The sequence below is a fragment of the Catharus ustulatus genome, chromosome Z (genome assembly GCF_009819885.2).
Source record: "Catharus ustulatus isolate bCatUst1 chromosome Z, bCatUst1.pri.v2, whole genome shotgun sequence".
Taxonomy (NCBI): Eukaryota; Metazoa; Chordata; class Aves; order Passeriformes; family Turdidae; genus Catharus; species Catharus ustulatus.
In genome coordinates this window covers 24,665,970-24,881,217 of record NC_046262.2, presented here as the reverse complement: position 1 = coordinate 24,881,217, position 215,248 = coordinate 24,665,970, and the positions used below count along the sequence as shown (strand labels likewise).

General features: G+C 38.8%; 5 protein-coding genes across 17 annotated transcripts; 3 read left to right on the top strand and 2 right to left on the bottom strand.

The window, feature by feature from the left end:
• Positions 1–8,103: 8,103 nt before the first annotated feature.
• MED18 (mediator complex subunit 18) lies at positions 8,104–9,078 on the top strand. The gene is made up of 2 exons (XM_033085060.1): positions 8,104–8,248; positions 8,409–9,078. Exons 1-2 carry the CDS (start codon positions 8,176–8,178, stop codon positions 8,960–8,962), a joined length of 627 nt encoding a protein of 208 aa, XP_032940951.1. The 5' UTR covers positions 8,104–8,175; the 3' UTR covers positions 8,963–9,078.
• Positions 9,079–11,718: 2,640 nt separating this feature from the next.
• On the bottom strand, positions 11,719–92,281 carry CERT1 (ceramide transporter 1). Of its 4 annotated transcripts, XM_033085204.1 has the most exons (18): positions 91,887–92,281; positions 88,634–88,768; positions 67,835–67,951; positions 42,868–42,975; positions 41,944–42,082; positions 41,301–41,384; positions 35,603–35,760; positions 28,796–28,888; positions 26,096–26,182; positions 25,082–25,174; positions 24,424–24,501; positions 20,130–20,225; positions 19,310–19,442; positions 19,113–19,183; positions 18,022–18,150; positions 17,151–17,280; positions 15,774–15,910; positions 11,719–14,643 (listed from the first exon to the last, which is right to left on the bottom strand). In XM_033085204.1, the coding sequence occupies exons 1-17, from the start codon at positions 91,980–91,982 to the stop codon at positions 15,783–15,785; spliced, it is 1,875 nt and encodes a 624-aa protein (XP_032941095.1). In that variant the 5' UTR covers positions 91,983–92,281; the 3' UTR covers positions 11,719–14,643; positions 15,774–15,782. The 4 variants fall into 4 exon arrangements, with proteins under 4 accessions (XP_032941095.1, XP_032941096.1, XP_032941097.1 ...); XM_033085205.1 differs by lacking the exon at positions 24,424–24,501; XM_033085206.2 differs by lacking the exons at positions 67,835–67,951; positions 88,634–88,768; positions 91,887–92,281 and adding an exon at positions 45,677–45,915.
• An 85-nt stretch (positions 92,282–92,366) lies between these two features.
• On the top strand, positions 92,367–128,418 carry POLK (DNA polymerase kappa). 6 transcript variants are annotated; one of them, XM_033085200.1, is made up of 15 exons: positions 92,367–92,520; positions 103,149–103,327; positions 105,744–105,863; positions 110,168–110,320; positions 110,703–110,834; positions 112,491–112,644; positions 114,802–115,017; positions 116,541–116,665; positions 116,847–117,013; positions 119,892–119,924; positions 121,630–121,726; positions 123,532–123,703; positions 124,534–125,493; positions 126,591–126,642; positions 126,791–128,418. In XM_033085200.1, exons 2-15 carry the CDS (start codon positions 103,190–103,192, stop codon positions 126,873–126,875), a joined length of 2,604 nt encoding a protein of 867 aa, XP_032941091.1. In that variant the 5' UTR covers positions 92,367–92,520; positions 103,149–103,189; the 3' UTR covers positions 126,876–128,418. The 6 variants fall into 6 exon arrangements, with proteins under 6 accessions (XP_032941091.1, XP_032941088.1, XP_032941092.1 ...); XM_033085197.1 differs by having other exon boundaries at positions 92,367–92,591; XM_033085198.1 differs by lacking the exon at positions 92,367–92,520 and adding an exon at positions 92,795–92,896.
• Positions 128,419–132,420: 4,002 nt separating this feature from the next.
• On the top strand, positions 132,421–161,029 carry ANKDD1B (ankyrin repeat and death domain containing 1B). 3 transcript variants are annotated; one of them, XM_033085752.1, is made up of 15 exons: positions 132,421–132,557; positions 135,209–135,312; positions 137,320–137,418; positions 139,126–139,224; positions 139,316–139,420; positions 141,187–141,285; positions 142,842–142,940; positions 145,409–145,507; positions 146,397–146,495; positions 147,978–148,076; positions 151,804–151,902; positions 154,552–154,647; positions 158,425–158,623; positions 159,320–159,451; positions 159,768–161,029. In XM_033085752.1, the coding sequence occupies exons 1-15, from the start codon at positions 132,482–132,484 to the stop codon at positions 159,824–159,826; spliced, it is 1,563 nt and encodes a 520-aa protein (XP_032941643.1). In that variant the 5' UTR covers positions 132,421–132,481; the 3' UTR covers positions 159,827–161,029. The 3 variants fall into 3 exon arrangements, with proteins under 3 accessions (XP_032941643.1, XP_032941645.1, XP_032941644.1); XM_033085754.1 differs by lacking the exon at positions 135,209–135,312 and having other exon boundaries at positions 132,495–132,557; XM_033085753.1 differs by lacking the exon at positions 132,421–132,557 and having other exon boundaries at positions 133,378–136,136.
• POC5 (POC5 centriolar protein) lies at positions 151,917–190,500 on the bottom strand. 3 transcript variants are annotated; one of them, XM_033085750.1, is made up of 13 exons: positions 190,452–190,500; positions 185,224–185,319; positions 180,768–180,915; positions 175,080–175,261; positions 174,528–174,704; positions 170,479–170,583; positions 169,575–169,754; positions 168,327–168,489; positions 165,170–165,291; positions 163,655–163,768; positions 162,963–163,139; positions 161,346–161,533; positions 151,917–152,352 (listed from the first exon to the last, which is right to left on the bottom strand). In XM_033085750.1, the coding sequence occupies exons 2-12, from the start codon at positions 185,305–185,307 to the stop codon at positions 161,384–161,386; spliced, it is 1,602 nt and encodes a 533-aa protein (XP_032941641.1). In that variant the 5' UTR covers positions 185,308–185,319; positions 190,452–190,500; the 3' UTR covers positions 151,917–152,352; positions 161,346–161,383. The 3 variants fall into 3 exon arrangements, with proteins under 3 accessions (XP_032941641.1, XP_032941642.1, XP_032941640.1); XM_033085751.1 differs by lacking the exon at positions 161,346–161,533; XM_033085749.1 differs by lacking the exon at positions 151,917–152,352 and having other exon boundaries at positions 161,113–161,533.
• Between the last annotated feature and the right edge of the window lie 24,748 nt (positions 190,501–215,248).

Here is a 215,248-nt window from a genome sequence, read left to right as displayed (position 1 = left end):
CTGCTTGGCAAAATCAAACCACCTGTCGAGTCAAATTTCTAGAATTGCTGTAACTTCAGTCCTGTACTTCTACCATTGATAATGGTTTTCCAAATATTTTAAAACCTATGGGGGAAAAAAGGCCATTAAACATGGTGTGTTTGACTCTGGTACCACCTTGCTTCTCTATCTCCTTTCTCCTCTGTGTCCTAAATCTATTTTACCATGTAGCACACCAGTCACCTGCTGCTGCCTACAGTGGAAGTTTCTGCACTGTGAGCCTTTTACAAGCACTGCAGTCCAGCTACCTTAACCACGTAGTTGTTGCCCACTTTGATTTCCCCGGCTGCTGCAAGGCCCTGTCAGTGAGCTGAGCATTACTAAACCTTCCTGACAGAGCACAGAACCTGCCACTACATGCACCCTGGGCACAGCTGTGATGCCAGAAGCCTGGTGTAACAGGTGCTGACATGATGGGAAGTGGCTCTGCCAGGCTCCAGCATTCGCATTCCTGGGTAGGCACACTGATTCCTGGAAAAAATCACAGCTGGGAGACCACTTGCTTTTTCACAGGAATGTACAAGTACACTGAGTGTATCAGTGCACAGACACCAGACAGTTTTCATCCTTAATGTGAACCTTGCTCATAAGGTGAATATAGCCCTGAGAAAAGCTCTAGATGGCCTGTCCTCCTACTCCTGCCAGCTGCCTTTTGGGGTGCAGCGAGAGCTCTGGCTACTACTCAGTGTTTTTCAAAAACATGATCCTCTCCATCTCCTTTAGGGCATGGCTTACTATTTTCAAGGTCGTATCCTCTTTCTCTCTGGCTTTGGTTAGGGAAGGTTTACATTATACAATGAGACCTGCTGAAACAAGATGATGGTTTGGGACTCTATCTTGCCTCAGGGTAAGAGTGTATTTCTGTCAGGTCCACCTTGTCCTGCATACAGAGCAGTGACACAGGTGTGCATCCAGTGACACCCCTAGCACTGACGATTCCATGCTTTGTCCTCCTGCCCAGGAATGACTGCTGGCTCCAGGCTCACCTTGCTTACCAGCCTGTGGAAGGGGGGAGACCTGCTTCCAAAGTTAACCTTGTCTCAGTGCTCCAGGGATTTTGCAGTCTATTACACAAAACTACTTACCATCCTATCTTCACCAACAGCTTAACTTCAGTCTGCTCTTAGGGGACTCCAAGAGCTTTAGCACCATCTTTCATAGGTTTCTCCCATTCCATTCCCACTAGGACTCAAGCCTTCTAGAAGAATATAGTGGGTTGACCTTGTTGTTTGCCTCTGCTGGAGCAGGACAGGAAATACAAGTTGTCAAGGCAAAAATAAGACGACAGATTGAGACAGAGTCTGTTTAACAGGTGAAGGGAAACTATACATGGAAAACAAAATTTAAAAATTAGTCACAATTCACAGCAAGTAGAGCTTTGGCACACTAACAGCTATTTGGGAAGAGAAATGCCATAACCACAAATGCCCCGGCTTTCTCATCTTTTTCACAGAGCTTTTGGTGCTGGACACAATGCCATCTGGTATGGAATATCGCTGTGGTCAGTTGGGATCAGATGTGATACCGTGAGTTGTTTCAGAGCCTCTCACCCACCTCTGACCTACTGCAGGAGAGAAAGAAGGACAAGAAGAAAACCTTGATGCTGGCAAACACTGCTCAGCAACAGCCAAAATACTGCTGTGTAACCAATGTTCTTAGTCACAAATCCAGAACACAGCCTCATGCAGGCTGCTATGGAGACAACTAATTTCATCTCAGCCACAGCCTGTACAAAAATAGAAAATCTGGATCTTGGCACCAATACCCACAACAAGTGAGGTCCACAACAGCCAAGACCAGCTCTTAGAATCGCAGAAGGTTTTGGGTTGAAAGGGACTTTAAAGAACATTGATTCCCAACCCCAGTACTATGGACAGCACATCTCCACTAATCCAGAGAAGTCACAGAATTGTTTAGGTTGGAACAGAATTTCAAATCATTGAGTCCAACTCTAAACCTAACATTGCCAAGTCCACAGTCTAAAAAGGCATCAGCCTAAAGAACCTGACATGTTTCAGGGTTCCTCCTTCCTGTTGTGAGGCCTGATGGCAAACAGTGAAACAGGCATGATACAGTTCTCTTCGTCTCCTTGCATCCTCATGGAGGCCTCTCCCATGGACACAGTGCATCAGATACAACCTGGGTGTCAACAGGAATCAGCCATGTTTCCTTTTTTCTCCTTGCAGAGATTAAACTCCAGCTCATACCAGGCAGCAGTAAGCAGAATGGAAAAAATTACCTCTTTCTTTATCAGCCACCAGAAACATAAGGTCAGGTTGCTCAAAGCCCCTAAACACTTCCAGTCATGGGACAGCCGTAACGTTCCTGTTCCACCATCTCAGCACCCTTACAAGAAATAATTTTTCCTTTACCTACTTTATTCTTCCAGAGAAGAATTCTACAAGGTCAGTCCATTTTCACAAGCTGGAACACCAGGATGAAATTTAAATGCCATAAAAATGATGTCAATTACCATCTCTCCCGGGACCATTGAGTGAAGGACCATAATTAGGCAAGTCTATCATGTTCAACACAAGACAAGGCACACAGGTCTAGGTTCTAGCTCTACACCTGGTACCAAAACATCGTTTGCCAAATTGCTTCCTATCTTCCCTTAATGAACCACTGGGCACCAAGAGCAAATGGAAGGCAATAGTAGAGTATGTGTATGCCATATGCTACATCATCCTCAATCTGCAGCCTCAGATATGTGGTTTTCCATGGAGCCCATCACTGCACAAAGCTGCCCTAAAAACATTCCCTCATCCTCGAAACAACTGGCAATATTACAACCTCCTTTTGCCCAGCACTGATTGCCCCATCAGTGTTACACCCACAGGCCACGCCCACCCACTGCATAGATTTATGCACGGATATAACAATGCTGCTAAGGGTGAAAACTTTTTTTAAAAGATACTTGAAGCAAGCCACATAGAAATATAATGGTACATAGAGCAGTTAATCTCACTCCCCATCTTTTCTATGTCATAGAGCAGTTAATCTCACTCCCCGTCTTTTCTATGTGAGAGCTGGCATAGCTCTTTGTGAGCTGGACCAGTTTAACAACACTAGAGGCTAAAATTATTTTAATTTTTGGGAATACTGGCTCAAAAATATGCTTCATTAATAAAAAAAATGGGCAGGTCTATAAGGCACACAGAGTGACAACACTGTTGGCAGAGTTTCTGGACAAACAGAATAGCATTTTTGTAGGACAATCTTGGTTTTCCTTTATGAAAAGAAAACTTTTTACTGGGTAAGTAAGTCTGAAGAGCTGAGAATTCCAAGTGTAATTCTTCATAGCAGCTTCTTCTAATATCTAAAAATGCACTCTACATTTGACATTTAAAATCCACGGAATACAGGCACATAGCATAGAAAACTACATAAAACTTTAGTTTTTGGCAATACAAGCTTAGGAATGGAGCCAAGTCTCAAGCCACCAGATTGAGGCTGGCCAGCTCACTGAAATATCTCGCTTGGAAATTGTTCCTGCTTTGCGAGGTGGGGAGGAAAAAGATCTTAATGTGCATTGCACTGAGGCTCATACTAAGTCATCAATTACCTGATGTTTATTCTGGTTTTCTCTGTCTGTGCTGTAACTTAGCGTAGCCCCTTTACTTATCACGGTCCCTCAACTATTGACATACAATTCAGCCCCTGAATTATCTGTTAACACACAAAATCACTTAATGAGTCATTCCAACCTTGAAATTCTCTCAACAATTTCTCAAAATGCAGATTATGTAACGAAATCATGATGTAAACTGCCTATTACATAATTGAGTGGAGTAACAGTTCCTCACTATGAGAAAGACATTGAGGTACTGCAGTGAGTCCAAAGAGCAATGGAGCTGAGGAGGGGTCTGGAGCACAAATCCTATGAGGAGTGGCTGAGGGAGCTGGGGGTGTCCAGTCTGGAAAAAAGGAGGCTTAGGGAGAATCTCATTGCTCTCTACAACTGCCTGAAAGGAGGCTGGCCTTTTCTCCCAGGTAACAAGCACAATGAGAAGAGAAATGGTCTCAAATTGCAGCAGGGGAAGAAGGCTAGATTGGATATCAGAAAAACGTTCTTCACTGAAAGCGCAGACAAGCACTGGCAAGTGGTGGTATCACTGACCCCAGCAATGTTAGAAAAGGTGTAGCTGTGGCACCCAGGGACAGGCTTTAGTGGTATACCTGGAAGGGTTAACTTAACCATTGGACTTGATGAGGTTTGAGGTGTTTTCCAAACTTTATGATTTTATGATTCTTGATAGAAGAGCCTACAGGGAAGGAATGAGCTCAGGCCAAGGAGCAAGAAAGCTATCCTAGTGTTTTGCTCTTCTGTCTCCCATTAAGTTCACATTATTTTAAATCAGAAACAAATTGATTTTCCACATGTCAAGCATGTTCTGTTGTGACAACAACCAGGGAATCATCTTCCTGTCTTTCTCCTGATTCATGAACATTCTCATTCTACTTTTCTCTCTAATCCTGCTGAACAGGTGGTGAGCATTTCATTCTTTGCCAAGGCTATCCCAACCACAAGTCTAGTTACTTCATTCAATAAAGAATCTCCTCTCCCAAAAGGTGAGCAAAAAGAGAGGAATACAAATTAATGACTTTAGGTACTAATTGAGGTACTTAATACCATGACAGTCCTCTAAACCCCAGAAAATGTCATTGACAAATGAGCCTTTTTGAAAGCTGCAAGTCTGCCAAAACAGAGCAATTTGAAAACTCAGAGGTTTCAGGAGCTTTTGCTCCTTTTTGCTCCTTTTAATTCCTGGGAAAAGAAGCTGAAAGAAGTTTGTGAGTCCCTTTAAATGTACTTACTAATGCTGTATGAAATATTAATCCCACAGGACCCCAAGTGAAATTTAGGTTTCATTTTTTTAACCACTTGCATCTTAAACAAACGCTTTAAAGTTAGTCCACAGACTCAGAAGGGACCTTATCACTCTCTACACCTGTTTGAAAGGAGTTTGTAGAAAGGTACAGGCGACAGGTGACAGGACAGGAGGAAATGGCCTCAAGCTGCACCTGGGGAGATTCAGGCTGGACATTGGGAAGAATTTCTTCACTGAAAGGGTTGCCAAGCATTGGAATGGGCTGCCCAGGAAGATGGAAGAGTCATCATCAACAGAGGTGTTTAAGGAAAAAATGGAGTCAGCACTCACTGCCATGGTCCAATTGACAAAGTGGTGTTCAGTCATAGCTTGGACTTAATGACTTTGAGATGTTTTGCAGCCTAAATGATTGTGATTCATTGCATTAATTTCAAGAAGCTAACACACAGATTTGTGGGTGGAAGACTTTTTTGCTGTTAATTTATCATGGACAGTGCTGTATGCTGAATCTGAAAGCATTTTTGAATGACAGACGTAACAAAATCAGATTTGGACCTCAAGTCTGTGACATGAATGAGAAGAATTTCCAAGTTTTAGTAACCTTTCATCTAGTTTACATCTAGCTGACCCTCCTCTATGCTGGTGTTATTTCAATGTCATCATGCCTGGATCACCCATTTCCCCTAATGTTTCCCTGCAGAGCTCTGCTCTGAGCACTTGATATGTAACACAGAGCTGAGATAAAGACCTGGTCCCACAGGGGCATCTCATTTCGCTGACACAGACAGGTGAGTGAGATGGATTTTCAAGGGAGTTGAACAGAATGTAGGTGGGTGGCTGGAAATAACATGTTTACCCTTAATTTCTATCTTTGTTTCTCTCCACCTCCTCCATCTGTCTGACCACCTGTTGTCAGTGTCTGCTGCATCTTGTCATCAACAGCTGCAGAAAAAGGTTCTTTAGGATACCTTTAAGGTATGTAGGTGCACCACAGACCTTCCAAGCCCACAGTGACAGCAGCTCAGCAGCTGCAGCACTATGCAGTCTTTTACACTGCTGGTGAGGGTACTTGGAGATGCTGTGGTTGTGAGACCACATTTGCTGACCTATTTTTTCTAGAACTAAAGGGGGATGACCACTTTGGGTCAACATTTGTTTTCTGGATTGCACTACTGCATACCTTCTCAGACTGTGGAGCAAAATTACTCAGAGTAGCTGCAGCTGTGGAATTTGAAAGAATTTCATACAGAAAATTGACATTCTCTTAGGTTTTATGAGTAACATTAGCAGTAGCACCTCAACTAGACAGAAGAGAAAATTTGTATCACCACAGAGAGAAGTGAACCTCAGAAATTACCCCCTTTGAAGTGCTAAAACACTTTCTTACTAATTTTTACTTTTCTTAGGTATCTTTCTCAATATTTTTTCCATGCTAACTGTATAATGACCTCACTAACCAAAGCTGATTCATATGTAAGAGATAACCTATTTTCTGCTCCTTGATGCTTAGGAATGCATTCGAAACCATTACTCAAACCTTTTGTTAACTATTTTCTTACTTTATTTCAACACAGGCCTCTTATCTACAATCTGGGGAGTAATGTACAATGTGCGATAGCTCCCTGGGTGTGGTTCCCTCCTATGTAAATATACATACTCCCCCTCACTGCTTGTCAGTACTCCAAACTACCTCTGGTGCATCAGGGCTGATACAAACCATTACTGGCCTGGGAGGGCACAATTATGCCATTTCCCACTTGCAGGTCTTTGGCTTTACTAGTATTTACATATTTTTTTGAGAGTTGCAGGGGATACCACTGCTGTGCAGATACTGATAAAGACAGACATACTGTTCACGATCTGTGTGGCATGAAGGTTTGTTACACAAAAACCTGCTAAGAGTAAGGTCACATTTATAACTCTATTTTGGGTATTGACAGGAGCAAATTCAGTGGGTACATATTGGGAATTTCCACCACTTCATGAAAACAGAGCCTTTTCTGTCTGGAAATGGTGCACAGCGTACCATGCCCAGATGAGACTTCTGCCTCTCCAACCCAAGGAATCATACATGCTGCACCTCTGGTAATTATTTGTAACCCCAACTGCTGCTGGAGCTGAAGCCTGGCCTGCAACACTCCAGAGCATCAGCCCATTTGCTGTTGCTGTGAGAGACAGACTGGAACACTTCTGCTGGAGATCATACACAGAATTAATTGCATCTGCCACCTCTTGCTGGAGAGAGGTGTGAGTGCAGCCAGGCTGACCCCTGAGGACTGGTCCTGCCTGCTGGCCTCCCCCTCTCCTCCACTGTGCCCCCGGCACTGGGGTGGGGCTGGCAGTGTGCACTTTCGGATCTGGGCTCCTCGAGATTTGAGGTCCTCAAGGTTTGAACCAAACTTTGCAATGTTTTTTTTTTTTTCTGTTGTTAGAAATCAGTAGCTGTAGCTGAACAGTTGTGACTAAGCAATTGCACTATGAATTTTGCAAGCTTGGTTCATTCTTTGTTTTGAGGAAAAGAGAAGACAATCCCAAGATAAATGGACTCTTTGGATGAGAGTTACCGGGTAGTAACTGAGGGAAGGTAATTCCAGCAGTGGATGACGGTGACCACTGTCTCACTGACCTCCAAACCAAAGGGACTCAAAGGGAGGGAAGAACCACGCCTGTGGACTAATACTTCTCTTGGAGAAGCAAGAGATACAACTAGCAAATAGGGGTTTGAGTACTAATTAGGACAAAAGTACTAATTAGGACAAAAGTTGTACAACTTACTGCCAAAAAATGCTGATGCCTTTGTTAAAAGGTATAAATAGTGTAGAGGTTTGATGATCACACAGCCAGCCTTTCATGGGTTACCTCCCGAGACCCTGCTTTGAGCAAACTAGAATAACAGACAGAAATACAGCATCACAGAATCGTTAGGGTTGGAGGGGGCTTTTGGAGATCATCCAATCAAACACCCCTGCTAAGGTAGGAACACAGGAACATATCTAGTTGGGTTTCGAATGGCTCCAGAGAAGGGCACGCCACAGCCTCTCCGGACAGCCTGCTCCACCCGCAGCGTGAGGAAGCTCCGTGCGGGGCCAAGCGGACACCGAGAGGCCGCGCTCCGCTCTGTCCCGGGCCGCCTGAGGGAGCCCAGGGCGTGTGGGGGCGGGGCGTCCCTCACACCCCGCCCCCGCGCCGGCCCCACCCCCAGCCCCCCGCCAGTCCCGCCGAGCCGCCAGGGGGCTCTGCCGCCGCATTGCCCGCCGCATTGCCCGCCGCCGCCAAGGCCGCAGGGCCACTGCGGGAGCGCACGATGGAGGCGCCGCCGGTGACCATGATGCCCGTCACGGGCGGCACCATCAACATGATGGAATACCTGCTCCAAGGTAGGCGGCCGCAGGACCGAGCTGCGCGGGCAGCCACGGGCAAGGGCGGGGGGTGCTGGCACCGCGCACGGGCGGGCCGGGGGGCGCCGGGGCGGGCGCGCTGCGGAGGGAGCCCAGCTCGGCCCGGGCGGAGGCGATTATCGCGGCGCTGTCTCCGCAGGGAGCGTGCTGGACCAGAGCCTGGAGAGCCTCCTGCACCGCCTGCGCGGGCTGTGCGACAACATGGAGCCCGAGACCTTCCTGGACCACGAGATGGTGTTCCTGCTGAAGGGGCAGCAGGCCAGCCCGTTCGTGCTGCGCGCTCGGCGCTCCATGGACAAGAGCGGGATGCCCTGGCACCTGCGCTACCTGGGACAGCCCGAAATAGGCGACAAGAACCGCCACGCGCTCGTGCGCAACTGCGTGGACATCGCCACGTCCGACAACCTGACGGACTTCCTGGTGGAGATGGGCTTCCGCATGGACCACGAGTTCGTGGCCAAAGGGCACGTGTTCCGCAAGGGCATCATGAAGATCGTGGTGTACAAGATCTTCCGCATACTGATGCCAGGAAACACGGAGAGCATTGAGCCCCTCTCCCTCTCCTACTTGGTGGAGCTCAGCGTGGTTGCGCCGGCAGGGCAGGACATTGTTTCTGATGACATGAGGAACTTTGCTGAGCAGCTGAAGCCTCTAGTACACCTGGAGAAAATTGACCCCAAAAGACTAATGTGACGATTGAGGCAGTGGTTTTGTTCTTCAGAAAAGGATGATTTTCGAAAAAGCTTTTCGTGGGCAAATCAAAATAGGGAGAAGGGAATAAAGTACTCTATATAAATTTTGTCAGTTGCGATTACTGAGTGTTTGTTTCCTCCACTTGTGAAAATGAACAGAAGTCGTCACTTTAAATTAGCACTGTTCAAAAAATGAGTAAATGTTACTACTGATAGTTTTCTTTCTCTTTCATGGGAGATACCTTAAAAAGCCTTTTGTTTAACACTAAATATGTCAACTTAATGTAATTTGTCCCTCCGTATACCCAGGTTCCACTCCTGTCTTAAGACTTTTTTAGAGCACCATTCGTGTATCCTACCTAGTCGTCCAAAATTTTTCTTTTCAGTAATAGATGAAGTTAATTTTTAATTTTACTTTTTTAATGCAGGAGGTGTTTCACACAAGCATAAACACAGAAACTGCTGTATAAAAGAGCAACTAACTGTACACTCTTCACCAAAGAGTAAATGTAAATGACAGGAACAGCTACTTGTTAGGGAAACTGTTTCTTCTGATGTAACCAAAGTTGGAAATGGAAGAAAATCAAATAATATTAACATTAGCAATTGGTTTTCACATCTTTTAACAGTGTTCCATTATTTTCACTGAAATTGATTAGGACAGTCTTAGTAAGAAAGTAAATAACAAGGTACTTTTTATTACTGGATTTCTCACAGCTGACGGCTGTATTAAATATTGAAGTGTTAGGTGCTTTTTATTAAAAAATTAGTCACAATTTTTCATTAGAAAATTATTACAAAAAAATTAGAAGCTGCTATAGTTGAATTACTGATGATTTTGCTTAGCACTCTTTTGATTAATAAGATGGTTAGTTACTTTAGTATTGCAGTGATAATTCAGTGTTATTTGAATTACCTTTTAGAGTTTTCAAATACAGTTAAGTCAAAAAAAGGTCGGGAAAGATAAAGTAGCTAATTTAAATTTCTCAGGTTCTTTACAGAGGACAACCATTTTACCCATTGCTAAAGCATACCAACCTCCATCAGAAACACTGCCACCTTTCAGCACTTTATGAAACAACATAAGGCAGGGGCCACTCTCAGAAAAAGCTTCAAAACGTTTTAAACAAACAGCTGCATTTGGAACTGGATCAGTGCTAACATCCCACTGCCACAGGCTCTAGGGTGGGGCATGGAGAAGCCTCGAGTACTTGGGTGGTTATTGAGCACCCCCAGGCTGAAGACAGAACCGTCATTTCCAGCAGGGCAGCAGTGAGCCATCACCAGCGTGACTGCTCATTACCTAGAGCGCAAGTATCTTCTGAAGGGTACAAACACACCGACAATTCTGTTCATACTTGGGCATGACTCGCCCTCACCAGACAGCACACTATCCTGGGCCTCTGAGCTGGAATTCCTTCATATACAGGGCATACCTTTCCAGAAGCTGCACGTGCCAGGCTGCTCCACAGCTGAGTTGCAGTCCTGTGACAGCAAATGGGAATCCTCAGGGCTGTTGTCGTATTTTGCCACTCTTAGTACCGGTTAAGAATCACTTGCCACAGACTTGCACAATCTGTTGCTTGTCTCTTGGCACACAAAAGTTTGGGAAGTCTTGTGGATGACAATAGGTCCAACTATTGATTGTTCCGAACTAATAAATAATAAAAAATTGGTTATTTTTAAGGAGAACTAGTTTAAACCCTAAAAACTGCAGCAATCCACAGTACCAGGCTTCTTATGCTGGCTGTAGTCCATGCACAGAAGAGGCAGGTGTGCAGAGAGAAGAGTTTACTGCATCAATGGCTATAGCTGAGGACACTTTGAGGTTGCTAATGCTCCAAGTGTGTCCCTTTCTTCTAACAAAATGTATTTTTGTCCTCCTATAAAAGGTGGAGACTGAAGATGATTGGGATTAATAATACACACCAGTTAATTGTGTGGCATAGCTTAAATTATCATCCGTCATCTAGGATCAAATTATATGTAGTTACACAGCTCAATCTCTCCTTACTGGAAAATACATGCTTTTTACATTATGCACATAAGTTATGGGACCATGACTGTGAAATGTGATTTTAAAATTTTTTTTTCTTTAATTTGGGGGATTTCTTTTTGCTGGGTAAAATAGCTGCATTCTCTAAGGTCAGAGATTACCTCAGGACTTTGTTTTTTTCCAATATATTACAAGAGGCCTGATACAGCTGAACTAAAGGTAAGTTTTGTTTCTGTTCAAGTAATGCCTTCTGTTACTTCAAACTGTTCCTGCAGTCCTGCATACCTCTAAATTTAGTTTCTACAATTTTACTGATTGCTATATAAAGAAGTAGAAGTCACTGTGTAACAAATGAAGGTAGGATTTTTACTGATACATAGGCACCACCTATTTCTACTAAGAAAACTTGCTCATGGAAGCTCATGTCTAAAAATTGTTCTTACTTTGGAAGAACTGTAAGTCTGTTAGTACTGGACTGCTCTTCCATGGAAGTGCTCTATATTATGACTACACTATACCAGGAGCATCTTTTAACACCCCTCTGATTGCTCGCACAAAATGAACTTCTCAATGTATAAACTAATGTGGCATTCAGGTTTTCATCTACTGAGATGAAAACACAAGTGATCTGCTTTCCTGTTAAATGTTTTCCATACACTAGAATACTGTATATAACTTTATTAATGATTTAAGAGTTGGTTAAAAGGTAAAATATTTGTTTCTCCAAACATTGGAAAGTTAAAAATAACAAGAAGCCAAGATTTTTCTGCATAATTTTTAATACTTTTAACTTTTAAATACTGGTTTTAAATTTGTGATTGTAACATGTAAGAGCCAACTTCTTTTAATTTTTAAAACTTATCATTAGGATCATAAAGCTATTATAGAACAGTTACAACTCTACACACTCAAGGTACTCAAAAATATGATTCATGTTTTAAGTCTGTAAATGAACAGTGGCAATTCAAATACAGCATTATCTGTACAACTTGACAAAAATACAGGTGGACAATCTGATTAAAGAGAATCTGCACAACTTCAGATAAGCCAGCTCAGCCCAATTAAGTAAAAGGTAAGGTTTTTTCAAAGTGCATCACATTTTTCACAGATAAGTTTGTCAAAGATTTTCAGGTTCTCAGATAGGATTAACGATGAACACTTCATCTTCAATCCCAGTACAAGTTCTATCAAGTCATGTCCTTCAGATCTAGTTTGGCAACATCCAAATTCTCCAAACAGATGCAGATATCCAGAGAACAGTACCTGATGACTGCTGCATTTTCAGCTTTTTCAACTGGTTCAGCTTATAAAAAAACCAGAGTCAGAAGCTGCTACTGCAAAGACCACCACAGCTGCATTAACACTCTTGATCTGTTAACAGGAAGAAATAGACTCAAGAGTGCACAGAACTGGCAGTGACTGACAAGAGGGATGGACTCAAGAAATTGTATAAACCATGAAAGCAACATCCCTTCCAGAAAAAAAAGGATCTAATGGCTACTCACACAAGGACAATCTGAGAGGCCTACTGCATTTTGAAATTATTTTTTCAGAGGTCCATTAATAATGATTTCTCAGTCATGTAACTTCTTTCATAGTCCTTAAAACACCTCTTACAAATCTGATTGGGCAGGGCTAGCTGAAGTGAAGTACTAGTGCCTTTATCTAAAAGTAAAACATACTCTTTACAAATAGTATCTGTAGTGTCATTTTATTTACAGAATAAATCGCAAAAGTACATCACATTTAGTGCAAATGCAACTAATGATATAAGTTTATATACTGCTTTGTAAACTTCCTATACCTTTGTAAAATAAAGCTATCCTATTAAATTAATAAACTTGCCCGTGTTCCAACATTACCAGAAACGGCAAATAAGGAGTTAAACTCTATATGTCAGACTTTTTTTAAGTTCCCATCAGTGGCTATGGTGGAATGTACCCCTTCTCGGTTGATTGTAAAAAGATGAAGTACATTTGAGGTATAAGATTTTGTTTTTTTAACGTTGGTATATAAAATGCTTACCGGTGGTATAGTAAAGATGTACAAATTTTCATCTTATCTGCCTTACTAACATTACCATATAGGCACTTTTCTACATATTCAAATTAACAGAAAAACTCTGTAATAAGGCATATTCCATGCACACCATTAGAGAAAGGCAAATAAAAAGGGGAGAATTATGGAGCATGAAATCTGCATGCGTGTGTAATAGTGTTAGGTACGATTTCATCTCTACAGAGATGATGAACAGAGAAGTTTTTAAACACTGTGCAGATCACATTGAATAATTTACCAAATCTTCACTAGATTACTGTATTATCTCTCTTTTCAGGCACCTAGCACACTATATCAAATAAATTTCACTTTCAGCTTTCTTTTGAAGAAAATACATCTGAAACTTTTTTTCCTCAAGATGCACAGTTTAGTAAAACACCAAGCAGTCTCTGTAGAGTTTCCAACGATAGGACATGGATAAAAGACCTCACAGTCAGTACTAGCCCGACAGTTCTCTCCTAACAAGTATCTCCAGAATCAAAGGCAGGCAAACATCTGACATTTATGTTTTCACAGCAGCTAAAGGGAACTTTCCAGCAAGAATTATGCATTCTTACAGCTCTGATGGGTTTTTGATCAAGAGGAAAATAATTTTCTACATGAACCTCATAGCACAGCTTTATTGAGATGAGGAAAACGCATGCAGGATCTGAAAATAATGTACTCATCCTCAATCTAGATTGGGAATGTTGTTTTATATAATCCAAATTACTTCAATAAATATTATAATGTACCTTCTCGCAGCTTTGGGAAAGCCCCGGATATCATCCAAGACAGCAATCCACAGATGGACAGATGTCTCCTAGGTTTTAGGCAGTCTCTTGCCCTCTCATACAGAATCTTTCTAGATATTTCTGGATCATGTTTAATAACAAAAATTCTGCAGCACATATTACATAACTAAAAAATACAATAGAAATATAAAGATATCTGGAAAAAATAAAGCTTTTCACACTCTTACTCCTTCAGAACTAAAGATCGTCATAAGAGTAAGACAATAGAAAAGGCAAAGTCATAAGGATATTGACAGCCCTCAGATATTAACTGGCATTTTATGTAACAAGATGATTCATTATAGAAACCAGCAGCAATGAACTGTGATTATACAAAGCAAACCAAAACCAACCAACAAGTTACCTAGGTTTTACTGAAGCCACTCCTCTCAACACCCCCAAAGTACCACACAGATTTTTGTGCATATAAAGCACATACAGTATGCCATATGTGCATTTGTCTCTTGTGCTTTTTACACATGCACAAAAACTGCACAAGTATCTTAGGAAGGTTGACAATGAAATTCTACAACTTGTTTAAAATTAACACAGTAGCCCATGTTGGTGATTCAAAGTTGTATGCACTCTTCTTCTAAAGCAAGCAAATAAAAATAGAGCCATATACATGTTATCAATACATGTATTTATAATTACACACTGATTCAGCAAGAAAGGTAGTAGGAGAGAGCCATTTTTAAATATTGAGCCCCATGGTGTTGCAACACTTCTTCACTTCAGTATACAAAGCCTAGAACCTGGGCCATAAAAAGACTGTAGATCCTTCGTTCCAGCATGGAGTGCTCTATGCATGATCACTTCTCCAATGTGGAATGCTCACTCAGTCTTGTTCTGATGCTGCAGGTAAGCAAAGAAAAGAATACAGCACTAAACAGTTTGTATACTGCTAGTAAAATGAACTGGTTAAACAGCTTAAGTATCATTAGGACTGCTATGATCATGTGTTAACTGTTGGCTTGTGATGTCATGTTTTTAATGCTTTACCTACACTAGGTTTTTAACAATTTACATTTAAAATTGTGAATCATTACAGGGATACCTGTCACAGAAGAATGAAACAACTAAGACTTTTGGAATCTGACACAGTAAATAGAACCCAAAAATACAAGTAACCTATGTCACACCTAGAAGTGTTAAGAGACTCATCTTCAGATGTGACTGAATTATGCTGTAACACCACCACAACTAAACAGCATTTTGTGGTTTGACATGACAGTTATAGTAAATAAAATACATAGCAGGAGTCTAAACTAACAAAATAAGTAATTAAGTCTTATTTACCACTACAGGGCTCAGATAGCCTTAAACTTATCAAGAAATCCTCTTCCTATTCTTCACATCATCTAACTGTTCAAATTACTTTACTGTTATTGTACTAACCTATACCATTTAAAATATATCCATTGATTCAGAAAACATCAGAAAATCTCTTTTCTTTCCTAGGTTCATCAGAAAGGCTAAAAACTTAAGTCATAGTCTTCTAAATAGTCTAGTAATTCATGTTGGTCTGTCAGTGAAGTTCCATTAATAAAAATCCTAAATCAAAACTATTCTGTCTATATAAAATAAAACTGAAATGTACTGATAGTCTATGAAATATGCAATTTTAATTAGAATTTAAATTATAAAAACCTGACAAGGCTCTAGAGTAACTTCAGTATGTATCTTTTCAGAACAAGTGCAAAATGCCTGAGATAGTTGGAAAAAACCAGTACTTCATCCTGGTTTACTTCTATGTAAATTGGACATACATGCAAAAACTTGCAAGATGACCCATAAACGTCTATGAAAACTAATACTTGCTAGTTTGTGCAGCCTGTATACACAAATTACATGACAGTTTTAAAAACGTGTAACACATACTAAAGCAAGCACTGAAGCCATGCTAATAATGTAAGACATTTCTAGATCGCATACTTCCATTTGGCCTTTAAAATGGTGAATTAAGAATTAAAAAGTATGTATACCTGCTAGTACTAGAACAAAATAGGCTTTCCTGCTGTTTTCTCTTGCACGTATGATGTAAAACGCTTTAAGAACTTTGGATATTCTCGTTTCGCCACTGCCCGTAACACTGACGCTGGTGCCCATCCTCCCGGGTTCACTAGAAGTAAACAGGAAGAAGGACATTGAAATAGAGCAACTCCATTAAACACTGAAAAAGTTTTAGTTCATTACTCCTGCAACTCTTCCTGAAGTAACAGGAAAGAATAACCATCAACAGATTTTTTTTATTCCCTAGGCTTGTGTTGTAGCACTTTCTATTTGTAATACTCAAGCTCAGTCTGGATCTATGATGCCATTAGTTAGAAAATATCAAATATGTTATACGGTGAATCTTGGGAAAATGCCCAAATAGAAGATTATATTCTCTGTGGGCTTCCAAGAAACAAAAGAGAAAGAGACTTGAGTGACTTCCTGTTTCAAAGAAAGCAGAGTCAGTCTTTTCAATAATTACACCATTTGCCTGCAGAACTGCCACATAGGCAACACCGTGCAATTTATTATAAAGAATTTAAACAAAATTTGAACTGATTTTTAAATATATTTTCATTCACAAGGGAAGTATGGTGCTGAAAAAGCTATCACTTGGCATATAAATCAGAATTTAGCAGTGAAAATATACTTTTAAAAGTAATTCAGAAACTTAAAAAAAGTAAAAAAGCAGGGTGAGCTACCCTTGAAGTGTTTTGTAGCTCTAGGAGAGAAGATAGTAAGTATGCATCTCCAATACAATACATTGCTAAATACTGGGTACAGCAACAATACAATTTGGCTTTGACAATTTTTCAGTCAATACCAAGGATTTTATCAGCTAAAACAAAACAAAACAAAAAATTAAGAAATGTAGACTAGATTATACAGCTTGCAAGCATCTTCATACAAAATGTATTTACTCCTTCTTGGCATCAGTATCCTTACTCTCAGGAGCTTTTCAGCCTAATGAGATTAATTGGGAGAAAAAAATATTACAGTAGTACATGAAAAAACCCAGTATACTGTTACTGAAACTAAAAGCTGTTGTTGCCAGCTTATTCCAGCTGCAGACATTTCTGCCCATCTTCCTCCACCCCAAGAATATGTACTTAGAAATGAGCTACACAGCCTTTCCATTTACTCCTCCCAGAGTACCACATAATGAATGATCCCATTCATCAGTTCATGTGGCACCTTAATTTGAGACCTTTCGAATGTGATGAACACAAAGGGGTGTTATAATAGATTAAACAGAAAATGGAAAAGGCATCAAGCCGCCTTCTTTTTTTTTTTCTTTTGGTGCCATTATTCAATTTCCCAAAATTAACACCCATCATGAACGACAAACTGAAAAATTTTATACTTACCATTAGCTACATATGTAATCTTGCACAGAATGTTGTCCCTGCTTATTTCCTTGTTGCCCTCTGGTGGGCTTACTAAGGTCTGACAAATCATAGCAATATTTATTTTGGCACGGACACAGCGATTGTTCAGCTGCCAAAAATATGAAACATTGTAAGCTTTAAACTAAATTTGTTTCAGCATATTTGAGCATGAACATTTTTTTCATCATGAAGTGTAAGAATCTAGAAGATGTGTTTCTGAGAGTGTACATTCTAGCACTTAGATGGATGTAACATGAAAGTAAGTAAAATGAAAGATACATGGTGGATAGGGAAAGGATCTGAAATGTCTGAATCTGAAGTTTCTTGCTTAACACACTAAAAGTGAATTACTTCAACTGCTGTGACAAATCAATCAGGAAACACTGAAAGAATAATGTATCAGCATTTGCAAATATCAGTTAACTTTTACAATAAAAGCAGGCTATAAAATAGCAATCCAAGGAAAACAATCATTGCTATTGTGTGGTAGAACCAAGGCAAAACTGTAAAATGGAGACTTTACCCTATCCGTAATTATATAAACCTACCCTTATATTTGACAATACTGAAGAGATATTGATTTGATTACATACAAAATAACCTTAACGCTTTAAAATTCTTTCACATCTCCAGAAGCTGTGCTTCCATTCTGCTGTAACACCTTAGATCTGACAACTGGAAAGCTTTTGGCTAAGAATGCATTCAGCAAGTCATTTTATCACTTGATTTAAATCAACTGTATTTTTGTAAAGACTCTCCATCTCTCTCACATTACACTGCAAATACATTACACCAGGGAACAGAAAAACTACCTAAAAATAGAATTTCATAGAATCAAAATAATACTTACAGGAGCACTGTCATGTTCTACAGAGAAATTGCACACAATCCATGTTTCTGGATCATTTTCACTGAATGCTGGTATCTTTCGGATGGCAGACAAATACAGCACATCCCTTTGAGAGGCTGGCCACACTCGCTGCAGAGAAACACCTGAACATAAGCTTTTCCAGGTTTAAATACTATCCTTAGTTAATATTAAAAACCAAGCAAGGCAAACCAGGTCAGTTATATTACTAAGCTCAAGTAGTTTCAAGTTAGTAATTTATTCTGAAAACTGTCAGAGAACATAGTTGTTGAAAAAAGGCAGCAGAAATTTCAGGTTGGCTACACTTCGTAGGGAAGAAAAATAAGGCAAAACTTTAGGGCCTTTAAAATGCAGAGCACCAAACTGCAATGAGTTTTTCAGTTTAAAAAAATAGGAAGAAGCAGTTACCCTCAACCTCAGGTTTGCATTTTAGTCAATACTTGTTAAGTTACAAACGGAATGAATGGTTAGGTGTATAGGGATGCATCTACAGCTATTTATGTCTCCAGAGAAAGACAGGAAGGATGTATTTAAAATAATTATTACTTCAAAAAGCTACTACTTCACTCAGACAGATACAGCAAACTGATATTATCCAAGAAAAAGCTTCAGAAGTGAAATATGTGACAAAATAAGAAAACATATAGAAGTCATTTTCCTGACATTTAATAGGAGAAAAAGGCAGTATGTCAACTAACAGTGTGAACGGCAACCTGTGTTTTTGCAAAAAAAATTGTGATACAGTGGTGTAAGTTTCCTTCTTGTATTCAGTGGTGATTTATTGCTTCTGTTTACTCTGGATGACTCTGACCTTGCTGGCAGTGATATAATTGCGAGATTAAAAGCAGGCCTCACTTGCTACTACAAGCTCTGTCAGACACATGCACAACCAATTATGCTCTCCAGAAAAATCTGAAGAATTGATGGAAGCTGCAGTTTAATAAAGAATTTGTTCTGGAATATTGTCCAGAACAGTGTTTTAAATCATTAAGCCAAGTAAAGTATTCAGAATAATATTGGAATATGCATGCTTCAGAACATCTCAGCAAGGTATGCAAATTAAGTTTTATTACCTTATGTGTCTGGTAAACGATGATTGCGTTATCAGCTAAATTTTCCACAACATGGAAATTTTCAATTGTTGCTAAAAGAAGGGGGGGGGCAGGAGGAGAGAAAAAAATCCATCAGTGAACAATCACAGACAATAGGACAATGCTATAAACACCGTTCTTGCTGATAAACCTGCAAAGCTGAAGAACTAATGCCTTACTTTCCCAGTCATTACGAACATCAACATTCCAGAAGTAGTGGCAAACTTCATGCCCTGTTACCCCTTTAACAGCATGGGTTGCTTTCAAAGGATCTAGAACTATTCCATTCTCTTCAACTTCTCGTCTGTATACCTATAGCCAAACAGAAAGAAAGAAATGTAGAACAGAAACTGTCAAAACTGTTCACGTTTTAATTGTTTAAATTTAATCAGTTTAAAATAACCTAAACCAACAAACCACTTACCTAAAAGATTACCACATGAACAATTCGCCATGAGAGTGTTCTCTGGCAACATCCATGGAAGACATCATGTGTAATTCACATTAAAATTAACTTTAAGGTTTCTACTCCAAAATTATTAGCTCATTTATCATTATCGACATGCTTTCATAAGCACAGTGGAGCAGCCAACATTGTAGCTTTTCACTCTTGCTATTTTTTTTTATATAGAATTTACACATTACTTTGATACCAAGCTTTAAGTAGGAGGTAATGAGAAAGGAACCCGCAAAGATCAATCTATTGTACAAGTGACACAGAATTTTGTATTAATAAATACATAGAGAGCCACAACTCCCATGGTCCCCAGTCCCAAATTAAACTATGCTATTCCCAGAGAGAAGTTTCAACAGCATAACTTTCCAGAATTCCACTATTCCATAGTATTTCCAGAAATCATAGAATGATTTAGGTCTTTGGAAAAGACCCTTAAGATAATGGAGTGCAGCAGTAAAGATAACACGGCCAAATGTATACTGGAAGTATCTGTCTTCACAGTGTATCATCTTATACAAATTAACCGAATCTGAAACATTTACCTTCATTTCTCCTTCTTCTACCACTAGCTGCCAATTGGCATCTCCTCCAACATCTTGCAAGGAATATGTCATGTGGTTTTGTACCATCTCTTCCACCTGTAAAGGAAAAGAAAGATAGGCATTTTTAACTCATTCCTTCCATCTTTTTGGGGAGATACTGTACAGCACTGGGAGTCACACTGGGAGTCACAAGTTAATACTTCAATTTCTGTACAGGAGCTAAATTTGAATGAGAGAGCTCTCTGTTAGGTTATGAGCAAACAAATAATGCTGGCCTTCAGAAAAAAAGCCAAAATCTTGATTCAAATTTCGACTTTGTTCTTTGTGGAGATTTCCTATCCTGCCTTTGTGCCTTTAAACTGTGAAACCTTATCACTTCCACCTAAAACAGTTATTTACTTCAGCAGATAGGATCTCCAAGTATCTCTAAATGGAATTGCAATGCACTGTAAGATACTCACTAAAGAGCATTTAAAAAGCTCAGCAAAGGGAGAGGGTTAGGGAGGAAGACTGACAAGCTCTAAAAAGCAAATGCGTATCAGAAGTCATATTGAAAGAGCAGTGAAGAAAAACAGCCACAAGCAAAGCATGCCTGCTCTGTTTCAGTGGCATCTTTGCATAGTTGACAGCTAGGAAAAAACCAGAAATGCCTACACACAAAGGATTATGACAGTACAGAGATGCTATAATTATAAAATGCTCATTTAAAACTTATTTTGCTGGCAGTTGTGCCTTTTTTTTACAGTCAAATATTTGCTATATTTTTATAAGGCTATGTGACTATCTCATTTTTTATTCCATAGAATATGCATGAAAATAGGTACTGGAACAGGAAGATGATGCTTATTTTAGATCTAATATATGATTTTGTTTTTTGGGTTCCCCACCCTTTTCCAAACGCCCCAAATAAAAACAGAAGCAAAATCATAGGGTATCCATTGCTGTGTAATGCTTCAAATATTCAAAACAATTTAATAACTTTTTTCCACCCAAAATGTGGATAACTACTAAAACGTGTCACAGCAAGCAAGTCCAGACAATTCACAGCATTTTTCTGAAATACCAGAGATACCTTTTTTTCTCCCAAAGGAAAAGCACTGCAAACAAAATTAGATAATTGGCCAATACAAAGATTAGTTGAAGGAGTGCACAATCACAAAATTCAGTCTGAACCCCAGGGTGCTTTAGCACAACTTACATAAATATGAAGCCTAGTGTGCGGTAAAATACGTAAAACATATTTGAGAAAGTAAGAAAATAAGTAGAAAGCAAAATAATTTTTTTTTATATATGGTGCAGAATTGAAAGATGTTATTTACTTTTAATTTAAGGTAATTTTGTTTGTACTATGTACTCAACAGGCAATACACTTAAGACCCGAAAGAAAACAGGTAATTCAATAAATAAGACTCTAGAAGCACAACATAGAAACAAAAGCCATTGGATGGAAATCCTAGTTTGTCTTCGTTTTACTACCTATAGACTTCTCCAGACAAGGAAAAGTTATCAATCCAAGTTTTGGGTGTTTTGGTTTTGAATTTCAGTGAACAAAACGCACCACCAAGATTTACATTTCAGCTTCTAGACAAGATAACTTCTGCTGCCAGTTACTAGAAGTTTCCTACAAGTTTCTTCCTTTTTTTCCCCAGTGAAACAACGACAGTACAATACAAATGAGATAAGAATGTGAGCTATTTAAATATTCAATTTATTAGCTCTAGGTCACACTTCTTCAAGAAAGGAGTCCTTGCCATGCTCTCAACACTTACTTCCCACACCTTCAGGCCCTTACATATTTTCTATCTCATCTCTTAATTTATTAAGGACAAAGCTATGCTTTATACATTTATTTCTGTCTTTTGATACTTGTTGCTTTATGTGCTAAATGCAAAGAGATGAGGATACTATCAAGGAAAGAAGAGAAGGAAGCACCCACAGGAATGCAATCTAATTCTCCTGCTACATCAGGAAACGCAGTATTTAAACAACCTGCTTGTGCACACTGTCTGTACAAACTGAATTTAGTCTATGCATTGGCGACCATCTGTCAACCTGCACCTACTTCAGAGGCACAGTCAAGATCCAAAGATTCTCTCCCACCTGAGAGGCTCACTATGACCTCTGGGCCCCTAGATGGGTACAAGAAAGATCTGCAAAAATACTTGCAACCTGTATACGGCATACAACCCTGACCTGAACTTTGAGTGGCAAGCTATTCCCTTTAAAGGCCTAAGAACTGCTCAGAACCTATTAGAAAGCTGATAGATCTTTAAAAGAAAGTGATCTGAACTCCCACACAACCGGCAGAGACAACAATGCCTTTCTAGAGGCACACTGAAGAAACAGCTCTCATCAGAATACATGTTTGTACTCTTCAGTCTCAAAAGTCGGGTTGCCAGCTCCTACTTGACTTTCACTGATACTAAATTCCTTTTACTCACATGAAGTCTAGGAAAAAAGTCACATTTATTAAGAATCAAGATATTAGCTTGCCTTCTTAAAGCCAAATTATCAGCCTGGAGATAGAAGCCAATTTTTTATAAATTTTTTAATAAAGTCCATAGCAGGTAGAATTAAAAGGTCTGCTATTCTCATCAGACTCTCTGTTGTCTTGTTCAGTAGAACTGAAACTCCAGAACAGGTGGAGTGACTTGTTAGTCTGGTAAAAATCTGTTTTAGGGAAAATACTTGGAGAGTGGAACTGCATGTGGGGATATTCATACTTTCTGTAGTGAGTCCATTAACTTGAAACTAGATTAGAAGGCACTTCACAGTAACTTTCATGTAGTATAATCCATGCAGCAGGCGAAAAGAGCAACTTACTCCAGTCCATTTGATCCAGATACTTAAACACAATTTACATTATTAAGATAAGGACCTGGTCCACCTTAGATTCGTTTTTAAGTGATCAGTTCTGCAGTCACAGTGGTGCTCTACAACTCAGGTTTATCATATGAATGCAGAAATGTTATCACAGGCATAAAAGAAGTGAAAATGAGGACACCTGCATATCTTGGCAAATATGAGTTTTCCTTATGCTAAATCATCTCTGCACCCACAACCTGACAGAGTACAAGTTTCCATCATGGCAATCAAACTTGATTTCTATTACTTATTATTCCTCTACTTTATTATCCCCTTGCTTTAGTACCTCTCCTCTCAGAGAAAAAACAACTTAAAAAACTAACTCAGCTACTGGAGTACCAGTAGACGAGCCTATCACTGTTGTGCAATAGGACTTGCATACTTTTTCCCTTGCAGTAAGTTCAGATTTCAGAAATAAACTGATTGCAAAAGGTCTTGCAATTTTAGTCCACTAGGCAAGTTCTTAAGTGTTGGTCATGCTCATGAAGCTGGTAGTAAGGTCTGGATGTAATAAAATTCCAGGCTCTGTTAAAAAAATAAACAAACCATTCCTGTTTGGAAACAAAAGATTGTTGATGCTTTTGCTAATACTTTAAAATCTCTCCAAAACAGCAAATCCCAGAAGGAAGTTCCATATTCACAATTGCTTATGATTTCACAGAAGTTAAGAAATATCATGAATACCATATCTAAACCACTGTTTTGGAAACAAAAAAGCAAACACTTAGCTAATTCTACTCTAAACTATCAATTTCCTAGTAAGCACCTAAAGTAATTTTGTACATTACTGGAATATGCCATTATGGTGATATTGACATATTCAGATGTCAGGCTTCATTTCTGAAGGACAAGTGAATATACATAAACTCTTCAATATGATCTGTCATATGCAGTTTTATTGATCAACACGTTTAAAAGCCTTTTGGTAATCAAACCAGTCATAGAGGTAGAAAAATGGTAATAGTGAACCATAAGATTCAATGTATTAGTATCATTACAAATAAACACTTCAGAAAAAAATTAAACCTTCGATTTAAAAGCAAGAAAAACTATTCAATCTGAAGCAAAGATCATCTCCAGCCTCTATAAAACATGTTATTCTACTTTCATTATAACGAGATACAAAATTTTCAAACTATAGGCATTTTTATTACAGCTGCTAATGTAAACCAAATAGTTTCACAAGTTTTGGGCCTCTGCACGAGTGGTATGCATGCAAGCTGATGTAAAGAAAGACAACCATTTAGCACAGGAATAGAGAACTCCTTTGTTTGTCTCAATGTACTAGTTTAAAGCAAGCAGTGATTGACATAACAAAAACAAACAAAAAAAAACCAAAACCAAAACAAAAAACCAAACTCAGGTTCTAGAGAAGAGGATGAAATAGAGCAAAGATATGCAACCCCCACTTGACACATTAATACAGTACCTGGGCGCTGAATCTGTGAACATCATCAGAGGCACTGACTAGATCAATGGAAGACATGGAGGAAGAGCGACTATAGGGCTACCAGAGACAGACAAAGAAAAAAACCAAGTAATCAGAACAAAGGCACAACAGAGCGTTCAGTACCAACTTGCAAGCACAAGATAATGAAGAAAAGGAAAACAAAAGCACCATAAGCAGCAAGCACAGCGGCAAATGCTGATTTCATGCACCTATTATATATTATGCTCCCAGTGTAGCCCTGACAGGAGCATAGTGTTTCCAGTAACATTAAAAAACAAGTCAACTGATTCTGATACAACCAATTGGATTTTTGTTTTCTTTTTTTTATTTATTTTTTTTTTAATAAATTCAATTAATCTGAGTGAAGGTATCTTGAAAAGACTGGAGGGAGCCAATTGGGATTTTTCTTTTTTTTCTGCTTGACAAGTGAAGCGTATTCTAAATCGGTTATCAAATCACTATTTTTGAGCCAAGACAAAAAGCAGTCTTTCTTCAGTTCCAGCTACTTCTTTCGAAAATGAGTAGGCCAATGGAAGTTACCAGAAACACCAAAAAAACCCTCACCTACCCATACAAAATATTACATAGAAATGGCACAGACCAGCCCATTATTCTGGGATCAGGATAAAAATCTTACCATTTGCACAAATCGATGAGTCCCCACAGCAGAATATGCATCTCCAGAAGGTAAGGATGTTGGCCAGTGTAATCTAACCTTTTCGCTTTGGGACTGCAACAACATAGATTTAATTATCATTAGTCAGCTGCTACGGGGTGGACTGTGAAACAAAGTGAGTCATGCTTAATCTACATAGTGACTACAACAATTAATGCAGTCCCTGACAGGCATGAAGCTGTCATCCCACTAGAATTCTCAGTGAGTGGGCCTGAAGACTGAATTCATCTAAACTTCAAGGTGTATTTCTGAGTTAAGGAAAACACATGGCAGCACTAAAGATCCATGTAGTACTATCAGTCACTCAAAACCTTTATTCTTTGCTAAGAGATCCCAACACAGGGTAAACTCTGTTGGGCACTACAGGTCCACTGGAAAAGTCTTTTAATTCTCAAGTCATTGTTATTCACTATATTCCTAAGCATAAACTCTTTTACAACAAAGCATGCATGACTTTGTTATTCCCTCTCATTTTACATGCTGCTGTGTTTTCTCATACTCGAATATTTTCTAGAATCATCTTATCCCTTTTTGATACTTGTCACTGAAGTGTATTCGAGAAATTAGTTAATGAAGTAGTCAGGCAGAACTACGTCTTTCCTAATTCATATATCACTAAAGTAAAAAGAAACTTCAGACCAATTATTAGATTTTGAGAGACAGGTATAGTATTTGATATTTTTATTTTAACAGTCACATAAAATTTTCATATAGGACATTTATTTAGGAATTAGAAACTAGAGACATTCAATAAAGTTAGCACTTATACTGTTCTTTCCTAGACAAGCTATGAAGTTACTTTCTCAAAATCAGCATTTAGTAACAATATTTTATTGTAAAAATAGTAAGAGAAGTTCCCTGACCAGTGTCTGAATAAAATAACTAGAGCTTCAGGAGACAACTCAGGACAGACTGTAAGTCACAGAAGTCTCCCAGGAAGTGCTTATCATTAAAACATTTCTCAAGTTTTAGTACCTGTTCTTCCATTTTATCCTGTCTATCGAGAGCAGCTTCAACAGCATCAAAGAATTCTTCTTCATTAATCAGACTATTAGGACCCTCCTAGAGCATAAGAAAAAAAACTAGTTAAAAGTTCTTAAGATATAAAAGTTCCACTTAAATTTCTTATTTTCACTACAAATACGTATTTATATTTTCTATGTAACTGATGGAAGCAAATTTCTTCTACAGATTTCAAGTATTTTCACCAATATTCTTAGATTACAACTTCTCTAAAAACCTCTACTTGTAAAGGAAGTGTCTGCCTCTAATAATAATTTAATGATAGTTGCATAAAGAAGAGAAAAAACCCAGGAAACTGAGTAATAGTGTCAGTATGCTTTGACACCAAATTTAGGGTTTAATTAATAAATGTCCTCTCTTGAAAATGTTTACAGTGTCAGTAAAGTACAGCTATTAAAATGACTGTGTAGTTAGACTCCTTACAAGTATTTCAATGCCTTAAGGCACTGATATTCAGGTATGTGTTCAAAAATACAAGGGAAGACAAAATTTTGTGGATCTCTACTGAAACTTCCCAGAAATGACAGTTTAACACTAAACAGCAGGTAGAGTTAAGTAAAGGATTGAAAATGCTAGTCCACTAATAAAACCATGATTTAATAAAATTAGGTTTACTGCTTTTACTGTACTGCAAAACAACCTAGTTCTGCAAACTTAAAGAACCCCCAAAACTCTGTATCACCAGTGACATCTGAAAAAAAGCAGCTGGTTTCAAAACTAAGTAGACCAAGTCCAACTCCTTTATTTTATTCTTAAACAGTGCATATCTCAGTGACAACAATTAATCTAACGCCAAGTATCTGTAGAGTACTATTTCTCAGGCTATGACTTGAAAGTAGAAATGTGTTTGATAAATGTACATGAAAAGGTCAAGTGTACTTTATTACAGGTGCATTAGCTTCATGCGTGGAAGTGCTCAAGGCCAGGCTGGATGGGGCATTGAGCAACCTGGTCTAGTGGCAGGGAGGTTGAAACTAGATACTCTTCAATGTCCCTTCTAACCTAAACTATTCTATGATTACTCTTCAAAAGTTAATTTATGCATCTTAGGATAGAACTAAATACCTCACTAAAAAGAATGTGATGAAATGCAACTAAACAGAAGAAAGGAACCTAAAATCTGAATCTCAAAACATAATATTTCAAGTGGCAATAACAAATTAAAAATCAGTTCAAGTTAAGCTTAATCTTCTAGGACTCCCTCTGCTGTCAGTTTTAATATTTTTGCTTTGTCTCTACAGCTGAATAAATAGAGGGGAAAGTACAATTACATATAAGCAGTATCAAATGTATAAGAAAATAAAAAACCAACAGGAATACATGTAAGAAGCATACTTCAGACAAAAGCAAAACATTGAGGACAAAGGTATACTTCCACTCAAGAAACTAAGGACTGAGATTCTTCATACACTTTCAGCTTCCAAGGTGAAAAAGTAAGTGTGGCACGAACACACTTGTAAATTACGCTTGCACTGGCTTGTGAAACTTCACTTTCCCCCTTTAAGAAACAACCCAATCTTAAAAGAGTATTGGGTTACTGGGGCAAGGTTTTGGTAGCTGAAGTGGCTACAGGGGGGCTTCTGTGAGAAGCTGAAAGAAGCTTCTCCCATGTCCAACTGAGTCAGTGGCAGCTGGCTCTAGCATGGATCTGCTGTTGCCATTGCCCAAGGCCATGTCCATCAGCGACTATGGCAGCGTCTCTGGCATAATGTATTTAATGAGGGGAATAAAAATCTATGCAACTGCAGCTGGAGAACAATGGTGTGAGAGCACGTGAGAGAAAGTGCTCAGTAGGTATCAGGCCAGTTAAGAAGGAGGGGCAGGAGGTGCTCCACATGCCGGAGCTGAGATTTCCCTGCAGCTCCTAGTGCAGACCACAGCAAAGCAGCTGGGTCCCTGCAGCCCATGGAGGGTCCATAGAGGAGCAGAGATCCACCTGCAACCCGCTGAGGAGCCCACGCTGGAGCTTCTTCATTCACAAAGAATGATGTGATCCTGTGGGAAGCCCACACAAGAGCTTCTGGCAAGACTGTGGCCCCAAGGAGAGAAGCTCATGCTGGAGCAAGTTTACTGGCAGGACCGTGATCCCATGCCGGAACAGCCTGTTCCTGAAGGACTGCATCCCATGGGAAGGAGTCACCTGGAGCAGTTCATGAAGAACTGCGGTCCATGGCAAGGACTCATGTTGGAGGAGTTCATGCAGAACTGTCTCCTGTGGGAGGAATCCCACACCAGAGAATGGTAAAACTGTAAGGAGTGCTCCCTGTGAAGAGGAAAGAGTGGCAGAGTCAATGTGAGATGAACTGATCACAACCCCTGCTCCTTTTCTCTCTGCACAGCTGAGGGGTAGAAGGTAGAAAACTTGTAAGTGAAGTTAAACCCAGGAAGAAGAGAGGGGTAGAAGAAGGGTGGTTTTGCAATCTGATTAGTAATTAAGCTTTATTTCCCCAAGCTGAGTCTATTTTCCCTCTGCCAGCAATTGTTGAGTGACTTTTACCTGTCTCAATCAAGAAGACTTTCATTATATTCTCACTCCCCTGTCCACATAAGGGGAGTAGTAGAATGGCTTAGTGGGCACCTGGTATCCAGCCAGGGCCAACCCATCAGAAAAAGTCACAGTGTTTTAAAAAATTTCCAAAGTAGAACTCGTACCTCATAGTCTGGCCCTCCAAAGTGGGACTTTTTCTTCAGTTCTGTCACAGCATTTTTGTATGCTTCTTCAATTCTTCTCCTTTTCTCCGTCTCCTGTAAAATTACATGACCATTTGATGCAGCAAAAATGAATTGTCAACATGCCAGTAAATGGAATGACCAGGGTAGTATTTTTCCCAAGCAGCAACTGCAAAGCTGATGAGTTTCTGAATTTATTTGCATGAATGCAATATATGTGCCAATATACGCGCATATATAACAGAAAACTCGGGAAACTAGCTACCTTGAGGATACCTTCTAAGTCATGTGGAAGAAACCAGATCAGTAAGCAAAAACTGGTTTCTAGTTTAAGCACAGTTGTTCATGTTTCATTAGGGATCATACTTTTAATCTGACACTTCATATAAACCTCCTTGACACAGATGCTTGGGTGGGGATAACAAATGGTAAAAACTAAAAGTGGTAAAAAGCCAACCTGCAGAATGTAGTAATATACTGACAAAGCCTGTAAGTTTGTATCTGTAATTAGAGCAATTAGAATAATTTTGTGGACTCCATGCAGAGAGTGCAACTTGACATCCTTCTCCTGTACTAGGAGCCAGTCTATATAGACACCTGATGGTGACTATATCATTGTGTATTTTGATTAAAATAGCAATAATGCCAAAATCGGACTAATACTGCTTCTACAAATTCTGCATACTGCCAGATACTTTCCATGAAAAAGCTATAAAAACTTCCGACATTTTTGCAAAAATTAGCTTTTTTTTCACAAGATGTTAGTCTGTCTCCTTTCAAAATCACTTCAGGTGAAAGCAAGTTAAGTCTTAAGATGGACATCACACACTACTTCTTGCAGATATGGACATAATAATTCAGAAACGCAAACTGAAACAAAGATTCACTGGAAAACCCCGAAGCAATATTGAAAGGCTGAGTTTACTAACTGGGAATTTGGTGGTAACATTCCCTCGGACACATCTTCCAGTTAGGCAATACTTTTGATGTAGAACAAGGCAGTATAGGTTTACACACACACACACACACTCAAAACCCACTCTGATGGAGACGATACTGTCTTTAACTGTGACTGTAGGTTTTCCCTTCTGAAACCATGAAAGTGGCAGTACCTGCTAAGAGATTTCACAAAACTTTGCACGTTTATCTTTTTTAAAAGGAACTGGAGAGTCCTGAAGATACATAAAGCATGACTTGAGTATAAGTCACTGAGAGAAGCATAGAAATTTTACCAGACTTGGAAGGCAAAACAAAACAGACCCCACCTAAAACACAACTTCTCCCACTCACCCCAAATCTTCACACTTTCTGTAATTCAATTTGTAAAGTAGTTGCAATTCACACATGTCAAAATATGACTCTACAAATTTGCCAGCTTCTCTTGGCAATAATATTAAAGACGATAGAAACAAGAACAGAAGAATGCTGCTGCAGTCAAGAAATGCTGCTGCAGTCAAGACAACATTAACAGCATTATCACAAAGACTTTGTTGCAAGTGAAACAGTGGATCACATACCAATGACAAAATTCTTTGTGTATAGATGTGTATACATTTTCAGAAAAGTATTTTAAAATACATTCAATGTATTATATACTGCACTGGAAACAAAAAGTCAAGTTCAAGATCTTAAGAGCCAAGTGTAAAAGCTGGAAAGAAAAGCTGTAACTACAATTACAGTAATTTCACGATTATAAGCCGCACCTGATTATAAGACGCACTTCTGGGTGTCAGCAATTTTTCATTCTTTGTCCATACATAAGCCGCACCTGATTATAAGCCGCACATTACAATACAGAGTGTGATAAAAGGTATCTATTCTATCACCATCTGTTGAGACCAGGTGGGGGCAGTGATCCTTATCTCAATGGCAGATATTCTGCTAATGGGCCATCCATTGAAACCAGGTGGGGTATTGTTCTTTATCTTTTCACAACCCATCCTTCCTCCAGAGAGTCATTTTCTGCTAATGGCCCATTGAGTCCCACTGTGTCACTGATAAAATTACTTCATCCCATTGGAAGTTGCTCCAGCCAGGGGGAAGAGCCCAACACTTCTCACCAAGATAAAAACAGAAGTTTTGGGACACTAAGGGAGCCCCTTTCTCCACTGGACTCCAGAGGAAAACCGGATTTCTCCACATCACCACTGGACCTCTGGAGGGAAACTGCACCTTCCGCAGGAGCACTGCTCCTACTGAGCCACATCTGTCACTGCAGGAGGATGCAGCCACCATTTAATGGGACTGCTACCAACACCCTGCCTGACAGGGTGTCAGGTTGTACTCTGACTTTGTCAGGGTTTGGAGTTTGTTTCTTTGTAGTACTGTATTTCTATTTTAATTTCCCTAGAAAAGAACTGTTATTCCTAATTCCCATATTTTTGCCTGAAAGCCCCTTGATTTCAAAATTATAATAATTTGGAGGGAGGGGGTTTACATTCTCCATTTCAAAGAGAAGTTCCTGCCTTTCTCAGCAGACACCTGTCCTCCAAACTAAAACAGCAACTTTTCATTCTCTGTCCATATATAAGCCGCACCTGATTATAAGCCACGCTTTGGGTTCGGACCAAAATTTTAGTCAAAATGGTGCAGCTTATAATCGTGAAATTACTTTTAGTTAATATTACAAGCTTCATATCAATTTCATTCTGGATGTTTGATTATTTTGGTACTGAAAGAAAACTAACCATAGAATCTATACTTCTATCATCTCACAATACTTATTTCCTTTTCAGAGAAGTTTACACACAGATTCAAGAAAACTGCAAGTACAAAGATCTACACCATTCTCATCCTACATCAATCTACAAGATGGAAAGCAACATCTTTTGATCAGGCCCAGTTATAAAAGCCACTCTTATAAAGTGATGTTTAAGTGCTAAAACAAAAACATAAAAACTAAACAAAAGCCGCTCTACCACTGTGGAGTACTGCTAGGACAGCAAATTGCTGTCTTTAAGGGTGTAGGCATCAGGGTACTACTCACATGGGTAGCATTAGTGGGAGGAGACTGGGGCTGCCTTGTGGCAGACAAAGGTGGCTCCTGCTAGCTCCAAAACAGATTCACTGCAACAGACAGCTGAGCTCATCCACCATGTATGTGACATTTCTTGGAGGGTATATAAAAAAAAAAAGAGTAAAAAACACTCTGTGGAGAGAAGACTTTGAAGAAAAAATGAGAAACCACAGAGGAGATGTCAAGACCAAGAAGATGAGGAGGTGCAGCTCCAGGGCAGAGAACATATATACATCCACACAGCAGGTGTATTTCCTGAAGGAACCACGTCCCATGAAGGATCCACACTGCAACAGATTTTTCCCAGAGGGTTGTTCACTGATGGAGGCTGCGTGCACCAGAGTTCGGAAAAAGTATGAGGAGGAAGGAATGGCAACGATGAAGTGTTTTGACTAATTGCAAATGCACCATTCCTCACTCTGCACTGCCTGGCTGCTGGCAGGCAGTAAGGCTACAGAACATACTACCTCAAGTGAGAGAACACAGCATGTACTGAACAATCAGAGCATTGACCCCAGCCAGCAGGGGTTTGTGAAAGGCAGGTCTTGCCTGACCAACCTGAGCTTCTGTGACAGAGTGATCTGCTTAGTGGATGAGGGAAAGGCTATGGATGACATCTGTCTAGAGTTCACTGAAGCCTTTTACACCATTTCCCAGAGCATCATCTTGGAGAAACTGGCAGCCCATGGTTTCTATGAGCATACTCTTCGTTGGTTAAGAAACATATGTCTGGATGGCTGGGTCCAGATAGTGGTGAATTGAGTTACATCCAGCTGGTGGCCAGTGACTAGCGGTGTTAGTTTGCATGGCTCAGTATTTGGGCAAGTCCAGTTCATATCTTTAAGGATGACATGGACAGAGGGATTGAGTGCAGCCTCGGTAATTTTACAACAAGCCAGGTGGGATCAGCTATTGATGTGCTGGAGGGCAGGAAGGCTCTGCAGAGGGATCTGGGCAGGCTGGATCATGGCCCAAGGCCAGTGGTGTGAGGTTCAGCAAGGCCCAGTGCTGGGTCCTGCCCTTGGGTCACAACAACCCCAGGCAGTGCCACAGGCTGGGGCAGAGTGGCTGTAAAGCTCCCCAGAGGAAAAGGAGCTGGGGGTGCTGCTGACAGCAGCTGAACATGAGCCAGCAGTGCCCAGGTGGCCAAGATGGCCAATGGCATCCTGGGCTGTACCAGCAGTAGTGTGGCCAGCAGGAGCAGGGCAGGGATTGACCCCCTGTACTCAGCACTGCTGAGGCCACACCTCAAATCCTGTGTTCAATTCTGGGATCCTCAATTCAGGAAGGACATGCAGATGATGTCCAGAGAAGAGCAATCGAGCTGATGAAGGATCTGGAGCACAAATCCTATGAGGAATGGCTGAGGGAGCTGGGGGTGTCCAGTCTGGAAAAAAGGAGGCTTAGGGAGAATCTCATTGCTCTCTACAACTGCCTGAAAGGAGGCTGGCCTTTTCTCCCAGGTAACAAGCACAATGAGAAGAGAAATGGTCTCAAATTGCAGCAGGGGAAGAAGGCTAGATTGGATATCAGAAAAACGTTCTTCACTGAAAGGGCAGACAAGCACTGGCAAGTGGTGGTATCACTGACCCCAGCAATGTTAGAAAAGGTGTAGCTGTGGCACCCAGGGACAGGCTTTAGTGGTATACCTGGAAGGGTTAACTTAACCATTGGACTTGATGAGGTTTGAGGTGTTTTCCAGACTTTATGATTTTATGATTCTTGATAGAAGAGCCTACAGGGAAGGAATGAGCTCAGGCCAAGGAGCAAGAAAGCTATCCTAGTGTTTTGCTCTTCTGTCTCCCATTAAGTTCACATTATTTTAAATCAGAAACAAATTGATTTTCCACATGTCAAGCATGTTCTGTTGTGACAACAACCAAGGAATCATCTTCCTGGCTTTCTCCTGATTCATGAATGTTCTCATTCTACATTTCGCTCTAATCCTGCTGAACAGGTAGTGAGCATTTCATTCTTTGCCAAGGCTATCCCAACCACAAGTCTAGTTACTTCATTCAATAAAGAATCTCTTCTCCCAAAAGGTGAGCAAAAAGAGAGGAATACAAAGTAATGACTTTAGCTACTAATTAAGGTACTTAATACCATGACAGTCCTCTAAACCCTAGAAAATGTCATTGACAAATGAGCCTTTTTGAAAGCTGCAAGTCTGCCAAAACAGAGCAATTTGAAAACTCAGAGGTTTCAGGAGCTTTTGCTCCTTTTTGCTCCTTTTAATTCCTGGGAAAAGAAGCTGAAAGAAGTTTGTGAGTTCCTCTAAAAGGTACTTACTCATGCTGCATGAGACTAGTCCCACAAGACCCCAAGTGAAATTTAGGTTTCATTTTGTTAACCACTTGCATCTTACACAAGTGCTTTAAAGTCAGTCCACAAGACAACAAAAAAAGTGACAAAACCCAAATCTAAATAAATTGAAATTATATTTTAACATATTATTCTTTATTAAAATATACTGAACTACAGGCAAGGAAAATATGCTCTAAGGAAAGTCTCCTCAACACAAATGAAGAATGTTTGTCCAGCAAACGGAAGGCTTTTGCTGTGGGACCTAACAGTAGCCTTCCAGTATGTTCAAGAAACTAAGAAACAAACTGATCCAGACTCTTCACAGTTTACAGGAGAAGGTTGAAAAATAAGCCTTCAGGTACTAGAATAAAAGTTACTCCAACCAGATAAAGGCAAAACTTTTTCGCTCTAACAAGGGATGAGCGGCAGACATGCTCAGAAGAGCTATGCTGTCTATAGCCTTGACAAAGTCCTGACCAACCTGGTCTGACTCAAACTGTCCTTACTTGAAGATCAAAGTTAGAGCAAGACAGACCTCTTGAGGTCTCCACCCAACCTGAACTCCCCTATGATGCTACAAACAGGCTTCAAGTTTTGGATCTCCTGTAATTCCTCCAATTGCTCAGCTGAACCAGTTGACAGAAGTCACAATACAGTGACAGAGGGCCTTTGACATATGCACAAACAACACAGAAGACAGGGTCAAGTATTCAAACATAGATGTATTTTGTCTGAATATGTTCATTCTTTGAACAGTGTACCACTAAACAGAGTAAGATTTGATACATTACATACACCATATGGAAACACATCGAATGAGAGCAGAATGACAACTGCACTGCACACAAGCCAGAAATGGCAAGATTCTAGAAATTAAAAACCTGCCATGCCTCCAACAACTGATCTCAGACAAGAACACACTGCTCCTTTAGAGCTGTTACAGTGGTTGAGTAGGTTCAGAATGAATTATCACTGCCTAGAATAACAGATATTCTAAGGGCACACAGAAGATTTAACCAATTAGTATCAAGCAGAACTAATCTCCCCAGTTTCCTAAAGGAAAGTGAAACAATTTCATCTTGAAGAGACATACAAAGTTAAAACTGGTTGGTCTCCCGAGTGCTGTCACCACCACTCACCATACTAAGACATTTCAGAGACTTGCACATCATTTTGCAAGCACGAATTAGGTCTACATCAGAAAGCTGCAAGAAATACACTTACTACAAGATATATTCTTTGTATCTATAAAGAACCTGGAATTAAGACTATCACCAGTCAGAACAAGGCTCATTAACATTTTATAGGGATAATAATTAAAGCACCTGAAATCAAGAATTGCTGTATATAAAAATGAATGCAGTTGTTTTTGTTACTAACAAAAGTTAGTAGCAGCTTATTTGAAATTTCAATTTCAAGTGACAGAAACTTTTTTTTTTCCAACAGAAGTAAAAGGAAAATGATCTTACCTTATCTAGCCGTTTTTGCCAGCTTTCTTCACGTTTTACCATGAGCTCAATACAATGAGAGAGTGTAGCAAGGATTCCAGCAGTAGTTGCCTTGAAAGTTATAGCTTCTCCTTTAAAGTCTATGCCATTAATTCCTTTGGGTGTCACAAGCGGAAACACTAAAAATACATATATGAGATCACTGATAGCAGCCCTAAATCAAACTAGCACTTCATATGTATGTGTAATATTTGAAGACAACAGACTGGCTAGAAAGTTAATTTTAAAATAAAAATCTAAAGTGATAATGTCCAGAGCTATCCACAGGATAAAGAAAAAGATTCAAAAGGAGAAACAGATCCTTGCAGCTTCATCTTGCTATACTGTATTTCAAGCCTGCTTGTAATGCTCTGTTACTCTGCACTCTGCAAATCATGTGGGCGGAGGGAGTGGTAATAGTTTGTAACAATAGCAGTTTGACAGCTTGTAATGGGGCCTAATTAACACAGAGCAACCTTAAAACATATCAGACTCAGCACTAAGAAAGGAACAATTTCAAAATGTCATCAAACCCAAAATGTAAAATTCAAGGTTGTTTTAAGCACGTAATTACAGATTTTAAAACCTCAAAGTAAAAAGGTATAAGATAAAAGCATCAAATGTGCTGAATTTTCCAAGTACTGTGAGTTTACAGTTCCAAGAACTGCTTCATGCTGTCAACCAGGCCATCTGTTGCTAAGGCTATTTAAACAAGTTGTTTAAAACGTACAACAAAAAAAGTACCTATTATATGTACTCTGGTATGTAGGTTGACATAATAACATACCAAGCACTGCACATGAATGTCAGAAAATACTACAAAGCAGAAGTAACGCTCAAGTTGAAGCTGACTGAGCCCAGCAAGTTAAAGTAACTCCTTCTATTGCCAAAGAAAAAGCTCATGACTTATTACCTGGCTTGATATTTTTCTCTCCAGTTTGTCAACATACCACTTTTACAGCTAAAAAAGTATGAATTAATATTTGAGTAAGTTTATTTGTCTCCAAGAGCAGAGCAGAGCAGAACTTTATTCTGTAACAGAGCACAGTGTGTGCACCTCGGGAACAGAAAGCAGTCGTCACATGGTCTTCAGCAGGGTTTCAGTCTCTAGAGGTTTTATGAGCCCCCCTTTCAGAAGGAATCAGACTCTTTTTCAAACAAGTATTTACAGACTATAAATTACTTCAAATACTTCAAGAAACACACATACTATGGTAGAACACAACTTTTTTTTTTCATATTGATCAAGAACATTCCCTAAAAGGTAAAGGTAATGGGGGCTGAAGGGCAAAAAGAAAAAAAAAAAAAAAAGAAAAAACTTTTTCTGAAATTATAATGAGCAGAGTAGCTCTCCCTCCCCAACAGCTGCAGAGGGAACACAGAGGTGAAAGACTGAAAGGAGCATAAGCTGGCAAGGAGGCAATACAGCAACTCCACTGAAAATAATTAAAATTACACAAGAATTTTGCCCATAATACTTCACAACTGAAAAAGATGTTTTCATACTAATAATTTCTCCTGTTGGTGTAGGTTATGCTCACATGAAGGCTTAACAGACAGCTATAATGCTTACATATGTGATTTTTCTCTCTCAATCAGGAAATATGTAGACATGCCAAAAAAACTGCCACTAGCTACAACACTATACAAATAATTTCAGATATCTCTGCAGTAGAATTTAAGGGAAATATGACAGCACAGCTTAATTTTCTGGAAAAGACAGAACTTTTGTCCCTTTCTAGGTCTCAGCCACATCTCATCAACACTTCCACGCTGTTCTAAGCCATTCTTTAATGACTAGTCTCAGAGTAAGTGTGATAGATGTAGAACTGCAGCCTTTAAGTCAGTACTTAAAGTTTTTCAGTCATTACAATTATGGGCAAAAAGGAACATGTCACAGAAGGATGTAAAACCTTTTTCTTTGAAGAGATGGTCACTCAGCAGGTTCCTTATGATGGTAATACAAGTATTTTGATTCATTACTAATCACAGGAATCATCTGTCTTTCTGAAATGTGTTGGGAGATTACCTCAAAATCACCTCCAGAACAACTGAGCTTCAGCACTTCAAAAGTACTTGTGAGGTTTTCTATTTGGAGAGACCATCTTTCCAATTCCTTTTTTACACTTTTTTTCATGTCAGCTACAGATTGATTATTTCAAAATTAAATTAGGCATCTGGAGATCTACGTTTAAAGGTAAAGAATAATAGGAAAGGGTTCTTACTGTTGTAGCTGCTCTTTGGTTATCAAACTGAAAAAAGCAGGATAATTTGCTTCCCTCCCACCCTAACTTCAATTTCAACTTCTTCCAAGCAGTTAATTTTTCATTTTCCCATCTATGCTCTATTTCTGATCTTTTTCATACAAGGAATTCTTCATACCATTCTTTAACTTTCAATAGCTACTTAGCTTTTCTCTCCTAGACCTCTGTGTCAGCATAGGTGTTTTTGATTCTTGTTCCCAAAAGTCTGTTGATAACACCTTCCCACTGTTTGATCAAATCTGTTTTCCAGAGAAACAGGAAAGTATTCTAAACACAGTACGTAGAAAGATGTTCTTCCATCTTTTCCATTTTATACCCCCTTAATATATTACATCACTAAACTAATTTTAAGTGAAAAACAAACATAATTAACTTCTTGATGCTTACTGTTGTTATCTTCAGTGAATTGCAATAGGACCAATACGATTAGATTTCCTCTAAGAACAACCCAAATTTTTCAGCAATACTTAGGCAAGTATTTTCCTCCATTCAAAGCACAAAAATCCAACATAAATCTCTCCTGTAATTTACATCACATTTCTCTCCTTCAGCCTCTGTACCATTTTCATCTTTATAGTTCCAGTACAAAGAAACATCTTCCAGGTGGGTCCTTAAGTAGGTTACACCTTCTCTTCCTATTCTTAGAAAAATTTTAATCCAAATATGTTCTTTCCAGAGGGGATGAATGGGAACACTTAGAGACCAAAATCCCAGTGCACAAATATGCATTGGCCAGACACCACACCTTATATAAATGATCATGGAATCATTAGAAATCATTGAACCATTGAACCATTAGAAATCAAATTGACACAAAGAAAAACTGAAATCAGGATAAGTATTTTCATAGAAAAAAATGATGGAAAGCAAATTTAATAAAATACAGGACTCATAACAACTGGAATTACAAGTTCTGCAAAAGACAAGGGGTTGCAGAATTATTTCCTGTAGGAGCTACAGCGAGTGAGTTTATACAGGTATCCATAACACCAAGTATCAATTTCTTAGCATGTAAGTTCCGAAAAGCCTGATGACCAGCTGCACTAAAAAACAGACTTTCCGAATGACATTCCCCATAGTATATGCATGTATATTGCAGATGTGTCAGAACAACATAGATGTGAAAAGATTTTCTACAGGTAAATTGAGCTAAAACTCCCACATGACTGTATAAAAATTGAGTTTGACAAAGACATCTCTTCCAAAATGAATCACGCAGTAAAATTAAACTCTTAACATTTGTTGAAGAAGTCCTTTTCAGTTTCCTGAAATCTCACTTAAAAATACTAAAAGAAAAAAAGTACTGTTTCATACAGACTATAGGCTTAGTGGTACCATACATCTGCCTACAATTGCTTCAAAACTTCAATTTTACGCTACTTAATCTCTGATATCAGCATTACAATTAATCCTCAGTAGAAAAATCTACTTGTGTGATAAATTCTGGAAGTAACCTGAAAAGCTCCTTCTAATTCCCTTTTCTTTCCTCTTCCATCACAACAGTTTTGGATGTGCTCTAGAAAAAGCACTTTAATACAGGAAGGAAATATGTAATAGATGGTAACAACAGCCAATTAAAAAAATCAGAAGACACAGAAAAGGCTTGTTTTGCCCTGTATTTCCTAGGTTCTTCATGCAAGAATTTACATTTTAATAAACATTTCTGGTGAGTATTTGGGAGATTCCATCACACTTGAAACTGGAGGTGCAACTTCCAAACTTTGTGAATCAAGCCTAAGAAATACCTTAGGACTAACTGCATTGTCAACAAGTAGAGAGCATAAACACTAGAATATTTTAGTCAAAAAACACGAGAAGGCCTAAGAAGAATGCAAATACATCTTAAATGCATACACAACTTTCTCCAGGCCAGAACTATCAGATTTCTCAAACAGCAATACTTGCATGAGTTCTTCACATTTGCTGCATGGGTACAGCGAGAACAATAACTAGTCCATTTACGGTAAGAATAAAAATCAGAATTTTGCTCATTATAACAATGAAATGTACAGCAAAAAAAGCACTAGGTGAGAATCAGTAACAGTGTTAGCTTAACCACTCCATAGCCATAGTACAGTAATTTCACGATTATAAGCCGCACCTGATTATAAGACGCACTTCTGGGTGTCAGCAACTTTTCGTTCTTTGTCCATACGTAAGTCACACCTGATTATAAGCTGCACATTACAATACAGAGTGTGATAAAAGGTATCTATTCTATCACCATCTGTTGAGACCAGGTGGGGGCAGTGATCCTTATCTCAACGGCAGATATTCTGCTAGTGGGCCATCCATTGAAACCAGGTGGGGCATTGTTCTTTATCTTTTCACAACCCATCCTTCCTCCAGAGAGTCATTTTCTGCTAATGGCCCATTGAGTCCCACTGTGTCACTGATAAAATTACTTCATCCCATTGGAAGTTGCTCCAGCCAGGGGGAAGAGCCCAACACTTCTCACCAAGATAAAAACAGAAGTTTTGGGACACTAAGGGAGCCCCTTTCTCCACTGGACTCCAGAGGAAAACCAGACTTCTCCACATCACCACTGGACCTCTGGAGGGAAACTGCACCTTCCACAAGAGCACTGCTTCAACTGAATCACATCTGTCACTGCAAGAGGATGCAGCCACCATTTAATGGGACTGCTACCAGCACCCTGCCTGATGGGGTGTCAGGTTGTACTCTGACTTTGTCAGGGTTTGGAGTTTGTTTCTTTGTAGTATTGTATTTCTATTTTAATTTCCCTAGAAAAGAACTGTCATTCCTAATTCCCACATCTTTACCTGAGAGTCCCTTGATCTCAAATTTATAATAATTTGGAGGGAGGGGATTTGCATTCTCCATTTCAAAGAGAAGCTCCTGCGTTTCTCAGCAGACACCTGTCCTCCAAACTGAAACAGCAACTTTCCGTTCTTTGTCCATATATAAGCTGCACCTGATCATAAGCCACGCTTTGGGTTCGGACCAAAATTTTAGTCAAAACGGTACGGCTTATAATCATGAAATTACTGTACTTGGGAAAACCATAGGGGGACATGCCTAAGCCAAAAAGCACCAAACTGCTACAGCAGGTAACACTCGCAATAACTTACTACAAAATCTCAGTCTCCAATATTTGAATAATCCAGCCCTTTCAACAGAGTTTTATAGTGAAAATTACTTTAGATACAGAATAGGAAATTTCCACTTCACAAATTTGCATCAGTACTTGTGTGAATTAAGAATAACTCAAGAGAATCACAAAAAGCTGCTAAATAATTATAACGTGACCAAGGACTTCAATTCACATACACTTATATAACTATTCTTGCCATTTTCTGCTTAGAAAAGAGCATAGAACACCTGTCTTGTACCAGACTTATCACCATACCATGCATTCTAATTTTCATCACTGAAAAAAACTGAGACACACTTACATTTTTCTTTACTGCTGTTACTGTTATGTACAAAATCTCCATCAGGACGTACTGTAGGGAAATCGTCTTCATCATCTTCTACCACTAGATTTGAGAGAGAGTGCATTATGGGAGTGAGAAAGCTTTTCTAGTTCTTTGGTGTGCAAGAGAAAATTAAGGCTGCCTTCATGGTTAGCCAGCACTTCTCTCTAAAATGTCATGACCCCTCCCCCTCCTTTTGGTGGTTTGTTTTTTTTTTTTTTTTTTTTTAAACCCAAGATTACTACCAGTGTAATTTCCAATTAACAGAAGAATCTAACATTGTTCAGCATTGAAGTTTACCATTCAATTCTCTGGTGAGAGCAACATACTTTGGTATTACAAATGGAAAAGTAGAAGCCATGATTCAGTAACTATCTTATCTTTTACACTGGAAAGTTGACAGCTACAGGTTAACATCAAGTAGATTTTAAAGCAAATCTGAATTCTAAAGTAAAAATAACTAACATGTTTATGCATTTATGCAAATGACTAATCCTTTACTAAACTAAGTTTAGCATACACATTTCATTTATATATTAAATTTTACTGTGACAGTATCAAGACGTTTCCCTGGTAAAAAGCTACATTCTATGAAGGGAGGAGCTTTCAGTTGCAGTGCTACCTTTATCCCTCTGGAGTTCGTCTTTGGAAACTGCATCCGCACAAGCATCAAAGTATTTTTGTAAAGTATCAACTTGTCTACACAAGATGTCTCTAAAGGTTTCCATTTCTGCAAGCTTCTCACGTAAGCTATGGCCCTTCTGAAAACAAAAAGGAAAAAAGCCTTTCTACATACTGAACAATAGCTTCATGCAGTATAATTACAATTTAATTTAAAAAAAACATATTTCTGCAGTTATGAAGAAGAAATAGAAATACACCAAGGGCATGTTACATCAGCATTTATGAAATACTGTTAATGTCAGGAGAAATAATATCTCAGTATTCTTTACTCATTTTGTCACCGGTCTCAGTGTTTTCTCTTGGTTGCACTTGCTACTTCAGAGCACTCCACAAAAGCTTATTAAAAATGTGAACTTGCATACTACCAGCTTTATACATACTTGTCTGAAAGCAGTCAGCTCTAGTTTAAGATCTTTGTTCCTAGCCTTGTTCCCTTTTCTTGTGCTGTTCCTCTTCTGCTCTCCCAGAAGAAAAGCACACTCAGTTCATGTATTAAATGTTCACATGCATGACAAAAGGAAAGCCGTAATTTGTCAGCCAGTGCTATATCACACTTACTAAGCTACAGAATTAGTGTTGTTTTCATTTAGAGCCCAGAATATTCTGGTGAGTAAACAAAACAAAGTTAATGGACACACTCACAAATTTGATTTTCTTTCCACAGAATATGACATCAGAGTTTAAAAGGGACAATTGTAGGAGAGTGCTTCCCATCTGCTCACCATTATATATGGACTACTGACGTTTAAACTAAATATTTTGCATTTTTTCCATAATTATGCGAATGAGCCTTCATATGTTACTTCTTTTCTGGTTGTACAATATATATACACAAATACTAGGAAAACTTTTTTGCACCAACCTTGAATGAAGAGGTGGATGTTGCTGAGTATCCACTTGCTCCAGAGACAAGAGACACCATGGAGCCATGGCGCCGCAAACTTGACTCCGATCCATAGCCAGATTCAGTCTAAAAAGCAAACCACAAAAAAAATAGAGTGCTGAGGCTTTTTGATAAAATAGAAATCATGAAAACAAGATTAATGTAATTCTCTGAAACCCACCCATTTGCTTTTTGCAGTAGAGGTTTAAGTAACTCAAACTTGTGCCTGCATCTAAGATGCTGATGCAGTATCTGTGAAGTTATTATAAACTTGATTTTCATAATAAAATCATTTGTAAAATAATTTGTTACCTACAATGAATTATACATCCCCAAAAGGACACAGCAATATATATTTAATAGTTCAAAAAAGGGACAGTGTTTCATTATTTTGGTTTATGTAATACCTAGGTAGTAACTTTCACACAGTCTATTAAAAAACTTCCATTACTCTACAATTAATCGGGAGATTAAACATGTCTCAGTCGCAAAACAATCAACTTCAGTCATTCCATGTAATCATACAAATAGTACCATTTTCTTTTTAAAAGAAACAAAATAGAAATTAAAGAAAATCAGAAAATTACTTTCATAAAGTTTTTTTCCTTTTTCAGGTTTCTTTGGCAAAATTATTTATAGAAGCCTGAAATTAATTTTTCATGAGAACAAAAGTCTACATAAAACAAGGTATGACACTAAAAGTTAGAGAGAGGATACAATAACAGCAACTAACTAAACAAAGGAAAAAGAAAAACATCTCTTGATTAGAATAACATTTAAAATATAAAAAATAGAGTTTAACAAATTTCTGCACAAGTCAAACAGAAGCAGATGCTGAGGAACTGAGGGAAGAAATTTCTCTAAATGTTAATGTAAATGATGTGCATGGCAAAGGAGATGAAAAATCCTGACAGAAAATGTAAGCAATAATCAGATGGTTCAGTATAATACATGAAATATTGTTAGTAGATGCGTTTGATCAAGTAGACAGAGACAACAGTGAAGTACTTCTGACAGAAAAAAGTTCTGCAGTAGCACCAAAACTCAGAGGGACAGGGAGAGGAGAGACAAAACAAATGGTATAGAATAAACAAGAAGTAATGATGAAATTCCAGTTGTTGTATACTTTAGGGAAACTTTGGAAGCTGTATAGGCTTTGAAAACGCAGGAAAGTGTGGAAAAGTTAAAAAGCGAAAAAGGTGAAGAGTTCTTTGAAGCGTTGGTTAAGAATTTGGGCAAAGTTAAATATGTCTCAGCTAGAAGTAATAATTTGGGCATATGACTGCTTTGTTTCAAAAGCATTTAGTAACCACAAACCTGGAGAGTCACCCAATACTTTGAAACATTTCTTTTAAAACTTCTTTTACATACAAGCATAAAGACTTCACTGTTTAATCAATACTTCCAATATTTAAGCATATGCCACAAATCTTAAGATGACCCAATATGCTTTTTATTATAGTCAGTTTGACAGTGAAAATTCATTTAATTTTCTCTGTATGTTGTACACACTAGGAAAGATTATAAAACTTCATTTTACTAAGATATGACTTAAAGAACAAATCAATTTTAAAATGTAGCCAAAATACACTGAGGTAAAGAGTATTTTAACTAAGGATAGCATACATTTTCTGATTTTATCCTTAAAGTGAGAAAGACACACCTATGCAAGACTTTGCTTTAAGCTTAGGAAGTGAAATTTTTGGCTTTCTTTGCTGGAGATTTAATCAAAGCCACACCTTCATAGTCCTACTTTAGAACTTCCAAGAATAGTTGTAAACTTCTAAGTAGAAAATCTGATGCCTCATATTCTACTTCTGAACTAAATCCTTTTCTTCTAATATTATGCATGCAGTCAATGCTCAACTGATTTAGTTCACAAAATAAAAACTGAAGGTGAAAGAAAAAACCCAACACCTCTTTCCCCATCAATATGTATTAAGTATTTTTTAAGGTATCTTTTCAGCAGAATATTTATTTCTCTGTCATTTATGCTTGTGATAGTTAATTCCACTAAATAATTTATCCACAATACAGAATCATACACGTAACAGTGTTCAGTTATATGGATACAGCTATCAGCTTGCAAAGTCCAACAACAAAAAGGTGCAATATAATTAATTATCGGTTACCAAGAAGCAAATTCAGCAGGCATCAAGCAGACTAAATAGCACACATCATGAATCAAAAGCATGTACATTTTCAGACCATGTTCACAAAACTGTCAGACAATTATGTTCCAACAGCCAAGAGGAAAAAATAAGATTACATTGAGAATACTTATTTTTCACAAGAGCCAGAAAATAAGTACTCGTTTCTAACTAATGCACAGAACAAGCAATTCTGCTCACAGTAGACATGCAGGCAGATGAACACAAACAAAGAAAGCATGAATCATGCAAAGCCCCACCATTCTACTACCGCAACATCTAAACGAGAGCAGGTCACTGCCGCATTTATGTCTTGCAAAGCAGATCATCGTTAACTAATCACTGCAGAAATAATCATTTACATTGCGAAGAGGAATGTAGACAAAGTTTCTTCTATTTACACAAATTTTAATTTCCCAAGATAAAAACTGGAAAAGCCAGTGAAGTTCATATGATAGAAGTCAATAGTCTCCGCTTGAAAACAAAATTACTTGTAGAAGTCGCATCAATTCATACCATCAAGCACTAATGCCAAATTGCCATGCTTGGTAAAAAGATGCAGTTCTCTGAAATTCCATGCATACATCACAGCTTCAAAGCTACATTACACATTTGGCATTTGATAGTAATTGCAACACCTTCGGCTTTCCCAGGCAATGCATGAATTCCATTAATCCTTTTGTTACAACAGACAAGAGGAAAGAGCCACATGATCCAAAGCTTCATGTGATCCTTTAACTGGAGCAGATGCTAGTATCAGCACCAAGGCAGTACGTCAGAAAAGCTGCTTTCAGTAAAAAAAGCTAAGTATTTGCAGAATCATATTGCAGATCTCTGTTACTGCTCACACGGATCATTAAATGGAAAATATACCCTTGAATAAAACACAGAATCACAGCGAAGTTCTCCCACTTAAAAAAACCAAATAAAGCAAATTATTCTCACATATCTTCAAGGAATTATTTTGGTTATGTCCCAGTTTAGCGCCTGTGAAGCACTTCAATGTACGTTTGTTCACCAAGGCAGATATATTCAGTTAGCATTATAAATTATTTATTATTTTACATAACACAACCAGCAGGCAGCTCCACCCTCTAAGGCATACAGCTTACCCAGAACATGATGAACAGACAGATACTAGAACACAGTGAGTCTAATCTCATCCTTTACAGTATTTGTGAAAAATCCCACTCAAATATCCAAGAGATCAAGCCACACTATCTTATGAAAAAAAACCCCCAGAACACAGAAAAAACGTAGTAACACAAAATAGCTGGAAAGTCCTATGAAAGGCTTGGTGGAAATAAGCCGACAAGCTCTGTAAAGCAACTATGTTCCAAAGCTAATTTTTAGATTTGCTACAAATGTTTCAGAAAGACGGGTTAGTGCTAGGATGAACCAAAGGAGGACTACCCTGGAAAATTATTGCACAGTAAAAAACACAACAGACACTACAGGTCGGGCAGTACAGGATGCATTTTTGAAGACTGAAATTAAAGGTATTATTATCATGTGACTGTAGGTCTGATTTTTCAATTTTTCTTTAGCTGTCTGACAATGGAAATTTAAGGTTCCAATACCAAGGTGGTAATTAGTAGGAAGGCAGAGGCAGAAATTCCACAATCCAGGTCAGAGCAGCTGGATCATGATTTCCCACCCACAGCCCTCCCAAGCACAGTGCAGATGACTATTTAAAAGGGAAGAGTTTCTAATCTGACGTTTTTTGCAATTGCAAAAACAAGGAAAGACATGTAGACCTAACTTTCCTCCAGCAGTTATATACGTTATAATTCCACAGCAACTAATGCATTATGTGCACAGCAGGAATCCCCAGGAATTCAAAGTTGAAAAACTTAAAATTAAAATTTTTATGAAAACATAAAAATAAAACTCTTCGCTGAGCAAAAGTACCAAAACCTAAGCTGACAATAACTGCAACACCTAGTTTATTTAGTAATAAAACTAAAGCACTTTATATTCTTGGATCATAGGACCATAAGCAGGACTTGGAGAAGCTATATTTATCCCTTCCATGAATCTGGACTGTCAGGAAAGGGACAAGGAAGGTCTGTATTGTAATACAAGAACTAATAAATTCCATTCTATTAGACACCGGCAGAAAAAGCACTGATGTTTTGGTGTTCAGTTCCAATGCATTAAAGTACAGTAAATTCACGAATACAAGCCGCACTGAGTATAAGCCACATTGCCGGGTGTTGGCAAACATTTTGGTTTTTGTCCATAAATAAGCCGCACCTGAGTATAAGCCGCTCTGTGTTCGCAGTGAGGACCCGCGTGCAACAAAGTTGCCAAATAGTAACAGAACCGCGGCAGGGCGGGATTTACTGGCTCAGCTTGGGCCATGAGGGCTCGGGGCTGCCGACAGGGCTGGGTGGCCCAGCTCGGCACTGCCGCTCGGCAGGACTGCTCGGGGCCGGTCACCGCCACCGCTGGGCTCGGTCACCCCGGCCCGGCGCTGCCCCACGGCGGCAGGGGGCGTACAGAGCCCGTGGGCACCTGCAGCGGCAAGGGGAGGCGAGGATGGAGCCTGCCTGCTCCTGCGGCGGCGGCACGCGGGGACGGGAGCCCCCCGAGCCGCAGGGTCAAGCAGAGAGAGCTGCCTGCCTTCCCCCGAGCCACGGAGCCAAGCAGGAGAGAGCTGCCCGCCTTCCCCCGAGCCACGGGGCCAAGCAGGAGAGAGCCCCTGCCTCCTCCGAGCTGCGGGGCCAGCAGGAGAGAGCTGCCCCGCCTTCCCCACCCCCTGTGCTGCCTGCACAGAGCAGCTCCACCCACCACACAACAGAGTAACCAATTTGTAACAACCGCATAAATGCAGGGTTTTACTGGCAGGAGCTTGACTTTGCAGTTTGCACTGACTTGGTTTACACTCCCGGGGTTGAAAATGTCAGAAAATTATTCACATATTGGCCGCACCTGAATATTAGCCGCATTTCCGGTATGGGAGCAAAATTTTGGTCAAAACAGTGCGGCTTGTATTCGTGAAATTACTGTAAGTGTTGTTATTTGTTTTTTGTGCTTTCAAAGCTAGTGGAAATAGCTACAGATTTTAAAGAATTAATTAATTCCAATACAAATTGCCTGATCTTGGTTTAAGGCTAGCACTTTTGCAACTGTACCTTTAAAAATAAGAACAGTTCTGATCCCAAGGGAAAGCACTAGTCACACTGGTCTTTTTAGCAGTTATAAAAAGTTGCATAATAGTTATATTAAATATTATTGTATCATCACAATGCATAAAATTCAAAAGGGAGTGTTGCCAGGGTTAATGGGTAGGTGCTAACTAAGGTAGATGAACCAGGAGGCAGTAGGAAAAGCTGCTGCAGGAGTCCGAGAACCAGCTCTCCCATGGAGCGCACACTAGGTGGAGGGAAAGCCCGTGCCCTGCAGGGACCGAGCCCTAGGGATAACCCAGCCCATCTCAACAGCGAGACAGAGCAATGAGACTAAGGCACACACTGTGCTCACAGTTAACAGGCATTTAGGCAAATCTTACTTATCCTTCAAAATGGCAGGGAAGGAATGATTGTTTTTTACTCCAGATGTTGGTTGTTTTCTTTTTTTAACCAAAGACACTTAAGTATTACATTAATATCACCTCTGTAAAACCAGAAAAACACATCAACCATCAGTATTATGTTGAAGAATCTTGGGCTAAAGACCATAATGAGATTTCAAAAGAGCATAAACAGCAATGAGGGTTTATTCACCTTTGTGAAAAGGTACTTGTTGCAAGCTTGAGCCTGTTTGGATATGGACTTGAGAGGCCTACACTTTGCTTAATCAGAATAAACATTTTCCTAACAAGAAATGCTAGGATTTAAAGTACAGGTGCAGGCAAGGGTCTTACTCGCACTAAAAGAAATGGACTACAAAAAGCTTTACAGCAACACAGAAGACATCTCTCAGCAGATAAAAAAGCTTAGCTATCTATGCTTCTTATCTATAAGAAGAAAAACTGCCAAAGCAAATGCTCCTGCAAAACCCACAAAGTCCCTTATTCACCTACTGCAAATAGCCTGTCAGTGCTGAATCCAGAAACAGATAGTTTTTTCCCTTCCGCTCAATCCTTACACACATACAATCAGAAGAGAAATCTCTGTCAAATGTTTGGCATACCCCTCAATATGTAACATATAGGAAGTACAGAAGGATAAAGCTGGAATTGTCAAATTCCATAATATATTTGACAAATAATTTAAGGAAAACTATTTCACACCCTAAGGGAATACACAAGCACACGTGCTGTTTAAATTGCAATCTCCTAACAACAACACTAAAAATGGGGAAAAAGAAGGGTTTACTTTTTGTACATTTCTTGTTTTGCATCTCACACCCTATTAAAAACAACACTTTTTTGTTTTTCACTTTCAAAACCTATTACCTACTCTTATTTCCTTCTTGAGGTGGCCATCGTCAGCTCTCAACACCTACTTTCCTCCTTCCAGGAACAACAAAGGCTCACTGACCTATTACACATTTGAATCAAAAAAGTTATATAAAATAAGGGACTCCAATACCTGCAACTTTTTGCCATGTTCCTGATACAGCCTCAGATTCCTCAAGTTGTCCAGGGTTGAAGATTCGCAAAAACCAGTCCTTCCACTAAGTCAAAACCATGTTTGTTTAAAAACAAAACTCAGACTGATTTAAAAGCCCTTTATGCAACAGCATTCTGCCATCAGGAGAACCTTTACATACATTTCTAATCATACATCAATTTGACAACATAAAGATTCCATATATTAAACTCAAACTATCTAGGCAATAATTCTGTCCAAAGGTATTTTTACTTTCAAACAAAAAATTAACATATTAGATATGAAGTGTCAGAGTTCTGAAGTTTCTAAGTTTCTGAAGTTTCTAAGGAGAAACTCAACCATTCTGCATGACAGGCAGAAAATAACCAGAATCATTAGTGATGGAAAAGACTTCCCAACCTTTGAGTCTAACCCAACACCACCATGCCAACTACACCATAACAATAAGTGCCACATACAGGCACTTACTGCAGGCCTCCAGCAGCTCCATTACTTTCTTCCCAATGTCCACTCTGCAGAACCTTTCTACCCTCCAACAGATCAACACTCCCACCCAACTTGTCACCTGCAAACTGAGGGTGCTCTTGATCCCCTCATCCAGATTGTCTGTAAGGATATAACACAAAACTGGACCCAAGGCTGAGCACTGGTGACCAGCCACCAGCCAGATGTAACTCCATCCACCACCACTCTCTGGTCTCGACTATCCATCTGGTTTTTCACCCAGTGAACAGCGCACCTGTCCAAGCCAAGGGCTGCCAGTTTCTCCAGGATAATGCTATAAGAAATTATGTCAAAGGCTTTACTGAAGTCTAGATAGAAAACATCTGCAGTCTTTCCCTCATCTTCTAAGCTGGTTACTCTATCATAAAAGAAAATCAGGTTGGTCAGGCAAGACCTGCCTTTCACAAATCAATGCTGACTGGGCCTGATGCCCTGGTTGTCCTGTATGTGCTGATAATCACACTCAAGATACTCTGTTCCATAACCTTCCTCAGCACTGAGGTCACCAAGGTCAGGCTGACAGGTCGTAGTTCCCCAGATCCTCCTTCCGGCCCTTCTTGTAGGTGGGCACCACACTTGAAAATCTCCAGTTATCTGGGGCGTCCCTGGTTAAACTAGAATTGTATCATAAGTGGTGCAGAATGGCTTGGAAAGGTATTTCATCAGCTCCCTCAGTCATCTTGGGTGAATCTCATTTGGTCCCACAGATGTGTGAGTGGCATGGGAGACCACTTCTTCCTCATTTACAGGAAATCTGTTCTGATTCCCATTCCTGTTTAGCAGCTCAGGGGGTTACTTGCCCTGAGGATATTTGTTCTCCCTTTTAAAGACTGAGGCAAAGAAAGCATTAAATACCTTAGCCTTTTCCTCATCCTTGGTGACAGTGCTTCCCATCCACATGCCCATTAAAGGACAAAGATTTTCCTTGGCTCTGTTTTTGTTAATGCATTTGTAAAAACATTTTATCTTATACAGCAGTGACCAAACTGAGTTCTAGCTAAGGTTTCCCTTTTCTAACTTTTTCTTTACATGACTTACCAATATCCTTGTACTTTTCCTGAGGTGCCTGCCACAGCCTACATAGGAAGCAACATTAGAAAGATCTTAAGTCAAACGAAGCTGGTAAAGGATCTGGAACACAAGTCTAATGAAGAATAGCTGAGGGAGTTGGAGTAGCTCAGCCTGGAAAAAAGCAGTCTCAGAGGAGACATTATCACTCTTTACAGTTACCTGAAAGGAATCTGTCGTGAGATGGGTGTCAGTCTCGTTATTCTAAATAGCAAGTGTCAGGACAAGCAGAAATGGTCTCAAGGTGCAGAAAGGGAGGTTCAGTTTAGACATTATGAATTCTTTTTTCATGGAAAGGGTTATAAAGCACTTGAATATAGTGCTCAGGGAAGTGGTGGAGTCACCATACCTGAAAGTGTTAAAAAAACCTGTGGATATGGCATTTGACAACATGGTTTAGTGGTGAACATGGTGGTGGTGCTGGGTTGACAACTAAATGAGGAAATACTAAAGGTATTTTTCAATCTTGGCAGTTCTATGAAATACTTGATACATGATGGCTTACCAAGATCTAAAAAAAGTTACATGAAAACATTAATTATTTTACAAAGAATAACACCATACGATTCTTTAATTATCAGTTTATGAGTTAAGAACATGTCTAACATGACATAAAACAAAAATGCTAAGGGGATAAATTACCTGAATGCTTCCAATGTTTAGATGTAAGACGTAGCCACAGATACAGATGGGGAAAGATATACATATAAAGCAGATCTTACATCAGAAAACTCAGATTATAAAAGTAAACTCAGATTATGAGTTCACCTAATTTAAAAGCTTTCTGTATTTCAAGTAAAAGACACATTTGGGTAGATAAAAGGATAAAAATTCAGTTAATTTCCAAAATCTTGGTGAATCACCAATTCAAAACATGAGAGTATGTCCTTCTGTCACAGGGTTTCACAGTACTCTGTGGTCTAACAGGTCAGGACTGGGAAAATTAAGTTGTCATACAGTCAAATTACCTGCATGTTAGTACCAGCTCACCTTTAATCTCCCCAAGTCAGTCTCGTGTGTGACCACTAGAGGGAAATAGCGAAAAGGAAAGAGACACGGTTGGAGGTTACTAATGGTCAAAGACCAATAGTAACCCTTACCCTGTTTCTGCTCCAGTCCCCAGGCATAGAAACCTCCTTTTCTTGGTAGACAATTAAAACCAGAGCAGTTTTACCTTTAGCCTTTGTAATTACATTTGAGGCACACTTCTTACTGAGGATAAAGTTTTCCACACAGCATGTAAGTAGCAACAATGACATTTAGCACTGAGTAGATGACAGTGAATTAGAAATTGTAATAGAGATTAAAGAAATTATTCTGAAATCAGACTTCTTAGCCAGTTCAAAACAGTGAACCAACTACGAACACACTCATTTTCAGTTAAGATTGTTCAAAGACAGTACCAAATCAATCTGACAATGCTCTGGCTCAGATTTTTTAGAACTTCATCTGACAAGTAGTAGTTAGGCTCAATATAATTTAGCTTTAAAAAAATTTTAATACTTGACACAGAGAAAATTTGGCATGTGTGTCTCAAGCACCATGTCCAAGTAGAAGACTCTCCTTTACATTCAGCTGCTCTGCCATTAGTCTGCAAACGCACAGCTCACCATTAAAAATACTTTAATAAACCAGCCCAGATTAACAGGCATAGGATTTCTTCATATCCAGGTTGAAGAAGGCAGCCACATTAAGTAGGCCCTCACCAAACTAGTTTTCCCTGTATGTACGCTCATTTTGAGAAGCATCACAAAAAACAAAGTTTTAGTTAAAGCCCACCAAACCCATTTAATGTCATGAAGTAATGATATAGACATATTTCATCTGAAATAAGTTATTTACGCTATTCATAACACTTAAGTTTATACAGGTTTATTTAGGAGTTTGTAGAACTGATTTATCAAATGCAACTTTCAAAAAACCTCTTTGAAAATTAAAATATTAACTGATATTACGTACAATATTAACAAACATGTCAGTAAACACATTAAACTCACTTGCCAATACAAAAACAACCTCCACACTATCATTGTTAATTGATGCAAAAGAAACAGACTGCTTTTATTTGCTGAAAGCCAACACCCTCAGTGTAATAGGAAAAACAACTTCAAGTACAGCACAGGTCTCTACAATAAGCTGACCTACCCTGCCCTTGAAGGAAAATCTGGAAACTGTTTAGAAAACAGCTCACAAAAGGCTGTTTCTAGTACATTAGAGGAAAGCATATCAAAGGATATAGGCCCTAAAGTGCTCAGGATTTTGAAGGTAAATGTTGTCATGAGTTCTACACAGAACTGTAATACTGTTAGTCCTTATTAGACCACACACTAAGCTTCGGGACACCATTTTGGTCTTACTTTGCTTTCCAGAGGGCTAAAAAGTACAAACAAGATAAAGGGTGCCAGTACAGAGCTGATACCAACACAAAAACCTCTCTGTGATAAGCATTAGCTAGAGAATAGTATAATAAACAAGCAGTTTAGTGCCTATTTTAACTCAAGTTGTCTAGAGTAGGTAAATCATCTTATTTCATGACAGAATGTCTGTTTTGTACAAGCTGTAGAGCCCTTTCTGTAAGAATTTGTGCCTTAATTGCACCTGTACTACAAAAAAAGAGCCCAGGCAACTGCAGAAACAAATTCAGTATGTATGTGATCAATTATTTTGCAGACCCATATTTTCTACATACTGCATGAGCCCAGTCCCATTGGTTCTCTCACAGAAGTGTATCCCTGAATAATTCATTGTGAGAAAGCTACACGTGGTGTTAAGAGCTGACAAACTGAAACTGATGCTATTGCCTGCAGAGATCCCAGTGTGCATATGGGGCTATGACATTAAGACTTCGGGAGAATGGCCACTCTTGCCGTTGACTGCTTTAAGCCGCAACAGTAAAAGCTGACTTCACTCCCTTATGAAATGAGGGGAGGAAAACTCACACCTGATGGTAGGTAAGGTGTAGTTTCCTGATTATTCTGCATGGCAGTGGCAAAATGCATATTCTGTTACCAGATTTTCACATTCTGACAGATCTACTTATAGTCCAGTTCAGACACTGAGAAAGCAGCAGCCATAAAAATTATGAAAGTGAAGATTTTGTATCTACATCTAAAAGAACTCCAGACTCAAATCTGCCTCACAGTTAAGAATACTGAAGAAAAACAGCAGATTTGCTGTGTAACACAAGGTTCTTACATCAAGACAGTATAAATCAACGTGGAGAGCAGAAAACTTTTCCAGTCAAGTGCAACACAAGTTTTTCTCCTAAATGCAGCCTCAGATTCACCTATTTCAGACTTTCTTCCCACAGGACCAAGTTAAAAACCCATAAATGGAGCATGTTTTTTACTCCAGGTACTGTCTACTCAGGTGGATACTCGTAGAAAGACTACGTATGTCTAGTACTGTCAGCTGAACACTCTCCATCTTGTTGCTGTGTCTAGCCAGCACGATGGCCTCTTCTGAAGAATTAAAACACAAATCAGTCCAGTAACTCTCTGAAGATCAATTAGACATACTTGTACAAACCTTAAGTCCTACATATTGCGATTAGATTATGGGAGCAATAGTCTAAGTAGCTGTTATTTTTGCCCTTCCTTCGTATTTTGCAAAATTGGTCGGCTTACTTAATAGATTTTCTCAAACCCACTAAATATCACTAAGCTCATGTATGTATTTTCTGTTTTACCTTACCTGTCTCCAAATATGCTTAGCCTAGCATATTTGGAGACAGGTAAAAACAAGAATGAAAATAAGTAGATGCTGCACTTTTTGAACCGCACAAGAATAAAGCAAAACTTGAAGGAGACAGAATTTAACCAGACCTTTTACTTACATCACTAAGACTGAGAATCAGCAAATAGAGGTAAAAAAATCCTTCATCTTGTTTAAAAAAAACTGTTTCAAGATAAAATTCTTTTGCTGGGAACCAGAAAATATAACACAAGCAAGGAGGAGTTAACTGCCACGTAAGAAACGTGCTTTTTACTGTAGGATCAGAATGACTAGGATGTAAGATCTCTAGTACCACCTCCTGCTCCAGAGCATGTCCATTCTCATACTTAGGCCTACATTCAACAATGATGCATTCTTCAGAGAATTTCAATTTCTATTTTCAAAGCCAAAACAATTGTCACAAAACATAACTGGAACATACAGGCAAAGAAAGACTGGGTTGGTCAAAGTGAAACAATCCGCTTTGTTTATAATTAATCAAGTGTGTTGGGTTGGAATAGACAAAGATTTAGTCCAGCTCTAAACAGTACTAACTGTAACTACTTATTAATAAAGCTTCAATTAAACAGCTACTGTTTGATCATGGGTCCAAGAACGGCAAAGGGTGCCAAGACAGACAAAGAACTATTGTTTTCAGTCCTGAAAGGAAAGTTTCAACAATTTGGAAGTGACAACATTCAAGTTTGCTGCAGCAAACATGCTTGTGTAGTCAGCTGAAACTGCTGATTCACTGGTATTCCCCTAAGTCTTCTTTCAGGAAACACAGTTTTCAGCAATAATTGCACTTAGCAAATTTGGCAACATCAAATGACATGTGCTATCATATGTATTAGAGTTCCTGCTGATACCAGTGCTAAAATAATGGAAGGTACAAGACACAACCAAGCTTAGTTTCCCTCACTGAAATTTAATTAATATTTAATTCAATTTTAATGAAAGAACCCTCTGTTATTAACAGCAAAAGAATAATAACTTGAATCCATCTAATCTTTCCCTGAAAGTGCAGCTTCTTCCAAAATTGACAAGTTTCAGTTAGTTGTACATTGACTGTAGAGCAGGGCAAGTAATTCTCATTAGCTGAGAATCCTCAAGTGTATTTGTTTGCTTAAACAAGTCATTTTACAGTAAAACACAAATCCTTACATATTATTCTAGATAACCAAGGGGGTAGAAAGATGGACACCTTCCTCTGTTTGACCCTCCATTCCGCTAGTCTTCTGATGTCTATATTCATACCAAGCAGTATGGGATATTTAAACAGTAGCAGTCAAATATTAAACCCCTTCTTTCTCACCTACTATTTAAAATAGGTATGCTCAAGAGCACAACTTTCTTTTCCTCTCCAGTCAGTCTATACATAGACAAAGTTAAAATAAAAGGAAATGCATATTTTCATGCATGATCTGTTCTCAGAGAAAAAATAGCATCCTTTTCCTGACCTATAGTGAAAATTATAGTGGAAGAATTACCTTAAAAGGTTCTGATAAACAGCAAGGACACTAAATTAGAAGAGCACGTGCCCCAAGCAATGATGTGTTTCCAAAAGAACACAAGCCTTATGAGGAATGGCTGAGGGAGCTGGGGTTGTTTATCCTGGAGAAAAGGAGACTCAGGGGTGACCTTATCACTCTCTACAATTTCCTGAAAGGTGGCTGTGGTCAGGTGGGGTTGGTCTCTTTCTCCAGCCAGCAACTGACAGAACCAGAGGACGCAGTCTTCAGCTGCGCCAAGGAAAGTATGTGCTGGATATTAGGTAAAAGTTTTTCACAAAGAGTGATGAAGTACTGGAATGGTCTGCCCAGGGAGGTGGTGGAGTCTCCATTCCTGGATATGTTTAAGAAAAGACTGGATGTGGCACTTGGTGCCATGGTCTAGTGGAAATGTTAGGGCATGGGTTGGACTTGATGATCTTGAAGGTCTTTTCCAACCCAGTGATTCTGTGAATTCCACCAGGTCTTCAGAGGCACATTAAGTTTTGGAGTTACACTCTTTTTCAAGAATTCCACTGGATAGCGGCGGTGTGTGCGTGTGTCTCTCAAAAGAGCCAAAAAGTTACATCTGTTCAGCGTTACTATGTCTCATTGGTACTTGTGCACTCCACCCACACAGTTGAACACTCCTCCCTACAGCAAAGGGGGATTAACTACGACCTATTAATATCAGCTCATTGAGTTACACTGTAATGAAAGCTCACTGAAAAAGCCACCTCTCAAAGAGTTCTTTTAGACAGCAAAAAAAAGACCACCTTTGGTAGACTGAGACATACAGAGGTACTCAAGACTTTTCTATTAAGCTGTTAATGTACAGTACTTTTTAATTTTTTTGATGTGATGAGTAATAACTCTGAGTAAGTAGCATACAGTACTTAGCAAGTGCCAAGTTTCAACTGTTTAACCACTCACTACTTTTACATTGCAGGTCTCTACTTTCTGTTCTTGATACCCAGAGCTTGCCCTAATTTGAAGGGGTATTTGTAACTGAAATCAAACTTGACATAGGTCTCTCTCAATGCACACTACGATTTTCAGGGAGACCTTGTAGAACATGCTACCACGCTGCCATGGAAAACTCAGACTCCTAGAGATAACTGCATGTCATTCTGCTGGTGACAAACCTTGATGTTCCCCTTACTTCTATTAAATGAAAGTGTACTATCAAAATTACCTACCACAGTTTTTATAAAGTGAATTAATAACATTTGAGTTTACTACTGGAATCCCACTTGTCTATAGCAATGAGACTGGCTAGTCACTGCACACCAGCTGCAAATTGACTCTTCTAGAGTTCTGGTCACTTCAAGACTGAGCATTACTCTTGAGACTGAGTTTACTTTAGCCATGAACATCACTCATCATTAAATAGCACTGCAAAAATACTGACTGACGTACTCAACAGCTTAGTGGAGCAATAGTGTCACAAGCCTTTCACATCTTTTGATACTGAGTCAGCACTTTTGCAGGTGTTTTCCTTCACAAAATATTGCACCCAAAAGGCAACACCCTGCTAATTTGCAATTTGAACTTTTTTCAGGCATCCATTAGCTATTTCAGAACACCCTGGTTCACCAGCCATGCAATGATCAAAAATTTACTTGAACCTTTCTGTGCTTTTCAATCTTGAATAAATTAGTATATTTAGCTAATCTGAGGGAAAGATAAGAGTAAGCCATCTCAAGTAAGTTCACTAACTTTTGGGAGTAGGGGCATGAGAGCAGAGTTCAAGACCTCTACTAATACTGTGAAGACTACCTATTAATGCTCTGAGTAGAGACAAGAAAGAACACTTTTTAATTAGAAACATATAGGTGATCACAGCTTTCATGGATACAAAGATTTAGAATTATCTTAAGTGCAGATGTATGTACAGTTTCAGATTCAGACAAGCTACTCCCAACAGAGTAACAGGCAAGCTTAGTTGTGAACTGAGATAGGTTAGATTACTTAGAGGGTTTTTCATGTAGACAGCCCCCATACTTTACAAAGTACTAGAAGAAGCACAATCACTTAAGAAACTGAACCAAATCCACACAGCACTATAATTATTATCCAAAGCAGCTGAGCTGGAAAGCCTGAAGTTGACAGAAGAGCAGCGCTTAATACTTACGTACACACGAGAAAAATGGAGTCCAAAGTTTACAGTAATTTCACGACCATAAGGTGCACCGGACTATAAGGTGCACCCCCCTCGGGAGTTGGCAAAATTCGCAAATTTGTAGATCAGATAAGGTGCACTGGACTATAAGGTGCACTTTTTTTTTGCAGCGAGGCTCTGCCCCTAGCTCCTCCCGTGCGGTTGCTGGCCGAAGCCCTGCCTCAACCTGGCAGCCATGGGCCCCCAGGTGCGCCTGTACCCGGCGGGGCCGGGCTATGCCCGCCGCCGCTCCGTGCAGCGTCCCCAGGGCCCTGCTGCTCCGGGAGTTCCCTGGCGCTCTGGATGTCACGTGCACCCCGGCACACTGGGAACCCCGCACTGCTGGCGTGCTCCGGGAGTCCCCTGGCGCTCTGGGTGACCCGATGCCAGTAGGCTTGCCCCGTGCCGCCACTGCCCTGATTCCGGCTGCTTGCCCCCTCCCTGCGCGGCAGTCACTCCGATTCTGGTGGCTTTCCCCCTCCCCATGCGGCGGCTGCTCCGATTCCAGCAGCTTTCCACCCACCCCCCCCCCCCCCCCGCGCGGCGGCCGCTCCGATTCCAGTGGCTTTCCCCCTCCTCATGCTGGGGGGCGCCCCGATGCCGGTAAAGCCCGCCCCGTGGGGCCACCACCCCGATGCTGGCGGGCCCGCCCCGATGCCGGCGGGCTCGCACTTCTGGGGTGGCAAATGTTGCAACTTTGTACATCAGATAAGGCGCATCGCACTATGCACTTCCGGGTTCAAGGGAAAATTTTAGTCAAAAGGGTGCGCCTTATAGTCGTGAAATTACTGTACTTGGTTTTAAGAAATACTGTACTGTACACCTACAGGACAGGTAATGAGTTGCAGATGTATCTAGAGATGAATCATATTTAGTGGTTTGCAAGCTGAATAAGTAAAACAACTTGTGCTGGTGTAAAATGGTAACACAAGATCCACAAAATAATCCCTATGTTCTATACAACACATGTAGAATCCTAGTGGGAATACTGAGCTCTATTTTGGTGCTACGCTTCACAGAAAGATGAGGACTGAGTTTGGAAGACAGCCATGCAGGTATCAGAAAGCTGTAAAAGACATCCAAATGAACAATTGCAGAATAGGGATCTGTTCTAACAGTAAAATACAAGAAATTTTCAGTGTTTCAAAAATGAATGGAATAATCTCTAGATTTACTCTAGGACTAAGTAATAAAGGAGAACTCGTGTTTTATGAGGATGGCAAGGAATTCCTCTGACAGCAGAAACAGGTTAAAATGATTCCACAAGCCCTTGCTGTTACAAAACTTCCCAATCTAGTTCACAGTGAAACATAGCACCTAGGAAGGATGACTTTAGTTCATACTAGAGGAAGAATTACAATTAACTTTATGACTCTTCCACTTCAGGATGGTACTTCAGTTCATTTCTTTGCTGATCTCTATACCACTCAGATGTCACTGAAGAGCAAAAACAAAAAGACAATATTCACAATTGAAGGATAAATTTGAAAAGTTAGATAGGGTGCTCAGACTTGAGACAGCTACATCATTTTCCTGTGTGTTTCCCACTCTTAAGGTTCTGGTCAAAATCCAAGTAAGCTTATTACTGCCAAGTTCAGAAGCCTGAGCTTGAACATATTTTGTTATTTAGTTATCAAGGAGCAGTTTTGCAAACACTTCAAATTCAGCTTTTCTGGGAGATGTCAAATGTGAAGACACAAGAACTTAAGTTATATATTTAACATTAACACACAGCAGTGACAGAGACAGAAACAAAAACACATGTAGATTCCTGCATAAGCCTGAGCAACAATTAATGACTTTTCAGTTTCAAACTAGTACAGGGAGTTTTTTTTAACACCTTTAAGTGTGTCTCTGCCACTCATCAGTGACTTGCCTACACATTTCAGTCTTTTAAACATGTAAACAGGTTTTTAAAATAGCTTTTTAGAGGTTAACACAGGTATCTGAGTGCTGTCCTCCAGCCTCTACAGGCCAGCTGCACTACTGCTGCAAACCATAGCCTCACAATGCCACAGTGACAGTGGGTCACTAGCTTCCAAAGTAAAATGCATTATTACAAAAACAATAAGTGTATGCTAAAGAAACCATATCAGCCACACAGAGGAATATTTACAATTTGTTGCATGCTGCAGAGCACCAGACAAAGAACAAGGAAATCCAAATCAGGTTAATAGGAAACAATAGTTGACATCCAGATTACTTAAGAAACTTGTTCCAACACTTACGACATGGATATCAACATAGGCAAGAGGAGGTTTCATCATCACACTCCTACTTCTGTTTATTGATAATAAACCCAAAGTTGAACAACACATATCTACTCCCATATATCCCGTGCTTTGTTTCATCTGCACCGTTGCTTCACTTACATCAGTCTTACTTGCGAATGGGTACAGGGGAAAGTATTGCCAGAGGAATTTGTATTAGTATGAAATGCCAGAAAAATTAAAATATTAGGAGTCACAGTTCTTTTCAGACCTCAGCAATAACTGCTGAGAAAGCAAATACTTTAAAAACCACACATGATTGAAACAGCCAAACTCCACAAGAGGAAGTAGAGGGAGAAATGGCAACAGACACTCTTCCTGTTGCTACTGCCTATATGATGTATCTGAAGTTACACTACTGGAAAGTTTTCATTTTAAAATAATTAACAAGACTGCATTTATAATTAACATTCACTCATCCATATTAGAATATTCGGGTGGAACACTGCTAGAAATTGACAGTGACTAGTTGCCCATAATATAGTAAGCTGACTTAAAAAAATGTATAAAGGTTGCAACACCAAGATAGACTTCAGAAGACTATTTGCAGCATTTCAGTACGCACTGAAGTACAGTCCACACAAACATCTCAACTACTTGGTCCAGAAGCTCCTCAGTGGTGTGCCAGAAAATAGGAATGCTACATTTAAGTACAAAACCATTTACTGATGGTAGAAGTTTATACTTCTCATTTAGTATCTATTTTAAAAGTTTGTTATGTTAGTATGTGGAGTTAAAATGTTTCTGTATAATTTCTCTGCATGTACTACTAATTTAAAATTGTCTTACTAATTTTGGTCCAGACTGGTAACAGATTTGGAGTGATTTATTTGCATGTCTTTATTGCCATTATCGGTATATTAAATCCATTCTAGGGCAGGATTAGATGCATAAAAAAGGAGAAAACTATCCTGACATCACAGAATGTTACAGTTCAACTTCAAATTGCTGAAAGCCTGTGGACAAGTTAAATATGTACTACCTTTCTGTACTTGCCCCTTCTTGTTGATAACCTGAGCTCATTATTCCACTAACTGAAACTCTGATACTGGTTTCTCACCTGATTAATGGTCAAAATTTTTTGCTCTGGCATCCACTGCTAGTAAAATATTATTATAAGAAAGTTCCCTCTGTTTGCATTTTTCAATGTTTTCTCAGAACAGTTAAATAAAAATAATCTCATAGATCAATATTTACATACAGTAGTCAAACAAAAGCTTGATTTTAAGTATGGTTAATGTGAAATTTCTTAAGGCATCTATAGGTTGAAGGAGTAGGCAGATGTGCTTGGATCTCAGTCTGAAGGTGACACATTCCAATTACAGAACAAAAACTAGGAACTGAGAAACTCTGTACTTACAATCAAGTCTGAAGTGAAATTTAAGGCTTTCTCTGAGCTTAATATATGAATTTAATATATGCATTATACTAATGCATAACATCTTAAGTTCATAAGAGAAATAACACAAAGATAGAAAGCAATTTTAATTTATAAATACTTCAATATTTACTGCAATATTTTAACTGAAGTCCTTCACCCTCTTCATCCAGAAGCTGATTTATATTACCAACAGATTTAAGCAATCTGACATTAATTCAACCATCCAGAACATGAACAGCAGGTAAAGGGGGAATCTGATAGCTCTGGGTAGGTACTCTGAGGATTACTTTGTTATTAAGATGCTTCTCAACTGCACAATCGTGGTGCTCTGGTTTCCTTCATTGGGACTTCTGCTTTTGATGGATTTTGCAGTCATTTTAGACCAGCAAAAGCCCACCTCCACCCCTTGTCATCTCCACTGGCTGCTTTTCCTGCTTCAACATCACAATTTCTGTTACTAGCAATATTTTTCAATGTGCAAACAGCCCATTCAGTAATTCTTTTAGAACAGTACATTGACAAGGGAAAACAAAACAGGTAGATTACTGTAACAGTGAAATTAATGATTCTTAAGACTTTATAGACAAGGTAATTGCTAGCATTTTTTAAGTTACTTGGAAAAAAGGAACTCCATTTTATATGGTTAACATGAATTATCTGAAAATTTCAGGCTGACGATGTTTTTGAGTTTTGAATTTTCTCACAACAATATTCTGAAGTGCCCTTATTGACTGCAATCAAAATTACGCTGCTTAAAGTTTAGTCTGCAGTTTTCTAAACTGGCTTATGAACTAAGATCAACAGTCAAAAATAATCACCTCACAGCTAATTAATATCTCAATTCTAGGTTACTTCTTTGAAAATCTACCAGTGTTAAAAAAGCAAAATTATTCAACTTTAATAATTACATAACTTTTTCTTAAATTTGAATTTACCAGACTGTCAAATCAAGTGTTTTGGGTTTTTCCCACCATTTAAACTGCATTTAATCAACGCAATTTTACTTAGGGGGACAGGCCACTTTAATTTAAGGGGAACAGGTCCCTTCATCCCCCTGGAAGAGATGTATGGCAATTAGGTCCAGAAAATAGCCACCTGATCCCTTTCACAGTCAAACTTTGAGATTCATGCCTCCTACTCTAGATATAAACACCTCGTACATCATCACTTAAAAATTAAAAAGAAAACTTACCTACTCCCTACATGCCAACTTGTTGGATATCTAGGTACTCCTATGAAAAATTATCTCTTCCAGTTTGAAACAACAAAATCAGATACTGTAAGAAGTTCAGGAAGACTTATTTCGGTTTGACAAACAAAAGATTTTGCAAAAACCAGACCAAACTATCAATCTATACTGCTGAGGAGCCACAAATTCAATAATGAAAACATTAAGAGTCTGTGTGTGGAAAATAAAACTACAATGGAACAAAACTGGACAAATCTAAACTCATACAAAATGTCTCTCGAAGTATTAATTTCTAAATAAATTCTCATCAAGTGCTCAACTCGGGTGGTAGATTTACATTACAATAAATCATTCTTGATCTCAGGAGTTCAAAATAAGGCTACTTTATACAGATGTTTCTCACAACAACTGCAATCCACTCTCCTCATTTTCTCACATCACTGAACTAACAACAATTAAGCTAGTTTATCCAATATTAGGTCAGAAATTCCAAATTCCATTTGAAACCATGGGGAAGACCTGGGAGAGGCAGTCTTTCAAATTATTATTAAGAAGAGAGTAACTCTCCAAATACATCAGCACTGCAGTAGTCAAGTACCATCAATGTTTTGACACCAGAGAAATGCCTGATCAATACACCTAATGAAACATTTAAGTAGGAGAATGGACTCCTGGTTACACATTAACTATTTCCTCATCTGCCTCACTGATGGCTTTACAGTAGTTTTAGACAAATCCCTTCTCCAGTCCAGGGCAATGAATAAATATTTTGAGCTATACTTAAAACACTTATTATCGTAATGATTCAGGAACCTCAATACAAAAAAAGTACAATTATAAACTCCCCACAAATTCTAATGATTTTTATGCCTGAACGTAGGATCTTTTACATATCTCAGCCATCAGCTACTCATTGGTTCTGCTAAGCATGAAGTTTTTCTATGTCTGCTTATACTCATACTTAATATAAAATTAATTTTAAATCAGTTTTCCCTTTGTCTGAAGTACAATGGTACACAGTCAAAGTTTCTGTCTATTTTTCTTATTCTGAAAATCAACAACCTTGTGACATGCTACATTAAGTCTCACAAACACACTTTTGTTAGCAAATAGCTTAAGCAGCCTACCAGAACTACCGACCCACTCAGTAAGCAACAAAGAACTTCAAAAACAAACAAAAAAAGTACTTTATACAGCAGTAAAGTTAAGAAAAATGACTGTTTAGTACAGGAAATTATTTCCATTTTCTCTTAATAAAATTATTATATGCCATTCAAGGAAGCTGTTACTCAAACAAAAACAATTTTTATTCAGAAGGAATTTTTGCATCATGTTTGGTAACCTGACCAGAAAGATCCTTCAGAAAATGTCAGAGTAAGTTGACAGAAATCTGAACTTTTCAGCACAATGAGATATTTTACCCATCTTCCCCTACTCTCAAACAAACTTGCATGAGCTGAAGTGCAGTAAAAGATGAATGAAGAATTACTTTAAGGTTCACTTAAGTGTTGCTCATACAAATTTGAGTGAGAAATGGGATTGACTTCCAGATTCCATTTTCTTTCAGATCCTTTTAAAGTTATATTAGAAAAATGTACTGTTTCTTAAATATTTTCCATACAAACCTATTTAAAAATTACAAAAGTTATACTAGTAACCCCTCAATGAAAGTACAGAAACAAGACATTTGGAAACATTAGGAACCACTAATAACAATCAGACTGAAGACTGCATTTGGACACTTCTGTGTTGTGTTTACTTCTACCAAATGCCTATTTAGTTAAATACAGCACTTTTCCAAAGTTTCTGGCCATAAGATCATTGTGTATTTTTCTAAAATCATTAGAAGCAACAGATTCACCTCTACACCTACAACATATATCACACAAAACTCCTACTTTATTATGAAGACAACAGAATATTGCACTGGAAAGAAGATGTTAGTAACTCTGAGATTTCATTACATATTTTCAACTTTAGTCTAAACTATTATTACAAGACTTTCCAGTTTTCCTTGCTTTGTCTTGATCATTATATTCTTGATATTTAGTTGCATAATACAAAAAGGATGTTTTAAAATAATGTATTACTTTAGCATATTAAGTATTTTGATAGTTTATTTAGAAGCGATATGCCATAGTATTGTCTATTTAAGAATGAAAACAACTGCTATTTGCCTTAAATCCTGTTAACACTAGAGAGTAAAAAGGAGTATGAAAGAAACTGAAAAATGTCAAATACCCATGAAACTGCAAACTACACAAACTGGAAAAGCTGTAAGACTCAAAACAGTCACGTCCAGTGTTATTATCTTAGGACAGCAAGATGCGAACTGAATTATTTCTTGTCAGTTCAGCATATACAGAAAGACTTATTACCACTTCCTACTTGTAGACATACTTCTGTTTTTAGAAGATTTCAGAAAATCTTTAAAAAATAAGCTGAAAAGTAACTTTATTAAAATAAGGAAAAATGCTCCCATTATCCCTATATTAATTCTAAATACTAAGAAAAAAAATGGATTATGTAAATAACCAACCCTTCATTATTCTTCTTTCAGCATAAAGGCAGAGATCTGGTAAAATTTATTTATTTAAGTAGCTACCAAATTCTTACAAAGCATGGAAGTTTAAACTGTACAAATCTAAATCGGTATTAAAAGATTAATTATACTTTTTTTTCACTTTAAAAATAATCAAGCTTCTTTATAAAGCGAGATCACTTTTTGAATGCTAGAATTTGTACTCCTCAATATTCATTCATGATCTGAAAAGGAGGTTCAGTAAGACAACTTAAGCTCACCAATAAAACTTATCAATAATACCAGACAGACAAAGGAAAATAATCAGATATCTCATTATAGGGGCTGAACACTAATGCAGGTGAAAAAATAAAACAGTGTTGAAAAACAAGATTTAAAAAAAAAAAACCAAAAGAAGCAATTCCAAATTAACACTTCCAATGGTAAACTCTAAACTACCACCAGTCAATAATTTTGTATTATGAACTGGTGATTCCATAAAGTTGGATCTCAGAACTCAGAAACAGTTAAGGTGAGCCTTACAAAAGGGAATAGAAAAATAGCACGAGAAGGGTTTGAGGCTGTGATGAGCAGAGCTTAAGACAGGATCTCAGTTTATTTCATCAGTCATTCCTACAGGGCAGCATGCAATGACACAGACTGCATTTCTGTTAATCCAGCTTCAGGTTAAAGTTCTGCATTTCCCCAGCTAAATCATTCATGGAACCTCGTCTAAATTTTAGCCTAGGGCTATCGTGTTCCACAACTACACTAAATCGTACTTGAAGACCCCCAAGCCTATAAATCAGTCTTTGAAATGTCACTTCTACGGACATGCCATCTAGCAGCTTCTTCAGGGTATCCTCATGAGAAATTTCTCTCAGGTATTGAACTAGGAATAAGTTGCAGTGTTGCTGTCTCAAGAACATTACATTGGTAACTTTAAATTTTTTCATTAAACTACGGGAAAGACTCCTGGCTGCAACTTAACTTCTTATTCTTTAACATTACCTCTGTATCAAAATGAAGGCAAAATGCCAAGCTACAAAGGGATGAATAGTCCAATTGAGATGATTATTTTTTAGAGAACCATTATCAAAAGGCAGCACTTTTAAATTTAAGAACATGCACTGTTTATTGCAAGGAATGGCCAATAAAAGGTGAAACCTTTTAATTACACATAATACCCATACAGACAACACTTCAAAAAGCTCAAGGAAAAAATTCATACCTACTTGGATATCTATTTAAATTTGCATTCCTGTAATAATCCAGATTGAGAGACTGCATTGTGCTAGGTATTGTAGTTTAATGGTACACCTTGAGACAGTGCCTACCTTGAACCTGAAAACATAATAGGAATTTTGTGTACTTTCTACCTGACCTAAAGGGCTTGAAGGTCAGGCACTTTTAAAATTAAATTGAGTTAATTGGAAGATATATGGAACAGATGAAGAAAGCTGAACCAAAATTCGGATGAAAAGTTGCCTGAAAAGACAGACAAAAGCCAGTAATAAGATACAGTAAAAGTGGTCAAATAATGAAAAAGAGGAGCCTAAAACCAGAATGATAACCTAGAGAATTGATTCTAAGACTAACAAGTTAACATCTAGGATAGATAAGAAGCAATTCAATAATCAGGAAGAGAATGGACAAAACCTTGAAAACATCACTCAAACATAATAAAAGCATTTTCTTTGTTTCAAGCTAGAGAGTTCAAGAAAGGCTCACAGTTGTTAGCCCCCAGTAAAGTCTTATCTATGATGAACAAGTCAATTCCTTTGAAACATGTTTAACACAGAGCTTCAGTTTTGAGCTTTTACCTGTCACAAATACTGTATTTTAATGACTGCACAGGGAGGCTTAAACTCTCTGAAAACACTATGCTTGATCTAACAAGGGAATGAGAAAGGAAATTAGATAACAGAAAACGACATACCTTGTGTTGTTCTATTGCATCTACCCATTGCTGTCTGTGGTCTGGGTCCTGAGCCCGGAGGTACCAAACACTATCATTCACGCTGATATCAAATCGGCATTCATCAAAGTCATGGGGCTGTGACAGAAGAGATTGTAAGAGTAGCTAAAATTAGCAACATGATCAATATTACCACAGAGATTATTTTGACACTGAAACACTAATTAGAAAATCTGGTCTACATTGTCTCAAATTCATCCTAGATTCTAAATTCTGTTGAGTAGTTGTCTCAGATAATGAACATATACTCGCATAATGAAATATACTGATCTTCTGAAATAGAAAAGCCTGTGCAATACATTCTTATAAAAAAAAATTTCATAAATAAATTCCACTCAAAATAAATTCTGTATTTTTAAATACATTGAAACAAATCCTTTAGCAAAATATCTACCATATATTCCTATATAGACGAATTTTAATTTCAAAACAGGACAAGAACTCCATAACATTACTGCTACCAGTATTAATTTTAGATGAAATACACATATCACAGCAAAAAAATTCTGGGATAGAACCATAAAATACTATATTTAAATGACAATTCAGAGCAGGAACTTACACAAGCTGTGACATGCTCTGCCTCAACTATTTTCACTATGAATATTTCACAGATAATTGGAAGCCACATGCAATCTTTTCACACATCTCCACTCAACTGAATCTAACTTTCAGTTCACATGCCTTATATACTAGGAAGCTTTTACTAATATAACAATGAAGCTGTTAAGGAAAGTATAGGGGAAAAAACAATGATCTAATCTGCCTTGTACCCTGACACTGCCAGTTCAAAGTTACTCACTAGCAAACATCCAATTGAGCCCAATTATTCCCCACATCCTTAATTTTTGACATTTGACATTTTTAAAGACACGTAATACAGACGTATGACCTAAAAATACATAAGTGAAAAGTTGAACACCTTTCTGAAATTGAATACAAAGAAAAAAAATGAAAATAATTCTAGAAGGCTAAGAGGCTCCAGAATAAAGGCTCTTGACACAGTCTGAAGGACCACAGACATTGGTACCAGACGATGAAGACAAGTCTATGGATGTTAGGAATTATCCTTTACAACACAAGGACCACTCTACCAATACATTCATCTTGTGAATTAAAACACTAAGAATCACTCCACAAAAACACTCCACAAAAGAAAACCTAGAAGTAAGTCTCATTTGTTGTCATGCACACCATTCCAGTGTTAGAGAGATTTTTTTCAAATAATTTGGAAACCAGAAGCTATTTACACATTAAGAAAAAGAAACAACACCAAAAAAACCTACCTCTCTTTTTGTGTTTTTAATATACTAAGGAACAAGAAAAGTATAGCAGAACTCAAATTACCAAATAAAAAACGACCTAGAAAACAGTTTAACAAAAGTACATTAAAAAACCAAAGGGTAAGCTTAAAGTTTCATTTACTTGGTCAGGCATCTGAGTGTTCAATTTTAAAGAATTTAAACTTCCCATAGGAAAAATCTCCAGCAGCTGTAAGAATTGAAAATCAAGTCCTAATTACCTAATACCCGATCATCTCAAGTTAATGAAATTCAACCAACTTTCAAAACTGATTCTGTACACTCCTTTGCCTTCACTGAACCAGACAAAGGGGTGTAAAAAGGGACATGAAGATGTTTTCTGGTGGGATGTCAGGTGTCCATCAAAGTCTTAGTAACTACCCTCCTCAGCCAGATAGAGGAGAGACAATATGATAAGGACACATGTGGGAGATCACTCACAAGTTACTGCCACAGGTGAAATAGACCTGATTTAGGGAAAATAGTTTTAAATTATTACAGTCGAATTCGAGCAGGATAATAAAAAAGTTAAAAGCACCCCACTCCTCCAGGCTCAACTTTACTACCTATTTACTCTACTTCATCCCTCCAAGCATTGCAGGGCAATAGGGAATGAGAGCTGCAGTCAGTTCAAACACTTTCTGTCACTCCTTTCTCATGCTCTTTCCCTGTGCAGCATAAGAACTTCCATGGGACAGAGACTTCTGATCTTCAACATGGGTCCTTCTCAAGGGCTGCAGCTGTTCCTTAACAGCTCCAGTGTTGGTCCTTTCTATGGGGCACAGTCCTTCAGACACACCCTCCTCCAGCATGGGTCTGGGTCTCCAGGGGGCCACAAGTCCGGCCAGCAAACCTACAACATGGGCTCCTCTCTCCATGGGGCCACAGGTCCTGCTAGGAGGCTGCTCCAGCATGGGTTTCCCACACCCCACGGATGCTTGGGGGTGCAGGGAGACAATCTGCTTTACTGTGGTCTCCCCTAGAGGCTGCAGAGGAATCTACGCTCCCGCACTTGACCATGTGTTCCCCTTCCTTCTTCACTGACCTCTGTGTCTGCAGAGCTGTTGCTTTCAAATATTCTCAGCCTTCTCTCACAGTCCATGCTGCAGAGCAGTTTTCACACTTTCTTAGATATGTTATCACAGACTCAATACACCATCACCTCTGATTAACCCAATTTTGGTCATCAGCAGGTCCATCTTGGATCCAGATAGAGTGGGGTCTGTGAGATACGGAGGTAACTTCTGCATCTGCACACAGAAGCCATATCTGCAGCCCCCCCATGACCAAACCTTGCTATATAGACCCAATACAGGACAATATAAATATTCTAGTCCAGGTCCCTCTTCTTCAAGCCGCATTTTCTGTTATTATTATTATTACTATATTTGTAAAAGAAGTTCATCTGCTTTAGAATAGCAAACTTGCCAGTGCAATGTGTTATGCTTATATGCGCACTCCCAGCCACTCCTCTGAAAGGCCCTCATTTAATTATGTGATGGGGACATACATCTAAAACAACCAGAGATAATAAAAAAAATCACCCAAACAGAGAGTATAGAAAGATTATCTACCAAGGTTTTCCCTGACATGATAGCATTCTTCAGCTTGATCTCTCATTCTTGAAGTCTTTTGGGAAGAGTTACAAGCAATTACATTGTATGTGAATAGAAAGACTTGCCAAAATTAATCTTAAAAGCCTGCAGCACCACTGATCCTACACTTCCATAGTGTGTACTTACTTCTGTTCACCATCATCCTTGATTTCCCCTGAATCTCATTCTAACCCAAATATCTTCTAATGCAGCTTAAGACGATCACTCCTCTTTGTTTCAAAGACAGGTTTTTGTAATCCCCTTCTTTCCAAAACAGCTTTTAACATATTTGAAAACTCATGTCTTGTTGCTAAGACATGAAAAGATGTTTTCTCTGAGATCTAGAGAAAACGTAACACTTTTCTCCACCATTTACTGCATACACACTTCTGTACTACATGTAGTTAAGAGACTAAGCTGTCCATATGTATACACACACACGTACATACATACATATACATGTGTATATATATATAATTGACCAGCCCAAGCCAGTCCTGCTCTGCTCTGCTCTGGGACAGCCTTGCCTTGAGCACTGTGTACAGTTTCAGGTATGGAAACATAAGAAAGACATAAAGCTATTAAGAGAGCACCAAAAGGAGGGCCACGAAGACTGTGAAGAATCTGGAGGTGAAGCCTTACAAGGAGAGACTGAGGATACTTGATTTATTCAGTCCGGAGGAGATTGAGGGGAAACGTCACTGTGGTCTTCAACATCCTTACAAGAAGGAGTGGGGCAGGCACTGAATCTCTCCACTCTCATGACCAGTGATAGAATCTGAGGAGATGGCATGTAGTTGAATCGGGGGAGGTTTAGGTTGGATATGGAGAGTAAGCTTTTCACCCAGAGAGTTACTGAGCACTGGAACAGGCTCCCCAGGGAAGTGGTCACAACAACAAGCCTGACAGAGTTCAAGAAGTGTTTGGACAATGCTCTCAAGCACACTGTAGGACTCCTGAGGCTCTCCTGCACAGGACCAGGAGTTGGACTCAGTAATCCCAATGCATCCCTTCCAAGTCAGCACATTCTGTGATTCTATAAATCAGGTTTAGAGTTATACTCAGTTCACCACGCAGTTCCATGCTATAAAAAAAATTCAGCTGATCAAGCGATCCTGTTAGATCAAGTTGCTTAAAGAAAAGAAATAACCACTAGCAAGGTTAAACATACTTCAAAAGAAGTTAGGCAGCTGATAAGTGATTTGCTGTTTACCTATTGTCCTACAGTATATATTAATTGTCTATTTTCCATATTCTTGGCAATTGAAATAATGCTTATCATCCTTCTGGTTTTTTTTGTTTTTTTTTTTAAGATGCTTCACTGGAAAAGCCCTGAACTAACTGAACACAAAAGAAAAATAGATCACCTGAATCATGTGATGTGTTCTTAACACAGAACAAATCAGGTTGTTGTCAATTAACTCCCTTCTCCACCAGTGTGGAGTTCACATTTCATTTTCACTGATAACTTGGCAGACTTCTGTATGTAACTTTTTGGAAGCATCTGTTACATTCTTCTCCGCCCAGGTGACAGAAAAACTTCTTTGGTTTACCTCTAGCTATAAGTGTTTTTATTGTTTTCTGTAGCTGCATCTAGCAAGGAGCACAAAGTGTTATTCAAAACTTCTCATATCTGTCCCTTACTCTTCTAACATTCTCATCAGACTAGTTTGACTCCTTTATGCTTCCTGGAAGTTTTATGGTTCTTTTCACTTTTTTCCTGTAGACTGCAACTCAGGTCATTTAGATCCATTTCTTTTTGAGGTTCGCTGTTTCTAGTGCTGCCTTTCTGCTTTACACTCAGAAGCTGTTATAAAATGGTACAGTTCTTAGCCAGTCACATGACATGACCTTGGAGGATAAATAGGGATTTTCATCTGTAACAAGCTAAGGACATGTGCTAAGGCCAGGATATGTCCTAATGACCTTCCACAACCAAGATAAGACAAGAAAGAGGAATGTTTTAGTTATGCAGGGAAGCAGGAAACAAGTAGGAGTTCACAATCTTCAGGATTTAAAGCACGTTGGAGAACTTCAGGTTTTTTTCCTAATCCGCAGCAGCATCAAGCAACATACCTAAATTGAAAGGACACTGGGGAATAAAACTCCCATCAAGACACTTTGAATGGGGGAACCTGAAAACATTTACAGCATTTTCAAAGCTGAGTTGCACAGACTTAAGTGTCTGTGGCAGAGATAACCTCTGTGTATGCCAAAGGTTTCTTTGAGAGACCACATTAAAGAAAACAAAAACAACACTAGCAAACAACACCCACAGCTAAACCGTAATTCCATTCAAGAACATGCTACAAGAAACAGGTCTACAGCATCCACAAACACCCTTTCTGTATGAGTCCTAAGCTCTTTTCCCAAGGCACCTGCACAGAAACTTGCAGAAACAAATGCAATTCCAAGTATTCAAGCATCCTAGATCTTTCCAAAACCAATGGATACCAGCTCTTAAATTCTAACCATTTCTAAGCAAGTACAGTTTACACGAATAAACACTCACTTGGCTACAGTTACTGAGGAAGTCGGTAGCCAGCTCAGGTCTCATGAGTCATAGCTGATTGCATTGCCACAAAATCCTTCCTGCTATACAGCTGTCAAGTTTGAGGTATTCATAAAAGAAGCTTCAGAGCAGTATGTGCTTGAAAAATAATGGTTCAGGTGCTTAAGGCAAATCACACAGCAAAGATTAAGTGCTTTCATATATTTTATAACCTTCAGGAGTAAGTACTCCATGTGAGAAAAAAAACAACCCACCCAAAACAAAACCCCTGTGAAGAAACTTTTGCTTGATCTCTCCCACTACTCCAAACGGTGTTAATGGCATTTTGTCCTTTCCTTACAGAGGAAAACCAGGGTGGTTCATAGCACACACAATTCAAGTCTGCATATTACAATTACTGAACTGTGCTTCTGTCACTCTTCTCATTGTAGAACTAGAGCTTACCTAAGCTGAAATCATTTTAGAATTGTAAAGGTTTTTCTTAAGAAAATCCTGAGCTGGGAACTAGGTCACAAGACAAACAACAGAGGTCTGCAACAGAGGAAAATGAAAACTACAATTTCTTAGATTTCAGACATGAATGCCACTAGCATAAATTCAACAGAGGCTGTCATCTAGCCTAAGTTAAAACACGAAACCTGATGTTTCCCCTTTTCTTCTCTTAGTGCAACTCAAAGCAAGGTAAGAGAACTTCACATTCTTTTTTCTGAGTGGGTTTGAGAATGGTGTCAATCAGAAATTACTTAACTGAAATTTAAGAAAAATTCAAATTTTGGTAATCAAATTCCAGGTTTTCTCTTTAAAAGATATATACATATGTCTTATATCAAAGTATCTAAAGCTATTAAAAATACTAATACTCAGCTTTTAAAAAACAAAAAAAGCTTTATCAAGTAAAACTGATTTAAGTATTTTGCATATATTTCATTGATGCAAATGCTGTAACTCATGCCTGCAGTTCTTTTTGCTTTTGCATGTAGCATGTGTATAGGGACAAACCACCCTGCAACCACCTCTTTTGCACTTGAAATACAACTTGGTGCATTCTGCCCTTTGCTTCATCTGCTGAGGAAACACTGAAACAGAATCTGGAAGGAGCTTCATGCTAATAGGCCTGTAAATCTTTTTAAGATAGCAAACTTCACCAGCTTCAACTTATATACCTCTTAAAAAGTAGACATGAAAAGTTATATCCTGGAAAATGAGATACAAGCCAGACTATACCTATTCATAAACGTTTCCAGCTTCAGAGAGCTGAATAGACCTTTTCCCAAGTGAACAGTGTCACTGTCCTACCATGCAAGGTACAATCTACTGAGTAGCTTTTTTTTTACCATTCCCATGGAATTCAGGAAAAAGCATCCTTTTTGCACTGTTCTTCAACTACCTGAAATCCTCCAGCTACAAAGTACCTGAACAAACTACCACTTCCTCCACAAAAAAACCCACATTTTCAGAACAGTTACCACCAACCTACAGATTTGCTTATTTGTTTTCACAGATCATTCAAGAAGTTCTGGACCTGGATGTACTCACTCAAATGCCAATACCACCTCTATCTTCCCAGTTTCTCAATGGGACATGCAAAAGATCAGTCCAGGAGAACACGGATAGGATAAGAAAGGACAGAGGGGTACAAGTAATGATCAGAATAAAATAAATTGGATCTGTAACATGGTATTACTTTGAAGCAGAAGTTCAAAAGAGCACTTTATTCACCCATAAGCAAGGAAAACTAACAACAGAAGGCAGTTAAACTGGACGAAAAGAGATGTACATATGATAATTTAGGATGCAACTCAAAATCGGTATCTTATATTAGCAAAAGAGAAGGCACAATATATGATGAGCTACAGAAATACGATGAGCACTTTAAAAATCACTTAACCTAATGGAAGACAAAAACAAAGCAATGCAGTGTATCAGGTTACAACATTAAATAAAGAAAAACAAAACAAAAAAATCCACTCCATGGTTCTCAGTAAGCAGTGCGTATCAAAGCAAGCAGACATTGCAGTTACTGGGAATTGAGGCATACCAAAGTACGTGTTTTGACTATGAGGATAAGGGAAAAAAAGAACCTATTTCATACCAGAAAAAAACAAAACGTTATATGAACATATTCTACATGTCCCTACGTTGAGGTGCTAACAAAACCTCAAAAATACTTTGAGATTTGTGCTGTGTGACTGAAGAATTGGTTCTAAAATCACACAGGAAAATTATTTCAGCTCCTATGTAAAACCAGCTTGGAACTGACAAAGGCTGAGATTAGTTAACTAGAAAAAAGCAAATTAAAAATCTTCTTCAAGTTTGAAAAAGTGCACATCTTTAAATAATTATTTGAAAGCATTTAATTCATGAGAGATTCAAACTGTGAAGAAATTGTTCCCTGCTTCCAAAATGTAAAATGGCTGAAAACATGCTAACTTATGAAAAAACTTTGAACAGGAAGGTAGTGAAATGAAGTACCACTGAAATTATTTTAAAGTTGCACTCTACATGGTGAATAATACTTCAAATAATCAATGGAAAAATCCTATCAGCTGAATCACAATATGTGTTTTACCAAATAATATTATGCATGGTTAGGATTTAACCAGACAAGACCAGTCAAAACATTATCATATGTGCCTTAAATAGTACTATTTTCAAGTTAGCATATTTCTAAATAGTAGTATTTTGCAAGCTAGTCACTAAAAAGCTCATGGGTCAAGATAGAGACATCACCTACCTACTGCCAGCATAGTCAAACAGATTTGACTTGGAGAAAACTGACTTAATTTATTGCAAAATAGAGTTGGATGGTGAGAAACAAGAGAGGCATGGGGGGGTTGAGAATGAGGGCTATGGTCTACCACTTTAATTCTGCCACTCCTTGCTCATGCTTTCACATGCTCCAGCAAGGACAGCATCCACCACTGCAATTCTTCAGGGTAAATCTGTTACAGCATGGGTTTTTTAAAGGCTGCAGCCTCTGTCAAGACATATCCAGCTGCCACAGCTGGGTTCTAAACAGGCTGCAGAGTGGTTGTCTGGTCTGGTATGATTCTCTGCACAGGTTACACCAAAAATGCCTGCACAATGCTCTCCTCTACAGGCTGCAGGGGATCTCACTCTGTAGCTGCAGCACCTCTTCCTGCCCAGACAGCTGTTTCTCACACCTCTTCCTCACTCCTCTCTTTCTCACACACTGCTGAGCAGCATTTTTGCCATTTAACTCTGTTTACCTTGAGATGTCACAGCAGCTGTGGAGCTTAGCTATGCCCTGCAATGTGTCCACTGAAGCTGACCATGTTCTCTGCAGGACAACCTGGAATCTCCTCACAGAGAATCACAGTATGACTAGGTTAAAAGAGACCTTCAAGATCACGGAGTGCAATCCATGCCCTAACACCTCAACTAAACCATGGCACTGAGTGCCACATCCAGTCTTTTTTTACACACATCCACGGATGGTGACTCCACCACCTCCACAGGCAGACAATTCCAGAACTTTATCACTCTTTCTATAAAAAACTTTTTCCAACCTAATAATGTTCATAATAAAATCCATAATCTATAATAACCTAATAATTAATATCCAACCTAATTTTCCCTTAGCACAACTTAAGACTGTGTTTCTGTCAGTTGTTGCCTGGAGAAAGAGACCAACCCTCACCTGACTACAACCACCCTTCAGGAAATTGTAGAGAGTGATAAGGTCACCCCTGAGTCTCCTTTTCTCCAGGCTAAAGAACTCCAGCTCCCTCAGCCGTTACTCACAGGGTTTGTGTTCCAAGCCCCGCACCAGCCTCGTTGCCTTCTCTGGACACTCCAGCGTCTCAATGTCCTTTCTGAACTGAGGGGCCAGAACCGGACACAGCACTCAAGGTGTGGCCTCATGACCACCCTGCTCCTGCTGGCCACACTGTTCCTGACACAGGCCAGGGGCCATTTGCCTTCTTGGCCACCAGGGCACTCTGCTGGCTCATGTTCAGTTGGCTGTTGACCACTGCCCCCAGGTCCCTTTCTGCCTGGGCACTGTCCAGCCACACTTTCCGTAGCCTGTAATGTTGCAGGGGGTTTTCGTAGCCAAAATTAAGACTCAGCACTTGAACTTATTAAACTTCATCCTGCTGGACTCTGCTCATCCATCCAACCATTCCAGGTCTCTCTGCAGAGCCCTCCTCCCTTCCCACAGATTAACACACGCTCCCAGCTTAGTGTTGTCCTCAAATTTACCAGTGCAAGATTCAATACCCTCACCCATGTCATCAAAGAAAATATTGACCAGAATTGGCCCCAGCACAGACCCCTGAGGGACACCACTGGTGACTGATCCCCAGCTGGATACAGCACCATTCACCACTCTCTGGGCATGGCCATCCAGACAGTTCTTAACCCAGCACACAGTGCTCCTGTCCAAGCTGTGGGCTGCAGCTTTTCCAGGAGTGTGCCATGGGAGACAGAGTCAAAAACCTTGCTGGAGTCCAGGTACACAACATCCACAGCCTTTCCCACATCCACCAGGCGGGTCACCTGGTCATAAGAGAAGACCAGGTTGGTCAAACATGACCTGCCCCTCCTAAACCCCGGCTGGCTGGGCCTGACACCCTGGCCATCCTGTAAGGGCTGTGTGATGACAGTCAGTATAAACTGTTCCATAACCTCACCAGGTACTGAGGTCAGGCTGACTGGCCTGTAATTACCAGGATCCTCCTTCTTACCCTTTTTATGAATGGGTGTCACACTGGCCAGCTTCCAGTCATCTGGAACCTCCCCAGTGAGCCAGGACTGCTGGTCAATGATGGAGAGTAGCTTTGCAAGCTCATCTGCCAGCTCCCCTCATCAACCTGACATGAGTCCTATCCTGGTCCCAAAAATTTATGAACATCCAAGCAGCTCAGCAGTTCTGTGTCTGCCTCCTCCTGGATAACAGGGGGACCATTTTGCTCCCTGACACCATCTGCCATCCCAGAAGGACAGCTGTCCTGAGGACAAGCCATCTTCCCACTAAAGACTGAGGTGAAGAAGGCGTTAAGCACTTCTATCTTCTCTTCACCTGCAGTTACTAAGATACCTTATGCAATAGAGAACAAAGGCTGGTCTTACCCTTCCTTTTACCATTAATATAGTTGTAAAAACATTTTTTATTATCCTTTACAAAACTTGCCAAATTAAGTTTGAACAGAGCTTTGGCCCCAATTTTTTCTTACATGCCCTAGCAACTCCCTTAAACACTTCCTGAGAGACCTGACCCTCCTTCCAAAGATGATATATCCTCTTTTTATTCCTGAATTACTTTAAAACCTTGTTGCTCATCCAGGCTGGATGTTTGCCTTGTCAACTCATCGTTCGGCAGGCAGGGACAGTCCTCTGACAGAGGCGGCATGGCAGACCACAGCCCCACGAGGTACACTCAGTGCCATCATAACAGCTCATCGAGATCCTTCTGTCCCTATGACTTATTTTTGAAGACACCTGGTTTCAGAAAGATAAACGTTGAAATAATTAATTTTGCAAGCATTTTTTTAACATCAATATCTATCCTGGATCTAAGTCTCAGGATGGAATAACTTAAAAAAAGCACAATACTTCATTGTTTATTTTATTAATAATGTACTGAAGTCCCAAAAGACATTACAAGTTCTAATTTCCAATACTTGTAATATTTGCCCCCTGCTGCCCCAGGAAAAGCCAAGTAGATCCATAAATCTGGCAAATTAGGTCCACCAAGAGTCACAAGATGAAATTCTGGTTTGCCTTTCTTAGTTCAAAAATCCAGTAAAAACCTTATCAAAACACTGGACTATGATGTCTTGCCTTTCCTTTTTGTTATTTGTAAGCAGTAAGACACATTTCTTTAATTACATTCACTAGCTGTATTCTTTCCACATTTATTTGTACTGTTTTATTTTTTCAATGGTGTAGGAAAACCTTATTACAAACAAGCAAGTAAATAAGACAGCTCTATGCTTATTGAAAGTGATATATCTTGGGATATCCAACTTCTTGCTCATTTGTACATTAAAAAGAAAACTTTCTCATAATAGCATATTTGCACATGTAGGAAAAAAACTTATTAAAAAACCAGGCATAAGAATATAAAAGCCTATTAAATGTTTTTTCATTCTTTGCTACTACCCAAATATTCCACTTCAGGTCTTTAGTCAGGATATTTTCTTCACAAAATGCCATTAAACAACAATTTTTCTTTTAAATAATGATCTTATCTTTTCAAAACCTAGCTAAACTAGAGACCAGTGAAAGCAGAAGCATGTAAGCAGAATTTAAAATTAGTTTGCTAACACAGCATGCAAATTTAAAATTAGATTGGTTTAATCCATTGCAAAGAAGCCCTCTCATGGGAGAATTGTCATTTTACATCTGGATCAAGTATACATTGAACTTTAGCACTGAAACCACATTTGAAATTTGAAATTACAGATGTCAGATGTAAACCTGGTCAATCTAGTTTTCTGCACACCTTCTAAATACATTCAGAAGCAAAACTGATCATTTAAAAACAATCTTCATATTTATGTGTGAGGAATTAATCTATGGTACAGGATAGTATCTTAAAGTATATGATTTTTCAGATTAGTGTTTGATCAAATTACTTCTGTGTTAATTAAGTGAATTAGCAGGTAGCATCAAGTCACGCTGTATTGGTTTATACGTAAGCGTACCTCTGACACTGGTATTCTCAAGTGCCTACTGAAGAAACAATCACTTGTAATAGCAAGACTTAGAGCATAACAAATGTGCACTTGAAATGTCATTTAAATGTTAGTCAAAGACATAGAATGGTGCTGTGTTACTAGAAAAGGGCAAGGCTGAAATAGTTGTAAATCAGCATGTGCTTGCAGCTGTCACCTTAAGTGACCTACCATTGAGTAGAGATACATGCAAAAGCTCCACAGATTAGTAAATTGGTATTAACAGATTTAGATACACGCAGAGAGAAATCAGGATATAACTAATGGGCCTGCCCTGTTTAAACGTAGTCTGAAGAACTTAAAACTTGGTCTAACTCATAAAACTTACCTTTAGAGCTAACTATCAGTTATGGAAATGGAAGCATACATGCAATTGCTTTGGTGAGAACCAAGTCAAAGTGAATCTCCTGCAGACAAATTCATATGATACTACTCAGGTTTCCAGCTGGAATAAAATGTTTGCATTATCCACCAACAACATGCATCAGCCACAGGGGAAAAAAAAACCCAACAAAAAAAGAGAATTTTACTATAGAAAAATATCAAGCTAGGATTGATTACAAATCACCATGTAGGAATCATATAACATACAGCAAGAAGCTAGAGTTATTAATCAGGAAGGAAGCAAAGTAATTTTTTATCAACTTCAGAAAATGCAGAAACACTGTCTGAGCCACATTTTTTGAAATTTATTTTTATTGGACAATCAAATATAGGAGCAGGAATCGCACTGCTGTCCTCCTGAAATAAGTATTTGTATATTAATTTAGTTGTACCTCACACAATGAACTGCAGGGTGGCATAACACTCTCACACCAGTGCCAACACAACAATATGGATTTCACAAGAAAATCATGAGTGACTATCCAGAGAAAGCACTCTACCCTAAGAGAAAAGCCATGCTTCATAGCACTACACTGAGCTGACAGAGAACATTCTGGACTTAGATTCATGGTGATGGGAATGGAAATTCTGGTTCTAGAAAAACATTGTCTTTCCAGATAGAACAGAGGCCTAATGTACCTGCAAAAGCACCACACTAAGACTTCAGATTAGCTTGGTTTGAATTCAAACATAAGCAACTTAACACAGTACAACTGTATAAGCATTTCTATAAATGCAGTATTAACATTATCAGCAACAGGACTTATGCTAACTATGCAATTCCCAGTCCTAAGCTGATCTCATTAACTTGTTATGAAAACTGGCTCTATGAACTGGACCTTGGAACCAGGTGTCCCTTGTTACAACACAAAATATAAGCATGAGATATTGAAGACCTTGAAACTATGGACATAGATGAAAAGCCATGGCCCCAGAACCATAAACAATTCCTTAATCATCAAATACTGGTCAGTGAAAACATGCAACCTCTACAGCTGTGAAGGCTCTTTCTGCTCTTGGTAGCAGCAGCTACTTAAAAAACACAAACAGCTGAGCAACAGCAGGGCAAGGAGCAAAAAGGCTGCAGCCTGGGAAAGGAACCTCTCCAGCATCACACCACATGCAGTCCAGCACAGGCGCTCCAGTGATATATTAAAAGATCCTAATCTGGCCTCTGTGAGTGTTTTGGCAAAAGATGCATACTTCAGTTCTATACCTGTCCTGTCATCCAACCTTCCCCATCCCTGACTGAAGACTTCTTCAATTAGGCTACCTTCACCTCAGCAACTAGGACCATCAAGAACAAAGATATCAGGCTAGAAATATGGTACTGGCTCCATGGTACTGTACAGTTACAGATAATTTAGGATGCAGGTCAGATATGAGTGACTGCTTTGAATACAAAATGATAATGGTTACTGTGTAATAACTTATGTATAGTAATAATTAACAATGTGTAAGAACTAATTAAAAGGACAAGGCATGTTGCCAATGAATGTCAGTCTAAAAGCTGCTATTCTAAAGTTTAGATTTTACCTGAATTGTCAGTCTAAACTTTATCATCACAGCTACCTCTAATCCTTTTATATACATATATATAATATATATAGATCTATATATGCACATATAATTAGTTTTGAAAGCACTGAAAAAGAGACCCTAAGAAAGAGCAATGCTTGTCCTTAAAAGGCGGCAATTTAAAAAGCTTTATTAAGTTTATATTAAACACCAGTTACAATACAACCTCAGTTAAGTACCTGGAGACCTGGAATAGTAAATGCTATTCCAACTAGTGCTCTTAACTAAGGATTGATGGAGTTCAGTTGAGAGGAAAGGCACCTCAAACAGATTTAAAAAGTGGTGAAGTTGGCCTGAATTCACCCTAAGTAGAATTCAACAAGAACATGGGAAAATAGCAACTAAAGTATATGCCTAAAGGAGGAGGCAAGAAGATGAATTGGGAGAAGAAAACAACACTCAAGCAGTCATCTATGACAAACTACTTTGAATTATGAACAGAAAGGGTGGTTAAGCAAGCGACTTTAGGAAGCATCAAAAAAGAGATGGCTGGCTGCCATTAATAGATGAAAAGTATTCCAGCCTTTGGCTTAGTATCCTATGAATGCGTATCCAAAAGTGAGGTCTAATATTGTACAAATCTTCAATAGAGCTGTTGAAAATGTCATCAATAGCTATCACAAGACACATCAGATAATCAACAGCAAGTTGCCTAGGAGGACTGTTGACCAACACTACACCCTGGAGGGGGTGGCATATGAATCAACTGTACTCATGAACAAGGAAATCAACTATAAATCAATCTTAAGAAAATTGAGCAAGAATAAGGATTGCAAGTAGCACAGAAAAAATTTACTGAGCTATAAAATCATAGCTTTAATACCTAAAACACTGAAATTATTAAAATTTGGTATACACCTGTGAGAAATACTTTACATCATGAAACTGCTCTGATATACTGCTCCACAGCATGAATTATGACCCTGAAGTATATGTCAAGTAATGAACAGTGTTAGAATTTAATTATCTTAATTAAAAAGTCATGTTGGGGAATTATATTCTCACTGATAATAAGATGACAAAAACACTGCTGGATTACAGCCCTAATTTCAAGAGTGTAGTAACACGTGATACATTCAAGTACTAAAGACTAATTCTTCAGCAATATTAAGTAATGGTAAAATATTTGGTTAATGTACATCATAAATTTTGTTTTTACATTTTAATCATTTTAGAACCTGCATTGTAGTACAAAGAACAGCCTCATTGAGCTGTTCTGGATGCGTATTCTTCCATTTCTGACTTAATTTCTCTAATACATATTACAGAAGAAATCATCCATTTCTCTACCATGCCAAATGATTATTTTTCGCTTGACGGATATTTTTGCTTGAAGGATATTAGCACTTTACAGAACTTCAGTATTAACATACAATTTCACTTCACATCAACCCATCAATGGCTGGTTCAGACAACCCAGAGGCATACACAAATTTGTACAGAGGATGTGAATGCCAAAACTAATTGTCCAGGAGAATCCTGTATTTCAAGCAACTTCCACATGCCACACCAGCAGCAGCCAGCGTCATTATCTCCTAGGCATTTACTCCATTTCCCTTCCTCCCTATCCTGTTGCTCTTAGGCATTTTCCTCTTCAGAAAAGAATATCACCTCAGGCCTTTCACATGAGTAAGTATTCCTAACCATATTCACCTCTATTTAGGATATCCATTTCCCATTTAGCCAAAAATCTCTCACTAGTCTAGATTTAACTATTTGATTGAGACACACATCAAAGACTAACAGTACTGACACACGTCCTAAATAAACCCTGACCTAGTTAGGGCTTGTATTATAAGTCTTAGTTTACTCATGTAATTTTTTTAGTAGCAACTAAGGCTGAGAAAGCACTTTATCAAATTACAGAAAATTAATTATTCAATTAAATGTCCATCACGTCATGCTACACCAGATTGTTTTCCAGTCTCAGACAGTTGAAAACTATATTTTCCCAAGCAATTAGCAATTACTACAAAGTACTGCTAGTGTTTCTGCCCAGGGCATGAACTTATGCTTTAGCTTTTTAAATAAAAACTTCCAGAAACGAAAACCTTAGTTTTAGTTCCCATTCAACTTAACTAGCAACAAACTCAAGCAAACCTAACTAACAGTAGATACAGAGTAGAAGTACAGCATTCTTTTATCATTAGCAGGTATGTTAGCGAGACTGATTTTGACACACTAGCTATAAAAAAAAAAAGTAAATCTAAACTTTATTTCTTCTATACCACTTCTATACACTACCGCATCAAATGAGTCCAAAATAGTATTATATTTCACACTGTACAAACAGTAAAAGAAACATATCAACATACGGTTAATGTCAAGAGGAAATTTTGAAAGTCTGTTTTGCAAGACATGGTTCGCCATGCTACTAAGAACATTTCTCCAGCACTGACATCTCCTTTAACCAAAAATACAATCTTTACTATAAAACCTAAATATTTGTAGGGTTTGACATTTCCATGAAAAAAACTCATAGGAAGGTTTTGCATGTATTTTAATTGATGAAGCATTTTCTGTTAACTTGCCAATCTCTTTTTAAAAATGTCAATCTGTACTTCCTCTCACAAGTGCCCAATGGTGGTCATTATCACTCCATAAATAAAACATGAATACTACTAGAGTGAGGAAAGGCAGCTGTTCAACTATCCATATTTTTAAAAACCAGAGGTTTTTTACTTTTAGTGGCTGATTACTGGATACAAACATGTATCTGGGGTAAAACCCCCCAGAATTCATCAGATAAACACTTGGCTATTGAGAAGTCTATAAAGAGATTTCAAAATCTATTAGCACAAATTTCTACCATGATTAAATTAGCATAGGCCTTTCTCTTAGATTGACTGAAGTGGGGGCACAGCATACCATGTTATTCTTGATTTATCATGCTGTGACTACATGAATTAGTGCAAGTCACTCTCTATCACTCTGTACAACAGTGGTGATAGCACTATAAGAATAGACACAGCAATCAAAGCAGTCACTTCAAGCTTATGGATCAGGCTGCCTAAAAGTTGGACTTACAGATCTACAGGGCATTTTCTTTTTGTTCTTTTAACAACACACCCTAGAACTTCCAACTCCAAAACCATGCCCCAGCGATCCACACTTACAGGACTGCCATGAACATTCCTTCTTAACCTGGTACACAGAATTCCCTACTGGAAGTTTGACTTCAAGAATGAAAGAACTACAAAGCTTCAAAATAAACAAGGGTATCCTTAATAAAGGCCAACTGGCACTGACTACCATCAACAGCAGTAATTTAGTATGCCCAGGCTAGATTAATAAAATAAAGCTTAAGTTTGTCCATATATGAACTTCTTGTAATATGCATAATTTCATCTCATCCACTGACCACATAGCAGAACTTCCATCTTCAGTTTCAGCCTCCAACGTGTCACAAACTGATTAAACACCTTCGAGGTACTTTGTCTTATGTGAACAAAAGCAAGTCAGTCAGCATCATATATTGACTTTCATCATCCTTCCCCAAACTTAATTCATATAGCCAGTTCATTATTTCATGTAATCCAGTGAGTATACAATAAATATTCATCCTTTGTTCCTCTATTCCAGAAGGATCAGCTCTTTTAAGTTCCAGTAGTCCAACCACATCCTGTTTTTTCATTCAACGAAAGGCTACTGTCACACAGCCATACCTGTTCTGAACACAAGACAATATAATTTTGCACTTGAAACACTCAAAAAAGCTATGCTAATAAGCATGAATTTAACTAGTACTCTTTCATCAAATAAAGGGAAGAGATGAGTGTCTTACAAAATATCCCTGTGAAATTATCTATCAATGCATATCCAGTGCAATACAAATGATAAAACAAGAGCAGAAGCAACTGTGAGCTTCTGCATATAACATTCATGTCTCAATTAATACTATGACTTATAATTACGCTCATCTTCATTGCTGAAAGTACAGTAAGACTACTCAGCAACTTTCCAAATCTATGCTTGTATTTTAACAAAACATGGCCATTCTATAATAACAGTAGAATTAAATTATACACAGAATATCATTACATTCCTCATTGGATTAAAAAATGCATACCCAATCCAAGTGCCTAAAAGAAAGTTTTATGAAAATCCAGCATCCTTTCCTATAAAGGAACATTACAGTCATCAGTACCATCTCATACTACTGAAAACTTTACTGAAATATAACAGATTAAGATAGAAGAAGTTAATACATCTGACTCTGGATCAGGAAGATCAAGGGAAACCAAACTTAAAGTTTTTCAAAAAATACAAAAGATGAAGATCTCAACTACATCAAATCAGTGCAACTGAACATTATGCCAATAAGAAACCTGACATCCTCTCCTTACCAAATTAATTACAAATCCTTCAGTAAATAATAACTTCTACTGACAGCAAAGTGACACTGACAGTTTTCACACATTATCATTTCAACACTTATTTTATCAGCTACTGGTGTTTTCCTATGCATTTAAATACATGCTAGAAAGCTTATAGCTATTGAAGACATTACAAAGATACTGAAGTAAAGATCAACTATGTACCTCAGGAGGAATACCTTAAACATTTATCTTTGAGCATAATCTATTTTAAATTGAAATTTTAAATATTCAATTTGCTACTAAACAACTAACAAACCAGAAGCATTGATGCTAAAACTCTGGCTTAAACCTCTGAAAAACAGAGAATAATTACAAGACAGTTTCAAAAGTATATTTCTATATCCTAGACACATGAAACAATGTATTGAAACAGTATTCATCAACTTCTAAAATTTCCACAACAATAATTTTAATTGCAGCTAGATATAACTAACTGGAACATATTTGCTTTCAGGGATACCATCTATCAATTGAACAGTCAAATCCCACTCACAAAGTACAAACCTGAACAAAAGCTGAGCTAAAATATCCAATTAACCTTCAGAACTGCGGATGCTTTTAATTCTTGCTCCATGTATTCAAGAAGTTCAAGAACTTAGAAACAGATGCATCAATTAAACTCTAAGTTACCAGATCTAATAGTGTCGGAGAAGAAAAAAAAAAAAAGTAACCTGCAAGAAATTCTGTTACATACATCCTAGTCTGAAGACATGCTTGCCAGTTTCCCTTTGTAAACTGCCATGTACCAAAATATTCCAGCAGCAATAGCAGTATCACCCTAACCTCTCACTCCACCACCTCAACCAGAATTCAGGCTGGTGAGATGCGCTGCACAGCATGGCTGCAGATGCCCTTTGGCTACATCCCTGCCAGCACCTTCCTGTCTCTGCATGGTTGGCATGTTAAGCTCTTGCCTCTTGAGAGATTTTTGGAAGTTCTGATCATAGGCTCAACAGACTGCAACAGATACAGCTCAGTGAGAACTCCTAGAGATTGTTGTGTACAATAAATTTCTGATTAAGCTGCATCTTGAGGAAGCTTTAGAAGTGGAACAGTTTTAAAACATAGTTTAAATACAATACATGATCTGCTTAATTTTTTAGATGGCTACAATACTTGCCAAACATCTAAATGCCAGACATCTTTTCTTCACAAGCTTTACCCTAAAATACATCCAGTTGATATAATCAGTCTTTTTTTTTTTTCCCAAATCAAGAAGTGTTCAATAAAATTCTATTTGTAAGCTGATTATTAGTAAGGAAGACTACATCTCGTTCATCATCCTTAATTTAGATTGAAAAAACTCCACATATTTGGTGGAATAAGAACACACATGCTAAGATTTAATACTACTACTTTAGGAATTTGTGTGCAATGTGAAACTCCAATTATTTTTTCTCTACATCACATAACTGGACAGACTATTTAATGATATTGCAGAAAGACTACAGCAGGTGTTTTGACAACTATTAGTCATAATGTGTATTGTATTCCTGAAAGCCAAAAAAGTAGATTTTTTTTCTTTATCTTCTAAGCAATTAATCTTTTAAAAATTTCACGGATTCATAAAGGTTGGGAAAAAACCCTAATGTTATAAAGTCCAACCATCAACCAGCACTACCCTGTTCATCATTAAGCCACGCCATCAAGTACCATATCTACACATTTTTTGACACTTGCAGAGATGGTAACTTCACCACTACCCTGGGCATCCTGTTTCAGTGCTTTACAGTCCCTTCTATGAAGCATTTTTACTGTGTAATCTAAACCTCCATTGAGACAGCCTGAGGGTATTTACGCTCATCTTCCACTTCCAACCTGGAAGAAGAGACTGAAATACAACTTGCTACAACCTTCTTCCAGGTAGTTGTAGAGGGCATTTGTTCAGAGAAAGAATATTTTCTTTTGGAAACCTACAGAGTTGTGCTCAGAAAGTCAAGAACCACAGCCAAAAGAACCATCACCCTCTTTCTAGAGCAAAGTTTGTGAAGGACAAGTACCTCATCTCACAAATTCATCTGGGGTCTTAAACTGACCCATGGAAAAAACTTTGCAGCCTTCAGAGGCAGACAGTCTATCCACCCACAAAACCTCTAAGGTAAAATACGAAAAGTTGTTTGTCGAAGCCACAAATCAGAAGAGGTTTTTTCGCATTAGAAATTCCGCGCCCTGCTCCACAGTGTTCCACTGATGCCACTGTCATAAGCAGATGACCTAAAAGATTTTACCGTACTTCACGTTTGCTTTCACCACCCACAAACATATACCACCTCAAAACATGAATGATGGCAATAATAAAATTGTACTTACTGTAATCTCAGCCTTGCTCAGACAGATAGAGCCTCTGCAGCCATACTCTGTTTCATCTTCAGACTTGTAATAACTGAGTGTGCTGCTTTTCAGAACTACCCATCGATCCTGCCACCCATGAATGTAGTTGGTCCACTGTAAAAAATATTTCCAGTGATCAGTCAATGGAAAGAAAACAATAAAAGAAGAATGATGGATATTTTCTAGTCTCTTGAGCATCCAAAGAAAAAGGCAGCTTATTTTTACAAGTTCTTCCCAAATGAGAACTTTTATCTGCTCAGAGCTCCTAGAAGAATTTTACAAACTCCTAAAGCAATAAAAAAGCAGTTGTTTTGAAGGGTCAATAAGACAACAGATGTCTGGACTCCAACTGCACTGCCAAGGCCAGTTACAGTAAAGGCAATAAACACACTGATAACATAAATTGAGAAAACAGGGAAGGGGAAAAAAATCAAACATTAATGACTACGGTGAGTTTAGGTACCTGATTTAAAATCTAGAGCTAGTCCAAAAGACTTAGGTGGAACACAGAATACATTATTTTACATAAAATAGTATATGAAGTTGTCTTCATATAAATACAAACATGCCATTATCCCACATTGTAGTGCCTGGAGGACTCTGTGCTTTATTCATTTAATATTGCCCATAGATACTGCTTTAGGTTTTAATTCTAACTACTTTCACTAAGAAAATACTTGGTTACAGCACACATCCAATAATATTTTTTGCTATACAGATTTTTCTAGGGACTCCACATTCACACACTGAGTAAGACCAATATTCTGGGAACAAATTCTTGATTAATTCAAAAGAGACACAGAAAGAAGTGAACAAAAGTTCTCATTACTATTCTTATATTTGCAGTACCTTTCTGACTGGACTTGGTAGAATCATATGAACTCCACAGAATCATCTGGCACTGATAGAAAATCAGGGCTATTCTATAATTCTGACAATACACTAATACTTATTAATCAATCATTGTGGAAATGTTATAAATTTGATGAAAATAGAAACAAGTGCATTGAAACTAATCTTATCATGCAAACATTTCTTTGATTTTGACAAATGAAAAAAATTTTCTTTTATGAAAAACACTGGTTAACATTTAAGTCTATCCATCATTTGTCATTTTGTGATCTAAAAAAATGAGGGGGAAAAGCCAACTAATAGTCTCATTCCCACTTCATACTACATACATTAGTTAACATATATTCCATATTTACATGTTAACTTTTGTACTAAATTCTTCATTTTCAAATGTAGGCAAGACCTTGATTTGTTCTTAAAATATAAAGCCCTTTTTCATCTCTTAATACATCTAATTGCCAAATACAGCACTACTTAAAGAAAGCCTCAAGTGTGCTTAGTGCATGAAATGGTAGCACAAGCGGTCACAGAGGTGTATTATTTCCTGCCTTCCTCTTTTCCTATCTCTCACGTTCCCAACTCCTCCCAGGATGTGAAAGGCAGAGTCCAAAGCTATCTTTCGGGGGAAAAAAAAGCATAGAAAAGTACCTTTCTGTCTCTGAAAAAGTTAACAGAAACATATATAGCAGAAAACCTTGCATCTGCTGTTGTAATCAGAGCTTGCTGTTGCAATTCAAATGTCCCGTGAATTAAGAGGTTCCTTAAAGCACACTTGGGTAGGCACAAGATTTTGCCAGAGAAAAGCCAAGTGTTTTTCCAAACATCTAGATTCTCGTGCTTCCTGAAAGCCTCTTGCATTTAAGTTCTTTCTTTGTATCCACCTTAAAATCATTAGCAGGAAATACAATGGAAAAAAGCCTAGAGTTTCAAAACTTTTCAAAAGACCAGCAGGATATACTTCTAACAAGTTTCTCTGACCAAATTACTCCATTTCCTTCACAACTTCTCTTTACTGAAGGGCAGAACTAATAAAACTAACCTGCACACAGTGAACTCCAGCCTACTTCTATGATTTTAGAACTTAACTACACACACTAAGTTATTAAAAATAGGTATTTCCTTAGTAGAAAGTTCAGTATGCTATCATTCAATTTTAATTAGTTTACCTCAATAATTACTGAGTATCAACTAACAAAAGGTAGCCTTATCCCTCAAACATATCCATTGTGACAAATGACTTCCCTTCTAACGACAGAGCCATCTTACCCAAGGAAAACTTTGCTGGGAAAAAATGCAAACAAAACAGCAAAAGTACACCAAACAAAAATCTCTCATTGTGACTGCTCTAACACCATCTCGCATCCATCTCATCCCCTCCTTCCCCCATCCACTATTAGATAAGATCTTAAAAATGAAAGCAGAGATCCTTCTCTTCTCCTAACCATTCCTCCTATCTCTGGGGTTAGCAACATTTTCAGGCTAGAAGCAGTTCACAAAGTCTCTCACAACAGTGTGAACTCAGTTACGGCTTTTTTCTGCGCATTCAGGGCGGTGTAAGATCTCTATCCCGTGCCTCCTACGTTGGCTTGTGCCTAGCCTTATCGCGTAGGACAGGAAACAAATTCAAAACATAGTGCTTTAATCTTACAGATATTTCAACGCTATTCTGAATATACTTTCTGTAATAAAAAATAAAATATCCATATAAAAACTAAGTAATTCAATAATCTAATACAAAGTACTTCTGAAAATAAAATTTCCCAGTATAAACCGACACATGCTCGCAAGTCACCTTATTTTCAGCGATAAAACAGAAAATAACTATGTTTATTTTTAAAAGGGCCATTTTTTTTACATAGCCATTTGCCTTTTCCGCTCCTCCCGTTTTCTCTTGCCGCAGGAGTATTTCACTGCCCTGTTTTGATACTTGCACTCAAAGCCGTGCCTGCTCCCGAGGCGACACGACTGGCTGCGGGTGCCTGCAGGAGCGCCCGGGCAGCCGCGACACCGAGGCCCGGCGCCGCTCCGGCCGGAGCCCGAAGCGCGGGGGAGACGCCCTCGCGGCGCGGCCGCCGGAGCCCCACGATGTGCGGTCGGCGGCTCGGGGGGCGGCGGGGGCCGTGGCCCCGCTCGAGAAAAAGCTCCCCCCGGCCGCGGGGGGCGGCGGGGCTGAGGGAGGGGGCGCCGGGCGCCGCCGCGGCTCTGCCTGGCAGCGGCTCCGCCGTCAGGTGGCGGTGCCCCGGCCGTGCCAGCGCAGCCCGCGGAACCGCCCGGCCCCCCCGCCACCGGGCCCCTCGGCCCGAGCCCCCGGGGCGGTCGAGGCTGACAGCGAGGAGGATGGGGGGCAGCAGGGCGCAGGAATGGGGTAGAGGCGGCTTACCTTGCTGAGCACCCCGCAGAGCTCAACAGGCAGTCCGAGCTCGGTCTCGGGGTCCTCCTCGGAGCCGGAGGAATTCCAGCTCTGATTGTCCGACATGGAGATCGGAGCCGCAGCCACCGCCGAGCTGGGAAAGAGCCGGAGCGGCCCCCACCCACAGCAGCCTTCTTCTGCCGAAGGGACCGGAGCGCCGGGCTCTACTCGAGCGGGTGCCGCCACTTAGCGCCGCCCGCCCCTGCCAGCGACCGGCCGGCAACCAGGCTCGCAGCCCCGGGATCCCCTCGCCGCGGCCCCGCAGACCCCGCCCGCGGCCAGAGCCACAACACCGGGACAGGGAGGGGAGGAGGGGCGAGCGCGCGTCCGCCTGCAGGCACCCGCTCAGCGCGCTCCCGCCGCCGCCGCCATCTTATGTGAGGCGGGCGTTATGTGCCACCGTCCACGAGCCCCCCGCCCCGCCGCGGCGCCCCGCGGGAGTTGTAGTCCTGCCCTGCGCCACCGTGAGTCTGGGCGCCATTATCTCTCGCTCGTGCCGCAGAACGCGCTGGGAGATGTAGTCTCACTTTGGTGGAGCGCGGCCGCCATTTTTGTTTCGTCGTTCCTGTAGCGGCCCCAGCGGGTCTCGCCTCAGTGCCCCCGGGTGAGGGGAACTGCGCTACCACGGGCGACGGTGCTGCCCGGGGAAATGTTTGCTTTGTCTTTTGTGCAGAGGTATTTGCTTTATCTTTAGCGAAACGTCTCTCTGGCTCTGCTTGCTTTCGAGGGCGAGGAGATGTAATGTCTCTTCCTCGCCTTAAACCAGCGGGACTCGAGGGAAGGGGGAAGGGTTGAGGGGGGAGAGCGCTAAACCTTTCCCTAATCCAAGATGGTGGAGCGGCGGGAAGGGGCGGGAGACGCTGCCGGCTCCGGGTGAAGCCAGAGGGGAGGGCTGGCCGGCCAGACCCGTCCGGGTTCTGCTTGCCCGGGGTGGGCAGGGCAGGCAGAGGAGTGGATCGGCCCTCGGCTTTGGCTGCCAGGTACTGCGGGTGTCCTCTCTTCCATTTATTAAACTGCTTTCTTAGTTTAGGGAACGAAACGCTGACTTTTTTATTCAAACTTAGTCTGAAAGACGTGTTCTCGTCGATATTTATGGGCGGAGGTATTCGTAGAATGAAAAAAAATCCATCCTGTTGCACCTGTCACTTAACGGTTTGTGAACAGCGGATGTAGTGCTTTGGGAAAGACTTAAGGTTTGTGCTAACTCAGATGAGTTTCTCAGATCTTTCTCCCTATTTCTTGGGCGGGTGAAAAGTGTGTTAAAGGATGTTGGTTAAGGAAATTTCGGGTTGGGAAGATACACTTTTGCTGTTGTTGCAAGAGCAATGCTGCACAATTCTGTTTTCTCTGACTTTTTCCTTATGACAAATCATTGTGTAATTTTTTCCGTGTTAGGCTGTTTGAAAGTTTCCATTGAGGGTTTATTATTTTTTTGAATCATCGTATGCATCATATGCATTCTCTAGATATCGCAGTTAAAAGTTAAATAATATTCATACCTGCTCAAAGTCTCAGATATAGAGATATTTACAATGAATGCAGAACTGAGGATGATTCAGAGGCAGCATCATTATCCTAAACGATTAGAAATAAAAAATAGTCATAAACATCTTAATATTTGTGTAATCACTGCATTGTACAGGAAAAGACTTTTACAGAAGTCTACTGTGGTGCTACTTTAGATAATTTACTAATATATAAAATGTTGCCAAAAGCCAATGTTCTTTGATTCACTACATGTTGGGGAAGAAACCAAGTGCATTTTTTTCTCCTTAGTGTCAGTTTCAATGTACTGTATTTGCCAAGCTTTATTAGCATTGATATGTATGACAATAATTTGTAGATCTTCTCTGCAATATGTTTTTTAAGTTAGTTGGCTTTACCTGTAAAGCCAGTTGTGTTTTCCTAGTCAAATTCTGAATGAACTTCATTTCAGGAGCAGGAGCAGAAGAGACATGTCTGAGCAAGTCCTTTTAGCAGTGGCAGTAGTGTGAATACCAATGTTTCCTGTCATGCTTCTGATCTGAAGCTATTCACTTAGTTACAGAGGAAACTTGCTTTTTCTTTTCCCCCTCCAGGACATTGAATCAATCAAGTGTTACAAACTAAAAATGAGTTGAGTAGATATTTTTTCAGGTCACTCGATAAACATATCCATCCTTTTGAGAGAGAGTATTTGTTTTGTTTATTGATTGTGGCCAGCATTTTGCAAACTTTAAATGAAAAAATACTGAATGTTAAAAGGTGTGCCTTTTCAACTTTTCATATAATGCATTGGCTGTGCTAGTTAATAGTTTTTTGTTTACATCTGCCACATGCTCCTAATGTATCTTGTTTTTCAACGCAGTGTCACCAGCTTATGTTCTTCCAAAAGCTGTATTGTAATTGTTAATACCTTATGTAAATTACCTCCTCTTTCCGATGTTCTGACCGTTTTTGAAAAATGTGACATACTGTCTGTTACTCTCAATGAGGTAAGACTGTACCTTTACCAGCAAGCATGGGGTGCAATGAGAGTAGATCTGTAAAGGAAAGATTTTGTGAAGTTCTTCTTACACACATTTTGAGAGGCGTTTTTTTCAGAGTACAACAGTTTAATCGTTTAGAGGGCACCTACATTAACAATTGTTGTTTAGCAGGTGTGCTCTGGAAGAGCAATCTTCCAGTTATGTATAGTTTGAAAAGAATCAGGTTTGCCTGTGCCAAGACCAATTTAGGATTCAAATCAAAGCATTGGAAATCTAGAAAATCACACTGGTAATCCATTTGCTCTAGCTCCTCCTCTACCTTTTCTGCAGAACCTTTGTTATGTGCTTCATTGCTGTGTTTGTTCTTTCACAAGTGCCCCTGTACTCCATCTGTATTCCTTCTAGTGTCTTAGGGCTTGCAAGAAGTTTGCAGATTACTGTTTTAAATGAAAATAGTCATCACCGTTTTTTAGACCAGCAGAACAGTTAGTGTTCGGTGTTGCTGATGCTTTTGTACTTGTAGTACAAAAATGGGGACCACTGAGTTTTACGCCATGGGATGTCTGGGTAACTGTCTTGGCCGTTACCTACTGCCAAGTGGGTAACTATAAATACCTTTTTTTGTTTTCCTTCTCCCCTTTTATATATCTTTTTTCCACTGCCACAACTTCTATTTTAGGGTTCACTTTATGTTATTAAAACAGAATCTCCATCACTTTCTAGTGTATTCATGCTTACCATTATGTTTATTCTGAAATTTAAGACTATTTTCCTTAGAAGGATCTTTAAAGGAGCTCTGTTACACCACAGGGTATTGCCCAATACCATAGGCTCAACAATATTAAGGATTCAGACATTTTATTCTAAAACAATTTTGCTCTCTGTGCATCACTGTGTTAGGCTTTTATTTCTAAGTAAAAAAAATTAAAATAAACCATATATGAATCTGTTGACACTAAACATGTCTGTAGAATCCAGGTTGCAGATAACTACACTACCTCTAGTGTAGTTTTTACTGATGAGTCTTCAGTTCCTTTGTTATTTTCTTTATGGATTAAACTGGTAAAACCTTTGTTTGCAGTAATCTAGACGTGCAAGTAAAAATTAGTTGAAGACGTGAGATAAATCTGTGTAAAGGTCCTTTGAAATACTGAATAGAGGCAACAGAAGATACCATAGTTCTTTGCCCTTTGAGTAACTTAGATGTTCTAAAGACATGAGGATTTTTTGACAGAGAAACTGAAAGCAGAATTTAGAACAGAATTGTATAGCATCTTGACTACAGAAAATTGATAGTGAGTATTCCACTTGTTTTACTTCTGTCACTCTTCACATAAGCGAAGAATTATTCAGAGAGCTTGGTAAGTGGCATAAAATATTTTCACATTCATTTTTGAACATTGTCAGAAGCAGTCTCTATTAACTGTTTACTTTTAGTGTGAATTATTGAATGTTTAAAAGGATGGATTTGTCTGTAATTTGTTACATCTTAAAGTCAGTGAGTAGACAGAAGATATAATTCCGCGACATTGCTTTTTCAGGGCTAATTCCAGGTGAGTGTATGGCATCTATGTTTTTGTAAAATGCTGAGTCAGCTGCTTTTTAAAAAGTAATCTAATTTCATATGTGTCAGCTTGAGGATTTGGAATTTTCACTTCCAAAACTTCTGGCCCAGTTTTCTGTTCAGTATTAATTTATCATGTGCTCTGGCTTATTATGTTTGTAAAGATACTACATCTTTATTGGAAGATTATTTTTTCTAAGGAACTTACTTGTGTTATAATTTGAGGGAGAGAGAGACAGAATAGTGAAACAGTAGTTTTGAGCGCTCTAGCTGGGAATCTTTGTGGTTAACACCATCTATGTTAAAGGTATACACATTAAATGCTGATAATACTGTTGTGCAGTTCCTTCTGCCAGTTCTTTTCTTGTAAATCACTGCAGGATTAGAATTGACTGTAGTCTTCTCAGGGCTATTCAGAAATCAAGCCTCTAGTGAAAATCAACCCCACTGTGGCTAAGAGGAATTTAGCAGATTGTTAGAAAGACAGTCTGATGTGCTTCCTTGAACATTTCTTTGGTGAAGATTTGTCTGCTGTGAGAGAGACTTCAGAGCAACTGATACTTAAATCATTATTAGAGGAACATGTTTTCACAGGAAATGAGAGCTAAAGAGTTTGCTAAATTTGATCCAGTCTGCCAGAATGTTTCCTTGCCAAATGAATGTTTACAGAAGACAGGTGCACTTCTTTTTTTGAAGTATCCAATATGCATACTTTATATACGTATTTATTCTCTCAGGCACATGGTGTGATTCTTGAGGTTGTCCTATGCACAACAATGAGCTAGACTTCAATGCTCATTGTGGGTTCCTTCCAACTCTGGGTATTTTAGGATTAATGTAATGTTACTGTTTTGGGATAACATCCTTATCCAAGAAATTGATAAAATAATATATTCAAATATTATAAATATAAATTCAAATATATTCAAATAATATGGAATAAAATAATGGCTGGAGTTTGCAGTGTGACCTTTGAAATAGCAGAAATGTTGAGAATATTCTAGTAGGGTTGAATTTTCCTAGTTTGTTGAATTTATGTTTCTTATTATCTTAGAAATTCAAGAAATAAAGCAATGCAGTTCAAAGGGCCTAACTACAGGTACAGATTTTCTTTACTGAGGTGGGTTAGATGGGTTTTAGTTATATAACAGTGCAAGTGTTGTGTGCCCAGCATGGATGAAGATACTTCTCTGCAGTGAGTAGAATAGGGAGTGTAGCTGCCTGGCTATGAGTTCAATCTAAGTTAGCAACTGGAGTAAAACCTAGATGCTGTCCATTAAAAATACTTATTTCAATGAGTTCTGGCCTTATTGCGAAGATCTCGTGTAGTCTGTCTTATTTATTACATAAGGTATTGTTTCAGTAATACCCAGAAGCTTTGAAGTAGCTTCCATCTGTAATTATTTCCAGTGCAAAGGAGACATTTAAAAGGTTGGGTATGAGAGTTACTCTTGGATCAGTCTGCATGGCTTTTTTGTTTTGGTCAGTCCTTGGCAAAAAGTAATAAAGTAGATAAATTATTTCATGCTTACTTGTGAGGTGTAGTCTTTGGTACAAATGAATTTCATTTCTCAAACAAAGAGAAATCCCTACTCACTTATAGCAGAGTGTAGCAGCTTTACACATCTCTTGTCAAAACAATTTTCCTTAGGTTGGTTGGTTAGTTTTAATTTATGGTTTGTATTGGCACTTTGTAGTAGGTTTGTTTGTTTGTTTTTAAAGACTTCATTTCTTATACTTCTATTCAGAATATGTATAATTTTCTACATAGTGTCTTTGGTGTATATTTAATATTTTACATTTACATAAACCAAAAGGTTTTGCACATAGGTGGATGTGAGCTGTCCTATTTGAGATGTAGTAACTACCCATTAGTAAAAGGATTTTGGTTTAAGAACCTGTTTACAATGCTAGGCTGAATTCCATGTCAATACAAAAGAAAGTTACTACCAAAGAATGCTTATTAGTAACCTCTTTTCTTGGGAGCATTCTCACGAGGAAAACACTCTTATCCAGCTTGCTTATTTTATTCATGTTGCTTGTTTTGGCTGATGAGGTTTTTGATTGGCTTTGTTTTTTATTATGGTGAGGTGATGGCCCAGTAATGTTTTTGATGTAACTGAAATTGGGTTTTTTGAGTCTTAAACTACAGAATTGCCCTTTTACTGAAGATATAACAGAGCTGACTTATTTAATATTTGGCTTTTGAGGATCTGTTGAATGCTTGTGAAATGTTCTAGAAGTTTCACATTATTCACCACTATCTTCTACACGGATGTGATTATCTTAATGGTTTTAAAGAAGAAATTTTTCCACCTGCACTTGCATTGATGCTCCATACTTCAATAGATTTTGATAATGGGTCATTTATGGGTTAAGTTATCCTAAGAAAAACAAAAGACAGGGGATATTTGAAAGGAAGTTTTTTCTGTCTTTTTCTTCACTCTGGTATTTCTGGTATAGTCCTAACTTCAGTGGCATGTAACTTATGGACATGGAGATCTGTACTACACCACGCTTGATTTTAGCCAGAACCCTGAGGAGTGATTCTTTGTGTTCAAAACTGGACGACATGCTAGCTTTGTAATTGTACTTTCAGTGCTTTTACAGATCTATTAACACCTTGACCTTGTCATTGAAATGATGGATGATGTTGGTCTTGTTCTGATCTAGCCTACATAGTGACAGGATTCCAGAAGCTGTTGCTTTATCCGTTCTCTACATTTGTAAATCAAGTTAGGTTTTACAATTTTGCTTTTTCTTGCTGACGTTATAATGGCAGGGTTTAAGTAAAGGAATTCTGAAATATTTTAATTGAGAGAAAATAGGAAGTTTATTTTGGGCTCTCGGTATAATAAATTACGTAATGTTATTGGAGGCTTTATGTATTTTACAGAAATTAAGAAAAATATTTAATTTAGATCCTTGTTTTAGCCATCCTCAAGATAATAATTAAAAGATCACTTGGGAAAGCGTTCTCTAATATTTGTGTTGCTATTTGCAACATTTATTTCAATTTTTTTTTACGTACCATGAGGACTTACTTGGGACAATTAGGGTGTAAGAGAGTCCTTTATGTCTGTGCTATAGGTTTTGATTCCTTTTAGTTTTTGAGCTCTGGGCTAAGTAGACAATGTCTCTTAGTAACTTCTTTGCACCTCACATTGTCATGAGCATCTGTGATAGTAAAGATATCAGAATTTATTTTATTTATGAAGACAGGTTCACAACTTACGTGCATTATACAATAACTCAGTATGCAAATAAATTATTTTTCAAGCTTTTCCGTACTGGTGTAATTTTCCAGTCTTATTAATAGTTCTTCGCATGTTCTTAACATGGTCAACAAAAGATGAACTGTTAACATACTTTGCAAATGTCAATAATGTAAATAATAACACTACACTCACTGTACTGAATATTCTTAGAAACAGTTTGTATCTTTTGCATTATTTTATTGCATAGAAATTGTAATATAAAGTTATTTAACTTTTCACACAATATACAGAATTTCTGTTACTGGAATTGGAAGATTTTTTATGAGGACAAATTGGAGGAGTGGTACAGTATCAAATACAAGCCATTGCCTTTAGGTTGGTTCAATAAACTGTTAAAAAAATGCTAAATTTGAGTGAAGGTAGGGGCACATGAAATTAAATTGTTTCTCTAATTTTATTGCTGTTTCAATCTCTTGACTTTCAAATACTATATAACTCTATTACTAGTTCAGTTTAGTTTCTGTGCCTGATTCTAGAAGAGCTTGATCAGTGTTAGAAGAGTTGATTTGGTTTAATTAGTGGCCTTTTCCCACCTATAGGCATCCCAACTTACTCATGTAATGTTCTACACAGTAATGGTATTTCTTTTCAACATTTTTGTTTGTTGGTTTGTTTTACATTAACTGTTGACATTCACTGCCAAAGTCTTTAGAAGACTTTCCCTAGCAATTGGAAAGTTATCTCCTTCCACTTACATATGATTTTCCTGCTTCCCCTCATTCACCAATTACAGCAATAGTAGAGTAGTATATTATTGTAGACTGCCTTCATCTTGTTTCACACCCGACTTTCTCAGTATGATACTGAGAGAGATGTCATGTTTTGTATTAGAGAAAGCGGCTCGGTCTCGCAACAGCTTCTTGAGGTAGCAGTATGCCAAAAATATGTTACTCTGTGTGGACTGTTCCATTAGATTCTAGTCCCTTATCCACTTTTTTGAAATTTTTTTAGCAAAACAATTGTGACCACAAGTTCATTTTTTTCCCCTAGTCTGATTGAAGCAGTTGCTGTATTTCTACATTGACATTTTGTTTGCATTTTGCACAGTTTAAAACTCTGCAGCTTCTCTGTTACATTGAAATATTTTAATTTTCGCTTATGGCAAATGAGCACTGGTGCTATCTGGGGGTACTATATCAGTTGTCTTATTGTAGCTATTGTGATTAATTTCAATATGTTAAATATTTTATGGATTTTTTTTCAGACCTGTTCATTTGAAACCAAGATAATGTTCGGGTTCTCTTCATACTAAGCAACAGGAAATTGTATCACCTGTTATTCATGTTTTCCCTTCTGTACACCTGTAAGCTCTGGTGTCCTCAGATAAATTCTTAATTTCTGCTAAGATATTTATACCTTTTCTCATCTGAGACTGGCAATATACTTTGTTCTACACAAAAAGCTCAAAAGATAAAATACACTGGGTGATCACCATTTATGAGACTTTATAAAGGCTATTATTTTTTCCATTATTTTGATTATCATGATATTTTTTGTTGTTAGATACATAACAATGAGATAGAGAAGATTTTCTTTTGACTAACATAAATTAGTTTTTTAAGCCTCTGCTATAAGCTGAGCCTTTAAGAGTGCTCTGAATGAGGAAGGGGAAAGATTAGTACATGCTAGGGAGAGAGACACTTTCAGGAATAAGGAACAGTTGAAAACATTTTGAAAATACCAGAATAAGAAGTGGAAGCAAACTTGTGTTCATTCCTGTTTCTTGAAGGCAATGAGTGATAAAAGAAGCAGGGAGAATAGTGGAGGGATATTTACTTCGATAAAAGTATTCCTTGGAAATGTTGCCTGTTATGTACCAGAGATTGCCATGGAATAACTGGGAAGCTAAAAATGGAATTACTGGGAGCTAATGCATACAGGGGTGTTCATGAGCATGAGGTGCAATTTGGAATGATGTTTGGGATACAGTACTTTTTCTTCTGACTGAAGTCTAGCAAACCTATTCTGATAAATGTGTATGTTAACTTTAAGAGATTGTCTTACTGTAGTTGAAAAATTTATGAAGATGTTCAGCGTTGTAGTCTTTTATTTGACAAATACACGTAAGAAGTTTGAAGCCACTCCTTTTCCCAGAAGCTCAAGGGCTCCTAAAGGATTAAGAGTTCTGATCTCTATATCAACTTATGTTCTTTGTAATACAACTCTGTATATAAACACAGCATTATGTAACTCATCTTGCATTTTTCAGCAGACACCGTAAATAATAATGTGGACTAATAGCATGTGATTAAAATTTGGATATTTTTGATGGACTTTTTTTTGTAAACATGGCTTTCTTTAATTTCTTTACTTCAGTTGGCTAGTATGTTTCAGTAGAAGAACTTTAGGAAAATATGAACATTGCCATCATTAATTTTTAAAAGTTGTTCACATGGTTCTTTGGTAACAAAAATTCACCTCTAAATGCAAAAATACTTAATGACCTTCTTGTGTTTGGTTGTGAATGAGGCCACTGAAGTCCTGGATGGGAAAGTGGCATTTAAAGGAAAGATTACACACTATTAGATATGTGTATTTTGTGAAGAAGAAGGCTGGTGTATTTACCTAAAAGGGTGGGGCTTCTCCGAATAAGAAGGATTCCTGTCACAGGGAGCAGTTGAGGAGTGCATGTCCATTCTGCGTGACAGTAAAACTGGTTTATGAGTCAGTGTCTTGGGATAGAAAGAAATTGTTTCTGTATGCTTTTTCAGTAATTAATAAATGTTAAATAATTTATGTCATTATCACACTTGGACTTTTTAGCAGGGCCTGTTGCAATATGGTTTTAAACTGAGGAGGATTGGTGTAGATTGGCTGGTTTTTTTACGGTGAGGGTGGTAGAACACTGGAACAGGTTGCCCAGAGAAGTAGTGGATGCCCCATTGCTGGAAACATCTAATGGCAAGTTGGATAGCGCTCTGAATAACCTGATGTAGTTGAAAATGTCCCTGCTCGTTGCAGAAGGTTGGACTTGGTGACCTTTAAAAGGTCCCTTCCAACTCAAACTATTTTGTGCGTCTGCTTGTTTGAATCTGGCAAAAATAAGACCACGAGTTCCTGCTACAGAAAGTGAAATTTGCTTTCTTTATTTTTTTAAGATCAGTTTAATAACTAAACAGTTTACTCTATAATTAGAGCCAATTGAGGATTCAGCAACTTACTTTCATAGAGAACATGAGAAGATGTCAGCAGTTCACATAGCCGAAGTATCTGTGTGTAAAAGAAATTGCCGATGGCTGTAGTTGAGTATTAAGGGCTTAGTAAGTGCCGCTACTTAGATACCGTGGTTCAACACATTAATGGTGCATTAAGTATACCCTGAATTAGAGTTTTAATCAAAACTTTTAATTGAAACCATCTTTTTTAAAAAAAATATGAGTTTTGACACAAACAAAAGGTTCTGAATTCAAGCTAGAAATTACTGGAAAGGATTCTACAGATTGTCTCAGCAGGGATGATGACCAAATGAGCAATGGTTTTCTTCAATTTAAATATTACATTTTTTTTTTCTTTTAATGTAATAACGAGCAGTATTTTGTGTTTAAGGCAGTAATATTTAATCTGACAGAATAATGTACAGGCACAAATGTCATGTTCACATGTAAGGTACTGGCCTTTACCTGAGGTTTGTTTGTGTTCAATTATTTCTGCGAGGGAGGTTTTAAAGGAAAATGGTTTTAATTTAATAAGAAAATAGATCTTACAGTTTCCAAACACTGATAGAGTTACAGTTAGTTTAATGTGGTGTGTGGTAGGTCAGCCACTTTGCAGGAATACAAGTCTTTGTATTTGTAATATGTATGTTGTTTTCTAAATAAGTATAAAATACTTATTCAATAAATAAAACAAATTAATTCCAAAGTCTAATTATTGTTATTGTTCAGTTGGAACATGAATATTTGATTACTTTTTTCTTTTCCAGGTGTTAAGTCATAAAACACATACTTGTTTTCAATAAGTACAATGGACAACGTGAAAAGAGTTGCTAAAAGCTCTTCCAATGATGGAGTTCTACTTAGAATGGGCCTTAATGATAACAAAGCTGGAATGGAGGGTTTGGATAAGGAGAAAATCAATAGAATCATCATGGAAGCTACCAAGGTTGTTTTGATTACTTTTTTCCCAATGGTTTATTTGTGGTCCGGTATTGTAAGGCCCTCTTCCTCCCTATCCCTCACATGCGTATATGGATGGCATCTTTTTAGAAGAAATTTATATGTGGGGAGGAAGGGGAGGGGCCGTAGTTTAGCCTACTTTACAGTATTGTTGGATTCATCCCTAAGGACATTTTTGTCCAAAGCAGCACATAAATACTACAGCATTTTCCAGAGATAATTGTGAAGGCTGCAGTTTCCTCATTTTCTCCCTCTTTCCATTCCTTTTGTCCACCTCATCATTAATCAGTCATGCAGATTTACTTCTTTTGGTCACCTTCGTGTAACTGATGAATTTGATGTAATCAAGTTTTTCTAGAATCAAGGTTTTACTGCCTGTCTTTGTGACTGTCTTCTTTAAGTATTAAAGAGAGATGGCCAGTAGTGTGCAGCTTTGTACTAAAGATCCACAGACACCCTCAGAGGTCTACAGACCATTGAAATATTTGCTATCCTAGTGGTTATTGGAGAGTTTCGGTAGAACAATATAGGGGTAACACTTTATCTGAGAAACTCAGTGTTTTTTTACTTTTCCTTGCACAAGTATGTATTTTATTTGGTGTCACCATGACCTGAGATTATATATTTTGATGTTTTCCTCATGCATTCTGTGTTGACCACTATTGATCTGTAGTGATCTGCAGGTGTGGGGCAGAGGGAGAAAGGAGGAGAGAGAGAAAACGTGCTGCAAAGTGTTCTTATATAGCAAGCTTTTTCCTTTTTTTTTCTTGCAGTTTCACATCGGTGATACTTTTATATGTTATCAAGCTTGTTATTGCTAAGTTGTTTCTTGTACCTATTTTCTTCTACATATTGGTATTGGTGTATTTTCTTTCTTAAAAACAGTGCTTTGTCAGACATATTCCAGATAATGATATTTACATAAATTATTGCATTATAGCAATTACTGTTTCATTTCCTGGTATGAAATAGAATGAACTGTAAAATAAGCTTTCAAAACTGACATATAGGCATCTAAGTAGTAGAATATATTTCTGTCGAAAAAGCATATGAGTTTATAATTGCCAGATACACATCAAGAAATCTGAAAAGAGTAATTGATTCTTTTCCTTAAGCTTTTCTATAATCTCTAAAATGACACCTACAAACACTGCCCACAGCTGTATTGCAAGAAGGTTTATGGCATTTTAACTGTGAAATGTTGCAAGAGATGGGAAAAAAATTAAAAATTTACTAGTAATCTCAAGTATTGGTTTGCTTTCCACACCTACATTTTCATAATAATTTCTTTCAATGAGACTCAGCAAATCATATTTGATGGCATAGGGGAGAAAAGATGAAAGGCATATCTGATATTCAAAGAAAACCCACATTTTTTTCTAATTAGGTATTTATTATAATGGAACATGACATATTACAGCCCTGCCATCATCTTTTTTGTGGTTATTATAAAAGTAGATATTTTTGCTTTTTATATAAATGCCTGAATCTGACTTGACTACGGCTGTATTCTTGGTATCAGTGACAGTTTAGTAGTCAGACACTTTGACCTAAAGGTGTGTTCATTTTTGTAGATTTTACAAAGTAGTTAAGCAAAAGCCTTTACTTGCAAATATTATTTCACTTGTAAGGTAAGACGTGTTGCAAGAAAAATATTTTATTTCCTAGTTTTGAGTTTTAATCTTTTTTATTTCATTGTTTACCCTCTTTTCTTTGTTATAAGTCAGGAGGGAAAGTCATGATACATTCTGTACAGGATTATTGTCTTTTTATTACATCTTCATGATTGTTGTCTTTTTATTAACATCCCCTTATATTCATGCCTTTTTTTGAAGGAGCAATTACATACTTGAGAGCAACAGGGCTTTTTTATACTCATTTGATTTTCATCATTCTCTTCCAAATAGCTGCTGATTCTGCAGTACCTTTCAAGATTAAATGGCCAACAAAATACTCAACATTACAAGTGAATTTGACTTATACAATATTGTTATATATGTCCACATATATTAAGCTGTGTGGAAGTCTGAAAAAAATGCTTAAATGATTTTTTATCAGAGTTTTGTACTTCATACCTTGGAGGTGTTGCAAAGAAAGCTTGACTTTTATCTACTTTTTTAAGATTTTTGTTGTTAAGTATTAGGCTAAATAAAAATACAAAGTTATCTAAATAATTCCTTAAACTCCTTTGTGCAGGTGAAATATATGTATGTTGTTTGAAGAGAGAGATGTAAAGAACCAGTGGTCTTTTTTTGTGTATTTTTATATGAAAATCCAAAACATGCGTTAGAAACCATCTCTGTGTTTTATGTTTTCTGTATTTAAGGATCAAATGTAGTTGCTTAAAGATAAAATAAAGACAAAAAGAAAAACATAATGGTTTTGTGATTTTTTTCTTTCAGGGTTCTAAATTTTATGAAAATGAACTTAAGAAAGATCAACAAGTTAACCAACGAATTGAAAAAATGATGCAACTAAAAGAGAAAATTACAGCACAGCAGCTCTTGAAAGCTCAACTGCAGGTACTAATCTTCTAAAGACTTATTGGGGTAAATGCTGGATCATTAACATTTTGGTGTGTTTTAATTTATTGTATTTATTCTGCCGATAGGCACTATGTTAAACTACCACTTGATGTTAGACATACAAGGAAAAGTGCACAATATTTTGATGGTGTCATCTTAATATAAACTTGCTAGAAGAGTAGTTTATAAAATGATTTTGAATGAGTTCTTTAAATGAGTAGAATGAAACAAATAAATTTGTATTTTTCCAAGTTTGGTGAGTTTAAAGTGGTCATTATGATTTATATAAAGGTTTATAAAATACTTTGCTAATAAGTATCATATCACTATTGGGTTTAGAATCTACATGTATTTGTGTTTAGTGGCCTGCAGTGGAATGAGAAAGATAATTCTGGATATAATTGATGCCTTTCTAAAGCTAATTAATGAAAAATCATCATGACTAGCAGTCACAAGAAATGCAAATTTCCTGAACTAGGCAGTTTTAAAGGCTATTTTTCTTTTCAAATGCTGATGGTAGATAATAGTCTCCAAAGTATTACAGTGTATGAAATGTTAAAAGAAAGGTTGCACACCAAACATTACTAGGCGCAAAAGAATTAAAATTGTTTGTAGGAGCTGAATTCCTTTCCATTTTAATTTGTGTTATGATTCAGTCTTTGAATGATTCCTTGATAGTTTTCCTTGACAGGACTGCTATTTTATTCAGTGTGCATAGCGGACTGTGTTCACTAAGAGGGAAATTATTCAGTATTTACTGTTGTCCTCAGTGCTGAAATTTGTGGAGTTGAAGCCAATCATCTCTCTATCTGATACTCTAAATACCTTGCCCTTTTCCTGTTTCTTACCTGCCAAGTACATCTCCCTAGGCCTCCACCTTTTGCTTTGGAAGTCTTTTCTTGCCTGGTTTTCTTAATAATTGCTCTGTATTGTTCAGTCATCTCCATTCAGTTGTGGATATAGTCAGTTCTTATTATCATCTTCTCTGTTGTTCTTATCTACTGAGTTTTTAACTCTTCCTTTTAGTACTACTTTCTGATAAGAGAACCTATTCTCCTAAAATTTTAAGTGGGAAGTATTCTGGAGTTAGAAAGATATCTGTGTATCTACCTCCAAGAACTGTGCATGTTCTCATCTGTAGATGAAGCCTTGTTTGTAGTGTGGTTAGGTTTCCTAAGCTGGCGGTTGATTTAAGTCCTGTAAGGTAAAACCAAACAAAAATGTCTCCAGTTACTGGACTTTCGGACAAAATCCTGGTTACAAGGTGAAAACAGTAATATAAATAGAATGTAGAATCTGCTACATAATATTGGGGTTTTTTTCTATTAGAATGTGTGCAACTCATTGAGATTCAGCAGTAATTAGTAACACATTAAAAAACATGCAGCTGCTACCAGATTTGGAAAATGCTGTACTGATGTTTGCTGGTCTCTTTCATCCATGTTTGGTTTATTTTGGATGTTTATTCTGTAAATAGTTACCATTGTCTTGCTTTTATTGACTTTTCTGTCTTGTTTTGAAAACTAACATATTCTACTGTGGGATAAGAAAAAAGGAGAAATTACTCTTCAAATTGTCTAGAAGTTGATGTCAGGAAAATTAAACTCCTAATTGCAATTTGTACTTTTTAGTTGTTTTGTGTAGTGTTTTTTTAAATCTAGCTTAGAAATATATATATAAAAGTATCTCTATTTTACAAAGGTTAATTGAAAGCAGCTTTTAAAAATTGTCAGTTTGGCTTGCGTGTAAGGAATTACTTCGCAAATTTTAGTGAGAGATTTTGTAGGTGCTGAAGAATTCTCTGAATAGATCTGATTGTGTTTTGTTTTGGCATATTACTTGTATAGTTGCTTTTGCTGAAGAATAATCTTCCTGTATTTCTTGTTAGTTTAATGTAATTTTGCTTCATTGTTTAGATGTGTTTGTTAGCTGATCAGTAAAATATGATGTTAGCAATATATTTAGGGAAAAAAGGTAAAACAGAAGTTTGTTATAAATGTGATAAATTGAAATACAGAAGTTATACTACTAGAGGAGTAATTGATAGTATTAATTAAACAATTTGAATTTGAGAGCAACCTAAAAATTATCTGTAAATCCAAAATAAGGACACTTTTGATGATTAAAGTGTGATATGAATCCTTTTGAATTAGTAATATAATGGAAATAATGTAAATATCCCACTTTTTTGTTTGTTTCTTTGAATGGCTTCCCCTTGTACTTTTAATTTGTCTGAACTAGTTTTCTCAGTCTCAGGGAACATACTGTGCTCTTTGGTGTTGAGTAGCCTAGTTTAAGGCTCTGGTCTAGCATTTCATTCTTCGAAGCAACTTGGAAAAAAACCAAAGACTATCATTAATCAGCAGTTAAATGGAACATTCATAACTCACTTACCTAGGTTCAAGTGCTTTGAGCTCAAAGATGGTTCTTGTGGATAAGGTTTTTGTGGTTTTTTTATTAAGAGTACTGTTGAGGGAAATAAACAAGAAAAGAACCATGCAAACTGCATGTAAACATTCCTCTCCAGGACCATAAATGTATTATAGTCAGTCCAGAGACATTTCTGTACTGGTACCCTGATGTCACAAGAGTGCCTATCCTTGTGCTTGCAAGTGAAGTACAGCTTTGGTTGCGTTTTATTAATTCATTTTCTTGCTTTTTTATGCCTATTGGGACAGCCTTTTGTTGTGTAGATTGAGGTTACCATTGTCATCAGTGTAGTTAGGAAATCTTACTTTGATAGCACATTCTTTCCATTTTTTTCCTGTATTTTCTCTTACTTCTAGAATGATGTATGATGCTCTGCCAATATAGTCATCATAAATCAGCAGGCCATAAAAAATCCCATGTCAAATATTTCACTTACATATTTTTATGACAGCACAACTCATACCTCATTCATAGGTCAACAGTATTTCAGGAATTAGTACATCATCTGTATGACTTTTGGTAAAAACACAAGCAAATTAAGCACAAAGTACTTCATAGAGCAATTAACGTGCTTGGCCTCTGCCTCAAAACATGATGGAGTTGATGAAGCAGTACTGCTCACAGTCCACTAGTAGACATACATCTTTAACATTTGGAGTGAAACACACTTTGTGTATAGGCTATTCTGTAAGTAACTTGAAGTTTTCCCAGCATAGCCTTATATGGTATGGGTTCCTGTAACAAAAGTTACAGTTGAGGACTTTTATTGAGGGACTGATAGTCGCTTACTTTGTGGTAATTGAACAAAATAGATGGATGTGTCCTGTGAGTTGCTGATCTTCTCTTCACCATTCTAGGCCAATTTTTTGAAGTGTAATAGCTTTGTTTAGGAATATTGGAAATTCTTTAATAGTGTGGTTTCAGGTTTTTTTTAAACAGCTTGTATTTCTAAAGCTAAGTGCTTAAATAAAGCTTCATACTCAAAGGTCCTACAAATACAAAGTTTCTGTCTGAATCAGATACATCTTTTTTTGTCATGTTATGTGGAATTTTATTTTTTGGTGGGTGGGGTTTTCTGCTGGTTTTGGCTGGGATAGAGTTAATTTTCTTCACAGCAGCTGGCATGGGGCAGTGTTGATAATGAAGAGATGCTTAGCTGTTGCCAAGCAACACTTGCATAGAGCCAAGGTCTTTTCTACTCCTCTCACCACCTCACCAATGAGGAGGCAGGGGGTGCACAAGGGCTGGGAGGCGACACAGACAGGACAGCTGACCCCAGCTGACCACAGGGATATTCCAGACCATATAGCATCATACTCAGCCTACAAAGTGGGGTATAAATGAATGAAGGATGGACTTTTGCAGCTATGGCATTTGTCTGCCCAAGTAACTCCTATGTATGATTAAGGTGTTTTTCCTGGAGATGGCTGAACACCACCTGCCCAAGGGAAGCAGTGAACAAATTCCTTATTTTGATTTGCTTGCATGCACAGCTTTTGCTTTCTATGAGAAATTGTCTTTATTTCGACCCATGAGTTTTCTCACTTTTATTCTTCTGACTCTCCCTCCATGAGGGAATGAGTAAGTGGTTGCAGGACCTTAGTTGCCAGCTGGGACTAAACCACAACAGCTGTGTTTTTTTTCCATTGGTTTTTGGTGTGTTCTTTTGTAGCAATTGCTGCAGCAGCATTCTCTCTGAGACCAAGTTTCCTCCAAAGCTTTGTTGGAGTTTTCTTGTTGGTGCTGGTTTGGTAGAAATTGAATGAGCGAGGTTTGTTTCGTTAACTATATGCAAGATGCATCTGGGTTTTAGGATCATCTATACTGATGCACTTCTTCCAGGTTATTAGTATTTAAATTATTGGTTTCAGGTGGACAAACTTGTGATGGAACTGGAACAGAACCGTAACCTTAGCAGTACAATTGTACACATTGACATGGATGCCTTCTATGCAGCTGTGGAAATGAGAGACAATCCAGAGCTAAAGGAAAAACCTATAGCAGTGGGATCAATGAGTATGTTGGTAAGGATGAATGTTAAACTAATACAGAAATCAGTTGCATGAATCTTAAGCCTAATAACCCATAAAATAATAGCGTAAATATACATAATAGCATAAATATAATGACACTTTTATATGAAATATGGAAAATGCAAAAATAATAACGGAAACAGTTCTTAGACTTGACCATGTACGCTGGATTTTTTCAGTAAAAAGTGTATTAATGAAAACTTAAAGCATGTAAGCAGGTTGAAAGGCAGGAGGAGGGGGAATGAAAATGCATATAAATTCTTAGCTTTGTCAGTCTTTTCTGTATGGAGCTAAATTAGAAATTTATTATGTAATACTAAACTTAAAGAAAAGTTTGATTATTGAGCACTAAACTTACTTAATCTCTCTTGAGTCCACCTCAAATTACCATGCTAGGAGATTCGGCGTGCGTGCAGCCATGCCTGGATTTATTGCTAAAAGGCTGTGTCCCCATCTAACCATAGTACCACTAAACTTTGAAAAATACGGCAGAGTGAGTAAAGAGGTAAGTCTGAAAGTGGTCTCTAAGCAAAAGTGAGTGTACTTATTTTTAGACTGTGTCAATAACGTCAGTTCTAGATAGTATGAAAAGTGATAAGCTAAATATTTAGTTCTTCAGTAACGCATCTTTAAACATAAGTCTACCAAATATTGGTGCTTTTGGGCAGGGAGATGAAAAAACCTTGCACTTACCCAATCTGGCAATTCTGTTGAAGTTAGTATTGATGCTGATAGAAGTTTTGAAAATCTCTTGAGTTTTATTATTCTTAAAATTCAAAATCATGGAACATAATCTAATTGCTAGGAAGTTGCAAGTACATAAGAAACATGGAGATGATAATTTCGTGCAATGCGTAATCATACTCTTGAATACTAATTACAGGAGAGAAAAACAGAACGTTACTGACTTATAAATGCAGATTTTTTTTAAAGGGATTTGATAGAGCAAAAGAAATAGGGAGAAAAAAGAAATAATATTTTGCTTTAAATGAAGTAGTTTTACTTAGTTCCAGAATAGTTATGATACATAAAAACCTATTTAAAAAAAAAGGAGAAGTGGTGTTTTGTACATTTTAAACCAAACTAGTGCATGACACAAGTCTCCTGACTTTAATGAAATTATGTCAAACTTGCTTTATTTTTGTGAAGCATCAGTCCCTTCACAAATATAAAGTAAGATTTGATTTTTTTTTTTCACTTCTGAAAAAAAGGCATATATAAATGTGCCATATTTCAGCATGGGTTTGAATTTCAGGATTTTGGATTCCATGATGCATATTTAACAATGTGTATTTCATTTGTTGTTCAATAGGGTAAAGTGTTAAATTGTTAGAGATTTGGCTTGGTCTGGATTTTTAATTATGTTTTTCTCTTGGGATTTGGATTGAAAATATTTAAATTTATTGAATTTTGTCTTTTAAAGTTCAGTAGTGAATCCTATCTTTATTCAGTTTCAGAATGATGAAGTGCATACGGACAAATGTTGTAGTACCTAAGAACTTGACTCAAATTGGTAGGAAAAAACATGATGCAGTCAGATTTTCCTCCAGGTTAAAAAAATAAAAAGAGAGAGGAGAGAAGGTAGAGCTTTTATTTTGACAATTTAATGTATTATGATTCTTTCTAGAAAGATGGACTTATCACTAAAGATTTCCCAACAAGGTTTTGCCTGTGGCATTAACCACTGCTCTAAAATATTTTCCATAACTTCAGTTTAATGTAATTTAAAACTTAGGATTTTGTTTGCTGGTTTTTTTTAAACCTTTGCGTATGTGATATATTTTGTATATTTACACACTAAGCACAGAAAATGGCATCAGTTTATCCGCTTTTCTGAGTTTCCAGGTACCCCAGAGTTTTATTCAGATGGTTACTGTAGTGTCAGTGAACCTAGTAGCTGTGAAGTTCTTATACACTTATCTTAGCCTTTGTAAAATACATTGCTCAAAATCTGTTTAGTTCTTGCTTACTATTAATATCTGGTTACTTGGAGAAGCATTACTGTAATTTTACAATATCAAGAAATAATTTGTAGTGTCAGTATCTATAATATTTATTGATCTTCTGGAAGTTTCAGAGTACATTTGTTCATGTTCTAATTTGTGTTGAGATTTGCTCTTACAGTAACAAGGCTTTAAATTTTCACTCCGTGTTTATCAAGGTTAGAGAAATACTGGCAGAATATGATCCCAATTTTATGCCTATGGGCCTAGATGAAGCCTACCTGAACATAACAGAGCACTTGGAGGAAAGGCTGAACTGGCCTGAAGATAGGAGAAGGTTCTTTTTTAATACAGAAAGCACTACAGGAGGAGGTGAGCAAATTACTCGCGTTTTGTGAGGTCATCTGTCACTGAGACAGAGTGGGTTTTTTTAGGAATCATAGGCAGAACTATCCTAAGTTGAATTAAGGCACTTTAATTTAAGCTTTATTCCCTTAGTAGGATTTAATTATTACAATAGTACAGAATTTATAATTTGAATGGCACAGAACTTCTACACGCCGAAACAGTGCAGTATAATCAATAAGTAGCAATATAAAGAATTTATAATACAATACAGCCTGGACTTTGGGTCCAGCACACAGTTTGCTGTATCAGTATAAACATCATAATCTACACTCAAAAATCATGGAACATGAGTCAATCCCACAATCTTCAGAGGAAGCAGATGAAGGCAGAGGTGTCCCTGGCCATTGGGATGTCCCAGGTCTCACTGATCATTGACAGCTCTGGTTCAAGTTCCTCCTCAGGACCCATCCCAGATTTAGAGACCCTGCTGTGGGGCTGCAGGCAGACCCTGCTGTGGGGCTGCAGGCAGACCCTGCTGTGGGGCTGCAGGCAGACACTGCTGTGGGGCTGCAGGCAGACCTTGCTGTGGGGCTGCAGGCAGACCTTGCTGTGGAGCTGCAGGCAGACACTGCTGTGGGGCTGCGGGCAGACACTGCTGTGGGGCTGCGGGCAGACACTGCTGTGGGGCTGCGGGCAGACCCTGCTGTGGGGCTGCAGGCAGACACTGCTGTGGGGCTGCAGGCAGACCTTGCTGTGGGGCTGCAGGCAGACCCTGCTGTGGGGCTGCAGACCCTGCTGTGGGGCTGCGGGCAGACACTGCTGTGGGGCTGCGGGCAGACCCTGCTGTGGGGCTGCGGGCAGACCTTGCTGTGGAGCTGCAGGCAGACATTGCTGTGGGGCTGCAGATTCCCAGTGTTGTAGCAGGGCCATCCACAGCCCTGGGCTGGCTGGTGTTGGGACATGCAGGCGGGCAAGGATCTGAGTGAACACGGAAGCAGAGAATGACTGCTTGCCTTGTGAATTGGGGTAAGACGCACTGAGCACGTTACATGGGGCTGGAAGCAGGAGTTGCCAGTCGTGCTTATAAGCTTCAGATAAGCTGGACCCACTAAAAGTGTGGGTACTTAAGTCTTCCCATATATTTCTCCCATGTTGTTAGTGTACAAGTTAACTTTCTCTACTGCTCACTTGTGAATAAAATGTACACTGTTAATGATTTGGACCTGGAGGATATGTTTCTTTTAATGTGAGTAAAAGGTTTTACAAGTGGTGCTAGGTTTTCTAAAACAAATGGTGTGGTTTAGTTCTGCATTAAAATTTAGCTTGATAATTTTGGAAATAAGTAGCAGGAGCACTGCAGGATTTTAGTAATATTCAGGATATTACTGTATTTAACTTTGCTCTGGAAGATGGAGTTGGAACCACGTCCACAATTGTATATCCACTTGGGAATAATAGAAAAGAAGTAGTCATACAAATGGTTGAATGATGCACAAACTGGAATGTTTATACTCTCTGTATTCAAAATTTCTAACAGTCATTAAGAGGATAATAAAGTGTACACTACTATAGAAAAGCATTAATAAAATAGAAAGAAGCAAACTGGCATAGTCTTTACAAAATCAGTATCACTGATACTTAGTCATGTGCTTCATCACATTTGCCTGATACCTTTGTTCTTCTGAAACACAAACAAGTGCTCAAAATGGGAAACTGTAATAGTAATGTTTGTAGAGTCAGACAAAGGGTTGCTGACATTACCTATTCTACTATGACTGCAATTGAAAATGAGAAACTCACCAGGCTGATCATTCTAGAACTAGATATTCCATAACCCTAATTTTATCTGGAGAATATTGAAAAAAATCTGTGGAAGAGGGCTTATGGCCTTCAATCTGGTGTAAAACAAAAATGTGTTTTTGCTACAGCAACAGACCATTCACCTTTTACTTTTCTGGAAGTTATGTCCAGCCTACTGGCCTATTGCTCCAATCTCAGCCAAGCTCAAATCATAGCAAAAACAAAGCAGTTGCATCTCTCCAGTCTTCAGACAAAAACAATGCAATTTCTTTTTCTAACAAAAGTAGAAAGAAATAAAACTGCTTATGAATGCCAAAGCCACTGAAGAAGAAAATCAGTCTGTATGGATGTATTAATTGTTTGTGTTTCTGTCTAACGTAGATAAAGATGGTGTGAATATGTCTGCCAAATTTAACAAAGATGAAGTCTGTTCTTCACCAGTACTGTTTGAAGATGACACATCTCGGATGGATGACAACCTTGAACAAAGAGGTTTATCAGTGGAAAACTCAGTTGTCTTTGGAACTTCTGCAGAGGAAGTTGTGAAAGAAATTCGCTTTAGGATTGAGCAGAAAACTCAACTGACTGCTAGTGCAGGTAATCAGACATATGAATAATAATTAATCTTTGTATTTCCATATTGTCTTCTACTTCCATCTCAGAGGGCATTAAGAATTTAGCCTTGCCACAGCTGCCTTCTGCTACAAAAAAATACACTGTCTTTCGAAGATGTGCAAAGAATATGACTTCTAATTATTTCAAGAGATGTTATGACTCTTTTCTTTTTTATTCTTTTTGTAATCATTGAAACAGTTACATCATCTTTTTGCTTCTTTCTGCTTGAAATAAGAGTAAGCAGTAAGGAAGGATGGCCAGTACACTTGATCTAATCTTAGCATAGGTGGTTGTTCTAGTGCATCATGTGAATTGTTTTTGTCAGACTGTGGGTCATAGTGAAATCTGTCACTGATTTCTAAACTGCTTTTAGTTTGAGTAGCAGATCTGTGCTGTTACATGTTTCTAACTTCACACCGTTCCTTGCTTAAAACAGTATAAAAATTAATTAAAATGTTAGTCCTAGAGAAGAAAATACATGCTTAAATTAATGGACTCTTTAATTGCGTTTTAATATTTACCAGTCAAGTTCCATGTCTTGACTTCAGACAGACCACCTTTAAGTCTCAGCTATTTTGATTGACTAAAACTAGTGTATGCCTCTAGACACTTAGCTTGGATGCCATCCAAAATGCTTTGTGAACCAAGTCAGTGAGGTATCAGGCACTGGTGAGCTTTATGAAGCAGCTTCTTAAGGGTAAGTTAGTGTGTAGAAAACAGGCATAGCTTTGAAAAGTGCACACAGAGATCTTAAACCCCAATATAAAAGATAATTAGAAGAGTAACTGAAAAAATACTGATAATCAGTAACAAATAGAGTTATTTCTACCATCTTGAATAATATGTTGTATCAGTGAGCAAATGAAAATTTAGACCTCTAGGGCTGTAGGACAAAGTTATTTTTTCTTTTGCTAAACAAATTCCAGAGTTAATTGTTAAAAATGGTTACTTTGATAGAAAAAAAGTCATCCCTCCTAATTCCTCTGATGTCTGTGAAATATTTATAAATCTGTAAATGACTACATTCCAATGGTAGCACACAAAATAATAAAATTTGTTAAATTTTGTCAAAAAAGTCTTTTTGCTGAAATACAAGGAAGACAGGTCTCCTTCTTACTAGAAGTTCATTGTAGCTACCACTGGAAGCATTTTCTTTCTTACCATAAACACCGTCATAAAAATGTTGACTCATGTAACTGGTGTTATTTTTACAGACTTGTATTTAACCCCTCTTGACTTACTAGTGCTGTGTTACCCTGACTATCTTAAAATAGGAAGTACACTTTATTTAAGTTATATTTTATCTATTACATGTATTTATGTTCTTTCAGGATGGTCACAAATTTTTTTTGCAGAACTGTATCAAATCTGGATATTAATGATCATAATTATTTTACTTATTTTACTCTTTGACAAGGTCTTTGGGTTTTAAATATTGGATAGATGAAATTGAACTTTGTCCTTTTTTTTTTTAATTACCATGTGTTTTGTTGGTTTTTTTTAAGGAATAGCACCAAATACAATGTTAGCAAAAATGTGCAGTGATCGTAATAAACCTAACGGACAATTCAGAATTTCTCCTGAGAGACTAGCAGTGCTAGACTTCCTAAAAGATTTGCCCATTAGAAAGGTAGGAGACGCAATGACATTTACTGTTCTGTCATGTAATGTTTATATGTCTTAGAAGCAAGATTTCTGCTGAAAACATAGTTTTCTAGGCAATCTTGCATGTTATGTTTGCTTCAAATTGTTCTTGGTAAGGGATCTACAAATGTAAATTTCCCACTCTAATGTTACATTCTCTTTTCTAGGTGCCAGGTATTGGAAAAGTAACAGAGAAGATGTTAAAAGCCCTTGGAATTGTGACTTGCTCGGAACTTTACCACCAGAGGGCACTGCTTTCTCTTCTTTTTTCAGAAGTATCTTGGCGTAATTTCTTGGATATTTCCCTTGGTTTGGGCTCAACACATTTGGAAAAGTAAGCTATGGGGTTGTTTTTCCTTCTGTGTTAACGTTTGTACGAACGTTTCCTTGTCTGTGTTACATACTGAACGTATTATTTAATTGGCAAATAATATCTGTTTAATATATTTTTTAAATGTCTGATGCCTATTATTGTTATACTTATGTCTAAGATGTAGTAGTCAGACATGAAAGAACAAAAGTTTATACAGCTGTGTCTAAATATGAAATCCAAAAAGTCTTGTCAGGGAAGTTGTACATAAGTGTATACAAGATAGGATAATCTTATAATTCTCAAAATAGCTGAACGTAACTGAGATGTCCTAAGTAGAGTTGTAAACTCCCTTTTCTTCAAAAACAATACACATTCATTGGTGTTTATGATTATTGCATTAAAATTAAAATCACAAAGATATTTAATCTTCTCTGGTGGTAAATTGTCAGGGAAGTTTCTGTGTCTCTTACTGGGATGATATGTTTATACTATGAACATGTGAATCTGGTGGAATGGAACTGAAGATTATTATATCCTTCTAAATATATATGTTCTATATGTTCTTTTATGACTCCCTGTACTTTAATGGCTTTTAGCCTCCTTTCTAGGATGGGAGAATTTAGTCTTAGTAGTGCATACACCTTTTCAACAGTATTTGCCATTTCTAAGCCTGTCCTGGAGATGAACATGTTCTTTAAAAAACTCAGAACATAGCATTTTACTTTTTGTGTAACTAAGAGCCTTAATTAAGTATTGAGTGTCTTATTAATTAACTTAATTAAGTTCCAGAGTCTTATGCACTTCTAAAAGACCTATTCTGTATTATATCTGTGACTTATCTGGCAATAATCTTCCCTTTTTTTCATTTGACTACAAAATAATGTATGTAGTTAGCATTTTGAAGTACAGTAATGTGCTAGCACAAATTTTTGTGCTTTTTTTTTTCTATTCAGAGTATAAAAAATATTTTTAAAATATGTGGTAAGACTGATGTGGTGAAGGTGACTTGGTAAAAGATAAAACACAGTTTTCAAAATATTTTTTCTGTTAATATATAAACAGACCATGGATAATTAGGATAAATAGACCTTTAAATAATTGTGTGTTCTTTCTTCTTATTCACCCTAGTTTGGTGTTTTACAGCCTGCGATATCTGCCAATACATTTTGAATAAAAAAAGAAGCATTTCAAAGGGTTTTAACGGTTTTGATATCTAAGAATTTTTTTTTTTTTAATCAGCACCAACTTGATTTCAGTGATTTTAGTGTAGAAGGAGCAAGCACTTAATATATTAACACCTGTGTCTTCAATAAATAGTTCATCTTATAGTTATTGTATCTGATTACCTTCTTTTACAAAAATCTGACTGTACCAAATTTGTTACTTGCAATACTTACAAACGGAAGAATGATCTAAAATAAAATTACACTAATTTCACAATTATAAGCTGCACCATTTTGACTAAAATTTGCGGCTCATAATCAGGTGCAGCTTATATATGGACAAAGAACAAAAAGTTGCTGTTTTAGTTTGGAGGACAGGTGTCTGCTGAGAAAGGCAGGAACTTCTCTTTGAAATGGAGAATGTAAACCCCCTCCCTTCAAATTATTATAATTTTGAAATCAAGGGGCTTTCAGGCAAAGATATGGGAATTAGGAATAACAGTTCTTTTCTAGGGAAATTAAAATAGAAATACGGTACTACAAAGAAACAAACTCCAAACTCTGACAGAGTCAGAGTACAACCTGACACCCCGTCAGGCAGGGTGTTGGTAGCAGTCCCATTAAATGATGGTTGCAGTCCTCCTGCAGTGACAGATGTGATTCAGTTGGAGCAGTGCTCCTGCAGAAGGTGCAGTTTCCCTCCAGGGCTCCAGTGGTGATGTGGAGAAATCCGGTTTTCCTCTGGAGTCCAGTGGAGAAAGGGGCTCCCTTAGTGTCCCAAAACCTCTGTTTTTATCTTGGTAAGAAATGTTGGGCTCTTCCCCCTGGCTGGAGCAACTTCCAATGGAATGAAGTAATTTTATCAGTCACACAGTGGGACTAAATGGGCCATTAGCAGAAGATACCTCACTGAAGGAAGGATGGGTTGTGAAAAGATAAAGAACAATTCCCCACCTGGTTTCAATGGATGGCCCATTAGCAGAATATCTGCCGTTGAGATAAGGATCACTGCCCCCACCTGGTCTCAACAGATGGTGATAGAATAGATACCTTTTATCACACTCTGTATTGTAACATGTGGCTTATAATTAGGTGTGGCTTATATATGGACAAAGAACAAAAAGTTGCTGACACCCGGAAGTGTGGCTTATACTCAGTGTGGCTTATAATCTTGAAATTACTGTACTCTGAGGGATCTCCTTACATGCAGAAGACTTATTAAAGGATAGTCAATTAACACTGAAAAGAAACAAAACAAAAAAAGCTTTAACACATCAACTTTAAGCTGACCAATCATTTAGACTGAAAGTAAACTACTTCCTCAGATCCTCAGATAAAGGAAATACTCAAATATAGATGTATGTATGGGATTCTAATAGCTGTGCTTCACAGTTACAGCTGAGATAGCACAGGATTTGTCGTTTGTTTTCTTTTTAAATCAGGCTTCCTCTGATTTAAGATGTGAGTTTTGAGGGAATTTTTATTTGGTTGGTTTTTTTAAACATTTTTACTTATGAAGACATCTATGACTGATCTATGTCTTCACTTAATCTGTTAATTCTCCTTTTTGCACTTGCTTAAACTTGATGTACAAGATTTGTAGAAAAAGTTAATATCCAGACTTTATAGAAAAGACTGCTGTTAGTTATTTGAGCATGATTGGTTGACTCTGAGTTTACTGAAAAGATAATATTTCTACATCAAGAAAGTATAATTAACTTTTTTTCTCTTTAAAGGGATGGAGAAAGAAAAAGTATGAGCACTGAAAGGTATGCTTCTTTAATATTGAAAAAAATACACTAACCATTGCAATCACTAAATACTAAATACTAATGTATACTTTTTATTAGTCATATAATTTAATTGTATATTTATTTTAAAACCCACATATACAACAAACTCACTAAACAAGATTCAATCTTGCATTATTTTTTGTCCTTGGCTCCAGAACTCCATGGAGGTATTTTTGTCAGTTTGTATGTTCTCTTATTATCCAATTCTGCCAGTGCCTTTAATGCATTCAAGTGATCTTTAAGTCATAAGATAAGGCTTGAATTTTTTTATCTGTTTAAGCTTAATGTCAGTGTAGTAGCCTGCAGTCACATGTATTTCCTAACTAAAATTTTTACCAGTGTAAAGTTCCTTAAGATGGTAATTAATTTTTTTTTTTAATTAGTTCTGCCAGGAGAATCTGTAAAGCCCTGTAATAATTATCCCTATTGTGTGTTTTCTTAGAAAAGGTGGTAAGAAAAGATGTCATTTTGTGACTTAATAGCTGTGAGCTGCTTAAGTAAGCCCAATACAATTTTGGTACCATCACAGCTGAAAAATTTATGGCTTTAGTCTTGTGCTTGCAATTAGGCAGATATTTTGGGCATCTTTATAGTACCTTTCTGTGTTGCTTTTTCTCTTCCATTTTTTTCCTCAAAGGAGACAGTTGTAGATCAGAAATGTCTACAGGCTTCTGAGATCATGTATATGGGGAAAGAGACAACCCTCAAATAGCATTCTCTCTACCCTGTCCCTTCCAAGCCTACAACTTTTACAACATCTCAATTACTGCAGTATTGTCTGAATATCATGAGGTACTCCTTGGATAGCAATGTGGGACCCACAGTGAAATCCTCATCCAATTAGTTTGGCAGCATGCAAACATTCTTACAGGAATATGAATCATAATAGAGGATGTCTTTTCAGTACAATCAGGTAAACCCAATTATAACTTAGAGATGCAAAATCAATTCTAATTTTATTGACCTTACATTTGTAAATATAAAGATTGACATGAAACAATATATATGTGAGACCTTTCCAAAACATGTGCTGTCTGTAAGTTTTGCTTTCCATTTCCTTTAAAACCTTGACTAACTGAAGGTTGCTTTTCCTGTGATGTTATTACTAAAAAGCAAATGTACAACAAAAAGGTAACACTGTAATTTCCCTCATAAGACACTCTAGCAGAGGCAGTTGGCAACATTTTTGGCAGAAAGATAGCTTTTCCTCCTCTGAGGATAGACATAATTATCCTAGTTGGCATCTTTTTTCTTAGCATCTGCATTATTTATTTTTGATTCTTGGCTTTGATGTTGACTTTCAACTCCTGGCTTTCCTCTGATGTTATACAGTGTATACAAAGGAGATTAAATACAAACAACTTGGCTGGCTCTATGAATTCACTTACTCTTAGTATTCTGTCTTGCAAATACTTAAGCATTAATAACATAAAATTTGAATCGTTTTCAAACAGTGCATGAAAAATGAAAAATTATTTCATTATTTGAAGGCCCTTTCAAATATTTGCGGACAAAATATTCCTATTAATAGTCATTGTTCCTTGAAGTAAGAATTTGAACCTATATGACATTCTTCTGATAATAGTATTGTTTAACTGTATAAAAAAATAGTTCCAGATTGCAGACACTGAACATACTATAGGATTCATACTGAAAAATTTTCATTGTGTTTTTGTATTAGAACATTCAGTGAAATAAACACAGCAGAAGACCAGTACAGTTTGTGTCGAGAGCTCTGCAGAGACCTTGCTCAAGAGTTACAGAAAGAGGGACTTAAGGTATTTGTATTATTCAGCTTACTTCAAAAGGACTCCCAACAATTCCATGCAGCTTTAGTATAAATGCTTTCAGCAGCATCATACCATGCAATCTATCTCCAGAAGTCTACATTCTTTAATTTGCAGATAATTAGAATTACTTAGGCAGCATTTTATTGTCTGGATGGCTATCTAGCAATACATGTAGGATAAAAATTAAATTGAGTTTTGAAACGTGAAAAAATAATCGAGTTATTTGGCATGTAAAGATTTTATTCTAAAAGTACAGTAATTTCAGGATTACAAGCCGCACCAATTATAAGACGCAGTTCCGGGGTGTCAGCAACGCTTCGTTTCTCCTCCATAAATAAGCCACACCGGATTGTAAGCCGCACTTTCGTTCACAGCGAGGTTCCCCATGCAACTTTCACAGAGTTGCCACATAGTAACAGAATCGTGGGATCACGGGGTTTACTGGCTCGGCTCAGGGCTGGGCAGCCTCGGGCTGGTCGGGGCTGCCAACAGGGCCGGGTGGCCCAGCTCGGCGCTGCCGCTCGGCGGGGCTGCTTGGGGCCAGCTGGGCGGCGCTGTTGCCGCTACTGGGCTCACTCGGTCCCGCCTGACGCCTGCACTGCCGCCGCCGCCTCTGCTGGCCTTACCTGCCTCTGCCAGGCTTCCCCACCTCTGCCAGGGCTTGCCGGGCTCCAGCTCGGCTTGGGGGTGTCGTGGGGTCTCACTTCTGGGTTGGCAATTTTCAGAACATTGTCCATATATTGGCCACTCTGGATTACAAGCCACACTTCCGGGTTCGGTCCAAAATTTTAGTCAAAATGGTGCGGCTTATAATCTTGAAATTACTGTAATGTTTGTAAAGGAATACTAGAGCTGATCATCTGTAAACCATGCTTTAGTCAGTCCTGTAATACTAGTGTATTGAAAACATTGTTTCTCTCCTGTATACCTGTAGGATCCAGTCTGCAGCCAGTTTTGTAGTTTAAGAACTTGACATGTGCCCAACTTGCTGAAACATTATTCACACCATTCAGTGGTATCAATAGTAGAAACAGTCCCTTTATTCCTTCTCCCCCAATACATGTTTTTACTTGGATAGAACTGTTCATATTGTCTTTGATGGTCTTATGGTAAATTAGCAAGGAATAACATTTAAGACCTAAAAGATGTGCTGTTAATCTTCTTCAGCCATAAAAGATTGACTCAAAAGATGGCAGGTTGAAAGGGACATGATCAGCTGAGGAGGACAAAAGGATAAGCATACAAAAGCACCAGAACAAAGAGAGTACTAGTTATTTACATTTGGATGGATGTGATAAATCACACAAATGGTTTGGGAGGTGCTGCCAGTGTGCTGCTGTGCCAACAAATGCTGTGTGTGGCTGTGATAGCACTATGCAGGAGGAAGTAAGTTTTCTATGAATCTGTAATGGGGTATCACTTTTGTGTTCTTAAATAGTTAGGATATCTGGCACTGGAAATTTCCAGATGAGGAAATTTTTTTTTTAGATGAAATAGGAGTTGTGCCTGTAGCCAAAACATTAACTCAATTGAACATGCTCTGGTGGCAGATGGTCTGCTGAGAACCGCAGTCAAATGACACAATTCGGAGAATTCGACTTTGGCAGAAATTTAGGGGCAAGTACAGAATCGTGCAGACAAATTCTTGGGAGTGCCTCTTCCTGTGCACAGATAAGCACACAGTCTTGACTATGGCTTAAGGGCCCTTATATAGATGCTACATAACAATGGTTTCTGTGCCATATATGATGGACATTTTAAACCTTTTTTTTAAATTGGCTTTTTTTTTCTAGGGTAAAACTGTTACATTGAAGCTTAAGAATGTTAACTTCGAAGTTAAAACAAGAGCTTCCACTGTGCTGTCTTCTGTTGCTACTGAGGAGGAAATATTTGCTGTTGCTAAAGATTTGTTAGGAACTGAAATTGATAGTGTTGCTCCTCACCCTCTACGGATAAGACTTATGGGTAAGATATTTCAAATTCATTCTTCCTTTTCAGAATTAAGAAAACTTACAGTATCTTGAAATAACACAGCATACTTTTAAGTAAAACTGGTATACATGCATTTATCCTTCTTCTATTACCCTGGTCGTTTTTGCAAAGTGAAGCAGATCTGTGCTGAAGGAGTAACTTAGGAAGTTTTACTAATGAGTGCTGAATGGTGACTTAGGAAGTTTTACTAATTGAGGTAGTACTTTTTTTATGCAAGGACAAACACGTCATCATGATAATAGAATCTTGACTCTTAGCAACCTTAATTCTGATGTTTTAGAAGAGCCTTTAAATTTGCTTTGCACCACAACAACAGAAATGCTTACAGATCTGAAAGTGCTGTGTTCTGCAGGAGATGTGAACATTTCTGGCAACAGTAAACTCTGTGTTTTGACCCTAAGATGTGTTTCAGGTGCTTATTCTACTTGAAACATTTAGTGATATATAAAATTTACTTGTCCAAGATATTAAAAAGTGCTGAAGAAAAGTATATTTTGATGGGTAAATCTAATGTAAAACTTTCAGACTGAATTCTATGTGACTGTATTTATAGCTTCATGTTACAATGCTATCAGTTAAAACCTCAGGTTACTAAAATTCAGGTTACTAAATAATATGGTTGGGCTAATGCTTGGGTATGATAAAACTGTATTGACATTATGATGCATTTGGAGGTAGTCTGCCATATTTTTGGAGATGAATTTTGCCTTTATTGAGTGAATGTATACCTCAGAAGGTGTTAATTAGGAGTTAGTATCAAGCTTTCATAGAATTGTTACTATAAGTTTGTTTTCCATCATTAGGTGTACGAGTATCAGGATTTCTAAATGAAGAAGAAAAGAAATACCAACAAAAAAGCATTACAAGTTTCTTAAAATCAGGAAAAGAAATTGGTTCTCTTAGGCTCCAGACAGAGAAGTCCAACCAAGAGTATTTCACAAAAAATTTACAAGCACCTCATAGAGAGAGTTTTTTCGATCAAAAGCGAGCAGCAAGACAATTAAACAGAGAGAATATTTCTCCAAATGAAAGCAGAGGTAAGAAGCTCTTTCATGATGATAAATCATCAGAAAATTTTGTGGAAGAAACAAAAAAAGACACAGATTTACAGAATTCTAATGTTTGTAAGATCTTTACTTGTCCTGTTTGTTTTGAGAAGCAAAGCAGCAATAATTTGGAAGAACTTAATAGACATATTGATGAGTGCCTCAGTGGGATGTATGTTAAAGATACTGTGGAAATATCCAAGAATGACAGTTCAAGAGAAAATACACCTAACTTTCTTCCACAATTTAAAAAAGAGTATGTTGATAAATGTCAAAAAAATAAAACAGATGAATTAGCAGGAACAGACCAGTCTGCAAGTGTTTCAGACAGCTCTACTAACAACAACACAGAAAAGTTTGGTCAGGTAATACCTGATAAATCTCCCAGAGAATGGCAACCTAACAATCTCAGTGACATTGCTAGAAATGTGTGTATGAAACAGTGCCTCTTCCCCAAAAGAATATCACAAGACAGTGAAGACAATTTTGGCAAGACTGAACATACAGAAGGAACTAGTTCATCCTGTTTCTTTGAAGCCAAAGAAGACACTGTTCTTGTTTGTCCAGTTTGTAATTCAGAACAGAAAACCACCAATCTTGTGTCATTTAACAGACATGTGGATGTCTGCTTAAATAAAGGCCTTATCCAGGAGCTGACAGAAAAAGACTTTCCTACTAAGACTTACAATATGGAAAACTCAAACAGAGTTTTCTCTGGTAAGTATATGCATTAGTATATATTTGATTATTCAAATTGTCTGCATTTGCAATTAAGACACTTTGGCAGTGGTATACTTTGAACTTTTTGTGACTTTGAAATTTTTTCTCAACAAGTAAGGCCTATATAGGAGTGAAAATTTTTATTTTAAAAAATATCAAATTTATTTTCATGACAAACTAAATTTTTGAATGTGATGTTAGTTTGTCAGTGCCCTCCCATTTGCCACAATGGTGACATAGGAATTACTGCTCATTTCTGGAAATTGTTTGTTAGTTAAACCCAACCATATTCAGAAACGCGTTTGTAAGGCTACTGAGTTTAAAGTGAAGATAAACGAAAATATCTTCAACCTCAATTGTTTCAGATTCAGTTAAAAGAAAGACTCCATTGTGTCATGTGCTGGCAAAAATAGGGAGATGAGAACTAGAGCTTAAAGGAAGAAACATCCAAGTCTGTTTTATAGCTAATAAAATATATCACATAACTGCACCTGTAACATGCCACAGCAGTGTAATTCATGTTTTCTGAAGTAGTTTCTCTTTTTGATAAAGAGTTCATCTTCAGTCAGATTAGAGTGCATGTGGTAAAGTATGTGCCTAATTAGTCCCTAATCTATTTTAGGAACCTCATAAAAATAAATTAAAATGCTAGTGTGTTAGAATTTTCAGAATACAATTAAGACTCACAATAAGAATTTTCAGTGATGCTGCTATTACATGTGCAAACAGGCTTTAATTGAAATTTAATACTTACTTTAGGTGAAGTTTCTTTTTTTCCCTCTGCAGGATAAAAAAATTAAAAATGTAATTTTTAACTACCACCTTGAAAATCAATTACATTATGCTGAAATATTTCTGAAAACTGTTACAAGGTCCAAGTAACATTCAAGTAAAATTCAATAACCTAAAGGCTTCTTGGTTTTCTCTTTTAAAAATGGTAATATAAACTACAGTATTCAAGCTGCAGATAATAAAATGTTATCTGCTTCTTGAGATAGATTACATTTTTGAAAAGTTCTTCCATGTATATAATTTCTGAAGCATTCTTTCATTATTAAAGTAATTAATTTTGGTTGTTTTCAATTACTTTTAAGGAGGTTTAAGCAAAGGACAGCAATGCACAAATCCATCACAAGGAGCAAAAAGGTAACTGTTTTCTGGAAGTTTGAGTACACAATTTGTTTTAAAATAATGAAGTCTAGAAAAATATTCAGTGTTGTAAAACTTTTGTTGGTATGCATTGTGTATTTCAACCTCTTACTGTTTTGTTTTTTTGCCCTTTGTTTAACCTTAGGTCTGGACTGACGGCTTCACAGTCAGTATCAAAAAAGGCCAAGTCAAGCAATTCCAAACACACAATCAAAATGTTTTTTAAATGACTGTGTACCAACATGTTCTATATGAAGCATTTCATAGAGTTTTATAACTGCAAAGTAATTTAGCATTGGCAGTACGCTGGATTCAGGTGCCTGTCATTTTGGAACCATTATATATCTGTATAAGAAGACCGTGATGTCTGAGATAGAAGAAGACATAAAATGAAGGGTTTTTTCCTTTTCTTTCCTTTGGAGAATAATACTTTTTTATATACACTTGTTTCCAAGAATCACAATTTGCTAGCACTCTGATTTATCTCCCTACAACATAGGAATCATTAGCTAGGGTGCCCCACTGTACTTGCTGAAGGCCCTCTTCTCACACCTGAACCTCTGTCTTCTCTGTTGATTTTATTGTAAAAGTAAAATTATGAGATTAACTGTGTGATAACAAAGAAGAGTTGAGTTGCTTGATTTCAGCTAACAAGTATCTGTAGTGAACACATAAATGTATTAGCCTTGCAGTTACACAGGATAAGAACAAGAACTTAGAGCACTATTAAGCTTTCATTGTTGTTACTGAAAATTACTTCAGTAAGAGCTGACCAACCAGATCTACAGGACTCGTGGTGAGATACACAACAACTTCACTTATTTAAAAATATGTTTAAAAATCTGTTAAGAGAAGGATTCGTCCAGACAAATGCTGTTTGATCTTTTGCCTTTCCAAAGAGACTGAAAACTTCTTTACCGTTTGAAGTTGTTACCAGTGAGTAGCACTAAAATTACTATAAATAAAGGTTTCATGGTGCAATAATAATGAATTATGTGCAAAGAGAAGATAATTAACCTTCTTATTGTTTAACTATCTTTCTCTTTAAAACTACTTTGTATTTCTGAATGAAGTGTATTCTGTAAGTGCATGTATGGAAAGAGAAAGTTAAGTGCAAATATTTTAAATGCTCTGTTTAGATTTTTTCTGTTCACACCAAATTGTTTAAAGATATTTTATTATAATTAAATATTTATCAGACAAATAATTTATTTTAACAGCATATTTCTTAGAAGTTATACAAACAGCGTCAAACCCTGTACGAAATATAAATTGCTCTTTAACTGCAAAGTCTTTAAAAGAAGTGGCTGTTGTAGAAGCATCTATTTTGTTGTTCAACTGTATTGGGATGTGCTTGCTTTTGAAACAAATCAATGTGTACATGGTATGTCTTAGATACCCAAGCTCAGTTCAGAATATGCTCTCCTGCTTCCAGAATTGCTGGAATTATTTCTACCTGCTTATCTGTTTGTTTGTCAGATGCTGCTGTACCCACAGCTCTCTCATTTGAATTCATGTTGGTACTCCCTTATCTGCTTTGGACCAAATCAGCTGGACTAGTTCAGACTGGAAATTGATTCGGTCAACCTTTTCTAAACTGGGTCAGTGAGCACTCAGCATGAGCTGTTCTGTTGACAGATAAGGGAACTTTTGTAGGAAAGACATAAAAGCAACTGAGGAAACATAAAACTGCCGCTGCTGTTTAGAAACTGAACACCTATCCTTTTTTTAGTTTGTATCTCTGATTCAATAAAGTGTAGAATCTAAGTATTACCTTGTAATTGTGTGTATATCTTTAAAATGTCTATTTTTGCATGACCATTATATAGCAAGAAGTAAGCTGCTCTTAAGTGCTTGAAAAAAATAAGTTGGTTGGCTTAACTAACTAGCTTAACTTTTGAGTAGCCTCAAAAGTTGCCTTGCCATCTATTTAAAAAGGAAGTGTCATAGAGTTATCCTAGTATCATAAAAAGGCTGTGCATGTATCAGTAATTAATGTGAAAATAAAACTGATAGTGTGATTGTAAATTATTTAGTACAATTCTATAGTGGCTTGACCTGGGCTGGATGCCAGGCAGCCACCAAAGCCACTCTTACTCACCTCTGCACCTGGACAGGGGAGACAAAATATGGTGAATGGTTCATGAGTTGAGATAAGGACCAGGAGAAATCACTCATCAAATACCATCATGGGCTAAGCAGGCTCTAACTAGAGATATTAAATGAATTTATCACTAAAATAAATGAGAGTGGGATGAAAAGTAAAATTAGACCTTAAAAAATCTTCCCCCTCCTCCATCGCTCCTTCCCACCTCTACCTCCTCCCCCAGTGGGACACAGAGACAAGGAATGGAGGTTATGGTCAATTCCTCACATGTTTTTGCTGCTCAGAGAATCTTTCCCCTGCTCCAACATATGGAGTACCTCCCATGAGAGACCGTTCTCATTCAACTTCAACATGAGTCCAGCCCATGGGCAATAGCTCTCTGTGAACTGCTGCAGTGTGGGTCACTCTTGCATGGGGTGCAGTCCTCCAAGGACAGGCTGCTCCAGTATAGGTCCCCCACAGTGTCACAAGTCCTGCCAGGAAACCTGCTTCAGTGTGGGCTCCCCTCCCCACAGGTCTGCAGGCCCTTGCTCCAGTGTGGGCTCCCCTCTCCATGGGTCTGCAGGTCCCTGCCCCATTGTGGGCTACCCAAGAGGTCACAGCCCCCTCTCAGACATCCGCCTGCTCCACTGTGGGTCTCTTTCATGGGCTGCAGGTGGATCCCTGCAGCCCCACTGACCTCCATGGGCTGCAGGGGCACAGCTGTCTCACCATGGTCTGTACCATGGGCTGCAGGGGAATCCCAGCTCCAGTGCCTGGAGCACCCATTGCCCCTGCTTTCCCACTGACCTTGGTGTGTACAGAGCTGTTCTTCTCATATTCTCACTCTGTTCTTCTGTGGTCAAAATTACAACTGTGCAAAACTTTTTCTTCTCAAATCTCTTATCAAAGAGACCTTGCCACCATTCCCACTTGATTCGGCATTGGCCAGCAGTGGGTGCATCTAGAGCTGGCTAGAATTGGCTTTGCTGGACATGGGAGAAGCTTCTGGCAGCTTTTCGCAGAAGTCACCCCTGTAGCCCCCCTGCTACCAAAGTTTGGCCATGCAAACCCAATACAAAATTGTGTGTATTTACTGGTTAACAAGTCCTTTCCCCCCCTACTTCTTAGAGATTTTTATTACCATATTTATTACTCTTTTTGTCTGAAGAAGGCTTTCAGTTCATGATTAAGCATAGCTGACAATTTCTGTGATACAATTTTTCTTCTTGTTTCTTGTGGGGAAGACTGTGTAAGCAATGGTTTTGTTTTGCGTTTTCAGCAGTGACTCTGCATTATTCAATTGATCTTAAATTAAAATCTGTTTTTATTAATATCTAGCTGTCTTTAATTGTAAATTATTTCCTGTATGTGGGCCATTCCACACTTACTATATCCATAGTTCTGAAGCATGTGAATGATCTAGGATAGCAGCAGATGTGACTTCTTGTGTACTGTATCTCCTCATTTAAGATATACATATAAGTACAGTAATTTCACGAGTATAAGGCACACCCTTTTGACTAAAATTTTGATCCAAACCCAGCAGTGTGCCTTATAATCTGGTGCACCTTATAGTCGTAGAATTACTGTACTTTATCTTGAATTCCTCTTTTAGTTATGAGTAACAGAGGAAAAGGATAATGACTCTGCAATCTTAATGTCGTTCCCTCTGCCAGTTCTGAATAAAGGAATTTAGACAGTCTACACATTGCAACATGTTTGGGTTTTACCCTACCTTTTATTTTTATATTGGCTCTACTCATTTCTGTATGTATTACTGCTGTTATCTTAAGTATTAAAGTGTTCAGATTTCCTGTCAGAGTGAGAGCTCTGTGGAGGCAAGTAAGGAATATGTTAGAGTACTTCTTTGTTCTGCACTTTGCTTGGATCCTTCACCTCTATACGTTTTTGTGTCAATCTAAGTTTTTGTCTGCAGTATGTGAGGGAAATTTGAAAAGGTCAAGTTTGTAGGAAGTGGTTAGAGAATGTGCTAAAATTACTACATATAACATTTAAACATGGGATAAACTGTGAAACAGTGCTGTGCATTAGTAATTAGAATTGGAAATTAGCAGCTGGTGTTTCATGACTGAAAATTATAATTTTACTGTAACTGATACTCTGTATGAGACTGCAAATCTATCCCTCTTTTGGTGCCAATTTTGTAGGCAAGCCTAATCATTCCATAGTTGTCTGTTGTCACTCATTTTGACAAGGAGCATTAACATTGAAAATGGTCTGCATTACCTTTCTTCTTTTTAAGAAATTGCTGGAACATTTGACTCCCAGGAATCAAGTACAAGCAAAACATCCATGATTCATTTATGGCTAAATCAATTGGTTGTTCTCACTGAGTTTACTTTCACAGGGTTGTCTTTTCTTTCAGCTGAGTTACAGTCACCTACAGGAAGTACTGTTGGTGAAAGTGTCTTATCAGACTGAAGTGTATCAAAAGATTTTTATACATCATAGCCTGTCTATACCAGAAAATGTTTAAGGGAGATAAGAACTGTGAAATCTCTTTGTCTATGGCAAGCAGAATCTGACCAATTAGTTTTTATATCCAAATTTGTTAAATTTACAAACTCCTGAGTCTTTTAGGTTAATTTTATTATGGACAGGTACAGTGTTAGTCATCTTGGAAATTAATATGATTGTGTAATTTAATTTAACAAAAACTTACAGTGAAGGAACTCAAATGTGTCTACAATTGTGTGGGGCTGAATACTGTTTCTGCTTTCTTGGAGCTACTTTTCCTATATTTATTTTGAAATAGCAATATCAAAGGCTGTTTTTAAAGTAAAATTCAAGGTAGTCACTTAAAAAAATTATGCCCTGTTGTGGAAAAAATTGTTTCCTATGTGTAAGGAAATACCAATTCTGGCTTAAGTAGACCAAAGTCATAGTGGATTTCAAGGTAAGTTGAGAAATAGGTAGGGTAGATGGATCTCAGTATACCAGGTCACAAAACCTGAGCTTTTGGGGATGTGTGTTTTGATTTTGATGGGATTTTCACAAAAGCAAATGCAAACATACTCTACCTGCAAGGGTCTTGTGATTGGATCAATACTGCTACCACATGTGCATGGCTATGCACAGATTTGTCAGAAGCACCTCAGTCTCTCACACCCTAAGACTATGTGAAGCATTGCAGGAGAGCAGGGATGGTAACCCTCTCCTGTCCAGTGAGCACTGGTTGACAATGATGAGAGTAACTCCCCAAAATAACTTCAACCTGCATAGAGAGCTCCACGACTACCCAGGACCTGGCTCCAGGCATCCCATGCAAGCTGTGATACTTCTGTGTGTTTGTACACGTGTGCTTCAGGCATGGCTTTTCAAAGGTTTTCAGGTGCAGCAGGATTGCATTTTGACTGTCTCGTGTGCACTTGAGGGTGCTGATTGTTCCTGGCACATAAGGCTAGCCGCTAGGGAAGACCTGGGTGGGGGGATTGGATGGGGCAAGGATGATCCTGTTCAGTGCCTAGCCACTGCCAAGAAATTTAGTCTTTAGAGCTTCGTTTCTCTTAGAACAAACCCCTGCTCCAGACATCTGCCCCTTCCCTCGGTGGTGTCCGGGCACCAGCGGGGTGCTTGCAGGTGTGCCCGCAGGGGTGTGTTTGGCCCGGCTGCGTGTACTGCCGCCCTGGGAACCGGTTTGTCGGGGCCAGCGCAGGACACCTCCCTCGGCACACCGGCCTGAGGCCCTTTCCCTCGGCTGAGGAGAAGGAGGAGCGCAGGGCACCGATGAAGGGCCTGAGGCGCCTGCTCCGCGCCGGGGAGGATGCCGCGCCCGGAGCCGCGGCAGTGAGCCACGAGGGCCGTGAGTGCGCGGGGCTGGGGGCCAGGCCAGGCCAGGCCGCCCGGGGGGTGGGGGCAGGCCGCCCGGGGGAGGGGGTCAGGCCGGCCGGGGGGTGGGGGCAGGCCGGCCGGGGAAGGGGCAGCTGGAATTTGGAATGTGGTGCTTCCAGGGGAGGTCCTGCCCACTGCCCCGCTTTCCTTCGTCTTCGGCTGCTCTGAGAGGGTCCGCTGCTATTAGTCACGTCCCCGGAGCTGAGCATCCGCCATCAGTTTCACAGCCAGTCTGGGCCCCCGTTTTGGGAGGCACACAGGAATCAGAGGATCTTGCACTCAGAAACACAACCCAGGGATGGGCTCCAGCCTTCAACCTGCATACCAGTCTGTGAAAGAACAGACTGCTCTGGTGTGAGCTGCAGTTAGTGAAAATAGGTGATTTGTGGAAACTAAGTGGTAGTTGCCAAACCCTGCTTCACCCCAGTCCTGCGATCACAGCGTGACAGCCAGGAGCCATTATCTGCGACTGTGGTTCTTGCTCCCAGCTTGGCAAAGAGGGCAGTTAAAGAAGATAACTAATGAAATATCACCATTGGACTCAATCAGTAGTTTTTCCAATGGCTTTTTTGAAATGGAAAATTGCTATTTTAGAAGAAAATCATAGTGACTTAACGAGATCTCTACATTGCTCTAGTAATTTTATATCCAATAAAAAGAAAACCCAGAGAAAACTTTGAAAATGTTGCCATATCCTTAAATATATTATATAATTTTTAGAAACAATAGGATAAAAGTAGTTTTATTGCTATTTTAATCCATTTTTTTTTTAATTTTACTTCCTTGGACTTTTTCAGCTAATTCAAATGACACATAGTGTGTCTACATTGTCATGGTTATTAACTCCTGAATCACTAAAGAAGTATGAAGCAAGAGAGATTATTAAGAAATAAAATGCACAGAGCAAGAGACCTTTTTAGCAGCACATGGCCAATTCGTGGCTTCTGGACAGGAGAGAAAAGAACACTATTTTTAGTTAGAATTACAAAACTGTCCTTGCTAATGCATATACAGTGAAGAAACATAATTTTATCTTGTTTTTGAAGGCGGTGTTGAGTAAAGTCTTGGGGGTGTTCCTGATTGTCCTGAGGTACATTTATCTCTGGAACCTCCTATAAGATACAGCGGTCAGCAAGAATGAATGTGGCCTAATTGTAATTAATTGCAGCTAATTAGTACTGTATCTTTTTTCCACATTTGCCATAAATTTGCCTTGAGCAAGGTATCCTTTGACCATTGGTTTACCTGAGTTTGAAATCAAGTTAATAGAAAGCTCTGTTGGATACTTCCTAGGGTAATGACTATGAAAACTGGGACTAAGGCATTTATTCTTCAAAGATCACTGTTCATAATAATGATTTTGGCTGTCAGCTATGCTTGTTGTCACAGATGCCAGAAGTGCATTTTTATTTGCAAATGCTTTTTTTCTTTTTTTTCCCTTCCTTGTGCCTGCATGTTGTAATACAAATAACACATATACTGTGATTCCCAGGGAAGTTTGGAAGGATGATTTTTATTTGAGCCACTTTGATGATTTCATAGGAATACTGGAAACACCTTTGCAAGTGTCAAGTTTAATTTCTGATTCATTTTGTACAGCAAAAATGTGATTACTCTCCCTGAGATTATACCCATGGGTAACATATAAAATGCAATTAAGTGAACAGCATCCTGATTTTCCTTAGCTTGCTCTGCAGTCATACTGCCTCAAGCTGTGTCCTTATTAGGCAATAATGAACTTAGACATAATGGGTTAGGATGACCTTGCTTGAGAGGGCTCTAAGGAATAGATAATTCCTGTAGTTCCTGGTCCAGCAGAGTGGTGCCTCCTTGGTGATATCATTGGACAAGTGATCTTCAACCCACAATATTCTAGACAGAACACATCCAACTGAGTGTGACATACTATTGGATTATAAGTATCTACTAACATTTTTACAACCGGCGTAATTGCTACATGATTTTCTTCTAAGTGATTAATTAAATGTTGCAGTAGAAACATGAAAAATATTCTGACCTCCAGCTAAACTAGTTATCAGATACTGGAATTTTGCTTTTCAGAGTTACTGAATATGCCTTGTAACTACTTTAGCTGACCGAACAGATGCTAGTTTTTGAACGGAGACATTAAAGGAAGGTCTCAGTTTACAAGTGGGTTTTTTTTGTTTTGGTTTGTTTTTCCAGTCGTGTCACACTGTTTGGTTACTGTTTACACATATTGTGTTTCAGTGGTGTCTTTTAAAACAGAGCAATTTCTCAAAATATAGGAAATAAATGCTGCAGTTTGTAGCAGTTACTGCTATGCCTATGCAGTAATTTGGGATGCAGTTAGATAGCAAGAGCTTCATAAATAAACTGTTCCTGTGAGTACCAACTCTGGAAATCCATGTTGTGAAAAGTCTCCCTTTAGTTGCACTTGAAAGATGAAACTAGAAATACCAGCCAGATGTCTCAAAAGGAGAAAAACATAGTCATGAAATGCTTTGATGATGAGAAGCAAGTGATTCTCATAACATTAAATCAGTAGAAATAGCAGAAAGTATAAACAGTATCATCATGCCTTATGTTGGTTATGGCTGCTTTTTTAATAATATGGAGTTTCCATATTATGTTTTCCCACAGTACTGCCCGATGAGAGAGAATTTCAATATGCTGCTAAAATGAACAATTTGGATACCATGGAAAAGCTGTTTAAAAAGAATGTTAATATAAATGCTGTAGATACTGTGAGTATGAAGTGCCGGACAGATCACTGATATGACGGATGACTCCTTGGGGTTTCATGGGGGAATGCCAGCATACCCCCACAGTTGTAAGGTGGTGAGACTGCAGAAGTGCCCTCTAGGACCTGATGCAGAGTCATTTCCTATGGCCATTATGGACATTAAGATTGTACAGCATAACTCTCAGGTTTTGCAGTAGTCACTGGGAGCTAAGGACTTCTCAGCTTTGTGCCTGCCCTGGTGTTTCCTCAGAGCTCTAATTTCTCAAGTTCTCCATTGTTCTGAGTGGGATGACTTTACCTCACTTTAAGAATGGATTAATGCTCCTAGCGTTACAAATTTCTAGAAAGAAGTATTACTCTTTGGTCTGCATGGAACTGTGGGAGCATTCTACAACATCCTCAATCTCCAGCCTGAACTTGGAGTTCGTATTTACCCTAGATACACAAAAATGCATTTCTTATGCTGACTTCAGTGCTAGGCCTAAAATCTAAGGACGTATACTTCACAGCAGCTAAATATATCACTGTGTTCCATGTGAGAGGTAGTTCAACAGCAACGAAGCAGTCATACTAATCTGGGAGTTTTGCATAACAGCATCCTCTCAATGGCTACATATAAATCATCTACCCATGAATGTCCAATGTTACTTGTTCTGGGTTCTGAAAAAAACTGCTTCCCATGCACACATGCATTTTCACCCACTGGGGAATTCAGAAGCTGGTATAGTGCATTTGCTTGCTTTGAAACAGACAAGAAGATAAACATTTCCTCTGAGCACACTTCTCTTGAATACTGAGAGTATCACTTGCATTATACCCTAAAAGGTCATTTAGAAATAATTCTTTCTTCCTTCTTGCTTTCCAGAATTCAGGAAGTGAATCTGAATGCATTTTTCAGTCCAGTAGTTTGAAACTTTACTCTGTCATCCTCAAATTAGACCTGTAGTAGGAGAGTTGCTAGCATAGCTTGAGAGGGGTTATGCTTTGATTGATTGTCCTAATAGGGATGTAGCTTATGCTGGCAAAGCCATTTGTTTTGTTAATGTAGATCATTCCTGCCCTTGTACTCTCAAGCCAAATAAAGGCTGTCAAAAGATGAGCTTTTTGATAGTAGTCTTTCTGTAGTACAAGAGGCTTTTTTCCTAACAGAAATATACATCATAAATCCCACCTTTTTATTCCTTTTGATACATATGGTTGTAAATTTAAATTTATACATTAAGAAGTCAGGTCATCTTCAGAGAAGCTAAGAAAACAAATCCAAACTGACTTTTAAAATTAATTGATTAAATCTCTCAGACATCTTTGTAAGGGCACTATCAGTTACTTACGTTAAACCCAGTTATGTTCATTTTAACTGAAAGCAAAACTCTCTCCAATAAAATTTGATTCAATTTAAGAAATACCCTTTTACCACGAATTACTTTATGGAAGTCTTCTTGAGAAGCACTGAGCCCATTCCCCTCTGTAAAGTTACTCGCTGTTCGCAAGGTGGTAGCTTTCATTTACGTAGATGATGACTCAGTCTGAGAAGGTGACTGAGTGAGGGAGAAATCTTGGCTTGCATTGCAGAGGTTTAGTCAAAAGCAAGGAGGATATCAAAAGCAAATCTAACTGTGTACGTGTGGTCCTCAGGTATTCAAACTATACCATGCAACAAAGTAATGAACAAGGATGCTCCTTGTACTGCGTACACCTGCCCTATGCAGTGCAGTGTTTGACTACTTAATCCCATTTTGACATTTCAATGAAGGGACAATACTATGTAGACTAACAAAATAATTCTGTTTTTACTAGAATTCTCTAATACCAATATCTAAATTCTATCCAAGGAAACAAAACAAAATATGTAGATAAAGATCAAGTGTAACTGTTGAAGGAGTGATATGAAGTAGTATGTATTAACAGGTATTTTTGATAACAACCAGAGAATTCCAAAATCCTGACCACCTACGCAGGGAAAAGAGCTGTATTACAGACCTGACAAACAAAGCTTTGCTTATTCCAGCTGAAGCGCACAGCGCTACATTTTGCTGTTGCGGGAGGTCATTTGTCCGTGGTGGATTTTCTTCTTCATCATAAAGCTAGACTTGACATGGCAGATCAGGTAAGCTGGCTTAACTGTTTTGATTCACATGTATAGGAACACCTTAGAGGAACAGTAAAAGTAAATATCTTTCTCATGCTCCCAGTTGTGCAAAATTAAGAGCTTGCAGTAAAATATATGATTTGTCTTAGAGCTGCATATATTTATATGAACAAAGAATTTTTAGAGGAAAAACACATTGCCCAAAGTATTGGATAACATGAATACCTGAGTGAGCCTAAGGCACCTCCCTTGGCCAGGTTACAGTGTTTACCTAAAACAACCACGGATATTATTTGCCTTGTGTGCTGCTGCAAGAGCACACTGTTGACTCATGTTCAACTTAGTGTGCATCAGGAGCCCCAGGTCTTCCTCTACCAAACTGCTTTCCAGGCCATTGTCCCCAGCCAGTAGTGCTGCCTGGGTTTGCTCTTCCTCAGGGGCAGGGCTTTGAATTTCTCCCTGCTGAATTTCATGATGTTCTTGCCAGGCCGTTTCTCCAGCCTGTCAAGATTTCCTTGGATGGCAGCACACCAATATGGTGTATCAGCCATTCCTCCCAGTTTACTATCATCTGTAAGTTTGCTGCAGGTACACTGTGCTTATCATTCAGGTCATTAATGCAGATGCTAAATAGCATTCCCAGGATGGATGCCTAGTGGGCATTGCTTGCAACTGGCCTCCAGCTGTTCATAGCTTGGTAGGATTTTGGGGCAGACTTTTAGGCCACAGACACAAATTTTGTTGAAGCCCAGATTTATTTTATTGCCTGCATACCAGGTACATATTCCATATTGCCCTCCACTGTTTTCCACTGCAATTTCTGCAAATACAGGAAAGACTGATAAAGTGAGTCCTGTGCAGAGCCTCTAGAATGATTAGAAGTGCAACACATGGTATATGAGGAGGTGTCCTAATATCCACCTAAACCTCCTCTTACATACTGCATGCCATTCCCTCTGGTCCTTCCAGGTCAGTGCCTGCCCCTCCCCTTGCCCTCACAAGGAAGTTGCTACTGCAGTGAGGTCTCGCCTCTGTCTCCTCTGGGTTGAACAGACCAAGTGACTCAGTTGCTTTTCATATGGTTTCCCCTCAAGGTCCTTCATCATCTTTGTATTCCTCCTTTGGACACTCTCGATAACTTTACATCCTTGTATTGTTGCAGCCAAAACTGCCCCCAGCACTCAAGGTAAAGCTGCACCAGCACAGAGTTGAGCTAGTCCTGTTGTTTTTAAGATGTTAAAAATAGGCTTATTTTTCTCCTATAAGAGAAAAGGTTTTTAGAGAATTTGAGAGATGAGAACGCTAGAAAGAGACCTAAATAGAAAATAATGGTGACTCATGGAAATATAGTCATTGCATATTATCACTTGGAATGTCATCCACTGCACAGGACTATCTGCTATCTGTGTGGTTTCTGGAGAGAAAAAATAATTTCCAGGTAGTATTTAATCCCTCTGTTTTAAAATGGGATGAGTCGTTCTCTAGAGATGCCAGATCTTCTGTCAAGAAGAGGTCAAACATTTATCTTACTTTTACTCTAAGTCTTACTGCATTTAGCTTAATTTAAGTGAGATGAATCCTATCCACACTGTGAAGTGTTCATATTGCTTTTCTAAAACCCTGCAGATTGGAACCTACTAATACACTGAATCAATAAAAAAACCTAAAGAAATTTGGACTGAGGTATTTTCGTGGTAATTTCTGCCTTTGTCATTTTATTTGAAGCATGGCCTGACAGTGATTCATCTTGCAGCTTGGACTGGAAATCTGGATGTAATGCGAAAATTAGTTAAAGCAGGTGCTGATCAAAAGGCTAAGAACGAGGTTTGTTGATGACAAGTTTTTACCAACCCTAAACATGTTTATGATGGAAAAAAAATCAAACATTCTTACAGACTGATTTACCATTTTTCAGGAAGGAATGAATGTACTGCATTTTGCAGCTCAGAGCAACAGCATTAAAATAGTTGATTATTTCCTGCAAGATCTTCATCTGAATGACCTGAACAAACCTGATGGGGTACAGTGCATTTCTTTTTACTTATTTGATATCATGAGGCTTTCGTTTTAGGGGAAACAATCTTGGGGAATTTCAATGAATTTTAATTTATTGACAGTTACATATACTTTTAATTATTGACTTGCATATTGAGAAACAGATAAAAGAAACAACCAGACAAGCACTTAGACCTTTCCTCTGTGTTTGCCCATTTCAGTTGGACTGCAGACACCCTCTGCTGTCCTTGCTTTTGCTGCTTGTGATGCTCAGTCAGGGTAAGGCAATGGGAGGCAGAGGAGGTGGGGTTCAGTCCCCAGTGGATTCCTCTTTTTCTGCTCTTTGCTTCTTACTATTTTCCTCTGCTCCAGAAAGCTTCTTGCATGGGCTGCAGTCACCCTGTGGGTGTACCTTCCCCTGTGTCTCCTCCCGTGCGTCTTCTTGTGTCTCCTCCTGTATCTCCCCTTGTGCATCCTCCTCACAGCAGTGTCCAGCCATTCTAAATACTTTTTCACAGAAGCATCATTTGGTTCTATGTTGGGTTAAGTGTTGACACATCATGGGACCTTAGGACAGTTTGGTCTGCTGTGGAACCAACTGGAAATGTCTGTGGCCAGCACAGGGCAGCTTCTGACATTTCCCACACAGCTCGTCTTCACAGACCCCTGCCCTTACCAAAACCTGCCAGTTATGGCCAACATAGCCACGTTTCATCAAAAGTAGAGCATAGAGCTATGTGCAGCCATCCTACAGAGGTGCAGTGACTCTCCAACAGTGCCTCATCCTCATCAGGTTTTCTGTGTTTTTAATTTCCATAGTGCTGGGATCTTGTTTTGAAACGCTATGTAGCTATGTCAGATATTTTATCTTTACATGAGGAAAACTTATTTCTGTGAAATCTCACACCTAAAGAACAAATCTCCCGTATTTTTTTTCTGAGTTTCTTGAATTTTATTGACCTAAGTGTGCAAAATTCTGAATCCTTTTTGCAAATGACAAGTCTGACTAAACAGAGTTAATTTAACAGAATATACCTTTGAAGTTTTAGGCCTTGGGAAAGGAAAGGTGAGGAAGCACCTTCTCAACCATCTGTTGAGGTTGCATCATAATTCTCTGCTAGGTGTGTGCATTTTTTTCCTATAGGCGCTATAAGGTATGATATGAAGCCATTTTACCTAGCCATTTTACATGCCTTATTGTCTGAACAGTGGTATAATTTTGTGTCTAGGTAACTTTGTGCAGCCAAATTTGTAAATGGTTTGAAAAATTTAGGTTAGTTTCAATACCACCAAAACTACCTACAATGTACAGTGCTAAATTCAGGCCTCCTGGATGAAACTTCTGAGATATGCCAGTTCTGGTCTCTGTTTCCAGAATTTGGATCAAACAAATTAACCTACAGAAATAAATCTTACCATTTCTTTGCTGCTTGTTTCTGAGCATCGTCAGACTTTTAACGACACAGTTATTTTAATAAATATTTTCATACTGAGAAAAAATAGGATTAAAAAACTTTGAGTGTCTTTTCCACTTTTTTTACCTTTTCTAAACAGTTTTTACATATTTCATTCAGGATATGCAAGATGTATAATCTGTTTATATACACTAAGTTTGTTTTTTAGTTACTGCTCTTTTATGTATCTACTATTGTGTTAATCTCCTTAGTCATATGATATATAAATTTTAATGTGGATACACATGTACATATGCATGCCGCATATCTAGTAAATAGAAGTAAAGTATTTCTACTTCTGGTAACACTATATTTCTGTCCATAATTTTTCTTCTAGAAGGGTAAAAAGCCGTTTCTTCTGGCCTCTGAAAAAGGCCATGTTGACATGATAAAAAAATTGATCTCTCTGAAGCTATTTACGTCTGAAAAAGATGAGGTAAATGTTTATTTTCCACAAAAGTACAACTACAAGTGTGCTTATGAAAGATTATTTTGTTTCACTGTGTTTATGATACAATCTAATATCTGAGTATGCTGCACAGATGTTACACTGGTATATGGAACCAACAAACATAAAGGATGATGATTTTTTAGTGATAAAGGGAAAGCAGTGGAATGAGTGCCAGAAGACTTTTCCATACACATTCATAATTTTTGCAAAGCAAGACTAGCATATGATTTCTTTTGAGAGAAGTGGGGAAGCTTGTTCGTGATGGTGCCAGTCTATGTTCTGGGATATCATATTTCCCAGTGTTTCACTGTTTGTCTGTGTCTGTGTGTCACCGTGTGACCAATTTTTCAAAGGTGTATAAAAGTTTCAGGATGCAAATAAACTCCTATAAATTCTTTTTCAGCAGTACCTTAACACTTCAATCTGATTGAGTTTGCTTTGACACTATATTTTAAGGTATCTAAGTCTGCTCTTAAATTTATTTTTCCTTACTTGACTATTTCTGGAATGAGCAAGTTAATATTTCTCTGCATCTGAGGCATTGCACGGACAAATACATTAAAAATTGTGAAATTCTCAGATACTGCATTTACAGAACCATGTAAGTAGGTACTCAGGAAGTGATGTTGGTCTTTTTGGCATTCTGGTAGTCGTTTAAAAGCTGCAGTGCCACCCGGAGCTCTGCTGTGCTAAGCAGTTTATCAGCAGAGGTTGAAAGATAGTGTTGTCCCAGACATCTAGCAGATTAAAGGTGTCAACAACACCAGGAGGTAAAAGCTGTGGTCCTGCAAAATTAGGTAAGAAGCCAGGACAGAAACTAATTTCCTGGGTCACCAAACAAAATCACACTGTAGCCATCAATGGTTAAAAGGATTCCCACAGCTTCCCACTCAATGCTGTAAATTAAAAACTGCTCTGGACTCTCATTTTTCTGAGACTTAGAATTCTTCTAATTTTTTTAAGCCATTTTTACATTGTTTTGTATGCTTGCATTTTCTTTTAGTTCAACACTTGCTGCTCTGCCTGAAGTTGTTCTTTGCTTTTATTTGCTTGGTTTGTTTTTTTGTTTTGGTTTTGTTTCTGATTTGTGTTTCTTAATTTCCTGAAAAGAAATTGCACTGACCATGATAGAGATCAAAGATTGTAATGTTGGTATCAAAACCATGGCAAATTTCTATACACAGACCTAGGCTTTTTTACTCTTTAAATCAGTGGTCTCAGGGGCTCAGTGTAGTACCCACCCTTGTGGGAACCAGTACCTGAAGTTTTCTTTCAATTACTTTGTTAGGAGCTAGAATTTCAGATCTTTTTGCGGGTATACGCTGAAGTTTTCACTGAACCAACTAGATCAGCAGCATTAGACTAAATCTTGGCATATGCTGTGTATAGCTGCCTCCCTCACCTTGTATGTAAGAGAGACTTGTATGTAAAAGACCAAAGGCTTTGTGTTAGTTTTAGTTAATGTCTTTATTCTGGGTTTTAAAAAGTATTTTAAAATGTATGTATTATGATTATTATAAATGTAATATTTTAATTTCAAGGAGGGAAACACAGCATTGCATTTAGCAGCCAAAAATGGTCACAGTGGAGTTGTAGAAATTCTGCTTGAACAGTGGGAAAATATAAATGACCTCAATCAGGTAAGTATACTAAACTATTGAAAGAAATAAAGTTAGAGGTTTGAAAAATTTTCTAATAAATCAAATTTCAAAGGAAGAGATGTGGCACTGAGCAGACTTCATTAGTCTTGCTGGTTTCCTAGTAACTTTTAACTTTTTTTTGAAGAAGGAAACATCCTATTTCCTTGTTCCTTGTCTAATAAGTTAACCTCCAGTAACTCCTTCAGTGTCTTCTTCTGTCCTCTATCCTTACATACTTCCTCCTCTGCATTTGGCAAGCCCTTGCATAACTACTGGCGGAAGAGAACAGAGGAAGGCCTTAACCTCCCTTGCTTTCTGTCATGCAGCATTTTTAGCCATGTGTCCTAGTTTGGAGGACAGGTGTCTGCTAACAAAGGCAGGAGCCTTTCTTTGAAATGGAGAATGTAAACCCCCTCCCTCCAAATTATTATAATTTTGAAATCAAGGGACTCTCAGGTAAAGATATGGGAATTAGGAATAACAGTTCTTTACTAAGAAAATTAAAATAGAAATACAGTACTACAAAGAACAAACCATAAACACTGACAAAGTCAGAGTACAACCTGACACCCAGTCAGGCAGGGTGTTGGTAGCAGTCCCATTAAATAGTGGCTGCAGTCTTCTTGCAGTGACAGATGTGGTTCAGTTGAAGCAGCGGTCCAGTAGAAGGTGCAGTTTCCCTCCGAAGGTTTAGTGATGATGTGGAGAAATCTGGTTTTCCTCTGGAGTCCAGTGGAAAAAGGACTGCCTTAGTGTCCCAAAATCTCAGTTTTTATCTTGGTAAGAAAGGTTTGGTTCTTCCCCCTGGCTGGTGCAACTTCCAATGGGATGAAGTAATTTTATCTGTCCCACAGTGGGACTCAATGGGCCATTAGCAGAAAATGACTCTGTGGAGGAAGGATGGGTTGTGAAAAGATAAAGAACAATGCCCCGCCTGGTTTCAATGGATGGCCCATTAGCAGAATATCTGCCGCAGAGATAAGGATCACTGCCTCACCTGGTCTCAAGATATGGTGATAGAATAGATACTTTTGATCACATCTGTATTGCAACCTGAGACTGCATGTGATCCCCTTCCTTTTAATATCTTGCTTTTTACCACTTCAGGTGGTTTTCAGCCTATTCATTGAGCCAGTTCGGCTTGCATACCAAGCACATACGATCACAGGCACCTCAGCAGAGGGGGTCTTAGATTTGTACCTTGTCCATCTGCACTCAGTGGCACAAAACTGGCTGCAGATGCTGCCTACCCAATTTGCTTTCCTGGGTTAGTGTTGGTGAGCTCAGCCAGCTTATTCATCAACTGCGTATTAGCTGGGAAGGTTGTATCCCTGAGGTAATGCACTCTTGAGCTTCAGTTTAAGGCTTAAACAAGGAGTGGAGGAAGGAAATGCTCACTAACTGCTCATCTCAGTATTCTTGGTTTGCAAAGGGTTTGTGTCTCTTCTGTTTCTTCTATAGGGCAGCTGGAGCAACCTGGGCAAAGTAATTTCCTTTGTTGTGGGCTGGCATGCCTGCTTTGGGAACCTGCCATGTGGCTGATGCTGGGCCAGTGGGCAAAATTAGTAACTCCTACTCAAGGCCCTCCTCTTCCTTTATCAGTGGCAGAGTGATGAGTTAAGAGGTTCTCTCTTACCCAACTTGTCTGCTATTCAGTTGTGCCCTGTTGCGAGGCACATGAACCTCTTTGAAATGTGAAGCCCTCAAGTTTCCAGGGCTCATCTAAGAATGTTGCTTCTGCACACACAATACTTGTGCTGCTTGTGTCCCTGTCTTGGCATGGCTAATGGTGTGACCTTCCCATACAGCTGGAGATGTTGTGATCTTGATATGACCAGATCTCTCTTCCCATAGCATGAACAATGTATTAAAATGTATTAAGTTTACCAGAATAATGTCAAGGTTTTAAGCAAAGAAAAATTATGATTTATTGATTCCTTTGTGATTGTTGAAACAACAGAGTAATTTCTATTAAACTTTCGTGTACTTTAGATGTTGAGTAGCAGGAATTAGGTCATTATGTATCTGATGTATCCCATTTTATAGACTTGCTATGGAGACTCCTTCAGTGTGAAAAGATTTTAAATAAGTATGAAACAGGATTATTTCTGCTAAAATTTCTCTTATAACTAGCATGTGGGGTTGTGAATTTGTCAGAAATCCATGGCATCGAACTCAACAGAATTATGAAAAACTATGTGTTAACATACTAGTGGTGTTGCCTGGTATTGGATGGCAATTGCTACCCACCAAAAAGAGCATGATTAATACTAATGAAATAGTTTTCTATATTGTAAACCTTGCTATACATCTGTCCAGATAAACATCATCTGTCACTTAACTGCTGGTGAGTAGCCATGTCACTCAAGAGTTGGATGATCCTTATGGAACCTACCAGGCGTGTTTTGTGTCTCAGTATTTTAGTCACACGTCTTAAATCGGAACAGACATTTTGTCTCTTGGTCTAGAATGGAGAAACTCCATTTTACTTGGCTGTTGAAGGAGGTAATGAAAAATGTGCTGAACTCTTACTGGAGGCAGGGAGTGACATCAATGTTTCAACTCAGGTATGTACACAGTATCCCTCCTACTGGGACGTACTAGACTGTGGAAAGGACCTTACTAATAAAGGGTATTTGCTCTGCTTTATGCTATGAAACAGGGGAAAAAATAGAATGGGGAATGTAGAGAGTACTAACAGAATAAAACCAATGTAGAAAAAAAATAGCATTAGCTTTATTTGATGGAATACTGTGGTGGAGCTTTTTATTTCCTGTATGCCCACTAGTACAACATATGACTAGAAAATGTAACCAGCTAGGATAATTGAAAATCCTCATTTTTGGCAGTGTATATGACTGATCTGATGACAAACTTGTTCTCTACATCTGGTTCCTGAACTGCAGTCCAGCTCATATCTGCTGAGTGGCCTTGACTAGCTTCCTGCAAGAAGTTTATGACTCCAGTAGAATGAGAGCTTGTTTGTTTAAGCAGAATTACTTTATAAAAATTAATTTTTAAAATGTATTTTCTATTAATTAATTTATATTTATTTTCCTATTGATTTATTAACTATTCTATGGATTTACTGGTTAAAGTGACTGTACTTGCTTGGTAAGTCTAACAGACTAAGTATCAGAGTGGGAGACATCTTAGCATTGTTGTTGTCCATGGCACAGTATAGGTGATGATGGTGATCTGTATTTTAAGGGAAGTTGGATGGGCCTATAGGACAATGGTGTCCTTCGGTATGTTTGTTGTGATACAGTAAAAATGGGCATTTCCTTCACTGTTGACAAAAACATGCTAACTGCTGATTTGTGTCATTTTGTGTGATGTTGTCAAAATGTTTTATTGGTGGAGGGGATACTAAGACAAATTTAAATGCAAGACTATCCTATATTTATGCCTCTCTTTAATGCTCTTAAGTTTTACTGTCTGTTAAATCTCTTTCAGAACAATAGCGGTGCTTTGCAGGTTGCAGTTCAGAATGGACATCTATCCTTGGTTACTTTTCTTATTGATAAGAATATTGACCTGGTTGCTAAACCTGAGGTGAGTGTTTATCAGAATAACTCTTCTGCTGCTGCTCAGCCTGTCCTGTCTTTCCATGGGAATTCAGACAGCTGAATGAGATTGAGTAGCTCCTTGAATTTTTTCCTACACACTTCATTTCTAGATGCACACCAATAGAGACAAGTCCTGTTGCCAACCCAGTGAGTGCCTGAGCAGGCTGGTGCAGTGCAGGGTAGACAAGACCAAGCTAAGCCAAGGGCCAGGCATTTGAACTTAGCAGTAGTAATGCTGAGGACAAAGACTCAACATGATTTTGACTAAAGAGAACTAAAATGTAGATAAACACTTCAGTGCTTTCACCCTCTGCAGGTAAATGCACCCTTGGTGCCTTTAAAATCTGCATGCCAACATTCTTTTCAATTTAAAAAGAAAGAGGTATTTATATTATTCAAATTCTTTCTCCATTTAGATATTACACGTATTTGAGATTTTCTGTGAACAGGAAATTATTTTCCACTTCTACAGTGCAGGATGAAAATAGAATCTGGATCTCATGACTTATGCCATGATCACTGCCTCTTGCAGAAACCTATCAAGGAATAACAATTTATGATGTACTTAAAATGATTTAAAGGTCAGGCAGTTGTTGTGCTGCTTGCTCTCATTAGCTTTCTATAGCAAAAGCAGCTCAAAAAATTGTAACTTACATTTTGCAAATGTTTCCATCACAATGTTGCATAAGAGTTTGCTTTATTTTTCTGTAGCCCTGAAGAAATGGCTGTGTTTTATAAAGACACTGAACAGGTAACTGGCACCATGAATGGTACTGGTATGGAGTTACTCTTTAGCTGTATTTCACAAGAAACTCGTCAGTCACAGGTTCAACATAGAAACTGATCTTACCAATATAGTGTGGATTTTGACTGGTATTGCATCTGTGCCCTGGGTGTATTAACAAATAATCACTCAAATAAAACCTCTGTCTTACTAACTGTAATTTGTCATATTTTATAAATATGACAGCAAGTCACTTTGGTATGAAGAGTATTTCCAGCAGCAACATGTGACAAGGGTTTGTTCCTGGAAAGTGGATTTTGACATCAGTTTACCGAATACAGAACAAGTCTGTCTCCAGGCTATTTAACAAAGGGCAAAGCCACTTTTCTCAGGGAGCAGGAACATTACCCTAATCTCTCTGTTGTCAGGATAGCAGCAAATCTCAGGTAGGAACACTTAAGAGGAGTGCCTACTGCACTCCTAAGTTGTGGCACACTGATGCACACCCAATGCACTCAGCATTTCCTCTACTGTATTTGTTTACCTGCTTCTGTGGGTGTTGCAGGAGCAGGCTACTACCTCTGGTGTAACTCCCACACATCCAGGTGTGTTTTCTGCAGTCTTGAACTCTGCTAGAGCATGTCACCTTTGCAAGAGGCGAGCTTCAATAAGCACCTCTTTCTTGTTTGCATGAGCTTATAATAATATACCCAAGTATAACAATCTATTATTTTCCCTCCACAGCAGAAGAATTCCCCTCTCCATTTAGCCATTATCAGTAATAATCTACCGGTAGTAAAAAGCCTTTTGGATGCCAATCACGACATAAACTCCTTAAATCACGTAAGAAAAGTGGGATTTTACCCTTTATTGGTAAAGGGGAGATTCTGTGCGTTTTGCTTGAGTTTTCCTTTACTTATGAGCTCAGGGTTCAAAAAAAAAAAAAAAAACAACAAAAGGAAGGAAGAGGCAGTTCCCTCCTAATCTTTTTGTGTGTATACTTATGTATTAGTCACTGGTACATGCTGTGCTAATTTTGTTTGAGCAAGAAAAGCATAGCACAATACGGCATACTCAGAAAATTATTGGATAATGTGTTGTTCAAGTGTAATGATTCATGTGTAATAAATGACAGAAATGTCTCATTGGTATTGGCTTCAGAGGGAAGTCCAGTGCAGAATGTCATTTGGCTGAAAGGAAGTTAATTTTTCCTTAAAGCAACCCATCACATGCAGTTTTAGATCTGTGACCAAAACAGTGCTGGTAAGACAACACTGTTAAAGCTGTTACTGAACAATCCTTGCACAGCATCAAGGCCTTCTCTGTTTCATGCTCTATGCCCCTACATTTATTGACTGGGGTGGGGAGGGGAGGGGAGGGGACAGAGCTGAGCAGCACAGCAACACTGAGTGACAAGGTCACAGGTCTCTGTGATGCAATCAGTGAGTGTGCTCAGCTGTTAACTGAAGGGATGTTTGAGTCCATCCACAGGCAGCTACAGCTGTCTTCCTTGCCTTAACCAGGATTCTTTCACCCTGCTTGGTGTCAGTGGTCTTTGGAGGCCTGGCTGTTGGCCAGTTCTTTGTAGATCAGATCAGATCAGACCCCTGTAGATCATATCCACTGACATGTGCCATACTTACTTTGGTGTTGTCACATTTGATCCCTTTTTTGCTGTACAAAACCTCCTATAATTGTTGATGTCCATTTCTGCTTTTGCTATGTTGTGTATCACTTTGTATTGCTTTGCCTGGTAGAACGATGATAAAAGCTCTGGTGTTTTTGCCTCTTGTGTGTACTCAGGTGACCATCTCATGGAGAAAATCAACAATTATACCTTTTCCTTTCCCTCCTTGGAGAGATGCTTTGTTGAATGCATGGAATGAATGGCATTTGCCCTTCTTCTCTCCCACCTTCTTGTAACACTACTTAGGTCTTTGAGTATCCTTTCATAATCATATTGTCCATACTAGTGTGTGTTGTGAGCATGGCTTTGGTTATTGTGAGTAATTAACAACTAATTGGGAATGCCACAGAGGGATTTCTAGAGGCAGTCAATTCTCAGGTGGCATCATGTGTGGAAGGAACTGGATACACAAGTGCCTGAGGCTCTTATTGCCTCCGATGGTTTGGGATTTCATGCCTTAGCAGGAATATAGTCCCAAGTAATTCATACACCATCTGCGGGAGGGGAGCCTTGCGTGCCCTGATGAAACAGGGATTTCCAATGCTGTGTAGGGTCTGGCCCTTGTCTACCGAGCTGCCATCCAGTGCCCTCAAAAGAGAACGAGGGTTTCCTGATGAAGGAGCACACAAATGAACACTAAGAAGCTCTGAACCCACCATATTGAAACTGAAAACTCACTTAGTTGGAGGTGTCACACCTTTCTTTAACCAGAGACCCAGTCCTCAAATATAATAATTGTGCCTGAACTCAAGGAGAGATATTGGAAGTAGATGTTGATTTGGTTATAAAGAGAAACAGCTCCTGCTGAGGGGCAAAAGAAGGAAGATTCAAAAGAGACAGCCTGTCCTGTAGCATGACAGGAAAGAGAAAAGATAAGAATGACAACAGAGGCAAAACTACCTGGTGCCCATCTCTGGATGGCCTCTTTGGTAAGCAGCAAGTATTCATCCGTCACCAAGGCAAACACATTGCTACCTGACTGCTCCAGTGTTGGGGAGGTAGGGAAGCCCAGCTGCTGGGATCCACCTCTAGGGACTAAGGGATTGACAAAGGGATCACAACAGAAGCAGCCACGCATAAGTCTCTGGAGATGGCTGTTACTGAGTATGAATGCAAAGTGTCTCCACAAAGAAGATACTGCAAACCAACAGGGCAAATAAACTACCACAGAAGGTATCCAGTATCTGAGGGAGTTGTGGTAGAAGTGGGCTATAGTGACCTGGCCAACAACTAGGCCTCCAAAAACCTCAGTGACATCCAGTGCTCATGGTCCATATGGCATAATATTGTACAGAGCTCACATACAGGAGCCCCTGACCACGACAGACTCCAGTGGTCCAACCATATACAGACTGGTCTGCCATCTGTGGCACTAAAAGGAGAATCTCTCTTCCCCCTCCCCATCAGCTCTACATCTCAACTGTGGAAGCAGCAGGCCTGTCGAGTCCCATTCAGGGCACTGTGGCTCCCTGCTGGGGAAATGCAGCCTGGTCTCCCTCATGACGTGTAGAGGTGCTCCCTGCGACAGCAAGAAGGATAAGTCTTTGAGAAATCTGTGGCTCAACCCTTCCCATTGTTCATTTTATTGCTAGAGATGACTTTATACACATTTTTGTGGAAAACAGAGGCTGTAATTTGTGGTAGGAGTTAAGTACAATGACAAGACTTTCTGGTCACAAATAATAGAGATTTCTGTAAATTTCTTCAACATATCTTTTAGAAATATTTTGCACTTTGTCTCGAGCTTGCCTGAAGTTGCCTACAGTAGGTACTTATGTATCCCTAAATTTCTGCAGGAGGAAGAGTAGGGTGTATGAATAAAAAAAAAATTAAAAAATTATGGGAATGAAAAAGTAAGGTAAATACATTAGATTGTGTGATCATAGTGTAAACTGTAGAATTAACTGATGAGACTTTTAATGTAGAACCCTGAGCCTGGTATTTCTTAGTGTGCAAACCTTTAATTAAGTTCTGAAGGCCAAAGAAGTTCTCTAACCAGACTTACAGAATGTAAGCTTGCAACATCAGAGGAGCACAGGCACAAAACATTCAACTCAAAAGGATAATGTGTCCCAAGAAACATACTAAGGAACATTCCCATATATGCAGGGCTTCTGCAATTACTCCATTATATGCTGCTGCATTTTATGCACAGATGTCTGGATTTTCTTACTGTAATTTCTGTAAAAGAAAAAATAAATACTTATTTGGGTATATGTAGCTATGTAGAGATTACACAATGCTCCTTTCAGACTCAGATTTACTTGAAGCTGAATGCCATTTTAGCTGTATTTCTTGTTAATGGTTTGGCCTGGTTTAATGGTTTAGTTTTGGGTTTTTTTGTATATGTGTTGTTTCAGGTTCACTGAACCCATTATGGAGCAGGTAGACTTCTGCAAGGTATCATCACTTTGTGGCAGGGATGACTAAAAAGCTCTGCTATGGATGTGGTACAATATAGCGTTGAAAACTGTGGATATCCAGTTGTCTTGGCATGAATTCCTGCAGGGTAAAGGTTACTTGAGAAAATGATGTGGGTGTGGGTTGCCAGAAACATGAAGACCTCTGTCCAAAGCACCTTGCTTTAAGACGGAAGAGAGAGAGCAAGCTTGTTAGTTTACAGTACATTAGACGGTCATAACAGTAACTCTTTCCTGAGCCAGCTGGAACTTCTGCCTGGTTTTCCTGCAGAGATCCCGTATGCTGTTCTTGTCTGCCTGAAGCAAAACTGGCAGATCACTCAAAAGTTAAATGATTTCCCTCTGTTCAGTATTTTCTCACCAAGGCTGCCTCTTGTGAATCTATTTTAGATTCAGCCTGTGAGCTTGCTGCTTCTAGGAGTAAGTTTGACTTAATGCATTTACTTGGTGTCTTTAATTGAAGAGGCAGGAAACCCCTCTACATCTGGCAGCTGATCTTGGCAATGTGGAGTTGGTGGAAGTGCTGCTGAAGTCAGGCTGCAATCTCAAGACCACGGATAAGGTAAATTGCATTCCTCACACGTGTAAAAATTAAATGTTTTTTGTTTTATAATCTTCCTTACAGATGTGCATAAAGCACATGTTGCCAGTTTTGTTTGCTAAATAAAGCTAACTACAAACGAAGCCTTCCTTTAATATTGCTATATCTGCAGCTTGAAGAGATCTGAAATGGTTTTGATAAAGAGCTGTAAAACCCCCAAGCTCTGTCGTTAGAAGGATAAACACTCCTTCCAGAGACCTTTCATGGAAAGAAAGATCTAGACTTGCAGAGGGGGAAATGGCCTGAGGCTGCTTCTACTGTGCACCTGCAGCCAGGCTCATTGCCAGGAAAGATGCAGCTTCACCAGGTGCAGTGATGGACAGTTTGCTCTTTAGCACTCCAGGTCATCTGAGAATCATGGTGACATTCCAGATCCATTCAGGTGGATACAACCCTGATGTGATGTTCTGCCTGAAAAGATAGAGACAAAAATAGCAATGGCTGGAAGAAGTACCAAAGCAGAGTTGCTGGGGAAGTGCTACTGAAAGGACAGAGTACCAAACACAATGTTTGCAAATTTTGCTAAATTAATGCAAGATTAAGTGTTCCCTTTTACAGTGTTGCAACTTTTCTTGATATTCTGTATAACTGAGTTGATGGATTTGATGTTTATTATGTGTTAAACCTCACCCTTTAAAAAGTAACTTTCCTGCACAAAACTCTCCTGATGAGAAGCTTTATGCATTAGGATTGTCATGTTTTGCCCTAGCCTGATATGAGGCCTGGGGCTCTGAGTGTGGGTTGCATGGTTGGTATGTTTTGGGATGCTGAAGTAAGATGCTGCATTGTGGTTAAGCCTTTTAGAATCATCTACACCTGCCAAAGGGCTGCAATTCTCTTTGGAATCAACCCAGAATGAAATCTTGTCCTCTTTAAACAGCACTTCAGCCACTGGGAAATTTTTTCAACCTATTTGTATTCCAAAGACAGACAAAAAAAACCTACTTAAGGCCTATGACCTTAAGCACCTGCAAGTCTTTGGGTGAGGTAGTGCCCTGGTATTATGGCAACACTGATAGAGCTCAGGACTTGTGACGAAAATTTGGCTCTGAGCCAGTACAAGTTCTGGTACAACTCACCTTTCTGCATTGGTTTTATTTCTTGGAGTAACTTTTTCCTTGCCTATTTCCTGGATGACCCCTGATATCATGCCACTGCTGGGAACATACGCAAGTACAGTGCCCTTTGAACTGAATTGGTGCTCAGATGCCAAAAATGTTACTGTCCTTGCTGAATAGTAGATAGGAAGAATACTGATTGTACAGTATTTTTCTGGCATCCCTGCTCTGGCATCAGGAATACTCAGTCTCCAGAAAATGCCATGCATCTGCTCCTGCCAGAGGTCAGGAAATGCACTCTGGGGAGCTCTTCCTTCATCTCATGTGCAGATAAAACTGTCTTTGGTTGTAAGTGATAGCATGCAGAGAGCTCCCCATGTGCAAGACTGCTGTGCTACATGTGCATGCAGGATTCCAGCAGTGTCTGCACCAGCAGAGGGGTACAGAAATACCTCCCTTATCCACTGCCCCTCTCTCCCTCTGTGAAATGCAGAGCACCTCTCCTGAGGTGAGCCCAAGGAGCTCTTACGGTCTCTGGACTCTTCACATACAAAACATGCCTATACCTAAAGGATTTAATGAAATATATGTTCCTTTGCTTCCAATGTGATACTCTTCTAAAAACCAATTAATTAGAATGATCTTGAGCAGAGCCAGAAGCTAGAACTCAAAAGGTGTATATTAGGGAACTTTATACTATCTGGAGGGTTGAAATACCTTATAATTTAATTAATGAACCTCCTAATTAAGGGATTGGCTTTTTTTAGATCTAATTTTCTAGAAACACCTAGCACTTGTTAAGTAGACAACACCCTGAATATTTAAATCCAGGGCAGTTGCACTCAGTGCTGATCTGCTGAAAACAGACAATTGCAGAGAAATCCCTTTAGAGCCACTGTGATATCTGTACATCAAAGTGCTGATAAGAGAGATGAGTTCAGGTAGACTGAGCAAACCTCTGCAGCTGGAATTGTAGCAATGGCTTTTAATAACTGTGATTCCTTCTATACCCATGAAGCATGATCCTATAGTTGTGTTCCTTTCAGCTGTAATGAGAAAATAATTTTCTTTTCATTCTGTGTGCCACCTTTTCTTACTATGTAAAACAAAGCACAGGCTTGCCCTTTAAGTTGGAGATTTCTAACTTTGCCAGCCTATCCAACTGAAATGCCAGTTTAACCATAGCATGGGAATGGACTGTAGTTGTGGTAGTTTGAACATGGATGCAGCGACTGGAGCGTGAAAACTGTTATGAAGTATGCAGCAGTCTGAGTGCAGGTTTCTGAAAGCAGCTATACCTCACCACAGTTTTTTACTGGGGAGTTTAGTGTGGTAGAAAATTGACCACCTCTGAGCTGAGGGAATACAGCTTATGCAGAGCATAGAATTTTGATTGTAGCTACCCAAAAGCCATAAAATTATAGTAAATGTAGTTTTTCTTTAAAAAAAAAAAAAAAAAAAAAAAGGGATCGGGCTCTGTAAGCAGTCCCTGTGTTTCTTCTGTGACACACTTACCCAAGATAATGTTCTGATTCACTGTCTCTGCTTTCAGCACGGAAAAACTGCACTAGCCACAGCATCAAGGAGCCATCATGCCCTCATTGTAGATATGATCATTAAAGCAGAAAGGTATTTTACCATGAAACAGGTAAGAGGATCTTTCATTAAACACAAGATACCTAAGGGAAAAGCCAATTCTGATTTTGAAGTGCCTTTTGGCAGGCATCAAGACTGGCCTTGATGAACTAAAGTTAGGATTGGGAATGGGGAAGTTTCTAGCCCATCCAGGTTTTATTCCTGACTAGCTGTAAAACTGTAAGCAGATCTTATAATTTTCCTGCCTTGTGCTCTACACAAAAAGGGAGAGATTCTAAGCCAAATCCAAACTGTGCCATCAGCATCATGGCTGGGATAACATGGATCCATGTTGATTCCTGGATCCTTTGGTATGGTAAAATCTGTGGCTGAAAAATAATAGTGAAGATGTCTGTGACTCCTTTGCTAGCAGGAGCATAACTTCTTCAGCAGGAACTCCCTCTTCTGTTCCTTGTGAGTTAATTATAAAATTAAATCAATGAGACAGAAAAGAACTTTGCAGTAAGTGTGAAAGACATGGCTTAGGTGATCTGAATTTCTCACCTTCTTTCCCTAGTTGTTACTTAAATGTACACTTGCATAGTGATGGGCTTCTCTAAAGGGCTGAAAGCAACTGCCTTATCAGTTTGTGACTTCCTTCTCACTCCTGCTTCCTGCTGAGTTAGCCAAGTGTATGAGCATACTAATCCTGTTCCAGAGTAGGTACAGGAATTACCGGTTTTACCACCCCACTCCTGCCCTGAGTGGCCAAGTACATGACACTTAATGTTACAAGACTGGTAAATCACTAATCTCGATTAATTATTGCAAAAAATGCCTCCATGAACACTGTATTGTGCATTTGATTGCACCAGTTCAGCTGGAATTGTCAGGTAGGTTATTGTTTCTTTTGGCTTAAAAAAACCCTAGAAGTACAGTAATTTCATGACCATAAGGTGCACAGGACTATAAGGCGCACCACCCGGGAGTCGGCAAAATTCGCAACTTTGTAGATCAGATAAGGTGCACTGGACTATAAGGCACACTTTTTTTTTTTCCGCGAAGATCCGTGCCGCATGCAACAAAGTAACAAATTAGTAACGGAATCCTGAGATCGTGGAGTTTACTGGCAGGTGCACAATTTGGAAAAATTTTTCACAGATTGGCGTAGGCTTTCAAAGGCAGCCCCAGGCGCCCTCCCCGTGCAGTGGGCCCTGGCACTCCCACCCGTCCCTGGTGCTGGCAGGCATGGCTCAGCGCAGCTGCGGGGCTGCCTCCCCCTTGCGGCTCCATGCTGCCGCGGTGCTGTTCCCCTCGCAACTCCGTGGAGCCACTGTGCCGATCCTTCACTTGGCTTGGCGCTCCTGCTGTGCCGTTCCCTCACTCGGTTTGGCGCTCCTGCCATGCCACTCACTCGCTCGGCTCAGCGCTGCCGCCATGCCGACCATCCCTCGCTCAGCTCGGCACTCCTGCTGTGCCGTTCCCCATTGCGGCTCCATTGTGCCGCTATGCTGTTCCCCCTTGCAGCCCCGTGGAGCTGGCCTGCCGCCTGTCCCTTGCTCGGCTCGGCTGCACCACCGCCCTGCCACCTGCCCCTCGCTCAGCTCAGTGCCGCCGCCGCTTCTTGCCGCTTTCCCGTGGCTGCAGGGGCTGCACCATCGCTTTCCCGCGGCCGGCGGCGTTTCGCTCCCCTCGCAACCGGCGGCGCCTGGCGGCTCTTTGCTCCCCTTGTGGCTGGCGACACCCAGCGGCTCTTCGCTTCCCCTGCGGCCGGCGGCTCCTCGTTCCCCCCGTGCCAGGGCCAGGGCCGGCGCTGGCTCCCTCCCTCTCCCCGCAGCTCCTGCTGGCCGTGGCTGCCCGCTCCTGCCCCCCTTGCGGCTCAGCACTCCCGCCGCACCGCCCCCCCATTGCGGCTTGCACTTCCAGAGTGGCAAATGTTGCAACTTTGTACATCAGATAAGGCGCACCGGACTATAAGGTGTGCTTCCGGGTTTGGGTGAAAATTTTAGTCAAAAGCATGCGCCTTATAGTCGTGAAATTACTGTAGTCTGTTGCCACAGAAGCCATGACAAGTCTGACAGCAGTAAGCCCATAATGTTCTCAACCTCTTGGCATTATTCACTGAATTTTCTGAAACGAAAAGTGTAAAGCAGATGCTTTTCTGCAGAAGCACCAGAGATGTTGGGAAATAAAAACAAGTGTTTTTATCCTGTTGCCTGAAGCTGAGAATGCTGCCATTGGAACAACTTAACTCTTATGGCTATGGAATATGATACAGCTATTCAGGTGGTGTTACCATACAGGGAACTACAGTATTTTGAACCATTATTTTAAAGTCTGTCTTTTTGTTACATTCAGCTGACTTATCATTTGTGACAAAGCATTAGTTACAAAAGGAAATGTCATGTAGCTGAGAGGAAGAGCACATGATACTAAAGTGTGAGTGTCATCTCTCTGTTTTTCTGTTTATCACTTTTTTCTACTTAGCAAACCCAACCCTTCCCTATCATTGACCAGGCTGGGTTAAGTGAATTTGAGGGCAGCTGTTACTATTCCATCTTGCCATTGCCTCAAAACACACTAACACACTTACCAGTAAAGAGAAGCTGTGCTGTTGCAAAAGGATTTCTTTTGTTTGCTTGAGGTTTTTTCCTGCGGCTCTTTTTTTTTTTTTTTTTAAATTAAACATCACAAGTAAAGGATCTAATCAGAGAGACCCTGAAGCTGTTCCTGTAGTTTACCTTGCATTTGTCAGGAAGCACAAAATAAAGTCTGCATCAATGGATAAATGGAATGGGATGGGATGAATGGAATCAAACCTACATGACAATGCTTACTGAACTGTGACTTTTTTCTCTGTAAGTCTCTCGTAAGGTTAGGAAATAACCCTGCTGTATTTTTTTGAATTTAATTTGGCAATAAATGACTTTATGTTTGGCATTTTTAAAATGTGGCCGACTGCCATTTCCTTTTTTGCTTAGTATCTGCTTTGTCATCCTCTATCAAATTTGTAAAGAAATTTTTTCCCTTTGAAGATTTGAAACAGGACTAGTACATAAACCTAATGAAATGCAGAAATAGCTGGAGCTTACCTACCTAGGAATGCTCCTGGACACAGTTTAGCTAGGACTGAAATCACTGATGACAGGGTTTTTGCCAAGGTGCCCAAACAAGAGGTAACCCCATCACTCCTGTTTCTTGGGAGCAATGCATACAGTAGCAACATCACCTTTAATCTGGAGGGTAAAATCCACGTAATTTTGGTTCTATAATTTTACTTATGCAGGAATGAAACTAGATTTATGAGCAACACATATGTGCACATTGGTGTTTAGACACTTTGCTGAATGGGATTTCCCATGATAAAACTAATGCCAGCAAAGGATCTGGAAGTCCCCATTTCAGCCAAGTGAAGCTGGACAAGCAGGCAGGACAGGTTGAGCAGGTGCTGTGCTCATGGTGCCTACCCTCTCCCTAGGGAGAGATTAGTGCTTTAAGAAGCAAAATAAAAGGGTAAGAATTGTGCCTGAAACCCAGAGGTGTTCCAAACATGACATACAGACAGAGCCAAGACAGTGCAGCACAGCAGTGCTGGCACAACAGTTACTATTACTTTGCTTTGTGGATCAAGTACCAGAGAAAGTAGCTTATTTTGCAATTAACTTAGTAACACATAGCAACAGACACTGGAACTCTTTGTTTCAGTTCTGTTTCTGTGAGCCATACACAGTTCCTTACAGGCATTGAGTCACTCATCGGTCAGCAGCAATATCTGAACCGGACACTGTTTGCTCATTGAGCAAAGTTTCCCAGCTCTGTTACAAAATTTACCATCTACTTTCTTTTTCAGACACAGCTAGCCCATAGTGGTAATGGGTCAGACTTCGGTGTGTCCTTCAAACAAGATCACAGTACACAAACCAAGCAAATCCGTTCCTCCCTTTGGAATCTAGCATACAACCAATTAAAACCCCACGAATGGAAAAAACTGGCTGTGTTCTGGAAGTTCAGTGATGAACAAATTAAAGCTATTGAAGAACAGTGGACAGGTAACAATATCTGAATGGCCAGTCATAAATATATAGGATAAAAAAACCCCACAAGGCAGAGTTGCTTTTTAAACTATGTGAGTATCCTGTAGTGGAGAGGTGTAAGTCTTGTCCCTGGTTCCTGGGAAGCAGTGCTGTAACAGTACAGGACACTTCTGCTCTTCCTCTTGGCCTGAAGGAACTTTCTCCTTTGGAGATCGAAACTAGAACCCATGAGCATCATAGAAGAGTCCTGGGGGGGTCATCCTGCAAGTGAGGACCTGGGGAACCTCGTGACAGAGTGATTTTGTTCTGCTCTGTCTGCACAGCTGCCATGAAACAGGAGTTTCCGGTTTCAGGCCTCTCAAGTGCTGGGAAAACAGTACTTCTACAGAACATATTGTACTTGTTACTACTACTTCAGGGTACATTTCCACAACTTGGGGAAAAATTAAAGGAAAAATTAATTTTAAGACTTAGGTATTAAAATTAGATGTTAGGTATTTTTTATGTCTTAATAGTAGTGTTAGGATTAACCAAGGTTTTTAAAAAAAATTTTTAGGACTTAAAAAAAAACTTTTTTAAGCTTTAGGCTTCATTTTTTTGCTAGATATGAAAGGTAGTAAGAGTAAATTTAAAATCTTGTAACTTTTAAAGTGCAAAAGCACAAAATACACTGGTTCCAGCATACTGAACAAATACTTTGTGTATTACAAGGGAAAAAAAGTTACAAGGAACATGGAAACAGAATGTTGCTCATCTGGTTACATGGTACATTGCTGGCTCATCAGAATCCTGTTAAACATCTATATGAAGATCTGGTGGAAGCAGGACTTCAGCCTTTAGCTGGTAAGGTGATACATTGCACATTACAGTGCGGTGAGGCTGCAGTGCTGTGCTGAGGTCCCTGCTGGTGCTGGGAAGTTGTGGCTAGGGCAGGGAAGGAGGACACTTCCTTCTTTTCTGGGACTGCCCTTCCTGAGGGGTGAGGCTGCCTGAGAAAAAGCATTTATGTCAAACTTAAGGTTTCTAAAGGAAGACGTGCAAACTTTGCTTCCCTCATCTGTTCGGCACCCGTGGTTAAATTATGACTGGCCACCCTTCAGTTAGTCTAACCTTGTGCAAAGCAGAGCACACCATTCAAGTGTTTTCTCTTATTTTACAGAGAAGATCCGAGCTTCAGTTTGCATTGACATGGACTCCAGGAAATGTGTAATTTCATGAATTCATCAATAAAGCATGGCATATATCATGGAATTACATGCCAGATGGAAAGTGGCTTTCAAATATCTTTTTGGGAAACAAAAAACCTATTTTGAAGTTGTACAACTTTTTCCACCCTAGAAGAACTTGCATTTCTCAAACGGTTACCATTTTTTTTCAAATGCTTGCTATATAGAAATGTAAAAAATTTGAGCTCAAATGGCTGACTGGCAGTTTATAACTGCCAAGCAAGACTCACCACTTAAAATTTTTACACCCGACCTAACAGTGATAAAGTAATGTTGTATTGAAATTGCAAATTAAGCTACTTTGTATTTGACGTGAAATGTAAATAAGATGTTTTTTACATGAAAAAAAAATGAATCTAATAAGTGAAGATTATGTATATAAATCAATTACCACTTCCAGAAATAACCTGGCATCTGACCTCATGTGGGATTCAGGTTTTTACAAATTCTTGCTATGATTATGACAAATCTTTCTATGTAGTGAAGAAACACAAAAATGTCACATGTAAACACCACATGTGGTTGGCTGCAGAACTTTCTATCATGGTGTGACGCTGTACATATACCCCCAAAAGAGCATTTGATATTTAATACTCAACACATCTAGCAATTATTTACCTATTTCTTGTTCCTGTCTTGAATTAATACTTGGCAGTGTCCTGCTGAATATGTTTAAAGGTTTTATTACTGAATATATTTAATATCTGAAAAATTATGTAAATGTCTTTGTGATCTTTTTTATAACATAGCAATAGTTTTATCATGTAATGGAGGAACTGAATTGCCTTTTCTGTTTGAATATAGCTAGCATCATTTTGTGCTGAATCCTATCCTACTGTTTGTACTAAAAAGGTCATCTGTATCTTAGTCTGAAGTCCTATTCCAAACTGCCCTCTTGTGTGCAACCTTTTTTGACTTTGTTGCATCCCAGAAAGATGAAGACCAGACCATTAAATCCTAAGGTTTTGGAATTAGGGATCTAAAGTACAGATGCTTGGAACCCATTCATCAAGTTCTGCAACATAAACTTGGAAAATGAAAATGTTTAAGAATTTGATGGACTAGATACCTCACCTAGCCTAAATTGGACCCTCAGTGTGGATGATGCAACCCTGCTGTTTTCCATTTAAATACACTGGTGTTGGATATAATTATGGTGCATGTCAAGTACACTTACTTGCATAAGCAACTAAAAGTATTTGTAACAAAAATAAATCTCATTTTCTCTTGAACATAGATGTTAACATCATTGGGATTAAACAAGATTCAGACAAAAATCACATGGTATCCTTTATTTAAAAGTGTGCAAAAGATTCCTTAAATAAAAAGTGTTTGTCTTAAAAATAAAAGTTTGGAGGTAGAACAATAGTTCAAGTTCTTTTTTCTCCTCCAGGTTTTATTGTAAAAGCACTTTTACTTTTAAAAAACCTTCCTTTTTTAGAAAAAGGTAAAAACATGATATATACTTTAGGCCTTACTGTATCAAATCTGAAAAGACTGGGAAGAGGTACCTTGACTAAAAACCCCTGCCAGTGAGAAAGATAGTCACTCAGTCAACAACTTTTATTGACTGAACACTGGTATGGCTTTGGCCCTGAAGTACTCGCCCAGCTTGTCCTGCAGGCCTCACAGTGGTAGAGCCAGAAGAATGAAGCACAGTTCGAGGATATTTTGCAGCAGTGGCTTGTGATATGGTTTGCTGAAAAGTAATCAGACAGACCAAAACACTTAATGGCACAAAAAATCCACATTAAAATAGTTCTAGGTGAGCTGTAGTTTAAAAAGAAAGACCTGCAATCCAGCAAACTGAAATACACTTCAGAAGGAAAAAATACAGGGTCATTTAACAGAAAGGAAATAAACTTACTCTTTCTTATCTGTAACACATTTTTAGAATACAAAGTGCTGGATTTCCAGTTAACTAAGTATCTTGAGCTTTTATCACCTCAATCTTATTTCAAGGTTGGTTTGTTTTAGTTTTTTACTATACTGCTCACAATTCTCCCCTGTAGTGCTAATTTAATCATGCCAACATTCCTTTTGAAGTATTTGCTATGAGGCAGTCACTGAAAGATCTTCGAAAATAAAAGGTTTGAATTTTATCAAGAATTAATTTTCTGCCCATAAAACTAGCCACCAGTTTAATAAACAGTAGTCATTCTGCTTTTAATCAAGTTAAATTATCTTCCCTCTCAAATTAACTCAAGACAAATACTTGACTTAGATTTTTACTTGCAGAATGGGTACACAGAATATATCTCTAAGTCTGTCACATTTACTACATTTTCAGAAGTCAGTTTTTGTTACAGCAGTTCAGGTACTTTCCTTGTCACACTAGTCACAAAATCTGAATCCAGAAATTGTGCTTAATGAAATAATTACAACATTGAATCTCTAAACTCCTAAAAACATACAATTTAAATATTAACTTCTGCATAGGAACCCAAATTCTTGAAAGCTATGTGCAGCAAGCCACACAGCTGTGAGTCATGTCAGGAAATGGGGACCATTTCTGCTTTGGTACTGCCACACTGGTGAGGAGACTGAGAGTGCTTGGGAAGCTTGGGAGGAGACAGATGGGACACAGGTGACCCAAAATGACCAAAGGGATATTCCAGACCATGTGGCACCAAGCTCAGTGTATAAAGTGGTGGGATGAAGGAGTAAGGTAGGGAGTAATGGAGTTTTGTCTTCCCGAGTAACCATTACCCAAGTAGCTAAGTCAGCTGGGCACGGTGGGGCTCAGCTCTCCTGGAGATGGTTGTTCATGGGGAGCACTGAATTAATTCCTTGGTTTGTTTTGCTTGTGTGAACGGCCTTTGCTTTCTCCATTAAACACTCTTTTTCTGAGCCCAAGAGTTCTTTAGCTTTCACTCTTCTGATTTTCTCCCTGATGTCACTGGTGGGGGAGTGAGCGAGTGGCTGTGTGGGGCTTGGCTACTGCCTGGGGTTAAAACCATGACATCTCCTCATCAGTGCCTCCTACACAAGACAGTAAGCACTGTTTACTGTTTTCAACATGTCTCAAGTCTGAGCTTTGTCTAATACCTCTTCACAAGCTAATTTTGCTGCAGACTATTACCAGATGTGTTATAATAAAAATATTTAAGAAGCATAATCTGATTTACCTGAGTGACTGGATGATGTTTCTCGACAACAACTGAACTCATGGGTGGAGTAACTCCCATCACTGCTAAACTTCCAGAAGCTCTGGATTTTTGTCCCATATCAGCTCGGCCTGTGATTCGAGCAGTGATTGTTCTTCCTGCTTTCTGTTGTGCAGATGTTATTACTTTTGTCACGGGCTATAATAAATTAAATATTAATTGGTGAAAAAATACTGAACATAATATTTACAATGCTCTAGTGTTTCTGCTCAGTTTTATAAGCCACATGCTAAACGGAACATGTGATGTTGCAAGTAAGCCATTTACATTACACAGGACTGAATTTGCTTCACCTGACTGCAACCAGGATTATTCAATTTTTTCCACCCGTGAGACAGCATTTCAAGCAAATTACTTCTGTCCTGAGGGAAGACTAATTTGACAAAAATCAAGCAGCATGGATAGTTTAGCTTTGCTTCCTGATGGCATGTTTGAATGACAGCTGAAGGTACTTCCACCACTGTGGAAATCTTTTCTAGCAATGACAGAGCAGATAGTAAAATAGTTCCCATGCATACAATAATGCATCTTCCTCTGACAGCTGATAGCAAACTGTATCAAAAGCAGAAAAGAAAAGAGGGCAATTTAGCACAAAGCACAGCAAAGGGAATGAGAGAGAAATTTCAAAGAGCAGGGTAACTTTAGCATGTTACCAGTTTTTGAGTTGATGTCATGCCAGATCCAGATGTCGTGCTAGTGACGATTACTGGAGAATCAGAATCTAGCCTGGTCTCAGGAGTGCTTGCATGAGCCAGGTGGTTAGAAAACTGAAATGAAACCAGAGTTTACACAGAATGAGTATTACCTTATAGAAAATACAATTTTACTCCTTAGATAGTCAGTTTTCTGACTTCCCCAATCAACCTTTTAATTGCAAAGTCTTTGCAGATATTTTATCTCTAGTGTTACTGTTTACTGTCTAGTTTAAAATTATTTGTCTACAAATAGTAGAAATGGTGTGAATAACATTTGTCACTACTAGAATGAAAAGTCAGGAGAGCGGCATGCACATCATCTCTGTTCTAACCTACTCTCTGGCATTATAATGTTTTACAGTGGCAAAGTTTTCAGGATGACTCAAGGGCAGGCCCAAAACAAGCACGCTACTAGATAATGATCTAGCTTGATATGTCAGGACAATAAGTTGAGTTCCCTCAAGGTCTGTATGTGTTACACCCCCTTAAAAAGAAGTTTGAAGTCAAGCCAGTTTTTCACCTTTCCAGAGTATATTAAATTCATGTTTTTAGAAAAACCCTCTGAACAGCTTTTTTTTCCCAGAAAGAATCATATAGAGCAAATTACAGTAATTTCATGACTATAAGATGCACTTTTTTTTTTTTTTGCAGCGAAGATGCAAAGTAACGAATTAGTAACGGAATCCTGAGATTGTGGAGTTTACTGGCAGGTGCTCAATCTGCAAACGTTTTTCACAGATTGGTGTCCCCTTTAAACGCAGCCCCAAGCGCCCTCCCTGTGCGCGGGCCCCGGCACTCCCGCCCACCCCCGGCTGGTGAGGCGGGGCTCAGGGCGGTGGCAGCTCACAGTTGCCACAGTTCGGGGCAGCCACGGCTCATACCGCGGGGTTGCTGCAGTTCAGGGCGGCTCAAGGCTGCCATGGCTCACAGCAGTTCGGGGCAGCTTGGGGCTGCCCACGGTTTGGGGCTGCCGGTGGCTCAGGGCTGCCCACGGCCCCTGCTGGCCGGGGGCTGTCCACAGCCACCCGGTCCTGCTCACCCCGCATGGCTCCTGCCGGCTGTGGCCACCTGCTCCCACCCCCGCTCATGGCTTGGCTCACGACTTGCACTTCCGGGTTGGCAAATTTTGCAACTTTGTCCATTATATAAGGCGCTCCGGACTATAAGGCGCACTTCTGGGTTCGGAGGCAAATTTTAGTCAAAAGGTGCGCCTTATAGTCGTGCAATTACTGTATGCTTATTGTTGTGATCTTGTCTTCATTAGTTTAACGCATTTTTGCTAAAATAAGAAAGAGAGCTAATGAAAATACAGCAAGCCACTGCAGCTGTGCTCCAGTCACGTTATTTTCACAGTGCAGTCTGAACACACCTGAAAGTTTCCTTTTAGACCTGGGCTCTCTTCAAAAAAGTCCTAATCAAAGAATTTATTTTTTATCACTAGGAAATACAATTCTGTTCCAGCTACATGCTTACCATGTTTTCCATCTGAAGAACAGCTGCTGATGGAGGTTGTGGTGAGGAGGTTTGATTATATTGTGAAGGAGGTGGCCTTCCTGCACCTGTGGTAGCAGTATCATTTCTCCTGCTTCCTATATCTATTATTAGAAACACAAAGTATGGGATAAGCACATAATTTAGCTAACCCTAAGGGGTGGGGATATGGAGGAAGAGAAGTTACAACAAAAATTATATTATTTCTTTGGAATTTCTATATAATCTAAGAAAAAAGAGCAGGCTGTTCTTTATAGAGGTAGGTAGACAGATATAAAAGAAACATTCCTGTATTTTATCCTCTTTTGAGATGCTTGTGAATGTTTTTCCAGGGGCTTGTTTGTTTCTTATGTCTCAACATCCCCATGACACGTGTCACCTACTTGTAGTGCAAAGAACTGAGGCTCTTCCTAGTGCTTGCCAAAACTAAAACCAGTGTGCAAGAGGTATTCCTATCCTAAGAGACAAAATCCAGTTTAGATAGGAAAGCACAAAGGTCATACCAGACTTCTGTGAGGGCACAAGATCCTAAAGTGGGCCTACTGACAGTAAATGTTATGCATTAGCAGCAGCCTCTCATCCCCACATATAATTGCTGGACAGTGGCCTCATCCTGGCTGTAGGGCTGGGACAATCTACAGACACCCTATAGCTCTCATTCTCCCCTCACTGACAAGCATAAAATTGAACAAAAAACATCTAGGATACTTTTATCTCCCAATGCAGATGGGAGATGCCAGATCTGTAAACATAAGCCCAGTCTTTTCCAAACAGTTCCAGTCTTTTCCTTTTAGAATAAAAACATTTTTAAAGGAAGGAGAGAGAGGTATTCTTATTTACTCTCCTATTTCTGAGAAGCTGATGCTAGCAGGAGTTCCAGGACGAGAGAAATTTGCTCATTCCAGGAACTAGAGTGACACCGTGTGGTAGTTGTGTTCGTTTTTTTTTATTAGCTAAAATAAGCAGGAAAAATAAAAGGAAGGTGCTTCAAATGTGTGCACTACTTGTAAATGTCAAGAGTAAAAGAACGCCAGAATGTGAATTTTGTACAAATCTCTGTGTGTACACACATATTAAACTTAAGCACAGACAGGACCAATGCACCAGTCAGATCTGACCTACTGAAAAAAAACAGTGTTAGGATTTTCATAAGTAAAAAGTTGAGTTCCTGTGGCTTCAGTGCTCCTTTAAATACATAGAGAGGTTAAAATAATCTTAATATACTAGTAATTTTAAAAAAAGTCAGCAAATTAGGCAGACACCTTTAACACCATCAACACTGACGCTAAATATTATTAAGCCATTAAGACTGTGATAAATGCACGCTATTAATAAATACTTTATAATGATATGTGACATGTATTTTACCTGTAGATTGAGTGTATATTAAAGTAACCTAATGATAAATCTGTAAAGGGGTGAAATTCTGCTTTTTATATCCAATGACAGTAGGTGGCACTGCAGTGCTCATATAAATTTATAATTGCTGACTGATTCTGGCACATGGAAGTTTTGATGTCCACAGATTAACAGACTAATAGAAACAAATCACCATCATCTTCTCTGATGTTTGCAGTCCTCCAGTCCTGATCACTGTTCTATGTGATTAAGAATGCAGATCAACAGTTGTTCAACCATATTAAATAATTATGTAATCAGCTTCATTAAAACCACCATGTGGCTGTAAGAAAAAGAGAGTACGCCTTGGGCAGGGGAGAAGGTGATACCAGAGGTGGTGGAAGCTGATGACCTGCTTGGGACCAAGGACAACAGAGTCTGTAAGATGTTGTGAAGCCTTATTAAAAAGCATAATAGTGGATACACAAAAAAATTGGGTTACAGGCAGCCTAACATCCAGCACAGCAAAATCTGTAGGTGTTGTGCTGGTGTAGAATATCAGGTCCAGCTTCTCAATAAAAATCAAGCAAAATCTTTGGTCCATGAAACACAAGGGCTGGTCACAACTATTCTAGAGCTCAGTTTTCTAAACTTCCTTACTACTTATTCTCATTTTTATAGGTCTACAGAAACAATGCTTTCACACCAGTCATTTACCTCAGGGACACCTGTTGTCTGTTGTATGTTTTTTTAAAAGCAATAAATAAATAAAAGATAATGTATCAAGATAGACTATTTCTTAATTAGTAACACAGTGAAAAAATAAAGTACTTGGGAATTACTCTGCAATTTTATTCCCAAACTCACTATCTTCAAGAAATCATTCTTAACCTTCTACAAATACAGATCCTAAATTTTTACTAGCACACAGCTACTACATTTAGCTTATGTCTTATTAATTGCCTAAGCAACTGCACGAATACCACTTATGTTTAACAGGATTAGACTGCTGCTCAGGTAAGTATCCTCTTACATCTCAAGGTTTTTATCTCCTCTTCCTATCTACCTTTTTTGGTGAAGAATTTCTCTAAAGTAGTTCAGAAACTTCTGGATAAGATCGTTAAATTTATCAAGTGAAGTTACTTGTCGAAGGCTATTATCCACTGCTGCCATTATAGCTGGTTGTTGAGCCACATGTCTGTGGCACTCCTGCTGGCACAGCTATTTTCTCTTTAACACAGGTTGTTGCACCAGCATGATTATGTTCCTATTGCTACAGATTGCTTCACTCTGAGGGAGTGATTTCATTATATCTGTAAGCATGTGCAGCTCTTCCTGTGTAGCTGCACAGGTTTTACGGGTATGCTGCTGATAAAAATAGACTGGTGTTTCCTGTTCTGGCACAGAGTTAAAAATAAATACAGAACCTGAGAGATTTCCTTGCCCTTTTTACATTCAAAAGCAAGACTAAGAAAGAAGAGAGCTGTCTGGGAAAGCTGATAGAGCATAAAGGAATTTTCAGGATTTCATCTTCACTGCTCCATAACCTGGTGTTGTAACAAGTTTGCCACCTTTGACTCCCCATTCTGCCTTCAGCTACAGCAGTATGAAATCCAGCATCAGAGTATTTCTCAACATATTTATCAGGACATTTTTAATCAATAAAAGTTTAATAAACTCTGTATTGCCAAAAAGTCTCAAAAAAAGAAAAGCAATTCCATTAAAACAAACAAAATTCCGCACAAAATTCCAAACCAAAATGGACACACACTACCAGATTAAACCTGCCATTCATACTAACCGGGATCTGGCCTACAGTCCTTGCTTTGAAACATGGTCATTGCTTCCAGATTCAAAGCACATACACCACGCATAAAGGCTTTCTTCATGGTGTCTTCATACTGATCTCGTTCACTATGCAGTCGCAGAACCTCAGCTTTTGTCTCTTCCAAACTAGCAGTTAACTACAAAACAGAATGAAGAAACAGGTTGCTCTTACTTCTGAATGCCAACTACAAACATATTCATCAATTAACTTTAAAAATAATTTACTATATTTACAAAGATAGAGCTTTTTCACTTGAAAATGAGATGAACAGTGCATTGTTCCTTTGTAGTACAGTTCAATATTAATAATAGAGCATATCAAGGACAAGACTGTTCAAAAGGACCATCACTCTACCTAAGTAGAAATGTATCTTGCAAGTCTTTGTCTTTTAGAAATTGGAATGTGGCACAATCCAGATCTCTGCAAAAATATGGTTTCATTCAACAGAAGAGCAAATGTTCTTATACAATTATTTAAGCGTAAGAGTGAATTTTCATCACCAGTCACTCTTCTCTAGATATTGCAAAATACTAAAAATGCTGAGAAAAGAATAGAGCAACTTGCTACTTATGGTTTTTTGGGCTGTTGAGACACATTTGGTAAGCTTGTTCTTGAAATTCTAGGTTTAATCTCTTGCTGAAATACAAAGTTCTTAGAAGTTATATTTTTTGAGACTGATTACTTAGCATGCACAAATGCACAGGTTGACAATTTTACCTTATGCTCTGAAAATTCTTTAACAAGTTTAATTGGTAAGCTAAAGAAAAATCAAACTTAATTTCAACCTTTAACAGAGTAGCTATTAGAGAAAAAAAATTGTACTCATCATGACCATTCAAAGTAATAGTGCTCTTCTATTTCCATTGTCTTCTTCATTAAGACCACAAAATACATAGCCCATAGTAATGGGATGCTGTTAGAAAACAAGTGCCACTCCCACTGGTAGCCAAACAGAGATTTGCTTTGTTTCAGGAAAATCCAATTTATTTCATCTGTGTCTGCAAATTGGCAACATTTTATATCAGATGCAGGGAAAAAAAGTAATGTCTAAAAACATAGCAGAGATCTTAGATCCATTCAGGTCTTCTTGCATACTTGGGGCTCTGTTCTGCTGGAAAATGCTCATGTTTGTTAGGTTTGCTGAGAAAGAGATACTTTTTTTACTGAGAAAGAGGAACACAGATTGGGAGTCAAGGAGTAAAAGAAGGGAAAAAAATTTACCTCTGCAATTTTGGCTTCAAAATCATTGGTGAGCTGAACACAGATATCTTCTGCCCTTAACTGACAGGCTCTTGTTACTTTTTCTTTCCATTTTTCTTCACTAACAGAACGCCATGCTGCCCATACTTTCTTCATCAAAGCTGTCTGGAAATGTTTATCTGCCATTCTAATTGCATATTCCTTAGGAAGGAAATACAAGCACATCATACGAAAGTTCAGAGTTGATAAAAAGTTCGGTACTCCACTGTGGATGATTGTTTTACAGCTTATTGCACAGATCATAGTAGGAACTCCTTAACTGAGTTACAGGTCCTGCAGTGAAGTGTTACACAAGCAGCGTCAGCAGCTCAGTGTTGTCTCTGCACATGTGCCATGACACATTACTGTCCCCACCATGAGAAAACACATTTGTGAACTCCTTGTGTTGTGTGTTGTGAACACACAACAGTGGTCTTTACTTTTAATTTAATGGCACTCAAACAACAACCACACGTATATGGTGTAAAGAGATGTGTGAAGTCATTTGTTGAGTATGTGGCACATTTGGCTTCACTGCAGGGATCATATAAAACCTGAAGTCACAAAGATTGCATATAGTTAGCGTAAAACACTTAACTTTTGAATCAATTTAGACTTCAGGATTGATAAAAATACTTTAAAACAACTCTACTATTCTAGTCTATTTCAAAATGGTCAGCAGCCAATAGTTTTTTTCCCACTCCAAAGAGTACTCTGACAGCAACATTCCTTTCAGAACTGATCTTTTCAAACTGTTATTTGACACTGTCAAACACATCAAAATAGAGACACTGTAATTTCTTCAAACTGTATCAGGAACTGCAGCAGCTTCGACATTTGAGTTCAGAGGTTTAATTTTCATTGCATTTTGATTTTGTGCACATACCTTTTGTTTGGCTTTAACATGCTGAATCCGCCACAGTGTAAACTTTCTCAGCAGCTCTACTCTCTCCTTTTGCTTTTCTAATGCTTGGGTCAAGTTAGTAATTACCTGCAAAAATATTTATTAACACTATTTCAATAGCTATGATCACTGTAAGATCAAAGAGAATGGGTCCCTGGTGATATTTACCAGGACCAGAGAGTGCTAACATTTAGCTGTCTCTTAGAAAGCTCACATTTAGCCAGCAGAGAAAGACCAGAGGCCTTACTTGACAAGTTCCACAAGAACTTTTATTTCATGCGAAGGGTGATCAAGCAGGTTCTCTCAGAACAAAAGGCAGACAGCTATATTTATAAGTTCAGGGAGGATTCAAACTACAACCAACAAAAGTTTATACAAAGAACAGCAACCAATCTAAGTGAGAAGTTCTAAAGGTGAACTGACCAATTACACAGACTAATTTCTAAACAATTATCTTCCAAAGTGTTAGGAGAGTGACCAAATTCTTAAGGAATTTGGCTCAACCTTGGTATCTAGGATACCTTATCTATTATAGCAAGTTCCAGGGGCCAGGGGAAGATGGCTTTGGAGGAATTGTATCATCCACAAGAATGTACTTTATGTCTCAGTTATTTTTCACTTAAAGCACTTTCTTTTAATGGATACTTTCTACTGAAACTTCCCCTTACTCTCATCAAGGAAAAAAACAATCAGTTCAAATCAGAATTAAAATTCCTGTGGCTTCAACACTCAGATTATGTCATTTCCATTGTGCAGTTTTAGGAGAAATTCAACTGAATTGTTATTTCCTCCTACATTTGGAGGTTTCTGAGCTACTTTCTCATAATTAAATGTTACTGTAGCATAACATTAGAAGAACCTCTTATTTCAAAGAGAATTTTGATAAATCAGAAACATTTACATTAGAAGTTCATTTCACTTGTCTGAATGGACTTAACAAACGAAATCATTGCTATGAACCAGAAAAATCTTATTAAGTATTGTTACTCTCTTTAGAAGGTCTCATGAAAGATATTATATAGGTTTATAGCAATTAAAACATTCGAGAGGCAAGATGTTGTTCTGGACAGAGACTGCAACTGGGGACTTTTACCAGCAATCTCTAAACTTAATGAGTACACATTAACAGCTCAGGTTCCCCAATTCAAAATTAAGCCAGGTATGATGTGAATATTGCTCCATACTTCTGCCCTAACTCCTTAAACTAGATTCTGCCATCAGCCATATATGAGCAACTCCAAAAGTCAACAGTGACCTATCTTGGGACTTTGGGGATCAATGTAAAGTTATTTTAACTACTGAATAAATATTGTTGAGATCAACATTTTATGATAATACATGCTAGTATATGTTAACATTATACTGCATTTGTTGCAAGTAATAATCAAACATACATCAATGAAAACAAGGATATCTAAAATTAAAATAGAAAGCAAATTCAATTGATATATTAATTACTTTTATTGAAAAAGTGTCATAAAAATAAATTTTTGATGTTGCATCTTAAAGTCTAAGAAGTCTTAGCCTAAGTCTACTTTTGTTAATTTTTTGTCAAATAAAAAGCATTTGAGATTTACAATGTGAAATAAGAATCTACAATACTTGTAATATTTGTGAGGCTGATGGACCTTGGTTTATGCCTGTATCAGGATACAGCAGTTTTCATAATTATGGAGTAATATACAGAGGCATTATATACTTCCACCTTCCATTCAGGTGGTAGTAATAGTAATTTTCTATTAAAATTATTTTTTTCTTAGAAACAGAACTATAAAATTGGCTGAAGAAATAATTTCTTTGGCAGCAGAAAACAAAGTAGAGCTTTCAAGATATCATTGAGAATTATGGCACATTAAATATGACTGACATACAGTGATATCCAACAGAATTAGATATTTGAAAGGTATAAGCGGAAATAACCATGCACATAGGTTCTAGTTTACATTATGCAAGTGTAATCCTGTAACTGTAATGTTACAACGTCTATATTTTCTTGGTCTGCAAGATTAGACTTTTCCAGATGGACACAGAACACCATCTTCATTCATATTTTAACTCCTGCAATACATTTTTTAAAAAAATGAAAGTAAGCATTAGAAACCCAAACTCCATTAAGTGCTCTCAAGTGCTAGGTTAAATGTTCAGGGTAGCAGTAAGAAGACTCAATTAAGTTATGTGATTGCAAAATTGCCGAGATTTTACATCCATGTTCACAATTCTAGTTAATTTTGAAGTTACAGTAGTTTCACGAATACAAGCCGCACGGATTATAAGCCGCACCCCCGGTGCCTCGACAATGTTGCTGTCTTTGTCAATAGATAAGCCGCACCCCGAATATTAGCCGCACTTTCGTTCGTCGCGAGAATCCGTGCGCAGCTTTCACAAACTGGCCAATTAGTAACAGGATCGCGGCATAGCGGGCTTTACTGGCTCGGGGCGGGGCCAGGCAGGCTCGGCCCGCTCATGGTTGCCGACGGGGCCGGCTGGGTGGTGCTGCAGCCGCCGCCGGGCTCACTGGCCCCCCTCACCCGTCAGCACCGCCCCGCCGCTGCGTTTACGTAGTCGCCCTGCCGGCGGGCCAGGCACTGCCGCCGCTGGCAGGCATGCCGGCCGCGTCGCCGCTGCGTTGTTTACGTAGTCGCCCTGCCGGCGGGCCAGGCACTGCCGCCGCTGGCAGGCATGCCGGCCGCGTCGCCGCTGCGTTGTTTACGTAGTCGCCCTGCCGGCGGGCCAGGCACTGCCGCCGCTGGCAGGCATGCCGGCCGCGTCGCCGCTGCGTTGTTTACGTAGTCGCCCTGCCGGCGGGCCAGGCACTGCCGCCGCTGGCAGGCATGCCGGCCGCGTCGCCGCTGCGTTGTTTACGTAGTCGCCCTGCCGGCGGGCCAGGCACTGCCGCCGCTGGCAGGCATGCCGGCCGCGTCGCCGCTGCGTTGTTTACGTAGTCGCCCTGCCGGCGGGCCAGGCACTGCCGCCGCTGGCAGGCATGCCGGCCGCGTCGCCGCTGCGTTGTTTACGTAGTCGCCCTGCCGGCGGGCCAGGCACTGCCGCCGCTGCCAGGCTCGCCAGCCGCCCCCTCCCATCTGCACCGCCGCCGCGTTTCCTCGCCCTGGCCGGCACTGCATGCCCACGCACCGCCGGGCTCCCCTACGCTGCTGGCCCCGATTCTGCTGGGCTTCCCCCGCTGCCAGGCAGCCCCACCCACCGGCCTTCCTGCTTCTGCCATGCTCCCCTGCACTGCTAGCCCCAGTTCTCCCCGGCTCCCGCGCCCTGCTGGCCCGGGCTCTGCCGCCCCCCTGCCCTGCCCTGCTGGCTCAGGCTCTGCCGCCCGCCCCCCACACTGCTGGCCCCGCCTCTGCCAGGCTTTCCCACCTCAGCCGGGGCCGGCCGGGCTCCAGCTTGGCTTGGGGCTGCCGCGGGCTCTCACTTCCGTGTTGGCAGCTTTTAGAATTTTGTTAATGTATTAGCCGCCCCGGAATATTGGCCGCACTTCCGGGTTTCCACCAAAATTTTGGTCAAATTGCTGCGGCTTGTATTTGTGAAATTACTGTATTTACAGTATTGACAGCAGGGAATTGTAACCCAGAGACTCCAATGTTCAATCTCAAGCATATGTGCAAATGTAGAATACCTAAGAATCGTAAAATAGATGCTCTTCAACATTTACGAGACTGCTGCCCATTTAAAATTGAGGAAAACCAATCTAATAATTGAAAATATAGAGGTTTTTAAAGTGTAAGAGCTAATAGACTCACCTAAACCTGTGTAATCTTCATGAAATAAATAAGAAACAAGAGCAGACTCTAGATTTAAGATGCAAACAATGCAAAATAGGCACATATGTTTCCATTGTTTGTATAGACAACCCTATCAGCAACAATAATTACTTTTCTACTATACAGTCTGAATGTATTCTTTACTTCTCTATGTCACTTGCTTCAAAAAAGATGTTGTTCAAAGAGATGGACCAAAAAATTCAGCGTGAAAATTTTTAAACAGAGAGGAACTATTAAAATGTGAAATTGGGCTATTACCTCATCTTTCCTGCTAATAGAGATTTCATAAGTATGAAGTAACTCCTTCAGGTTTTCCATCTCATTCTGCAGCTGTTTCACTTGTGCGGCATGTTTCTCTTTCTCTTGTTTCATTTGAAGATTGTGATGTTGCACCAAATTAAGTTTCCAATTTTTCAGTTCAGTCAGAATATTTGTCTGAAAAGTTAAAAGGATGACAGTACCACAATGAGTCTAAACTATTCCCTCCTCTCTATTATTTTAATCTTAAAACACTTAGCAATTAAGGAGAAATGAATATTTACAGTGATAGCTTCATTATATAGGCTGTGTACAGCTGCAAGTATTACCAGACAGAACGAACTATTGAATCATGATATCTGAACCTCCCTAATGGACACAGTTATTCCAAAGTTCTGGAAACAAGATACTCTGTGTTACATATGCTTATGTATACAATATGTAACAACAACAAACATCATTCTCCCAGCAATCACACTACAACTTCTCCTGCACTCTACAACACAATGATAACTGTGAATTATTTTTAAGGATTCCATACAATATAAATACCTTAAGACTTCCACTCCAGAGATCAAGTATATTTTCTATTTGAGCGACTTTTTCGTCTGGTGCAGTTAATTCGATCACTGTGGTTTGGATGACTTCTCTTGGACCATGTGTGGGCCCCTGAGAAGAAGTTGCTTCTGAAAACACAGGTTGATCCATAACAGCCTGCTTCACTGATGTTGAGACTGAAAATGAAATAAGAGAATAAGAACTGACACTCTGGAAAGGCTAACTGGTCCACATTCTGGATGGAAGTCGGAAGATGGGCTTTGGTAAAAAGGAAATAAAATATTTATGACATCAGAAACATCCTTTCCCCACATAAGAAAAACCAATCCAATTCCAATACATGTTTCCTGGACACATATATTTAAACTGACAATATTACTGTAACATTAGTAAATTCAAAAGTACTGCTCCGTTAAAATATAGTATCTTAATATAAGTTAATTTGAAAAAGAATGATCACAGCAAGTATGAAAAATACAGTCAGAAATAACACCTCTGAGTAAAGGCTTCTTGACAATTAACATCTCAGGTCAACAATCTACTACTGACTTTTGCCTTTTTCCTCAATGAGCCTGTAAGCACCTGAGGCCTGTGGTGTTCCTTTACGAATTCACAAAGTAGCCTGGTGATGTATCTCCGTGTTAATATGTACCTACATCCATTTTTCTTAAAGCTTTAAATTAGTTCATCTAATTAGAGTTCAAGCAATTTGAGAAAGGAAGTATCTATGATGAATTTATATGATGCCTTACACAATAAATCCTCACTTTCAGGAGTTGTGGCTAGGTACCACTGTAATAAAAGTTAATCCCTGCCCAAAAGCTAGTTTGCATGCATTTGAGCTGAGAATAAAATTAATATTTAAGCAAACTTAGGAAGTAAAATATTGTTTTATATTCAGCTATTCCTTACAGAAAATTTACTGAGTTGATAACTGAATAAAAGAAGAGGTATTAGCAGATTCCTGCTAATAACAGCAAATACGGCAACTTCAAAAACATACTCTTCTTTCTCATAAACAGAGGAAATCTACAACATTTTAGCTTTCCCTTCTGAAAACAAATATTGTCTGATAGGTATTATTTTTTGGTTCAACCTAGAAGAGATAAGCTTGTCTGTCACAAAGCAGTATCTTCAGTGGACACTAGAAAAGTGTGTTTCTAATTTATTTAAGGCAGAACTGTGATGATTGATATTCTTTTACAGTTGTTTTTACTGTTAGGTCCCCTCTCCTAAGGAAATGAGAAGAGCTGCCTGGTTGATACTCTCTGCCACAAAACTACTACACTCATACTCCATAAAAAAAGGAAATAAGGAAGAACCGTGAAACAGAGGCAGTTACAACTGCTTTTTGATATTTCTCTCACAGTAATACACAACATAATACACAACCACACATCATAAAATTAACACCAGCTCGAGCCAAAGGAGTGCCATCTAACTCATCATTTCTACAGACTTCACAGAAGCAAAAAAACATAAAGAGATGATTCCCCATCACAGAGTATATTAAAATCAGGCTTTACTAGCTTTTTGTCATTGTTTCTCTTGAAAATGAAAATGACAGAAATATCACTTAAGGTAGTGGCAGAATTTGAATACTTGTGGCTACTAAAAATCTCCAAAATATGTGACATGCCAGACAGATCCAGATTACTTGAAATATATCTAATTTCTGTGATGAAGAATCTGCCTGTCATCTGACAACAAAATTACCTGACACTGTTACCATTGTCAAATATTCACACTTTACCACTTTTCCCCATTCCTGCATGCCACTCTTTCCTTCAGTTGTGACATGAAATACATGAAGCCTTGTTTTAATTTTTAAATTTCTACTACTTGGTTAGATTAAAAATATCCAACCTATACAGCACAGTTTATAAGATACCTTTAAAAAAAAAAACGAACAAAAAACCAAAAAACAAAACTAAACAAAAAACGCCAAAACCCCCAACACAACAAAATGTAACCAATCAAAACAGGATATTAAAAGAGACTGACAATTGCCATAGGTATGAGAATCACAGTATTACTAATTCATCACTCCCTTCCCCTTAATTCTCCCTATGAACAGATTATCCTAACATAGCTGTCATTTTTCTCATTTACCATAGGATCTATCACATCTTCATTGAATCCACAAAGTCTGTTACATGCTTATAAATCATCTTATGAAATTCAACTTGGCCTTCCAGAATTGCCATAATTTTCTAGCTGTACAAATATTAATTTAATTTTTATTTCTAAGGCTCTCCTTCTGTCACCTCTATTCCGTCCATAGAATTATATGATGTCATTCAGTTCCAGTGTGCTAGGGTATCAAGGATATTGGAACCATTTGGATATGATAAGTATAGTAATGTACTTTATTAAATAATCTCCACATGCACTTACTGCAACAAATCTCTAGACAGAGGAAATGAAATTAACTGTTTATCCAGATGTCTGTTACTACTGTTGGGTTTTTCTGTGTGGTTCTTTTTTTCTGCTTTTATTAAAGTAAATAAGCTCTGACAGACTGTTCTCACACATGACATGCTATTAGTGGCCCAAGCTGAGCACAGCAATTTGCTAAAATGTTCTAAGAAGTCTAATGGATATATACTGAGGACTGGCAGGCCTGAAGAGAAGGAATTTTTCCACTCTTTGGGTATGAGTCATCATTGCACATCTCTTCAAGAAATAATTTACTGCTCCAGTCTTAGTAATTTTCAAATTTAATCAACTAAACTGGTAACAAGAACAGGAAATTAAGTTTTATGTTTCAAAGTTTAAAAATACTGGACATTGAACTGAATTGAATAGTACAGCATGTTTATTCCAATTACTTTTCTTACTTGACTGAAAGTTGTTAGGGAAAATACTATGTATACTTAAATTGTCTGCAAGAAATAAAGATTACCAGAAATCAGATTTCTACCATCATAATGGCAGCATCCTGACCAAAGGATACTTCATAACCAGACATTTCAGAAGGCATCACAGGGCATTGGAAACTTTGTTGGTCCCAATACCATCACATAGAGAAGGGGAAAATACATTGTAAACCTGAGAAGCTCTGCAGAAGAGCAAACTTTCAGGGTTTAACTCTGTGCTCAGCACATTCATTCATTTTGGTTTACAGTTATACAACACTAACATAATAATTCATTATCTTGTTATTCTAACACTCTAGCAGCATTAGAGCCAAATGTCAAAAAGCCTGATTTTTAGTATGAATGAGCAAGCATTGGCAAAATAATTGAATTTTAACAAATAAAATTAATTGTCCTTAGAAACCACCTGGTAAACAATCCCACCTGATCAGCATTACAGGTACAGTATTAAACTTGAGTTTAGCAGTTTTCTCACTGTTCATTCAGTCTTGTATTACCGTCATGAAAAAATGAAGGTATTCTGAGGCCATTAACACTGCGGCCAACACTATTTCAATCCATCATCACCATCAATCAGTACTAGTGATTATATAGAAGAGTTCAATATTTTGATCAGCTCTCTCCCTAAAAGTAGAAATAGCCTTTTTACAACTAGATTGTTTCAAAGTCTATTTCAAGGAAGTAAGACCCATCTCTATCCTAGACTGAGAAGACAGAGGTATTTTGAACAGCAAACACATATTTTGATAAAGTAGCAAAGCAAAGGAAACTTGTTTATAGCATGTAATTGACAGAAGCAGGATGAGCCTGTGTAAATACTCTTCTTGTCTCTTCTGTTCTCTGGGAAGTTCAGAAGCAACTTCTTTACTGTCTTTAATCACTTGTTTTTCTGTTTTGAAAGTAAAAGACAAATTTTATTTTGCAGGGTGTTGCCATTTGCAAAGATAACAAATGTTGGAGTGGTTCCCTGTAATGAGCAATATAACTCTTATAATGAGAACTACAGTGCCATCAAGTATAAGACTATTTTTTTATCCTGTTCCATGACAATGAGAGCTTTCAGATGATTATTCTGATTTGACACCAGGCATATTAAAAAGATAACACTGTTCAAATATTTCAAGAGAAGCAGCCAAGGGAATGGTACACTACTCTACAAATCAAGAGTTTTGCAAGTGTACTTGAATTCTGGCAGTCTGTGACTTAAAATGTGACTGATCAACAAGGGAAGAACATTCAGAGGAGATAAGCACTCTGGTCATGTAGCTTTGGGAAGAATACAGGGAGTGACCACAGATGATTTAAAGAAAGCTGAAGTTATCACAGCACAAGAAGATGCTCTGAGTGGCCTTTGTTTTTCATAAAAGGCTGCATTAGTTGAGTGGATCAACTGCTTGTGCAAGTGGCCTTAGTTAACTGAGAAACAATGAAGGCATTTCAAGCCAGATAAACATGGCTTGAGCCAGCACAGTATAAAAACTAAGCAACCAGCAAAACGAACTTTCAACATAGCAATGGACTTGAGTTGGGTTTAACCCACACAGACTCTTGCAGAACTGGGAACACCTTGTGTCATGACAGTTCACATACAGAGACTGGCACCAGGAGTCTCAGCTACACTGTGATCTGTGTACTGCAGACATTCTGCTTGTGCCCTAACTGTTCATATAAGTCCTGCTCAGCTTTGCCTAACACACAGGTCATGCTAAGGCCTGGTGTATCCTCGGAGTGGTGCCATGGGGTCAAGGTGAGAGCAAGTAAAGGTATCCCTTTTTCTGTTATTACATCAACCATCTTTAAACACCTGCACCACAAAATACAAAGAACAGCACATCAACACTGTCATCTGAAAGCGACACCAGAGAGAGAACCCTTAAAGGAATATGCTTCCCTAAATTTCTTGTTGTGCAAAATACAAATGTACTTCAAATGAGGTACAGTAAATTCACGAATACAAGCTGCACTGAGTATAAGCCGCATCTCTGGGTGTTGGCAAATATTTCGGTTTTTGTCCATAAATAAGCCACACCTGAATATAAGCCGCTCTGTCGTTCGCAGCGAGGACCCGCATGCAACAAAGTTGCCAAATACTAACAGAACCGCGGCATGGCAGGGGGTTTACTGGCTCAACTAAGGCTGTGCAGGCTCGGCCCGCTAGGGGCTGCTGACGGGGCCAGGTGGCCCAGCCTGGCGCTGCCACTCGGGGCTGGCCGCCGCCTCTGGGTTCGCTCGCCCCGGCCCCGCTCACACCGCGGCGCTGGCCGGGCACGGAGAGTGCACCCCACTCCCGCCGCGGAGTTGGCCGGGCATGGAGAGAGCGCCCCGCTCACACCGCGGCGCTGGCCGGGCACGGAGCACCCCCTGCTCCTGCCCGCCCCCCCCCCCCCCCCCCCCCCCCGCGGCAATGGAGGTGCCCCCCCCCCCATCCTCCCCGGGCCGCGGCAGAGGAGGAAGGAGAGCTCTCCCGCCTCTCTCCCTGCCCCCCGTGCTGCCTGCAGGGAGCCAGGGCAACACAGTAACACTGTAACAATCGCGGAATGCCGGCTTTTACTGGCAAGTGCTTGGCTCGGCGCCCTGGCTGGCACGTCTGGGGTTGTAAATGTCAGAAAATTATTCACATATTAGCCGCCCCCGACTATTAGCCGCACTTCCGGGTTTCCACCAAAATTTTTGTCAAATTGCTGCGGCTTGTATTCGTGAAATTACTGTACATATAACTTTCAAACTGAAGCTACTTAAAAATAGAAGTCATTAAAGTTGTATCATTGTTCTTATAAACGCAACACAGCCTTGGGCATACTACCTGGAATCTTATGGTGACTGGGATCCTCTGTTACCCCTGAAATTCTGTCAGGTGCTCTCTTTTCTGGGGCAGGTTCTGGCAACTTTGAGACACACTCCTCCAACTTCGGAGTCACTGCAGTATAACGAAACAGCTCTTCATATTCATCCTGTTGCAAAGTAGTGACAAAGAATTATCAAACTACAATTACATTTCTAAAAATTAGGCATATGTAAGAAGAAGTGCAAATTGTTTTCTATAATTTTGAGAGACTTCTTTTTTATTTTTACGGTGAAAACTAAGAGGATTTCCCTTAAAGTTGCAAAAGTGAACTGTTTTCCTACAGTGACTATAATAATTTAACTTTCTCTTGTTTAATGTTCACATTACTTCTGATTACAACTATATGCACTGTAACAGTTGCACAGAAAACTCTGCCGGATGCCAGCATTAGGTACTATAAAAGGCATCTAAAACAAGAACTAGAAAAAAAACTTCAGTCTCAGATCATGTAAATTATTAATTGACCATTATTATTTCTAATCACTACCACTAATGCCTCAAAGAAAAATATGCATTTTTACAGCCATGACAAAGAGGCTACTGAACACAGTCACACTTCACATTCTGTAACATTATAATTTCTTTGGTAGAAGTTGTAAAGCCAGTCATCAAAGGATATTTGATTACAGATGATTTTGTTTTGAGTGGGTATAATTATTCTCACCTTATTTTATTTTTAAAATTACACAGTTATATGGAATGTGTATATGTAACTTAGAAAGAAACTTCCCCATTAAGAAGCTATGAACCCATCTAACTGGTATATGGCATTATGCTATGCACCAAAGTAAGCCAATTAGCATTTTTTTGAAACCTCATAATGAAACAGATTTTCAGGATGAAGGTACTTAGTGTTCATTGTGAAACTGTAAACAATCAATGTATTATAGCTTAAACATACGATCTAGTAATTAATTAAACAAGTTCCAGTATCAGTTACATACTAAAACAAATCAAATCTACAAATTAAAGATTTGGAAAACAATGTCCATTGGAAAATACCGAACCAGGCCACTAGCAGTTATTTTTTCTTCACTTAGTATTATCACTTTAGTTCTGTTCAGTATCCTAATGAGGTCAAACCTCAGAAACCAAGTGTGAATTCAAAAATTAATTTCTTCTTCAACCTGGGGAAAGTTGGAGTGAAAACAATCAATGAAAGGTAGCAATTACATGCAACATGTTTTTGAATCTAACAACAGAAAAGGATAACACTTCAAAACTCTCAATGTAACATCTATATTTTTATGTGTTTCAACTAATTAGAGAATTTAAGAAGCTAGGTTTGGTACATTTTATCTGAATTCTAGTTTCCATTTAAATGCCCATTTCCCATCTGCTAATCTATCATGTCCAAAGGAAAAACCTAAATAAATGTATACAAAGCTAGATAGATAGATAGATGGATGATGTATCTTTTGGGTAAGTAAGTGTGTCACATTCCATGTAAAAGGTATAGTTAGCTTCAAATCAATAAGTTACCGATTTCTCTACAGCCACACCTTCCTAAATGTATACAGTTTAGATTTTATAAGGTATCAAATGAAGAAAACAGCTATCTCAATCAAGAACTACATAGCATCATATAAAAAACTCCTTGCAGCAAAGTTTCAGCTGAGTAAAAAACCCAGTATTAGCCTTAACTAATATAAATTTAATGATTTTGCAAAAGATGTTAGATCACACCTCTGTCTTCTTCTAAGAGACCATGTAACCAAATAGCAACTTAAAGCTAATTCTTCCCCACAAACAAGTTAGTTCTCAGAGCTGTTTCAGCTGCCTCCAAGATTATCTTACTCAATTCAAAGGACCTAGTAGGTTAGATGTCAGATGCAAGCAGGTGTCTCACGTTGAGTCACCCAATTTATTCACTGTAGATATGTCTAGCATTCAAAATACTTGTATCAAGTTATGGCAGGAAATTTCTTTCAAGTTCTAACTTTTTTAATAAAACTCAAAGAGTCCACTCTGAACACGCATGCTTACGCGCCAACAGTAAGTGTCAACAGACAGCATCCAGTGACAAATCTGGAAATAAATGTTTATAAATTACAATATTATAACACTGTTGAAATGAAGTTGAAAGGCAAATATTAAAGAAAGTACAGTATCCCAGCTGTAATCAGAAACTTAGACACACACACACAAAAAATCCTGGAGACAGCGGTGGGAATATTATGGAAACATTGAGTGATTAAGTGTACTACCTCAATCTTAAATACTCTGTAACAAGTAGGCTGCAACTGGTTTGCAATATTGACCAGTACGTTTAAAATAATAATAGTAAAATAAAATTAACAATATATCTTTGGTTTACTATCTTGGTTTTACTTAAACAAAATTTTCAAACTGTTTTGTCTGCTGCAAACAATTCTGTTCATGTATAAAACTAGAGGAATATAGTTCTATGACCTGAAGGTCAGTGGAGTTTTGACTATTTAATGCCTTGGTTTTTTACAAGGAAATGTAGTGATGCAGTGAACAAATGGCACCAAAAAAATCAGATGTTTTTTTGGTAATATTTTTCTCTTTTTTTAAAAAATTCTACAGATACTGCTAAGAATTGTAGTCAAGGTTGCTACACAATATTACAAGAACTGATTGAATGGATAAAGTCTTGCATAACCCATTATAAGTAGTGGAAATTCTCTAAGAGTGGGTCTCTTTGTAAGGAAAAACTAATAATCTGGTCTCTGTTTAGAAGCAACAGATTATCAAAAAGCCCCAACCAAACAAAACAGAATTTTCCAAAATTTTCTAAATGGAGTAAAGTATTTCCCTGCCAACATTCCTATTGATCAGCTGTGACCTCAGTGTTCTTTTTCAACAGTAACAAACTCCTACCAGGGGTAGCTTTGGGCTTCTCTAGTTTGGAGAAAGGGAAGCTGAGAGGTGATCTCTTTGCTCTGTACAGCTTCCTGACCAGGAGAAGTGAGAGGAGATGTCTATCTCTTCTCCCTGGGACCCAGTGATAGAATGAGTAGGAATGGTTCAAAATTGTGTCAGGGAGGATCAGATTTTATATTAGGAAGCATTTCTTTACTGAGAGGGCAATTAAACACTGGAATGGGCTTCCGTAGGGAGAGTGTTTGATGCCACAAGCCTGTCACTGTTTAAGAGGCATTTGGACAATGCCCTCTAATAACATCCTTTAACTTTTGGTCAGCCACAGAATGGTCAGGCAATTTGGCCAATGACTGATGTAGGTCATTTCCAACTAGAACTATTCTTCCCTAGATATGTTCTCATTGACACAACAGTTGTTCATTAGTATAAGTTTATAATTCTCTACAAGGTGGCTTTAGAGCCTCTTTGATAATCAACCAGGTCATAACAGAAAATTCTGGTCCTTCAAAATTTGTAGCATGATGCTTTTATCTTGTTCTCTGACTACAAAAAGCATTGGAAACACAGATGCATCACTATGACTAAACAAAGATTATGAAAACTTCTCCATGAGATACAAACACAAATAGAGAAGTACACGAGCTGCAGAAATTAATTGCCCCTTAAAATGTTGTTTAAAAGGTACAAGTCAATCCAAAAGGTAAAAAAAAGAAAGAAGGAGTGCTGCTGCTGTATATGCCCATTTCACCAAGTGACAAATGTGGAGATGCGCTTCTACAGGGCAACTAGCAAAACACGTTATTGCCAAAACTGTCCTGGTTTGGACGGTATCCTAACAAAGAAAAACACACAGAATCTACTACTCAAATTGAAATAACGAATTATTAAATTATGAAAATCTGCTGCTTTCAAAAGAAAGGTACAAAGACTTTATCCAGTATCATTGCATCCTCTTGAAAGAATGATGAGCACAGAAAAGAAAACCCTTCAGTATTATAGTTACAGCACGTCCTGATGTATTTGACGCAGAAATTAAAAACAACAAAACAAAAAGCAACCACTTCCTTTCTGTGATTATCTTGGCCATAATACTGCTTCAAGGGGAACAAACCCATTTAAAAATTCAGTTATTGTAACATCACGGGGAAAGCCTAAAATATGATTACTCTTCATCTCACATCTCTCAAAAATAATGAGTTTCTATGCTACTGTGTAAAATTCTGTCTTCTTGATAAGACTAACACAAATAAAGAAGAACACTAGGGAAAAAAGGTGAAAAAATTACCTACTTTAGTTGCAGCTGATCAAACTCTAACTTTGATTTTATCTAAAGTCTAGATAAGAATATTTACATAAACTTCCTCTGAAATGCACAAAAGGGGAATCTAATTGAATGCATTTAGTTTTTTTGCAGTCTACTTTGTTTCTTTTCACTAATGTTTTTATTATTTTTATGTGTATGTAAAATATAAAAAAAAGATGGACCTTTAGTTACATTTCCTTGTAGTTATCCTTTGCCAAATAAAATGCCATGACAGAAAATCAAATCATATTGCTTCTGTGCTACCTGAGGATCTGAAGAAACAGAACTGTCCTGAAGAAAGTCTTTTGGCAAATCTGGACTTGGGCTTCTCTCCTCATCCGATGACATTCTGCACAAAGTCTATAAAACAGTAGAAGCTGAACTTCATTTTTCAGTTTCAGTACGTAAACATATTCACCAACATTTTCCCCGGAAACAGATTCTGCTGTAAAAACTGGACCAATGCCTATTCTGTACACTAAATTGATTGAATAGTATCATTATATAATGCTAGGCTGGAAACCGTCTGATCCGAACTATACTTAAAATCATGGAAACACTTTCACTAACTTACAAGAAAACAAGGACCCCAAAGCAAAAATGTCAGTTGCTGCAGTTACAAATACACTCCTGTGTCAGTCTGTCATTCACACTGTACCATTTTTGAGCTTACCAGCCTGTTTCAGCACAAAACTCCTCAAAGTAACATAAGAATGCATAAGCTACACTGTGCCCACCCACTACATGACCTCAAACACGGCCCAGAATAAGACAGTGCCCTGAACACTCCTTTCAATACCCTGAAGCTTACTGGTCAACATCAGTCTCCCATCATTTTTTTGAGTTACAGACCTTGGAAGGTGAACACTTGCCCAGGAAGGACAAGTAATACCTTAGGTCCAATAAATATCAATCATGCCATCAATTTCTTAGTGAGATAGTGAGGGATTCTTTGAATATTTAGGAAGTGGGTGATGCTGAAGAATTGATAAGAAGCTTGAAGAAGATCTTGTGAAAGATACATGTATCTTTTCATTCATTACAGCCTCGAATAGGTCCCTCAGTGAAGAACTGAAGCTCTTGTGATAAGATCTGACAGAATAAAGGGAAAAGGACTCTAAAGGATTTGGTGAGGGAGGGAAAGATGAAAGAAATTACAAAATGAGCGGAAATTAAGTATAAAGCAAAGTGAACTTTTAAATTAATGAATGGCAGAGTTATATAGATACCTGATGCACATGAAAGACAATCAGACACATGGAGCATGGAATTGTCATGAGAGAAGGCATACCACCATAAATAAAGGAACTGACTGTACAATGTAGCAAACAACTTGCAATGAAAATTTATTTTTAGAGAGATCTTTACAACTGTCAATTATAATATTATTGTTTTTTAAACAGATGCATTTTCTGTCAGAAATGCAAATTTTAAATTGCTAGTTGCACTGGCATAAAACTGGCAGGAAGATCCTACTTAAACACCATCAAGTACCAAAACCCTCACAGAGCTCTCTATATAGGAATACAGATAGCAATTAATTGTCCTTTTGCTCTTTGAGCTATTCTAAACACTGATTCTTCCCACACCACAAAAGCTCTCTCTGTCATGGATATTTTTACACATTTCAGAATGGCAAGCTCATTTCTGTGCCAATGATGGACGTTTAAAAATGGTACGAAGACAATTTCAGATGCTGAGATTTCTTGTAGTTCAAGGTTCAAAAGACATGATTATAATCTTCCTACTTCCTGCTGAGCCCTCATATATTACATTTCTAAAGTACAAAAAAATGGAGTCTAATGATGGTTTACATTGTACTTTTTATTCCTCTATATCTGTGTGTAGATGACAAAAGAAATACTACCTTTGTCAGCTCTGCCTTTTTCATTGCCTCCTGGTCTGATAATTTTCTTCTTTCCTCTCACGTAAATTAATCCTTATATATATATGCACCCTTGGTATTAGCCTCTCTATATAATCAAATAGCTCTATACTAGCACTCTACGTTCTTTTAGATGATAAATTCTTTCAATTCCAAAAAATACTTCTGCAATCCTAAAAAGTCAACTTCAGCTTCATATCTTTCCTACTTAGTTTCTAAAATTGTGCATCCTGACTACTCTAAAAGCCCTGGATCTATTCAAAGATGTGTGTGCATTAGAGAAGATCATAAAGAATAAACTATCAAGCACTTACAGGAATTATGTGTGCATTTGCAGCCAGAAATTAGAATTATTGTTATACCTTCCCTTCTCAGTATACTTCAAAAGAAGTAAATTATTGTTTTTTCTAAGAAACGGGATGGCAGATGGAGTTCCATGTGAACGCAGACAAGTCCAAGGCAGTGGAAAAGAAAGGTTTTTACTGAAAAGTTTGTTCAATAAGCTAAGACCACTGTCCAAACTTCTCTTTTTAGTTCTCTAAGATCATGCCCCTGATATGCAATCTAGTGGATCTAGTTCTCTACTTATCACTGAAACTACCCTCTGGTCTTCCAAAACTCAAAAGGTTCCTTCATCACAAGTGACAAACCAAAGTGACCTTAGTCACTCCTCATACAGTTTCCCCTCAAAGCCTTTCACCATCTTCACTGCCCTCCTTTGGATGCTCTCAAATAGCAGAATGTCTCTCTCATATTGTGGCACCCAGAGCTGCCCCCACCACTCGAGGTGAGGCTGTCCCAGCTCAGAGTAGAGCAGGACAATCCCCTCCCTTGCCTGGCTGGTGATGCTGTCCCTGATGCCCCCCAGGACACAGAGGGCCCTCCTGGCTGCCAGAGCACTGCTGACCCATGTTGAACTTGCCAATGACCAGGACCCACCAGACCACTTCAGTGGGGGTGCTCTCCAGCCTCTAATTTTCCAGTTTGTTCATACATCAAGGGCTGTCCTGTCCCAGGTGGTTTTTCTAGCTTTGAGGAATCAACAGTCCTACCCAATCTAGTACTGTAAACAAACTTACTAAGCGTACCTTCAGCACCTGCATCCAAGTCAATTAGGAAGACATTGAAAAGCACCAGGCCTAAGATGAAGCCCTGTAGACCCCCCGCTAGTGACAGGTCCCCAGCCTGATGTCACCCTATTAACTGCAACCCTCTGTGCCCAATCCACAAGCCAGTTGCTCGCCCATCACATGATGTGTTTATCCAGTTGTGTGCTGGACATTTTGTCCAGAAGGATCCTGTGAGAGCTAGTATCAAACGCTTTACTGAAATCCAAGATCACATCAGTTGGCTTCCCTTGATCAACTAGGTGGGTCACCTTGTCATAAAAGGGAATAAAGTCTCATCAACGTTGCAAACTGAAGCAAAGAACCCGTCTCTGCCTTGTTTATGTCCCTGTTAGTGGGCTCATGTTATTTCTGGACTGCCTTTTATTATTAATATATTTTTAAAAACTACTTTTTCTGTCCCCCACAGTACAGGCCAGCTTCAAGTCTAACTGAGCTCTGGCCACATAAATTTCCTGCCTACCATGGAGAGCTGAATCTCTGTATTTCTCCCACGTAATCTGACTTTGCTTCCACTGGGCACATGCTTTCCTTTTTTGGCCTTAGCTTCAGAAGAAGATCCCTGCTCAGCCAAGCCGGCCTAAGAATAACTTGTCAGCTTTGATCTCAGTGAACAAGCACTAAGTACCACAAAATACCGGATAAGTTTCTAAAAGAGAAATCAAGGGATATTAAGAGACCACCTCTGGGTCAACAAGCTAATTTGCTAAGCTGCAAATCATCACATGGTGAAAGATAAGTGAGAACATCCTCAAGCTTACCAGGTTCTTCTAAACTTACCCGGCCATCTCTCAAAATATATATCTGACTTCATTACAGAAAGATTCCTGCTAACAGCAGCAGTTTCTTCCTAATCATATGCATATAACTGCAATAGTAACACTGCTACTTTTTAGAAACAGGATGCAACTATAAAGACCTTGGTCTGACTCACCATCGTTGCTCTCCTTCTTAATTTTGAATTAATTAAGCTGTGCTCAGGTTTTTGTGGGTTTAGCTTTGTTTTTAACTAAAGGTAACTTTGTAAATAATTTAGTGCTTCATTCGGATCAGAGGACTCAACAGCTAGGAAAGAGAATTGTGCAGTAAGTAAGGTCAGAACAGACCACAGTGGGTCATCTAGTCCAACCATCCTTCTTAAGCAAGGTCATCCTAGAGCACATGGTACAGCATTGCAGCCAGGTGGTACCTTAATATCTCCAATGAGGGAGACTCTCTGAGCAATTACTTCCAGTGCGTGGCCACACGCATAATATAGAAGTTCTCCCTCGTGTTCAGATGGAACTTCCTGTATGTCAGTTTCTGCCCACTGCCTCTTGTCCTATTGCTTGGCACTACTAGGAAGAGCCTGGCTCCATTGCCTTGACACCCTCCCTTCAGATAATTAGACACTGATGAGGTCTCCTCTCAGTTGTCTCTTCTTGAGGCTGAACAGGCCCAGCTCTCTCTGCCTTTCCTGTTAACAGAGATGCTACAGGTCCCTCATCATCTCTGTAGCCCCTGCTGCCCCACTCCAGCAGCTCCATGTCTCTCTTGTCCTGAGGAGCCCAGAACTGGACACAGCACTCCAGGTGAGGCCTCACCAGAGTTGAGTACAGGGGTAGGATCACCTTCCTTCACCTCCTGGCAACACTCTTTCTAATGCTCCCCCGGATCCCACTGGATTTCTTGGCCACCAGGACACGCTGCTGGCTCATGGACAGCTTGTTGTCCACCAGGACCCCCAGGTCCTTCTCTGCAGAGTTGCTCCCCAGCAGGTCAGCCCCAGGCTGTGCTGGTGTCTGGGGTTGTTCCTCCCCAGGTGCAGGACCCTGCCCTTGCCTTTGCTGAATGTCACAGGGTTCTTCTTTGTCCATCTCTCCAACCTGCCCAGGTCCTTCTGAAGGGCTGCACAGCACTGTGGGTTGTTGGCCATTCCTCTTAACCTTGTGTCCTCAATGAATTTGCTGAGCAGGGATCTGCCCCTTCATCCATGTCATGGAGGAACAAGTTAAACAGTTCTGGGCCCAATACTGATCTTTGGTGGACACTGTCAAGGATAGAACTACACTCCTGCCAGTAGAGGCAGGACACATTCCTTTCGTTTAGCTGTACCCCCTTGCACAGCAGTGCTGCTCACGCTTTCAGCTCCTCGCTCCCCACAGCAGCTCCGCAGCTGGCCCTGGCGCCGGCAGCGCCGACACCGCGGCTGCCATGGCAGCCAGGCACAACAGCGACAACCCACTGCGTCCCACAGAAACCACAGCGGCACAGGGGTGCTCAGGCAGAGGGGAATATGATAGATTATGAACTGGAGACTCTCCTTTTCTTTTCTTACTACAGGACTTTTAAGGCAACCAGCCCAAACAGTGGGCAGACAGTGCCCATGGCAGCCACAGGACACTGGGCGTGGGGTTGCGGGCAGCAACCAGGCTCCGGGCAGAAGCAGGGTGCTGTGGGAAGGACGGCGCGGCCCGCGGCCCCCGGCCCCCCCCGCTCACCTGCGGCTCCGGCCGCGCCGGCCGCCGGCACCGACGGTTTCAAACTGCCCGAGCGGAAGAGGAACCGCCTCTGCGATAGGCTCGGGGTCCTTTGCAAAGCACCCTCCGATTGGGCGGCTGGGCGGCCAAACAGCCAATCGAGTCGCCAGGCCGGGGGCGCGCACGCCGCCAGCACCCCCGAGCCTGCCGGCGGCTCCTGCCGCGCGCTGATTGGCGGCGCTGGCGCGGGGCAGGGCCGGCGGCGGGGGCGCGCGGGGCGGGCCCGGCCTGTGGTGCGGCGGGAGGACGGCGGGAGATGGCGGACGGCGGGAGGTGGCGGGTGTAGGGATATGGCGGGCTCGGGTCCCGCTGGCCGCATTCCCACCCCGCCGGAGCTGTGCGTGGTGGCCGTGGCAGTGCCGGAGAGGGGACCGTGCCAGATTAAAAGCTTTGCTGGGGGTGGGGCCTGGGTCTCCATGTTGGAGAGTAGCTGCTGACGGCCATTCATTCCTGTGGAGAATGAAGATTTAAAAAACAAAACAAAATAAAAAGGATACGAAGAGAGAGAATTCCTTGCTGGAATTCCTTCGTTCTTAAAAGCTTCCATCTATGCTAATAATGAAGCTATAAACCATCCCCGAGCAGGAGTTTTAAATAATACATACACTAATGCTGCTGAAGGAGGTCTTGGCACTTTTGCCCCTGTGAAACAATTGAGCACGTCAGGAAACCACTAGAAAATTTCATCTCCCTTAGAGGCATATAAGACTTCCTAAAGTGAGCCTTTTCACATAGTAGAAGCCTGCCTCAACATTTGAAGTTCTCATTAGGCAAAGTGGCAGTGGAGGGTTGTTTTCAACTGCAGCATCTGGTAAGGTCAGCATGATTTGATGAGCAAAAATTCCAGCCTGAGGAGTCACTGACTGTGCAGTCATTGTGTTTCATTAAGGCCTCCAATGACATTGGTTGATGATGGTTTCCAGAAAAGCATAATGGAAGGACTACATTTGTAGATGGATTTTAATAAACCTGAAGGAGTGTATTGTTTCAGAAACACATATTTTTTTTAAATCAATTTGGATGCAAATATCTATGATAGGATCTTCATTTTCAGTTAAGGTTAAATTTAGGATAAAAAGGTTTTGTAAGGTCTGCAGGAGCACTCGCCTCAGACTTAGTCCCATTCTCTTTTTTGAGAGCTGAACTCAACCTGATATTCAGCTGTAATCACATATTTGTGACAAATCTCCACACCAAATGATAGACTTATTTTCTCTTGACACAACTGGCTTTTCCAAGAGGTTGTAGCTGAGGGAGGATATTGCAATAAACCAGAAAACCGAAGTATTTCTGGACAAAAGGGAGTAGAGTTGTTACTGTACCCTAACAGCAAAGAATTTGTAGGATTGGATCATCGGTCAACTCTAGAATGAGTTACATGAGACATATTACTGCTTGTGACTGAACTGAGTTGGCCTCCATAGCAAAGGGCAGGAGGCACAGTGGCATTTGTAGCCGTGAAACATGGCAAGACATCTGGTCACAGGACTCCTCTATACATATCTGTGTTAAGAGGCTGTGCTCAGCTAAGAGTGAGACAGAATATCTTCCAAAAACCAACTTAAATCATGGAATCCAGACAAGCCCTCCTGAGCCTTCTAACTACTAAAGCAGCCTCCAAATCTATGGGGTTTTTTGGGTGTGTTTCATGTAAGGTCACAAGAAAATACAAGTACTACAATGTTTGTCTGGTGCATGCTAAGGAAAAAGAGCAGTTTTCTTGTCTCAGACCAAATAATTTAAATTTATTTATCAAAATGAAGAGATGGCATGTGCTTCTATCATGCTTTTTATGTTGATTTGTTTTGCATGCTGCTTGTGTAAAAAATATGATGAATCTTTCATCATAAAATAGTTTTTAAATACATGACTACCATTGGCACATAAAACATAGCCTTTAAATATGTGTTTAGCTTTCAGTCTTACATCTTTGGGAAAATGCACACATTTGAAAATTGAAGGAGTTTGTAATGGGTGCTCCAACCAGTCTTTGTGGTGCAAACATCTACTGCTAATTTGTAATTAGATGGATAAAAAGCAAAGGAGATCAAATGGTATCAAGCTGATTACTAGTATAAAGGGGTAATTGTAGGTACTTAGAGACCAGTCAAATGACTATAATTACCCTATTCCCATACTGGGGATTTTATGGTGTATCTGATAAAACCTTCAGTTGAAACTTTCTGATTTTGAATTGTATTTTAAAAATACCTTCCATCTTTCATGTTGGATTCTGTTGTACAATAGAGTGTACAATTATTTTCACAGAAGGAAGGAGATTTTTCTGTGCTTTTATGACCACATATCTGCTGCTCTAGCCAAGTAAATACTGCAGCAGTGATTGAAGTCAGGAAAAGTATGGTCATCTGTGCAGACTAAGAATTAGTTTTGAAGCAGGTGCTGTTCTGAGCTTTCGAAGGAAGGTAGAAGGGAGGCAGGAGGCTGAACTGATTGAATGGCACTAACATATCTAATGTCAAAAAGTAATATTTTCTTTCTTTGAAAGGTTTTTGAGGAATTCAAAGTTAAAAATAAACATCATCTAGTTTATATAAACAATAATGAATTTTAATTGTTTTCTGTAGTTGCTGAAACACATGTCCAGTGTTTTCTATTTCCCCTCTGTATGTATCATGATTATGTTACGGAAAACCAGGTATTTTGTTATACATTAAGAGTGGATGCTGGAGTGGTTATTGTTTGACTCTACCATATTATCTTGAGTGTTTGTTGTGTGAACACAAGATCTGTCTCCTCTCGTGTGGAGTGCTAGATGCAGCCCTGGCTACCAGGTAGATCTGTGCCTTGTGCAGTGTGGTCTCACCATCTCACTTCTGCTTCATGGCTCCAGGTGTCTTGAAGAGAACTGTTGAGTGTCTGGAGGCAGAGAACCAGGCTGAGGTTACTAAGCTACATCTTTTGGGGCTTTGCATTCAAAGGACTGTTACATTGTGCCTACTGCCTTGTGTAGTGGGACTGTTGTAATTGGGTGGTCCAGGACCATTCCTTTTCCACCACATGAACTGAAATACTAAATATATGGTTGACAGATCACTCATTTCAAACGTCACAATGAATTTTTTGTTCTGACTGCATTAAAAAATGTTTTTCAAAATACCACTATTTCAGACACAATTGAAATCCTTATTTTATACAAAAAATAACGTGCAACCGTAGTGGATATGGGCATGTGCCAGTGTAGTTCCAGATATTTCGGAAATTACTGGCATTTTTTTTCTTCTGATAATGCTGATAGTAGAAAAAAACCTTACCTTGTGAATATTGAACACCTCAGTGTTAAAGGGCTCTACCTTCTATCTATTATCCCCCTCTTCCCTTGTAAAAATACTCTTCTGTCTATGCTGTCTCTTATATAATGGTTAGTGCATATATCAAATATATATTCTTTTTCAGAAAAAATCCCAGGGAATAGGAATTGTAATCAGTATTTAGAGATGGAAAATAGTCTGGAATCTAGTATTTGCTGCCATCTTAAAATGTATTCTTTTCTTTTTTTTTTTTTTTTTTTTTTTTTTTTTTTTTTTTTTTACAGGTGGGTCAGCTCGTTTCTTGACAGACACAAGACAATGTGGAAGAGGCTATAAATACAAAAAGCCCAGTAAGCATGTTCATAGTGTTTAAAAGTTTTTCCCTTGGGCATTTGAGTGTTTTTCACTCAAGTAAGTGTTTTGACATGAGTCAGTCATCAGTCTTTTCCCCATCAGTGACAACCTGTCATGACAGAATTGATGAAGAGATTTTTCATTAATAGCAAGGATGGTTTTTCTGCTATAATTACTTATTGACATGTTAGATAAAAATTTTAGTTTCACAGAAAAAAATGCTTCTCTTACAGTACCTTAGGTAACTATACATTAACCTGTTTTTCAAGCTTCTGTCTTTTTTTCCAGTGTGATACCAAAACAAATCTGTCAATGGTTTTGCCAAAAAGCACTGGGAATAATTTTTTTTCTCCTTATAAACTGTAAAGAGCAGGTGAAATATCTTCTCATAAGATATTAAACAATCAACATCCCTAGAGATCTTTCAGTGGCAGGGTGCACATGTACAACATATTTGTGATGACATATTCAGCTGCAGGGGCAATAGAACACCACTTTGATCTAGAGCATTGAATGACTGTAAAAGGCAAAGCCTCAACTTCCTCCAGGACTAGTAGGACTTCTAACTGAAATATGCTATTGAAAATAAGTTGAAAATAAGTAAAAGATTTTCCAAGCTTGATTGTATTAATGATCTGTTCCCAAGGAAAATCAAATCTTTATATATAACTATTGTGCACAAAGGAATACTAAGCATTTGGATGATGTTTCCCTCATAAAACACAGACCCTTTTGGCAAATGAAGTGCAAGAAAAGTTTGAAATTCTTAACGTGCAGCAGACAGTCAGCCTTTTGAGTAGCAGTCAAAATGTTTTAGTATCTCTTCAGCATTTTATGGCAGGATCAGCATGTTGGCTGTAAACATGTATATTTTCATTCTGGTTTGAATGCTTTCAGCTCCTTTGCCTGCCGCGATCACTTCCTCTCTCCCCGTTCTCCGGCAAGGGCTGCAGCCCCTGTGCTTGCCTGCTCCGCTTCATCGCGGGCTGAAGGACACTGTCCTGTGTGCAGATTTCTTCCCGAGATGTGAGTCAGCAGGCAAGGGAGCTGACGGCATTGCCGGGATGGGCCACGCTGAGATGTACCTCTGCAGTGACGCAGCCTTTGCTCACGCAGGAGTCACCAAGGAATTTTACATCACTTCTACACCAGGTGGCAACATATCACGCTGCTCTGCTCGTGATCTGGTTTTAAAGGCACAAACGCTTATCTTACGCAGTATTCTGCAGAATTCAGTCAGTACAGATCTGATCTGCTACCTCTTTTTTTTTTTTAATCAAATTAAGTATCGTTGTTACATTTATGTCTAATTATATTAATGTTGACAAAGACTAGTTAAATGCCCTTAAATATAAGGAAGAAAAGAATTCAGTGAGATGATCTAAATGGTGCAAGAGTATGCACTAAAGGTACCTTTTAAGTTCTAGATAGTGATGTTGGCATTAGTTTTAAGATGCAAAATGCTATGTGTTGCAACAGTTTTATCTTTCAAATTTTCTGGAACCTAATTACTAAAAAATTCTCTCTACTAATAAAGAAAGATTCATAGTATATGAAGTATTGGCACCTTCAATTTAGACGGTAATAAAAGCTTTGGTTGCTATTAAAGGCTTTTCAAGCAAGTGTCCATATGTCTATGTTTCCTGTGGTATTCATACTGCAAAATTCAGGCCTTTTTATTGCAGACATCTTCTGGGCTATTCGTTGTGGATTCCTCTTACAGTTACTTAAGGGACATCAGAGGTAGCCTCACCTGGAAGGTCTTCTAGTCTTTTGTACTCCTAGCAGAGAAACAAGTGCCTGCAGGGTTCAGTTGATCTCAAACATTTCTGAAAGGTCAGATGAATCATACCACAAAAGTCCTTACTACTCTGTTGTGACTATAGTCTAGAAAACTAGTTTATACATTTTAGACATTGCATTTGCTTAAGTGATTCCAGTCTTTTGGATGTAACTGTACTTCAAATGAAACTACAGGCTCTCAAAAGATTAGATTATTAAGCCATTTTTGTCAGTTTGGCATCCAAACTCTACAAGCCTGGTTTTGACATTGATCTGAGACATTCCAGCCATATTTTGGAGTAAGGAGACACAACTCCCACTATATCAGGTGAGAGTTAAGTCTGGTAATGCCTGTTCCATTCCAGTTCACTGTACTGACATTATAAAAACATAGTAAAAACAATATAAGGGAAGAGACTTTGTTAAAGGCTTAAATGTCTTTAAGATTGTAAAACAAATGTAAAGAGCAAAACATAGCTGTTTTTAAATAGAAGTTTGTGAAGTATTTAACATGCAGATAAGTCAACTGACAAATGGAAGTTATACGTAAGGCAGTATTATGAAAGAGGACAGGAAGAAAGAGTGTTTATAAAAGGAATGATACAGACAAAACCAAATCCTTGAGTGTGAACTGAAATTAAGAGCATAAAAGTGCTTACGGAAATTTTTGCAGCCTTAAATGAAAGAAGGAGAGGAAGGGATATGAAGGTGTGTGTGTGTGTAGATAAGTGACAGTGTTTTGGGCAGAATGTCAAAAGCTTTGACGTTGGAGTGAAGCCCAACAGAACCAGTGACAGGGTGAAATGTGAGTATGGGACTACTTTAGAATGAGTTAATCAGCAAAGTCAGAGGCTACTGTTCTGGAAATCCCACAAGAAAAACTGTGTTTTACTTATTAATTTTTGAATTCATAAGTTACCACATAAAAAAGTTTTCTTATTTCAAGGTGATTAGCAATGCTAGCAATCACAGACCATCTCTGATTATCTGTACAAGAAGACTGTGACAGTGATTGAAGGTTGAGGTGGCAGATGTAACTGAACACAACATTATCTAAAATGTATTGTTATGTACCTAAAAACATCCTGAACTCTGTCAATACCATGTTGGATTTTGAGCTGTCCATCTTTATTTGGGAACCAGGTCTTTGGTTGCAATAAGAACATGAGTTTGGTTTTAATGGTGGTTATTCCCTTCCTCTTTAAAATTAAACTGGGAAAAAAAAAAAGCAAAGGAAGGTGAAAAGGATGATTTCAATGGTAATGTTACAATGTGAATAGTAATTAGGCAAACCAGAGTTTTTTACCCTGGAGAAAAGATTGTTCTATGGAAATGTTAGAGGGCTGAAGAACCCCAAATGGTACGAAGGTTGTGCATTAAGGATTTCTTATCTAGTCTCATTTCCAATAAAAAAATGTTTAGCATCATTTGAAGCTAACAGAAGTCTCATTCAAAGCAAGCAAGAAAGCTTGATTTTTCATCTTTTTCAGCATCTGAAATACTTTTTTCATCTGTAGTATCTTTTTCAAAGCAGATAAGAAGGCTTGGTTCTTTATCTTGTTTTAGCATCTGTAGTGTATGTGTCGAAAAGCTACACAAATTCACTCTAAACATTTTATGTGCCTTCAGAATAGTGGATAATTTAGAGAAGGAGCATCCCCCAATACCTATTGAACAGGAAAAAAACCATAATCCTAGGCTGAGGAATTCCAAATTTTGCAAATTTTTGGAGGTTAGATTATTTGGTGAAGTCCCATTATGTGCTGTGTTGTTCCTTTTTTACTTTGAGTGATCTTTTGTAGAAGCTTGATGAATCAGTAGCCTTTGCTCTCACCAAGAATAACCCTTATGTTAGAAACAAAGCCAATTTAAAATAATAACAGATTTACCTGGTAGTGTTAAAAGAGAATTCCAGCAAGAATGTGCAATTTATATATTGAGATATTTTTCAGGTAAATACTTGAAATCTATCAGATTGCATTTAAGGTTGAGTGATTCCTTCTTATTCTGTGTGTGAAATACAGTTTTCCTTATTGTAGTTTCAGGATTGTGGTTAAAAACGTTGAAAATTTTTGACTATGTCAGTCCTGTAGCAAAACTGGTAAAGATTATAAATAGGAGAGTAAGTGGTAAAGGGACATATTATCTATAACTCTGCTGTTTTCTAGTTTTCGACTCTGATCTTTTCTTCCTCAGAAGCATCTGTTTTGCTTTTCTTTTTTGGTTTAGTTCGCTAGATTCTGTTTAATTTCCCATCTCCCACTTACTTTAAACAATAAGTGTATTTATGCCAAAACCAAGAACACTGACTTCCTATTTTGAACACTGTTACAGTGTGTTTCTTTTATAGGAGAGCGTATCTACCTAGTAGTGCCAAATCTGTGGTAAGTGCTGCAGTAATTCACATTTTCCTGCTTCCCTCCTTCAGGACTTCACATTATACTTTCCAGGATGTGATGTGAATGCAGATGGATCTTTGTACATGGAAGAAGAAAATAAAGGAAAACAACTGTTTGCTCGTGTTGTGGCTGTGTATGTGAGACTTCGAGGAGAAAAGGTATCTATCCTTTCAATGTAGTGTTCATTTTAACAGAATTATTATTATTTAAAAGAATTATTGAATGTGGGAGCATAAAAGTAGTTAGCATTACCTGTCCAACGGTCTTGGATCTGTTTGGATGCAGAAGGTCAGAACTAATTTAATGAACCTGGTATTCAAATGAAGACAAAGTGCTTATATTCAATTACATACATCTATTAATATGAATACAGTAATTTAGAACAGCTTTAAAAGTATTGATTTTCTTTACCATCAAGCTCATACACTAAATTCTATGTGGGAATTTCTTTTTGCATTACTTGGAAACATACCACCCATCTGTAGGAAGGTATTACAGCTTGCTCAGCTTTCCTTTCCATTGCATAATCAAACAATATTCAAAATTCAGCTGAAAAACACTTTTCAGGAGACTACCTGCAAAAATAACATGCAAAGAGAATTTTTAAAAAGTGTGTATAGTCTTTAGTGACTGAAAGATTGTAGTAAGAAGCAGACCTTTAAAGAATGTCTCAAGTGGATGACCTACTCTGTTGAAACAGAGAAACAGGGAAACTGGAATTAAAGTAATTTCACGAATACAAGCCACACCATTTAGACCAAAATTTTGGTGGAAACCCGGAAGTGCGGCTAATACTCCAGGACGGCTAATTTATGAACAAAAATGTGATATCTGCCCTTACCTGGTACTGTGCCCGTCCTGTCCCGAGCAAAAATGGTTTGAAATCCATGGTTTCCCGTTGTTCTGACAATGAACCAATCAGAGAACAGCTTATTACATGCCTGTGGATGGCGGCGTTACTGAGGGGCGGGGGCTGTTATCGGGGTGAGTTCGTTCCCTTGGCGCGTTCTCTCAGCAGTTTGATAAAAGTGTGTGATATTTCTCTGTACTTTTTTAAGTGTTTTCAGTCTTGTGCGGCTGCGCAGCTGGCTGGGCTCACACGGAGCGGGGTTGGGCGCTGGGCTCATGCAGAGAGGGGTGGGGGGGTGCTGGGCTCGTGCGGATGAGCGGAGTGGCTGTGCCGGCATGGAGATGCAGCTCCACTTGGAGCTCAGCCGCTCACCCGCGCGGCTGAGCAGCTGTTTAAAGGCAACGCGGATCCATTGGGAATGCTCGCAAAATGGCCACACTATTGTTGGTGTCTTTTTCGGCTTGTAAATAAAACTTGCAGGGAACGCTGCCGCAACTATTGTCTGTGTCTTTTTTCACTTGGAAATAATGTTTCGGAGGTCAGCAGTAAGCCAGTAAGCCCCGGCGATCCGGGATTGTGTTACTAAATGACGGCTTTGTGAAAGTTTGCTGCGAACGAAAGTGCGGCTAATATTTGGGTGCGGCTTTTTTATTGACAAAGACATCAACGTTGCTGACACACCGGAAATGCGGCTTATACTCCGTGCGGCTTGTATTCGTGAAATCACTGTACTTCCAGTAGTGTGTCTGACCCACAAGGTGTTGGTATGTGTTAGTGCTGGCCTCCTTTTGGATTATAAATTGACTTTGATGGATTGTAGTTAGGAGCAGGAAGAAAAAATGGAGAAGAAGATGCAGCAAAGGACAAGAAAAAGGAAACCTTTTTCCCTATTCTGGACAAAGGCAGAAGCCAATGCAAGTGCAACCAAACAAATTCTCACTCAGAAAAAGAAAAAAAAAAAAGAAAAAAAAGAGTTTCATACTGATTTAGAAGAAATTAATTTAGAAGACATTATAAACATTTGGATGAGATTTTGCTTGCATAAATTTAGTTATAAAGGTCAGATTTAAATCTGACTGGAAGCCAAAATATGTGATTTATTATGTCCTAAAGCAGAAATCTTAAGCCAGTTAGAGGATGCAGGTGACATCTAAAGCTAAATGAGAAGTAGTCCATTCTTTGTTGAGGTAAGGGTGCCTTTACTGTGCTGTGGTGCAGGAACAGGAAGGTGAGTGTGGAGAAAACAAGTTTCTTTTTCAGATTCAAATTCAAAGACACAATGTTCATATTTTCATGGAATGTTACACTGGGAGATAGATCACTATAGTTTCTTTAGCTTAACAGAAAGATAGTTATGTGAATGGCTCTTATGAAAAGGAGACAGCCTCAAAAGAAATACAAAAGCAGCATGGAAATCTGTGAGGAGGAGAGATATTAGACTGGAAGCAGTGGTACTCAGAATGACATTTGACTCTGTGAGGAACTGCTCTGCTGGAATTAAAACCTCCATGTACGGCAGAAGATCCTCCCTCTTGGATGCCATGAGGTGTCTGCATCCAGCCAGTGAACTGTCAGCTCAGGCTGCAACAACACATACCCCCACTTGTGATGTGCATATGTGAAGTCATGGGGTTCTTACACACTAGTGTGTGTGTGATTCAGCTGAACAGACCTGTGCAAAGCTAGACCACCCACACCTCTAGGAGGAGATGTGTAAAGAGGAGAACAAGCACACTCAGATTAGGTGTGAGCACTTGTAACTACTCAGAGGTCCTATGAGAAGGATGTGCACATGTAACTGTGTTTATGTGTCTGTCATTAGAGCATTTTGGGAGGGTTGTTGCAGGAGGCAGTTTTTGTTTGTGTGTATTACAAGCATTTTATATGCATCTAATATTGTGGTTTATTAGCATTTTGCTTGCATCTAATGTTGTGGTTTATTTCTATTGCTGAATGTTAAATATAGAGATCACTGATTGCTGGTTAATTACATACTGTTAATAAATTACTTCAATTCTGATTTTCCCTCTGATAATGTATCACGCTTAGCAAAATATCTCTGAGCTGGGTATACTGTTACTGTAATAGACACGGCTATGAAATACAGCATCACAGAAAGGAAAGGGGTTTTGTTTAGCTGTTGAGTAATAGCAAAATTAATAGCTGAGCGATAGGTAAGTTTTGATATATGGGGAAATCTTGCCAGTCTCTGAAATGCCTATTTGAAACTTCTAAAATTTTGTCTATAGATACAATAAAAAGATAAGTAAGAGTTAGTTTTGTATCAGTTAACTTACAGTAGTTCTTGGGGATAGAGGGGAATCCTTCTAAAACTAGGAGCTGGATTAAGAAACATAACTGGGGAAGGACAAGTCATAGTCCCTTCATTAGGGCTTGAGTGAAAAGGGAAGTAGAATAAGCATTGCTGATAGAAATTATTAATGCACCAAGAACATTTCCTGTGACATGTTATGCAAAGTGCTGCATTCTAGTTTTATGGTGAACAGATTCTTCAAGAGCATAGTCTCAATTAGAACTCTGGAAATAAAAGAGGTATTTGAGTAATAACTGGAATCAATATTTCTCTAGTTAGATGACATAGTTAAGATATAAGAGATATTTCAGTTGAAAGTGCATAGGATTTAGTTTTTAAAATGTTATAATTAAAAAATTTAAAATCTACAATTTTAATTGACTCAAAGATTTAAATTTCCCCATGTAGGAAGTTACGTGTACAGTAAGAAGAGACTGTGATCTGTGTTGACTTTTAACATACTTGGAGGAAATAAGACATTGTCTTAGCTGTAATTGTGGGCAGGGACAGCTGTGATGTGATTCCTCATATTTCTCATTGACACTTGTCCCAGGATGTAGTGATTCCCATCCCAGACATTTCTGTCTCTCCCTCAATTAGGTGTTGAGGGAACTCAGAAAACTGGATTAGACTGACTGAGGTCTGGTGAAATCATCATCAGGAATGGATTAGTGAATCAAGGACCACACAAGTGTGTGTTTCTACAACTAATTAAAAATCTGGAGACTATTTATCCCATGCCATATTTTGTTGAAGACTCCAGCAGAAACAGAAAGCTCTAAAAAATGACAGAAAGAGGTAAAATCAATAATAATATACTGGTACGATAAATTTCTGTGTTCTTGAAATGCTTGTTTGCCAAACTACACAATTATTTTTGTACCAGACCCTCAGAACAACGTTTGCTTGGAGAAATCTGTCCATGAGAGCTAATACCTCCTTCTTCTTTGGTACAGACACAGCCAACCACATTGCCCACCTTCTCAGAATTTTATTTGTTTTCCTATTGAATCTTGACTTCATATTACTAGTAAATACATAAAAAATGAACACTTTATGTGTCAGAGATTGTGTACTTAAAAAGAATCCTAGTCTTACAAAATATGTAACAAGAAAACTAAAATTAAGGACATTTGATTCTTTCAATATGAAGATACAAAAAAGCTATTTTCTGTTCAGTTATGTATAATCACATATGAGTAGTAATACCTGTATGAACATTGTCTAATTTTAATAACAAGGACCTGATGTCAATTTTTTTCTTTAAACCTCATTGTAAAATGTCATGAGTCAGTCACAAATAATAGACCTGAAAAGATATTTCCAGTTATCCACTTTCTTGGTGTCTGGATCTCATAATTACTCTGTAGAATTTCACATGAAAGCCCTGTAAAAAATTCCGAACAAACAGTCCAGAAAACCTGCTACACCTTCTGTATTTTCCAGTCAGTAAAATGAAGGATTTTAATCTTAAAATGACAGTGTACTGCATATCCTCATAAATACGCCTTCATACAATGACAAATGACTCTTGATTTTTTCTGAATTCAGAGGATATAACCATACAATTTCACTAATAGAATTACATTTGGTGTTGGGTTTTTTTTTTTTTTTTGGTTGTTTTGGGGTTTTTTTTGTATTTCTGTCACTTCTGTGTAATGGAGTTGAACAAATATGCAAATGCAACTCATGACTTGCACAGTAAAGCAGGCCTTAGTCAAAAGTCAAACAACAAATCCTAACCAAAAAATTACCCAGGACTCCCCTGCTTATGCAAGAGGGAAAAGGAACAAAATTTTATAAACTTATCTAAAACATAGTGTAAGGATAGGCAAAGACATTCTGAAGAATTATTCCTGTTGCTGAGTCACAGAGAATAAATGAACAGACCAACTAGTAATGTCAGATGACTAATTTGCACCTTCAATGGTTTAAGCCCAGCTGGCAACTATGTGCCACATACCACCACCTCACTCCTTCTGTCCCCCTTGTCCCCTGGAGAAATGGAGAGGAAAATTGGAAAAAGTAACCTAAAGGTGGACATAAGAATAGTTTAATAATTCATAGTGGAGTGATGCCCAAGACAAGCAAAGCATCAGTGTGTTACCAAGACTATTCTCATACTGAATTCAAAACACAGCATGCTACCAGCTGCTGAGAAAAGAATTTACTTTCCACCAGTTGAGCCCAGGATACCTCAGAACCAGAATACCAGCAGTACCTCAAAACCACACTTGCACTTTAGATAAAAATACTTTTGTCATGTCTGCTATGATAGGTTATATAAACACTTAAACTAAATTGCTTTATGAATCCTTACATAAACTTGAACTGTGATGAAAATAGGTTATTGTTTGTGCTGTAATTATCTACCATTTTCTTGGAATCAGTATGCTACTAAATAGTTTAAACTATAGTTTAAACGCCCCTGGCAGTATTGAAGATCAGGATGGGCAGAGCTTTGAGCGCTCTGGTCTAGTGGATGTCCCTGCCCATGGCAGAGGAATTGAAACTAAGTGATATTTACCATCCTTTCCTACCCAAATTGTTCTAGGATTCTATGATACTGTATTTATAGAGGGTAAAAATCTTCTAATCATTTATCAGTCAGTGAAAATAATAATGTAAAACTGAAATTCAAGGTTTTATGGTCTTTGAGACTTGACATCCCATATTTAACGAAGCCTAACACACCCAATGGAATTTAGATTCTGATCTCAATCTATTCTTTGACCAAAAAACCCAATACTTATGCAAAAATTCATATATAAACATTCAAAGTAAAAGAATTTTGGATTCACAAATATCTTGAACAGTCATAAGAAGGAGCAGACAATGTGAAGGAATATGCTTTTCTGTTTCTCTTTCTAAAACTGCATTTGTAGCCAGCCAAATGAACTTTTCATAATTGTTTGACAACATTTGCATGCTTTTATTTCACAAGATGATTGGTATATAACCATCTATATTGCTGATAGCTTTTTCAATGATTTTGTATTCTGCATGTGAGCACATTTTCTCAAAACCATTCACTTATTTTGTACACCTTAAAACTCAAAATTCTTCAGTTCTGATGTGTCATGGGACTAATATCTGATATGCAAAGTTGTCCATTCTTTCAAAATTGATCCTGTGAGGACTTATGTAGATAATGCACAACAAATTTACTTGGGAATAAGATATGTATGTGTGTGTGTGTGTGTGTGTGTGTGTGTGTACATATATATGCATACATAAATGTTTGCAAGTTCTGGGCCTTAGACAACACCACAAAATTATTTGCCTGGGATCTGTTCAAAGATTCGTCACAGAAATATTTCTTTACTCAATTTGGAACTGGTTTGCAAATAGAAGGTTTGTCAGATGTATCAGCCTTTAACTCTGACAAGTGAGGCCAGCAATTAAGTTAGAAAGTTATTGCTTCTCATGAATGTTTTCAGGTAAAACAGCGTATTCTAAAACATGACTCACCATAATTTTTCTACTCCATCAAAACACAAATAATTGTGTAGTACGAAATTGGGGGTAGGAAAAAAATATAAGAAGCAAGTAAATGAAAAGGAGTCATCATTCTTTTCTTTTTAGATCAAGGCCCTCAGGATACATAAAAGACGTCATGCAGTAGGAGGCAAGAAATAGGTTTTCTGAAGCAGACAGATTTCCTCTCTTCTCTGACTCTTGCGATGTAGAACTGTGCCTTTTCAGACAATATAGTAATGACTGCTGGATGCATTTTGTCTTCTATCCATAATAGAGTTTCAACCAAGCTTGAAGGTTAAAATAAGCCTCATGCCCATTTATATCTAAAGCCAAAATCAATTCCAAGGACAACTAATTTATCTTTTTTCTTTTCTTTGGGCCTTGTCTCACTAAAATACCAAATGTTCTCATCATCAGTAAATATCTAACAGGGTATTTTTATGCACCAATATCATTCTTGGTTGCAAAAATATACTGTTTTATTCTATAAGTAATCTAAATAAATTACATTTCACTCTGAAATTTTGTAGAATTTCAAAGAGATGGGAATACCTGTGCTTTAAAAATGCCAAAGGAACTAGATATTCAGTAAAAAAACCAACACAGACATTACATCCAAATATTAAAAAAATAAACCATAATGAGAAATCTCTCATTTTCGAAAGCAGTGAATCAGCACTGAAACCCATGTCCAATCTTAGAAATCTTTCCAAGGTGTTCTTTCCAAGGCTATTAATTAGTGTTATAAAAAAATCTGTGTTTGATGTTACTTCAAGGAGGAAAACTGTAAGAAAGGATTTTTTAAAATACAACTTAGACAAAGCATTGTAAGTTCAATCCAGCACTGTAGAGTGAAGTCAAGGTATAGTGTATACCACTAGTGACCATAGCATAGGTCGTAAGTGTTTAGGTTTTGTGTACCAGTGAGCACAACTGATAAACCAAGCTTTTCCAACTGACAAATTAACGAATAATAAACTACTGGACTGTTTTTTCATTTCTCATAGTCCCACAGATTGTTTTTTTTACTTCCTGAGACTGATTCTCTGTTAACCAATACCTTATTGCATTTTCTAGCTATTGTTGTTGAAAATATCACAGTTGTTTAAAGATGATTAATGTTGCAGTTGTTGGCATTATTTCAAGTTCTTGAAAATTACAAATGTTGAGGTTTGTGCATATGACTTGCCATGTCTGTGTTCAATGAGTAAGACCATTTTGAGTCAAGGCCTTACAAATTAGTGATTCAGCATCACAGTTACTTCATATAAACTACAAAAGTTACTATTAAAGAAATTACTATTAAAACTACATTTGATTAGTAGTCTTGGACCTCATGAATAATGGAATAAGCTAATGCTACCTGAGGAAAGAAAGAATAAACTTACCCTGTATGGATATCTAAAACTGAATTTTAGCAATGGATTTATGACTTTATGTGGTTTGCACAATAAAAATGAGCTGTGTTTCATGATTTTGTACATGTTCTCTAATGCATCAGTAATGGCTCAGCATAAATTAATTGTCATCAATGTAGTTAAGGTTGGAAACAAGACCTGTAATTTGGAAAATAGAACTAAGAGACAAGAAATTATAACTACACCTTTTATCTTCAGATTCTTGGTTTTTCATTTTGTCATTTACTCTAAGTTACTGTTTGGTTCTGAGGTTTGATTGTTAGTTATTAGTTTTTAAAAAGAAAAGCCATGGAGATCAGAAGAATCTTAACAATAATTTATTAAAAATATTATCAGTTGAATATTTCATACCAAATAACAGAGGTCCTCTATTGTCTGTAGAGGACCTCTAGAAGATATCTAGGGTAGCTTCTGGCCTGTAGTAGGACTATTCTCATCTTTAGATCAGGATAGCTGTGAATGCCTACAGCCAAGTTTGGGAAATCTGTGAGGACAGAGATTCCCATGGCAAGTCATCCTAGTGTTTCATTAGGGTGAACAAATCCTTCCTAATGCATAACCTGAATCTCCCATGCTGCAACTTCTGGTCATTACTCTGTGTTACACAAGCTGCTGCTATCAAGAAGAATTTGGCTTCATCTTTCAAACTCCCCTGCATGGGGTTGAAAGCAGCCCCTTAGGTTCTTAATCAAGCTGAACAAACCCAGTCCCTCCATTTCCACCCATAAATCAGTGTGTTCTAGGACCCTGTCCATCCTTGCTGTACTCTGCTGGATCTTCCTCCATTTCCCTGCATCTGTGTTGAACAGGGTATCCAGGAGGTCTCACCAACTGCAAAGGTATAGCAATTTCTCTCAGTTCATTGACAATATGCCTCCTAATGTAGCTTGGGGTACAACTTCAGACTTACAGTAATTTCACGACTATAAGGCGCACCCTTTTGACTAAAATTTTCCCTCGAACCCGGAAGTGCGCCTTATAGTCCGGTGCGCCTTATCTGATGGACAAAGTTGTGAAATTTGCCAAACCGGAAGTGTGAGCTGTGAGCCGTGGGAGGAGCCGGCAGTGCCACGGCAGCTGGCTGGAGGCAGGCCCAGGGGCCCACAGCACCGCCCCTCCCGGGTCCCAGCAGTCGCAGGGGCCCATGGCTGCTGGGTGAAGGTGGGCTAGGGGGCCTGGGGCACCGCCCCTGTCGGGTGGAGGCGGGCCTGGGGGCCCATGGCTGCCGGATACAGGTGGGCCAGGGGGCCCGCAGCATCCCCCTTCCCGAGTCCAGGCAGTCCCGGGGGCCCATGGCTGCTGGGTTGAGGCGGGGCCTCGGCCAGCAACCACGCGGGGGGAGCTGGGGGTGGAGCCTCGCTGCAAAAAAAATGTGCGCCTTATAGTCTGGTGCACCTTATATGATCTACAAAGTTGCGAATTTTGCCGACTCCCAGAGGGTGCGCCTTATAGTCCGGTTGCGCCTTATGGTCGTGAAATTACTGTACATGGACTGTGAGCATGCTCGTGGCTTAAATTCAACTTGGCACTATTTGTGAAAGTGATTTGGGCTATTGGTAGTCTACAGCCTATACAAATGTCAGATACAGAACTCTGCACTTCTTTTCTTGGAATTTTACAAGATTTCTGTAAATCCAAACTTCTTAAGGACTGTAGTTCTATCATTAGATATTTAGGCCACTCCTAGCTGGTATATGTTAAGCATGTATTTTATCTCATCTTCCAGGTCAATGGTGAAGAGCTGGCCTCAGCATTGGTTCTAATACATTCTCCTTGATACTTACTGGCTGCCAATCAGATATCAGGCCATCATCCACAATTGCCCAGACAATTTTCAATCCATCTGGCTGTCTATTCATCCAGATATACTTTCTCAACTTCCAGATAATAATGCTGTGGATTTTGGTGTCATAAGTCTTATTAAACCCAAATATTTTTGTAGTTCTGGCTGTCACTTGGAAATATCAAAAGAAAGCCCATGTTTGGAGACCAAAATTTACTTTTTTGGGTGTTATAATGCTACATTTGAGGTTGTCTTAAGGTACTAATCATATAGGCATAACTGCTTATGAGTATGTGCTTGCTGCTCAACAAATACAAAGATACTTCAAAGCTGGTAGCAATCACCTATATATAAACAAGTTGTACCACACTGCTGCAATGAGATGATGTTTGGGATCATGAAGCTGCTATTTGTCTACCCTTGTACTGGATTTGCTGGCAGGGTTTGTTGTACTAGGGGGTTGGAAGGGGTAAGGGACGAAGCTACAAGGGTAGCCCACAAAGACAGTGACAGCCAGATTCTAACTGGATCTACTGCTTCCCAGGCCCAGCCCATCAGTGACAGCAGAACCACCTGTGGGATAACACAAGTAAGAAAGGCAGGAAAAAACTGTGCAGCAGCAACTGCAGCCCAAGGGGAGGGTGAGAATATGCAAGAGGAACAGCTCTGAAAGGTCAGCGGAGAAGGAGGGCAGGAGATGCACCAGGCACCAGAGACGAGATTCCTCTGCAGCCCCTGGTGCAGATCATGGTGAGACAGGTGTGCCCCTGCAGGCAATGCAGGATCATGGTGGAGCAGAGATCCACCTGCAGCCCATGGAGGACCCCATGCCACAGCAGGTGGATGTCTTTGAAGGAGGTTGTGACCCTATGGAAAACATGAGTCAGGAGGATCCTGGCAGGATCTGTGGACCCCTGAAGAGAGGACCCCACGCAGGAAGAGGTCTGCTGGCAGATCCTGTAGACCTGTGGAAAGAACAGTCCATGCTGGAGCAAGTTTTCTGGCAGGACTTGTGACCCCATGGGGTTGAACAGTGTATTTATGAAGGACTGCCTTCAGTGGGAGGGACCCATATTGGCGCAGACTGTGAAGAGCTGCAGCCCACGGGAAGGAGTCATATTGGAGCAGTTTGTGAAGGCTGTCTCCTGTGGGATGGTCTCCACACAGGAGTAGGGAAAGAGTGTAATGAGTCTTCTCTGTAAGGAGAAGTGAGCTGCAAAGACAGCATGTGAGGAATTGTCACTAGCCCAATGCTCCACTCCTCTCTGCCACTGGTGGGGAGGAGGTACAGAGAATCAGGAATGAGGTTGATTAGGGGATGGTGGCTGTAATATTTTTCATTACCCTTCTCTTAAATGAGTATCAAAGAAAATGATTTGCAATAAATTAATGAGTTGAGTCTGTTTTACCTATTATTGTAATAGGTGAATGATCTGTCTTTATCTCAAACCTTAAACCTTTCATCATTTTCTTTCTCTTGTCTATCTGAGGAGGGTAGTGCTACAGTAGCTTTAGAAAGCATCTGGCAGCCAAACAGGGTCAAGTCCACCCAACACAATTCCCATCCAGGATAGCAGAAGGAATACAGTATGATATGTAGATGCACCATTTTAACTTCATGCACTTTTATCATGATTTAACAAGTATTTATCAGATGAGTATGTAACAATATTACTTATACTGGCTATATAGATCGCCTTCATCAGGTTCACATCAATAGCTAGCCTTGTAATTTCTTTGATTATTACAACTTCATCTTGCTTCATTTCACTGTTCCTTCAGATTAAATATATTTAAACCAAACAGTCTTAAATTTCTTCTAGCTGTATTACAGAAAACACTTCAATTGAGTTAGTTCAGTTTGTACCTGCCTTGTTTGATGAACCTGACCTGAGTCTCTGGATAAGGGATTTAGTGTTCTTAAAAGGTCAGGATCACCTTCTTTCTATTAGCCTGCAGGAGGAAAGCTGAATTTGGAGTTCATTAGGCTTTTCTTGACAAAAGACTCAGTCAAACCACCTAACGTAATGCACAGTTCATCATCTCTAACATATATGATTTTTTCTTCCTCATCAGATAACAGGGACACAAACTCCCTTCTTAGATGACTCTTACTGAAAGGGAATGTGAATGCCTGCCAGAAAAGATCCACAATGCATCAGGATTTCAAGGTATGACACAGCAGATACCTATAATTCAGACAAAAAAAAAATTTCATTTCTTTTTGTCAAAGGCCTAATATTTTCTTTTTCTTTCTTCAGAATATGCAATTTGATCCAAAAAAGCCAGTGCACCACAAAATAAGTACCTGAGAAAGGGCTCAGAGATTACAAGGTTGCAGCATCCTACTGCAGGTGTAACCTTACTGAAATGTTCACTTAGTCCCATCCTTTTTCTTCCGTCTGTGCCACAACAGACAGTAATAAGTACGTGGGTGGAAGGAATCACTTGAAGCCTGACGATTTGTTGCAGTTCCTTAGAGCTGCACAGAATTTGTCTTGATTACTGGTATGAGTACTTCATTTCTCTTGCCACAGAATTTCTCTCAGCCCATTATAGCCTTTCCAAGCCCAGCTACTTCAGGGGAAAAGGAAAAAAAAAAGGACACTCTAATTCCTGTAAGTGGTTTAGAGAAGAAGAGAGTAACATAAAGAAGCTGATACATTAAAATTACATTTTTCTTTCTAATCTCTTATTGTTCTAAGATCTCTTATGTTTCTTAGATAACAAGAGTACTCTATTCACTTCACATTATAGTCTTAGAGACGTTGAAGGTATTTACCTATTGTCTCATTATAATAGTCAGGATTCTACATTTCTGCTGCCGAGGACCTACTGAGCCACCTATGGACTGGGCATGATCGGTTTATCTTATATTTAACTCTGTCAGGGTCAAGTAGAAGAATTTCCCCATGTAACTCACCTCTGGAATCTAAATTCTACTAGTAGGGCTTTGAAAATTACAAACAGTCCCAGAAAACATTGTCAGAAGGGACAGTGCTCTGCTTCTTAACTTCCACTGCCAAATAGAGCACATATGCAGAAGCTGGAAGAAGCTGAAATTTCTTCTGTATGTATATGAATCTTCTAGAAATGTAGCCTCAGTGACGTTTTCTAGACATCATTCCATATGAAAAGTTTGTGGAGAAAAATTGTTTCAGAACAAACCATATGCGACTCTTAAGGAGTATATGTAACACACAGCACCACTTGTACATAGTCTGGTTCCTAGTGTTAGAAGGTATGACAGCCTCATAAACGAGGGAAACGCACCGTGTGGTTTCCTCAGAATTATAGCACTTCATTTCCACATTTCAGCTTTTGATTTCTTCATTCATTCTCCTCAGTGACATTTCATTATGTAGTGCTCATGTGATTTGGAACTAAAAAATTCATACCTGGAACTCATATCCCCTTTCCACACAGGGAGTGAAATTATTTCTTTTTAAATAAATCTACAACGAAAGCAGGAAAATACTATCTGGGGGAAAACCCCTAAAAAGTATAAAAACCCATGAGTTTCAAAAAGGGTTTGTTTGTAGTAGTTATATTCAATTGTAAAAATGTGAGTGGAAGTCTGACTCTAAAGCTTTTGTTCTATTTGTCTGTCCAATAAATTACACGAACACAAACACAATCAAATAGAAAGAATGACACTACAGAGAATTGTTGCTTAAAGTTAAAACAGTTAGACAGTAATCATGCTTCTGCTCTTCTCAATTCCATGTTTGTAATTCTGTTATTAGTCTTGTTCAATTCTCTCAGTATCTTAAGTTGTACCATTTCATGATGGCTGAAACCAAGACTTCCATGACCTTTGTACTCCCAGCCAGTTCTTTCTGAGAGGAACAGGTCCAGGAAACCATCTTCTCTAGTCAGCTTATCCATGAAGAAATTTTGTTAAACATACTGAAAACCTCATGGGTTTCTTTGGCCTCAACATCCATTAGTAGCTGTTAGAGTAACTCATGTTTCTGACTAGAATCAGGGCCTGCACCTATAAGGCTTCTTCCATTTCTCTGAAGAAAACCTTATCAATTTATTGTTACTAGGTGGTTTGTAGTCAAAGCCCCTCACGAAGTCGCTTTAGTTGACTGATGCTCCCTTACCCACAAAATCAATTAGGTCTTTGTGCATTTGGCCTTTTGGCCTTTGTGTCTGTGCGTGTAATGCATTTCCTCCTCCCTACCTTCTTGCTCTGTACTGCCTGAGGACTCACTGTCTATTCCTTACAACGCTCTATTCAAGCAAACCATATCTGTGATCCCAATGAGACTGAAGCTGTGCAGCAGTACCTGGACTTCTGCCATTGTGATTCCCATGCTGTGTGAACTGATTTGCAGATGTCTGAGATAGGCCTCCAGTAACACTGATTGCTGGTTGGAAATCTGACAACCTCCTTCATGTTGGGTCCTCAGGCGCTTCCTTACCTTATCATGCCTCCCAGCACCTCTCTTCAGGGTTTGGTCACCATTCCCTAACCTAGATGAAGGTCTCTCTTGTTGGGGAAGGTGTTCCTGCCCAACCTCTCCCCACCATCCTTATTCTTTAAATAAACTAAGGAGCCATCAAAATTCTTTGCATGTAACATGAGCTGTTAACTAGCCATTGCCAGGTGCCTTACTACTGCACTCACAATCAAGAATGTGAAATGTAGGAATAAATAAAAGTAAAGAAAAATGCTTTCATTACAACGTGTTTTCCCCCCCGGGTAGCGTGTTTGTCACAAGCTACCTTTTTTGTCACAGTTTGTTTTCCATTGTGCTTTCTGCTTTCTGTGCATCTTCAAAACTAACTCCTTAATTTTTGCCAGTCTGTAAATTTTTTATGGCAACCACTCAAGTGGAAAGACCTCTTTTTCAAAGTACAGAACCAGAAAATGAAAGTAAGAAAGTCAGAACTATCATAAAAATAAATCCATAGGATTTTGAGGGAAAAAAATCAGATCACAACAGTTAACGAAATAATGTTAGTGAATCAAAGGTTATCTAGATTTCAAAAAATAAAAAGGCTAAATCCAGTTCTTTTTATTAGGTCTGCACTGAATATGTCTTTTATAAAATATGTCTTTGTATCAAACAATTCTTTATTATTTTTTCTGTAACAAGCTTAAGTTCAGCACCGAAGAAGAACTGGTTGCTTTTAGAGATTCTTGTTTCTTTTTTTTTCTTTTTCCCCTGAGCTACCTCTTCTAAGCATATTTACTTTCTTCTGGATCAGTATAGGAATTTTTAGCCTGAAATTAAAATTACTTCCTCATTTTTATCAAAATATGTTTCTGGGAAGTGAGAGAAGAAATATTGGAGTAGTTTAGAAATTAGGAACCTGGTGGTCTGATTATGGTTATGCCTGAGTTGGTAAAAAGTGACAAATTCAGGTTACAATTTGCAACAATAAGGTGCTATTTCCCAGATTCTGTACTCAGTCTTACAGGTTTGTACTAATAAATAAAAAAAGTTTTCTTTCAGTTCCCATGTGAGGCATCATTGAATCGTTACTTTGAGAGTGAATACCAGTTTTACCTTAGCTGTATCCATCATTACTTTCCTTTTGCTGATTCCTTTGAAGCAAGACAGAATAAACATTTCACATTCAAAAAGTAGATTGAAACCAACACACCCACCCCTTCAAAACACACAGCTATAAACTATATATAACAAAAAATAAAATAAAATGCTGGCAGCATTGGTAACACGGCAGTTCAAGCCAGTTAATAAGAGCCTCCAACTAAATGAGTACCCATTGTACAGCTGGAAGTAGTCTCTAGGCAACAGCAGCTAGAAATCTTGGAAGCATAACATTGAACGTCTGAAAAACAGAGGATCAAACAGAGGAAAATGAGACTCTTTCAAGAAGACCTACTGTAAGTCTATACTTCCAAAAATACAGAGGAGACTCAGTGTGTACCCACACTTAAGGACCATGTGATTCCCTGAGTCACGTTTCCCGACTTGTGAATTTTTTCCTTTTGCCTCTTTCTTATTCATTCAGTTCTACTATGAAGCATGACATTTTTCTTTTTCTACATCAATCAAGACATTAGTTTTGCTACACTATTTAAAGATAAAATATAAGAAATGCTTCTGATCACATTATCAGTGTGAACATTATTTAGTAATGCAATCAGAAATAAACTTTTCAAGATTTTTCTTCGTATCTGCCAGTGGTCAGACAGATCACACATTAGAGAAAAAAAACACCCTGCCTGCTATAAACTGTATTTGTTTAGGATCACTCTGGTCTCTGTAGATGTTAGAAAACATCAAGATACTTCTTTAAACTTTTTTATAAATAATGCACTTAAAAAAATTAGATAGATATTCACTCTAAATAATTCCCCCAGCAATACTATTCCTTTTGGTTTGCTTGCATACTCCAATTTAATTACTCAATGTTTACAGATAAGTCTTTACTTCTTGATCGGACTTCGAGGACTGATTAAAGCAATTGCATTAATTATATTACTCTTCATTTAAAGCTCTTTTCTATACTTGTAAATAGCTAAATAACTGTTTCCTCTTAGTTTTCTTCAATCTAGGGAACACCAGGGTTTGCAAACTTCTCTTGTAGTTCTTACTTGCTGCTTAAATCCCTAATGCTCTATTTAAATGCAACAGAAAATTTTACATTTAGTATTTGAAGAGGCCTAAGCATGACTCAGTTTAGCCATCAGCTTCCCATCACCTATACACAAGAGATTGTTTGTCTTCAAAGTTCCTGAAGTCCAAACACCCTATGAATATCAGTACCTTACATTTGTTAAGCTCAAATATATATGACTCATAAGCCATATATCAGTGATGGGAAAGCCTCAAAATTCTTCTACACATCCTGCATATACAATTGTTTGAGTATTTTATTTTTGTATTGCCCACTGCTGATCTGAAATTAAATCTAAACTCACATGCATGAACAGCGTATGAAATGCATGCACACAAAGCGGCACAAACCAGTGTGCAGGACAGGTGAAGAAAAACGCTCTATTTATTATTACCAGTATGGCTTCAGCTTTAGTTCCATATTGCATGCTGTATAGTACCTTAAGAAGGACATAACTCTTTCAGAAAATAAAGCTCACAGAAGAGTATCTTGGATAATCAAAGGCTTAG

Bases quoted from the DNA above. Each gene is read 5' to 3' on its own strand.
- MED18 (XM_033085060.1), top strand. From the start codon at position 8,176: ATGGAGGCGCCGCCGGTGACCATGATGCCCGTCACGGGCGGCACCATC. The intron at 8,249-8,408 runs GTAGGCGGCCGC...CTGTCTCCGCAG, and splicing joins GATGGAATACCTGCTCCAAG to GGAGCGTGCTGGACCAGAGC.
- POC5 (XM_033085750.1), bottom strand. From the start codon at position 185,307: ATGTCATCGGATGAGGAGAGAAGCCCAAGTCCAGATTTGCCAAAAGAC. The intron at 170,584-174,527 runs GTAATAGCCCAA...ATATTTTTGCAG, and splicing joins CTATTAGCAGGAAAGATGAG to GTAATTACTAACTTGACCCA. The intron at 163,769-165,169 runs GTAAGCATGTAG...GTTTCATTTCAG, and splicing joins TTCTTCAGATGGAAAACATG to TTTTCTAACCACCTGGCTCA.
- POLK (XM_033085200.1), top strand. From the start codon at position 103,190: ATGGACAACGTGAAAAGAGTTGCTAAAAGCTCTTCCAATGATGGAGTT. The intron at 105,864-110,167 runs GTACTAATCTTC...TATTGGTTTCAG, and splicing joins TCTTGAAAGCTCAACTGCAG to GTGGACAAACTTGTGATGGA. The intron at 116,666-116,846 runs GTAGGAGACGCA...TCTCTTTTCTAG, and splicing joins AAGATTTGCCCATTAGAAAG to GTGCCAGGTATTGGAAAAGT.
- CERT1 (XM_033085204.1), bottom strand. From the start codon at position 91,982: ATGTCGGACAATCAGAGCTGGAATTCCTCCGGCTCCGAGGAGGACCCC. The intron at 41,385-41,943 runs GTAGCACTGCAA...TCTCAAATCTAG, and splicing joins CGAACTCCAGAGGGATAAAG to TGGTAGAAGATGATGAAGAC. The intron at 25,175-26,095 runs GTACTAAAACTT...ATGTTGTTGCAG, and splicing joins AGGATAAAATGGAAGAACAG to TCCCAAAGCGAAAAGGTTAG.
- ANKDD1B (XM_033085752.1), top strand. From the start codon at position 132,482: ATGAAGGGCCTGAGGCGCCTGCTCCGCGCCGGGGAGGATGCCGCGCCC. The intron at 148,077-151,803 runs GTAAGAAAAGTG...CTTTAATTGAAG, and splicing joins ACATAAACTCCTTAAATCAC to AGGCAGGAAACCCCTCTACA. The intron at 151,903-154,551 runs GTAAATTGCATT...CTCTGCTTTCAG, and splicing joins ATCTCAAGACCACGGATAAG to CACGGAAAAACTGCACTAGC.